The sequence below is a fragment of the Natrix helvetica genome (assembly GCF_964273705.1).
Source record: "Natrix helvetica genome assembly, chromosome: 1".
NCBI classification, from domain to species: Eukaryota; Metazoa; Chordata; class Lepidosauria; order Squamata; family Natricidae; genus Natrix; species Natrix helvetica.
The window spans coordinates 29,847,866-30,136,223 of record NC_138548.1 but is presented as its reverse complement, the minus strand read 5'-3'; the positions used below and the strand labels follow the sequence as shown (position 1 = coordinate 30,136,223).

The window sequence follows — 288,358 nt, the reverse complement described above, 5'->3', positions numbered from 1 at the left end:
AATAATAAAGCCATAATAAAAGAAATAAAATGTCAGGTTAAAATGTGTGCATAAGGGGCTAAGAGCCACTCTCTATGATGGCTCACACGCCTCAGCCAGAAAGTTTGAATAATTCAATAAATTAAGGCTCTGGGTTGTCCAATCTGCAACTGGGTCTCTACAGCTTCCAAGACAGATCATCCATAAAATAGAACGTTTATCCAATCTCTCGCTTTTAAATCTTTGCCTGTAGAAATCCAGTATATCAGGAACAATTCTTATGCTGTCGTTCCATTGATATACCTGGTTGAAGAAGAAGAAGTTATTCAATCCCTTAGGGCCAAGGTGGCCATCCTTTTGGAGATTCCTTTAGTGGATTCAGAGGTGGGATTCAGCCACTTCTTTCCTCTTTGGGTGAACCAGTAGCGGCAGCTGCGGGAGGCTCCGCCAACCCGTCCTGGAGTAATGTGTGAGCACTGCGCATGCGCAGAAGGCTGGCCACCACATGAACAGACGAGGCACATGCAAGCAAAGTGAGCGAGCACACACACACACACACTCATATTTACGAACCAGTAGGGAAGGTAAGTAAATCCCACCTCTGAACCAGGATTCATTCTGTAAGGTCTCCTCTCCTAACTTAAGAAAGCGAAGACTCTTGAAATGTAATTCAAAGGAACCTTTCATGAAGAAGGTTGGAAACCATTAAAGTCAAAGCAACATCTGAATCCCCTTAGGCAATGCAAGTAGAATTAAAGCAGAAGAGACCCCTCCAATTTGTTAAAATGCAAATTCTAATCAATACACAAGTGTGAACATGTTTCCTTTATCAACTGCCCTGAAAGCCAAATAAACATACATTCCCATGGCTATCTCCCATTAGGCATTAAAGTAAAATGTCCCACATGGCCATCATAAACATCCCTCCAAGGAGATCACTTCCAGTTCCTGTAGGTGACGGACGTTTTGTCTGCTGCTCGTCTCCTTGGTGGGCTCCTTTTAGGAGCACAGGGGCCCCTGGAGGGGTCTTCTGCCACAGGGCGGCTTGCTGGAATCCCCCAGACTCGGCGGCATCCGGCGGGGGTGTTTCCAGCCTTGCTCCAGGCACCGGGGAGCGGAGGGGGCGCATGAAACAGCTGTCGGCTGTCTGCCCTTTCGCTGAATGGGCTCCGGGAGGAAAGAGTTAAGCAGAAAAAGAGCGGCTGAAGTGTCGGTGGGGAGAGATCCTCTCTAACCTCCTTGATCATCATTAACAGATAAGCAGCAGACCACTGTAAGTTTTTGTTCAATCCATTTTAAACTGGAAGATTAGAGGGGGGTGTTTCTTTTTCCTGACCCCGCCCTCGGATAAAGCGGCATTTGAACTATCTCTCTCTATAACGGAATGGAGAGAGAATAAAGGCTGACTTGTCACTTGTACTAGCTATGTGAGAAAGATTGATATCACAGCTGCAAGAGGTGATCACTGAGCTGTCTTCTTAAAAGGAAAAAACTTTATGGAACTCCTTGTTCTTCTCCCTGCGAAAGGAGGAGCCAAGTTGGTGTTCCTCCGTCTTTGTCTTTGTATCTATAAATGAAGCCTGCCTTTTGAAACCACCTCTGAAAAAAAAATCTCTGGCAATTGTTTTAATACCCTCTCTGAAGGCGCTCTGGATCTCTCCTGTTACGTGGGCTTCCTGATTAATTTTGACTATTTAACTTTTCCTCTTTCTGGCATACCTTTGTGCCTTGGAACTGTGAAGGAGAAGTAACTTTCTACTTTTGGATTTGCCTGCTGTCTTGGTCCGGCACAGCTGCGCCCTCTTCTGATGCCATTTTCTTTGCAAAAGTCTTATCATCCCTGAACGCAGATAAATGGGGCCCAAGAAACCACCAATGGGCAAGTCATTTTCCGCTCCAGCTTCTGCTACCTGCAGTCCAAGTATGCAGCAGATGAAAATTACTTCATTGTTACAACAAGAAGGGACTGGAGAAAGCTCAAAATAACTGTCTGTTAACCAAATGTTTCAGGAAATTATGAGAGGCCAAAATGAGTTGAAAAAAGAGGTGACAGATCTTAAAGATGAACTCAGAGCTGTACAACATCATATATCAGAAAACAAACAAAGGATTGGGGTGTTGGAGGAGGGGGCAACTGGACTGGGGAAAGAGGTTAAGGCGGTCCAGAAGGGAAATTTAGAACTGGAAAATTTTATGGCAAAAATAGTACTTGAAAGAATGTCCTTTTTTCTCAGATTCCAGAACCTACCAGAAACAGAAAATGAAGATCTTAAGGATATTATGAGTACAATTTTAGTAGAATATATTAAGAGAAATAAAGAACAGTTGTGGTGGGATATGGATCTGGTTTACAGGATTAATTCAGCATATGCTAGAACACACAATGTCCCAAGGGAGGTACATGTCAAGTTTCTTAGGAGGACCATGAGGGATGAGGTGCTAGGGGCCCAAAGGGAGGGACCATTAAAATATAAAGATAAAGAAATTACCATTCTTAAGCAAATTCCGAAAAAAATAAGGGAAAAAAGGAGGAAGTATTCCTCCTTATCAAAGAAATTATACAATAAATGAGTTTGGTTTAGATGGTTATTGCCAAAGGGAATGTTGATTTTTTGGGAGGGAAATAGAATTAGAATTAACACAGTAGAGGAGGCAGAAGCCTTCATTAAAAAACATAGTTCTCTCCTGGAGGATGAAAATAGGGGTGGTGGTGAAAAAGGTAGTAATGTGCAAGATATGAAGGAGGGGGGGCTATGGCTCCATCTGAGGACAGGGAGGAGGGAGCAATATCGAAAAGGCTCAGGTCACAAAAATAAATGTATTTGAAATACAAAGTAATTGTTGATATACTAGAAAGTAGCAAAGAAAGAGATGATTGAACATATGGCTGACATAATGTAAAAAAAGATTCTGTCTATGCTTATCTTTTATATGTTATTTTTAACATTGTAAAAATTCTGAGATTGTGGGGGATTTATACCACCGGCACGGGAGCTGCCAAAATTTTCTATGTACCTTTCTTACCTTTTCCTATAAATGTTTAAAAACCAATAAAATTATTTTAAAAAAATTAAACATCCCCCCAAGAGGTGATGGGATCTCAGGAATTTCAGCGCCAGAAAACCAGTTGTAAAGTATCAGTTGTCACAGGCACTGCCAATAAATGGACTCCAAGGGCCCCCCTCCTCCCAACTGAATGGCAGTGTCACTTTTAGGGATCTGACACATACATTCTATATGTCTAATCAATGATCAAATCAAATTAAATTTAGTACATCCCTAAGCCCAGATGCAAAGAAAATACCTAATAAAGCAAGAATTCTGTATAATATTATAATGAATGGCATTGCAATTTTTTTAAAAAAACTGTTGTTATTCATCTCTTTCATTTAAAAAAAAATGCTCCAGGAATTAGGATATTTCCTCATATAGTCACCAGCTAATCAGTACACAGCAGCCTTTTCTACTTCAAACATGGAGAATCTGTTAGTTCTTTGGGGGATGTGAGATAGTACATTTCAGCCAAACAGAGCAAAGATGCTTGTAAAGCAGACTTGCCTACATGCACCTTTTCCCTTACAAACATCCATCGCTTTTACCCAACACTTATCGGGAAACCTGGGAAATGGGGTTTGCAGGGTCCAAAGCTGAAAATTTCAATAATCCTTTTTAAATCCTGAGATTTAATAATGCTAGAAATACAAGTTTGATCCGAACAATGCTATTCATTTAATTGTATGTAAGTTACAATAAACACTTCCTGAATGCTTAAGAGAAACATTTGTGATGGAACCAACAGAGAGAACCTGACAGAGGTTCATAAAAATACATGAGTAGATGCATTCTGCAAATCTCCCACGAGAAGAGAAAACCATGAAGTCATGTCAAATTTTAGAAAACCACATCCACACAAGCAGTTCTTTGTGAGCCTGGTTTGATCCAACCTTAAGAAAATATGCCTCAGCTTCTGCCAACCTAACAGTTCGAAATGGCTATGGAGATTCTGTCATCCAGGTCGTGGTTGTCCCAAAAGGGATTTTTCAAGAGGCACCTGGGCTTTCTTGTTTTTCTTTGAAGATGTTTCGCTTCTCATCCAAGAAGCTTCTTCACCTCTGACTGAATAAACCCTTCCATTCCCCACCATCCAACCAGAGCTGAAGAAGCTTCTTGGATGAGAAGCAAAACTTCTTCAATGAAAAAACCAGAAAGTCCAGTTGCCTCTTGAAAAAGGCCATTTGGGAAAGCAGTTCAAAAGCATGTAGGTGAAAGTGGATTAATAGGTACCATTTCAGTAGGAAGATAACAGCACTCCATGTTTCTCCATGTGCTCTGGGAGCCACCTAACCATGGAAATGTTTTTGGACAGTGCTGGCTCAGTGGCCTACAAATGCAGATGCCTCCTAAAGTTGGCTACAACTAGCAGAATAAAATCCACAGGTACTCCTTTGCTTTTTCCTTTTTCTGAGGAAGAAGTCCATAAATTACATAAGTTAAATAACACTAAGATTGACAATTGTAGCCTATTAGGAGGTTTTTTTTTAAAGAAATGCACTATTTCAGTTTTTCTGTTTGTTTTAAGAAAATAAATCCCGCCCCAAAAACCCCCACTAATTATAATACAAAATTTGAAACATATAGTGATTCCACCACCACCACCCCCTACTCTAGACACTCTAAATACTCTCTTCCTTTGGCTTAGCAGCCTTAATATTTGCTCCAGACTTATGTTCCTAGTGGTTTTTTTCCCTCCCGGCAGAAAAGTTAATAATAGCTTTTGGGTTGCCCTTACTCAACCAGAAAGCAAAGCTAATGCAACATTCAGCGTATTTCTGTAGTAGGCTAGGAATCATCTAATAGGTCATAAATAAACCTACCCCCTTGCAGCAAAGACAATGGAATTACTCGTACTCCTACTACCTCCAATTACTGTAAGAGCGACAATTATAAGGTTGCACTCCTACATCCACCCTAAGGAGAAAATGGGAGGAAAGTGTTCCATTAGCCGGAGTGACAGTCAAATTTTCTCTCCATTAGCCCCAATGGTGTGCCACTATCACACAAGGGAAGCCGGGGTCATAGGGGAACAATTAAAGATTCTGACAATTAGCCCTTGTGATGTGCACTCCTTCAACCTAATGAGAGCATTAAAATAAAAAGGAAAGAAAAAGTCCCAGATATATTTTCACCTGACTTGCTTATTCAAAGTATAGGAAGTTAGTATCCACCCCCCCTCCCACCTTCTAGAAGAATGAAATAGTCTAGGAAATATTAAAAAGGCAGAATATTGTATTTCCCTGGATGAGAAAAGGAGAAACATGTTTTTAAAGACAAAGCTGCTTCTTCCAGCTCCCTGCCCACCCACCCCTTCAGCTCCAGGATGATGGGATTAAGACATGGCCCTCTGGACATGATAGGATTAGCCCTCTACCCATCTAACCACATGGCACCTGGGAAGATTATATCGCCCGGCAATGTTCAACCAAGCCTGGGACATAGACATCCTACAAAGTTTGCTAAGACTCCCGCCCCCTGAGGGTCTGACAGCCAATGTGATACATTTCTGGTACAGGAACAGGAAACTCTAAGGCAGGGCCCAAGAGATTGTATAAATACATCCTTCTCTCCACTCCACATGCTCTTTTTGGCCCAGGATCTCAAACCTGGTGGGTCCTGCCCACCATTAAAACCATCTTTTCAAGCAGTCTCCATGTTCCCAGTGTCTTTCTCCCAACTTGGAACTGAACCCAGATGGACATTTTTTCCAACAAAAATATAAATCGGTCATAGCATAAAGGGAGAAATTGCTACAGGAATATGCCTACAGCAATCAGTTCCAAAGGAAGAACAGATATGACACCTAGACAACTTTGTGGCCATTGGAGGCTTCAAGAGCCACATTCTTACCTTTTTCTTCTTCCTCCTTCTCAGAAATGAGAAGTTGGAGTCCCTTTGTTTTGATGCCTTGGTTCCTGAAACATGTCTTCTAGATTCATTAATTTAATTAATTTAATTTACTAAACTTCTAGACCGCCCCCTCTCCCCGAAGGGACTCGGGGCGGTGTACAGGTACAAATTTAAAACCATACACTCGATAATCTACATAACTAAAATTGAATTACATATCCCCTGTACAAATTTATAAGAATTAAAAACTTGAACCTTAAAACCAAACCATGAAATTTAGAAATACAAACTGAGGAGGGAAAGCTGGGATTAGGCCAGGCCGGCTAGATAAAACAGGTGGGTTTTGAGTTTCCGGCGGAAGGAGCGGAGGTCCGTAGTCGTTCTAATGTCAGGGGGAAGGTCATTCCAGAGGGTCGGGCCCATCACAGAGAAGGCCCTTCCCCTGGGCGTTGCCCGCTGGCACAGCCTAGTGGACGGCACCCGGAGGAGTCCCTCTCTGTGTGAGCGAATCGGCCGAAGGGATGTATGGGGCAGGATACGATCCCGCAAATAGCTAGGTCCTGTGCCATGGAGCACTTTGAAGATGATAATCAACACTAGAAATGTTCAGACCTGACCAAGGTTGTTAGATTGTAGGCTCTTAAAGCAATATATGTTGCGGCCTGCCAGCGGCCAGCAAAGCTGGCACCAGATTCGGACAGTGAGGAGGTTGGGGAGGAACATGGGCCAATCCTGGAGTCTGGGGAAGGCTCTGATGAGGGCTCTGTTTCGGAGGCAGCGAGGGGGCCAGAACCGTATGCCAGTTATCAGCTGCCTTCAGAGTCAGACATCAATGAGGCAAATGAAGAGCTGGAACCTATTGCCAGTGTGCACATGCGCAGAGTTGCCAGATGAAGGGAACAGCTAAAGAACAGGGGTCAACTTGGGAGTAAGGCCACAGGTGGACAATGAATGGCCCCTCCCCGAGGAAATAAAAGAGGAGCAAAAGGGGAGTGGAGTTTGCAGGAGACAATTAGTTCACTTAATTGGTTTGTGACCCTCTGAGATTCCTTGCCAGGTTTTGCAGAAATCGGCTTGTCAGATCTCCAAGCCAAATAAGGTCTGTGACTGTAAATCCTCCCTTGAAAGACTTTGCTGGATGTGAATGAGCAGAATTCACAGTAAATTAATAAAAGGAGTTTTTGTCTGGACAAGGAGTTTGCTGCATGCTCTGGTGAAGCCTAGGTCAGAACAATATAGAAATCAGGTCCTGAAGGTGTAACATAGCTGCCTATTTATACAGCAGCTAGCAATTTTTCAGTCGAAAAGTCAAAAATCTGACACAGGAGGGGAAACATGGTCAGTGTTATCTGTTGTGGCCCAGCAGCGGCCGGCTGAGCTGCTGGTGGACTCTGACAGCGATGACCATTATGGGACTGCTCTGGAGGATGAAGAAGACTCTGGAGGGTGTTTGGAGTCAGAGCAGGGACTAGAGAGGCCTGTTGGCCACCAGATGGTGTCTGAGTCAGGGAGCAGTGAGGAGGAACAGAGGGAGGTTGTCCCTGATATGCGTGTGCATAGAGCTGAGAAGAGACAGGAGCAGCTGTGGACAAGATGTCATAGAAGGAAATAGGGACAGGTGGCTACTGTTGTGGCCCCTCCCAAAGAGCTTATAGGTGGAGCGACGGGAGGGGAATCTTTACAGGAAACAACAGTCCACTTTACTAGCCGTTGAGAAAGCATTCTGCAAGTCTAATCTTGGTTTCTTGAAGGTAGCATTCTAGGCTCTTAGCCAAGGGGTGGCTTTATCTCCGTCATTAGTCATGGCAGACAGCCAAGCCTGCGCCTGCATATTCATTAGAATCACGGGACAGAACAGTTATCTTACTTTGAGATCTCTAATGCTGCAGAACTGGTTTGTACTCCTTCCTTTTTTCCTTCCTTCCTTCTTTCCAACATTATTTCAGCCTGTTATTTTAAGGCTCACTCATTACTCGGATACTGAGATTTATTTATTTTTCATTCTGAGTTGTGACAACACTACTCAACAATGTTACTGGCTGTTTCATGTCTAGTTAACTCTATGGGGAGTAACCCAGTAAAAGTACTATAGCTACACTTTGTTAAGGTTTTTTTTTTTTTAATTTGTTATGTGATTTGTTGCTTTCTTATATTCCCCCCCCCCTTTTCCAATAAAGTCCTTTTTACTATAAAAATGTAATGTCATTGTTTAAAACTCTCCCCTCTTACAGATTTGCACAGTTATATTTGACGTTTACAAGGTCTTGCTGTGTGTTGTTTCTGGATCTTAGGCAGAAAGGTCCAAATCCATCAAACTTTTAGGTTTTCCTTCACCACACATTCCATCTTTCTTAAAACAGCTACAATGTCCCTAGTAGGATAATCTGATATATCAAGAAATTCAGACTGATTATTATCCAAAGTTATTATTTATTACCTTTTATTCCACTATGAAAAGGATACCAGACATCTCTGTGTTTCTGCTCAGTGTTGAACAATACTTAGTGAAGTATTCCACTTATTCCCACGTTCTCATTCTTTCATCATATATTTAACTCACAGCATTCAGTAACAACCTTCACATCCCTGTGGCCACAAAACATTCCATCATTCAACCCTTCTCACTTTTTAAAAGGTGCAGTACAAGCACAATAGCATTTAGACTTATATACCACTTTACAGCCCTTTACAATCCTCTCTAAGTGGTTTACAAAGTCAGCATATTGGCCCCAACAATCTGTGTCCTCATTTTACCCACCTCAGAAGGATGGGAGGCTTCTACATTATATCAATGATATAATGTAGAACAAGATTCTGTTTTTGCTTATCTTTAAATACGTTGTCTTTAACATTGTAAAAATTGTGAGATTTGGAGGGATTTCTACCACTAGCATGGGAGCTGCCAAAATTTTCTATGTACCTTTTTACCTTTCCCCATAAATGTTTAAAAACCAATAAAATTCTTTAAAAAAAAAAGAAGGATGGGAGGCTGAGTCAACCTTGAGCCTGGTGAGATTCAAATTGCCAAACTGCAGGCAGCCGGCAGAAGTAGCCTGCAGTACTGCACTCTAACCACTGCACCACCATGGCTCATAAACAATAAAATTTCTTGCATTCATACATTGCTCACTGATGTCCTGAAAAGCAAAAATTGGGTCTGCATAACCTAGGTCAGAGGCGGTATTCTACTGGTTCGGACCGGTTCGCCCGAACCAATAGTGGAAATTTCAGGTGGCCTCATCCACCTGCGCCAGCTCTATGGCATCCCATTTAGGCCCTTTTTTCGCCAAAGCACATGCGCAGAAGGCTGAGCACATGTGTTCACATTTGCGAACCGGTAGGGAAGGTCGTTAATACCACCCCTTCCCTAGGTCTAATATAAAGCCACCTTACACTTCTCAAGTATCTTCCATTCTCATCTTTCATTCCCTTTCAATGAGAATTCTGCCATACACTTCCAAGGCACACTTTAAAAAACTAATTCTCCTCTCATTTGTGCTTGTATTTTTGCACCTTTTCTCTTTGCATATAGGAACAAAATGGCATTCTTCTAATTATCAAGCTCAGAATTATCACTCTTCATGCAGATGTTGAACCCATCACAAAGCAAGTCACCTCCATAAACAAACCACTTGCAAACTGTGACAATTTCTCCACTGATATAAACTTCACGACCTTCTAAGTAACAACCATCTAACAATTATTTTGCAACATTCTTGCAGTACAGTATTTATGATTTTCTTTCATCAATTTCATCTCGGACATTAAAAATTACATCATTTGTTATATTTCTAGTCTTTAACACATCATTCTTAATTCTATATAAATCTCAAAACTATTTTATAGCATATTTTCACTTCAGTTTCAACCCAACTCATGTAACTGCCTGTAGTTTTAATTCTTTTTACTTTGATGATGGGCCCTTGTTTATCAATACTTGTTTCACTTCCAAACCTTTTTTTAATTTAATTTTTTATTTTTAAACAAACATAGAACAAACAGACATGAACACACACAATGCATAAAAATCCAGTTACATACAGTATGTCAATTAGTTACAAAGCTTCGTGCTTTCTCACAATAGTCCCCACTTGCAATTTACACAAATTCTCACGTCCAATATATGTATAAACAATTATTAAATTATTATAATTATTAAACATTCATTTGACTATAACCATTATTATGACCTTTTATATAAAATATAAATTTAAAGTAAATCTATATTATGGCATTTCATTACATCCTCCTAAAATCTTTCAATAACATTACATCTTTATACCATATTCTATATAAAAATTGTTTATATTTAATAACAAGTCTTTTAAACATCCTCTCATAGTCCTCATTAACCATTTGTATAAAGTTTCATATTATCAATCTGGTGTATATATATAAAAATAAAATAAAAAGTAGAAGGAGAAAAATTAACCAATCCAATTTAAAAAGTAGGAAACATTTGTGAAAATTCCAAAAAATTCAAATTCAAATTTTTAATTTGTTAGCCGCTCCCTCTCCACAGGGGACTCGGGGCGGCGTACAATAAAAATATACATGCATACATATAGACATACAGGTACACACATATACATACATATACATACATGTACATACATGGAGGAGGTAATAATCAAACATATATCACATTAATAATAATAATAATAATAATAATAATAATAATAATAATAATAATAATAATAATAGAAAATTAAAATTAGCCATTAAAATCCCATGATAAAATACGATTTAAAAGGACTGTCAGGAGGAGGATAAACTACGGTTGAGCCAGGCCAGATAATTGAAGGAGGTGGGTCTTGAGCTTTACACGGAAGGAGCGGAGATCGGAAGTAATCCTGATGTCAAGGGGGAGGTCATTCCACAGGGCTGGGCCCATCACAGAGAAGGCCCTGCTCCTGGGTGTCGCCCCCCGACACTGTTTAGCGGACGGCACCCAGAGAAGTCCCTCTCTGTGTGAGCGGATTGGTCGTAGGGATGTATGGGGCAGGATACGATCCTGCAAATAACTAGGTCCTATGCCATGGAGTGCTTTAAAGATCGTAATCAAAACCTTGAAACGCACCCGGTAGACCACAGGAAGCCAGTGCAGCTCACGCAGGAGAGGTGTTACATGGGAGAACCTAGTCCTCCCCATAATCACCCGCGCGGCCGCATTCTGAACCAACTGTAGTCTCCGAGTGCATCTCAAGGGAAGCCCCATGTAGAGAGCATTGCAGTAGTCCAGGCGAGACGTCACTAGCGCATGGGTGACTGTGCACAAGGCATCCCGGTCCAATAAGGGGCACAATTGGCGCACCAGGCGGACCTGGTGGAACGCCCCCCTTGCCACGGCTGTTACATGGTCATCCATGGACAGCCGGGCATCTAGGAGGACGCCCAAATTGCGCGCCCGTTCCATGGGGGCCAGTTGCTCGCCCCCAATGGCCAGAGATGGAAGCAACTGGTTGAACCGGGGGGCCGGAAGCCACAGCCACTCCGTCTTGGAGGGGTTGAGTTTGAGTCTGTTGTCATCCATCCAGATCCGTATGGCTTCCAAGCACCGGGACATCATTTCGATGGCCTCGTTGGGGTGGTTCGGGGTGGAGATGTACAGCTGAGTGTCATCAGCATACAGATGGTATCTCACCCCACAACCACGGATGATCTCGCCCAGCAGTTTCATGTATGTGTTGAACAGGAGTGGCGAGAGAACCGACCCCTGTGGCACCCCGCAAGTGAGGGGGCTCTGGGTCGATCTCTGCTCCCCTGCCAACACACGTTGCATCAGGCCGGAGAGGTAGGAGCCGAACCACCGCAAAACGGTGCCCCTGACTCCCAACCCCCATAGCCGGTGCAACAGGATACCATGGTCGATGGTATCGAAAGCCGCCGAGAGATCTAGTAGGACCAGGACAGAGGAACAACTCCTATCTCTGGCCCTCCAGAGATCATCAACCAATGCGACCAAGGCCGTCTCCGTTCTGTGCCCGGGTCGGAAGCCGGACTGGCGCGGGTCTAGATAATCTAGATAATAATTTATCCATCCATAAAAAGAAAAAATTAAAAAAAAGATAACATACTAAGTTTAATTCTGGCTTAATCTCACCGCTTACTCTCTTCTGTCTTCAATTTTAATTTAACTTTTGGTTTTTTTGGGTGATCTCTAATAGTAAAATTTTTCTCACCAATTCGACACACTTTCTCTCCCGCTTTCCTTCCATTCTGGAGCTGTCCCAACTTCAGCAATGGCTGTGTCTCTGTCGCCGGAAAAAAGAGCTTCTCCTGGATCAATCAGGGACTTTGCGATGTCCCTGAGATCAATCAGGATGTGCCCTCCTTTATCACCATCTCTACAGGACGGTTTAGATCCAAAAGGACCATCCAGTGGAAGAGATATCGACTGCAATCTTGGAGCCCCAAGATTGCATGCTGTATCGTCATGACATCAGCTCCTCCCCTGTCCCAAACCTTTTTTAAAAATCAATCAAAAATGTTCTGCATTTTATCTGCTCTTTTTACATCTTACCTGCTTCTTGCTTTCTTTGCCCACATTTTTTGCAATTGCTTTTTCTGCATATACATATTGTTCAGACTTCTTGTCATCCTCATTTTTTTTTGCAACAGTGGGGCAATAAGCCAGCTACTGCTGCCAGCTCAAACAGCTTCTCCATACTTTAGAGTGTTAGGGTTCCAAGTAACACCCCCAATGAAAGAAGACTCTGAGGCTTCCATTTTATTAGAGATGTCATATTGGCACAGCTGGGAAAACCTGAATCTGAAAGTTTCCAAGTTTTACCCACCCAAGTGAACGTTCAAGTCCCTTCCCAGCATCCACAAGCCCATCAGATGGTCCAATCAGGCATCATCCAACCTGGAGATTCCTCCCAGTCATCCCAACTGCAGGGCCAGGTGGCCTTGAGTTTCTGAGAAAGAATATTAGTTTGATTATATAGAAGAGCCACAAAGATGATTAGGGGACTGGAGACTAAAACATATGAAGAACGGTTGCAGGAACTGGGTATGTCTAGTTTAATGAAAAGAAGGACTAGGGGAGACATGATAGCAGTGTTCCAATATCTCAGTGGCTGCCACAAAGAAGAGGGAGTTCCAGCTATTCTCCAAAGCACTTGAGGGCAGGACAAGAAACAAGGTGTTAGATATTAACACTAGCTACCATGGTTTCCACTCTGGTCCTCTGTTCCGAGCCCCCTTGTGGAGTACTGTGAAGCTGTTACCATGGCGACTCCATTGCATTGCACAGTAGAAGCCATATTACGGCAGTATGATAGAAGCCATTGTAAGGCACAACAGGCTGTATCTTAGCAGAACACACACCCTGAGGGGTGTTAGGGGTGTCTTACCCCCCACATTATTTGTTTCCAGTGGGTAAGTCATCTGTGTACCAAGTTTGACTGAAATTGCTTGAGGCGTTCCAGAGTTATGCTGGAACATACACAGACACACACAGCCATTTTTATATATAGGATAGGATAGGATAGGATAGGATAGGATAGGATAGACAGACAGATTGATTGATTTATGTGGCACTCTATTAAAAATTATTTTCACTTGCTTCTAGGCTGCTCCTACATTCTCTTTTTTGTGTCTATTTTCCATTGCTTCTGTTGGGAGATTAATCTTTTAATATCATGTAAGACTGTGTCAGCTCTCCCAATAAACCAGACAGGAAATGCTACTAATAGGGCTAATTCTACTTTATTGTAAGGCCAAGTTAACAGAATCTTGCAGGTCTGAAAGTATAAACTTCTTGCCACCACTTTTAACTGTGTGATCCATTAGGGTCGGTCCTTCCTAAGATTTTTTCTCTGACCCTTAAGCCACTGAGAGCCACTGTTCCTTGTCTGATTGTTTTCTGGGCAGCATCTCTTCCCCTTGTTCCCCAAGGTGATCAACACATTCCATCACAAATTCATATTTCTGCTTCTTATATTCTACTTTCACTCTTACTTTTCACTTCTTTTCATTTCTCCTAGATACATATTTTTCCCAGGATGGATGTTTGGCACACATATACAAAAACCACAGTCTGCCTCACATACAGTGCTCTCTGAGATTATAATGTCCACTATTTTTTTCATTAAAGAGTTTTCATTGATTAGTTGTGCTTTTAGATGTGTATCCATTGCCACGTATAGAAATGAACTGAATGTTTACTTTCTTATTCAATAAAAAACACTACGTTAGTCTTTCAAGGTAGACCAGACAGGTAACCAATAACACTACCTTTATTGTAATAGAGTATTGCAAATCTGAAAGCACTTTTCCTCTCTCTTGCTTTTATTTTCTACAGAAATAGGACAGTCACTTCTGAGATGGTTTTTCCATCCCCATTCTTCCTGTGGGCTGAGATATCTCTTGTCTAACCATTGGCCTGATTGCAGCTTTTCCTCCTGTCTCCCAAGGTTTTTCTCACAGTCCAAACCTGCTATAATTTCTGCAATTTAAGTATTTCCTTAATAAACTAAAGCCATATTTTCACTTCCCTGCATGTATCAATCAACTTCATGAAGAGCAGACCGTCTATTGAAATCTGTTACACCCTTTTCTTTCCCTTAATTTGATAAGACTGACAAGCTATCCATTTTTCTTTATTTCCTTTCATGCATTCATTAATGCTGTTGATTATTTATTCTCTTTATATTCCAAATATCCATATGCCACGATCACCACCAGATGAGTCCATAGACCTCTGTCATCCATTACAGCTTTAGTCTATCAAGTATTCTCCATTAATGATAGTGGTAAGAGGTCAGTGCTGTGATACTTATTGGCCAGTGTGTCAGAAAGGCAAACAAAATTTGGCATTATTCCAAGCACGTTCATGGCCTTCTGTGTTAGCTAGGATCTCTATTTTGCAAGACAGCATATGCTGCAGATGCTCAGATATACGTATGCCATACAGAGAACTTCATTCAGGTTCCACTAGAAAAATGCAGCATATTAATAACAAAATAGATCCTTTGTTTCCCAGCTTCTTTAGTAAATCACTTTACTAATTCAGAAAAAAGCTTAATGAATTTGGGGTCTCTCTACACCTCAAAAAGTAATTACTTTATGTTACCAATGTACTCATTTAAAAAATTCATTAGATTTCTGTTTTCATGTAAATGCCTCTGCCAAATTGTATTAACAAAACCTAACCTATTACAGTTCATGGTCCACATAGTATCTGAAAGGGAATAATTGTGTAACTGCTCAGTGAAAACAAAGTAAATGTTCCTCTTGAGCTTCTGCAATTAAAAACCAGGAAATTAGAACTATTCAGGCTCAAAAATGCAAATATGGCATGTTTCCCACTAGCAGGAAAATAAAATGATAATGTGCAGCAGGAGATGCAGAAGGTCTTGTATTTCCTTTGAAATGGTTCCCTTTGTGAGCTGCTGGGACTTTCAGAATTGTAGGACTTAAATATAGGGTTTTAGCAAAGCTAGCTTTGGCATTAGGTGACAACTTAAGCCAGCAGTTTCGTAGGATACAATTCATCAGGAATTGTATCCTACAGTAAGTTTTTCTATGCAAAGTACTTTGAAATTCATGGGTGTTGCTCCTGAGAATTTTTGAAGTAGCCCTTCTTTAGTTCCCCATAAAGCATCACCTTCCACTGGTTAATTGTCTTTTGTTATCTTAGGACAGCACCAGATGCCATGAAAGACACAGCTTGCAGAACCACATGCCTTCCCTATCTTGTTGTGCATGAATCATGTTATTTCTTGGTATTGTGAAGTGTAACCAGGGGTGGGTTCCGGATTCTTTTACTGCCGGTTCGCTCAGGGACGTGCTTTGTGCACGCATGCACAGTAGGTAAAAACAAGATGGTGACGCCCATGGGGTCACCAAGAGAACCGGTTTGGATGTGTGGGTGGCCAAGTTACTACTTATTTGGCTGAACCGATCCGAACTGGTAGGAACCCACTTCTGAGTGTAACCCCAAGAGCCATACTCAATTTTCTGTTGGGATGCTATGTGATGTGGCATCCTGATCAATGAAATATTATAAGAGAAATAAGAGACGTTAGTGGAGTATTCATAATCTTGTATATACTTATATCTATTATCTTATACACACTTGACAAAACAAATAAAATAAATAAATAAATGTTCCTTGTTATTGTTGTCCAACATGCCTCCTTCAAAATTCAAGAAAGGAAACCCCCTACTCCATTGTTTTAGAGAAAAGGTACTTTTACTGAATATGAAGTGAAAGCATCGAAAGTAAAGCAAGATCTGAGGCTAAAGGCACAAAATTGTACATATCAAAAGTTGACCCAAATTCTTTCCCCCAACAGCCCCAAGCTAAATGTCCAATCTCCAGCCCCCAAGGGTGTCGTGTGGGGTGCATCTTCAGGTGGCCTCATCTGTCTGGTATGCAGAGACGGTTGACCTTGACCAGACCTAAACATGACCATTCCGCATGTGCAGAAGATGGTGAGAACAAAACTCCCTCCTCATCCCAAGATATCTCCTCCAGCATGATTCCCCTCCCAAATACCGAAACCCCTTCCCTCCCCATTACTAAGGCAGCCAATAGCAAGCAAGTGATATAGAGGCTGACAATTGTTTTGTTTGTACAATGATCTTAGTACTCAACTGCTTTGAAACTCATTGAATTTGGTACTCAACGCATTTTGACGTGAACATTTTGTCCCGGTATACTTCATTTGTTTGGTACTCAATGCACAAGCTAGAACAGTTATGGTGAACCTTTTTGGCACCAAGTGCCCAAACCAGAACACAGGTACACACTTACGTGCATCGCAGCCCCAGAAACCTGAAGACCAGCTGGCCAGCACACCTAGTCTTTTGGTTTCTGGCATTCCGGCGTATGTGAAGACCAGCTGACTGGCGCTGACATGCGTGCCAGAAATCAGAAGAGCACAGAAGAGAGGGCTCTGTGTGCCTCCTCTAGCATGTGTGCCATAGGTTCGCCATTACAGATCTAGAACATATAGATATTGGCTGCCCTGTGACTCACTACATTATTCCTCATGGGAAAAATTTGTTTGGTATTCATTGTTTTTGGTACTTATCACACCTCCCAGAGCCAATTAAGAATGAGTAGCAAGGTACCACTGTATTCTTACCTGTCTCTTCAGCCAAAAAGCACCCAGTATGGCTTATAGAGTATAAGCAGGATAGAGATAAAAGACGTCAAGCTAACTAACACCCTGACATGATACCCATTTTCTCCTAGTAGATCCAATACCTAAACCCAGAAGGTTCATGTGATGTTGCTGAATCTGTCTTTGAAAGCCCCCCTCAAACTATTTTTGTGTGTGCAATCTTTGCCTTGTACATACTCTACAATTGTAGTGAAATTTAAGTCAAGAGAACTATATTTACTAATATTTGTCCCTTGATATTCTTGTCATGTGCCTTCTTTACTCCTGCCAACTGCTAAATGTTAGATAATAAGCTGCTTAGCTAGGGATATTTCCCTTATCTACAGGGCCATGAACAAAAAGAGCAAGCTCTGATTACAGTACTATGCTTTTATTAGCCTCATTTATTAGGAAGAGGCTATTGTTCCAAGCAAAAAGGTTCAGTCTGAAAAAAATTTATTTGCTTCTGGTAAGAGGAATCACCTTTTTTTTCCCAATAAGCCTACCTCTGTCACAAAGTCAAGCTCTGGTTTCTTTTATCTGAATCAAAGGCTACCTATGGTGAGATTGACTCAACACTTAAAAGTGGCCAACAGCCCGTTGCCTCCAAAGATACTTGTTAAGACTCCATTAGGATCTTCTTATCCAGGATGAGAGGATTTCATAACAGCTTCAGTGGCCGATCTATACAAGTTCTACTATTGGAAGGAGGATGAAGAAATGTTTCCCTATTCATGTTCACCACATTGCAGCGATTTTCTCCACTGCTGGCGGAGGAAGGGTTATCTACCCATTCCTGAACGTACAGAAAATTGTAAAAGGCCTCCACTGCCGATTCCTATTCTGCCTCTATTCCTTCTGTTCTGATTCACTGCCAAATGCTGCTGTTGCCAGGCACTGACAGCTGCCTTGATGTTATATGTGAAGTGTCTGTGAGGCAAAGGAATTACTCCTTTTTCTGTACACCACCAACCAATGGGGGAAAAAAAACATCTACCAATCATATTTTTTGCAGCGGAAATGGACAGGTCTGGCTGCAAGGCTGTGTCCGTTATTTGTGGACTTCTTATACTTTTCTCTTTGCAAATTGCATTCCATCATAAATACACCTAAATCATAACTAGTCTCCGGTGTGTCTGTGGAAGGATGGACAAAAATATCAAAAAACATTCATGGGCACCTAAATAAAGCTCTGCCCCTTTTTTTATATGCATCGCAACTACCGTCTTTCTTTCTTTTTTTTTATTTCTCCAGGCATCGTCAACTAGTATTTTTATTTACAATTTTGTTTACCTTCCTTACTTTTCTTCATATAGACAAAAAATACTGACCTCAGGGTTCTGTAGACTATGTTTGTTTCAAATAAAGAGCCACAATGATTTTAAGCTATAATCTCAGTTACATTATTTAAGACAGTGATGTCATTTAATTAGTGCATTATTTCATGGTCCCATCATGGTTACAAGTGTTATGCTATTGTGAGTGCTAGCAAGACAATTTAATTTGCCTTTCACAATGCCCCGTTACTTAGGAGGCAACATCAAAATGATAGCTGATTACATTGACGGGAGGGGGGTTTCAAGGAGACAGGAGGGGACTTACCAGAAATGTCCTATCAGGATCTCTGTGACTCCATCTCCTGGAGCTCAGTTGACTTTCCCTCTGACAGATTGGCTGGCAAAATATAACAGGTACACATATTGCAGATGCTGGTAAAACGTTTGGAATTAAGGGAAGGAACATTATTTAAGAGGAGCCATGGTGGTGCAGTGGTTAGAATGCAGTATTTCAGGCTAATTATGCTGACTGCCGACTGTCAGAAGTTCAATTCTGACCGGCTCAAGGTTGACTCAGCCTTCCATCCTTCCGAGGTCAGTAAAATGCGGACCCAGATTGTTGGGGGCGATATGCTGACTCTGTAAACAGCTTAGAGAGAGTTGTAAAGCATTGTGAAGCGGTATATAAGTCTAAGTGCTATCTCTATTGCTATTAAGCTGAGGGTAACTGAAGCCCATCTTGCTCATGGGCCAAAAATGACATGACGATTTCAAGGGGACACAGCAGAAAACGCTGTCAGAACATGCTTGTACATGTTGAGTCTGTGCTACTAGAATGCTTTTAATATGACACTGTGTGACACAGGATAGGATGGATGATGAACCTGATCCAGAAAAGCTCTTCTTGAGCCTGAGTGCTGAGGTTTAGCTACCTCTTAGCATGAAGATCCATCTTGTGATCAGAAATGGTACATCCCAAGCCCAGGTTGACTATCTGAGATCCAGGCAGGATGCTGGATGATCTACAGTCATGCCACACTGCTCAGAACAAATTGCCCAATGTGCTCAATACAAATCGTTTGTCACCACAGATTTGCTCCAGTTGGCCGGGGCTTTTTGCTGTGCTCTTGGACAGCTCCACTCAGCCAAGAGCTGTATTATATCAAAATGAAAACACAGAACAGCGTGGTACACGAGCCTGCCGTTTCTGCACAGAATGGGAATATAGGCAAACGATTTCTCTTCCACACAGAAACCATAATCGCTTATGAACAGCTGGAGTGAGTCTGGATCTCATTCAAAAGTAAACAAATAGCTTTTACCAAAAAAAGAAAAAAAAGTAACAACAGATCTTGTTTCCTGGCTCTGCATTGCCATAGAAACACAACAGAGACAGAAGCCAAACAGGTCCCTTCTGTTCTCAGTTCATTTTTGCAATATAAGATCCACAGGTTTTTAAATGGCTGGAAGAAAATCGGCATGGTAATACAGATTTTAGAAGTATTATTGTTTATTTGTCTGTTGTTACAAGAATAGGCAACTGCAGTTACACGGAATTCTTGAGTGCTCCACTGCCAGCTTACACATATCTGGTTTCATGCTCTTCCACATATTAATGTGTTAATTCATTATTTAGTTTGCATTATTGTTTCATTCATTCGTTTTACACTAGTTGCAACTCCCTTGGTCCCAAAGGATCTAGACTCTCAGAATCATGTTATCAAATCCAGATTTACCACCAGTCAGTTTTTAGGCCAACAGACAAAAAGAGTGAAGTCCAGCCAAATTTAAAATGGCTTTTTGTAGTAACTACTAGTGAACTCTGATGTATTTCTTGCCCTACTGGAATTTGGCATCATACAAAAATGTGGATCAGATGGATTTGTAACTGGCTGACGAATAGCACTCTTATGGATAATCCTCAATGGAACTACATTGATGTGGAGGGAAGCATGCAGTGGGTTATCACAAGGTTTCGTCCTAGGCCCTGGACTCTTCAACATCTTCATATATGATTTAGACCAGTGGTAGGCAACCCACGGCTCTGGAGCCGCATGTGGCTCTTTCATCCCTCTGCTGCGTCTCCCTGTCACCGATCGGCTCCACAATTGATAGGGCTTTCGGTTAGGACAGGTAGAGGAAAAAAGGATGCCACACTAGGAGGAGACTCTATGGTGGGGAAACCAGACTTCCGGTCGGCTCCAAAGCTGAACGGGGGGCTTCCGGTTAGGACCTTTGTGGCTCTTTGAGTGTTTAAGGTTGCCGACCCCTGATTTAGACGAAGGGATAGAAGGGGAACTCATCAAATCTGCAGACAACACCAAGATGGGGGGAAATAGCCAACACTACAGAAAATAAGTTCAAGATCCAGAAAACTCTTGAGAGACTTGAACACTGGGTCCTATCCAACAAAATGCAATTCAGTGGTGAGAAAAGGTACATTTAGAGAAGAAAAACCAAATGTATATGTGATACCTGGCTCAACAGCAGTAACTGTGAGAGGGATTTAGGAGTTCTAGTGGACAATCACTTAAGTATGGGCCAGCAGTCTGTTGCAGCTGCCAAAAACACCAATGTCCTAGGTCCTAGGCTGCATTAACAGAGGGATAATGTCAAGATCACGTGAAGTGTTAGCACTGTTTTATAATGCACTGATAAGATCACATTTGAAATACTGCATCCAGTTTTGGTCACTACAATGCAAAAAAGATGTTGAAACTCTTGAAAGAATGCAGAAAAGAGCAACAAAGAGGATTAGTGAAATAGAGGGTAAACCATATGATGGACACTTGCTGGAGCTGGGAATGTTTAGTCTAATGAACTGAAGGTCTAAGGTTGACATGACAGTAGTCTCCCACAGTGACGTGCGGTGAGGTTCATGGCTGGTGAGGCTGGTGGCGTCATCAGGAAGGCGGGGAATGGGACCACGTGTGCTGGAGGCTGAGGCTGCCCTTGCCGCCAACGCCTCCTCCTCCTCTAGCCGTGCCACGCGTGCCATAGGTTCACCATCACGGCCCTAGAAGGATTCTCCACATCTTTTCTACATCGTGGCAACCAAAACTGAATGCAGTATTTCAAGTGTGGCCTTACCAAGGCATTATAAAGTGGTATTAACACTTCACGTGATCTTGATTTACTTTGTTTAGATTTATAATGCACCCCTTTCAAAAAGTGTAACTTTGGGTGACTACAAAAATAAATAATAAAGAAAAATATTAAAACATATGTAATCTATAAATCGTTGTCATCGTCGTCGTCATCATTATTCTATCCATTGTCTATCCACTGCAGGATGAAGACCTCTTCCACATGTTTCCAATCAATATGGTCCTCAGCTTTCTTTTGCCAATTGGGCAAGCAATACTTGATGATGTCATCTTTATATTTATATATAAGTTAGAAAATATAGGTGGGAGGGGACTTCCGGTTCCGGCGGCTACGGCGACAGGCAAGCCTTTGCCTGCTCCCGCTCTCCCGGTGGGCTTCCCCCGCTTCTGGGGGGGCACAGGACGCCCCGGAGAGGCGTCCTGCCGAGGGAACGGCTCGCGGAGGGTCCTGGCGTCGGCGGCGGCTGGCGGGGGCTTCTCCGCTTCGTTCTAGGCATCGGGGAGCAGTTTTGGAGGGCGCGCATGCGTCTCGCTCCATGCCGATCGGAGAACGCACTCTTGAACGAAGCAGCGGCAGTATGGTGAGAGGCTTCCTTTCTTCATTCCCTCTTTTTTGAATTGATGGACTTTTCAGCACTTTTAAAAAGTTAAACTTTCGGATCCTTGCTAGAGGTGTGGCTAGAGGGAGGGGGATTTCCCCCCCTCCCTTGGCCAAGCGGCTTGAGAAGATTTTGCTTTCACCCCCAGGGGAAGGAGGAGGGGGGAGAGCCAACTAATGATGCCTCACCCCCATAAAAGTGACTTTCATTGGACTTAGCTCCAGAACTTATGGGTGAACTGAGAACTTTCTGAACTTTTAAAATTTTATTATGCCTCTGAGCCCAAAGCTGGCAGGGCAAGATGGCACACTTCCGTTGTCTTCATGAACTGTGAAACCTGACTCCACCTTTAAAATTCAGGCTTCCGGTCTTTGTCTCCGAGTCACCCAGAGGAACCTCTTGTGGATTGTTATTTTTTGAACTCTTTGGAGAAAAAACTTTCATCTATCGCTAGAGTGACTAAAGAAACTCCCACCTGTTTGGATCCTCTGCCTTCTGAATTCGCCTGCCTGCTCTACTTCTCCAGCTGCCCAGTTTCTACTCTGACTGATTTCCTCGCTTCATAAACCATGTCTCCAAAAAGACCACCTCCTGGAAAGCCTGGCTTTGCTACTTCTGCCCCAACGTCTGCAACGTCTAGTCCAGCTACACAGTCAAAGATAACAGAACTGATGCAACCCAAGACTACAGAGATAGACTTTCAACAAATGCTTCAACAAATTTTACAGGGCCAGGAGGAAATTAAGAAACAGTTAAGGGAAATGAAAGATGAAATTAAAGAGAATCAAGCCCAAATCTTTAAGAACTCACAGAGACTGGACCTTGTGGAGGGTGGGGTGGCGGAGGCGAAAGGGGGGGTAGAGGCTTTACAGAAGGGGAACAAAGAACTTGACATCCAACAAATGAAAACAGAGTTTGAGAGAATGTCCTTTTATCTTAGATTTCAAAATGTAATAGAAGCAGATGGGGAAAATATAAGGGACATTATGACTAATATTTTAGCTGAATATATACACAAAGATAAACAGCAGATGGAATGGGAGATAGACCTAGCCTATAGAGTGAATTCAGCATATGCCAGAACACATAATGTACCCAGGGAGGTTCATATTAAATTCCTTAGGAAAACCACAAGAGATGAAATTCTGGGTGTACAAAGGGGGCAAACACTGACATACCACAATAGGGAGATAACCATTCTGAAGCAGATTCCCCAAAAAATTAGGGAAAAAAGAAAAAGCTATTCGCAATTGGCGAATAAATTATACCAGAAGGGGGTGTGGTTTAGATGGTTGATGCCTGAAGGTATGCTGATATTCTGGGAGGAGACAAGAATCAGAATCAACACACCCATAGAGGCACAGGCCTTTATGGAAAAAAATAAAGTGAACCTAGAAAAACAGAAGACACTACAACGGTCATACAGGACACGGGAGGGGCCGGAGCTCTGCCAGCGGGGGGTGAAGGGGCAACACCAAGAAAGCTCAGATCACAAAAATAAATAAGAAAACCACAATGTTATAAACAGACCGAAAGTAATATTGAATTTATAACTAGACTATATATTATAACTATATAAACTGATTGAAAATTATTTTCTCTAGAATTAATATGCTGATTTTTTATGATTATGTATTAAGGTTTGATACTTTGATGTAACCTAGGAGTCTGGAGGGAGGGGGCGTCTGCCATACTTGCAACTGCCAAAATTTGTAACCATTCCACTTACCCTTTTCCGCATAAATATTTTAAAAAAACAAATAAAACTTCTTGTAAAAAGAAAAGAAAAAGAAAATATAGGTGGGAGGGGGGGGCGGAGAGAGAATATACTGTACAATGCAATTGTAGTAGTACTGGTAGTTCTCAACTTACAACAGTTCACTTAGTAATTGTTCGAACTTACAACGGCACTGAAAAAAAGAACATGACATTTTTTTCATACTTATGACAATTGCAGCATCCCCGTAGTTTCATGATTGACATTTGGCTCCTTGACAACTGACTCACATTTATGACGACTGCAGCATCCCCTGGGGTCATGTGATCACCTTTTACAAACTTTTGACAAGCAAAGTCAATGGGGAAGCCAAATTCATTGAACAACGGTGATACTAATTTAACAACTGCAGTGATTCACTTAACAAATGTAACAAGAAAAGCCGTAAAATGGGAAATAACTCATTTAACAAATTTCTCACTTAGCAACATAAATTTGGGGCTCAATTGTGGTTGTGAGTGAGGACTACCCGTAGAGGGCACATTGCCAGAGTATTTCCAGATTTGAATTGTGAACGATGACACACTTGTACTCCAGGTACTGTTGTTTTCCATCCAGAATTTCACTGTTGTGCAAAGATATCTATGTTCTCATGTATGAATTAGTTTTCACTAATCTGACAGTTGCAGAAACAAAGGCCAGATGGAAACTAGTCAGCCAGCTCAAAAGAAAAAGTTGAGTACTTTATTACAGGGGGAATAAAGGGAAAAATGAAACTCAAGAGATTTTGAGCATTATTTCTACATAGAATTTGTCCTTGAATCACAGTTGTTGAAATTCCTTGATTATGTCTTCTTTCTTCATCAAACACTACTTACCTGAAGGGGTTGGGTTTTTTGCTGTTCTTTGAGCCAAACTACTGATTCTTTCCTGCCAACAGAGTGAAGTTTTGCAATGTATTTCCTCTGCAATTCTGTAGAAAATGTCTATATTGCAGTTACTGAATTGCTATTTCTTCTGCACCTTGTAGCTGTCTCAGCCCTTTCCCATATGTTTTCCAAATAGCACTTAGTGGGCTGTTTTCCCTCCTGGCTCATGTTTTGAAAAATGAAACATGATTGGCCTTTAAGCCTAGGTATAAACAGCACAACTAACATCACACAACCTCTTTCCCTGACTAGTACTACAACAGCAGTGTTGGCAATGCATGATAAGAAGTCCAGTTCTCAATTTTGTGGCTGCCAGCACCTGGGGGGGGGGGACCCAGTAAATGGCAATGGAAAACATGCATGCTACAGCAATTTCCAAAATTATGCCACTATGAGTGGCTTGCATACCGTAAAATGACTATTATAGTGCCCAGTGCCACCAAAGCCAGAACAGAGGAGACAAAATGCAGTTGCCTCTGTCTCCAGCAACAGCCAATCCAATTTACCATATCTATGGACAAAATACACAAAAATGATCTAAAAATAAATAATCCAGACAGGTAAATCATGTTTCTGATCCACGAATGAAAATGATGCAAAGAATCCTATGCAACATTGCCCCCTGGTGAAATGTATTTGTTAAAACACCATGCTCTAAAACTCCAATTCCATTTCTGTGGTCTGGGAATTGGAAGAAGCACACAACATTAAGCAAACATATTAGCTGCAAAACCTTCAGCTGTACAAATGGCTCTTATGAAAAAAGGTTATTTTTTTTAGAATGCTAATGATTCTTTTAAACCACTGAGGCCATAGCCAAGACAGAAAAATGGAAAATAAATCGCATAGCATCAGGGTACTTGAGGAGCTATTTCTGTATGTTTCCAACCATTCACTGAGGCCAGCTAGAGGTGAGGGCGTTCTTGAATGTGTAATTAAGAACTGTAATTTTGCAGCACCTAGGAAGCATACCTTCTCATTGATGGTCCTTGTACCTTGGAATGATATCCATCCAGAGATACTCCCACTTCTGATTTTTCACAAATGGTTAAAAACCTACCTGTATTCCCAGGTCTTGGGTTAGGATTTTTGGTGATGGTGATGATATTGGTCTTTTTACATTTTGAAGTTGGTCTTCTGGTCAACTATATTATTATTTCTACTATTGTTTTCTTTCTTATTCTTCTAAATTGTTATTTTGGTTGGACGGCTTCAAAATTGAAAATGTTAATTTATAAAAAGTTCAAGCTTACAAGTGTCTTTTAAATGCCAAACTAAATATTGACGACAACAGTTCTACCTAGCAAGCACCATATGAAACACATGTGTTTGAAGTGAACTTGCATTACTTTGGGCATAAGTTTAGTGTTGCTGAATTATTTCAAGTGCCTACCTAACACATCTTTGTTTCACACAGGGGCATATTAAATGCATTCATACAACTTACATAGCTAGTTGAAATATGCCTTCCTTCTATCAATCTCCAGCAGTTGATATTTAATATATGATAACAATTATTTAGGGGACAGTAAACCACCATCAAGATTAGCTGTTGATAAATCCATTTCACAGTCCATGAACCTATCTGGTTCCTGTTTTTACTTACCTAATGTAGTGGTCATTGCCACCATCTGATGGAGTGAGTTCCATAGATGAACTCTATATTTCTAGTCCTTTTTGCACAATATCACAGACCTCACCCAAGAAGAGGTCATTTCTGACATCACTGCCACCTTTATGACTTCAGACTGAAAGAACATGGCCATTCCAAGCTGAACAGATGAGGCTTTCTTAGGGGAAAACCCCACACACAAAATGGCCTGTGTATTACTTGGACTATCTCAACAATGCAGTAAACACTTTGCAAGTCTCAGGATTATATAAAAGGAGTGAAAAACAGGTAGGTAGCTTTTGCCTATCTTCCAGGTATGTTGAACGGTAGTTTCCAGACCCACATATTCATGATAGTCACCTGATTGGCATATTTCAGTGGAAATAAGAATCAAATGGAGGAAGCCGGGACTTAATAGCAAATAAATGTACTGAATCGGCCAAATTTCCCCATCTCAAGATTCTCCAAAGCCATTGAGTGTAGAAAACTTCAGCAAACACCATCGGTCATTCTATAGGCAGATTAAACCAAACGATTTACCTCAGATATTTGGTGAAATATCTGGTTCATACACCTGCAAATTGGACTGACAGATTTGAGTACAAATTGTTTATTTGAACGGTCCTCCACAACCATTTTTCCTGGCTGCTTCCAGTTACATTCCATCCAGTCAACCTTAATTCCTGGGGACTACAGGAACAAGCCTCTGCATTTTTCTTGGCAACATTTTCAGGTGTAGTTTGTCACTGTGTCTTTCTTCCGAGGGCTGAAAGACAGGGACTGGCCCACGGGCACCAGGCTAAAAATCACTAGCATGGTGCCATTCATTGTTGCACCAAACTAGCTCTCTGTTTATCAGAGTGAAGAGAAGGACGAAGGGAAACATGATAGCAGTGTTCCAATACTTGAGGGGTTGCCAGAGAGGAAGAGGTCAAGCTATTTTCCAAAGCACCTGAAGTTCAGACAAGGAATAATGGATGGAAACTGAACAAGCAGCGATTCAACCTAGAAATAAGGAGGAACTTTCTGACAGTGAGAACCATCAGCCAATGGAACAGAAGTTGCCTTCGGAAGTTATGTGGGCTTCATCACTTGAGACTTTCAAGAAGAGATTGGACTGCCATTTGTCAGAAATGGTGTAGGGTCTCCTGCTTGAGCGGGAGGGGGGGTTGGACTAGATGACCTATAAGGTCCCTTCCAATTTTGCTAATCTGTTAAAGAGTGGTATCTTTCCAATTTTCTCTGAAGTGGGAATGAGTGACCATACCCAAAATATGGAAATAATCTTGCATGTCTCATCTGATTCATATTAAAGAATCTGATCATTCCAAATGCAGGGTTTCCCAAAGTTGGCAACTTTTGAGATGTGAGGATTACCAGAATGGGGAATTCTGGGAGTTGTAGTCCACACATCTGAAAAAGTTGCCAAGGTTGAAACATGCTGACTATATTTCGGGGAGCAGGAGGAGCCTTCCTCCATAGATAAGGCATAACTCTCTCTCCTTAAAAAGCCCCTGCTGTATAGGCTGCCCTGGTGATATATTTCTGCCCAGGGGTCCCCAAACTTGGCAACTTTAAGACTTGTGGACTTCAACTCCCAGAATTCTCCAGCCTGGCTGGAGAATTCTGGGAGTTGAAGTCAATAAGTCTTAAAGTTGCCAAGAAGACCTTTGCGTCCAGCCCTTTTCTGATAGAAAATGCCGTTCAGCATTCGCTCCCCCGGACCCCCCTCGCCTCACTCGAGTTTTGTTCCCGCCTGGTCGCGCGCTTCATAACGATGTGCGCTTGCGCCGCTCCGCCTATGTCGCCGGAGCCTTCCATTACAGGAAAGTAACCACAAGTACGGTCTCGTTCTCCCCTTTTTTTCTGACCATAGAGTCTCTTGACTACCACCGCAAGCGGAATGGAGCCAGAGACAATACAGTAGCAACCCTAGCGGCAAGGCCAGCCGTAAAGCGAGCCGCGATCCGATGTCGCGCGCGGCCGCCTCGGAGGGAAAGGAGCTCGCGAGAAGCCACGCCCCTGACCCCTTTCTCCTTCCTCTCCCCCAGTCCTTCCTCGGGGCCAGTCATAAAGTGAAACGGCGCGAAGTGTCGCGCTTCCTCCCCGCTTCTGGAGCCGCGGCGGCGGCCAGGCCTGACAGGAAACCTAGCCGCGCTTTACGGCCGCTGGATGAGGAGGAGCGGAGAAAGGGAGCGGGAGGTGCCGCGGCTGCTGCTGAAGGGACTTTGGGGTGAGGAGGAGGTGGAGGTGGAGGAGGAAAAGGGAACACGCGGGTGGGGTTGTGTGAATGGAAAAGGCAAAGGGAAGAGTTGGGCCTTTTTTTTCTGACACTTTCACTCTTTTTCCTCTTCGCTTCCCTCCTTCCTTTTGGTCTCCTCAGGACATGGCCGAGGTACCGCCCGGGCCTAGCAGCCTCCTCGCTTCGCCGCCGGGAGCCGCCGCTGCGCTCCTTTCTCCCTTTCCGGGAACCGCTGAAGAGGAGGAGGACGAAGAGGAGGACGAAGAGGAAGGAGGAAGGCATTCCTGCAGGAGGGAGGAGGAGGAGGAGGAAGCTGAGGAGGAAGGCATGCGGGAGGGGAGCCTGCCCCGCCGCCGCGTTTGCCAGCCCCATCGCCACTACCATCAGCTCAATGGGCTCATCGCTGGGTCGGACTTGCGGCACTTGCGAAGCTCCCTGAAGGACAAGGTTTTAAGCCACAGCAACGAGAACCAGTGTCCGCCCAATAGCAAGAAAAACAGCAAGGCCACTGTTCCTGGCAAAACAATGGGACATGGGCAGGAGCCCCAGCATCCCTGCCAGGGAGGGGAACGGGAGACAAGCCCATCTTCACTCAGCAACCACCACCAGGTCCCTTGCCCCCAGGCAAGGACTGCACAGTCCCAGCAGCAACACCACCACCACCACCATCATCATGCTTCTGCTCCCTCTGCTGGGGACAGGAATGGGCTGGTTGGGGGAGGAGAGTTGGAGGAAGGTGAGGAGGACCAGGAGTTGGAAAGGGAAGAGGAGTCCTTGCTACTTCTCTCCAGATCCTTGGCCTCTACCTGCAGTTTGCAAAAATGCTCCACGGGTTCCCATACAGACACTTCCTGGGCCCCCCAGCAGGTGAAGGAGGAGAAAGGGGACCTCACAATACAATATGTCCGATACGAGTCCGAGCTACAGATGCCAGACATCATGAGACTGATCACCAAAGATCTGTCTGAACCCTACTCCATTTACACTTATAGGTATTTTATCCACAACTGGCCTCAGCTTTGCTTTTTGGTAAGTTGGGGGTGCAGACATGATTAAAAATGTGTTGCAAGGTTGAAGGGTAAAAGGAACAGTGTTGGAGATGGATGGACAGCAGTGGGTGATATGGAGAAAGTTAATAGGGTAAGCAAAATTCTCACATCTGTCATTCACCAGTAGTCAAATTGTGAAATAAATCATACACAAACTAGGTAGTTGTGTGTGGTTTGAATTATGCAGAATTATTCATAAACTTTCCCCCACGTGTACAGTGTGAACTGAAGACCAATCTCTCTATAATTTTGTTCCCAAGATAAAGGAAATTGAATTGTGCTTGGGGAATTTGGAATTACATGTGCTTATTTTAAAATGGTTTGGGGATACTGAGTTATATTGTCATTAGTTTGTTTTTAGAGTTTGTTCTATCAATGTCTGCCCAGTTAAAATCAGAAGTAGTAATGTCTTAGAAAATATTTGAGTTGAAATTTGTACAAAGTTTTCTATTTGTGGAGCAAATGTTTGAGAAGTAAATTAGGATAAATACAATCTTACAATGCTTCTGAAAAACTCATTTTGGGAATTTTAAATATGAATATTCCTTGGAACTTCATGGTATTCAATTTTAACTTGGTACCATTTATGTAATTTTAATGTTTTTGTATAAAATTGAAATTGCAACTTATTTTCAGAGATGAAAGCCTACATGTTATGTGCAACATGCCTCTTACAAAATTGTATGTCTTAAATAGACATGATTCTATATACAGAAAACAGTTCATTCTCCCATAAAAAGGTGAGCATAGATCTTGAACCATAATTGTAAGGAGAGGGTAGTTTGAAAGGAAAAAAGGGAGGCTTTCTTAAATGATTCTACCATACTACATTAAATATTTCTTTTTTAAAAAGATAATTATGTTAGTGTTTCTTGTTATTACTTATTAGCAGACTAAATTGCTATCTACTTAGTCAAATATCGGGTTAGCCAGCCTTCCTTTTAAACAACTGCATGTATCATACAAGCAATGGAAAAAAGTATGTTTACTTCAAAGTCTTAAAATATCTCTAAAATACTTTACAAATTGAAAGAAAAAATTCAATTTTGACATGTTTGACATGTTTATTTGTGATGTCTACAGACCCTTAATACAGTCATTTAAAAAATTTTCAGTGTGATAAAATATTCTGAGGATATTTGAGGTGTTGAAGCAAAGGCAAAAGAAACAATAAACACGAACACTTGCCTGAGTTAGATAGAATGCCATGAAAAAAATAAGATTTGTATAGTAATACATCAGTGTAATATAAATAAATGTTTGTAAGGGGCATCTCCTTGGGGAAACTTGCCCAGCTGGATGAGCTATGTCCAGATTTACAGCTTTCATTTGAAATCTATTTTCCCTTTTGCAAAATAATGAAAATAGATAGCAACTATTATGTAAGAATAAGAAAGGTCTATTTCTATATTTCTGTTGGTTTGTTTAATGAATGGACAGTCTAGCAATGAATGGCTTAGACCCTAAAAGAAAAGTTTACAGTTTTTCCCCTATGCTGTCTCATGAAAAAAATTCAGAAATCCAAACTGCTGTACAATATTTCAGTATTGGCATAATATCTCTACAGCAAACTAGGAACAAAAATAATAGTTGGAAATGTAACAAACTCTATTTTTATTTTTAAATATAGTCCTGACTCTATAAAAACAAAAAGTGAGATGACAAAAAAGTTTACAAATGGTTATATATGTATGTTTGTCTACTTAGCAAAAACTTAAAAAAATAACTGAGAATCATTATGCCAGTCCCATTCTTATTAGTTTAATATGAGTGTAGAGGATATAGTGATGTTTGGTAACCTTCAAAGTCTTCAACAAAGTTATCTTGATGTATTGGATTATTAATGAATATTCTAGTATTGCAGGGTGTTAAAGGTTAATGCAGTAGCATTGTAGTTAATTAAGAACCAGAAGGGTTACTTTTATATGCTCTGTTAAGCAAGGCTGCAACTTGTCCTTCTAGGTTTCCTTTTAGGTAGGGACTATCATCAAACCAGGATGCAATATGAAGGAATATGGTTTGTTGATGCTCAAAATTATTGTTTTCCATATATTATGAAGAACAGATTTGGGAAAATACTAATATCCCTATGTGATATGAGGAGAGCTTATAGATTGCCTGCAAACTAGGCCAAAGATCATTACATACATGAAAGAAGCTAGGAGAATATTTGCTTATTAAGTTTTCCCTCCAAAGTTACTTTCAAGGCATCTAGGAATTATTTACCTTTTGATTGCTCAGGTACACCCTCATGTTATCTGGATTAAACATTATTCAAATATTGATTAATAATATATTGGTGATCATATTAGTATTTTAGTATTTGGATAGCTAGCTTTGATTTTAACTTTTAAGGATTTTAACATAGTCGGAAAGCTCAAAAATATTCACATATTATCTGGATATTGGCAATATGTGTATTATATCGGTAATAATACTAGTATTAGTATTTGAATAGCAAGCTTTGATTTTAACTTTTAAGGTTTTTAGAATACTTGGAAAGTTACTCTCCCAGATGTACTCATTGGAATAGAAGAAGTAAAAGTCCTAAAGGGTCTTCCTTAGAACTGTTTGGAACACAGTTCTTCAATTCTTTAATTCTAAATGCATATCTTTTGGTATACAAAAGCAAATCTGACAAACCTGAAATCAGTCCGTTTTCAGTTTGTATTATTGATTCAGTCTGATTTTCACATGGCATATGTGATTTCCCCCTCTTGCATGGATTTGCCTGCTGTGTTTTTCTATGGCTGGGATAAAGCAATAAATTATGGTTAATGTGCCTTCAAAAGGGGGGGGGAGGAAAGCTAAGGACTTGATGGTGCATTGACAAACATAAGTCAAGAGGAGGTAGTCTGCCGCATATACCTGACTTTATTTGATTTAAGTAGTCAGGTATATAAATTGGAATGTCTAGAAAATATTTAGGAAGCAATTCCAAAATGCTTTTTTTAGAGTTGTCTTCTCGGAAGAACATAAAAAATCCTTTGATTTCCGAGGATCAGATACTGATCACTCATAGCAATAGGAGTAGATTATCATAACCCTGGTTTGGAATACTCAGGCATTGATCTTTCCAGTTATTATTGCTGCTTCACTGCCCTTTCTATCAGAAATTATTGCCGGATCAGTCTAAGTTTGATCTAATCGTAATCTAATGCTCATTTCTTTAATTTATCAAATTTTCGGCAGATATGATTAATTTACCTACATAACTTAGACCTAGCTTCATTTTTAGGTGAAAATATGGATTCTGGCACATATGGGTGTTTTAGAACCTTAAGATTCTAAATGAGATTCCAGAATAAAGTTTTTATTCTTGACTTGCATGAAACATGGTCAATAATCTTGACTCATGGTATGAGCAAGATGCTCCTTTGCAGCAACAATCAGTTCTGTAAGCATGATAAATACATGCTTACCTTGAATCGTATTAAAAATCATGCAGGTTGAACAGCTGTGTTAACCATCTATATGTTTCTTGATTTTACTGCATGCACCTAATGCAAAAAGTAGATCAGAAAAAAATGAAAGTTAGGTTTCAACTAAAATGTTACCTACAGCTGTAACTAGATTCAATATATTTTGTCAGGATTTACAACATTTTTTTTTCAGTTCTTACTTTTTCCAATCTCAACATTCTAAGTTATGTATTTTTATAGGAGGATAAAAATTGATGTTAGTACTTTTTGTCAGATCTGCCAAGAGAAACATATTTTGAAACTGACAACTGTAAAATATAGAAAAGTACATATATCTCGCAATATGTATAAAAGAACCATGCAATGGATTTGTCAGTAATAATTTTATGAAACCTAAAAATTTAAAATGTGCTCACTAAAAATTATATTTTAAAATTTATCTACATTTCATAATCTTTGGCTATTGAAATTACAAAGGCCATTTCTTTTTTTTATATTTCAGTTATTTCAGCTCCAATATAGCTCTTATTAGAAATGCTGATCGATCAATATTTCAGTTATGTACTTTCTACTTGGAATTTAATAATTCTGTTCCTCATAAAAATAAAAGATCCATTCTCAAAGAATAGAAAAGAATCACTGAAGAGTAATTCAAACTACATTGAGATACTGGATAAAATACTGTGTAAGGTCCAGGGCAACCAGGCTAAAGATAACATTTAGCATACTAAATATTATAAACAGAAGGTAGTTTGCACAGCTTCCTAACTTGTATGCCTCTTACACAAGCCCTTTAAAAGATTTGTGAAGCTTTCTTAAATAGCATAGATTTTTTTAAAAGCAATAAAGAGAAGAAAGGCACCCTGAGTACAAAAAAGATGCATCTATCCATTCTGGAGCAGTTTCTTATTCACTATTAGCCCTTTGTGATAGCAAATTAATACACTATGCATGTGTCTGGACAGATATTTGTGCTCTTACAACTTAACATCTAAGCCAAGGAGTATAATATTACTTTTCCAAGAAACTAATTTAAACTTCTGTTAACAAAGTTTTGGGGATTTTCCAAGATGGGATCTTTTTTAAAATGTGTCTATAAAATTGTGATTTTATGGCACTGTGTGTTAGCCTTAACCTACAAGATGTGTTTTGTTTGGTTTTTGTTTTGTTTTTAAGGCAATGGTAGGTGATGAGTGCGTAGGTGCAATCGTCTGCAAGTTGGACATGCACAAAAAGATGTTTCGTAGAGGTTATATAGCCATGTTAGCGGTGGATTCCAAATACAGAAGAAAAGGCATAGGTAAGAATAGCAGTTGCATCTTTTTGAAGCCTTCTGAAAGTAATGTACTTTCAGTTAGCTATTGCTTTGAGGTAAATATTTTTGCATAAAATTGCCTTTCTTTGTGGCAATTAATGTAATCAATATTTTTTTTAAATGAAGCACTCTGCTGTGGTCATGTACTTATGTGCAGCTCATGAGTCCGTATTCTGTGGATATCCACTTAGAACTCATCACTGACCCTATTCATACAGTTCTGCTGCAGTGATGTTGATAAGACAAACAAGTCTCACATTTGTGAAACATATTCTCTTTAGGTTGGCTGCTTTCTCTTGTGAGCCACCACTGTATATAAGAGATTCACAGGTTAAAAGGAGACCGGGGACAGAAATTTAACCCATTAAAGCAGTGTTTCTCAAACTTGGCGACTTTAAGTCCTGTGGACTTCAACTCCCAGAATCCCCCAGCCAGCTATGCTGGCTGGGGGATTCTGGGAGTTGAAGTCCACAGGACTTAAAGTCGCCAAGTTTGAGAACACTGCATTAAAGGAAAGGAATATGCATGATTTTATTAGCTTGTTCTGTACCCCATTACTTCTGTACCCCATTGGTTCCCTTTCTTTACAGTACACTATGTTGTGGCAGGTTAAGTGAAACTGCCTCTGGAAACTGCTATGCAAATTTTTGTCAGTGCTAAAGAATAATCCTAAATAAGATCTTTGAATGTTGTGCCATGATATCTCATTTATACTTAACATGAAAAACGTGAGTGTTTGGATTGCCTTCCCTCTCCCGTACGAGACAATTTTTATTAAATGTGTAGACTATCATATTACTAATTTTACTTCTTAAATTATGCATGTGTTGGAAGATCAGGACACACTAGTTCATGCTGTAATAATTTGTACTTGAAGTTTAATTTTATTTTTTTTATTTTTTTGTATTCCAGGTACAAACTTGGTTAAGAAAGCTATTTACGCCATGGTAGAAGGAGATTGTGATGAGGTAATTATTTTGTTTCTTTGAAGGAACTTTGTTTTTCTTCCTTGTTTCATTTGAAGGCTATTTTTCCAACTGCAGTTTACTATGTAAGCAAGGCTTCAGTTTAAGTAAAATATATTCAGAAAATCATATTATGCTGAATGTTTTCTAGGACTCCAAAGAATACATTTGACTTCTTTGGACTGTGCAGAAAAAGACATGAAATCTGACTTTACATGAGCAAAAACCCTAAACAGATCTAGATAATAATATAAATGACCTGAAGTAGTGATTTGAGCTTGCATCGTATAGTAAACGTTTATGATATTTGGGGCATATAAGTACATGAAAATGAGGTATGTAAATTACAGAAACCCGTACTGGCTGCCTTGTCATCTGGGTCAATAAGGACCATGCTAGGCGTTGGATTTCCTGGATATCTGGTGAAAAGTAAGCTACAGGACTCAGGATTGTTGGCTGAGCAACCAGGGCTAGCAGCTGCAGAACTCCTGGAAGAAAAGGTGTTTTCCCATCACAAACATACAGTGATTGAAAACAAAAGAAATAATGATCTGTTATTACAGTTTAAGTCCAACAAGAGCATTTTTGAAATGAGTGTACCAGTTCTGGAAAGAACAACATACAGAAACAACAGAACAGAGGCTAGCAGATCAATATCAGTTTATAATATGAAATAAAGTATTCACAGAAGCAGAATTGCAAGAATTGCAAAAGTCTACTGAGGACAAAGAAATCAAAGCCTTGCCAGAAGTAACTCAGACTATAAAGGCAGACTAAGGGGAGTTGGCAGTTAGAGGAAGCCAGCACAGCTATAGAATTGTTTTTATTTGGAAACCAGGCACCCTCTATTCTGCCTCAGAAAGAACAAAGCCCTCTAACTAAAGAACTAGAAGAATTGAAACAAAGAATAAGAGCATCTAGAACAGCACAAAAACAATAGAATAAGGTTGCCTGCATTGAAACTTGTTCCAAAGAAACAGCTAGCATAAGCATTAAAAGATGCCAATGCTGTATATATTAAATATAAGCACCAGCTCACTGCATGAAACAAATCAACTAATATACAGCACATCTACAGTTATAACTGAATATCTGGGATGCAAAATCAACAAAGAAGAAAAAAAAAGCCACACAGTGTACCACCAAAATAGAAGATCAGGCTGGAAAATAAATTAGCAAACAGAGATCAGATGCAAGTAAGCTAGAACAGATTTAAAAAAAAACCCAAAGAAGAAAATTAAATAATACCTAATCAAGAAATACCATGTAAAAACAAGGAAAGAATACTAGAAATAATAAAGTAGCAAATAACAGCCAAGAAAATTAGCAGATACAAAACTTGAATTGAAATTATAGGCAGAATCTCCAATTTTAATCCAACCAGAAAGGTTTCTATCAGTCCATTAATGGTGATACACTAGTGAATCAGTCAGCACCTGATAAGGAAGAAACTGCAGTTTTGGGTGAATATGTGGAATAACTCAAAGAAATATAGCAAAAACACAGTTTGGTTAAAGAAGGTGAATAAGAATGAAAAAAAGATGAAATGAAAGAACTTGTAATAACAGCAGAAATGGTGGAGAAAAGAGCAAGGAAGATCAAGAATGGTCAGCACCAGGTAAATATGAATTGCATAGATTTTGGTTGAAGCTTCTGATTAGTTTATACCCACTTGTTGCCAAGCAGTTTAACAATGTACTGCAAGAAAGTACATTGAAGAGTTACTAACATCTCGGATAACCTACCTGAAAGTTCCAGCAAAAAAGGCAGTACCAGGTAACTATATGCAATTACCTGCTTAACAGCAAAATTTAAAATTGTTAACTAGTGTGTTGCTGATGCAGTCCAACAAGCTCTTTCCACCTGAACAGAAAGGAAACTACCCCAACAGTGAAGGGACAAAAGATCAACTCCTAATTGACAAGATGATTCTGGAAAACTGCAAGAGAAAGAAAACCAAATTGAATGCAGCATGGATTGAATGTAGCATGGATTGATTACAATAAGTCATTCAATTCCCTACCACATAATTGAATAATTAGGTGCCAAGAAATAATAGGAGTCAGTAGAAACATCAGAAGTTTTATAAAAAGATTGATGGCACAGTGGAAGACATAGTTGTTAGTCAATAGTGATAGATTGGAATCTAAAACACAAAGCAACCCAAATATGCCCCAATAAACCCGTAGTTGTCTCAATCAAAATATTTCTGATCCTACCATTTCTGCATCAGATATAATTTTTCAATACTGTCTGTAAACTCCATAATTATGAGTGTCAGATCATTACCAACCATTGTTTATGGTGGGTTTCAGAGCAAATACTCTACATTCATAGAATTATAGTGTTAGAAGAGAGCATTTAAGTCATAAAGTTATATCTCTTACTCACTGGAGGAATCCAAATTCCCTCATAGATGGCTATTTAACTTTTATCTGAAAGTATCTAAAGAGAGTATCTAAAGCCTATCACTTTTCTAGGTACATACCGTATTTATCGGCGTATAACACGCACTTTTCCCCCCGAAAAATAGGGGGCAAATGATGTATGCGTGTTATACGCCGATATACGCCAGGCGATATACGCCAGGCGCACAGAAAAGGATCGCGGAGCGCTTCGCCCCAAAAGCAGCTGCTTTTCTGTGCGCCTGGCGTTTAAAACATCCGGCTATCTATCTAAACGCCAGGCGCACAGAAAGGGATCGCGGAGCGCTTCGCCCCAACAGCAGCTGCTTTTCTGTGCGCCTGGCGTTTAAAACATCCAGCTATCTATCTAAACGCCAGGCGCACAGAAAAGGATCGCGGAGCGCTTCGCCCCAACAGCAGCTGCTTTTCTGTGCGCCTGGCGTTTAAAACATCCGGCTATCTATCTAAACGCCAGGCGCACAGAAAAGGATCGCGGAGCGCTTCGCCCCAACAGCAGCTGCTTTTCTGGGCGCCTGGCGTTTAAAACATCCGGCTATCTATCTAAACGCCAGGCGCACAGAAAAGGATCACGGAGCGCTACTCAGCGGGGTGTGGGCGAGAGGAGGAGAGACTGGCTGAATATTCTCTCCTCTCCCCGGACACCCGACTAAAACGCTTTCTTTCGCCCGTGGAAGAGCTCATGCGGGCGAAAGGAAGCGCTTTACTCAGCGGGGTGTGGGCGAGAGGAGGAGAGAATGGATGAGCCGTCTCTCCTCTCCCCGACACCTGACTAAAACGCTTTCTTTCGCCCCTGGAAGAGCTCATGCGGGCGAAAGGAAGCACTTTACTCAGCGGGGTGTGGGCGAGAGGAGGAGAGAATGGATGAGCCGTCTCTCCTCTCCCCGGACACCCGACTAAAACGCTTTCTTTCGCCCGTGGAAGAGCTCGGGTGGGCGAAAGGAAGCGCTTTAGACAGCGGGGTGTGGGTGAGAGGAGGAGAGAATGGGTGAGCCGTCTCTCCTCTCCCCGGATTCCTGACTAAAAGTTAATAAAAAGTTCTGAGCTACCCTTATTTTGCTTCAAAGTTCTTTATTTGAAATTTAAATTTTTTTCCTGAAATTTCCCTCTTAATAATAATAATAATAAATTTGGATTTATTAGCCGCTCCCTTTCCAAGTAGGACTCGGGGCGGCGTACAATGGAGCATAAACATAAAAAATATATAACAACACCAAACGTACATATATACACAACACACATACATACACGGAGGAGGAAGCAAATTACATCAATAGACAGTTAAAAATCAGCTTTAAAATACCCCAATTGTAAAAACCCAAAAAATTAATATTTAAGGACAATTTAAAAAACAGTTTGGAGGAATGGGAAAATTACGATTGCGATTGAGCCAGGCCGGATAATTGAAAGAGGTGGGTCTTCAGCTGTACACGGAAGGAGCGGAGATCGGAAGTAATCCTGATGTCGCGGGGGAGGTCATTCCACAGGGCTGGGCCCATCACAGAGAAGGCTCTGCTCCTGGGTGTCGCCCCCCGACACTGTTTGGCGGACGGCACCCGGAGAAGTCCCTCTCTGTGTGCGCGAATTGGTCGTAGGGATGTGTGGGGCAGGATGCGATCCTGCATATAACTAGGCCCTGTGCCATGGAGCGCTTTAAAGATCATAATCAAAACCTTGAAACGCACTCGGTAGACCACAGGCAGCCAGTGCAGCTCGCGCAGGAGAGGTGTTACAGGGGAGTATCTAGTCCTCCCCATAATCACCCGCGCGGCCGCGTTCTGGACCAACTGTAGTCTCCGAGTGCATCTCAAGGGAAGCCCCATGTAGAGAGCATTGCAGTAATCCAGGCGAGACGTCACTAGCGCATGGGTGACTGTGCGTAGGGCATCCCGGTCCAATAAGGGGCGCAATTGGCGCATCAGGCGGACCTGATGGAACGCCCCCCTTGCCACGGCTGTTACATGGTTGTCCATGGACAGCCGGGCATCCAGGAGGACGCCCAAATTGCGCACCTGTTCCATGGGGGCTAGTTGGACGCCCCCGATGGCCAGAGATGGAAGCACCTGGTTGAACCGGGAGGCCGGAAGCCACAGCCACTCCGTCTTGGAAGGGTTGAGTTTTAGTCAGTTGCCATCCATCCAGACCCGTACGGCCTCCAGACACCGGGACATCATTTCGACGGCCTCATTGGGGTGGTTCGGAGTGGAAATGTATAGCTGAGTGTCATCAGCATACAGATGATATCCCACTCCAAAACCACGGATGATCTCGCCCAGCGGTTTCATATATGTGTTGAACAGGAGAGGCGAGAGCACCGATCCCTGTGGCACTCCACATGTGAGTGGCCTCCGGGTCGAACTCTGCTCCCCTGTCAACACACGTTGCGTCCGACCAGAGAGGTAGGAGCCAAACCACCGTAAAACGGTGCCCCTGACTCCCAGCCCCTCTAGCCGGTGCAACAGGATACCATGGTCGATGGTATCGAACGCCGCCGAGAGATCTAATAGGACCAGGATAGAGGAACAACCCCTATCTCTGGCCCTCCAGAGATCATCAACCAATGCGACCAAGGCCGTCTCCGTGCTGTGCCCGGGTCGGAAGCCGGACTGGCGCGGGTCTAGATAATCATTTTCCTCCAGGTGACGTGGGAACTGCTGTGCTACCACACTCTCTACAACCTTCGCTAAAAAAGGAAGGTTGGAGACTGGACGATAATTGACTAGGTCCGTTGGGTCCAGGGAAGGCTTCTTGAGCAGGGGCCTCACCACCGCCTCTTTCAAGGCGGCCGGTAGAGACCCCTCACCCAACGAGGCGTTCACCAGGCCCAGGAGCCAGTCGCGCGTAACCTCCCAGGATGCCAGTACAAGCCAGGAGGGACACGGGTCCAATAAACATGTGGTGGGTCGCAGACGTCCACGCAACCTGTCCAAATCCTCGATGGCAACCGAGTCAAACTCCTCCCAAAGCGGTCCCTCAAGACTCGCAACGGGCGTCTCTACTGAACCCCTGAAAGGGGTCCATCCCATCCGGATTTGAGCGACTTTGTCCTGTAGATAATTCCCAAACTCCTCTGCTCTGCCCTGTAGTGGGGCTTCCCGTGGTCTCTCAAACAAGAGGGAACGGGTCACCCGAAACAGGGCGGCAGGGCGGTTATCTGCAGACGCAATAAGAGCGGCGCAATGTTGACGTTTGGCCGCTCTTAATGCCACAAGGTACGTCTTCAAATAGGCTCGTGCCTGTGCTCGGTCAAATTCGGAGCGGGAGGATCTCCAACGACTCTCTAGGCGTCTCTTGTGGCGTTTCATCACCCTTAGCTCCTCGGTAAACCAAGGTGCCAGGGTGGTTCGTCGCCGCAGGAGAGGCCGCAAAGGCGCCACCCGGTCTAGGGCCCCGGTAGTCGCACTATTCCATGCGACTACCAGGTCCTCCACTCGGGGGCGGGTCAGGTCCACAGGAGGTGGCCCAAGTTCCGTCTGGAACCTATCCGGTTCCATCAGGCGCTTGGGGCGGAACCATCTAATACCTTCCAGTTCCGCCTCCTCGCGGCGGGGGGTAGCACCAGGGAAGTCCAGCCGGAGAAGTGAGTGATCCGACCATGACAGGGGAATAGTGTCTAGATCCCCTATTCCCAGATCACTCGTCCACTGGCCCGAGACAAAAACAAGGTCCAGGGTGTGGCCTCCCTCGTGAGTAGGGCCCTGAATTAACTGGGTCAGGTCCATGGCTGTCATGGAAGCCATGAACTCCCGAACCCCCTCAGACGCTTCTCCCATCGACGGCAGATTAAAATCCCCCATCACTAAAAGTTTGGGGGTCTCAACCGCCACCGATGAGATCAGCTCAAGGAGTTCGGGCAGGGCCGCTGAAGTATAGCGAGGAGCCAGGTATACTATCAGCAGGCCCAACTGCCTCCCTGGGCCCCATCTCACGACGAGGGACTCACACCCGGATGTCTGCGGCACAGTGAACTCTCTCGGCTCTAAGCCTTCTTAAAATGAAGGTGCGTGTTATACGCCTGTGCGTGTTATACGCCGATAAATACAGTAGTTCCAGAATTGAACTGCTCTTATGGTTGGTGGGGGGGTTTTCTAACATTTAATCAGAATCTTCCTTCTGTGACTTGAATTCATTATTTCATCATCTGAACTCCAGATGTCTGATTTAATCTTCTAAAAATAATAAATACATAAATAATATACCTTTCGGGTATTTAAAGAGTGCCATCATATTTTTCTTCACTCCTGTCCTCTCAAGTTTAAATAAATCCATCTCTTAATCTTATAAGAATTAGTTTTCTAAATCGTCTGATCATCAACATTGCTCATCTTCTGATCATCTTCCCTGAATCTGTTTCTGATCTGTTTCAATTCTTAACAAAGTGATTCCAGAATTTGACATAGTATTCAAGGCAAAGTCTTACAAATGCATAAAAAAGAATGATTACATTCATAATTGGGAAAAAATGGTGTGCCAAAAGAGTTGATTTTAGGTAGTACAAACTCAAAACACATTCCAAAGTGATTCAGTTCATATATGTCATAAAATGGGGTTTAGTTGCAGCTGTGGGACAAAACACAGTGATTCCACACAGAAATAGCTGTGGGGTTGGATGAGGCAGGAAAAAACCATGGTTAGCAGTAATAGTTGAGCAGAGGGAGGAAAGATCATACAGGGGGATGTTAGTGGGATATCCTAGTCTTTGATAATCAATAGCAACTGAGGGAAGGAAGGAATAAAAAGAGCTGGAAGACTGCTCTATAAGTTTATTAAAATCCTTAAAATTGAAGAGATGTGTTTAACTAACTCATCTTTAGTCATCCTTAAAATCAAGAATGTGTACATTACCAATTTCTCCAACTCTTTGTGCTACTTCCCCTTTCTTGACTTGTATTTGCTTTATTTTTAAAAATAAAGTCAAAGGTAGTTTGTGTCTTCCATCTTTTTTTTTTTAAAAAAAAGAAAACAAACATAAAATAAAACTAGCCAAAATTATTATAAAATGATTCTTCATAACAACATATTTTTGTGAAGCCTTACTGGAAATTCACATTCTTTTATTATCTAGATAGCAAGAAATATTCAGAATACTATTAAAACTTGAATGTCAGCATTGAATTGTTCTTTAAAGAGTAGGTGATTTGGCAGGACTTGTTCAGAGAGTTTTCTACAGCAACATCCAGCATTTCCGGTCCTTAGGCCTAACTATTTTTACTAGGAAAAAAATGAAACGTATGATGCTGCTTTTATTTATACTCATGGTATTTTTCTTATAATGCCACTTATTTAGACATAAAATTAATAATTGTGCTATTAGATTTAATAGAAGATTTTGCAATTTTTTGCCTTCAGATAAACTCCTAGCAATTACTTGGAGAAATCCTTGTAGTTTTCTTGGCAACGTTTTGGAAGTGGCTTTCTACTTCTGATTTTCTCTCAAGAATTTAAAGTGTACAGGTAGTCTTTGACCAGTTGGGGCCACAAATTAGGCTGCTAAATGATACAGTCATTAAGCAAATTATCATGTGACTGGATTTGATTATGCAACAATCTTTTCTATGGTTGTTAAGCGAATCCATGGTCATGAAGTGGCTTTCCCAACTGACTTTGTTTGGCAGAAGCCTGCTGGGAAAGTTGTAAATTGCAGTTCCATGACAAGATTCTGCAACCTTTGTGAATGTAAACTGATTGCCAAGTGCCTGAGTTGCAATGACCATAGGGATGTGTTGTTATAACTTCAAAGTCGGTTCATAAGTCACTTTTTTGAGAGTACACTAACTTTGAACCACTGTGAAACAAACTATTGTCAGACTAACTGAAATAAGACTAATCATAAACTTTGTTATGGCTTAATGTAATACAAGGAGTAACATTAGTTCATGTCATTAAAACTTGTAAAAAACACTTCAGTGAAGAAAACCAGTGATTGCTAACAGTTATCTAATCACTTTTTCTTGGTTACAACGAGATGTAAATATTCTGGAAACACCACTCTCTTAAATCAATTATTAGTTTGCTCTTTTGTGGATAGATTTCAGAAATATATTTGATTTTTAGTCTTCCACACAATATCAGTTCCTTTTAACATTATGTAAATGATGTGCTTCTAGATTGCTCAGTAATACAGTATCTGAGCAGTATTCAAACACAAGCTCTATTAAGTAGAGGGTTTTCCATATATTTTATTTCTATACAGTTCTCCCTGCAAATAGAAGTCAGAGCATTTTAGAAGAAGGTAACATTAAATAAAGTATTACAATGAAACCAACACTACTTACAAACAATAAATACTAATTTTCAAATCAGAAAATCAAACCCAGAAAAACGGTATAAATGGCTGGCAAGTATAAAAACAGAGCCTGGTTCTGGATTAGTTGTCTGCCCAACCAAACATACCTTCCAATATTTTCTGCAAGAAGAATGGACAGCAGGGAAACACTTCTTGTGAGCAACATCACTATAGTTGCCTTACTTTTCCTCATTGCATTGTGAGTCAAAATTATCAGTGGTAACACAAAGTGATCTTCCTAACTGACATGAATGGTATGGTATGGTATTAGGTGAGATAATCACATTAAATATTTATCATTTTAATTGGATTAACTTTGCCATAGGATATTATCTGATTTCGTAGTTCTAAGAATGCAGGATCTTTCTTTGTTCTAAAAATCTAACTACAAGTTTGTATATGCTAAAATTATTATTTTAATTATTTTATCTTTACCCCCAACTTTCTTCTGAAGAATTCAGGACAGCATGCAAATTGCTTTCTCCATTTTTATCTTCACAAGACATTACTCACATTATTAAATCAATTTTATTGCAGTCATTAACTAGCATAGTAGTGGAAAATTACGCTGAGAGTATAGTGAGCTAACTGTAGATCCTTTTAATTTATTTTTTTAAAAATTTATATTCCAATTTTCAAAAGGCTAATTCTTCCAAAATAGCATGTAAGCATCATTAGTACATAATTTGTTAACACCTTAATAAATAACATAAATATATGGCAATCCTTCTAAGGATTGTTGATAGTAAAACACAGAGAGCTACCTCTGGGATCCTGGATCCAGGGAGAGTTCAAGAATCTTATGGAATGTCTTTTTAATGCTAGGGAACTTGTAACTATAAATAATTGCAAGCTGTGCTATAACATTTGGTCAAGAAGCTTGTTTTCACTTTAATATGCAACTCAACTTGGGCTAGGAACTCAAGCGTTGGACTAAGATTGAGTTGGGGATCTTTGGTCTGGGCACCTGGGTGGGAAAGGTATTTCTGTTTGTATTTTTATGTTTTGTTGCGAACTGCTTAAAATCTACATGAGCCTAGGCAGCCATATAAGTCCTGCAAATAAATTAAAAGCATTGAAAAATATGTCTTATTTTTCAGGTTGTCCTGGAGACTGAGATCACAAACAAGTCTGCATTGAAACTTTATGAAAATCTTGGCTTTGTGCGAGACAAGAGGTTGTTCAGATACTATTTAAATGGAGTTGATGCATTGCGTCTTAAACTTTGGCTGCGTTAATTGGAGGACTTTTCTTCTCAACAAACATGGCAGCAGCATCTTTTGCATTCAATGCAATTTGTGTGGAATTGCTTTGCAGTTGGACATAATAACTTCCATACAGCTCTTCTTTGTGAGTGTCTCATCGAGCATTGCACCTAAATTGTTGCACTGTGTGGCATGGCACATCTTGTTCTGAATTTACAACAGGTTGTTTCAGACTTCAAATCCTCTTGGTAACCAGGAAGATGTGCCAATAGGTAGCCAAGAGCTCCTCTTTTCATTTGCAAGTCTACTGACTCCTGTTATATACACGGTGAACATTTTATCAAGAATCTGTGTATACAGAACAAAACCTTTTTTTTTAAGAGAGAAAGAAAAGCCAATGTAATTGTAAAATTCTATAAGTATACTAACATTTCATACAAATCTCACCATAGTTTTTTTTTTCCCTGGGGAAAATAAAAATTACTTCAACTTTAGGTTTTATTTTTCAATATTGAAGTTTCCATTCTTAAATATTGGTACCTCAGTGATTAGTGGATGAAAAAAATGTATTGTAGGGTGGGGTGTGTGTTACATCAAGTAACGGTAACAATTAAATTGCGTCTGCCAGTGCCTGTAGAAATACGTATATTTGTCTCCACTGCTAATTTGAGTGCATGCTTTCTTTTCTTGATTTTTTTTGTCTTTGCAAGAATGGCTTTTATTTAAATTCTGGATTTGATAATAAATTATTTCATGTATCATTTGGACAGAACTCCCATGTGAGGGCTTAAGAAGCCCTTGTCTTACAGTAAAAAGTCTAAGCTATTTTTTAAAAGAACAATTTTGAGTAGCTGCTAAAAGGGAGTCTGATGCACTTTTTCCTTTAAAGAGAGTGAGGGATCTTTTTAAAAAGCAAACAAATTAATGTAATCTGGATTAACTTTTATTTAATTAGAATTATCACTAGAATAGCTAAAGAACCGTTATTTGTAAACAGTTGAATGAATTTAAATTCTGCTTGGACTCATGCTTATCTTCCATGTTTTAAAAATGCTTCGGTCTTCAGTTCTTGGTCTTGAAAATGAATTTCAAACCGCAATACTATGTTTGTTCTTTAGCTGCTTTCACTTTATTTTTTTTATTTTAGAAAAGCCAAATCTCTTGCAGTTTTATTTTTTTTCTGAATCATTTGACAGAGGAGTGTCCAAAGGTTGGTTTTGAGTTCTTCCCTCTTTTTAAAATCTACTACATGAGCTTGTATTCTTTTTCACCAGTTACACTGTGTACTTCTGTCTGTCAGTGCAATATGTAAAGCAAATCACTTCTTTTTGGCAGTTCAGCAATGACAGCATTAGTATATAATATATAAAAGCAAAACATAAGATTGATCCCAAATAACTCATGGGAAAAATTCTTCTATTGATAGGAAACCCTTCAGAATTCAAGTTTGCCTTACTATGTAATATGTTAAGTTCAATCGATCATTTTATAAAACGGTTTAAGTTACTGTAAATCTGAGAGGACTTTACCTCTAGTCCCCCTCTGGAGAAGAATACCCATTCTGGATAGTTTAGCAAATTTAAAGGAAGGCCATCCTTATTTTGCACAGTCTGAGCATCTCCCCCACTATGTATAAGTTGTGAATTGTATTTGGGAAAAAATAAAGGATTTTAATTTAAAACTGGCACTTATCTCCTGATATATTTTGTATAGTGTATTCCATCCACTTGATGGTTGAATTTAAGAACTTGCCAACTTTCTGCCCTTTGCAGCACCAGTCTTGAACAGCAGATAATTGAATGCTGAGCACCATCAAATATTTTAACCATGCCCTTTTTAGCTCTAGTGTAGTCAGTCTTCCTAGTTGGCTATATTTATTTTATCTGGAAGGTGTCAGACTGCAGAAAGTCCTTCTAAAGCACCAGGTAAGCCCAGTTTGCAATGCATTGAAATGTTTAGAGAATTGGGCAATAATGCTAAATTGTGATGCACAGTCCTGTGATAACATCAGACTGGAAACTTTGTTTTTAATTACTTACATTTGTATATAAAAAATATAAGTTTCCTGCAAGTGAACCAGAAAAATTAGGGAATGCTCCTAAGAATTACTTGTTTTCAGGAGAATTCTTGTGTTCATTCCTTTTTGGCTTCTTTGACTCCAGTTAACAAAGTTTCCATGTTCTGTATTAATGTGTTGATGGTACTTGAATGTGTTATAGTAGGAGGGTTTTTCCTAAGATTTAAATCAATAATGAAGATCCTTATTGTTTAATTCATAAGGCTTCACTGTTTTAAAATACCTGTTAAATAGAATATGAAAGAATTAGGAAATTAGATTTCAGACTAGGAAAAGCCTCTAAGAAAAGTTGTATACCATATTATTTTTGACTTTCAGTATAAACTCATTGCCTTTTTTTTAAAGATAATCAGAAGATAGGTTTAAAGCTAGTTCTCTGGATGACCTGAAATAAACATTTTTGTCTATGTGTTCCCTCACTCTTCCCTCCCCCCTCCCCCCCAAAAAACAATTATTGTGCCAATGTTAAAATGAAAGTAGCTGAGAAGATAGAATGAAGTTGCATATAAAATCTTTAATCTGATATTCAGAGGTTAACTGTTGATGCAAGCAAAAATGGGTTTGGTGAAGGACTGGAATCTTAAATACCATACAGAGGTACCTTTCTTCACTTTCCAGCTTATGTTTTACAAATGGCATTTGAACTAAATGGCTTGCGAGATTGGGAAATAATGCAGCAATCCCAATTAGTCACTATTGTTATATATATGGAATAACCATGTTCATAGATACTAGTTTGAACTGTTCAGCAGTGTTGTGTTTTCTCAAAATGTGGCAACATTTCTACCCAGTTCAGTCAAATATATTGACTTTCAGCATTTAAAATTCAATTGTTAAGCAAAATGCCTAACTTCTTGTGATTGTATGATAAGGCATTTAAATAATAACTACATCGCAGAACCTGTGAAAATTCAGGGCAGTTACTAGTGAATATACAAAGTATCTTTGCCTAATTTAGAAAGCAAAATACATCAGAAGACAAACCACACTGAATTTGTTATAAATGGATTCAGGTTATCTATCCCATTTTACCATAATAAAAGGAATTTTGTCCTCAGGTTCAAAAATATATCTGCTGTTCTGCAGTGAAAAACCACACACCACAGTTAGTCATTGACTCAAGAAACAAGGCTTGGCAACAAGTTACAAGTTCATGTTACAAATTCTTAGTTCTCAAAGTATCACCTGATTATAAGATTGTTTCCCTATTTTAGAATATGTTTATGAATCTCTTTGCTGTTTGTTTATGTGAAAACATAAGTGGATGAAGTATATGCACCCTTCATCATTAGGATTTCAGTTGTGCACTTACAACAAAAATCCCTAGTGATAGCTGACCATAGCACATATTTACAACATGGATGTGTAAAAACTCCTTAGAAATTAAGGCTACTAACTTAAGCCCTTTAATTATCCATTCTTTAGAATAAAATACAAAGCAAGTTAAAAATACAGTAAATTGTTCATCATGCTCCCAGTGGCCTCAGAGGCCTATATTCTTTAAAAAAAAACTTGCTGTAAATAAAAATGCATCTGAGTTAGTGGGACTTACTTTTGAAAAAGCACATTTAGGATTAGCGAACTGCATTAAATGACCTCTCACTATCCCATTGCACCCTTGTCTAATGCTGCTCCAATCAAGTTGCCTTTAACAACAACAGAACTACCAATTATTTTAACAAATGTATTTAGCAGCTTAACTCACACAAAGGTGACTCCAGGCAGCTTACAACATTTAAAATGTCATCCCATAATAAAAACCCATAATACCCTCCACCACCCATGGCAGCCTCAACATAAATCAGCCAATTTGATTAGCTCCATCTCCAATTGTGGTTCCCCCAGGCCCACTGAATAAACCACATTTTAGTGCCTTTCAAAAAAGCCAAAGCATGTCAGAATTTCTAGATAAAATGCATTCTCATGAATAATTCTGGAACTTGTGTTCTCAATGTCTACTGAAAATTTTGGGTCAGAAAAAGTGGTCCTGTTGCTTTATTTGTCAGTTAACACATTTGGGTCAGGCTGACTATATAGACAGGTAATCTTTCTCCTTTAATAGATGCTATCTTTGTTCTACAAAAAAAGCTGGGAGGACTTGTTTATCTTTCTGCCCCCTCCTCAAATTAGTTGCTGAAACTAAACTCTCTGCCTTCCTATCTCTATCCCTTTTGAAAGCCTCATTTTCTAAATCACTGCATGCCTGGAAAAAGGATGACAAAATCTGTAAGTTAGTTACCTTGATTCCATCCAGCTGAAGAGTAGAAGAAAGGAATGAAGCAAGCAAAGAAACTCTTTCTGCAAGTTTTTGCCTTCAGGGCCTGAAGAAAAAGTTCAGCTCAAAAAGTTTAGCTGGCTAAGGAGCGCAGCAGTACATGCAGCAAATGGGGCAAAGGCTGGGTCCTTGCGAAGTATGTTTGTCTAACTGCCTTGAGAAGCCAACTAGGACTCCCCTTTAGGCTTCTAGTTGGATCCTAAAGGCAGTCAAGCAAACAGCAAAAATCTTTTAAAGGCATCCTAGCTGAGTCCTAAAGGAAGAGCAAAAGCAAAGCACCTTTGCAAGGAGACATCTTCTGACTCCCTTCCTTGGAAATCCTATATTCCAGCTTGCAGGGATTCTAAGGGCCTCACGCTTTCCTTTTCTCTGTCACTGCCTATGTGCCTAAGCTGGACATTTGACAATTAGAGCACCTCAGAGAAAATACTTTGACTTTGAGAGTCACACATAACATTTTTTTCCTGTTTCAGGGTAGTTCATCCTTCCACAATCATTAAGAGCTGTCAAATCTAGGCTGCAAGTTTCAAGAACTTGCTGTGGCTCACATTTAGGCTGAAGAACCACGTGCCTTCTATTTCATTTTCTTACATTTTTTTTGTACTGAAAAAAATCAGAACAGGAATAGACAATGTTAATCTGAGTTTAATTCATTTATTTTGACCTGAGAGGCCACAGGGATAGTGGCATAATGGAAGACTCTTGGGATGGAATTCTGAGTCCAGAAATCAGCAGAATAATGATTAAGTTTCTGGAAAGACTTTGTTTAGAATACATGTTCTACCTGTTCTCCTATCCTTTTATACAGGCCTAAAGACAAGGCTCTGCCAGTTGGCCTTGGGCCCCAGTGGTTGAATCACAGTGGAGTGTTGATCAAGTAACAACAGATGCCACCTTCACCCGCCCTCTCCATGTGTCCTTAGGTTCTAATGTTGATTTTAATTATTTGGTTTTAAATGTACATGTATAGACATATTTTGATGGTTGTAAACTTCCCAGAGATATCCTATGGTAAGATGAGCGGCCAATAAAATTTATAAATGAATGGATGAAGAAGAACAAACTAATGAGTGCCAAAATCCTATGCCAATAAGTGCATTAGGAAAAATATAGACCGGACTGTCGAAGATTTTACAAAGTGCTAGAGGTTCTTTTTTAAAAAACTTTGTTGCTCCTCCTCTTATTTAAGCATAAGAACACTCTGTGATTAGCATTTATTCTGTAAGGAAAGGATGTTTAGCTTCCCAGAGCATAAGATTATAGAAAAGATAGGAAGGATACTAATCAAAACAAAGGCCTCAGCAATTGAATATTATTTTTTCATAGAAAGTTTCCCCCACTTTTAAAGATAGTGAAATCTTCATGATTTATTGTTTTTAATTTATCAAAAATCTAGATGATTTCCCCCAAATAATATGAAATATGCATAATGTAAAGATCCAGAGGTGGGTTCCGGCAGAGACTACTGTCGGTTCGCTTATGGATGTGCCGCGCATGCACGCTTGATGCGCGCTTCCGCCGTAAGACTAAAATTGTTCTGTGCATGTGCAGAAGCAAAAAACAAGATGATGGTGCTATAGGCGCCGCTGGGAGAATCCATTCGGAGGCATGGCAGTCCTGGATCACTGCCAGTTCCAGCGACCCAGGCAACCATGCTACTACCGGTTCGGCCGAACCGGTAGGAACCCATCACTGGGAGGATCATCAAAAATCCATTGAGAATGATAATGGCAATTGTCATTCAAATTTCTTCAACCTTCTTTTAATATCCATTAAAAGTTTGTACCCTTTCAATAACATGTTCATCATTTGTGTACAGTTCAATTTCAAACTCAGCATTAACAATGCTAAAAATCAAAGATTTTTATAATCTATTTTAAATCTTTCTAGCAGCTGTACTTTTAAAAAATTGACAAGTGTATTCTTCTGCCTTACTTTACTTTACTTTACTTTATTTCAAACTTTTATACCGCCCCCTCTCCCAAAAGGGACTCGGGGCGGTGTACAGTCAGATTAAAACACATAAATACATGAGAATAAATACAAACATAAATAAATACTGCCATCAGATCTTCTCTTGATCTTATTTTATGTTCTCTTGGACAATATGCCACAATAAGTTAAGCCATTTGTGTTTACTTATAATTTCTTTTCTATAATATGTTTCTTGTGCTGAGAGTCACAAAGGTATTTTGGGGCACAACCTGGATTTATATCTATTTGCTATTATTTAAATGGCAGATCGGTTGTCAAAGCAGAAAATAAAGTTGTTAGACCTGGAAGCCATCTTTTACATTGGGCCTTCAGGCCTGCCACATTTAATAATAGCCTCTAAAAGATCTTGGCTGTTCTGCCAAAATTAGAGATTTCATTCAGTGATCATGACTTACCGAGCGATCTGCTCTCCATCATTTTGTTGCATTCTTCTCCATTCAATAGCCTCCAATTCTACCATAAAATTTGTTCATCTGTCCTGAATCTCATCCACCTACTCCAAAAGGATCCATAGTATCATCACAACTTGCCTACAATTTCTGAGGAGAGGTTTTTGTTCTCGAGCCAGTGACAGGAACAATGATTTGCATGACCAAACCAAAATAAATAGGTGGGAAAGTTATTGTCTTCCATATTTTCATGCTGACCACACGATGACGGAAACGTCTCTCAAGCAGTACAGGCTCCCTCAGCTGAGAATTGGAGATGAGCACCATTCCTTTGAGTCAGTCATGACTGGGCAGGGGAAATCTTTAAATTTTATAACCGATGCAGGTCTACATTTTAGGATCTCTGCTTTAAGGACCTCCTGTATCTTTGCTGGAGAAAACAGCCATAAGGAAAGAGGTTAGAGAATGATAGTAGGCAGTCCCATAGGCCTGATATGCTTCTTTCTGATATCAGATAGATACTGTATTTTTTGGAGTATAAGGCACATCTTTTCCCCCCAAAAAAGAGGGTGAAAATCTGGGTGCAACTTATACACTGAATACGGCATTTTTGGCCTCCCAAAACCCTGCCCCCTTCACAAAAATGGATGTGCAGAGGGTTTGGGAGGCCTGCAACAGGCTGTTTTTCGCTCATTTTTGCCCCTAGCCCCCAGGAGCACTCTACAAGCCTCTTAAAGCCTATGCGTGCCCTGTTTTTTGTTTTAAAAAAACGAGCCAATTTTTGCAAAAAACGGGCCAATTTTTTGCTCATTTTTGCCCCCCCCCCAGCCCCCAGGAACACTTTGCAGGCCTCTCAAACTTTCTGCATGACCAGTTTTTCATAAAACATGAGGCATGCAGAGGGTTTGGGAGGCCTGCAGAGTTCAAAAACCTTTTTTTTAAAATTACCTCTTCAAAATTTGGGTGCGTCTTATACTCTGGTGCGTCTTATAGTCCTAAAAATAAGGTAGTTTTCAACATTAGCCAAGTCACAACTGAATAAAACATACTTCTAGATATTCTATTTGGGCTGCTACTCATGGCCACATCAATACAAATTCCTCCAATCTGAGTTAGCAGTAAAATATGCTTGCCTGATCTTTAAGGCCAGCAATGTGTAGATTACTCTGGCTTTGGATCTTACCCAAGCAGTGTAACCAGCTGGCAGAAGAATACTTTGGACAGAGTCTTTAGCTATGTTTCAGGTTGCAGGAGTGACAGTTCACTGGATTGGAGATGCTTTGCATTAGTAACCTGTCACTAGGGATATTTCTGGACATGAGTATATCGGCCTTCTGAAAGAGTGATCAGGGATGGAGGAGAAGGGGGAGGGATGAAGGAACAGGGAGCCTGTGAGGTGCATTGTTGCTTGGTCTTGCACTATTCACCTCACCAACTAGTTAGCTAGGTTTGTTTGGGGGGGGGTTTTTGGAAGAGATTTTTCACTCATTCAGAAGAGTGATAGTCTGGTGGACAGGTTTACTAGTCATTTGGTTACCTGCCTAGAAAGAGAAACTAACACATTTTTAATCAACTTCATCCCAGCTCTGAATACCTCAAATCAATATATGTTGTGAGAGCATGGCAGACAATATAGGGGTGAAATGCTACCGGTTCAGACCGGTTCTTCCGAACATGTAGTCAAAAATGCTATTAGTTCGCCTGAACCGGTAGTAAAAAAAAAAAATGAACCAGTCTTTCCGACGATCAGCTATAACGGGCAATTTATATTGGCTAGAAAGCAGGATTTCCTGCTTTCTAGCTAATCTAAAACACGTGGCACAGCAGATCCCCCCCCCAGCTGTTCTACTTACCTTTGCAGGCACGCTCGGTAGCAAGCTCCGCCCACCCACCCGGATGTCATCATGTCCGTTTTTGACGCTCTGCACATGTGCACATTCACATTCGTGAATCAGTAGTAAAAGTAAGTAGGTTTCACCCCTGAGCAAATGGCCACATCTCGAAGCACCCCAAAAATATCTGATAGCATATGCACAATGATGTGAAATTAGTCAAAATGTATTGATCCTTTCTCAAAACAATAAAAGGGAGCAGCAGAAAATACCTCTGTTTCCCAACTCAGTAGCCCTCTCTTCCTTCTCCTTTTTATGTGTAGGTCTAAACATCTTTTAAAAAACTATTGAACCTGTCTTTTAAAAAGATTATAGTCATCTTCAGAAGACCAAATCAGACATTCATATGAGAAGCCCACGCAATGCTTAAATGGCATTATATGAAGCATGGGTCAGACTTTATGCAAATTGATAACTTTGTAGAATACAGAGAGCTCTTTTCCTGTAGTCCAGGCCAATAATGGAGGTGAGCAATATTCCCACAACAGCCTGAACCAACCCAAGAGGAACTTGATCAGTATCAGTTCCCAACCATATCATCATCTAGTTGACATTTTTGTTAGAATGAGATATGAAACAATGGGAGCAGCTAAGGACAAATTTATATTGCTTCTCCAGAGGGCTGGAGAGGAGATGAAAGTTCTGTCTGAAGAGCACATTCCCTAAAATTATTAGTGTGATAGCTCTAGCTCAGGGGTGTCAAACTCAAGGCCCATGGGCTGGATGCAGTCCGTGACTTTGGATCCAGCCTGCGGGGCTGTCCTAGTTTACCCAATGCGAAGAGGAAAGATCAGGCAAGTGTAGTTTCGGCCGGTCTACCCAGTACAAAGAGGAAACATGCCAGCGGTTTGGGGAGTGGTGTCAAGCTAGACACGCCCACCCAATTGGTCACACCCACCCAGTTGGTCACACCCACCTAGTCGGCCATGCCTACCCAGCCCCACAAGGTCAACCACAGCCCTGATGCGTCCCTCAATGATATTGAGTTTGACACCCCTGCTCTAGCTCAATTAGCAAGTAATGTAAAAGAGCCCTTTGTGACTGTAGTACCTAAGCCCATGATGGCGAACATAAGGAGCCAATTGTTAGGACACACTAGGTGTTGCTCTGTCAGTTCCAGCACGCATGCACATGCTGGCCAGCTGATTTCGGCCTTCTTTTTTGGCCATTTTTTGCCTTCTGGAGGCTTCAAAACACCCTTATAGGCAAACTGGAAGTCTTCCCCTAGGGCCGTTTTTTGCCCTCCAGAGGCTTCAGGGAAGCTGCCTGAAGGCTCCGGAGGGCAAAAAAAGGCCCTATGGGCAAACCCGGAAGTGACTTCTGGTTTTCATGTAGGGGTGTTTTTCACCCTCCGGAGGCTTCAGGGAAGCCTCTTGAAGCCTCAGGAGGGCCTCCAGGGTGGCGGGGAAGGCTGTTTTTGCCCTCCCCAGAATCCTAGAAAGCTTCTGGAGCCTGCGGAGGGGAAAAACGGATCTATCACGCGCCAAAAGCGGGGGAGAGGCTGGGGGTCGCGAGCATAGCATTATGGGTGTGGGCACCACCTTGTGTTCCCCCCGCTTTTGGCATGAGATGGGAAAAAGGTTAGCCAGCACTGAGCTAGGCTGAGCTGCTTGGATAAAAGGCTGGAGGTCTTAAATCTCCATCCTAGAAGCTCTCTGGATCTGTCCAATCTAGTCCCACTTTCTTGCCTTGAAGTACAAGCATAATTGTTTCTGCTTCAACCCCCATGTTTTCAGGAGTGTCTGGGAGAATTAAGCCCTCATTACTTGTATTACCCATCTGACAATAAGAAGTGAAAGGGAAGTGTGGAAGGACAGGCTATTTGGATAGATTGCAAGCACTCGTGCTCCTTCCGTCCCATCTTTTCAGCCCTTAACCAATGTCAGGAGAGTTCAGCTGCCAATAACACAATACTATGTGCAACCTCAGAAGGATGGAAGACTGAGACAACCTTGAGTCTGGTGAGATTTGAACTGCCAAATTGCAGACAGACAGGAGTAGCTTGCAGTACTGCACTCTAACCACTGCGCCACCGTGGCTCATGGATATAAAGGATAGTGTGGTCATAAAACTTATAGAAAATAGAGAAAGCAATAGCTTAGCACTAAGAATATTGATTTAGGGATAGAAGAATGACTAGATAAGGACACTAGGAATAGGGCAGCGATGGCGAACCGTTTTTGGCTCATGTGCCACAAGTGGGGGGAGCGCAGGGGGGTCATGTGCGAGCTTGCCGCACCCATAATGCAATGTGCGACTCCCCCAGTGCGCATGCGCGCACAACAGGTGCGACCGCCCCCATTTTTACATGCTTTTTTCACCCTCCCCAGGCTCCAGAGGCTTTATAGGAGCCTAGGGAGGGCAAAAAGAGCCTCCCCCACCCCCCCAGAGGCCCTCCGGAGGCTTCAGGGACCATCCGGAGGCTTCCCTGAAGCCTTCGGAGCGCTCAAAGCGATCCTCCGAGCAAACCGGAAGTCACTTCCGGTTTGCTCGGAGGGTCGTTTTAAATGCTCCGAAGGCGTCAGGGAAGCCTCCGGACGGTCCCTGAAGCCTTCGGAGTGCTCAAAACGACCCTCCGAGCAAACTGGAAGTCATTTCCGGTTTGCTCGGAAGGTCATTTTAAGCGTTCTGAAGGCTTCAGGGAAGCCTCCGGACAGTCCCTGAAGCCTCCCGAGGGCCTCCAGGGGGCGGGGGGGCTCTTTTCGCCCTCCCTAGGCTCCATAAAGCCTCTGGAGCCTGGGGAGGGTGAAAAAATGGCTTTTAAAAATGGTGAACTCACCTGGCCAGCATGCGCATGCGCACTGGCCAGCTGACAGGGCAGCGCCTCGCGTGCCCTGACAAATGGCTCTGTGTGCCACCTGTGGCACGCGTGCCATAGGTTCGCCATCACTGGAATAGGGCATACAGTAGATATAGATAGAATGCTAGCAGTAATACATTGGTTTTATAAGTTGCAGTTGAAGAAATGAAAAACATTCTCTTCTATAAGATATCCTTGTTTAAAAAGTTACTATAAAGGGATGCAAAACAAATCAAATTTCTAATGCCTTTCTGTCTTTATTGAGTGGGTCATTCTGACTGGTTTCAAAAGAATCTCTGATAAGGAGGGGAATTAATTCTTAGGATGTGGTTTCCTTGTTCTATAATGTAAAGGAGATGACCAGTGTTTCTTCTCCTTTTTGGAAAATAGCTCAATCTCACAAATGGTGAACAAAAGCAAATATTTTTTTAAAGGTACATTATAATTCTTTTTAACTTTAAACACTCAAAATACAAAGTTTCAATTTTGAAGCAGATATAGCATTTTTTTTAAAAAAAGACAAATACTCCTCCAAATAGACAAGCTGTGCTGATCTACCACAAATAGTATTTCTCCTACAATTATTGTTATTACTAAAAAGAACTTAGAAAACATGACCTAAATCTTCTAGAATATGCCTGATTCTTGACTCTGCATATAAAACACTATTATTTTTGTACAGAAATCTACAGAATATTGAACATAAGCAGACAAAGCAAAAGAAATTAGAATTTAATGCAGCTCTTGCCAAATATATTTACATATTTCTTTATCTCCTCAATAAGTTGTAAAAGTATCCCAACAAAAAGTCATCTGTTGCAGCCTCTTGCGGTAATTCCAGCTACTTATCAAAGCTGTTGGAGTGATAGCACATCCCACTTCTTTTCCTAGCACAAGGAGAATAACTTCTTCTCTGTTTCCTGGAATTCACTTTCTTCTTTTAAAAGAAGAAAGGTTTTTTTTTCCTCTATAAGAAGAATCGGAGGTGGATGGAAAATAGAATCTTCCAAGAATCTGTGCTGAAGCCTATGTGCTGAAGCCTATGCTTGAGAAGGGTGTGTAGTCATACTCAGAGGCTGCCTGGCATTTAGACTGGCAGGGGGATTTCAATACTGTGACGTACGCTGGCTATTGACTACAATGGCATACACTGTTTTCTTCTCTGTAGATCTTCTAAGGCAATAATAAATATGAATAGAGATGATAGATGATAGATAGATAGATAGATAGATAGATAGATAGATAGATAGATAGATAGATGATAGATAGATAGATAGATGATAGATAGATAGATAGATAGATAGATAGACAGACAGACAGACAGACAGACAGATGATAGATAGATGATAGATAGATGATAGATAGATAGATGATAGATAGATAGATAGATAGATAGATAGATAGATAGATAGACAGACAGACAGACAGACAGACAGATGATAGATAGATGATAGATAGATGATAGATAGATAGATAGATAGATAGATGATAGATAGATAGATAGATAGATAGATAGATAGATAGATAGATAGATAGATAGATAGATAGATAGATGATAGATAGATAGATGATAGATAGATGATAGATATATAGAGAGAGGTGTGAGAGATAGATACCATAGATAGATAGATGGATAGATAGATAGATGGATAGACAGACAGACAGACAGACAGACAGACAGACAGACAGACAGACAGACAGACAGATAGATAGATAGATAGATAGATGATAGATAGAGAGATAGATGAGAGAGAGATACTGTAGATGGATACCATAAATAGATAGCATAGATAGGTAGATGGATAGATAGATAGATGACAGATAGATGAGAGATAGAGATGGATAGATAGATGATAGATAGATAGATAGATAGATAGATAGATAGATAGATAGATGATAGATAGATAGATGATAGATAGATGATAGATATATAGAGAGAGGTGTGAGAGATAGATACCATAGATAGATAGATAGATGATAGATAGATAGATAGATAGATAGATAGATAGATAGATAGATAGATAGATAGATAGATAATAGGAGAATTACAAATGGAAGGGGAGAATAATGTCAGAATACCATCTCTAAAAGGCTGTTTTATACATGATTTACATAATTTAGAGTTCTTTATCAAAGAAATCATCAAAAAGGGTAATCCTTTCTGTCTTAGTTCTCACTAAAGCAGGCCTCCGATAAGGTTTCCTAAAGTTGTCATTGCAATCGCTCCAGTTATTGGTGTCAGTGCTGGAAGCATCTGAAGACGATTCCGTTGTTGCTTGTTGCTTCAACAGCCATGTCTCCACTTTGTCCCTCTGGTCCAAATGGGATTTAGGTGACTCAGATTCTTTAAGAAATTCTCTGTGCCACAAATCTCCTAACAAAAAACAAGCAAAGAATGTTTCAGTATTGTACAAACACACAGGAAGACCTGTGACACATTAACAACCTTGGATCAGTGCCATTTGATCCGGCTTAGTCCCAATCTAGCACTTCAGAAATCATAATCCATTGATAGCATTGGCCATACTGGCAACGGATTATGAGAGTTGGGGACCAAATTCTCTGAAGGAAATCAGGTTGGCTCCACAGCATTCCTGCAAATAAAATCCTAGAGGTTGGCGCTTTGGCTTGGGTTACGTCTAGAGATGGGTTGCTCCAGGTATGGCCTGGATTAGACAAACCAATAGTAGCGGTGGCGGGAGGCTCCAACCACCTACCCTGACGCTTTTGTGCATGCGCAAAAGCATCGCATGCGCGCGGGAGTGCGCCTGGACCAGTAGTAAAAATATTGGCAACCCACCACTGGTTACATCAGCCTAATTTTTTATTCTAAAATATTTTAACACATCAGGCATCAGGAATCCTAGTAGACCAGGGGTGGGTTTCAAAATTTTTAGCACAGGTTCTCTGTATGGCATGGCCATGGTGGGTATGGCCTAGTCAGCATCCTGCATCATGGCAGGGGGGAAAACATTTTCACTCTGCCCAGGCTCCGGAGGCTTTGCTCGAGCCTCCAGGAGGGCGAAAACAGCCTCCCCAGGCTCTGGAGGACCTCTGGAGGTCAAGCCTGTTTCTGGCCTTCCAGGACTTCTGGGAGATCCATTTTTCACCCTCCCTGAGCCTCTGTGCAGACTCTGTACTTATCTGGCATCCCAAACCGGTTGCATGGAGACTCCTGGGAGGGGCAGGGAGGGGAGAGAGGATGGAGCCAGCCAGGGGTGGGACTTGCGGCTTCGCCGATCTGGGCAGTTCCTTAACTAGAGGATCACCCAAACCCGTGCAAACACGCATCAGCCCACCCCTGTAGTAGTAGACATATAAGAGCTCAACACCTGAAGTCTGAAATCACATTGCCCACCTCTGATATACTGCACTTGAATAAAATGAAGTTTAGCTTTCTCCCAAAGGTGTCATTCTTCAGAGACAAAAGGGCACGCTGTTTTAGTCTTTTGTGGTGTAAATAACCAAGATTAATTTGTTAGCCTTTGAAGCTTCACAAAACCCATCGTTGTCTCCATTTATGAAATGAGCACAATAAAAGAAAAGGCAGATTCTTATTTCCACTTAAGACTCATTTCCACTTAGGAAGAGTTAATGGAAAAAAATTTCTACAATCCCAAGGCATCTCTCTAAAAATGATTACTGTACAGTTAGTGGGAGAAACTATTCTGGAATGCACGCCTATGGCCATTCTTTAGGCATTTTTTGACCTAGTATTCTATACTAATACTTTGTCACAGGTAGAAATGAATTCTGTGTTATTCCAATTCAAAAATAGATTGTGGCACCTGGAATGGAGTCTCTCCATTCCTAGAATTTCTTATGGCATGGTACAAATTTTACAACATCCCTGACTCTGTACCATACAAGTGTCTAAGGACTTTATGTCAAATCAAGTATTTTTATTACAGATGTGTACAGTGAAAAAGAGAAATGGTCCTATGCAACAATTTACTATTGGGAAAGTGGGGAAAAACCATAGACAATAAAATAGGACGTATCTAATTAAAAGTTTTGCATAGTTGTGTAACTTGATCAAGGGATTTGCCATTTGATGTGCAAGTGTGGGATTAGCATCCCTTAAAAAGCAATATACACACAATTTATCCATCTGGCCCTCATACTTTATGTCATCTCTACCATACTGGAAGTCAATCAGCATGAAATCTGTATGTCTAGTGCAAAATAGAAACAATGCCTCTATGACTATATCCTTGGAATGATTTCATCCCAGTTGGAACCTGTATTTCCTGTTCTAATTCTAGTTATAGGGGAGCTCACAGGCATTCTTGTTCTGACAACCTCTGGCATCATTTAGTGAGCCACTCTAATTACTAGACTCAGTATCCTTGTTTCAGTCATAGTTGAATAATTAATATTTAAGCATATTGGTCTACATCTATTGGCAGGTGGTGTAAGAAGATAGTAATATCGCTTACACTTATATATTGCTTCACAATGTTTTACAGCCCACTATAAGTGGTTTACAGAGTTGGCATATTGCCCTCTAACAAGCCAGGCCCTCATTTTACCAACCTCAAAGGATGGAAGGCTAAATTAACTTTGAGCCCGTCAGGATCGAACTCCTGGCAGTAGGCAGAGTTAGCCTGCAATACTGCATTCTAACCACTACACCAAAATGTAGATGGATTTACAAAGAGTTCTAAGAAGGAAACTATGAAACAAAGCTGGTGCCAATGTAGAGATTAAAAGGGTAGGAATCACCTTAACCCTGTAGTAGCATCAATGACGTTGGCTTAAAAATTGATTGCCTTGCTGATACTTACCATGGCTTCCATTAAATGTTTGTTCATGCTCAGTAGAGTGTTGGTCTTCATCATCTGAGCTTTGAGTTCCCTGCATATGCTCAAGAGTGCCCAGCACATGAAGATCCCTCCTTTTGGGCTTATTAAGCCTAGCCTCCTGTTGCAGACGCCTTTTTAGTTCTGCCTGAATCAATAAATAATTCCTTATAAGTTACAGATACACAACGGTCTCAAAATGGCTTAAGAGATATTCTCCTTTCTGAAAGAAACTGGAGTTGTTTTAAAAAATGCCAGCAGAATTTTAATCACCTTTAAAAAAAAAAAACCTTTAGACTTCTGAGAATTCTTGGTGGAAAATCATGGCCAGTAGTTTTATTTATTAAAAAGAAGAAAGAAAGAGGTTTGCATTGCTGTTATAGTCTTAAACGTACAGTATAATTCTTATTTTATCTTAAAAAGTGCAATTTCTTAAAAAATAAGTTAATTGAGAAATAAAGTTTTAATAAATATGTACATATAATTGCTATACCAATGAATAAGATTAACATGATTAATGTAGTAACGTATGTTTAATATGCTTCCAGCACAATGATTAAACAGATCAAACAACTACAGGGAATCAAACTACTCTCCAAGGCACCTGAGGGTAGAACAAGAAGCAATGGGTGGAAACTAATCAAGGAGAGAAGCAACTTAGAACTGAGGAGAAACTTCCTGACAGTTAGAACAATTAATCAGTGGAACAGCTTGCCTCCAGAAGTTGTGAAGGCCCCAACACTGGAAGTCTTTAAGAAGATGTTGGATAGCCATCTGTCTGAAACGGTATAGGGTTTCCTGCCTAGGCAGGGGGTTGGACTAGAAGACCTTGGTAAGGCCACACTTGGAATACTGCATTCAGTTCTGGTCGCCACAATGTAAAAAAGATGTGGAGACTCTAGAAAGAGTGCAGAGAAGAGCAACAAAGATGATTAGGGGACTGGAGACTAAAACATATGAAGAACGGTTGCAGAAACTGGGTATGTTTAGCTTAAGAGAAAGAAGGACTAGGGGAGACATGATAGCATTATTCCAATATCTCAGAGGTTGCCACAAAGAAGAGGGAGTCAAACTATTCTCCAAAGCACCTGAGGGTAGAACAAGAAGCAATGGGTGGAAACTAATCAAGGAGAGAAGCAACTTAGAACTGAGGAGAAATTTCCTGACAGTGAGAACAATTAATCAGTGGAACAGATTGCCTCCAGAAGTTGTGAATGCCCCAACACTGGAAGTCTTTAAGAAGATGTTGGATAGCTATTTGTCTGAAACGGTATAGGGTTTCCTGCCTAGGCAGGGGGTTGGACTAGAAGACCTCCAAGGTCCCTTCCAACTCTACTATTGTATTGTATTGTATTGTATTGTACCTCCAAGGTCCCTTCCAACTCTATTATTGTATTGTATTGTATTGTATTGTACTGCTATACATACGCCAATACTACAAATTTCTACAAAACCCATGCCATGAAATTGCTATTCGGTGCATAAAACAGAAACTCCCTCAATTTATTCTATCATGCACTTTCCTCCTTAAATATTCCATTGGTATTGCACCAGTAGTAAAGAATCCCAGATTTACCTCTTTTCTGATTTCAAGCATCTTCATCTGTAGTAAATACTGCCTTCTTCCAGCGGGATGCCTAGCGGTGTGCTCTCCTCTCTCTACTCCCTTCCAGGTTAAGGAGAGGATTCAAAGACATAACAAAAACCTTTTATGAAACAAAGCCAAGATAGCATAACTCTTTTGAGAACATCACTTCATTGTCCAGTTTATATACTAGGGAGGTCACGGCTGCCAAAATCCAGATGGCCACAAGATGGCAGAAAACTAGTATCCTCTGGATTTTGTTAGCCAAAGGCCAGTAACCAGAGATAGGTTTCACATAATTTTACCACTGGTTTGCTGCCACCGAAAATGTGAGTGCAAGCCTTCCATGCATACACACAGCCTTCTGCGCATGCGCTTTGGGTGCACACGCAGCTTGTACACATGCATGCAGCTTAGAAAAGATGGCTAAATAGCGCTGGGACAGGTGGGTATACCCACCCACAGGTAGCCACTACCAGTTTTCCCGAACCAGTCTGAACAGGCTGAATACTACTACTGCCAGCAACACTGAAACAGTCTTCACCAGTCTTCTTTTAAGCTATTTAAAATCATAGATTCTTTACCAACAGATGTACCGTATTGTTTGGAGAATAAGACACACCCTTTTCCCCCAAAAAAGAGGGTGAAAATCTGGGTGCCTTTTATACACTGAATACAGCATTTTTGGCTTCCTGAAACTCCACCCCCTTCACCAAAATGTCCCTGCATAGCCTTTAGGAGGCTTCCAGACTGCTCCTGGAGGCTGGGGAAGGCAGAAATGAGTGAAAAACAGGCCATTTTTTGCTCATTTTGCCCCACCTGCCAACAGGAGCACTCTACAAGCCTCCATAGGCTATACATGTCCTTTTTGGGGGGGGGAAACGGGCCCATTTTCGTGAAAATGGGCCATTTTTGGGAGGTCTGCAGAGTGCAAAAACTTTTTTTTTTAATTTGCCTCTTCAAAATCTTGGTGCGTCTTATGCTCTGAAAAATATGGTAACCATAGAAGTTTTTGAAAAGATACAGAGATGATGTTACATCAATCTGAACAATCTGAAATCATCTAAAGGCAGGGTCAAGAAAGTCAGGATGGCAACCATGATTACACAACGGTCCATCCTCATGTGCATCGTTTGTACAGTAGGCATAAAAAATGAACAGGACTTGAACTGTGCCTGTGTAGCCATCATCTTGACTTTTTTTTTTAAATTTCCACCTATAGATATCCTGTTCCTACAATGGAACATAGGAAGTGAACCAACGGCAGCCAAATCAAACATTTGTCTAGTCTAGATTGCCTTCTTCCATTTTTATGGCCAATGCTTCTTTATTTTTAATGCCTGATATTTGAACGACAGTAAATTGGAGATAAGTCCTCCAATCAATTTCTTGATAAATATTTCAAGACTTTCTGTAAGATGACTCTCCCTAATTGATTTGACAGAGAAGTCCCATCATCCCTAAGCATTTGCCACACGGTGATCAGATAGAAATAGTAAGCTTAGACACCTGGAAAGGCCCAAATTGGAATAGGTTACTTTAGATACAAACTAACTTGACACATTGATTGCAAACTAACAACATGGAAATACTTGCACACTCATGCTGTTTACAAATTGAAAGACTGGAATACCACCTCATCTGGATGTTGTTAGGTTGGCAGCAATCTGCTGTGTTTGACAGGGCAGTTGGAGTTCAGGCCCCTAATTGGGACACTAAGTCCATTCTCCATAAGGAGAGCTCACCAGTAGCAACTGATTGCAATTTTTAAGAGTCACCCAACTACTCTACAAAAATGACTGTACTAAGGGTAGGATTTATGTTGCTTCAGCAATAGCTGGGTGACACTACAGGTCACTAACACACAAATGGCTTGTGCATCAACATGAATTCCTAAAATACACAAGTAACAGAACTAACCAATTAGGTTTTGCAAATAAAAATGTAACCATTTTTATCCCTACTACGTACCTGGGATCACAAAACAGTGTTCTTTGTATGGTGGAGGAAGAGGCAGAAGAAGGAGCAGAAGGAAGAGGAGGCATGCCCAACATTTTTAGAAGAGTGTTGAGTTTTAATTCCAAATTCATCTTTATTTCATAAATCAATTCTTGTACCCCCAGTTTTCTTTGAATATTTACCTTTTCCTTCTGCGTCACTGTCCCACCTTGCAGATTTGGGTATTTGGCTGCAGGGATGTTGTCTGCAAGAATAAATGGCTCCAATTTCTGAAAAGCCAAGAAAAGTGTAAAACAACCCTCTGGAATCAAAGTGAGATAACTTGATGTCTGTGGCAGAGTCTATTTAAATATGCCCTTGAAGAGCAGATTTGCAGTCCATGAGATTTTAATACATTTTGTACAACCGGGGTCAAGCTATTCTCCAAAGCACCCGAAGGCAGGGCAAGAAGCAATGTGTTCTGACTTAGGCTTCCCAAAAGCATGACGCTGACTCCTTGTCCCGATAAAAACCCTTTAATTTAGTTTAAAGTGAATTCCTCTCCAGCAAAGTCCCGGCCAACAGTCTTTCAAGAGATTTCACAACCTTTATCAGGCTTGCAGAGCTGCCAGGCCAATATCTTCCAAACACCACTCTGTAGTAGGCAATTCTTGGCAAGAAGTCAGGAACAGATCTTCACTTTAATGAATTGAACTAATTGTCTCCTGCAAACTACACTACCCTTTCGCTCCTCTTTATTCTCTATGGGCGGGGCCATTCACCGGCCACCTGTGGCTGTACTCCTGAGTCGACCCTTGTTCCTTAGCTGTTCCCTTCTCTTGGCAGCTCTGTGCATGCACACACTGGAAACAGGCTCCAGCTGTTCTTCTGCCCCACTGATATCCGACTCCAAAGGCAGCTGATAACTGTCTGACGGCCCTGGCCCCCTCTTTGCCTCCGACCCAGAGCCCTCATCAGAGCCTTCCCCAGACTCCAGGAGTGGCCCATGTTCCTCCCCAACCTCCTCACTGTCTGAGTCTGCCACCAGCTCCGCCTGCAGGCCACAACACAATGGATGGAAACTAATCAAGACTAATCAACTAGAACTAAGAAGCAATTGCAGGAGCCAATCCGGGACCAGAGGTTTTGTTTTCCGAGCTTTAGGACTCGTGCTGGTCCCAGTGACTGATCCAGATTGGATCCTGCAACATAATCCTGGGATATTTATATTCGCCTTCATTCCTAAGGAGAAATTTCCTGACAGTTAGAACAATTAATCAGTGGAACAGCTTGCCTCCAGAAGTTGTGAATGCCCAAACACTGGAAGTCTTTAAGAAGATGTTGGACAGCCATTTGTCTGGAACGATATAGGGTTTCCTGCCTAGGCAGGGGGTTGGACTAGAAGACCTCTAAGGTCCCTTCCGACTCTGTTATTCTTTATTCTATTATTCTAAATCTGGGGCCAGACAAAGGTTGTGTTTTTCCCCTAAAATGTATGTTCTGACCTCAGAATTTTTTAAGAATTGCAAACTCCTTCTTTTCCTGGAATGCCCACATTGTTTTCAGCATGCCCCAGTGAAACTGCCGGTGTGCTGCTTTGTTGCTGTTTTAAATTTTACTTAGAGGTATACGTTAATAACAGCCTTTTTTATGCTGCTTTGATCAAAGCAATCTAAAGAGAAAGGAGATGCCTTCAAGGTTTCACTCAGGGTGTCCATAGGGGGCGATGTCAAAAAAAAGGTAAGCCACCATGTGATCAAAGCTCTCCCTCTTTTTACCTGGCCTGATCTCCTATAGTTCAGAAATGAAGTACCTGTCAGGCCTGGAAGCCATCTTTTGCATTGGGCCTTCAGGCCTGCCCCATCTTTCTGCCTGTGGGAAAATGGGAGGGGGATTATATGGTATATGGGAGATATATAGTCTAAATAACATTCCTTTCTCAAAGAGTCAAGGACATCTTGCCCTGCACCTGGAGTGCTGTGACTGGGAGGCATCTCCAGTTGGGATGGTGCCTGATTGGACCACGTGATGGACATGTGGGTACTGGGCAGGGACTTGGACTTTCACTTGGGTGGGGAAAATCTAGAAGCTTTCAGATTCGGGTTTTCATAGATGTACCAATATGACATCTCTAATAAAATGGAACTTTGAGGAAACTCAAGCCTTGGAGTCTTTGTTCGTTGGGGGTGTTATTTGGAACCCTGACATTAACCTGAATCCCTTTTAAAACTCAACCAGCTTCCCTGAACTCCGGGGTGCTGTCCGAGGTCCGGAGCCCCAAGCATCAACCTAAAACCAGGCGGTGCAAAGACTCAGGGAAGATGGAGGAGGACATTACCCTCCTCAATATATATTTTCCCAGAAAGTCTCATAAATCATCACTTGATAGATTTCACTCTCAAGTGCATTTATTACATTTTATAACAATTTGTGACATTTCAACGAAGTTTCACCAGCAATGGTGTCCACAGAGTAAGGCAGGGAGGTGGGCTAGGCAGATGATATTTGCATAGTAAGCTTCACCTCTTTTCTTGTTGCATCAAAATGGCTCATGTCTACTCAAGAGAGGTAGAGCTTAAAAATGCAATGACGTTTTGGCATTCTGATACAGTAATTTTTCAATGTTCCTGGCATCAGACAAGGATTGGCCACGTTTGACCAAGGTGAGATTATTTACAGCTCTTCCCATGTCGTTTGGTACTCGGTACCAGTTAGCCTAGAATGGGATATAGGTAGTCCTCGACTTTCAACCATACATTTAGTGATCTTTCAAAGTAACAACAGCATTAAAAAAAGCGATTTGTGACTTAGTCCTCCCACTTGCAAGCATTACAGCATCTTGATGGTCACATGATCAAAATTTGGGCTCTTGGCATCTGGCAAGTATTTATGAGAGTTGCGGTGTTATGCGGTAATGTGATTGACATTTGGGACCTTCCCAGCCAGCTTCCAACAAACAAAGTCAATCGGGGAAGCTGGATTCACTTAACAACTATGTGATTCACTTAATTGCAGTGATTTGCTTAATGTCCATGACAAACCAGGTCGTAAAATTGAATGTGACTCATTGAACAACTGTCTTTGCTTAGCAATCAAAGTTGTGGTCCCAATTGCAGTCCTAAGTCAAGGACTACCTATAGCTGGCCAGGCAACCATTTCTCTTTGTAGTATATTTCCCAACAACCTTTTGAAGGATTGCATGTTGAACTTGTATTTATCCGAAACGCAAGGTGTTATACAGAAGAATAGTTGCATTCCCTTTGATAAAAATTTGTCTTTCACATTCTATCTTACATTGAACAGATTTAAGGACTTTCACTAAAGAAGAAAAATCAAAAGAAAAGTTATAGCACATTTATAAACATTGACTCCCAAATACATCCCACATTATTCATTGGAATTTTTCCCAGTGGAGAAACTTCTGCCTTTTCCATTTGTAAAGAATGATTACTAATCAAGGTACAGTCACTAGGTGGCAGCCAGTAACACTACAAAGCTAAACGTTTCCTTAAATGTTGCAAATGCTGTTGATGTGCAAAACAGAGAAGGCAAACAGGTCATAGTCTTTCTAGCTGATAAACATCATCATACATGATTAAAAATACAAAAGTGTAAAAATAATTGTTCTAAAATGATGTAAGATTTCATACAAGGAGCACACAGCTTTTGGTCCACCCAAACAGATCCTATATTACCTCAGTCAATGTTTCTCCACCTTGTCAACTTTAAGATATGTGGACTTCAATTCCCAGAATGCTCCAGCACTGTTGGTTGAGGAATTCTGGGAATTGAAGTCCACACATCTTAAAGTTGACAAGGTGGAGAAACACTGACCTAACTCCAATCCAAGTTTCCATAATGATATCTGATAGAGAAAGATAGAGGCAAAATAAAATAAAATAGGGCATTCATAAACTTGCTTAATATTTTGGGCAACCACCACAATATTTATCAGATTTCAGAATTTAAATAATCCACAGACTCTCTTGAGTGCTCCAAATTATTTTATGATTTTGGAAAAAAGTAGAGAAGAGGGCTAAAAACAACATTTAAAGAACTCTTCAAACCTTCAGTAATATTTCTCATTTCATGCTGTACTGTAATAAGATGACCAGGTCTTCTGCTTGACCCAAGCTAGTTTAAATATTGTTAGTGGTCCAAGCCCATTTTATAGCTTACTTGAAAGAATTTTTAGTTCATTTATTTAGGGTTTGTTTTTTCCCCTTTTGTAAATTATGCAGGACCTATCAGGGAGGAAGAAGTGGAGTCCTATAGACAAGTGAAATAAATAAAATACGAGGTCAGTGAATCCTCTGGGTGAAGGCTTGGCAATAAAAGTTACAGACCTAGATAGATTATAATCACCCTTAAGGATGTAAGACAGATCTCATCAGAGAAGGCTTCTTCAGCTTCCATTGAGACAATATCTTTCATTGGTGCATTTGAACTTCTTTTCAACTTCTTCAACTTCAATATCAACTTCAACTTCTATTTCAACTTCTACCCTCAAAAAGACGCTATAGGGCTCTGCACACTAGAACAACTAGACACAAGGACAGTTTCCCCCCAAATGCCATCACTCTGCTAAACAACTAATTCCCACAACACTGTCGAATTATTTACCAAGACTGTATTACTGTTCTGTCCCAGGCCTCTAATATATACTAACACAGACTTTACTGTCTGCCACAACTAAGGAGGGAGATAAGCAACCCCTTGGCTAGGAGCCCAGAAAATTATCTCTATGAAAACAAGGCTTGAACTCACGAAATTCTCTCAATCTTTCACTATGCCTAGATTAGTAAACTGTTGTTTCCTGCAAAATTCCCCTCCTGTCACCCCACCTATAAGCTCTCCGGGAGGGGCCAATCAGTAGCCACCTGTTTGTATTTCCTTCGACGCCATCTGGTGGCCAAGAGGCCTCTCTAGTCCCTGCTCTGACTCCGAACACCCCCCCAGTCTCCTTCAGCCTCCAGGGCAGTCCCATAGTATTCATCGCTGTCAGATTCCACCAACAGCTCAGCCGGCCGCTGGTGGGCCACAACAATTACTATTATTGTTCTCATCCTTCCTAGTATCTATCTCTTCCCACTTATGACTATAACAATGCTGCTTGTATCTTTACTCTTTACATTGTCCAATAACACTTGGCCAATAAAGAATTCTATTCTAGTCTAAAAAGTTGTGTTTCATCTCCTTTTTGCCTAATTGGCTAGTTTTCATTCAGAGCACTCTGTCCAAAATTTGGAATGGAAGGTTCCTCATGAAACACCTTTTGCAGTTTCTCTGAATCTTACTCATTGCTGAAGCATTCTAACTCTGCAAAAGTAGGCCACAGGAAAAGAATCAACAAGTTAGCAAGATGCATCCAGCAGGATCTCATAAAGTATTCTCAACAAGAAGAGGGTGCTGGAGGGGATTGAGGAGAGTGAAGAAGGAGACAGATCTTCAAAGAGATTTTAGCAAATTGAAGAACACTAACAAGAATTCCTTGGGAAGTGGATTTTTCCCATTGGAATTTGCTGATATGGCTTGAAGAGACAAGATGTCAGCAATTTAAATTCAGCTTCAATGTGTATGAGAAAGAACTAGGGATCAAGAGGCATCTTACCTGAAGCCTTCGAGGTGGATGTTGCTTGATGATGCTTCCTTCTCCTCCTCCACCACCACCACCACCTCCATCACCACCTCCTCCTCCTTGAGTGGGGTCTAAAAGATTTGGCCTGGGCACTTGAAGGAAAGGAAGCATTTTAAAAATCTGAGCTGATTATGCAAAATTGGTGATTTAATATTTCTTTGTTATGGAAGATGGACTATTTGATATTTTTAAAATAAAGAATGGGGAACCCAGCTCATTTTCATTCTTGCCTTTAGATTTTATTGATTGAAACAAGGAATGGTCGATACATAAAACCGTGTTTTTCAATCTTGTCGAATTTAAGATGCATGGACTTCCATTCCCAGAATTCCCCAGCCAGCAATGCTGAGGAATTCTGGGAGTTGAAGTCCACACATCTTAGAGATGACAAGGTTGAGATACACTTCGTATAACATATCCCTTCTTATTAGTCCAAATTTATTTACTCAAGGAAGGACCCTTTTTGTGAGTACACAAAGCAGAGGTTCATGATAGACACTATCCAGGACACTCACAAAACAGACACTTCAACAGGACTAGTGTGAGAAAACGGCTGCAAAAGAATTACAAACTGTCTTTTGCAGGAAATCACTTTTCCATTATAAACAACAGAATCCATTTTTAAAATCTTTTTCATCAAACCCAGATGTTTATGCAAGTGCTTGTGGTATAATAAAACAATACAGGATCTGTTGCTAAATGACCGAAACGCATTTGCATTCTCTGTAGTCTTTCAACTTATGAGAAGTGAAGACTCCACTTAAAGTAGAAGTACATTTCCTTTCATCTTTAAAAGAGAATAATCTGCTGCTAGATTAGCCAGGAGAGGAGGGGGAAATATATCCAGACAGAATCACATTATCATTATTATCTTTGGGGAAACAGCTTATCTTTTCATGGTATAGGTACAAAATGTGAAATAAACATAAGAAACAAAAACAAAGCATGACAAACTACCAACAATGGTACATTGGCAGATCTGCAAGAAATATCACTTGTCTCCAAGCCAGAATTGGTGGGATCATAAAAAAAAGACAAAGTAATAGAAATTTAAAAAGCTAATGTGCTCTGAGACTTTAAAATTCAAACAGTCAAATATCTTTCCATACAACAACATCCAGAATTAACAACTGTCGATAAGAAAAAAGAAGTAGAAAGGACGTGGGAGTACCTGGAGACCACAGAAGAGAAGAGAAAGGAGAAGATAACAGAATACAAAGACCTGCAAACAGAAGTAGAATGACCATGGTAAAAGATGGCAAAGGTAATACAGATAGTAATCGGCACCTTGTATACAATGTCAAAACAGCTGGAGCACCAGTTGAACACAATCAGCATTGACAAAATTACCATCAGTCAATGGCCAAAAGGCAAATTTACCTGGAATAGTTTACATCTGGCAATGATATTTTCAAATGTATTGAATTATTATTAAAATTGTTAATAGTAAACTGTCAAGAAATAAGGCAACTGGTGACTCTTGTCAGATTCCTTGAATGCTATCTAGCATAGAAAGGCAAGCTAGAAATCATATTAATCAATCAATCAAGATTTTGTCTGTAGTCTGATCCAAAAGCCAGGTGGGCCAGAAGTCCAACTGGCGCAGCCTTTTGTTTCCATAATAGTCAAGGTGAAGGTAAATCCACAAAGGAAGCTTAAAATGGTGCCATTCCTTGCTTTTTAAATTTCTCCTCTTAAGAATTGTCCCTTCCCCTTGACAAGGGAAATTTCACCACTCATCTTCTTATTAAACGCCGAACCATGGGAATATTTACCCAGCAGCCCATTTCAAGAGACCTTTAAAAACTTATTCCGGAGCAGTGATAAGTGATGTGACAATGCATCCACAAAACCTTCTTTCAGGCTCAAGACAGACTTCCTGGCCCATTTAATCTTTTTTTGCTGGATGGGGAATCCTGGTAAGTGAAGTCTCCGTTGCCAAGTTCGAAAAAACACTGGTTTAAGTCAACTCATTTGTGTTTCTACAGTAATTGGTCTCTTGATTCTTTTCCTAAAAACTGTATTTCAAAGGTCTGAATTGTCTTGCTGTGTAATAAGTCTGTCTAAAGGACCCATTCCAGAGGTGGTGTTCAGCCAGTTCTGATAGGTTCTGGAGAACCAGTATCAGAAATTTTGAGTAGTTCGGAGAACCGCCAAATAGGCTGGCCCCGCCCCCACTGCCTCCCAGCTGATCTTCTTTTGTTACTGGAATTTCAATCATGTGACCTGAATTTTGATCATGTGATCGTGGGGATGCTGCGGCAGTAATAAGTGTGAGGACCAGCCAATGTCAGGGTTTTTTCAGTTTTGATGGAACTTTGAACAGTTGCAAAATGAATTATTGTAAATTGAGAATTATCTATATGTGCTAACCAGAGTTGGGCTGCTGGGGGTTCGGGAGAACCTCTAGCTAAGATTCTGTGCAGTTCAGAGAACCCCCAAATCCCACTCCTGGCTGGCCCCACTCACCCTGCCCCTCCCCTCCCAGGAGTCCCCATGCCGCCTGTTTTGGATGCAGGTACCATAAGTGCAGGGCGCGTGTGGAGCAGAGGTGGGTTTCTACCTATTGGGTCTGGTTTGGCCAAATAGGTAGTAACTCCGGTGGACACGTGACCGTACCGGTTCTATCCTCAACGGTGCCATCTTGATTTTCTGTTCTGCACATGTGCAGAACAATCTTCATTGAAAAAATGTAATTTTTATTCCTTTTTAATGTTGTGCGCATGTGCAGATCTTTTTAAGTGCAAATGTGCATGTGCGTGAAGCGCTTGTCTGGTGTGTGCCCTTGCTTCGCTCACGCATGCACGCAAACATTTTTGGGCACCGAACCAGTAGTAATGGCGGCTGGAACCCACCCCTGGCATGGAGGCTTGGAGAGGGCAAAAAAACGGGCTCACCGGAAGTTCGTGATGTCTGAAAATGGGCCTGTTTCTGGACTCCGGAGCCTGGGGAGGCCGTTTTCGCTTCCCGGAGGCTTAAGGAAAGCCTCTGGAGCCTGGGGAGGGCAAAAATGCCCCCTTTGCCATAGTGCAGGAGACTGACTAAGCCATGGCCACCATGGCCACGCCCACTGAGCAACCAGGCACAGAACCCCTTGCTAAAAATGTTGAAGCCCACACCTGCTAATGCCACCTGGGGCAATGAAGATAAAAAGTGATACTACAATTCAAACTTCTTCAAACTTGTCAAGTTCTACTTTCGACTCCAAAAATACCATGTCACAGTTTAGATACGGGGGAAGGAGAGAAGGAAAAACAAAACAAAACAAAGAAGGCCTTGAAGTTAGTGGATTTTTTTTAAGGAAGTCAATCTTGTTCCATTTTAAAAAGATAAAAAGGAAACGTTAGGTTACCTGTGGGATATCTTCCATAGCATGTCTCTCTCAAAGGTGGAAGTTGTCTTTCCAGAACTGGATTTCTCCCTGATGAGCTTGGCTGGAAGGTCTGGAAGGAATAAACTGTCACACTACTAGGCTGTTTTGATTCTCTTTCTTTGCAGGGCATTGGTGTCACTTTGGTGACCTTCCTATGGGTCTTGGATGAAATCAAGCCCATGTTTCGGAGTTCGGGTGAGCAGCTTTGCACCACAAGAGGAAGAAGGAAGGAAGATGAAGCCCAGTCTTGGAGTTATTAAACATAGAAAGAGATAGAGAACCTCGTTCCCAGCCTCAAAAATAATACAATGCAGTCCTCATAATAAGGTAGCACTGAGAAAGACCAACCTCAAAGCTGGAGAACATTTTGTTATGCAGGCATCAGATCTCAAAGGCTTTGCTTTATTTAAATCAGGAGAAATATAAAACACAAAATGAAGTTCAAGATATTTCCTTAGGAAGACAGGTGCATAGAAGAGGGGAAACCAGCTTTGGTATTCTGTCTTGTTGATTTCTTTAGTAGCTTCTTGGGATGAATCTGGATTCCCAACGTATCCTAATATAGTTCTCCAAGGGCATTTTTCTTGCAGAATATCCCCATATGTGTATGTGCGCATGTGCCAAAACACACATTTATCAAGAGCCAAAGGCCATGTGTTGCTATGGAAACTCCTTTATAAACTCTTCCCATTACCACACTTGGTGAGTCCAGTTAAACATTGACCTGGTCTGGGAGCTTCCTCAAAGGAAAGAATGGGTATCTGGCTTACTCAGCCTGAATATTAAATTAGCCCCAAGCATTCTGGGAATCCAGTGTAAAAAAAAAATACAGAACAGGAATTTGAGAACATACCCTTCTTTCTATTCACCAAAGAATAGTTAATCCCAAACCGTCAGATACGGTGGTTGCTTCTGGCATGCCCCTTCTACTTGGAATGCCGGATTTATTTTCCACACTTTAAAAATGAGAAATACAAACAGTATGCCTTGGAAACAGGCTTTCTTGGAAAAGATTTTAGAAGTAAGGTCTTACTCAAAAGAAGAGCTGCTTTATAGATGCTCTGGTGTGGTATTTCTCAATTTAGCAACTTTAAAATGTATGGATGTTAAATCCCAAATTCCCCAGTCAACATTTCAAGTTACACCTTCTAAAGCTGGCTGAGGAATTCTGGGAGCTGAAATTGACACATCTTAAAGTTGCCAAAAGCAGAGACATCACCCTGCCAACAAAAGTGCATATAGTCAAGGCTATGGTTTTTCCAATTGCAATGTATGGCTGTGAAAGTTGGACCATAACAAAGGCTGAGCGCCAAAGAATTGAGGCCTTTGTATTATGGAGAAGATTCCTGTGAGTCCCTTGGACTGCAAGGCAATCAAACCGGTCAGTCCTAGAGGAGATCAACCTTGACTGCTCTTTAGAAGGCCAGACCCTGAAGATGAAACTCTGACCACTTAATGAGAAGGAAGGACCCACTGGAGAAGAGCCTAATGCAGGGAAAGATTCAGGGCAAAAGAAGAAGGGAATGACAGAGAATGAGGTGGCTGGATGGAGTCACTGAAGCAGTAGGTGTGAGCTTAAATGGACTCCAGAGGATGGTAGAGGACAGGAAGGCCTGGAGGTATGTTGTCCATGAGATTGCAATGGGCCAGACACGACTTCGCAGCTAACAACAAAAAAGTTGCCATGGCTGAAAAACATTATTCTAGTGATTAAAATGTGGGACTTTCAAGAGTTTTGTTTCAGATTCTAATAGCTGACATAAAAATGTCAAGCTCTTATGTGCTATATTGACTACATGTATTTATTATCTTTCTCTTGACGGTCTGGTTCAGTTGTCAGCCCTGGATTTTTATACCACTTGATGGTTCACTTCTCCCTTGACTCCTGGCATGACCTCTGATCATGCTTACAATGATTGGGAATATTTGGCTCTTGATCTAGCTTATGTCAGACCTGGAAGCCATCTTTTACCTTTGGGACTTCAGGCCTGCCACACTTTCTAATGTAGGAAAATGGGAGGAGGGGATTATGCAGAGTCTGGGTGATACGTAGCCATAATAACATTCTTTCTCAGAAAGTCAAGGCTATCTTGCCCTGCAGCTGCAATGAGGTGACTGGGAGGCATCTCCAGTTTTGGATGGTGCCTGATTGGGCCATGTGATGGACATGTGGGTGCTGGGCAGGGACTTGAACTTTCACTTGGGTGGGGAAAACCTGGAAACTTTCAGATTTTGGTTTTCTCAGATGTGCCAATATGACATCTCTAATAAAATGGAACTTTGAGGAAACTCAAGCCTCAGAGTCTTCTTTCATTAGGGGTGTTACTTGGAACCCTGACAGCTTTCTGTTTCAATAGAAGAGAATATCTGTAACTCAAGATTGAACAGTGAAGTCCTTTGTGTTCTCTGAGTTTGGTTGTTTATTTGCAGATGTTTCATTACATAATTAGATAACATCATCAGAGCTGGGGAAGGGGGACTTTGCTCCCCGTTTATATAGCTTACTGCCGCCTGACTGTTTCTGCTGCTTTGTAATCTCAGCGCTCTTGAAACAGGAAAGGTGAATTGCCATTTCAGCCATTCAGGAACTATGGCAAGTAGATCATGGCACTGCTACCTTAACAGAGGTGTCTTTGGCAATTGGAGCTGTATCCCCATGGTACATGATACTAATAGCACTCATTAAGTAAAGGCAAAGGTTCCGCTTACACATGTGCTAGTCGTTCCCAACTAGGGGGCAGTGCTCATCTTTGTTTCAAAGCTGAAGAGTTGGCACTGTCCGAAGATGTCTCCGTGGTCATGTAGCCGGCATGACTAAACACCGAAGGCACACGGAACATTGTTACCTTCCCACCAAAGGCGGTTCCTATTTTTCTACTTGCATTTTTACATGCTTTCGAACTGCTAGGTTGGCAGAAGCTGGGACAAGTAACGGGAGCTTACTCTGTTACCTGGTGCTAGGGATTTGAACCACCAAACTGACGACCTTTCTGATCAACAAGCTCAGCTTCTTAGCCACTGAGCCACTGCATCCCAATATATACAGCACTCATTGCTGAACTCAAAATGGCATGATTTGGTACCTTTTTGCTCTGGATTCTGGTACATGGATTTTTTTGATTCTAGTGAAACTAAAAACCAAATCCCATGAGCTAGAAACCTGTCTGGAATGATGCACTTCAGCTGAAGAACATTTGAAGCATCTTGCTGTTTCAAGCCAAAGTCCACTAGTTCTGTGTCTTGTGCCAGCTTTCCAGCAGGTATTAAATGATCTGCAAAGTTTGCCAAGCCTCATAGAGTCCTGCTGTTCTTACTTTGTTCCCAAAACATGAAAAAAAATCACACGGCTGAAAATCATTGGTTGCCACTGAATTTAACTGGCATAATCTGGATTTGGGGTTGCAAAAATAGAATTCTGGAGCATATGTAACCCCAAAGTTACCCAACTTTTATGTTGGTTAAAATTAAATTGAAGAAGCCCTATAAAATTTCCAAATATATAATCTTTCAAAAACGTGGGCTAGAATACATCATTCTTTGCTTTTTCCAGGGGCTAAATGAAAAGTAAAATTGGTAGTACATCCCAAGTTTTGCATTAGATTGGGAACAGGTATCCTTTTTCAGTTGGGGATATGTTTTGAATTACGAGCAAATGTGACAAAGAACCTGCCTTGAGGGACTGATTCTTTACAAAGCAGCTACTTACTGGTTATGAAAGAACTCCAAATCTCTATTCACCTTTGTGAAGTCTGCGGCGTTACTAAATAATAGGAGGTACTAATGTCTGATGCACGGTTTTACATATGCCAGTTTTCTCTTTAAGTTCTTTTTTATTCTTAAGGAATCATAGAATCATAGTAATGGAATGATTTTCCATACTCCACTATCCTGTCAGAGCTGAAGAAGCTTCTTGGATGAGAAGCGAAACGTCTTCAAAGAAAAAACAGGAAAGTCCAGTTGCCTCCTGAAAAAAACACCTTTGGGACAAACCATGACCTGGATGACTGGGAATCTCTACAGACTCATAGAATCATAGGGCTAGAAAGGACCTTGGAGGTCTTCTAATCCAAATCCCCCTGCCTAAAATAGGACTGCTTATACCAGTGATGGCTAACCTTTTGATCCTCATGTGCCGAAAGCCCATACATGACAGTGCATGCATCCGCATGCCCCCCCCCCCCGCATCCAATTTGAGCCTAGCAATCTCCCTGAAGCCTCCTGGGACCAAAAATGGGGTGCAGGGGGACACCCCCTGAACTCCCCCCCCATGCATGCCTACGCTACTACAGGAGTTATCTTGACCTTGTATACAGCTTTATTCCTCTCTAGCATTCATCTCCATTGTTCAGTGATGCATTTCCTGCCTCTCTAGGATTTACCTCTATCTGCTCCTGTGAGGCACTTCCTGTCCCTGTTGGATGTATATGGATGACTTCTATAGTTCGGCACGCTAGGATTTTGCAGAGACCTGAAAATCAGCTGGCCGGCGGCGCATGCTTGGTGGATCTCAGCTGGGGCTCGCGTGCCAGAGAGGCCTCTGTGTGTCACCTGTGGCACACATGTGTTAGGTTTCGCCATCACGGGCTTATACCATCCCAGACAAATGGTTGTTCAATCTTTTCTTGAAAACCTCCAGTGACCTTTTCTATCGACTAATTGTCCTCATTGTCAGGAAATTCTTCCTTATTTCTAGTTTGAATTTCCCTCTGATGGGCTTCCACCCATTACTTCTTGTTCTGCCCTCAGGTGCTATGGAGAGGAAATTGACACCCTCTTCTCTGCAACTGTTTCCCCTGAGCCTTCTCTTCATTAGGATAAACATACATTGCAGTGGGCAGGGAGAGGGGGAGGGAAGAGTAACATGAGTAACTCTAGCCAAAAATGTTCCCAACCCCCTTACTCACCTCCCCCTTCCCCCCTCCACTGCTTACCTAGTTCCCTTATAGCAGGGGTGCCCAAACTTGGGAACTTTAAGACTTGTGGACTTCAACTCCTAGAATTCCCCAGCCAGCCATGCTGGCTGGGGAATTCTGGGAGTTGAAGTCCACAAGTCTTAAAGTTCCCAAGTTTGGGCACCCCTGCCTTATAGCCATTCATTGTACGATTTAGCCTCCAGACCCCTTATTATTTTTGTCACTCTTATTTGCACTCTTTCTAGGGCTTCAGCATCTTTTTTTTTATCATGGTGACCAGAAGTAGATGCAGTGTTTGGGTGCGGCCTCCCTAGCACAATATGGGATGGTCCTGTCACTTCCACAGAGCAGTACTATCGCTTTCAGAAATAAAAGGTTCAATCTTTTTAAGAGTCAGATTGCACAGGGAGTTTGGTAGGCACTAAGGGAGTTAAACAGTATATTAGAAAGGACTTGCCTATGAACTAGATCAGTGTTGGCTAATTTTTTCCAGACAGAGTGTCCAAAGCACGCACCCGAACCCCCAAAATGCAATGCGCTCATGGCCCCCACCCATGTGCCCCACCCCATGTATGTGCACGCCCCCACACGCTTCCCTTGCGCATGTGTGCACGCCTCCACATGCTCTCCACCTCTGTGCATGTGTGTGCCCCCTGTACATGCCATGCCCCACACATGCATGTACGCCCCCCGCATGCCCTCCTCCCCTCAGTGCATACATGCGCCCCTGTACATGCCCCACCCCGTGCATTTGCACACGGCCCCATGCATGTGCCCTGCTCCCACGCATGAGCAGCAGAGACCCGAAGCCCAGCTGGCTGGCGGGATACACGCATGCCACTGCAATACAGCTGAACTGGGACGACGGCTCACATGCCCAGAGAGAGGGCACTGCGTGCCACTTCTGGTTTGCCATCATGGAACTAGATGGATAAATGATCAGTTCTAGTCTCAGGATGCTTCCTCTGTTCCATCGGCCCCTGTTCCCATCATACATCTGCATTGGATGGATTGTTTCTCTGGCATTTTTGCTACTCCCCCACGGTTCCAGTGCTGATGGTTAGGGAGGGCCTGGAGTGATGGCTTTAGTCCTTCTGCAAAGCGCAAGAATGAACTGCACCACTCTTACTGACTTTCCCCAATACAGGTTACTCACCCACATAAAAACTCTCTTCATGCTCCAGCGACTTCATAGTAATACTGCAGAGTATTGACTGTATGGATAACTCTCCTTTCCTGACTGAATGGAGATTATTGCTGGGTAGTGAGGGCAAAAAAGGGGAGATTTCTTGCAGGTGGAAAAAGGGAGATGAAAAGACTACAAACCTCCTAGTCCTTTCACAGTATGCTGGGCTCCAAAATTGAATGTTTTTGCCATAAGATCAGGAGCTTTCAGTGTGCTTTAAGCAGTGAGTGGGAGCTTAAAATACTCAGCTTTACATCTTTATTTTCAAGGGTTTCATTGCTAAGTAAGACTAAGTAAGACTAAGTTATTTTCTCTCAAATGTGTTTGACATAAAAGCAATGCCTTTTCTTTTGCTGCTTGATCGTTCATAAAAGATTGTTCTCTTTACAGTCCAAAATTAGAAAGAGCCAGGAAGTTAATCTTTTCCAACTAATTTTATTAAAAGGCTTCCATGATTCATAATAGGTTTTGCCTTTGAATAATATTTGTTAGTCAGAAAAAATAAGCGAACTCCTCCTACAATGCAGCAAGCTAAATAAGGGTTTAAAATTGACAATTCAAGGCTGAAAGTTTGATCCTATATCTGTTTTAAATTATGTCCTGCTGGATTATGTAGGGTTGATGTAAAAGTGAAGAGAGCATCTTCCTGATCCAACAGCCTATATATTATATGTGCATCCTTCCCTCTGCCCTTTCCATTTAAATGCTGAAATTCTCTCATTCACCTTTCGGGTGTACAACATTAAACCACAGCCTATTGAATCATGGCTTGCTGAACAAACACATTTAGCTAGGTTTACATACAACATAAGCCATGATTGTACCTTAATGGCTGGATCACAATAACAGCCTACCTTATACTAGCAAGCCACATCATGGTTTGTGATCAGTGATGGACTGGAAACAAGAGGATTTAGGACTCAAGTCCAAGCTTTTATTCAGCTGTTGGAAGAAATGTCCTTCTGGGTTCAGTTCCAAGTGGGAAGAAAGACACTGGAAACATGGAGACTGCTTGGAAAGAGGGTTTAATGGTGGACAGGACCACATGGGCAAAAAAAAGCACATGGGTGAGAGAGGGAGAGAGATTTATACCCTCTGTTGGGCTTTGAACTTGTTTCCTGTTCCTGAGGCAAGAAATATATCCTGATTGGTTGTCAGACTCCCATGAGGTCATATAGGGGTAACTTTGTAGGTTGTCTTGAGTCCCAGGTTTGGTTGAATTTGGGTGATGTAACCTTCTCGGGTGTCATGTGGTGAGATGGGTAGAGGGCTAATCCTATTATATCCTGAGGGTGAAGGTCTTTTGTGTTGTAGATAAGATGGCCCAACCTTTCTGGGGCTATTAAGAGAGGTGGGAGCTGCTTTCCAAGAGCATGTTTCTCCTTTTCTCATCCAGGGAGATATAATATTCTGTCTTTTTAATATTTCAATAAGGAGAGAGGTAGGTGCTAACTTTCTACACAGCCATGCAATTCCCTGGTGAGTTCTTAGTCATTCCCTGTCAACAAAAACTAATCATCAGAGATAATAACAGATTGTTTCAACTATCAAAATATACTTAAATGTGCTATTATCTATTACAGTTAGTCCCTGATTTACCACTGTTTGTTTAGCAATTGTTCAAAGTTGTAACAACACTGAAAAAAAGTGGATTACAATCAGTCCTTGTAGCAACAGCACTTAGACTTATTATATACCACTTCACAGTGCTTTATAGACCTCTATAAGTGGATTACAGAGTCAGCCTATTGCCCCCAACAATCTCGGTCCTCGTTTTACTGACCTCGGAAGGATGGAAGGCTGAGTCAACCTGGAGCCGCTCAGAATCGAACTCCTGGAGTGAGCAGCGAGTTAGCCCTGCAATACCGCATTCTAATCACTGCACCACCACGACTCTTGTACTTATGATCATCACAGCATCCACATTATGACAGGATCAAAATTTGGGCACTTGGCAACCAGCATGTATGTTCAAAAGATGAAGCATCACGAGATCACGTGGCTACAATTTCTGACCTTCCCAGCCAGCTTCCAACAAGCAAGATAAATCGGAGGAAGCTGGATACACTTAATAACTGTATGATTCATTTAAAATTGCAGCAACTTGTTTAATAAATGTGGCCAAAAATATATATCATAAAACTGGGTGGGAATTATTAACAACCACCTTGCTATGAAATAGAAATTCTGATCCCAGTTGTGGTTTTACTTCAAGGACTTCCTGTACTGGGGTGGTTTTAAAAAGTGAAAAATTGGAAAGTGATCCAAGACAGGGCACAATCTTGAATTTCAGGAGTTGGTTGTCTGATCGGTATCAGAGCAAAAGGCACCAGATTTATTTTCAGGATTCTAGTGGCTCAGTGGCTAAGATGCTGAGCTTGTCGATTGGAAGGTCAGCAATTCAGCGGTTCGAACCCCTAGTGCAGGGGTGGCGAACACGCGGCTCGCGAGCCGCATGCGGCTCGCGGCCAAAATAAATGAGGCTCTTTGCCTCTTACCATTATTTAGTTTACTGTGGCTCGGATCGCGCGCTAAACCCGGAAGTACGGTCGACGCGACGACGCTTGCCTGCGCTCCACCAGCTCTCCACCAGTACTTCCGGGTGTAGCTCAACAGCGCCCTCTGCTGCGCCCAAAAAAATAATGCTTCAAAGTCTAGCACAGTTGCTGCAGGATTCCGGTGAGGTTCTAATGATTGCTCAAATTAATAATAATGGTTGCATATTGAAGCTCTGGGTTCAGGAGCAGCAGAGTTTTAAATAGGAGAAAACATTTAATTGAATTTCCATGGTTAGTATGTTTCCCAAAATTCTACGAGTGTTTTTTTCACAGCCTGTAATTGTAATAGATATCAAAGATAATCCAAACTCATATATATATTATAATACATATATTAGGTTAAAGGAAGATAATATTAGGACCAGGCTTTACCCATGTATAGGTTGTATTCGATTTACAATCACAATCTCGTCACTGAGCAAAGCAGTCATTAAGCGAGATATGTGACTGCTTTGTTTAATGACTGCAAGTGTGGCATTCCTGGTTGTGGTCATCAAGTAATCTTGTAGGTTGTTAGGTGGACAGAGATTCCACTTATTTATGGATTTAAAAGTTATACAGCAGCTCTAATGGGTTTATAAAAATTTATAACAAAAAACACCTGACTGAGCATGTTATATTATGTGTTTAATATATTATTGTTAAAATTATATGCTTTTGTGTGAGTGTTTGTCTGTTTTGGCAGGTCACTGTGTGGTGTGGCTCTCTGACTCTCACAGTTTAAAATTTTGGCTCTTTTTGTCGAACTTGTTCGCCACCCCTGCCCTAGTGCCACGTAATGGAGTGAGCTCCCGTTCCTTGTCCTAGCTTCTGCCAACCTAGAGTTCGAAAGCATGTAAAAATGCAAGTAGAAAAATAGGGACCACCTTTGTGGGAAGGTAACAGAGGTCCGTGCACCTTTGGTGCTTAGTCATGCCGGCCACATGACCACAGAAACATTTCGGACAGCGCTGGCTCTTCGGCTTAGAAACAGAGATGAACACCTCCCCCTAGAGTCGGGAACAACTAGCACATATGTGCGAGGGGAACCTTTACCTTTAATTTTCCTTACCTCCCCTGGAAGACCAGGGCATGGGAATTGCACACATAGCACTCCTTGTGTATTTCCTAAGTTACTCCATCTCTGTGTTGCGATCAAAGGAAGATGTATGAATAGTTGGTTTTGCAAACTATTGAGGGTGCTTTCTTCAGTGTTCATTTCAATTTATAAGAATGCATGATAGCGACAGGAAGGGCATCCAGCCATTAAACACTCCGTTCAGTTGCCCAGACTCCACCCCGCAAGGGATTATGAGGTCATTAAAAGATGATGATGATGATGATGATTGTGAGGCACCATAGATTTCATTGGGTCTCCTGCTTTAAGTTCAGTCTCATCCATCGTGTGCTTCAAGAGAAGATTCGTTTCAACAGCAACAAAAGCTTGCCATGTTCATTCCTGTGCAAAAGAGTTACTGTTGCGATGGCTTCTTTCCTGCCTTTTCAGAAATGCATTTAAGTCCTGGGATAGTTCCGCAGCTTGCATTATTCACGACACGTTTTGTTTTGCTTTCAGGGAGAGGCTGAGATCGTCCCTTACGTGCCGAAGAATGTAATCTCGCAGCTGCCTCATTTGTCAAACTGCATTTTTCTTTCTCTCCTCTTCCTATTCTTAGAGCCCAGAGGCAGTTTTGTCTAACAAAAATTAAGTTAGCAGATTTCTGCACTTCTAGATGATTGAGTTTTGCCTGCACAAGAGAAGCTGTCTGGTTCTTTTCCCACATATGGGGCAAATTAGCCTCTCTCTCTCTCTCTGAGCTCAGCCTTTTAAGACGGTAACCAGAACTGCAGCCAAGAGTCAGTTGGTGGAGACACTTGCAGGGGCCTTCTGGTGCACAAAATGCTGCAGGAATTGACAAGCCCTGACTTCCAGGATGCGTTTCATCCCAACCCCCATTTCTGTGGATTCCTTCAGAACCTAGGAAATTGTAACATATGTCAACAATAAACCACAGAGAAACAAAGTCTGATTTCCAATTGTTTGGGGGAAAGAAGAAAAGGTTACATCTATTTATTTAGGTTTTTTTTCTTCCTTCTGTTCAATCATCTCTGATTCCGAGAGGCTCCGAAAAGTCCCTGCAGTTTTCTTGCCAAGCTTTTCAGAAGAAGTTTGCCATTGTCTCTTTTCTAGGGCTGGAAAAACTGACTGGTCCAAGATCACCCAGCTAGCTTTGTGCTTAAGGTGGGGCTAGAATTCAAGGCCTTCCAAATTCTTGCCGGATGCCTTAACCACTACTGGCCCTAAAGTATTAGTAAAAAGAAACAAAATGAAAACAAAACAAGATTTGCTGCTTGCCCAAAAATTCTAACACTCCCCTTTTGGAGCTCTGACCATTTAGGTGATGTTTTCAGCACAACCTTTAGCATCCCACCCAATGAATACATACGAGAGTCTTTTGACTGCCATCAGAGGGCATGACATTGTGTACATAGCTCAGTGTTTCTCACCTTAGCAATTTTAAGATGTGTGAATTGCAACTCCCAAAGTTCCTCAGCCACCATTGCAAGTTGAATTGAGAGTGACTGTCCAAGGTCACCCAGTGAGTTTCCACAGATTAGGCTGGATTAGTTATTTATAATATTTGAGAATGCTTAATGCAACCTGTCATTAAGGAGTTAGTAGTAGGTTTTCTTCCCCCTTCTTCTTTGTCCAGGTGATTTTGAACCTAATAATTGTGCAACCCTAAGTTTTTTCAGACAGTGGTCCAAATGAGATGTGAAATTATTTGTATCAAATGTGGATTTTTAATTAAATAGGAATCCTGGGATAGATCATTGGGCCATGGTAGGTGTAGAAGGAAAGTAACAAAAAAAAACCCATTCATATTAGTGATTGAAGGACTATGATATCTGGAGTTGGCCATAAGAAAAGGATTATTTCAAGAGTGAAGTAGTGCTGAAGTATGAATTGACAAAGGCAATTTTAGGCTGCATCAACTCAGTTTCAAATCACCGTGACAATTTATTCTATCTTGCTTAAATCCTGCTTTGAGTACTATGATCAGTTCTGGATATTATGCCTTAAGAAGGATTCAAACAAACTAGAATAGCCTGGGTTTTTTTAAATCATTCCAAAATAGAGAACCTGGAAAGGTATTTTAAATTACAGGAAGGCAAATTCCAGTTGAATAAAGATTGTATTTTCAAGCAGTTAAGCAACAGCACTTAGACTTATATACCGCTTCCCAGTGCTTTATAGCCCACCTTAAGCAGTTTACAGAGTCAGCATATTGCCCCTGACAATCTGGGTCCTCATTTTACCAACCTCAGAAGGATGGAAGGCTGAGTCAACCTTGACCCTGGTGAGATTTGAACTGCCAAATTGCAGGCAGCAGGTGATCAGCAGAAGTAGCCTGCAGTACTGCACTCTAACCACTGCGCCACCGTGGCTCTTAAGAGCAACTTGACAATGAAACTGATTGAAAGACATGGTGGGGTCTCCTACTGCATTCCTGTTCAAGCAGAGGCTGGATGGCTATTGGCCATGCTTTAATTTGGATTCCTGCTCAGAGCAGTGAGTCAGCCTCAGTAATCTAAATGGCCCTTTTAACCCCAGGATTCTAGAATTATTTACAAATTTAAGGATGACCAGATTTGTTTTGACATTTTAAGTTCAAAATGCCATTGCCCAGCCTGTAAAGTTTGAATCTCATCAGGCTTAGGGTTCACTCAGCCTTCATTCCTTCCCAGGTCAGTAAAATGAGGACCCAGATTGTTGGGGGCAATGTGTTGACTCTGTAAACTGCTTAGAGGGGCTGTAGAGCACTGTGAAGCGGTATATAAGTCTAACTTGATATTGTTATTGCTATTCATTCAATAATTCATTCTATATTGTACACAGTAAGTTTTAGTAAGTTTTATGGCTTAGAATGTGACATCCAAAAATGAAAGAACTGTGAAACTGGAAATCTAGGTTACAAGAAACAACAATTTCATTTTGGATGGCATGATAACCTGGAAAGCATGAACACATGCTATATGCCGGTGTTGGGGTATGTCAGTGGTGAAATGCATTTTTTTTTTACTACCGGTTCTGTGGGCGTGGCTTGGAGGGTGTGACAGGAGAAGGATATTGCAAAATCTCCATTCCCACTCCACTCTGGGGCCAGCCAGAGGTGGTATCTGCCAGTTCTCTAAACTACTCAACATTTCTGCGACTGGTTCTCCAGAACCTGCCAGAATATGCTGAATTTCACCCCCTGGGATATTATCTGTGCAATGTGTCAAAATTGCAGTGTCTGAAACTTAGCTTTGTAGCTTAATTAGTCCCACAAACATCTGCTACTAACCAGAACGACAAAACAAAAGGCCAAATGATATTACAACACTCATTTTGTTACTTGACCCTCCCTGCACACACCTATGGCTAGTAATTGGACTAGCTGGAGTGTTTGTGATTGTAGTAGAATGAAGCAACCGGAACTGGAAAAGCAATGATTTGGATCTTGTACTTTCTCAGTGCAGCCTTTCCTGACTTTACACCCATTTAGATCTGCTGTGATTGCATCTTCCAAAAATGCTGAAGGGTAATAGGCTGGATAAACCTGCTATGGCGTTTGCACACGCTACACGCAATTCAGCACATGATATACCAGAGGGAATTTTAATAAGACTCAATGACTGACTCACCCAAGAATAACGAAACTGCTGCCACCCATCAATATCTATCTGCCTAATTCTTAAACTGAGTTCTGGATTTGATTTAAAGATGATTTTCTTTCTGTGAACCATCTAATAAAGTACAAAAAACATTTTATTTTGTTTTTATTTTTTTTAAAAAAGGAATTTATTGTGGTTATTTTCACCTACTGCTGGACAAGTGTACAAATGTAAATCATTTACATACCAATGTGTTGAGCATTAAATTTATAATCCATCCCTGGTTTTTAACATCACTGTCCTTTTTAGTGTACAGGCGGGTGAGAAAAAAATTATTAAATCATATTCACAGAATATACATGGTCGTGCAATCACCAGCTCTAAGCCAGCGGTATAGACACCGTCCCATTCGCTCTACTCCTGCTCCTGAAGTGAATGTTTGAATCAGTAACCTCTTCAGCATGCTCTTCACTTTTCTTCTCTTTTAAATTGTTGATAAATCTCAGGGTAATTTCATCCCATTCCTCAGGAAGAAGCATTAGCAGGAACCCAAGGCAGATGAAGATGGTGGCTCCCAATCGGACGACACTAAAAATCACCTCACGTTTGAGGAGATCAACAGCTGGGGGTGGGGGATGAAAAAAGAATGAATTAAAATATCCCTTCTCTATTTGTCAACTCAATTATGGGGAAGGGAGACAAAAGGAGCAACCATTTAAATAATTTTTCAGTGTAAAGGATGAAACGTTTTCAACCTAGTTATGTTATTTTGAGATGGTGCCCACAATTTTTTCTGGCCACCATCAATCACCAGAAAAACAGACTGCATGGCTGCCCACCCTGAACGTAAGGATTTCCCCAAGAATTGGAATTCAGCAGAAGAATCTTTCACTGACTTTTGGGTCTCTAATTCAGTTTGTTAAAACAACCCTTTTCGCTCTCTCACACTGAATCTATAGTATAGGACAGGGATCTCCAATCTTGGCAACTTTAAGATTTGTGGACTTGAACTCTGAGAGTTCTGGGATTCTGGGAGCTGAAGTCCACAAGTCTTAAAGTTGCCAAGATTGGAGAGCCCTGGTATAATAGGATACACTGGTATCATCAGTGTTTGTTCACCTGAAATCACAGCAATGATAGAATATGACAGGATGGAATATGGAGTGTCCAGGAATGACTAGTTAGAGTTAGGATAAAGGTCTGCCTGCCTCACAGAAATCTGTTTTTCCCACCAGCTGGTTTGGGGTGACCACTGTGGAACATTCATAAGCATCCTGGTTTCTTGGAGCTTCAGTGTATGAAGATCAGGAGACAGTTTAATAGCTAAGCAGGCTATGAAAATCAGTTTGGCTGAGGAGCAGGCAAAACACATCTCAGTCAGGGCCTAACTAAGGTGATGAGAGGCTGTTACATCTTCCAAGAACTTTAGAGGCTAATGGGCCATGGATCAAAGTCAAAGAAGCACACAGGCAAATGTTTTTTTATGTAGTGCTTGGAAGTAATTAGTTAAAGCTCGATTTCTGTCTCCACTAGAATTTGCATATATGCTGAAGAGGTGTATAGTATCTAGTTAAATTCACTCTTAGCATCTCTCAGAATGTTCTCTGCTTGTCCTGATTAATCTAGCATCCTTTTGCACTAGGATGGCAATCCCTTCTCTGTGCTATTCCTTGAAAAATTTTTATGAAGAATCTGGTGTTTCCTCTATAGAAGTACTGGAGATCTATTCCAGCAGTACAGAAGAAAATAATAAAATCAATTTATCACTATACTTTTTAAAAAAAACCCCATTGCCATCCATCATTTGTACCTGCATTGCCAGGAACACTGAGTACTGTCCCAATAGATATTAAGATTGGATATGTAAGCACAACACCAACGTTCACCAAAATGTTGAAAGCTATGAAAGAAAAAAGAAAAGGAGAAAGTGAAGACGTATCTCACACAATAACTAGATTTCAACCTGAAAAATTGAAATTTACTCATTTAAATCCCAATAAACTTATCTAAACCATCCTCTTGTTTACCCAGCATCTGATCGTCCGGTGTATGTATGTATATGTGTGTGTATGTATTATGAAATGCTGAATTACACAATACTACTAAATTTGTAACTTCTAAGTTAAAAAGTGGCATTTTAGTACTAAACAAGTTAGCACTAAACAGGAGAAACTGTTGATTGGAGGTGGTTGGTGCACTAACAGAGATGGCAACCCATCTCTCCCCCTCCAAACCCTTGTTTTTTAATTTCTTTTAATTTTTCTAATTTTAATCTCTCTCCCCCCCCTCTCTCTCTGGGTATACCACTCAGAGGCATCTTAAATCATGAGATGGGCAGCAAATACATTTGATAAATAAATAAACTTTCCTCCTCTAAGGATTCTCTTCTATCTAAAAAGATGTCCAGAAATGTATGAAGCTGCATAATGAAAAGGCCAGATTTTCTTATAAACTGACAAAGAGTAAACCAAAATGATCCAAAGATTCTGCTGCAAGTAAAGTTGAAAGAAGCACTGGGATACGGAAACGTTTGCGCAGACACGTACCCAGCCAGAGGCCTGCAATTCCACACAGAAAGCCCCATGGCACAGCTGAAAAAGGTGACCAGTATTCCACTTTGGTAAAGTACAAGATGATGGGAGTGATGGAAATGAAAATCAAGTTGAAGAAGCCAAGGGTAGAGATGAAGTGAGCAGCTTCACCGAAGTTGGCAGTTCCAAGAAACATCTTAAACAAAACCTAAAAAGAAAGGAAAACAATTGAGCATACCATGAAGTGTCTATGGGGATTGTCATCCACGTGAGAATCTCTGGAGATCAGTCATCCAGGTCATAGTTGTCCCAAAGGTGCTGTCAAGCCAGCCTCCCTCAGCAACCAAGAAAGAAACCACTTAACACCATTTTGCAGAATTAAGAATACTTTTACTGGTTATAAAAAGATAGCAGCTAAGCAAAGCAAGATCTGAGGCAAAAGCGCGCGAAATCATACATATCAATATGTGACCAAACCCCCTCCCCCTGGTAACCCTCATCCAGTGTCCAATCTGCAAATCCCTCAGGTGTCATGTGAGTCCCATCTTCAAGGAGCATCATCAGGTTGGTATGCAGGACGGTTGGCCTTGACTGACACCAAGCACTAATCTCCAGCATGCGCAGTAGACGGTGAGACCAAAACTCCCTTTTTATAATCTCTCCTGTACTTAAACTTCCCCTCCCAAATACCAGGGCTCCCCTCTCCCCGTTTCAATGGCAGCCGAAAGCAAATAGCGAAACAGAGGCTGACAGGTGCTTTTTCAAGAGGCAACTGTTTTTCTTCTTCTTTCTCTTGAAAAAGCACTCTTGGGACAATGCAATGAAGTATATGCAGAAATGGCCTCCGTGGAATCAAATGGTAGGGATCCATTGTTGGAAAGTCCATTTTGACTAAGACTTTCTGTGTCTCTCTGGATTGTTTGGGTTTACAAAAACCGATCTTCAGATTCATCTTTGGCCCTACACTTTCACACTTGTTTCCACAATCACTGGTTCTTAGGGAGTTAAGAAAAGTGTATGCTGTCAGACCTGGAAGCCATCTTTTACATTGGGCCTTCAGGCCTGCCACATTTTCTACTGTGGGAAAATGGGAGGGGGGATTATATAGAGCATATGTGATGCATAGTCAAAATAACTTTCTTTTCTCATAGAGTCAAGGACACCTTGCCCTGCAGCTGTGATGATGTGACTGGGAGGCATCTCCAGTTTTGGATGGTGCCTGATTGGATCATGTGATGGACGTGTGGGTGCTGGGCAGGGGTTTGAACTTTCTTTTGGGTGGGGAAAACCTGGAAACTTTCAGATTTGGGTTTTCCCAGATGTACCAATATGACATCTCTAATAAAATGGAACTTTGAGGAAACTTAAGCCTCGGAGTCTTCTTTCGTTTGGGGTGTTACTTGAATCCCTGACATATGCTTAGGTATGTCATTCTGAAGTCCAGGGTTCACAGATCGCTTGCCTGAGACAAAGACAAGATAAAAGTAACTGAATTACTTTTATCATCTACAACCTGACACCAAAGACTTTGCCAGCTTGGAGTTATTGAAGATGTAGTCCAATCCACCTTGAAAACCCAGCAAAGGTCAGCTAAAGAATTAGGTGGCATGCACATAATAATTCCAAAACAATGTTTTCTCCAACCACCTCGACTTGAAGTGAGTTGTTCTCATTATAACTGGTCACTGGAGTAATTAAATCTTTAGTATATCAATTAAATATGCTTATATACAGTATAGCCTCTAGTTTGGGCCTCAGGGTTGGCAACAGCCATGAGCGTTTCTTATGCAGTTTATTCAGTTGGTGATGGACCTACTGAAATGTGATCAACACTTGCTGCTGCATTATTTATATTTACATCCTTCTCTCTCTAAGAGGGCTGAAGGTTTGATTTGATGCATTATCTTTCCTGATGCACTCTGGGCTATGTGCAAAAGGGACATACATACAATTTGTCCGAAGAGCAGGATTCTGGCAACTGTTATTTATAGCTTGCTAATCTCAATGATTGCTCACTGCCCAGTGCTTTTCATGAGCTGCCTCTGAAAAGCCTTCTGAATTTTCAAATGGTTATAAGATTGTGGCAGGGCTGTCGAGTCCTTGGTGTTCTCTGATCATTTGTGGACATTTTATTACCAGACCAGGTACTAGTGCTAAAAGGGAGTAGGGTTTGTTCTCTGTTTATATTCAAGAGCTTACCCTGCCAGTGTTCGTGGGAGTGTCGTTTTCTACTGGGTAGTTCCTTGATTAGAGTACAGGTAGCCCTGAACCATTGAGACAAGGGACGGGGTGGCTCAGTGGCTAAGATGCTGAGCTTGTTGATCAGAATGGTCGGCAGTTTGGTGGTTCGAATCCCTAGTGCCACATAACTGAGTGAGCTCCCATTACTTGTCCCAGCTTCTGCCAACCTAGCAGTTCGAAAGCATGTAAAAATGCAAGTAGGAAAATAGAGACCACCTTTGGTGGGAAGGTAACAGAGTTCCATGCGCTTTCAGCATTTAGTCATGCCGGCCACATGACCATGGAGACATCTTCGGACAGTGCTGGCTCTTTGGCTTTGAAATGGAGATGAGCACCACCCCCTAAAGTCGGGAATGACTAGTACATAGGTGCAAGGGGAACCTTTACCTTTACCTTTACCTTTAGCCCTCGATTTATGACCATAGAAAGAAAGTAAAGAAACATCTACAAGCAAACAACCAAACTTAGAGGGCATCTAGGACTCCATAGTTCAATCCTGAGCCACATACATTCTCATCTACTGATATTGTGATAGGAGTTAGAACAGGAAATCATTGGAAGCCACAATCAAATCTGAATTAACTACCTTTTCTCCTTCAGGAAATATTTTACATTTTTATTGACTTTTAGATAGCTTACATACAATACAATACAATAGTAGAGTTGGAAGGGACCTTGGAGGTCTTCTAGTCCAATCCCCTGCCTAGGCAGGAAACCCTATACCGTTTCAGACAAATAGCTATCCAACATCTTCTTAAAGACTTCCAGTGTTGGGGCATTCACAACTTCTGGAGGCAAGCTGTTCCACTGATTAATTGTTCTCACTGTCAGGAAATTTCTCCTCAGTTCTAAGTTGCTTCTCTCCTTGATTAGTTTCCACCCATTGCTTCTTGTTCTACCCTCAGGTGCTTTGGAGAATAGTTTGACTCCCTCTTCTTTGTGGCAACCTCTGAGATATTGGAATAATGCTATCATGTCTCCCCTAGTCCTTCTTTCTCTTAAGCTAAACATACCCAGTTCCTGCAACCGTTCTTCATATGTTTTAGTCTCCAGTCCCCTAATCATCTTTGTTGCTCTTCTCTGCACTCTTTCTAGAGTCTCCACATCTTTTTTACATCGTGGCGACCAGAACTGAATGCAGTATTCCAAGTGTGGCCTTACCAAGGCATTATAAAGTGGTATTAACACTTCACGTGATCTTGATTCTATCCCTCTGTTGATGCAGCCTAGAACTGTGTTGGCTTTTTTGGCAGCTGCTGCACACTGCTGGCTCATATTTAAATGGTTGTCCACTAGGACTCCAAGATCCCTTTCACAGTTACTACTACTGAGTAAGGTATCACCTATACTGTACCTGTGCATTCCGTTTTTGTTGCCTAAATGTAGAACCTTGCTCTTTTCACCATTGAATTTCATTTTATTAGATAGTGCCCAATGTTCAAGTTTGTCAAGATCCTTCTGTATCTTAAGCCTATCTTCTGGAGTGTTGGCTATTCCTGCCAGCTTGGTATCATCTGCAAATTTGATGAGTTCCCCATTTATTCCCTCATCCAAATCATTGATGAAGATGTTGAAGAGTACTGGGCCTAAAACAGAGCCTTGGGGTACTCCACTGCATACTTCCCTCCATGTAGATGCAGTTCCATTGAGAACTACACGTTGAGTGCGGTTGGTCAGCCAGTTACCAATCCATCTGGTGGTGATGCTGTCTAACCCACATTCTTCTACTTTATCTAGTAGTAGGTTATGGTCTACCTTATCAAAAGCCTTACTGAAGTCCAAGTAAACTATATCAACGGCATTCCTCTGGTCCACTAATTTTGTCACATTATCAAAGAATGCAATAAGATTAGTCTGGCATGATCTGTTTTTGACAAATCCAAGATATTACTGCTTTCAAATACATTCCTGATTCCTGCAATGTTTTGAGGCAGTCATTTGTTTCATATATTTGTTTTCAATGAATTAATTGGCTGTGCATTTGCTTTTTATTTACAATTTTAAAATCAATGACAAATCAATTAGTATAACCCGGTAGAAAAGCAGTATGGAAATTATTTGTCACTATTTGGGCCATGATGTAAAACAGTTGGGACCACTACATCACAAATTTTTATTTGGTGAAGGGAATTTTTTTCCTCTTTCTTTTAAGAGAACAATTTTAGAGTTTATAATTCAAGTTTTGTGTATGCACTGGTTTGAATTGGCAGAAAACTATAATGTCAATTTTGGACAGTTGTTCCCTGAAATCAAATGAGTTTCTGAGGAGCACAAGAATGGAGCTGAACTTCTGGGAGGAGGAGCCAATGTTGCGACGAGACGACGTGAGATCTCAATGCTCTGAGATCGCCGTCAATACTTTTGCCGCTGGGTGGTCCAAACGGATCTAAACCGTCCCGCAGAAATGGTGAACAGGAAGAATACATCTTGCTGATCTCAGGGACATCGCAAAGTCCCTGATTGATCCAAGAGAAGTTCTTCAAGCCGACGACAAAAAATCCAGCCATTAGGCTGATGAAGTCGGGGCGGCTCCAAAATGGAAGTATACGGAAAGAGAAAGTGTTTCCAGCTTGTGAGGAATTTTTACCATTTTAAAAGAGACTGCCTATAAAAAACTTTAAATTAATTTGAATTGGAGAACAGAAGAAATAAGTGGCGGAATTAAGTTTGGAATGGTTTTGGACAGCATACAGATGTCCCTTTGAAGTATATCCTTAACCAGAGAAAAGTGAAAATAAAACTTTATTGTGAATCTATGCTTAATCTTGTAAAAACCTTCCAAGCCAGAGCAGCAGTGTTTGTTAGCTGGAGATAATGGCACAATTTCAACAGCAGAAGTAAGTCTGCAAAAGATATTCTCAGAAATACAGAAATTATCAAACACATATGAGAGGATAGAGAAGAAGTTGGAAGAGCATCTAACAGCAAAATATGATGAAGAAGTTGGAGATGTTTATCAAGTGGAAAAAGTGGTGGTTAAAATCCTAAAAATCGAAGAGGAAAATGAATATAAAGAAATTAAATTTGCTGATATTTATGGTGATTAGTTTGTCTCTGAAAATGGAAAGAGTGGAATACTGAAAGAGGAATTAAATGGAAGGGAAATCTACCCCAGACGGCAAGATACAGAAGAAGAAAAAACAAAATAATTTATGGATTTAAAGAGAGAAATTTTATTAGCAATATCATTGATAACACTACCGACAATCAAACTTAAGTTGATTAACGAAACAGAAGAAGGGCATCAAAATTACATGAGAGATTTTATAAGCAAGGAGTTGCTAAGAGGAGTCCATACAAAGTTGATTAAGGAGATTATTAGAGACACCACAAATGGCAGAAGATATGAGACTGTTTTGCTACTGGAAAGATACAGGTTGATAAATGGAAGAGTATAATTTAAAACTAGTTAAACTTAGTGAAATTTAGTGACAATATATATAATTAAATAAATAATTGATAATGATAATAATGTATACAATGTGTAGTGTTATGATAATTAATAATTGAATATGAATATTGAATGGTACCCATGAAAGGAAGATTAGAAATCCTTTTGGATTATATATAATAATAATAAATAAATTTTATTTGATTAGCCGCAACCCTCTCCCGAAGGACTCGGGGCGGCGTACAATCAAAAGGATAAAATACACATAGGACACACATACATACGAAAAAACAAGGACAATTACATTTGTGCATGAAGGAGAGTAGACTTGTAAGTGAAGGACAATAAACACAGCTAAAAACACAATTAAAACACAGTTTAAAATCCCCTTAAATAAAATTGCTAAATTAAAAACCCCTCAGGAGCGTAACGAAGTTATGGTTGAGCCAGGCCAGATATTTGAAAAAGGTGGGTCTTGAGCTTAACACGGAAGGAGCGGAGGTCTGTAGTGGTCCTAATATCCGGGGGGAGGTCATTCCACAGGGCTGGGCCCGCCACAGAGAAGGCTCTGCTCCTAGGCGCCGCCCCATGGCATTGTCTAGTGGACGGCACCTGGAGAAGTCCCTCTCTGTGGGAGCGAATAGGTCGTAGGGATGTGTGGGGCAGAATACGGTCCCGCAGGTAACTAGGTCCTGAGCCATGGAGCGCTTTAAAGATCGTAATCAAAACCTTGAAACGCACTCGATAGACCACAGGAAGCCAGTGCAGCTCGCGCAGGTGTGGTGTCACATGGGAGTACCTGGTGCTCCCCATAATCACCCGCGCGGCCGCATTCTGGACCAACTGTAGTCTCCGAGTGCATTTCAAGGGAAGCCCCATGTAGAGAGCGTTGCAGTAGTCCAGGCGAGACGTCACCAGCGCATGGGTGACTGTGCGTAGGGCGTCCCGGTCCAATAGGGGGCGCAATTGGCGCACCAGGCGAACCTGATGGAACGCCCCCCTGGCCACGGCTGTCACATGTTCATCCATGGACAGCCTGGCATCCAGGAGGACGCCCAAATTGCGCGCCCGCTCCACGGGGGCGAGTTGAATGCCCCCAATGGCCAGAGATGGAATTATCTGGTTGAACCGGGGAGCCGGAACCCACAGCCACTCCGTCTTGGAAGGGTTGAGCCTGAGTCGGTTGTCATCCATCCAGACCCGTACGGCTTCCACACACCGGGACATCACTTCGACGGCCTCGTTGGGGTGGTTCGGGGTGGAAATGTACAGCTGAGTATCATCAGCGTACAGATGGTATCCCACCCCAAAACCACGGATGATCTCACCCAGCGGCTTCATGTATGTGTTGAACAGGAGTGGCGAGAGGACCGACCCCTGTGGCACCCCACAGATAAGGGGGCTTAGGGTCGACCTCTGCTCTCCTGCCAACACACGTTGCGTCCTGCCGGAGAGGTAGGAGCCGAACCACCGCAAGATGGTGCCCCGGATCCCCAACCCCTCCAGTCGGTGCAACAGGATACCATGGTCGATGGTATCAAAAGCCGCCGAGAGGTCTAATAGGACCAGGATAGAGGAACAGCCCCTATCTCTGGCCCTCCAGAGATCATCCACCAACGCGACCAAGGCCGTCTCTGTGCTGTGCCCAGGGCGAAAGCCGGACTGGCGCGGGTCTAGATAATCATTCTCCTCCAGATGTCGTGGAAACTGAGAAACCACCACACTCTCCACAACCTTCGCCAAAAAGGGAAGGTTGGAGACAGGACGATAATTGACCAGCTCCATAGGGTCCAGGGAAGGCTTCTTGAGCAAGGGTCTCACCACCGCCTCTTTCAAGGCGGCCGGGAGAGACCCCTCACCCAACGAAGCGTTCACTAGGTCCAGGAGCCAGTCGCGTGTAACCTCCCAGGATGCCAGTACAAGCCAGGAGGGACACGGGTCCAGTAAACATGTGGTAGGTCGCAGTCGCCCACGCAATCTGTCCAAATCCTCGATGACAACCAAGTCAAACTCCTCCCAAAAAGGTTTCTCAAGACTCGCCACTGGCGTCTCGACTGGGCCACTGAAGGGGACCCAATCCTTCCGGATTTGAGCGACTTTATCCTGCAGATATTTCCCAAACTCCTCTGCCCTGCCCTGTAAAGGGGCCTCCCGTGGCCTCTGAAACAGAAGAGAGCGGGACACCCGAAACAGGGCGGCAGGGCGGTTCTCTGCGGATGCAATGAGAGCGGCACAATATTGACGTTTGGCCGTTCTCAATGCCACTAGGTACGTCCTTAAATGGGCTCGTACCTGTGCTCGGTCAAGTTCGGATCGGGAGGATCTCCAACGACTCTCTAGGCATCTCTTGCGGCGCTTCATCACCCTTAGCTCCTCAGTAAACCAAGGGGCCAGGGTGGATCGTTGCCGCCGGAGAGGCCGCAAAGGCGCCACCCGGTTCAAGGCCCCGGTAGTCGCATTATTCCACGCGGCCACCAGGTCCTCTACCTGAGGGCGGGTCAGGGCTGCAGGAGGTGGCCCAAGCTCCGTCTGGAACCTGTCTGGTTCCATCAAGCCCCTGGGGCGGAACCATCTAGTGTTCTCCGGTTCCGCCTCCCCGCAGCGAGGAGTAGCACCAGGGAAGTCAAGACGGAGGAGTGAGTGATCTGACCATGACAGAGGAGTGATGGTTAAATTCACTCCTCCCAGATCACTCAACCACTGGCGAGAGACAAAAACAAGGTCCAAGGTGTGACCTCCCTCGTGTGTCGGGCCCTGAATCATTTGAGTCAGGTCCATGGCTATCATGGAAGCCATGAACTCCCGAGCCCCCTCTGATGCTTCTCCCACCGACGGCAGGTTAAAATCCCCCATCACTAAAAGTTTGGGGGTCTCAACCGCCACCGATGAGATCAGCTCGAGGAGCTCAGGCAGGGTCGCTGATGTATGGCGGGGAGCCAGGTATACTATCAGCAAACCCATCTGCCTCCTAGGGCCCCATTTCACAACCAGGGATTCACATCCGGACGTCTGTAGCACAGTGGACTCCCTCGGCTCTAAATCCTCCCGGATAATCACTGCTACCCCACCGCCCCTTCCCCGGGCCCGGGGCTGGTGAAATGCTTGGTAACCTGGTGGGCACATTTCCACGAGGGGTAACCCTCCCTCGTGGCCCAACCAGGTTTCCGTTATTCCCGCGAGGTCCGGCTCCCCCTCCAAAATCAGATCGTGAATGAGGGGGGCCTTATTGACAACGGACCTCGCATTGCATAACAACAGCCTCAGGCCCTGGGCCTGCAGATCCTGACCACCTAGAACGCGGGGGTTGGTACAAGCGACCGGGTGTAACCAGCACCCACGGTCTCCCAACCGACTACGGGTTGTTAATCTGTCCTCGTATCTGCCCCTCCCTACGACTGTTGGGATCAAGAAGCCCTGTATAGGAATGATATCCTATAAAGGTTAATAGAAAAGAACTAAGTTAGATACAGTTAAGTCTTGATTATTAGGGGGGAAATGTTATGATACAGGATATAGTTAAATAAAGGAGGGATAATGATAACAATGTATATATAGGTATGGGTACAACATAAGGAAACTGGATGTAAATTGTAAGCAGTGATTTGGAAAGGAGGATTAGAAAATTTTGTTATTAAATATTATGGATGTTTAGCTAGAATAGGACATAAGGATTCGGTGTTATTGGAGGATTTTAGAAATAGTAAATGAAATGCCAGTATGTGGTTATGTATTAAATCTTGGTATATTTTATGATGAAGGACGTTTAAACAATTATAGTCAAATGAAAATGGAGGTATGATGATGGTAACATGTATAAATATCTGAGTTAAAATACTTGAGTTAATATGAATTATGTTTGTTGACTATGGAAGAGATGCCTTTTTGTAACCAACTGATACACTTTCTACAGTATGTAAAGAAGGATGTGTTGTGTTTGTTTTGAATATTAAAAAATAAGAATGGAGCTGAACTTCTACAGACTGAGTTAACTCACCTTTATTTTAGAAGAAATTCTGATTTAAACTAAAATATAATTGGAGAGATTAGTAAAACATAGAATCATTAAGAAATCCCAAGATCTCCTGGGGAATCTCAGCAGAGTGACAGACAGATCATTCCTCAAAGGATGATCTCCCCACTTTCAGTGAAAATATCATCCTTAGCTTTCAACATTTTCTTTTGCTTGTGTGTCACAGTTGAATGTCATAAAATGCTGGCATATAAAATAAGAGGCAACTCATGGATGCTAATCTTGCTGTTGTGGAATAATAGAGATTTCATTTAAGACTTGATAAAGGGAACCTAAACCAAATCCTTGGAGGCCACCATGTAATTACCTAGCTGCAACTTTCTTCCAGTGCACATTGCTCAAAATGTGAATTAAGCAACCGCGAGCCTTGTTTTAAACCCACCTTTCTTTGTTTGTCTATGCATTCGTTTAAAGAGGGTGAAAACGGTAAGAAAAATGACCTACCTTATATAGCGCAGAGGTCGAAGCAGATCCAACTGCATATGCAACACCAATAATTGAATCGCCATGGAAACCATCTGCATAGGCCATCATAACAATTCCAGTAATGGCCATTATTGCGGCAACTATCTGTGCAATCCAAAAGGAAAGACATGTAGAAATGGGTTTATTATCTGGAAAGAACCATGATAAGATGAGTGTTGCACGTGAGAGATATTAAAATGACATGGAATGGGAACATAACACGACAACAGCCGTGCAGGTTATGTACCTCCCAGAGAGAGACTGTACAATAACCTTGTTCTCTTTTCTTGAAAATCAAAAGGATTATTTCCTAGATTACTTTAGACTGAAGCCCATTCAGGCAGAATTGCTTCAAGATCAGATTAGTTTGTTTCACAGGTTGACAGCCATAAACCTAGCTCGGCCACTGTTGTGTAGTCAGAGAAATTATAGCTCTAGGGAGTAAGATTCAAAACACGAAACAGGCAGGTTCATTCATCAGCAAAATGCAACAGTGGAATAAACTTCAGCTTGTTTCTCGTGGTGAGTACAAGCAGACTGAAAAAAAATACCAAATTCTAATGGTTCTACCCTGTTTCCCAGAAAATAAGACCTCCCTGGATAATAAGCCCAATCGGGCTTTTAGTGCATGCACTAAAGTAAGCCCTTCCCCCAAAATAAGCCCTCCCCTAAAATACTTAAAATTATACGCAGCTGGTCCCCGCCATTTCCTGGGGGGAAGGGAGGAACATGCACCACGCATGCCACATGCACTTTCCATCCACGCGGAATGGCCTCACGGAGGCCACTCCCGAAAACCCTAGCTACTACTCCCCTTCTCTTAGTGGCGGCCACAAAAAGAGCAGCAGGCCCAGCAATGCTAAGGCTGCCAGGAGTGTCCCAGAAACAGAGACAGAACTTCCTGCCCTCTCTGGATCAGCTGATGTGCGGGCGACGGGCTGAGGTTAAGGGGTCTCCTACACCTCAAAAATAATAAGACCTCCCCCAAAATAAGGCCAAGCGCTTATTTCGGGGGTCAAAAGAAAATAAGACCCTGTCTTATTTTGGGGGAATCATGGTAGTGTTATGTTAAATGACTTTTCCCCAGTCTGGTGCCTCCTAATATTTTGGGACAGTCTTTCTCAACCTTGGCAACTTTAGGATGTATGGATTTCAACTCCCAGAATTCCCCAGCCATTATTGTTGGCTGGGAAATTCTGGGAGTTGAAATCCACACATCTTAAAGTTGCTAAGGTTGAGAAACACTCCTAGAATTCTGAACATTATCTGCGTAGGCTGAGAATTCTGGGATTTGTCATCTGGAGAAATGTTCAGATTGGGAAAGCCTGCATGAAACCACCATTTAATAGTATACGAGTGACCAAACTTCAGCTAATTGTGCCACTGGTGATGTTACTACTTAGATAATGCAACATCTGCAAGCAAGTAACCCAACTCAGAGAGCATCAAGAACTCCACAGCCAATTCTATTTCCTCAACTCAATGTGTTTATAGCACGGAGCCGTGGTGGAGCAGTGGTTAGAATGCAGCACTGCCAGGAGTTCAATCCTGACTGGCTCAAGGTTGACTCAGCTTTCCATCCTTCCGATGTAAAATGGTAAAATGAGGACTCAGATTTTTGGGGGCAATATGCTGACTCTGTAAACCACTGAGAGATGCCTGTAAAGCATTATGAAGCAGGATATAAGTCTTAGTGCTATTGGTTACATGCAGGGACCCTACAGCACACTGGAGGATGCTAAAATGAATTTGAGTAATTTGTACTGTATACAGTAGCTCAGTATGTGATGAGGATTGAGTTATAATTTTAGCATGTTGTGTGATTCTTAGATGTAGCATATTTATGTGAACAAAGCAACTGTATTCTATTAACCCAGTTTTACAATTCAATATATTCTGTGAATTCACCCAAAGAGTACTGACTAGTTGGTCAAGTTCAATATAAAAGTGCTCAATGTCATTAATTTAAATGCTAACACTCAATTAAACCCAGTAGTGAGGGCAATGGTCTTTAAAACAAAGCTTGGATAAGTTACTGCAGGGAGCTGAAATGGCAGTCTGTCCCTACTTCCCTTTACTGATTCAAGCTCTTATTATCTGTCATCATTTTGTTTCTGGCATAAACCCACAAGGGGGTGGGGGAATCATAAGGAAGGTTTTTAAAAAATCTCTAGAAAACCTCACTTGCCACCTTTATCCCCCCCCCTCTCTCAAAAACACACATATTTTCTCCCAGCTTCTATTCTATAAACTTTTGCTGCATACTGCCTGATACAATGCTTCTGTAATCTCAAAAGTAATACTTTAATACCCCAATTTGGTGTCAAACACTGATCATATCACCTAGGAAATGTTTGGGAATGAAGATATTAGAGCTGTTAGTGCTATTTACCTGCATTTTATCTATCAAACCTATCAGGCACACTTAAATCATTTTTCAGCTTTACAAAAACCTTTGTATTCTGTACAATAGATCACATTTTGGAGGTATTGAAGGGTGTATGAAACAGCTTATGAATGGAGAAGCAAATGTTATTTTCAGTCTTTAAAAGAAAGATCAACTTTAGATACTTGCACACCAGCACTAAAATAAGCTTTAAGAACTGCTATGTATTTTACCTCCCAGCACTAGTTATTAAAATTTATACATCAAATTAGAGTTTGTCTCTACTAATTAATTAACTGCAGGTTTTGTTGATTAATCCACGGATGAAACCAATTCAAGCTTGTCCAATTTACTTTTCTCTTTAATGAACACTCCTATGAATTAGATGAAGGAGATACAGAAATGTAGGATTTGCACTATGAACAGAAGGAATGTATTTCATACGCAGAAGGAACATGTTTTTTTGAATTCTAATAAAAAACAATGGAGCTACTGGGATGAAAGCAAGACCTTTAAGTTTGACTCTCTTCTTCCACAAGCAGATTTCCCTCATACAAAACATGGAATAGATTAAGTTAATAATCCAAACTACAGAGTGTCACATCTAAAGGGCAAGTGAGAAAAATGTTGCACGTTCTTGAAAGCTGCTATGTGTCAGGTGGATTAAGAAATGGAACTAAAACAGTCAGAAATAATTCATTTCAGTGGAGCCCAACAAATTTAAACTGCTGTTTTCAATTTTAAGAAATCCTTGCTGCTACTGTCACCATCCTGGTAAATCATGTTCCGTGAACCTTGAAGCACTTTGTGCCCTACAAATGCTTCAACTCTGAAGAATGCAAAGCATGTTCCTTTCAATGTCAAGTTACAAGTTCTTGTGTAAGAACGTTGGCCTCAATGCTAGCTTATAATTCCCCACCTAGCTAGTTTCCGGAAGGAAATCCATCAAACAGATTGGCAGGTTTATTTTGGAAAGTCCTCTGAGCACAGCCCGTGGGCACTTTCCTGAAAATGGCAAATACTGCCCTTGGTTTGTAATTCATTGTGATGTGGGCTATACAAAGTGGTAGCCTGGGAGGCATGGGTTGACTTCATATAGAAAATTGCCTCTTCGGTTGCTTCTACATGTGAGGAAGTTGAGGCAACTGTCTCATTTTGAAAAGGTGGGTGCATTTATTTATTGACCTTATGAGTTGCCCCGATCACTAAAAAAAGTAATAATGTGTGTCCATAATACTTTTTTTTTTCAAATATGGGGACTTTATGTGTTCATTTAATTGATATTTTTCACATAAACCCCTAAGCACTTCCACTTTTTTATATTTACTGTCCGTCCTAGTCTCTGCAGTTTTCTTGGCAAGATTTTTCAGAAGTGGTTTACCATTGCTCCCCTTGCTAGGACTGCGAGAAAGAATCTGGCCCCTCCCAGCTGGGTTTATGCGTAAGGTGAGGTTTGTAGCCCAGTAGCTACAAACTGTAGCCTTAATCACTATACCAAACTGTCTCTCTTGTCTGCCCAGAAATCAATTAATGGAAGTAGCATAGGTACATTTATTTATTAATTCATTAATTTATATCCTGCTGTTATTATTTTCACAAACATCTCAAGATGGCAAACCTGTCCAACACACCTTCCTCCTCCTTTCCCAACCACCACCCTGTGAAGTGAGTTGGGCTAACAGAGAGTGAGATCTTTCACGGCTAAGATGGGATTTAACTCATAGTCTCTTGCTTTCTAGCCTGATGCCTTATCCACTAGACCCGTGATGGCAAACCTATGGCACAGGTGGCATGCAGAGCCATATTTGCCAGCACGGCAGCCCTTGGCAGCCTTCACCTCCAGATTTTTGGCCTTCCGGGGACCATGGAGGCCGTTTTTGCCCTCCCCAGACTTTAGGAAAGCCTAGAGAGGGTGAAAAACAGGCCCAATGGCCCAACCGGAAGTTTGGGAATGAATTTCTGGTTGGCCCGTTGGGCCTGTTTTTCACCCTCCCCAGGCTCCGGAGGCTTTCCTGAAGCCTGGGGAGGGGAAAAATGGCCCAACAGGCCAACTGGAAGTTCATTCTCAAACTACTGGTTGGGCCGTTGGGCCGTTTTTCACCCTCTCTAGGCTCCGGAAGCTTTCCTGAAGCCTGGGGGGGATGAAAAATGCCCCAACGGGCCAACCAGAAGTTCGTTCTGGAAAAATGATCTAGTAAAAAGAAAAGGCAACCAAAAGAGCGACATGCCAACAAAAACAAATAAAACACCCCCAGGAGAAAAACAAATAAAAGTTTAATTTGTGTGCATTGTTCAATGGACTGCTAAATTGGCCATGCTCACCTAGTAACATGACCTAGCCACGCCCACCCAGTCACATGACCACCTAGCCACACCCACCCAGCTGATCCACCCCCCCAACAGTCTGAGGGACCATGAATTGGCCCCCTGTTTAAAAAGTTTGAGGACCACGATCTAGTGATTAAAGTACCAGGCGAGAAACCAGGAGATTAGAAGTTCTAGTTTCGCTTTAGGCATGAAAGCCAGCTGGGTGACTTTGGGTCAGTCACTCTCAGCCCAACCAACCTCATAGGATTGTTGTGGTGGGGAAAATAAGAGGAGAAAGGAATATCAGGTATGTTCATCACCTTTAGTTATTCATTAAAAAAATGTTTTAAAAAAATGTAACCTAGTTGAAATTCCAACTATTTCTCCAGATTGTGGTGAAGCCAGCTGCCTAAATTCTGTCGCACCGTAGTAGGAACAAGGATGGAGTTTGCAAACAAAGAAAAGAATAAACTGCCATTATTAATCCCTTTCATTCAATTCTATGAAATTAAGTACACAGACTGACATCTGGGGTGCAGATGAAAGAGGGAAAAACTTGCCTTGTCTCTGAGATTAGAAGCCAAGAGCTAATCTATTTCCCACCAGAACAGTATTGCAAATCTACTCTTCTCTTTGTTTCAGATAAGTGAATGGGATTGCTGCTCTTGCGGGAAAAGTAAAATGCTATGTTTGGGAATGCAAGCTGAAAAGTAGTTTCTAAATTTAGAGCATAATTAAAAATAATAAAATTAAGCACCGTTATTCGACATCCTCCTATTATATTGGCAAAGAATAAGAATATGAGATTATACGAGTCTTAATGTTTTCCCGTAATTCTTCTATAATAATGTCTCCCACATGCATTCCAAAGCAAGACACTGCATGGAGTTATGCATTAATTCTTAGTTGATTAATTGCTTGTGGCTGTATTTCACTATCACCATCTGAGGGCAGCATTCAAGAGAACGGAAAATTGAGAATCAGTCATATGAAAAGGTAATCTCATAATGACAGTTTTTCTGGACATGAACTCAAGAAAATCTTGTAGCCACTTCCAAATTCTTCATTGCCCGGAACCATTTCTGCTAATCTTATAATTCCCTCCTATTTATAGTACTCCATGGACACTTAACCAAAAAATGGATAAATCCGACATGCATTTTTTGGAGCAAGTACCCTGTTTCCCTGAAAATAAGACCTCCCCGGATAATAAGCTCAATCGGGTTTTTGAGCGCATGCGCTAAAATAAGCCCTCCCCCAAAATATTGCAACACAGCAGCAGCCATGAGGTGACCACGCTCAGCGCCTCCTGCACCTCAAAAATAATAAGACCTCCCTGAAAATAAGACCAAGTGCTTATTTCGGGCTCAAAAGAAAATAAGGCCCTGTCTTATTTTTGGGAAAACATGGTAGTTGTCTTAGAACTTCAAAGTAAAGTAAAGTTTGAACTTAATGACGGCAGCAAGATTATTGGTGACGCAGTACTGGAAGAGGGAAGAATTGCCTACTTTTCAAGAATGGACGCTAAAGGTAGTAAATCTAGCAGAGATGGCCAAAATTACAGCATATTTGAAGGACCATTCAGATGAGAAATATAAGTTGGAATGGAGAAGAAGGATTGACTATATTCAAAATAAATATTGGACTAAAAAATTTCAATTAGCTTATGAGTGAAGGCACAAGGAATGTTACAATTTACCTAAAGTTAGCTTAACAAAAGGGGAATTAAAGCACAAGAGGAGGTAGGATGTTAAAATCAGTTAGCTTATGTTAGCGTATGATTGTTAAATGTTTATACCCTGTATTTTGCTCTGGGAGGTTGGGGGGAGGGAGGGTTGGAGGGGGGGATCGGGGGTGGAGGGAGGGAAGGAGAAGGGGTAATATTTGTAAAATTTATTAAAACTTTTAATAAAAAAAAGTAAAGTTTGGGCAATGGAAACTATCATTAACAAAAGCTGTCTAGCCATTACCCTGACACCCATGAACCTGTCTTTCAGGACAATCCACGAGAGCAGGAAGACAAAGGCTTTGTTACAACAGAACAGGGCCGAGACGTCTGTGGCGGTCAGCTTCTTCAGAGCCAGCAGGTATAGGTAGTTAGTCAAAGTCCACAAAATAGAAAAGGGAGCGGTTCTTTTAAGAAAGAGTTTCAGCGTCAGACCATCTTCGCCAAAGATCCGACTACATTCCCTAGAAACATAAAAATAAAAAAGATTCCTCATTTAAGGGATACAAATCTCCTCCCAATTTTGCCATTTCACAGCATCATAACTTTAATTTTTTAAGCTTGTTCTTCAGCCATGCTTCAGAATGGCTGGCCAATTATTTTAAATCATGATGACATGCTCACACGTTTTAATAGAATGGCAGGCAAATGGTGCTCTGGGGTAGCCTCTTCTACATCAGAACTTACAATAGAAAGGATATGTTTTTCCCCCCCTGCAAATGTTTAGAACTAGATTAATTTCCAGAGTTTGATCTGAAAGGGCAAAGCATTTATGTATAGAATGTGGTAAAGGTGTTTCCAGCTTGGATCTATAAATATGGCATCAATCATTATTTACTTTTAACAAGCATTTTGCTTGCAGTTATGATCTAAGTGAAAGAGATGGATTCAAGAGGGGATATTAATAGAATTTAAAATAGCGGTATCTGAATAATAACAATTCACATCTAAATATGGAGGCAAACTTGACATTTGATGTAGAGGGTTTCAAATGTGAGAGAAGGATCATGTTCTGTCAGAATTCGGTTAGGCTTACTCCCTAGAAATGTTTTTAGGTTTGCAATCCCATGGATTTTTTTTTTAAATCTGAATTTACAGATTTGACCATAGTATTTCCATGTGGGAGAATGGAAAAAGTAAATAGAATATAGGTCAGTGATGATGAACCTATGGTATGCGTGCCACAGGTGGCACGTGGAGCCATTTGTCAGGGCACGTGAGGCGCTGCCCTGTCAGCTGGCCAGCTAAGTTGGCCAGCTGTCCACCTGCCTCCGGACAGTCCCTGAAGCCTTCAGAGTGCTCAAAATGATCCTCCGAGCAAACTGGAACTTCCGGTTTGCTCGGAGGATCGTTTTGAGCGTTCCGAAGGCTTCAGGGACTGTCTGGAGGCTTCGCTGATGCCTCCGGGGGGCGTCCGGAGGGGTGGGGGAGGCTGTTTTCGCCCTCCCCAGGCTCCTATAAAGCCTCTGGAGCCTGGGGGGGGGGCGAAAAAAGCATGTAAAAATGGGAGGGGGAGTGCCTGTAGTGTGCGCATGTGCACTGGGCATTGCATTATGGGTGCAGCACACCTGCACATGACCCCCCTGCGCTCCCCCCACTTATGGCACGCGAGCCAAAAAAGGTTCGCCATCGCTGATATAGGTAGTCCTCAACTTATAACCATTTGTTTGGCGACTGATTTATAATAGTATTGGAAAATGTGATTTAGGATGGGTCCTTGCACCGCTGCAGCATTCCCATAGTCACATGATCATCTCATGGTCACATTATCACCATTTGCAACCTTTCCAGCTGGCTTCTGACAAGCAAAGTCAATGGAGGAAGCTGGATTCACTTAACAACTGCAGTGACTTCTTTAACAACCATGCCAAACATGGACATAAAATCAGATGTGGCTCACTTAACCATCTTGCTTAGCAATGGAAATTCTGGTCCCAATTCTGGTGCTAAGTCAAGGACTTCTTGCATAGTTGGGTATCCTGCTGTTTGTCGTCCCGAACATACATATTGTTCTGGCATTCTGAAAAGAAGGCTGGGAAACTGATTTGAAAAAAATGCTGGGCTAAGGAAATAGGCACTTCCAATAGGAAGGAAGTGAGGAGTATGGCTACTCTTGAGAAAGAGAGAAATGAGCAGGTGAACCAAGATGGATTTTGGCTTTTAAAGGTTTGTCTATTCAACAGTGGCCCAAGGCATCACCATTAAAAGCTTGCCTGTGCCAGCGTGGTCTGGGAGAATATTGATAAGAAAATAGACTTCGTGGAATCCTATCCAGACAGGGTAGTGATTGTGGCAGCCTATTTGGAGTGGAGTGGAGCTCTTATGATATGGGATCAGGCTCAAGGGAAACATCTAGGACTGAGTTTCTCAATCTTGGCAACCTAAGGAAGTGTGGGTTTCCTCCCAAAATTTGCTAGCTGGGGAATTATGGGAGTTGAAGTCAGAAGTTGCCAAGGTTGAGAAGCATTAATCCAGGATAATATCTCCCTAGCTTGAGAATTTGTCATTCAATTTCCCACTCAAAATACAGCTGTTGATGATAATTTGCTCTGAATGGGAAAAAAAACAGCAAGCAATTGATCCCTCTTAGCTGATTCCCTACTTAATCCTAGTTAAAATATTTCATGGAATTTATTATTAGTTGTAAAAAATTAAATTCAGCATTCCTAAGTAGTATTAAGTAGCTACAATCCTTCAAAGTACCTGATGAAGATTAATATCTTTGTCATCTGCTACTTGTATACAAGAACACCAGTCCCTGGACTAGAGAGCTTCTGCTTGCAAGTGTTATTTTATCACTGAACAATGATTCCCCTCTTCCTTCAGAGCTTTGGTTTCCAGATGCCAGAATAAGAAAAAGGCTAAAACTTGCAGTCTGTCAGACTGGCCAGAACCTAAACCTCTAAATAGAAATGATCCTTGGCTCCGTTTGTTGAGAAAAATATAGTTTATTAGAAATCAAGTGTATTGCAGTATTGGAAAGCCAGAACTGAGAATTACGTGCCAAAAGTTCTACTTTTCCCTCCCTTAACTATCTCTCATTGACCATCAATCAGGTTCAGTCAAGATGTTTTCATGATGGTCAGTCCAAGCGCATTTTGGTATGTGGCTCTCTCCTTTTTCCAGCTGGGTCACCTTGAGGCAGCATCTCAAGGAGATGCAGGACTTACTTTCATTTCCCCCTTCATTCCCCTTCTCCACAGTTTATGACAGGCTCTCACTGCATAGCAGCAAAGCACAAGCAAGCACAAAGTGGCAGCTGACATAGTCTCTACTGTACATACGAACATATTTTTTTTCCAAAAAAGTAATAATAAATGTGTGGATTCATCAAATAATATAAATTATCTGAACATCTAGATTTTGGACTTCCTTTTGGATTCCTAGTCTAGTTTTTGTAACATTTTATTTCATGGAGAGTTCTGAAAAATTCTCTCAGCCAGCCATGTTGTCAGGCCTGTAGTTATGTTCTTTTTAGGATCTTTGGCCTGCCACACTTTCTTATAATTTTCTATGCTGTTCATTAGTGTAGTAGTTGGGAGGGGGGAATAGAAAGGAGTAGGATTGTGGAATGTATTGTTGACATTCTTTTATAGAAACCAAGGTCATCTTTTGTCTCCGCACCTCGACACCTGACCGGAAGCAGAGGGGTGTAGATGCCAGCGTGGAAGATAATGATTGGAACATGTGATGGATTATGGGGTGTGGGGATAGATCATGAACTTTCAACTGGGTGGAATTCCAGGATGTAAATCAGTGTTGGAATGCCATAGATGTGCTAACTTGCCTGTACGAATAAATTGGACCTTTAAGGATAACTTTGCCTTGGACAATGATTTAATTCTGCATGGAATTTAGAATGCTAACACATGTATTGAGGTTCTTAAATACATTCCAAAAAATAAAATAAAAAGAATTTATTAGATATGTACAAGAAAGAAAAAAATGAGAATACTTTTTGAAGAACGGTTGAAGAACTTGAACAAGTTGACATGGCTACAAAACTTTTCCCCAATTGCTTTTTCCCCCTTGAATGAAAAAAAGATGTTAAAATCTCTTAAGTGACAAGACTGAAGTCTAACCAAATAGGAAAGGCTGCTAGAAACCTACCTGAATTTTTTGATTGGAGACTGCTTTTCCTGGGCAGTTGCAAAATGTCCAGAGTAATAAATGGGAAAAAACATAATATTCCAATTTGTAGAAAACCAAGTCATGAAAAATGGATAATCAAAGTTCTTGTATGTGATTTTGACAATCTGTGTTGTTCCAATCCAAGAGGATGAGACTGACAAAATAATTAGAAATCCCCAGAGGATCTTGAGAAATGTAGATGTACAAGACTCACAGCGGGTCTGTGCGTGGCTCTCCTGGCTGATGTTTTCAGCTTGAGTTTGTGTCCCTTCTTCTCCTACAAACAGAGGCAATGAAGATAATTAAAGAAATGAAGGCTACATTGGAGACCAGTGCATTGTCCTGGTTAATGAAAAAGGAGGAATCACAAGAAACCGTAACATTTCAAAGTACTGTTAACATCCAGACAAAATGTATGGTTTGTATTGCCAGAAACAGTGGCTTCTGTTTGCATGAGTTTGGGAAGCTTCTGTTTCAGCACAACTGGAAGATGTCAAGATGAGAAATGCTGGCCAAGATTTCAAGAAGAGAAGGAATTAGGAGGAGGAGGAGCCAACATCGCAACAATACGGACGTGTGGTCTCGATGCTCCGAGACCGCTACCGATACTTTTGCCGCTGGGTGGTCCAATCAGACCTAAACCATCCCGTAGAGATGGTGAACAGGAAGAATACATCTTGCTGATTTCAGAGACACTGCAAAGTCCCTGATCGATCCAAGAGAAGTTCTTCAAGCCGGCGACAAAAAGTCCAGCTCCAGGCTGATGAAGTTGGGACAGCTCCGGAACAGAAGGGAAACAGAAAGAGAAAGAGTGTCCATCTGGTGAGGAAAATTTATTGTTTTGGAAAAGACTGCCCACCCCCCCCCCATTTTTTTTTAAAGTTAAATTAAATCCAAAAGCAGAAGAAAATAAGTGGCGAAATTAACCTATATTGGATTGATTTCAATAGTGTGTTTAATTTTACTTGTGGATTGAAGTGCTCGCAAGTTTTTTTTAAAGAGAACGGATCAGTTTTTCTTCTTCTATTTTTTTATTTTTTAACCTATGGATTAAAGTCTTCTTATTATTTCAACAAGGACTTTTATTACTTGCTATTAATTCTATTTGATAACTCTGTTTCTTTTAAGTTTGAAATAACATTAGAGAGTGGGAAGCAATACTGCCACTTGGAGGCTAGAGGCTTGAGTTTTTGAAACAATGCACTTTCCCTTTTCCTTTTGATCTCACTGACTTTGTATCTCGAGGCTTGGCAACTTGTTTATAGAAAGGGATAAGAAGCAAGGGCACGAATTGTTTTTACAGGTGCACTTTGAACTTGTGTTTAATCTAATTTAATATAAGAAGCCTTGAAAGCCAGAGTGGCCATATCTACTAGCTTGTCAAAATGGCACAACAAAAGAAACAATAACTTTGCAAAACATCTTGGCTGGATTTCAAAATTTATTAGAAATAACAGAGAGAATTGAGAAGAAGATGGAAAAAATAGAGTTTATAACAGCAAATATGATGGGGTCAGAGTCCCAAAAATTGAAGGGGAAAATGATTATAAAGACAAGACAACTGATTACTTTACCAGTGGAGTGAACATGGTCGGAAGTGGGAAAAGAGGAGTATGGAAAAGGGAATTAGATCGACAGGAAAAATGATGGATTTAAGGAGAGAGAACTTCTCAGAAGCAAGATTGATCACCAAAATTAACTTGATTAAAATAGCAGATGGAGGGTGTCAAGATTACTTAAGTGATGCTACAAGCCACAAGCTGCAGAGAGAAGTCCACAAAAATTTTTATTAAGGAAATAAATAGAAGATCAATTCCACAAATGACAAAAGAAATAACACTGTATTATTACTGGAAGGATACAGGCTGATATATGAAAAATGATAATAAAAATTAGTTAATTTTAGTAATTAGTGATTAGTAATTTAGTAATTTCTAGAGTGCTATGTTAAATAAATAATTGATAAGATAATAAGGTACATACATGTATTGGCTTGATGAGAGGAAATTTGATATAAATAGCAAATGAATTTTTGTTAATAAATAATACCTATAACAATAACAATGAAATGACAAGAGATAAATTATAAACAGTGATTTGGAAAGGAGGATCAGAAACCTTGTTATCAAACATAATTAATTTTTACTTAGAACATGCTATAAAGGGGTAATGTTATTAGATGATATTAGAAATAATTAATGAAATGCTACTATGTGCTTGTGTTTTTTAATTTTGGACTATTTCATGTAAAAGGATGTTAAAACAACCACAGTCAAATGAGAAGCGTGGTATGTTGATAGTAAGATATATAAAGATTTTTGATTTAAAATACATAATGTGATTTGAATTATAAGCAATGATTGTGGAAGAGATGCATGAAAGTTATTTGTAACCAATCGATACACCTCTACAATATGATTAGTGATTAGTAATTTAGTAATCTTTAGAGTGATATGTTAAATAAATAATTGATAATGATAACAAGGTACACACCTTGTTGGTTTGAAGAGAGGAAACCTGACATAATTAGTGAATGAATTTCTATTAATAAATAACAATTATAATAATAACAATGAAATGACAAGGGATATACTTAACAATATATATATATATATATATGTATGTATGTATGTATGTATGTATGTATGTATGTATATGTATATGTATATGTATATGTATATGTATATATATATATATATATATATATATATATATATATATATATATATATATATATATATATATATATATATATATATATGTATATGTACTGGCTCAATAAAAGGTATTGGGATACAAATAGTAAACAGCGACTTGGAAAAGAGGATTAGAAATTTTGTTATCAATCATAATTAATTTTTATTTAGAACATGTTATAAAGGTGTAATGTTATTGGATGATATTAGAAATAATTAATGAAATGTCATTATGTGGTTGTGTTTTTCAATTTTGGATTATTTTAAGCAAAAGGACGTTAAAACAAGTATAGTCAAATGAGAATTGTGGGATGTTGATAGTAAGATATATAAAGATTTTTGATTTAAAATATACAATGTGATATGAATTATAAGTAATGACTGTGGAAGAGATGCACGAAAGTTATTTGTAACCGGTCAACACACTTCTACAATATGTAACGAAATATGATTTTATTTTATTTTTTTGTGTTGTGTGTGTCTGTTTAACCAAAAATAAAAATAAATATTAAAAAAAAAGAAGAGAAGGAATTAGGTGGTCTTGTGAATGTTGATAGACTAGAAGAACATCATATCACAGTTATGGGATTTTCACATCACTAGTATCTGAGCAGCCTTCATACAAGTTTTCTATATTATGCACAAAATGGGGACAGAATTGATATGAATCTTTCTTGGGGTGGAGGGGGAGAACTTCATACCTTGAATGCATCTTTTTGATATCACAGTTTGCAGCAACAATTTCTCTTCTCTGCTCCCCTCTATGAAGTCAATTCTTATATTTAGTGGGCCCTTAAATAAGACACCCTATGCTGATGTCTATCGTTCCTGAATAAGAGCTGTAGTGGCACAGTTGTTAGAATGCAGTATTGTAGGCTAATTCTGCCAATTGCCAGCAGTTCGATTCTAACTGGCTCAGGTTTGACTCACCTTACCATTCTTCCAAGGTGGATAAACTTGCCATACTCAGCATCTCACACTGGGTTGCCTGTTTAATAATACTCTTCCTTACAATTACAAAAAGGATACTGCATGACAAGTAGAAGCAAAGAAGGGAATAGCAAACCAAGGAGAAAGGTCAGTAGCTGCTGAGGTTATTCCAATTGTTAAGAAGATATAGTACATGGGTCCTCAAAGTATGGCCTGTGGGCCGCTGAAGCCATTAAACCGGCCCACGCAGGACCACATTGCCCCGCCCACTCTTTGGCTGGGCGCAGGACTTACCTTTGGGAGCCAAGCAAGCTGGAGCTGAAAGGCAAGGCCAACAATTTTTGCCTGTTTTTGGCCCGCAGAATGCTTCTGGAGGTGGGGGGATGAAAATGGGGCACACAGATGCCCCAGGAGATTAAGAAATGGGCAAAAACAGCCCATTTTAGCAAAAAAAAAAACTTAGCCGTTTTTGCATGGTTTTGGCCTGCAGAATGCTTCTGGAGGTGGGGGGTTGAAAAATGGGGTGCACAGACACCCCAGGAGATCAAAATCAGTAAAAATGGCCCATTTTTCACCTCCCCTGTCTCCAGAAGATAAAAAGAAGGGGGAGAAAGAGACAGAAAGAGAGAGAGAAAGAGGGTGAGACAGAGAAAGAAAGAGAGAAAGAGGGAGGAGAGAGAAAGAGAGAGGGAGAGAGAAAAAGAAAAAGAGAGAGAGGGAGAAAGAAAGAGAATGAGAGAGGTGGAGAGAGGGGGGAGAAAGAGAGAGAGAGAAAAGGAGAGAGGGGGAACAGAAAGAGAGAGAGAAAGAGAGAAAGAAAGAAAAAGAGAGAGAGAGAGAAAGAAGAAAGAAAGAGAGTGAAGGGGACAGAGAGAGACAGAGAAAGAGAGAGACAGAGAGGGCAAGAGAGAGAAAGAGAGAAAGGGAGAGGGAGAAAGAAAGAAAGAGGGGGGACAGAAAGAGAGAGAGAGAGAGAGAGAGAAAGAGAGGGAGGGATGGATATATATATATATATCCATCCATCCCTCTTTCTTTCTCCCCGTCCCCCTCTCTTTTTCTTTCTCTCTCTCTCTCTCTCTCTCTTTTTATATATATATATATATATATATATATATATATGTATGTATGTATGTATGTATGTATGTATGTATGTATGTATGTATTTGTGTTACAACCCCTGGTATGCCCTTTATTTATTTATGTATTTGTGCTGATAAATATATATATATAACACCAAAAGAGCAACTTGCCAACAAAAGCAAATAAAAAAACCCCAGGAGCAAAACAAATTAAAGTTTAATTTGTGTGCATTGTTCAATGGACTGTTAAATTGGCCATGCCCCTAGTCACATGACCTAGCCACACCCAGCCAGCCCATCCGGCTCCCCAACATTATGAGGGACTGTGAATTCCCCCCCCCTTTTAAAAAGTTTTTAAAAGTTTGAGGACCCCTGGTATAGTAGGACAGTCTCAGCTTCAGATGGACTGGATGTGGCCATGCTAGCCCTGAATGCTAAAAGTTGCGATTCCAATATTTCTAGAGGATACTAGGCTGGGGATGACTATTTTACATACTCAGCTAATTTTTTTTGCAGAGTATATCAACTGTAGCAAATTAAAAGAATTAGCAAAATAGAACTTTCTATTGCAATAGATGGAGAATCATATCATATCATGAAGCACAACAAAGCAGATGCTTTTGTTGAGGGACCAGAAGAAGAAGCAAAGTGGGCCAAGATCCCATTGGTCGATCATGCAACCACTGCCCAAAGCAGCCACTTCTCTTGGACGGTTGGCCTCCCAGTTGGCTATCCAGTATCTGCTGCTCTAAAGAGATTCTCAAAGTAGAGAATTGTGAATGGGTAGCAGTTTCCTTGGACAAGAAGTGTTATCCCCCAACATCAGGTGATGCCACTTCAGAGGAATGTATATGGCTAAGGAGACCAGATGGCTGGGGAGGGATGCTAGAGGGGGAATACATGGGCAACTGATAGGAATTAGATCTTTCCACTAGTTAGATCTTTCCACTGAGTTAGAACTTTCCACTATGATGTAAAGCCCTTGTGCCAGATAATCAATTGTAGCCATGGAAACCAGCCCTTTAATGACCAGTATAATTTATAAAGTGAAGGAGCTGCTCACCATTTCTTGCATGTTGAGATCTACCTGCAAAAGCATCACCTGAACAGGGCTTAGAGCTTCTGGAAATCACCTATACTATTATTATTATGTGGCTAATCTTTGGTGAGATTCACAGCTTTTGGGCCTGTTAGTAGCTCAACAGCTCGAGTCCTAACTAAGGACCTAGGAAATGTTAAGGTAATGTCAGAGGATATAAGCTGTTCCAAGTAGGGTGGTTTTTTGTAGAGTCAGAATGTTCAAGTCCAATAAATTTAGAATTCCCAAATAGTGAGGTAGCCTTTTAGGTATTGCTCCAAGGGCTCCAATTACAATCGAGACAATATTCAATTTCTTTTTCCACAGTCGCTCAATTTCAATTTGCAAGTCCCGGTACTTTGTGATTTTTTTCTTGCTGTTTATCTTCAGTTCGTGCATCACCAGGTATTGCAATGTCAACCAACCATATTTTTTTCTTTTCAACTATTGTTACGTCAGGTGTGTTGTAGGCCAAGTGCCGGTCAGTCACTCTGAATTCTGAAGTCCCACAAGATCTTGACTTTTTCATTCTCTAAAACCTTCTCAACCCGATGGTCCCAGTGGTTCTTGCTGTACTCAAATCCAAACTTTTGGCACAATTTCCAGTGAATAATCTTAGCAACACGATCATGGCATTGTAGTCAGTTTGTGAAATTTTGCTGCACCCACTGATCAAGTGGTCGACTGTCTCATTGTTCTCATTACAGAAGCGACATTTGCTGTTAGTGGTAACATGTTTAATTTTTGCCTTCATGCTCTTTGTGGCTAAGACTTGTTCTTGAGCTGTCAAAATAAAGCCTTCTGTTTCTTTTTTCAGTACTCCTGAACTTAACCAGTTCCAAGTTAGTATTTTGTCAGCTTTGCCTTCAATACTTTTCTTGCTGGCTCAGACTGATAGTAAGATTGCATAATAGAGATGTTTTCTTCCCTAGTCCATTATATAGTTGTTATTATTATTATATACTTTATTCATTAAACATGAAACTCAGCCAACTGAACATTGAAAAATGCATTACAAATACCAGTGACTGGTGCTAATGGTTGATACGGTTTGCTGCCAGCATCCTAGGTATAAACCAAGTACCTTCTTAAAATATAAGATGTTCCAAGTAGCACAGTTTTTTGCAGTTCCGCTGGCCTTATTGCAGGAAGCTGCAATTTGTTGATGTATTTTATACAATTCTTGGACATGGTGCCAAGTGCCCCGATGACAATGGGTATCACTGTTACATGCTTCATCCATAGCCATGTAGTTTTGATGGCCAGATCGCGATATTTCATTATTTTTTCTAATTCTTTTTCTTCAATTCTGGCATTTCCAGGAACAGCGATATCAATAAACTGTACATTTTGGCCATCTACAACCATGATATCTGATGTGTTGTGTTCCAAATGAAGATCCGTTTGTATTCGAAAGTTCCACAAGATCTTCACCTTCTCATTTTCGATAACTTTTTCCACTTTATGTTCCCATGACTTTCTGGATACAGCTAAACCATATTTTTTACATAATGACCAGTGGATTAATTTAGCACCTTGGTCATGTCTAGCTTTGTAATCAGTTTGTACGATTTTGCTGCATTCACATATTAAACGTGAAACAGTTTCGACTTTGTTATTGCAAAGTCAGCAGTTTGGGCTGTCTGTGGATTTTTGTATCTTCGCTTTCATGGCATTAGTTTGTAGTGCTTGTTCTTGAGCAGCCAGTATTAAATCTTCCATTTCTTTCTTGATAGTTCCCATCTTAAGCCCTGTCCATGTCAAGTTGTCATCACATTTTCCTTCAATGTTTTTCAAGTGCTGTCCATGCAAAGCTTTGGTTTTCCATCTATTTAATCTGTCATTCAGTTGTTTTTTCCTTATATTCTGCCTTTGTTTCTGTTGTTTTTATGCTGTTCTCCATTTTCACAGCCTGCAGCAATTTTTCTGCACTTTGGTTCACATAATCATTCAAACTTCATTTTTCTTCTTATACAGTTTAATGGATTTGCCATAGCCCCCTGCCCCCTATTTCTCTTGGCAGGTACAACCTGTTGATGTCATTTCGTGGATGTAAAGCGTGGTACGTATTCAAAAGTTTGTTTGTTTTCCAGTCCAAGTTTTCCAGTTCAGCCAGAGTCCAGTTGATGATTCCAGCTGAGTAGCGTATCACTGTAACTGCCCATGTATTAATGGCTTTAATTATGTTTCCAGCATTCAGCTTTGATTTTAATATTTTGTGGACTCTCCTGGTGTATTCCTTTTGCATTGACTCTTTGACTTTTCCATTCAAGATGTTATCTGCTTCCAATATGCCTAGGTACTTGTAACCATCATCCTTTGCTAATGCTTTCACTCTATTTCCATTTCCCTGTTCTATTCCTTCTGTTTTTTCCATTTTCCCTTGCCGCATGGATAATATAGCACATTTTTCAAGTCCAAAGTTCATTTTGATGTCACTGTTGAACAGTTGAACTGTGTTGAGTATTGATTTAAATTCAGTGGGGCTTTTCGCATACATTTTTAAGTCATCCATGTATAGTAGATTGTTTATCTCGCCATGTCGGCTTGAGATTTGGTATCTCAGTTTTGTGTTTCGTAGGATTATTGTCAGTGGAATTAATGCAATGTTGAACAGTAATGGTGAAAGTGAATCCCCTTGGAAGATTCCTCATCTGATGTTGACTTCACCAATGTTCTCCCCATTTGTTGTTAGAACTGTTTTCCATTTTTGCATATTTGCTTTCAAAAATGTACAGATATTTTTGCTGATTCCAAAACTTTTCAGACAGGTGTTAATCCAGTTGTGGGGTGATGAGTCAAATGTCTTCTTGTAATCAATCCACACCATATTTAAATTTGTTTTTCTTTGTTTTACATTTTTAGTATCATTTTGTCTATGAACAGCTGATCTTTTGTTCCTCTTGATTTTTTATAATTTCCTTTTTGTTCTACTGGATACAGACTGTTTTCCATCAGATGATTGAATACTGAATTTGCCAGTATCCTTGTAAAAAGTTTGAACGTTGTTGGCAGACAAGTAATTGGGCGATAATTGCTTGGTTCTGTGCCTTTTTTTGGATCTTTCATTATCAAGTATGTTCAGCCAGCTGTTGCTTGTTGCATTTTGAAACATTTGATCAAATTGAGTGGCCATGCAATGATGGAGGCTGGCCAGGTGTTTTAGCCAGTATCCATGCAGTTCATCCAGGCCAAGTGCACTCCAGTTCTCGACCTTCTTTGCTTGTTTTGCCACCATGTCAATTTTTATTTCAATATTTTCCATCTTGTTTTGTGTTGTTTGTTGTTGAATAACTTTGATCCAGGAGGCAGTGTTGTTGTGTTCCACTGGGTTCTCCCACAGTTCTTTCCAAAAGTTCAAAGTTTTTTTTTAGATGGGTGAATATTAGTTTGGATTATTATTATTATTATTATTATTATTATTATTATTATTATTATTATTATTATTATTATTATTATTATTATTATTATTACTACTACTACTACTACTACTACTACTACTACTACTACTACTACCACTACTACCACTACTGTGACAACCTTTCTAGGTAAATTGTTCTCTCCAACCATGACGATATGCAACTAACGGACTCTTACTGAAAGCCAAAAGTATTAGAGATTGCTACAAATAGATTAATTAGGAACAATTCAACTACAAAGGAATTTTGTATCTGTAAACCTTGTATAAACAGTAGAATAGCAATCCCATTAAATCCCGCAGGAGAGGCATGCTCTAGGTCAGTGTTTCTCAAACTTGGCGACTTTAAGTCCTGTGGACTTCAACTCCCAGAATCCCCCAGCCAGCATAGCTGGCTGGGGAATTCTGGGAGTTGAAGTCCACAGGACTTAAAGTCGCCAAGTTTGAGAAACACTGCTCTAGGTCCCATCTGCAAGATAATGACATTGGCAGGACCCAGGAGGAGGGGCTTTTCTGCCTTGGCACCTGCCCTTTGTTACATCACCCTTTCCGAGATCAGAGTTGCCCCAACACTACTGGCCTTCTCCAAATCATTAAAAACTTGGCTTTGTCATAAGCTTAGAGCTCTGTTATTGTGTTGAGCCCATTTCTTGGCTATATTAAATGTGACATGCTGAGAGTGTTCCTGGCTGCTATTTTTATGTTATTTGTGTTTTTAATTTTGTTTTTGTCCTCTCGGCTGCCCAGAGTCATACTTATGCGATGAGCAGCCATATACATTTAATAAATAAATAATTGACTGGTACATGGAGAAAGGGGAAGATTTCTTCCATCAGAAAAACTTGGGTGCCAGCAAACACTGAAATTTAGATTAATTTCCTTCTCATAGCTCATGACAAATTATTTGCTTTCTGATCATTCCACAAAGCAAAAGATTAATTTACCAGACATTACTTTTTTAAAATTAAAATACTATTTTCACGGGGACTCTCCTCTTTATCTGGTTCTGAGCTATCCCAAATATGGGAAACAAAATTCCATTTCCCAGCTGTTTGACTTCCGTTAGGCTGAAAACTTATTAAGGTCTTTATAATACAATACAATAGTAGAGTTGGAAGGGACCTTGGAGGTCTTCTAGTCCAACCCCCTGCCTAGGCAGGAAACCCTATACCGTTTCAGACAAATAGCTATCCAACATCTTCTTAAAGACTTCCAGTGTTGGGGCATTCACAACTTCTGGAGGCAAGCTGTTCCACTGATTAATTGTTCTCACTGTCAGGAAATTTATCCTCAGTTCTAAGTTGCTTCTCTCCTTGATTAGTTTCCACCCATTGCTTCTTGTTCTACCCTCAGGTGCTTTGGAGAATAGTTTGACTCCCTCTTCTTTGTGGCAACCTCTGAGATATTGGAATAATGCTATCATGTCTCCCCTAGTCCTTCTTTCTCTTAAGCTAAACATACCCAGTTCCTGCAACCGTTCTTCATATGTTTTAGTCTCCAGTCCCCTAATCATCTTTGTTGCTCTTCTCTGCACTCTTTCTAGAGTCTCCACATCTTTTTTACATCGTGGCGACCAGAACTGAATGCAGTATTCCAAGTGTGGCCTTACCAAGGCATTATAAAGTGGTATTAACACTTCACGTGATCTTGATTCTATCCCTCTGTTGATGCAGCCTAGAACTGTGTTGGCTTTTTTGGCAGCTGCTGCACACTGCTGGCTCATATTTAAATGGTTGTCCACTAGGACTCCAAGATCCCTTTCACAGTTACTACTACTGAGTAAGGTATCACCTATACTGTACCTGTGCATTCCGTTTTTGTTGCCTAAATGTAGAACCTTACTCTTTTCACCATTGAATTTCATTTTATTAGATAGTGCCCAATGTTCAAGTTTGTCAAGATCCTTCTGTATCTTAAGCCTATCTTCTGGAGTGTTGGCTATTCCTGCCAGCTTGGTATCATCTGCAAATTTGATGAGTTCCCCATTTATTCCCTCATCCAAATCATTGATGAAGATGTTGAAGAGTACTGGGCCTAAAACAGAGCCTTGGGGTACTCCACTGCATACTTCCCTCCATGTAGATGCAGTTCCATTGAGAACTACACGTTGAGTGCGGTTGGTCAGCCAGTTACCAATCCATCTGGTGGTGATGCTGTCTAACCCACATTCTTCTACTTTATCTAGTAGTAGGTTATGGTCTACCTTATCAAAAGCCTTACTGAAGTCCAAGTAAACTATATCAACGGCATTCCTTTATGATCTCTCTATTTTTAGAGCATTGCTTTTCTTTTTCCCTATCTTCCTTGACTAATCGGATTTGTTTTGTTATCTTGATCATCAACTTCTTCACTCCAGTCTAATGAATTCATGGTTCTGTGCATGCACAAAAAATTCCTAAACAGCTACTTGACTAGCTAACATTAAAAGAATGAGAAACGATTTAGTTTTCTACAATTGTTAAGTTTTTGATTAGGATTGGTAGCAATAATTAGTTTACAAAGGAACATTTCAAAACATGAATGTTTTTTCCAGTGAAACCAGTCTATCAGGGTAACCTGGTGTACCCAATTATGGGATGGATCATTCTGCTTCCTCTTTTACCTTTTAGCCCCAATCCAGGTGCCTTCACACGCAGTTGCTTTCGCAACAAACTATGTTTGTGTTGAATTTATCAACAAAGAAATAAAGGGAGACTACTATAGATCTATTTAGATCTATCTAGCGATACCCTTAACCTCTAAGTAGCTTGAAATAGATCTATATTAGTCTCCCTTTATTTCTTTGTCAGCAACCATAGATTCAACACAAAAATAGTTTGTCACAAAAGTGACTGCCTCAAAGACTCCTGGATTGGGCTGAAAGGTGAAAGTGGAAGCAGTATGATCCATCCCATAACTGGGTAGACCAGGTTGCCCTGATAGACCAGTCTCACCAGAAAAAACACTTAATCTCTCTCCTGGTATAGCCGACAAAGCGAGGAGAGCCCATGGCTTAGAGGTTAATACATCTACCTAATATCCAAGTAGCCTGAGTCTGAATCCCAGAAAGGCTATGGCTAGCTGATGAGAGCTAAATAGCTTGAAATAGATCTATACTAGTCTCCCTTTATTTCTTTGTCAGTAAACTTAAATTCAATTTATGCTTCAACCTTTATGTTTGGGGCTGGTTCCTGCATGCTGCTACTACTTCTATTACAACTACACATACAAATCAACTGTGCAATAAAACCTGCACAGAGAGTGCACTGTTGCACCTTAGAAAGTCAATGGTGCAGGCTTTGTATGCAGAAGATCCAAGGTTCGGGCCCAAGGAAGTCTGCTGAAAAACAATCAAGCAGAAGTGTTGTGGAAATCCACTGTCCATCTATCTGAGATCCTGGAGACTCAATGCCAATCAGAAAAAACAGTAATTGTCAATATGCAGCCCTCTGTTACTGGAAAGCAAAGCAACTTGTTTCTTTTTCAAAATATAAATCTGAATGCAAAATATCATTTGCCTCCCCCCCCCCCAATGATAGAGGGTGCAACCAGAGGTGGAGAGATCTTCGCCCCTTTTGTGTGTGATATCACACACATGCAGATATGGAAGGGGCAGAGTTTGCAACTGGGGAACACTTTCAAGAGTCGCTTTGGGCAGCTTATAAATTAAATAAATACACAAACAAACAAACAATGTTTTTTTGTCAATTTGAAGGAAGCAGCATATCGTTCTAGATATTTCTACATGCAACCATCCTACTAAGCATTCCAGCACTGGCAGATGTTCAATAAATAACATCGATTATTAATTGATTATGTTCCATCAAATCCTTTTCAAATCCTAGTGTCTCGATCAGGGATGTCAAACTGAAGGCCCAGAGGCTGGATGTGGCCCATGGGGTGTTTAGATCTGGCCTGCAGGGCTGCCCTGGGGACAGTGAGGGACTGGCCCATGGTGACTCTGCCAGGCCCTCTCGAGCTCCGTTTTGGCTGACAGAGTGCTTGGGCCACTATAGACGCCCCCAACACGAGTGATGTTGAGTTGGCCATTCCCATTATGGTCACGCCCCACCTCCACCCGCCCCAAGGTCAAACACAACCCTGATGCAGCCCTCAATGAAATTGAGTTTGACACTGCTGGTCTAGATAGACAGATAACACAATGGCTACTACATTGTACCCAAATTCCAGCAATCACACATTTCTACAATTTCTTCATAACAATGCCCATTTCACAATAATATATTCTTATCCAGACCTTGCAACAGTTACAGTGATAATTCTGATGGCCCACTGAATAGCTTTTCAATCTGTATGGGGTATTAATAATTGAAATATATTGATATTTTAATCTATATCATTTGGATATATTATTTTTAATAATATAACTGTATTTATCTTAATACTTTCATTGTAGCATTTTGTAAATCACCCTCATCAGGTTTTTTACTTCTGCAAATTGAAAGAGATGGGGAAAAAGAACGTTGGTCTTACCTGAACGTTTTTTTCAGGAGATGTGGAGGGAGGGGTCACAGAAGGGTTATTACAGCCTGATTGGTCCATTTGACTGAGAGAAAACTTCTTAACCTTCGGCTTCTCCCGTTGGTTCCCAGTTTCCGCGATGTCGTTGCATGCATCTATAACAACAAACAAAGACAAGGGAAAGCCCCCCCGGGGCCACCCGATCCTACACCTCCCGGACCCTGTCTATCTAACTAGGGCGGGAATGTGACCCCTCCCTCCACATCTCCTGAAAAAAACGTTCAGGTAAGACCAAGGTTCTTTTTCCAGTAGAGTGGAGGGAGGGGTCACAGAAGGGACATACCCAAGCTACGTCCCTGGGCGGGTAGACTGGGTCCCAGGTGAAGGATCGGCCACCACCCTCTGGAGGACCCGCCGCCCAAAGGATGCCTCAGCCGAGGCATACGCATCCAAACGGTAGTGCCTAATGAAAGGCGTAGGAGAGGCCCAAGTGGCCACCCTGCAAATATCCTCAAAGGGTGCTCTGGTAGCCCAGGCCGCAGTGGTAGCGGCACTGCGGGTGGAGTGGGCAGTGATACCTGACGGGGGAGGTTTCCCGGAAGCACTGTAGGCCTCAACTATGGCCAACCTAATCCATCTCCCGATAGTGGAAGAGGACACCTTACGTCCCAACGAGCCCGGCTGAAAAGAGACGAACAACGCCTCGGTCCTCCTAACGCCCTCCGTCCGTTTCAGGTATATGCGGACGGCGCGGCGGATGTCCAGCCTGTGCCACACGAACTCCTGCTCCCTTGCTGGATTGGGACAAAAATTTGGAAGCACAATCTCTTGGGCCCTGTGAAATTGAGAATTCACCTTCGGAATAAACGAAGGATCCAAACGCAGGACCACCCTGTCCTGGTGGATTATACACAGATCACTGCGAGAAGAAAGAGCCCCCAATTCTGAAATGCGCCTGGCTGATGTAATGGCCACTAAAAACACCACTTTAAGGGTGAGAAGGCGCATGTGCACCGTCCTAAGAGGTTCGAAGGGAGAGCCTGTCAGAGCCTTGAGGACCAGAGTGAGGTCCCAGGTCGGGAATCTATGAACCGGGGGTGGGCGGATGTTAGCCGCCCCTTTAAGAAAACGCTTAATCAAGGGAGAACGAGAAAGGGTGGGGGAACCCTCCCCCCCCCAGAATGGTGGCCAAAGCCGCCACCTGTCGCCGGAGCGTATTATGCGACAGGCCATCCTCTAACCCCTTCTGAAGGAACTCCAATACGTCTGGGACGGTAGCCCTAGAGGGATCCAACCCCAACGGAATACACCACTTTGCAAACGCCCTCCAAGTGGCATTGTAAATCCTAACCGTAGACGGCCTCCTGGATGCCTCTAAGGTGGCTATAACTCCCGACGATAGTCTCCTCCCCCTCAGGATCCCCCGTTCAATAGCCAGGCGGTCAGATGAAGCCACTGAGGCCCTGGGTGATGCAAAGCCCCTTGACTCAGAACGACCTCCCCTGGGGGAATCCTCCAGGGGTCTGCTACCGACAGCTGGACCAGGTCCGCGAACCATGGTCTCCTCGGCCACTACGGGGCTAACAGGATAACGAGAGCCCTCTCTGTGACTACCTTCCTGATCATACGGGGAACGAGGGGAAGGGGAGGAAAGGCATAAAGGAGGCCCGGGGGCCACCGGCTCCTGAGGGCATCCGCTCCTTCCGCTGACGGAGACTGGAAACGGGTGAAGAAACGCGGCAGCTCGGCGTTGTCGGGGGAGGCGAACAGGTCCACCAGGGGTGTGCCGAATCTGCTGCATATCTTCAGAAACAACTCCGACCCCAGTTGCCACTCGCCGTCGTCTAGAGTCGTGCGGCTCAGCCAATCCGCCTGAAGATTGGACACCCCTGAGATGTGCTCCGCTACTATCGAAGCCAAATGTCTCTCTGCCCACAAGCCCAACGCCTGCGCCTCTCGCCAAAGGGAACGGGAGTGAGTGCCCCCCTGGCGATTGACATGGGCCTTTGTCGCCACATTGTCCGTGAGCAGGAGGACATGGCGCCCCCGCAGGTGATGACGAAAAGTCCTGAGGGCAAGTCTCGCGGCCTTCAGCTCCAGCCAATTGATGTTGTGGCGGAGATCCGAGGCAGACCAATGTCCCTGGGTCATGTCTGAGTCCATCACGGCCCCCCAGCCGAAGAGGCTGGCATCCATCGTCACGGTGACTCTCTCGGGCTCCCAAAAGCAAGCCCCCTGTTGCAGCGCCGGGGACATCCACCACTGAAGAGAGAGCCTCACCTCCGCTGGTAGAGGAACTGGCCGCAAGGAGTTGCTCATCATCCTTCTCTGGACTGGAATCAAGGCCCACTGGAGAGGTCGCAGATGGAGCCGGGCCCAGGGCACAATCCCTATACAAGAGACCATCTTCCCCAGAAGTTGAGACAAGGTCAGGATGGAAACAGACCTTCTTTTTCTTACGGAGGAGACCAGTTGACGTAGGCTGGTCAAGCGGTCTGGGGATAGGCGAACCCTCCCTGACTCGGAGTTTATCACTGTCCCTAAGTGAAGGATCTGTTTGTACGGGGACAGGTGGCTCTTGGGAAAGTTCACTGAAAACCCTAACTCCTGAAGCCAACGGATCGTCAGCCGAAGATCCGACGTGGCTCTGGGGAGGGACTCCGCCTGGACCAGGACGTCGTCCAAGTAGCACTGAAGTCTCACCGGAATGGAACGTAGGTAAGCCGCCAGTGCTGCCAGGACCTTGGTGAACGTCCGCGGCGCTGAGGCCAGACCAAACGGGAGGGCCCGGTACTGGTAATGCCTGCCCTGGTGAGAAAACCTGAGATAGCGCCGGTGAGACTGGAGAATGGGGATGTGGAGGTAGGCCTCTGTCAAGTCTACCGAGGCCATGTAATCCCCCTTCCGAATGCCCTGCAGGATTGATTTCAGGGACGCCATCTTGAACCGCCTGTAGACTAGGTAGCGGTTGAGACGTTTCAGGTTGAGGATCGCCCTCCAACCCCCCGAGGATTTTGGGACTACGAACAGATGTGAGTAGTAGCCCTGACCCCTCTCCGGCCCCGGAACCACCTCCACCGCCCTGATGTCTAGGAGATGGGCGACAGCGAGGTCCATGAGACGACGGCGTCCCGGGTCCCGAGCCGGAGGGAAGACCTTGAAAAAACTCGGGGGTTTGGAGAGGAACTCCAACCTTAGGCCATGGCGAACGGTCGCCCGGACCCAACCGTCTGATGTAATCTGATCCCACTTGTCCGCATACAGCGCCAGGCGGCCTCCGATGTGATGACTCGGGTTCGAGTCATTTCCCCCTGCAAAAGGGACGGCCGCCCCCCCTCGAAAGGGCCACTTGGACTGCGGCTGATACCTAGAACGGTCCTGAAAGTTCTGCCTATTGAACTGCCTGTCCTGCCTGTAAGGTTGGTAACACTGATCCTGATCCCTGTCATAGGATTTGAACTGGGTCCTGCGATAGGGATGACTACGGGACTCCGCCTTCTTGGTGGATGTAGGCATAACCTTCTTTTTATCTTTGTTCTCCACCAAAATCGGGTCTAAGGAGGCCCCGAACAAATTTGGACCTGCAAAGGGGGCGGCCACCAGGTCCCACTTGGCTTTATAGTCCATCTGCCAGTTCCTGAGCCACAGGAGCCGACGGGAGGCCACAGAGGTGGCCAAGGCACTAGAACCAAACCTAACAGCATCTAGGGTCGCATCAGCCGAATACTGACACGCTGCCATAATTTTAGCTAAATCCTGGTGAACCCGCTCATCTTGAATCGGAATGCGATCCTGAAGCTGGCGGAGCCACATGACCGTAGTTCGGTTAAAGTACGAGGCGGCAGCCGCCGCCCGCACCGCCCTTATAATTGTTACGTAAAGTGAGCTCCGCCCTCTTGTCCTCTGGCTTAAGTTTGTCTGCCGCGTCCCCTGAGACCACTGGGGAAGAGGAGACTAGGGCTGCTATGGGCTGATCTATAGCTGGAAGCTGAATAGCCTGCACAAAAGACTTTTCCATGTTGTAGGCGCGACGGTCATTGCTGCCTGGGGGGGAAAAATTAGAAGGACGGGCCCATTGGCTAGTAGCCACCTCTAAGAAAAGAGGAGGAGCAGGAATCTCCTCCTTATTAGTGGCCGTCGCTGAGAACATGACCATGTCTGGATCCGTGGGCGGTGGGATCGTGGGGTCCCCCGTGCCCACCTTGGTGGTCCTCCTAGCCTTTTTGAGTAATGGTTTGAACATGGCCTGGAGGAAAAGGTTGGAAGAACGGGGCGGCTCAGGAGCCGCATCTTCCTCCTCAGAGAACCCCCAATCATCCCTCCGTGCCTCCCCCCTAGAGGAAACCTCACTCATGAGGGAAGGAGAAGAAGCCCTAGATCTGGACCTACTAAAGGGAGTAACTCGACTGCGGTGGTAGGGCCTGTCCCTTTGAGAAATGCCCCTAGAGATGGCTGCAGAAATAAGCCTTTTGAGATTCTCAGGGAGGTGTTCTAAATCCTCCTCATCACCTTCAGTATCATAGTCTGGTGCCACATAGGCCCTGCTGGATCTCCTACCCCTAACGGGACCTGCAGAGGTACCTTCCAACGGGTCCCCCCTATCTGCCTCTCTAGTCCCCAGGGAAACAGAAGGAGAGCGAGGGGCCCCCCGCTGCTGACTCCTATCAGATCTGCATGAGGAAGCAGAGGAAGATGAAGAAGGGCTGAACCCCCTGGCCACAGGTGGGGAAGGGCAGGAAGCTACAGGGCGTGGAGATCTGGATCTAGGCCCAGGATCCCGGGCCTGTCTTTTCTCAGCTCTTTCGATGACCTTCTCTATAGCCCTGGATCGCCTGAGCTCATCCCTTTGCAGAGCTCTGGAAGGTCTGTCCTCTGCCGAAGGCCTAGAAGCCCGAGGCCTAACAGAGGGAGTGGGTTCAGCCTTATCATTGCCTGCCTGAGACGGCGCGGCCTGCTGAGCCTCTGTTCTATCAGCCATCGCCCCACTCACGTGCACCAAATGAATTTTGAAGCCGAAACAGCCCTACAGCTGGTGGGAATCGCCTGCTCCGGGCCTCCGGTAAGACTACAAACTGCACGGCCACGTTGTATCCAGCCTCTCCGTGCTGCAATGCCCAGACACGTGATCCAAAATGGCTGCCGGCTTCTTTGGGTGGTCCCTGGCAAAAGCGCGCCTAAAAATGGCCGCCGACCTCGCCCTTAGCTTCCTCAGCCTGCGGGCGGCCGCTTGCACGCTCGCCGCCCCCAACGGCACCCAGGAAAGACACGGGGGCTCCTAAACACCAGGAGACCTCCAAATTCAAGAAAAAAACGGCCCCGCGCCACCGCCGTGGGCTGTAACCGGCCCCGGACTGCAAGAATTCAAATGTGAAGCCGATCTGTCGCTTTCGCGCTGAAAAGCCCCGGCGCGCTGCAACTTTCTCTTAAGAACATGTGAAGAGCACGTAGGGTCGCCCGGCACGCCCGAGACACCAGGCATCAGTCCGGAGCGACCCTCGAGGCGGGGGAAGGAAGCCAGCGCTCCCCCCTTACTGAGTCTCCCAGCCTTCCGAGGGCAGCAAACAACAGCCCTGCAAGGTAGACCCACTACAAAAAATAATTTTCTAAAGTAATCAAATTAAAAATTCCAAATTTACCAAGATCAATTATCATACACTGACTAACTAGAAAACCATAAACACTTCTACTAGGAACCAAACCTGAGTCTTGGACCGACTGAGAGGAAACTGGGAACCAACGGGAGAAGCCGAAGGTTAAGAAGTTTTCTCTCAGTCAAATGGACCAATCAGGCTGTAATAACCCTTCTGTGACCCCTCCCTCCACTCTACTGGAAAATAATACATTTGCATTTTTTTGTGGCTGCTCTTAGTCAGTCAAAATAAATTCAGAGATTAGCAAAAGAGGAATCATGAGATAAGAGAGTCACAAGGCAAGGGGGGGGGGAATCACATTTCCACAGCTTTCTCTCCAATCATTATGTTTTTTAAGCCAAAGTCAACAACGGGGAAAGCTATATTTGAGGGGGAAATATTTCCTTCTCTGTCATACAGATTCCTGGTGATTTAAGACTGATCTTTCACTAGGATCAAAGAAAAGCCTTCTCCTCCATCCTATTCTTCCTCTTCCCATCATTAGTGTTGTGATGGTAGAATCAAGTTAAGGTTAGTCTGGAGGTAAAGAATAGAATAGAAGAGAAGAGAAGAGAATAAAAGAGAAGAGAATAGCAGAGAACAGAACAGAACAAACTGACCTTGGAGGTCTTCTAGTCCAACCCACTGTTCAGGCAGGAAACCCCATACCATTTCAGACAAATAGTTATCCAATCTCTTCTTAGTTGATCCTGTTTGATTCTAATGTGCCTCTTGCCATAATGATGGTGTGAAATTAATGTTTTATCCTGGAGAGGTTTCATCCTGCTGGATATTCTTTGTGCAACCAATTTGCTACAAACATCTGTGTAAGGCCACATGGTGCACACCACTTTTGCCCATCAGTTCTTCTTGTCTACAAAACCCCAGCATAGAAAACTATGGGCAAAGTAGACAATTCAAGAAACCATTTATTTCGTAGGGCACAGGAAGTTTTGCACCCAAGGCACAAATAGAGTTGTGATACTGAATCAATCAGAGTAGAGCTGGAAGGGATCTTGGGGGTCTTCTAGTCCAACCCCCTGCTCAGACCCTATACCATTTCAGACAACTGGCTGTCCAGTCTCCTCTTTAAAAACTCCAGTGGTGAAGCACCTACAACTTCTGAAAGCAAGCTGTTCCACTGGTTAATTGTTCTCACTGTTAGAAAGGTTTTCCTTAATTTCAGGTTGCTTCTCTCCTTGATTATTTTCCCCCCATTGTTCCTTTTCTTGCCTTCTGGTGCTTTGGAAAATAAGTTGACCTCCTCCTCTTTGTGACAGCCCCTCAAATACTGGAATATTGTATCATGTCACTCTAATCCCTCTTTTCTCGAGACTAGACATACTCAATTCCTGCCACCATTCTCCATATTTTTTAGTCTCCAAGCCTTTAATCACCTTAGTTGCTCTTCTCTCCACTTTTTCCAAAGTCTCAAACTCTTTTTTGTAATGTAGTGACCAAAACTGGATGCAGTATTCCAGGTGTGGTCTTACTAAGGATTTATAAATCGATAGTAATACTTCACGTGTTTTTGATTCTATGCCTCTGTTTATGCAATTGTTGTATTAGCTTATTTGGTTGCCGCCACGTACTGCTGGATCATCTTTAAGCGATCATCCACTAGGACTTCAAGGTCCCTCTCACAGTTACTGTTTTTGAGCCAAAGTTGACCTAGTCTGTACTTGTACCTTTCATTGTTGTTGGTTTTCTTTTTTTGCCTGAGTGTAAAACCTTGCTTTTCTCCCCATTAATTTCATTTTCATTTTACTCAAGTCTTGTTGTGGCCAGCAGAGCTGGCAGCAGAGTCGGACAGTGAGGACGTTGGGGAGGAACATGGGCCAGTCCTGGAGGCTGGAGAAGGCTCAGACAAGGGCTCTGCATCAGAAGCAGAGATGGGGCCAAGGCCATCTGGCAGTTCTCAGCTGCCTTCGGAGCTAGACAGCAGTGAGCCAGAGGAACAACTGGAACCTGATCCCAGAGTGCACATGTGCAGAGCTGCCAGAAGAAAAGAACAGCTGAGGAATCAAGGTTGATTTGGGAGTAAAGCCACAGGTGGGCAGTGAATGGCCCCTCCCATAGGAAATAAAAGAGGAGCAAAAGGGGAATGGGCTTTTTCAGGAAACAATTTGTTCATTCGTTTCAGGAGTGTAAAGATCTGTCCATGAATCTCAGAGACTCTGTGCCAAGTTTGTCCTTGCGCAGCACTGCATTTGGAAAATATTTACATAGCAGCCTTCCAAGCTAGATAAGGTCTGTGATCATAACTTCATCTTTGAAAGACTGTTTACCAAGCCTTTGCTGAATGTGAATGAGAGGAATTCACATTAGTTTAATAAAAGGGGTTTTGTTGGGACCAGGAATCTGCTTCGTACTTTCTGGGGAAGCCTAGGTCAAAACAAGTCTATTGTAAGCCTACCTGATCTCTCCTGCCTCTCTCCTCTGCCGTGCCGGCAAAATCCAGAAGGACTTCGACTCTGCAGCTCTAGAATGGGAGCAGCAGAATCTTCAGCAGCAGATAAAGGGGAATGCTGCCTGCGGAGGCCAGTCTGCGTGCTGGGGCAGTTGGCTCCCGGCTTGCATCGGACGACAGAGGATCGGGAGGCACCTGAGAAGAAAGAGTTTGCATCAGTTTGGTGGGTAAACTTCCTAGAAGCAAGAGATGGGCAACTGACTCACATTTTGTTCTATCAAAACATCTTGAAGCATTAAAAGTTATGTGCAACTGAAAATAAAACCACTTGCTGCCTGGATGAAAGAAAATGCATTTTGGAGCAATGGAAAGCCAAAAATTATTTTCCCCCCTGCCTATCTATAAATGCGGTTAAATGATTACGTTAATGGAAGAATTTGAAAAGGGTTCTCAGATGCAACAGCCTTACTTGTTTCTGTAGATAAGAACCAATTAGAGGAGCATTCCCACAAATGCATGCAATTATTATATACATGACGGTCCATGCATTATAGAGTGTTGCGCATGCACAGCTGGTAAAGAAGTACACCATCCTAACCGACTTGATTTCTTTCCACTGTGGCAGTTAAGACTCCAAGTGGATGTTCAGATGAGGTTTTTCTGATGTATTTACAGCTGAAGTTACTCCATCTTCATAAGTAGCCTCGCAATAAAATTTCAGGTACTTACAACCACAAAATTTCTCTTGCTAAGTGAGACAGTCGTTAAGTGAAATTTGCCTTATTTTACAAATTTTCTCGCCACCGTTGTTAAGTGATCACTGCAGTGGTTAACTTGGCAACACGGTTGTAAAGTGAATCTGGTTTTCTCCTTTCCTCATTCCTGGCTTAGTCAGAAGGTCTGAAAAAGTGATCCCATGCCTGAAGGTCACTGCAATCGTCATAAACACGAGCCAGTTGCCAAGCATCCAAAGTCTGATCACATGACCATGGGAATGCTGCAACAGTAAGTGTGATAAACAGTCATTAGACTTTTTTTTCCAGTGCCATTGTAACTTTGAATGAACTAAATCAGGGGTGTCCAAACTTGGGAACTTTAAGACTTGTGGACTTAATTCCACAAGCTGGCTGGGGAATTCTGGGAGTTGAAGTCCACAAGTCTTAAAGTTCCCAAGTTTGGACACCCCTGAACTAAATGAACTGCGGTATGTCGAGGACCACCAGTATCAGGAATGCCAAAAGGGCTTTTTCAAGAAGCAACTGGACTTTCTTTGTTTTTCTTTTCAGATGTTTTGCTTCTCATCCAAGAAGCTTCTTCAGCTCTGACTGGATGGTGGGAAACAGAAGGGAAGGGAATGTTTTTCTTCAAAGAAAAATAAGAAAGTCCAGTTGCCTCTTGAAAAAGCACCTTTGGAACAACCATGAGCTGGATGACCGAGAAACTCCATAGACAGTATCAGGAATCAGTCTTGGAACACAAGACATGCAGAATGCTTTTTTTTTGCAATGTGTGAGCAATTGTGGAGGCACACACATTTAGGGTTAGTAGCAGGGATTCCATGGTAGAAGTTAGGGTTTCAGCTGCAACATCTTTCATTTGCTAACAATTGATAATTTTCTTTAAATGTTTAGGCCAACATCTCAGAACCATCCTGGCCTTGATCAGCATCATGATAATCAATTAAATTACTGAAACACTGTGAGCCAGCATTCCATGGAGATTTAATTCAAGAGTATCTTATAGTTTCCTGAGAATGCCAATCTTGAAGATAGCATTTCCCAGTCCCCCTTTGTAAAAGCGTCTCATAGAAGTCTTCTGTGAAGATCTGATTACACTCTGAAAATGACCAGATTGTTTTCTTCTCTTGAAAAATGAAATATCTTAGGGAATTGTTACACGACAACCTGTCTCCCTATTTCAAGGAAGGTAGCTACATCTTCTCAAATATGTTTTGAGGCTGTGGCTTATAGGAATGATTAGTTCTTTTGGATACATCCATCAGAATCACTTTCATACTGAAATTGAAAGCCTCATTCTATAGAAGGGTTTGTCATGTTCCAAGGCATGATGTTACAGGACCAATAGAGAGCACAGTAGTAAATAGTACACACTAGTCATATATTTGATGTTGGCAAATGTCACAATCATATTGCTGGGATTTAGCTATTCCTGCCAGGTAAAATACTTCACTTAACTCAGTGAATTCTAACTTTTTAATGCAAATGATGAATTTGGACTAAAATCTAGTTGCATCCTGACTTCTGATGGCTAAAAACATAACCTTCCCCTCTCATCTCGTAGTATGAATCCCTTGTCCACATTATTCCTTCTCGTTGTTTGAAAACCACAGTGCAAGCAGTCCTCAACTTACAACCATTCATTCAGTGACCATTCAAAGCTACAATGCAATGGACTTATGGCCATTTTCACACTTACGACTGTTGCAGGATCCCAGTGGTCATGTGATCAAAATTTGGATACTTGGCAACTGGCTTTTATTCATGACTGTTGCAGTGTGCTGGGGTCATAGAATCCCATTTGGCGACCTTCTGACAAGCAAAGTCAATGGGGAAGCCAGATTTATTTAACAATTGTGCTACTAACTAACTTAACAACTGCAGCAATTCACTTAACAACTGTGAAAATCAACCAGAAAAGTTGTAAAATGTGGCAAAACCCACTTAACAACCATCTCACTTAGCAACAGAAATTTGAGCTTAATTGTAGTCCTAAGGCAAGGACTATCTGCAGTATATCACGTAGAAAAGCAAAACAGAAATTACTCCTCTGACTAATTCTGCTCTATCCAGTCTGAGCAAATCTTTCAATCTTACTTAACTTAGAAACAGGGTAAAAACAGCTATTCTTAGTAAAGGCTGACTAAAAGGAGAAAATGTGAGAAAGCAGAGTCATACGAAGACTAGTGAGTAATCTCCTTTTTTCATTCAAAAGCTTTTGATTTTTAAAAAGGGAATGGCAAAACCAAAGTTACCTCTTTCCATCTAATATTATTGGAAATGCTTGCCAGGCAAATCCCCACCAAAATGATACCAAAAGCATTCATTTTTCAGATACTGAGTAAATTGAAGGCATATGATTTCATGCCTGTGATAAAACTGGAATCTGGACTACAAAAGTTTATAACCTATTTGCATCTTTGGGCTGTTAATGTACTATGAAAATATTTTGTTTTTGTTTTCCTGCTACAGACTAAGACAGCTACCTCTCTGCAATTCAAAATAATGCTGCTTCCTCTTCAACACTATTGTCTTTAAGTAATAGAGCTTAATGTAGCTTAGCTGTACTTGGATCTCACACAATACCCCAGCCTCATTTTTCCAATTCTCCCAAACATCTCTGGATTACATTTCAGCAATTTGGTAGCAAATTAGCATTTTTCGCAGTGCAATGCTTGGGAGGTTTAATACAACCTAGTTTTCTTTTCAAAAGAAAGAGTGGGATTTTTGCCTTTTGACATTGTAAGGTTTTTTTTTTAATCCCCTAAGCTTCCAGAGCAATACACATATCTGTTTTATATTAATGTACCAAACTTCCAAAAATAAAACTTAAAAACAGGTTGAACATTTTGGCTCACCGACAGCCTCTGCAAGCTGAAAAAAATTAAAAGGAAAGGACAACACATAAAAAATTATCTACCTCTGGCTTTGAATAATTCACTTTACAGGACTGGTGTGAAGTTAATGTGATGTGAGACTAAAAGGAGAAAACCAATGTTTTCTACCATGAGTATCCTAAAAGATGGGTGGAATTTAAATAGAAGATAGAACAACAAATGGTTCTTGAAAAGCTACACAGAACTGGACATGGCTAGATGAGGACCAGTACACTTCACGAGTCAAGAAGAGGACCATGAAAATATTTACAGACCCCTCGCATCCTGGACATAAATTGTTTCAACTCCTATCCTCAAAATGATGCTATAGAGCACTGCACACCAAGACAACTAGATACAAGAACAGTTTTTTCCCCTGAAGGCCATCACTGTGCTAAACAAATAAGTCCCTCACCACTGTCAAACTAAGGCTGCATTACTATTACTATTAGTCTTCTCATCATTCCTATCACCCATCTCCTCCCATTTATGACTACAGGACTGTAATTTTGTTGTTTATATCCTTATGATTTATATTGATATTGATTGTTTCCGGATTGCTTATTTGTACCCTATGACTATCATTAAGTATTGTACCTTATGATTCTTGATGAATGTATCTTGTATTTTTATGTACACATAAAAATATGCACCAAAGACAAATTGCTTGTGTGTCCAATCACATTCTATTCTATTCTATTCTATTCTATAAGGGACACTAACAAATAATAGCCTATCAAGCTGATAAAAAGGAGATTTAGAAAAGACATAAGGAAACAGTTCTTCACACAGCGTGTAATTAACCTGTGGAATTCATTACCACAAGACACAACAGCAGCTATTCAGTAGGCTAGACTGGAAAATGAAGACATGATAGCAAATCACTTCCTGGGACTTTATCTTTAGAATAAACAGTTACTACTCAAGAAATGGTCCTGTTGTGTGATCATTGTGTGTGTCATTGTTTGCCTCTGTAAGAGTTTATTTGCAAACCCTCCCCATCACAATTCCCGATGCAACAAAATATATTCATAACTGACAACACAGGTGGATTCTAAAGAAAACTTGGGTTTTTCTTACTTTCATTTTAAAAAAACAAAAGCAAGTAAAGCAAATTTAAAGTTGATCTGTAAAGAATGTTCACATAATTAAAAGAGACAGTTTGCATTTACACTGAGAATTGCAAAGATAGTGATACAGTATGAGCTTCGTGGGAATTCAGCTCAGGAGGAACTGGAAGCAATGAGAAAATGCAAGACTAACAGACACTGAACCAGTTGTCTGAGCTGTGTAGTTGTTCCCCCGCCCCTTTCACATATAGAACAATCTTAGATGCTTACAAATCCAGGACAAATGTTGCCAATCCTTTCCCGCCATCCCTTGTCTTCTATGTCCAAAACAGCAAAGGGCCTCCAGACTGCTTTTAGGAGATTGTCATTACTTTAGAGATTCTGATTTTTCTAGCAACCTTCTTCATTCATGTTTGAAGAGCAAGTGCTTATGAATATTTCATCATAGCTCCTAGAAAACCCGAGAAAACTCTTTCAACTACCCTAACCTAAGCTGTTGCAGGGATGTGCTCTCACCATCAAGGTAAACTACCATATTCCAGCACATTTTTCTAACTTTTCTTAGTCCTGTGCCCTCTATTACTCCAGGCCCTCTGGGAGTCACCTGGCAGTTTGTACTGACAATGAAAGTGTCACCAAGGCCAGAAAGACAGTTGACTTTTCAGTCACCCATCAGGAGCATAGAAAACTGATATGGACAATTTGCTTCCTGATTGTTCACAAACAGTTGGAATGGGGGCGCTTCTGCATGAAAAACACGATGTTATGTTCTCTCTGCTTAAGCCATTCATCTTGAAATTCTCTGGGGTTTCTGCTGTACAGTGTAACTCTTGATTTGCTTAACCTCATTTTGCTGAAGAACATAAAATAGATTGGTTTCATGCCACTCGGAAAACCATAAACAAGCAAACCACATGATGGCATAGTAGAGTGTAAATTTCAGCTACCGAGGCAGCCAATCTATGGACAGAAGGAGAGGCTTTCACAAAGTGTCTACAGATAATTCTCAATTTACGGCTGCAGTTGAGCCCAACATTTCTCTTGTTAAACAAGACAGTTGTTAAGTGAGTTTGGCTCCATTAGGTGAACCTTTCTTGCCACAGTTGTTAAGTTTTATCAAAATGTTTTATACTGTTTTTAGGGGGTTCTGGGAAGGGGGGGGATAACCAGACCAGGAGGGAAGCCAGCGCCAGACGAACAGGTGAGTCCAGGAAGGAAGTGAGCGGGGTGAGTGGGGAGAGGGAACAAGTTATTCCAGCAGAGGGTTGTTTTATTACAACGGTCGTGGAGAGGGGGGGATGCGAGGACAAGAAAAGATCGCAAGGTCGGTTGGGAGACCGTGGCTGCTGGCTATGCCTGCTGGCTACGCCCGGTCATTTGTACCAACCCCCGCAGCCTAGGTGGTCAGGAACTACAGAGCCAGGGCCTGAGGCTGATGCTCTGCAATGCAAGGTCCGTGACCAACAAGGCCCCCCTCATTAATGAGTTGATCTCAGAGGGGGAGCTGGACCTTGCAGGGATAACGGAGACCTGGTTGGGTCACGAGGGTGGCTTACCCCTCGTGGAAATGTGCCCACCGGGTTTCCGTGCATTCCATCAGCCTCGGGCCCTGGGTAAGGGTGGTGGGGTGGCGGTAGTTATACGGGATTGTCTAGAGCCGAGGGAGTTCACTGTTCCTCAGATACCCGGGTGTGAGTCGCTGGGTATGAAATGGGGCCCAGGGAGACAGTGGGGTCTGCTGATTGTATACTTGGCTCCTCGCTATACGTCAGCGGCCCTGCCCCAGCTCCTCGAGCTGGTCTCGGAGACGGCGGTTGAGATACCCAAACTTTTGGTTATGGGGGATTTCAACCTGCCGTCGATGGGAGCAGCGTCTGAGGTGGCTCGGGAGTTCATGGCTTCCATGACAGCCATGGGCCTGACCCAATTAATTCAGGGCCCCACACACGAAGGCGGCCACACACTGGACCTTGTCTTTGTATCTGAGCAGTGGACGAGTGATCTGGGAATAGGGGATTTAGATATTACGCCCCTGTCATGGTCAGATCACTCATGTCTCCGGCTGGACTTCCCTGGCGCTACCCTCCACTGCGAGGAGGCGGAGCCAGTTTGCTCAAGCTGGTACCGCCCCAAGCACTTGATGGAACCGGATAGGTTCCAGACGGAGCTTGGGCCATTACCTGTAGCCCTGACCCGCGCCCGGTCAGAGGACCTAGTCGACGCCTAGAATAGGGCGACGGCGGGGGCCTTGGACCGGGTTGCGCCTTTGTGACCTCTCCTACGGCAGCGACCCACCCGGGCTCCCTGGTACACCGAGGCGCCATAGGAGACGTCTAGAGAGCAGGTGGAGGTCCTCACGCTCCGAGTCTGACCGAACACAGGTAAGAGCCTATTTACGGACCTACCTTGTGGCATTGAGAGCGGCCAAACGTAGACATTGTGCCGCTCTCATTGCGTCTGCGGATAACCGCCCTGCCGCCCTGTTTAGGGTGACCCGCTCTCTCCTGTCGCAGGAGACGCGGGGGGCACCCTTGCAGGGAAGAGCAGAGGAGTTTGGGGAATATCTGCAGGACAAAGTCACTCAGATCCGGAGCGGATGCCCCCCCCCCCCAGTGGACCGGACGAGCCGTCAACAGTGAGTCTTGCGAGTCCACTCTGGGAGGAGTTTGACTCTGTTGCCCCCGAGGATTTAGACGGGTTGCGTGGACGGCTGCGACCCACCACATGTTCAATGGACCCGTGTCCCTCCTGGTTGGTACTGGCATCCTGGGAGGTGACGCGAGGCTGGCTTCTGGGCCTGGTGAACGCCTCATTGAGTGAGGGTTCCTTACCGACTGCCTTGAAAGAGGTGGTGGTGAGGCCCCTACTCAAGGGGCCTTCACTTGACCCAACGGAGCTAGCTAATTACCGTCCAGTCTCTAACCTCCCCTTTTTAGCGAAGGTTGTTGAGAATGTGGTGGCGCAGCAATTTCCACGTCGCCTGGATGAATCCATATATCTAGACCCACACCAGTCCGGCTTCCGACCTGGGCACAGCACAGAGACAGCCTTGGTCGCGTTAGTTGATGATCTCTGGAGGGCCAGAGATAGAGGTTGCTCCTCTATCCTGGTCCTATTAGACCTCTCAGCGGCTTTTGATACCATCGACCATGGTATCCTATTACGCCGGCTGGAGGGGATGGGAGTCGGAGGCACCGTTTTACGGTGGTTCGGCTCCTACCTCTCCGGCTGGATGCAATGTGTGTTGACTGGGGGGCAGAGGTCGACCCCGAGGCCACTCTCTTGTGGGGTGCCGCAGGGGTCGGTCCTCTCGCCCCTTTTGTTCAACGCATATGTGAAGCCGCTGGGTGAGATTATCCGTGGTTTTGGGGTTGAGTACCATCTGTACGCTGACGATACTCAGTTGTACATCTCAACCCCAAACCACCCCAAAGAGGCTGTCGAAGTGATGTCCCGGTGTTTGGAAGCTGTCGGGGTCTGGATGGGGGACAACAGACTCAAACTCAACCCCTCCAAGACCGAGTGGCTGTGGCTACCGGCACCTCGGTTCAGCCAGCTGATTCCATCACTGGCCATAGGGGGCGAACAATTGCCCCCTGTGGAATGGGCGCGCAATTTGGGCGTCCTCCTAGATGCCCGGCTGTCAATGGATGATCATGTGGCAGCCGTGGCAAGGGGGGCATTCCACCAGGTTCGCCTGGTGCGCCAATTGCGCCCCCTTCTGGACCGGGATGCCCTACGCACAGTCACTCATGCACTGGTGACGTCTCGCCTGGACTACTGTAACGCTCTCTACATGGGGCTTCCCTTGGGACGCGCCCGAAGACTGCAGCTAGTCCAGAACGCAGCCGCGCGGGTAGTCATGGGGAGTACTAGGTACTCCCACGTAACACCTCTCCTGCGTGAGCTGCACTGGCTGCCTGTAGTCTTTCGGGTGCGTTTCAAGGTTCTGATTACCATCTTTAAAGTGCTCCATGGCATAGGGCCTAGCCACCTGCGGGATCGCATCCTCCCACACACATCCCTGCGGCCAATTCGCTCTCACAGGGAGGGCCTCCTCCTGGTGCCGTCCACTAGGCAATGCCAACGGGCGACACCGAGGAGTAGGGCCTTCTCTGTGATGGGCCCAACCCTCTGGAATGACCTCCCCCCCGACATTAGAACCACTACTGACCTCCGCTCCTTCCGACAGAAATTGAAGACGCACCTGTTCCGACTGGCTGGTCTGGCATAATTTATAACGTCTACCTCCTGGCATACACATTTTTTACTGGTTTTTAGAGGGATTGTCTCTTTTAAATATAATCTTACATGTTATTGGGATTTTAAATTTTGTATATTCTAATTTATTTACTTAGCTGTACAGTTTTGCATATTTTTATCCTCCTCTCATATACGTATTTATGTATCTATTTATTATGTTTTAATTTGTTGTATTTTGATACGGACTGTACACCGCCCCGAGTCCCTTTCGGGAGAGGGGGTGGTCTATAAGCGCTAAGAAATAAATAAATAAATAATAAATAAGTGAATCACTGCAGTTGTTAAGTTAGTGGCAAAACCCACTTAAGAACTATCTCATTTAGCAACAGAAATCTGAGCTCAATTGTAGTCCTAAGTCGGCTGTTCCCCATTGACTTTGTTTGTCAGAAACTCACAAAAGAGAATCACTTGACCTTGGGACACTGCAACCATAATAAATACATGCCAGTTCACCAATTATCTGACTTTTGATCACATGACTATGGGGTGCTGCGATGGCCGTAAGTGTGAAAATTTTTCATAAGTCCCTTTTTTCAGTGCCATTGTAACTTTGAATAGCCACTAAATGAACTGTTGTAAGTCAAGGACTACCGGTAAAACAGAAATGTCTTTGCCCTGTCTCAATTTCCTGGATGAATTTTTGAGCCTGGCTTTTTCTGTGGCTATATATTTATATGTAGAAAAGGCAAATACTACTCATTCATCACGAAATCTCCAGAACCATAAAGCCTACAAACTTGAAATTTGGCACATATGTTCCTCTTGGCGTCTAGGTGCTCACTAAGAAAGGATTTGTTGAAATGACCATCAGATCATTAGTATTTTTATACAGTAATTAACACGCTCTCCTGCTAAGGAGTTCTACTCCCCCTCCCCACCTGCAAAGAACTCTGTTCCAACTGCCAGTTGCCTTATATTAACATACTCTGATGCTAAGGAGTTGGACATTCTACTCCCCATCCCCAACTAAAAAGGACTCTGTTCCAACTGCCAGTTGCCTCACATTCTATTATCTCAGTTCAAGCTAGCAGACATTCCATTCCTTCATTCAGGAGCGATCTGGATGTACTAAATGTCGGTACATCACCAAAATGTCTATGCCTTCCACCTATGGAACTGCTTCCAAACTCAAGGTGGCGGGAGTGATATTCCCTTATGTGTTTCAATCACCGACCCCCACTGAGCCAACAGATTGAACAGGAGTGAACCGGATTTCTCCTGTATTGCCTGATCGCATAATTTCATTGCGAAGCATGGGTATTCAGCTAGTGTATGTGTATACAACAAATGGGAAAGGAAAGGTCTTTTTTTACCTAAACTTAGTGACAGTTGCTTCATGAACATACAATTCATGTACTTTTCTTGGAAACAGTATGTAAGTAGTTTTCAAGGGTCTTTTTCTAGATACGTTTTACTTCCTACTCTAACTAATTATAAGTTTGAGTGAAGTACTTGGAAAAATAATTCCTAAAGGGCAAGCACATTGAGTTCTAAATCAGAACATAATCGAGCTATGTTGAGGAGAATGGTTGGTTGTCCTGTACAGCACAAGTTAAGCATGAACCAATAGTGTGCTATAGCTTCCAAAACAATCCTTTGAATCATTAGGCTGCATCAAGAAAAAATTCATGTTGAGATCATGGGAAGTAATAGTTCTATTTTGGTTGTGATGTACCTGGAATACTGTGTCCACAACAAGGATGTTAAAAGAACTGGAAAGAATGCAAAGAGCAACAACAGATGATAAGGGGCTTGGAGGTTAAAATCTGTAAAGAATGATTTTAAAAGCTGCAATTGTTTAACCTACAAAAGGGAAGGCTAAGGAGTAGGAAAGAAACACAGAACCTTTACAAAGAGAGATCTAAATTCAAAATAAGGAATAATTTCGTGAATGTGAGAATTATTCAGTAGTGGAACAGCCACCTTCTGAAAATATAGGGGCTCTGTCACTAGAGGTTTTCAAAGATTTGCCATTTGTCCAAGACAGTCAGAGAATGCCTACTCTGGACAGGGGGATGGGCCAGGAGACCAATGTAAAAGATGGCTTCCAGGCCTGACACAGGGCCATTTCCAGCACTATGGTTCTATTGGAATTTCATTAAAATGCACAGCCTTTCAAATTTATCTGATGTAAAAACACATTTCCCAATTTAAAGGTGACTTGTTGGCCAAAAAGCTCCAATTTCTGTCAGCACATTTCCCTCCTTTCTGGATGCTGCATACTTAAAGAAGACCTTTGTTTTGTGAATTAACCATTGGCTTATTTGGTCAGTAATGTATTTTGTAGTTCCTGGAGATTTTTATGGTAAAAGCAACAAAGAAGTTTCCTTGGTCCTTGGTATTATAGTCTTTATTATAGTACCTTGCCACAGATTCCAGTACAACTTATCTTTTAAACAAATTTATTAGGATCCACCCCAACAGGATAATCATGAATCAATGTAGACGGTCTCCTGTTTGAGCAGGGGGTTGGACTAGAAGACCTCCAATGTCCCCTCCAACTCTGCTATTCTGTTTTATGACAAGTAATTCCTTGAGTTATGGGTGCAGGTGAAGAAGATATGTAGCTGTGTTTATTTCTGTCCTTGTGGCCTGCCCTCACTTTTTTTTTTTCTATTTCTCCTGCTCCGATGCCTGACTGGCCACTGTTTGAAACAGTACACTCAGCTAAATGAGTATAAGCTAAGTCTGATCTAGCAAGCAATTGCTGGCATCACTGTGCTAATTCTTGCTAGTCTGCCCATCAGACCAAGAAATTAGCAGAGTCAGACATAAACAGCACAGTTCAAATGGAGAAAAGACTGAGGATCCTTGCAGCACACAATTTGTGCTTCTGTTTGTTTTTTTTATTTCTACATAAAATCTTTAAATTACACAATCTGGGTTATATTGCAGAGATGCTATAAGGGCCAATTTATTTAACAACTTTAAGACTACTCTATTTAAGAAGTCTAATGGTTTTTTAATGCCATTTTATCATTTAAAAGTCTTAACATTTACTTGGAAGCTATCAAACGTTACCAGTCCAAAAGGTTCAGCTAATAAAGTTATTTAGGTTGACTCAGCCTTCCATCTTTCCAAGGTGGGTAAAATGAGGATCCAGATTATTGGGGGCAATATGCTGACTCTGTAAACCACTTAGAGAGGGCTGTAAAGCACGGTGAAGCGGTATATAAGTCTATGTGTTATAGTGCTCTTGCTATTATTTCTTCTTCTAAGTCCTGATCAAGCTTGTGCCTCTTCTGAGAAATCACAACCCTTGGAGCAACAGCAAGCAAGACCCTGCCTGCATTTTACTGACCTTAAATAAAGCAGGACCCCATATAATAATGCAACATAAGAAGGAAGAATTAAATCACAATCATCATGAACTTTAAAAATCAAACCCCATCTTAAAACTCAAGACCAAAACTAACCCGAGACCTTTCATATCTAGTGTAAGTATGATGCGCATTTGTTTTAATCAGACATAACATGGAACCCTACAATTATTATTATTCTGGAAGAATGTTGGAACTATGCTTTTTTCCCCCCACCTTCTGTGAACAATACAGATTACTCAGTTATCTCTTTGCTTTCAGCAAATCATTGCTTGCCATACAAATGAACTAGCTAGGAGTTGTGCTTGTCACCAAAAATAAATAAAATCAATGCTGTAAACCAGACTCTGTTTCTAGTTTGAACTGGAAGTATCCTGAATGACTCTGTGGCACCCATGCTGGTGAACAAGTTCAGTTTTAATTATCACGATTACAAGTGTGCTGATGACTCAAAATTTATATATTTACCTTCCTGGACTTTAGCAAAACTTTGTTCCCTGCTTGATAAATAATTCTGCGTGTATGTCTTCGTTCTGATGAAGAACTAGCTCAAGTTCCTTCCTATGTGCTAGACTTTCTTTGCTTTCCTGAATGTTAAGATTTTAAAAAACAAAGTTTACATAAGCTTCTCTCACTAAATTTGAATACAGACCTCCCTGGTCCAAGCATCTTTGGTATATATGCTTTCCGCCCTACTTCACATCCTCTGGGAAAATCAATTTTAACTTCAGCCACGAGGGAATCCTGTGGATTATGAGTTCTGTACTACATTTATGTAAATCCACCAAGTCATCTTATATTTAGGCTCTCTAGAAAATTGCAAATGGTACTCACTGTTGTAGCAATTACAGTCAAGGGACCTTGCCACGGATAGGGGAGCAACTTTAAAGGGGAAAATGGATCCCTGAGCAAAAACAATACCAACTTGATCCTACACCAAAAGCCCATCTATGAATACAAACCCATCGTCAGTAATTGCCAACACTGCTTTAAGTGATATTTGACTGCCTCTCTTGCTGTCAAAATTGCTCAAATCTCTGGTAGCTGGAATTGGAGGACATTCCTCCTTCAGAGAAGTCTGCAACTCTGTGATAAAAAGAGCAGTGAGAGGACTAATATGCATAACCAATAGACACACCTGCAAACAGGTGAAACAGAAAGTACCTGAAGGATGAAATCTCCTCCCTGAGTAATTGCCTGCCTTCATATTTAGAACCGCATTAAAGTCATTGATTCCTGTGTTGTTGAAGGAAGACGTCTTGGTTCCCACCCCCCCTTCAAATTCATGCTATTTTAAACTACGAACCCTCCAAATAAGCAGCTAATCCTTGGAGACTGTCGTGACACAATCCAGCATTTCAAACAGAGAAAAATGGAAAGATTTTATACTGAAATACTATTGGATGACTGGGTGAGCTGGTTTACCACTTTGCAAACTAACAATGAAAGGCAACCAACTTTTCCTCCCTCAGCTGAATCTCTTCCCCCCCATAAAACAGTTTTTATACACCATAAAAACCAGACATTAGGGGGCTGTTAATCCCAATTTTTTTTTAAAAAAATATTTTAGTTACATTTTCAAACATTTTACAAATGGTTATCTTTCAAAGGAAGAGATGGGCTGAAAAAGAAAAATGGAAAGAGAGAGAGAAAGAGAGAGAGAGAGAGAGAGAGAGAGAGAGAGAGAGAGAGAGAACAGAATGGCAGTTAATCCCTTTCTTTAGGTAAGATAACACAGGAGGAAAATAAAATTGCGTTTACCGTCTGATCTAGATGAATTTAATGTGGAAAGACTGAAAGGTTCTAACGGTGCCACTCTCGATGTATGTTTCTTCATTCTCTGGAAACGTCCGCTCGCAGATGTTATGGTCTCTTCTCCGCATTTTCCCTCCACATTGTTTTTGGTTGCCCCCCCTCCCCCCCAATATCAAAAGGTACCTCTCTGTTGTGTCTAGAGACAAGATGCTGTTCGGAAGATGCTGCAGCAAGCTTGGAGGGCAGATCTGCTGTTTCCCCGGGAAACCATTTGCAACACATGCAAACAATGCTTGACCTCAAAGCCAATACTTTTCTCTTGCATTCGGTGTCGGTCTGACACGGCCGGCAGTTCAGAAAACAATACCCTACACGTATTGCCAAATACACCTTCCTTCAACTTCTAAGACGGAGTAAACTCCTCCTGAAAGCCAGCACCTTTTGGCATGTTCCTCTCTATGCCCACAAATCAGGCACACAATCCTTTGGCAACAACAGCAGGGAAAGATGCAATACAGTACAATTTACTGGTACTTCGTGCTACGGAAACGTATGAGAGGTTATGTGGGCTGCATCTACTAAACTTGCAAACCTTTCTCTGGTCTAATACTGGTGGTGGGGGAGGGAAAGTGGGGAAGGCTTCCTGCTGCTTAGTCAAATATAATGGGATGGGAGGGAAATCTTGAAAACCAGCACTGCATCAAAAATCAGCTAACTGGGTACTGAGAGGGATCTCATAACGTGAAATAAACCCCTCTGAGTTTTCAGCTTAGCAGATTTTTTTTTTCAGGGAAAGCCAAAACAAGCCCTTTATTTAAAAAGGGGGGGAGGGCTAAATAATCATAAAAAGTATGATTAAGTACAAAGAACTAGAGGAGTTTCTGATTCTCTCAATTGTACGAATACAAATGACCACTAGCAAAGGTAAAAATGTGTAAGGGAAAAAAAGAGCAAACCATTTCTTTCCAACAGGGAGTTCAGGAACCATGTATGATTCTCACCACCACAGCTAGTCTCCTGCAAGTTTACCTTTACAACAATAGCAACAGCACATAGACTTATACACCGCTTCACAGTGCTTTACAACCCCTCTCTAAGTGATTTACAGAGACAGCATGTTGCCCCCATCATCTGGGTCTTCATTTTACCAACCTTGGGAGGATGGAAGGCTGAGTCAACCTGAGTCGGTCTGGTTTGAAGGAATCGAACTCCTGACACTGTGCGAGCAGAGTTAGCCAGCAATACTGCACTCTAACCACTGTGCCACCACAGCTCTTACAATACTGTCAGATAGGTCAATGACGGTCAGTACTGAATCAAGGTCATCAAGCAAGCAAGGTTTTACATGTCTGCATATCCAACATGGTACCAGTTCAGCAACCCTTCTTTTAAGTACAGATAATCCTCGACTTACAACAGTTCATTTAGTGACTGTTTGAAGTTACAATGGTACTGAAAAATGACTTGTGACAGTTTTTCATCCTAGTGGCTGTTGCAGCATCCCCTGATCACATGATCAAAAATTGGACACTTGGCAACTGACTCATATTTATGATGGTTGCAACGTCCCGGGGACATGTGATCAGCTTTTGTGACCTTTTGACGTGCAAAATCAACAAGGAAGCCAGATTCACTTAACAACCGTGTTACAGTCTTAGCAACTGCAGTGAGTCATTTAACAACTGTGGCAAGAAAGGCCATAAAATGGGACAAAATTCACTTAACAAATGTCTCGCTTAGCAATAGAAATTTTGGGCTCTATCGAGGTCATAAGTCAAGGATTACCCATACTTTTAATTCATAATTCATGATATGGGAAATTAGCAAACTATTTCAAAATTAGCCGTAAAATGTTTCCAGGCCCACATAAATCCCACATACTCTTAGGGGAAAAAAGAATAACTGCTGTCTAGTTTTTGTTTGGAAATGAGTCCATATGTTCTGGATAAAGGCAAACATTAGCTGAGATGGTAAAAAGCAACCTGGGAAATTAGAGCAAAGAAAACTCATAATTTGTTCATGCTTGCCATGGCCATAATTTAGGGTTGTAAAATACCTTCAACATTACAAATACACCTGAACAGAAATTTAAACTCAAGTTTCCATGCCTAGTTAAAAACCTTTGCTACCCTACAAACACAACCAATGCTCAATTTCTTGGAAGAAAATACCATTGAACTATATCCACATCTGCCAGGGTTTCTGTAATACACAACAGAGCCTGCTGCAATGGCCAGATGGACAATATGAACACTCTACACCAGAGGTGTCAAACTCAAGGCCCGGGGCCGGATCTGGCCCATGGGGTGCTTAGGTCTGGTCCACAGGGCCGCCCTGGAAACAGCAAAGGATTGGCTCGCGGTGCCTCTGCCAGTGAAAATGGAGCTCAGGAGGGCCGCATGCGCCCCTCCCAAGCTCTGTTTACGCTGGCAGAGGGTTGCAGGAGGCCGTCACAGCTGAAAATGGAGCTCAGGAGCCCATTTTCTCTGGCAGAGCACTTGGGCCCCAGACACGAGTGACGTTGAGCTGGCCACACCTCCCATGTCCACTCCGGCTCCCCAAGGTCAAACACAACTCTGATGCAGTCCTCACTGAAATCAAGTTTGACACCCCTGCTCCACACACATCAAATTTCCCAGTCATATGTCCTTTTGGTTTAGTCACAGTTATTGGTGTTGAATTGCATATTTCACACATCCATTTCTTATATTCCAATTGGGTATCCTCCAGAGGTTTATGGCACTACATCTAACAGTGTTCAAAGATTATGAGAATTATGGTTTAAAATATCTGGAGGATATGAGGTTGGAGAAGACGTGGTTATGACTGCACTTTCCATACAACAGCCTTCTCCATTTTGGGGTCCACCTACATGTGCTAGACTTCAAATTCAATAATCTCCAAGCAATATGGTCCAAGGCCAGGCTAACATGAAATATATGGTTCAAACTATCTGAAGGGTACTAAATTGGAAACAGTGGTTCTATATATTTTTTTGAGAATTTTTTTTAATTTTTTATTCTTTTACATAGCATTTTAAGTATACATTCACATAGTTGTTATTCTTCTATACATTTATCATTCTTATACATTTATTATTTCATTTAATGGGTTATAATATACAATTTGGGTTCCTTTATTTACCATCCCTTCTTCCTGTTGTAGCACCACCTCATTTTTCCTTTCTTTTCTCCCTCCCTTCCTTCTCTACTTTCTTCCTTTTTCCTCTCCTTCCCCTTCCTTCTTCCCTTGCCTTTCTCTCGCTCCTCCTCTTCCACTTCCTACCCTCTTTCCTTCTCTTCCTCTCCCTTCCATCCTCCTCTCCTTGCCTCTTTCTTCTTTCCCCCATCTTCCTTTCATGTTCTCCTCCTCTCTCTCTTTCTTTTCTATTATTGTAGGTGTCTCTTTCCGGCCTCAGTTTATATTTCCTTGGGATGGTATTTCCACAGACCCAAATATAATTTGATATCATTTATTATTCCCTTACCTTTGCTAATCTATCCTAGCTATATTTTCCTCCCCTTTATATCTCGCTTTTAGCTATATACTTATATATTTAATATTTTCTTTTCTGTTTTCCCCTTCTCCCCCTCTCCCCTTTTCCATTTAACAGTGCCTCATCTGGGTTCTATATCTTCTCCCTATTTTCTTTTCTAGTTCCCTTTCTCTGGCCAATCATAGAAACTTCCCTATATAGAAACATAGAAAAAAACAAGGTTGTTTTTTTTATCTATCAGGAAGTAGTTTCCAATGGCATGCTTTTCTAAGAAAGTTCACACAAGACTCTGTATTTCAGGAGAAAATAATGGGATTGATTTTCAGATAAATCTAAACTGCCCTTTCTTAAGAGCGATATTGAGCCAGCCACCCCAAAGTGTTATTTATGTCAACTCCTGTTGCTGTGTGTTACATTTAATGATAGGGAAGAGGTTCAGGGATGTTCTGCTTTGTGTCAAAATAACCAGATTGGTTTTGCACCTCCTGACTAGGGCAGGAGAAAGAGACTTTTCTTGTGTCCTCCCCACCCCACCCCACCAATGCAACAAAATGTTGTGCCATTCTGTCAACTTCACACAATGTAACTAGCAATCATATTTAAAGCAACTAAGACTAACTGGTTAACTTTATAAACTAAAATCCATTTTATCAGATGCATTGTCCTAAGCCTTAATCAATTGGATAAGTTCATAGGTCTGTGGAGGCGTGGGTGGGGGTTGTAAAGAGGGGGGGAAGCGGAGAGAGGAGAGAGAGAGGAGAGAGAGACAGAGAAAGAGGAGAAAGAAAGAAAAGAGGATGAAGAGAGAGGAGACAGAGAAAGGGGGGGCGAGAGAGAGAGAGAGAGAGAGAGAGAGACAGAATTCACATATGAATTGGGAGAGGCCAATTAACAGTGTGCCTTAAAGATTCTAGCAAACATACTTTTCAATAAAATATACAAAAGAAAAGAAAAGAAAAAAGTTACTTCAAGGATTTCTGGCTAGTTTTAGGTCAGGTTTCTACTGTGAAACCCCTCTGCCTCATTCACAGAAGTTTTTTAGAGGCTTCAGTGAAAGTTGTATTCCATTTGCAGTCCTCCCACACTTTTTCCACACTACCAACTTCACTCCTAGTTTTATATATACATTTTACAAGTTGTCTTCATCTCCTCCTCTTCCTCCTCCTCCTCTTCCTCCTCCTCCTCCTCCTCCTCCTCCTTCTCCTCTTCTTCTGGAAGGTAAGGCATGCTAAGAGTTCACTAGATCATCTCATCCTTCTGCCTTTACTATGCAGAAAATATAATCACAAGAGCCATCTAGCCTCTATTTAACACCTCCCAAGGCACTTTCTTCCATTATTCACCAGAAAAATTAGGAAATTGTGTTGTGTACAATAGTTGCATTGTAAATTATAAGAGAGTAAATGATAGTTGGACATGAGAAAAATTAGGAAATTTACTTAATTTTTAATATAGTAAATATAACTCATATAAATCAAAGCTCTTTTGGGGTCCTCTATCATTTGTCAGAGTTCCAAATATCATCCAAAATTAAATCAGAGTCCAAGGCAGAACTTTCCTCAAACTTCCAATTTATTAAGAGAGACATGTTGAAACATCTGTGGAAACCCGAATCTGAAAGATTCCGGGGTTTCCCACCCAATTGAAAGTTCATGATCTTGCCCCCCACACCCCCAAGTCCATCACATGGTCCAATCTTCCACTGCCATGCTGGCAATTCCACCCATCCACTTCCCGGTCAGGTGCAGAGGTGCAGAGACAAAGAATGACCTTGGGCTTCTAGAATGGAATGTTTTATTTTGACAACAACATCCTACTCCCACTCCCAATTCCCCACTAATGAAACAGCATAATAAAATAAGAGAGAGTGTGGCAGGCCAAAGATCCTAAAAGGAGTATGATTGGAGGCCCGACATCATTTTTAAACGTGGGAAGGGGTTCTGAGGGGAAAAAGTTTCAGAAATACTATTATAATTTATAGCTGCCCTTGGGAAAGGAGAAAGATTGAGTGAGCCATTAAGAGAGGTCTTATAGATTTTGATATTGTCTATGGAGATTCTCAGTCATCCGGGTCATAGTTGTCTCAAAGGTGCTTTTTTCAAAAGGCAACTGGACTTTTTTTTCTTTTTTTTGAGGAAGAAGATAATGTTATATAAAAGTGCATATAGTCAAGGCTACGGTCTTTCCAGTTGCAATGTATGGTTGTGAAAGTTGGATCATAAGAAAGGCTGAGCGCCAAAGAATTGAGGCCTTTGTACTATGGAGAAGACTCCTGTGAGTCCCTTGGACTGCAAGGCAATCAAACGAGTCAGTCCTAGGGGAGATCAACCCTGACTGCTCTTTAGAAGGCCAGATCCTGAAGATGAAACTCAAATACTTTGGCCACCTAATGAGAAGGAAGGACTCACTGGAGAAGAGCCTAATGCTGGGAAAGATTGAGGGCAAAAGAAGAAGGGAACGACAGAGAATGAGGTGGCTAGATGGAGTCACTGAAGCGATAGGTGTGAGCTTAAATGGACTCCAGAGGATGGTAGAGGACAGGAAGGCCTGGAAGAATGTTGTCCATGGGGTCGCGATGGGTCGGACACAACTTCGCAACTAACAACAGCAACAAATAATAATAATAATGTTTTGCTTCTTATCCAAGAAGCTTCATGTGTTGGGATGTTGTGGGGAATGGAAGGATTTTTTTAGTAGAAGGTGAGACAGAGGGAAGGTTGGACAGGTTTTCAAGGTTCTATTATTCAACATTCCTGTAATCTTTGCTGTGCTCATTTCTTGGCCTTGAAGGGCTACATCAAACTTGAAAACAGCCTCCTATGTGAGTTTGCATGAAGAACCAAATTATCAGTGATATAACATTTCATAATGGGAAACATGTATGCACAATCATGGCTATGTTTCCACATCATGCAAAGATGCTTTGTCCTCCCAGACCAGTAAGTTTTAGGCCATGTTTCACAAACCATAACTAACTACATTCAGTTGAAGGCAAAGAAATGGTAATATTTTTTTTTTCTGAAGTTCAGTTGCATAGTTCCTGCTTTTGTTTTATCTCACTTTTTAGAAGTTAGAAGTTTGGGGGCACACCAAACAAGTCAAGAATAAGAAAAGAAATTAAAAACAAACCATATCTCTTTCATATATTAAACCACTGTGGCATTTTGGTATATTAATCAAAGTGTTAAATCTTAAACCCATTCAGTTAGCCAGAGAACATCAAAAATGAAAAAGCATATTGAGGGTTAACATGTTATGTGGAACAAACGTAAAATTAAACACCACGTTCCTATGTCTTCCTTCTTTTCTTCCCTCTTATGCTAATTTCTTGCTTTGCATCCTAATTTAGAACATCTTCCAACTGGCTGTTTTGTTTGACCCAACAAAGTGGTAAAACACATTAGAAGACAAATAGATGATTTCAAAACAGCTAGATAAGTTCAATGGTTCAAATGTAAAGTCCTGCACCAAAGGCGGATTCCGGCAGTCACTACTGCTGGTTCATTCGTGGATGTGCTGCTTGATGCATGCTGCACGCACATGCGCAGTAGAATAAAAATTGGCCTGTGCATGCGCAGAAGCAAAAAATAAGATGGCAGTGCCAGCGGCAGCCCCCAGAGAACTGGTTCAGGGGCAAGGCAGTCCTGGGTCGCTGCCAGTTCCAGCGACCCAGGCCACCAAACCACTACCAGTTCAGCCAAACCAGTCCGAAATGGTAGGTACCCACCACTGTCCTGCACCCATGGAGGGGGGGATGAAAGGTATAAATATAGGCTGGGGAAGACCTAGCGTGCCATTAATATATGTGAAAAGATGTTCTATAACTGCAAGTTGAATATTTTTTTGAGTCTATGAACCAATAGTGTGATGTAGATACCAAAAAGATAAACACATTTGGGGAACAATAAAGGAGAATATTTGTAGCTCAGGGTTGAAATGAAGGGACCTTGGTGCTCTCAGAGCTTGCTTGCTCAGAGAGCGCTAAGGACCCCATATCTAGTGATGTTCAACAGCAGATAAGGTCCAGATGAAGTAACTATCACATTTAACTTTGCATTGGCCAAGCCCCACTTGGAGCACTGAGTGTTCTTACACAAAGGAGGAGTTAGTTCTTCTTCATGTTCTCTTGTCCTGAATGGCAGGTTCAGAACCAATGAATTGAAACATTAGGGAGAGACATTAACGAAGGATCTCTTAATCCTAAGGGGAGTCAACCAATAGATTAGGTTCCCTCATGAAGTGGTATGTTCCCCTTCACTGGTGGTCTTCAAACAGAGATTTAATAGCCATCTGTCCAAAATGCTTCAGCAATACAATACAATACAATAGCAGAGTTGGAAGGGACCTTGGAGGTCTTTTAGTCCAATCCCCTGCCTAGGCAGGAAACCCTATACCATTTCAGACAAATGGCTATCCAACATCTTCTTAAAGACTTCCAGTGTTGGGGCATTCACAACTTCTGGATGCAAGCTATTCCACTGATTAATTGTTCTGTCATGAAATTTCTCCTCAGTTTTAAGTTGCTTCTCTCCTTGATTAGTTTCCAGCCATTGCTTCTTGTTCTACACTCAGGTGTCCTGGAGAATAGTTTGACTCCCTCTTCTTTGTAGCAACCCCTGAGATATTGGAACACTGCTATCATGTCTCCCCTAGTCCTTCTTTTCATTAAACTAGACATACCCAGTTCCTGCAACCGTTCTTCATATGTTTTAGTCTCCAGTCCCCTAATCATCTTTGTTGCTCTTCTCTACACTCTTTCTAGAGTCTCCACATCTTTTTTACATCGTGGCAACCAAAACTGAATGTATATTCCAAGTGTGACCTTACCAAGGCATTATAATGTGCTATTAACACTTCACGTGATCTTGAGTCTATCCCTCTATTTATATAGCCTAGAACTGTGTTGGCTTTTTTGGCAGCTGCTGCACACTGCTGGCTCATATTTAAATGGTTGTCCACTAGGACTCCAAGATCCTTCTCACAGTTACTACTGTTGAGCAAGGTACCTGTGTATTTCGTTTTTCTTGCCTAAATGTAGAACCTTACTCTTTTCACCATTGAATTTCATTTTATTAGATAGTGCCCAATGTTCAACTTTGTCAAGATCCTTCTGTATCTCAAGCCTCTCTTCTGGAGTGTTGGCTATTCCTGCCAGCTTGGTGTCATCTGCAAATTTGATGAGTTCCCCATTTATTCCCTCATCCAGCAGATCCTGCACTAAATAATAACTAAAGAAGATTCAAATTCCAGACGGCTTTCCTCCAGCAACTTTAATGCCATTTGACCTTCTTCTATATTAATAACAATTTAGTATTATGAAGCCATTTATTTTTGAACATTCTATGCCACCACTCAGCAAAGTTTTCCAGAAAGCTTACAGAAACAAAAGAGAAAAAAACATTAAAAATTCATTACTGGATTAACAAAGCAATTATATCTTCTGTCAGGGTGCTCCTAAGTTAGAATACTCCAATGAGCCCCAATGATTACAGGAAGGCAGGAAAGTTACACTTTAGGGAATCCAAGTCAACTTTCCTGCAGTGTTAGAAAACAAATGCAAGTAGTTTTAAGCTATTCACATCTTAAACTATAGAACTGAAGTTGGTATCCTATACCCACAGACTGATGACTATTATCCAGATTGTTTGAATAAGGTCCAACTGGTTTTTTTTTAAATTAAGCCTACATAATTTGCAGATTGTTCCAGTGACTATGCAATTCTCACACCTCTCCCCATTTCTATCCATTTTGTGAGTGGCAAAAATTCTGTCAACTCTGAAGCTGACCTGGCCGAAGCCATCTTGGAGCTTCAGTGCCACCATACTGGAGTGAGGGATAGGGATGGGGGAGTAGAGATAGTTGGAGTTGTGTACTCAAAATAAAATGCTTTCTCTTGGGAACCAAGGACGTTTTCACACCTGGCCGGGGGAAGGAGGAGTGATGCCACCAGACCAGCGGATGCTGCATTGATTGGGCCATGTGACTGATTGTTTGGGGTTTGGGGAAAACTTTTACTTTTAATTACAATAGCTGAAGACCAAGGTGGCTTTCAGAATTGGTTTTCACCAGATATGTGTCAATTTGATATTTCCAATAAAGCTATTTTTGAGATATCCACCTGCCTCGGAGTTTTTGCTTGCAATGGATCTATTCCTTGGAACCCTGACAAATTCAGTAGTTGGCCACTACAGATTTGGATATTGGAAGTGAAATTCCTATTGCCAGCAGCAGCTTCCTCTTTTCCCCAAGGTCTCCATCAGAAATAAAGTGAGAAAGTAAAACGGTTGGCTTCTCTCATCAGCTCTGGATCACAGCATCGGCTTTTTTCCTTATCAAAATTATTTTCTCTCACCTAAAATGTTCTACAGTTTCCCCAAACAGTTTCTAATTCAATCAGATGAAAGAGGATCTTTTCTTGGCAATGCTTTCAAATTAAAAATTGAGTGTAGAGTTGTTGCAGTTCAGCTTTGAGGTGCCTAAGTTGCATGTGTGTATTCATTATACAATCATTTCTGAATCCTGAAAATCTGTGGGACCCACAAGGCTTCTTTCCAGTTCAAGAAGATTTGGTAGAATAGGCAGCCTCTGCATACTTTCTTTCAGGGAATGTCACCCACAGGGATCGTGGAAATACGCCTTCTCAACTATGGCTCCTTTTGGTGGAACAGTGTTTATTTATTTCTAATTAATTCATTTAATTTGTATAACTGCCCATCTCCAACCAGTGATTGTTGGTGATGAGCAATCATAAAAAAATGATTAAACAATTAAAACACAATGCAGAAAGGTCTTTGCCCCTTTTCTTCCTTCTACACATTTTGGAGAGAAATGCAGAAATTTACTTTATGTTGACAATAGCATCAGCTTGTACTAAGTCTTTTCAGCCTTAGAATAACAGAGTTGGAGGTCTTCTAGTCAAAAACCCCTGCCTAGGCAGAAAACCCTACACAATTTCAGACAAATAGTTCTCCAATCTCTTCTTAAAAACTTCTAGTGTTGGAGCATTCACAACTTCTGGAGGCAAGTTGTTCCACTGATCAATTGTTCTAACTGTCAGGACATTTCTCCTCACTTCTAAGTTGCATCTCTCCTTGATTAGTTTCCACCCATTGCTTCTTGTCCTGCCCTCAGGTGTTTTGGAGAATAGCTTCTTTGTGGCAACCCCTGAGATATTGGAACACTGCTATCATGTCTCCCCTAGTCTTTCTTTTTATTAAATTAGACATAGCCAATTCCAGTAACCATTCTTCATATGTTTTAGCCTCCAGTCCCCTAATTTGGAGTGGTCAAGGTTTGAACCTACAACTTCTGAATACAGTACAAAAACTCTACTGGGTGACTGCAGCCTCTTCCTTTAAAACTCTGAGTAATATAAATATTAGCCTCCCAGCAGTCTTTGATGAACAGAACTCTTTAATATGCCATTCATTTTAAGTGGAAGGTTATCTCATAGGACTCTTTTGTTTAAATTGAGATTTTAAGGTTCTTAATACACTCATAATATGCTCTTCACATACCACATAATTAACTTGTGACATTCATTAACACAGGGCCAGTAATTTGAACAGTTTTTAAAATGGAATTGGGTGAATTTATGGACAGCATGTCTACAAGGACTATTGGTCTTGAAAGACTCAAGGTTTCTTCCAGTTTGGGGCAGCAGGACAAGGTGGAAAGATGCCTTCAAGTCTTGCTTTTGAGTAGCACAAAGACAACTGACAAAATGTGAGAAACAAAATGCTAAACTAAGATGGGGTTTCTCCTTCTCCAGCACAGCTGTTCTCTGGTTCTGAACTTCCTCCAAATAGTAATTTAGCTGTTCACTGACAATAGTGCATGGTGTGAATAAACTGAGTGGAAAGACAGTTTGCAGCATCAACAAAGCAGAAATCTATAATATTACTTTCAAGTGTGCAGCATTGCACTGCTGGACATAATAAAGAATAGTTGAGTTTCTATTATTATTAGCTTTAGAGGAGGAATGTGTGAGCAGGCATAATTTGGTTGTAATTGAATGTCAAATAATTATTAATGAACTAATCTGGGACAAATGACAAAACCACTTAAATTTTTCCAATGCTCTACTTATGAAGTGTCTTATCTCCAGATGTCTATGGAGAAGTAATTTCTCAGAACCAGAGTTTAATAAGAACAGTGAAAACTGTGCAATATGCAATTATATTTTAAATATATTTCAGAAATTCAGTACCCCCCCCCCATTAGAGACTTATTACTTTTTATTATACTGTATGTCTGACAAAATGCCAGCTAAAAGTTCAAGCTTAGACAAAGTAATATACTTTTGAATGGCAAAAATCACATAGCTGTTCTTACCAGATAGTGTTCAAATGATTTGTTTCCCTTTTTTAAAGAAGAGTCAATAATTATGAGTTATTAGCTCATCTTTAATTTCATTTCCACTGAGGTGCATTGCTTGCTTGTTACCACCTTATTCCCAGATGCTCAAGACAGCCCAGAATAATATCAATAGTAATTAATAGTAAGGCCACACTTGGAATACTGCATTCAGTTCTGGTCACCACGATGTAAAAAAGATGTGGAGACTCTAGAAAGAGTGCAGAGAAGAGGAACAAAGATGATTAGGGGACTGGAGACTAAAACATATGAAGAACGGTTGCAGGAACTGGGTATGTCTAGTTTAATGAAAAGAAGGACTAGGGGATACATGATAGCAGTGTTCCAATATCTCAGAGGTTGCCACAAAGAAGAGGGAGTCAAACTATTCTCCAAGGCATCTGAGGGTAGAACAAGAAGCAATGGGTGGAAACTAATCAAGGAGAGAAGCAACTTAGATCTGAGGAGAAACTTCCTGACAGTTAGAACAATTAATCAGTGGAACAGCTTGCCTCCAGAAGTTGTGAATGCCCCAACACTGGAAGTCTTTAAGAAGATGTTGGATAGCCATTTGTCTGGAATGGTATAGGGTTTCCTGCCTAGGCAGGGGGTTGGACTAGAAGACCTCCAAGGTCCCTTCCAACTCTACTATTGTATTGTATTGTAATGGATTATTAAATATCTATGCTACCTGTCTTCCAGTGTTATTATACTTCTCCTCCTCCTCCTCCTCCTCCTCCTCCTCCTCCTCCACCACCACCACCACCACCACCACCACCACCACCACCACCACCACCTGTCTATGAGGTAGTTTGGACCAACTGGCTCAAAGTTACTCAGTCAGTTTTTATAGCTGAGGATAGTCTAGAACCTAGGCCTCTTCAGTCCTAAGACAACACCTTAACCAGGGCTGGGTTATGGCATGCATGTGCTGAAGCAAAAAGCAAGATGGTGGCACCTATGGCACTGCCCGGAGAACCAGTTCAGGGGCACAGCAGGCCTGCGTCATTGCCGGTTCCAGCGACCCAGGCCTCCATACCACTACCGGTTCGGCCGAAACGGTCCGAAACAATAGGAAACCACCACTGACCTTAACACTGCAATAGACTATTATGTCCATCATGCTAACCATAAATGGTTAGCCATCATTCCAATTGGAAAGGGAAAACCATAGACTAGGATCTCCATGAATTTTCTTTCCTACTGCCATCTGCCTATTCTGTAAATAGAAAATGCTGCTTCTTTTCTATACAGACTCTGACTGAATCCCTGATCACTGCAGATGAAGTAGAACTACCTCCATAATTTTGATGTCGCCTACAAGTCTTGATCTTGCTGGTAGGCACTGGGCTAGAAACAGGGAGACTCTGAGTTCTTGCCCTGCTTTAGGCACAAAGCCAATTGGTGGATTTTATGGCCAGTCACTGTCAGGATTCCAAGTTACACCTCCAACGAAAGAAGACTCCAAGGCTAGAAGTTCTTCAAAGTTCCACTTTATTAGAGATGTCTTATTTTAGCACATCTGGGAAAACCCGAATCTGAAAGCTTCCAGGTTTTCCCCACCAAAAAGAAAGACCAAGTCCCTTCCCCTGCACCCACATGTCCATCACATGGCCCAAATCAAAGCACAGTCCCAACTGGAGATGCCTCCCAGTCACACCACTCCAGGTGCAGGGCAGGATGTCCTTGACTCTCAGAGAAAAGAATGTTATTATGGCTAGATATCTCCCCGATTCCATACACCCCCCCTCCCAAAGATGGCTTCCATGACTGACATTCACTCTCTCTCAGCCCTAGGGAAGGACAAAAACATCAGAAAGAAAAGGAATTCCCTGTCATAATAAGACTGCCTAATTTCCATCAATTTGAGGGCTATGGACTAATAGCAGAAAAGGCTAGGACATGGGTGTCCAAACTTGGGAACTTTAAGACTTGTGGACTTCAACTCCCAGAATTCCCCAGCCAGCTGGCTGGGGAATTCTGGGAGTTGAAGTCCACAAGTCTTAAAGTTCCCAAGTTTGGACACCCCTGGGCTAGGAGGACCCATTTGGGGAAGGAAGTTCAGGAATCCCAAAACTGAAATGGCTAACTGAAACATCTACAAGTTTCAAGACCCCCTTTATTTGGAAACAAAGGGCCTCTGTTTTGAACCTATCCACTAAGACACAGGTTTCAAACTCGCAGCATCACGTTGCCGTCACGTGATGTTTCGCAACATTTTCCCCATTCGCGGAGGTGGGGTGGGCGTGGCCTTTGCATGACGCATCCAGCCCACGGACCGCCAGTTTGACATTCCTGCACTGAGTCCACAAAAGGAATGCTGGTGGGTTGCACTTTATGCATCCTTGCTGGAAGGTTTTACACATTTTACAAAACAATTCCTTGATTGAGGTAACATGCTAGGCCAAAATAAGGTAACAAACTACATTATGGCATAGTTCAGTATGTATAACAATATGTATAATATAAAGAGAATCATAAAAGGGGAAAAATTAAAAACAACATATGGCCTTTTCTAATTTTATGATATTTTTATCCTTATATCCAACATCAAAGATAACCTAAAGGTTAGTGCTAGCACTAGTTTTTTCCTGGAAACTACATCTAGGGCTGTTTTCTCTTCCCTTCCTTTCCTCTTGCTTTCTGATTCTAATTCCTGTTTAATCTCTGTCTAATCCTCCCTAATACTTTTCACTTGAAATCTTACTTTCTCTTGCCACATTGCAGATAACACAGCAAAGCCAAGTGGGCTTTATCAAAGGAAAAGAACCGGATTATATGTTAGCTACAATGTAAAATCAGAAAAGGAGGCTGGAGAAATTGACTGAAACCAATCTGGCTGGCTGGAGTTGAATTATGTAAGAATTACCACTCCACCTGAAGTGGCTTACGAGATCAAAGCTGTGTTGTCTTTGTCCCACAGAGATGGGATCCTTAAATGAATTTGCAATGATCCTTTGCTACACTTCACTTCAAGATGAGAGCTCAAGTAACCACAGTCATGAGGTGGAAAAAAAGGAAAACGTTGAAAGAAAAGTGCCCTATAAAGAAGGGGCCAAACAGTATCAGTTTGTTTTCATTGGGATTCTTCCATCATCTCCTCTCATTTTGCGATTTGAAACCATCTCTGAAACTTCCCAAAGGGAAACTGCTGTACTGTATTAAGGGTTTTCATTTTCCCAACTCCTCCCAAATTTGCCTAAGGCAGGGGTGTCCAAACTTGGGAACTCTAAGACTTGTGGACTTCAACTCCCAGAATTCTGGGAGTTGAAGTCCACAAGTCTTAGAGTTCCCAAGTTTGGACACCCCTGGCCTAAGGCATGTTACATGCTGACCTTATTATAGCTTTTGCCTCTATTTAATTGCATCATTAATCAATACCATCATCTCATCTCAAATCCAAATCCAAATTCAAAGCTTTATTGTCAATGCACAATCTGTGTACAATGAGATTGGATGAGCCCCTTAGGATGAGCCCCTTAGGGCAGCTCCCCAAACACAAAATACATCTCAATATCTTGTAAGTGAAAGAAAGAAAAAAACCGTAGCCCAATAGATAATACTAACAGACACACAATCCTATATACATATATGTGCATAACAGAGGTGGGTTTCTGCCCGTTCACCCCGGATTGGGCGAACCAGTAATGGCGGCGGTGGGAGGCTCTGCCCGGATGCTTCTGTGCATGCGCAAAAGCGTTGCGTGAGTGAACCAATAGTAAAATAAATTAAAACCCACCACTGGTGCATAACATAACATAATATTATATTGCACCAGTGTAGACATGTTGCACGTTGAGCTGGCCCTGCAAATCTATCATGCTAAATAGTTATGATGTTATGCTGCATTCAGAAGTCTGACAGCCCACGGATAGAAGCTATTTTTCAGCCTGTTTGTCCGACTGGCTATGGTTCTGTATCTCCTGCCCGATGGTAGGAGTGTAAAGAAGTGCTGACCAGGGTGTGAATCATCCCTAAGGATTTTCCTCACCCTGCTACGACATCGAGTCCTAGCAATTTCATCTAGTGAGGTCAGGCGACAGCCCATGATATTTTGTGCAGTACTCATCACCCTTTGTAATGTCTTTCTATCCGCAGCTGTCAAGCCAGCATACCGTACCGTAACACAATATGTGAGGACGCTTTCTATTGTAGACTGGTAGAAGGAAGTCATCCGTCATTGTTCCACCTTGTTTTTTTGCAAGATCTTGAGGAAATGGAGTCTCCGTTGAGTCTTCCTGACCACCTGAATCATATTATTTTTCCATGTGAGATCTTCACTAAGATGGACTCCCAGGAATTTGAAAGAGGAGACCCTCTCCACACAGCCCCCATTGATGTAAAGTGGGGCAGGTTCCTCTATCTTCTTCCAGAGGTCTAACACCATCTCCTTGGTCTTGCTGATGTTTAGGCGCAAGTTATTTTCTGAGCACCATGTGGATAACTTCTGGACCTCTTTCCTGTATGCTAATTCATCACCTCCTGTAATAAGACCCAGTATGGTGGTTGTGTAAGTTATGGATGCTCAATTTTTTAGGGCAGTGATGGCGAACCTATGGCATGCGCGCCACAGGTGACACACGGAGCCATTTGTCAGGGCACGTGAGGCGCTGCCCTGTCAGCTGGGGAGTGCGCATGCGCGCGCTGGCCAGCTGAGTTCACCCTTTTTAAAGCCATTTTTCGCCCTCCCCAGGCTGCAGAGGCTTTATAGGAGCCTGGGGAGGGCAAAAAGAGCCTCCCCCACCCCTCCCGGAGGCCCTCTGGAGGCTTCATGAGCTTCCCTGACGCCTTCGGAGTGCTCAAAACGACCCTCCGAGCAAACCGGAAGTCACTTCCGGTTTGCTCGGAGGATCGTTTTGAGCACTCTGAAGGCTTCAGGGACCATCCACAGGCTTTCCTGAAGCCTTCGGAATGCTTAAAACGACCCTCCGAGCAAACCGGAAGTCACTTCTGGTTTGCTCGGAGGGTCGTTTTGAGCGCTCCAAAGGCGTCAGGGAAGCCTCCGGACAGTCCCTGAAGCCTTCGGAGCGCTCAAAACGTGACTTCCGGTTTGCTCGAGCATCATTTTGAGCACTCCAAAGGCTTCAGGGACCGTCCGGAGGCTTCCCTGACGCCTCCGGAGGACGTCTGGGGGGGACAGGGGAGGCTGTTTTCACCCTCCCCAGGCTCCTATAAAGCCTCTGAAGTCTGGGGAGGGCGAAAAAAGCATGTAAAAATGGGGGGAGCGCCTGTAGTGTGCGCATGCGCACTGGGGGGCACTCATTGCATTATGGGTGCGGCATGCCCACACACGACCCCCCTGCGCTCCCCCCACTTATGGCACGTGAGCCAAAAAAGGTTCACCATCGCTGTTTTAGGGGCTATGAGGCAGGTTTAAATAATAATTCCTTTATATGATAAGAAAATACTTGAAATGCTGTGCTGTGTTGTGATTGACCACATCTCAAAAAGATTACTGTAGATCCATTGCAGTTTTGCCAGAAAGACTGGGCAAAATAGTTGAGAGGCTAAAGCAATTCCTTTTCTAGAGAAAATTACAGTGATTGTTGCTTTTTCATATCAATTGAAAGCAATTGAAGTGAGGCCAAACAGAACTACCTAGTATTTTGATGGTGAGGAAAACATTTTTCATTCTTTGTTTTCCTATTGTTAGGGTCACTCACTGAGAATTTACATAACACTAAAGATTAATATATCATCGAATTAAACTCAGTTCCCGAGGTCTGCCTCCATGCAATTTTCTTAGCAATATTATGGAAATAGCTTGCCGCTGCCTTCTTAAAAGATGATTTTTCAATTTTGTGGTATAGTATTGTGGGTCTTAGGTTGTTTCCCATTTAAATATTAACCAGAGCCAAAATCAGCCAAACAACCGAGTGCTCCTACACTTAAATTGTGCAATTCGCTCTCATTAGATATGGTAGTAGCCATCAATTTAGGTAGCTCTAAAAGGTGATTTGACAAATTCATGTAAGATTGTGCCATAAATGGCTATCTGTTTTATTGATTATGCTATCCCCCTGAATCATAGGCAGCTTAATTCACATTCCAGCTTCTGGGAACAAGAGTTGAATAGGATTATCAACTCTCAATCCATTTGATGAGCTTTCTAAATATAAGTAGTTGGCCTCTGTGTGGCACAGAACAGTAGACGAGGTGGGCCCTGGGCATGCTGTATCCTACTGTGCGAGTAGCCATATTTCCAATTTAAATAACTATGCGTACTATGTCCATTTAGGAATTATTGACTCTGTCATCTGCACCTCTATAACTGTCTGGTTTGGCTCTGCAATCAAACAAGACAGACACAGACTTCAGTGGATAATTAGAACTGCAGAATTGCTACCAACCTGCCTTCCATTGAGGACCTGTATACTGCACGAGTCAAAAAGAGGGCTGTGAAAATATCTACAGACCCCTCACATCCTGGACATAAATTGTTTCAACTTCTACCCTCAAAACCACGCTATAGGACACTGTACATCAGAAAACTAGAAACAAGGACAGTATTTTTCCGCATGCCATCACTCTGCTAAACAATTAATTCCCACAACACTGTCAAACTATTAACTAAGACTGTATTACTATTCTTCTTTTCATCCTTCCTCTTACATATCTCCTTTTCTACTTATGACTATAATCCTGTTGCTTGTATCTTACAATTTATATTATTTTATTTAGTTTCTTAGTATGATTTTGATTGCTTATTTAATATCCTATAACTATCACCAAGTGTTGTATTTTATGATTCATGATGAATGTATTTATGACGACTATGATCATGATTCATCTTTTATGTACACTGAGAGCTTATGCACTGAAGACAAACTCCTTGTGTGTCCAATCACACTTGGCCAATAAAGAATTCTATTATTTACAAGCTTTTTCCTGCATTTCAAAAGCACTACTCTAACTTGGTTAAATGCTCTCTGATGGTCTGGTTCTCACTCCTTTGAAATGGAGCCAAGAGTCATCAAAGGAAGAGTGATTTTTATCAGTTCTTTATTAACGACATCTTCTCTTCCCACTTGGAGATGAGGGACTAGCGGTTTGAGAAGCTCCCTGCTCCTAAAGGTAGGAACATATTTCTCTTTTCTATTCCACAAATTCTTTGCTATGAGCAGATGGTGTGGAAGACAGAATGAGGAGCAGCAAGAGCCATAAATTAAGGTACACTTCAAACAGTGGTGGGATACAACCACAGGTACAATTCCGGTACAGTGCTCCAGAGGGCCCACCCGCCCACCCGACTTCCTTACCTCTATTTGAGCCGATTGGGGCATTTGCGCACACACAGAGAGCAGCTGGAGCATCACAGGCGGTAAGTACACATATGCGTGCTTTGCATGTGAACATGGTGGACCCCCGGCCCCATTGCAGCGTACCGGTTGCAATTGGATCTGGAACCCACCACTGACTTGAAACCAATGTGGGGTATAGGCTGTACCTCTAACATTTTCCTCCTTTCCCTAAATTTTAATTTTAAAAGTCTTTTTAGATCTTTTCGAAAAAGATTTCCCTTTAGTTTTTCAGTGACCTCACATGCAAACACTTATGCAGGCTATGGTTGCATCAAGAAACCATGTTTTAACCCTCAAATACATCTTCATAAATCAAACTAAATGATGATGGTTCCCCTCGCACATCTGTGCCAGTCGTTCCCAACTCTAGGGGGTGGTGCTCCTCTCTGTTTCAAAGCTGAAGAGCCGGTGCTGTCCGAAGATGTCTCCGTGGTCATGTGGCCGGCATGACTAAATGCTGAAGGCGCACAGAACACTGTTACCTTCCCACCAAAGGTGGTCCCTGTTGTGGCCCAGCAGGAGCCGTTGGAGCTGCCACCAGACTCTGACAGCGAGGGTCCCTATGAGTCGGCTCTGGAGGATGTGGAGGAACCTGGGCAGGGTTCTGACTCCGAGCAGGGATCAGAGAGGCTGGTCGGCCACCAGGAGGCGCCTGAGGCATGGAGCAGTGGTGAAAGTCAAAGGAAGGGGGTTCCTGATGTCATACCTTGGAGCAGTGGGGAGGAGTCACTGGACAGTGAGTCAGACATCAGCAGTGAGTTGTTAGATGCTTGTTACCAGTGCGCTAACAGGCGTAAGGAGCAATTGCACAGTTACAGGAGGTAATTGCTCTCAGCTGCTGATAATTAGACTCCTCTCCAGACTTTAAAAGGACTGCTTGTGCACACGCCCTTTGCAGAAGTCAACGCAGGAACTATTATGGGAGTACAGTCTTGTGAGCGTGGCAGGCTGGATAGCTGCTATTGTGTATCAGTGCCGGAGGGTTCTGAAGGTCGAGTTGTGTTGGATTGCTGCCAAGGATCTGTCTGTCTGTGCAATAAACCTCGTGAAGTATCTTTGGCTCAGAGTGTGTCTGTGATTGTGGGGGAAGAGTGGGGTCAGAACAGGTCCCTATTTTTCTACTTGCATTTTTACATGTTTTCGAACTGCTAGGTTGGCAGAAGCTGGGACAAGTAACACGACAAGCTCACTCACGTCCTATAATGATGGTGTACTTAGCCATATTTTGTTGACAAAGCCCCAAGACCTGGCTTCACGGATAACTTAAATGATAAACAATTCTTTGCAATCTACAATGGCAGGCTTCACATATCCTAAGCCCAAATCAAATCAATGATATGAAGTTTTATCACAGACTTCTGCAAGTACCGTAACCAAGAGGAAGGGAAGAATGATGTCCTGGGTCATCATGTTGCCACGCACATGATGCAAACTAGTAATTATATAAAAATTGCATAATTAGAATAATTTGCACTATTTTGTCCTGATGTGCAGATATCGTTGTAGTTTTTACCTAATGCCCTTATGAGAAACTGCTCTAAGAAGTCTGCCTGCCTCCGCGCCCACCACCCTTTGGTTTCCCTTTGCCTGTTCTACCCAAGTCATGTGCATGTTTGAACTTCATTGGATGCAACCCTGATTTTAATGGCATCCCTTGGCTTTCATTTGGCAGACCAAATACTTTAATCCCTACAATCATTCAGAGTTTCCATTCATACATGCAGTGTGGAAAGAGGCATATTAGCAGCAATGGCCTCCTGCTTTGATTTGTGCTTCCATTCCTTGTAAAATAGTAAGAACCCAGCTTCTGACTAGTTTCCCAAGGGGACTACCAAACCAGGATATTCTGTTGTGAACACAGAGGATACATTACAAAACGACGCAAAAACCTCAGGATGAAAAAAACCAGCCCCATAAAAATGTAGCAGCAGCTTCCCAAATCCCAAGAGTGAGGCAGCAAAATTGATTTTATCTGAATAATAAAATAAAAAAGAAAGAGCCCGAGAGAATAAAAACATCTTCATCTACCACTAAAAAGATCGGACTGGGATTTTATTATGCAATCACCCTGCTCTGTTCATGTAGCTTTGCAGATGACATCTTTTCCATTTAAAACACACATATGCATGCACACAAACAGTATTATACATGTTTTCTTGCTGCAGAACCGATGAACTCTAAAATAACAAGTTTCCAAGGTCTCAAGGGCAGCCAAAATTGGAACAGCACACCATGGCTTTTTGAAATTTTCTCCAAAATCGTGGGTTTAGTTTTTTCTGAATTTTTCCATGGAGAAGGAGAAATTCTCAAGCAAATTCTCAGGAGAAAGTTTACCCTTATTAGTGAGAATACCACCACTACTGAAAAAACCCAAAAGATACCTTTTCTCCTCTGCTTTCAAAAGGCAACTGGACTTTCTTTGCTTTTCCTTGAAGACATTTCATTTCTCATTCAAGAAGCTTCTGTGAACTGAAGAAGGTTCTTGGATGAGAAGTGAGATGTCTTCAAGGAAAAACCAAGAAGGTCCAGTTGCCGTTTTTTTAAAAACATTTTTTTGGAACAACCATGATCTGAATGATTGAGAATCTCAGTAGACTATTGAAAAACTTTCATGGAAGGAGTCAATATTTAATAAGAACACAAGAAACTATGAAAGCCACAAACTGGTAAGCGATGATTGTATAAAGAGAGAAAGGACACTCACGACCACCACATGAGCAGCTGTGAATTTGAGAGTAAGGACATAAAATAATCCACTGATGAAAACAAAACAAAAAAATCTCTTGATCAGAATGTCATCAAAATTCTAATTCTCTTTGGAACACATTTCAAAATGATTACTGATAGGGGAAAATATCAAAAGATTCTTTTCTGCAAAGCCCTATGTTAATACTAATCTATGTTCCCCTTTCAAAATGTATTAATTATCTTGCCCAGACATTTATAGCACAGCTGAAGGGCATATATAGGCTTTAACTTCTTGGCAGAAGCAATCATATATATTTTCTGTCTGATCTCTTAGACAGAATGAAAGGAGTATTCTCCCTGTCAGAATGGAGATGTACAATCCAAAATCTTCCCGCTCTATTTCCCTGTTTAATCGAAGTTATCACACACACGCATACACAACCTTATTGATGTTCTCAATCAGTTTTACTACGGCTTCTTCTCCCATGCCATTTTCTCTCTCAAACATTGGTCAGAGTCTGTGAGCTTGTTTAAAGATCCGCTTTTCACCTCAAGGAGTTCATGGTCAATTTTGTTGGACAAGGCATGAAATTGAATGGATGATTCTTGGATCTGCAGCCATAAATCAGGGATAGTCCGCAAGGTTTCATTCGATTAAATCAGCAGAGCCTACTTTGTTACAAGACCAACCTTTCTTAATAGCAACACTTCCCAAATATTGGGAAGTGATATGAATTTTCCTGTCTCGATGTTCAGAGATCAATCTCTCTTGATCGATCAATATTTGAAAATGATGCTTTATTCTCCTAAAGAAGAGGAAGGAATATGTTTTCCATTTTTAATCATGATAGAAAGAATAGTATTTCCCACACCTTTCATCAACCCAAAAATCTAATCCATGGATCCCTTCATAGGTTCAACTGAATATGCTGCCCTATATAATTTTCTTTTCTCCACAAAGTGCGAAGTTGGAGGCTTTCATTTGTTTATCAGATTTGCTATCACTATAATTTCATTTTGAAAATGAATTGGATAAAGTAACAAAGGAAATCAATCTTCATCACAACAAGAAAATAAAACTTCCAGTTCAAATAAGACCTTGGTTGTTCTTGCACATGAAGTTTTCATTTTGCAGTCGAAAATCCAGAAAGAAATTTAGTGAAATGAAGACCTATACAAATAGAGAAATGCCCCCAAGGATTCAAACTAAATACCCAGATCATCTTGCAAGACTGGCTACCTTCTGAAAATCTGTCCCTCCCCACCATTCTGGACACTAATTTTGTGTAAAAGTAAATGATAACAGATAACAGCTCAAGTTTGATGTATCTGTAAAGATTTTCAGTCATGGTCCTCCCATAGGTGCTTTTTCAGGAGGCAACTGGACTTTCTTGTTCTTTTCTTTGAAGACATTTTGCTTCTCTTCCAAGAAGCTTTTTCAGCTCTGACAGGATAGTGGAGAATGGAATCCCCGTCTGTTGCGGATGTTACTTGGACATTCCAGTTGCCGCCTGAAAAAGCACCTTTGAGATATTTATATATTTTATTATTCATATGATTTGCAAATTGGGAGCCACCCAGAATTTGATATAAGATGAGCACCTATATAAATGTATGAAATGTTTAAATAAGCCAAAAAAAACCAACCAAATAAATTGTGGAATCCTTGGCACGATCTTGTTTGATCATTTTCTTACAGACATTTTGTTAACCGACTTTCCCTACAGATGTTTTGTTAACTGACTGCATGTTCAGTGCAGATATTGGCTCAACTGGAAAACCAACAAGCCTGGAAAATGGGATCACAGAGAGGCAGCTACAGAAAGCCTTTTTGCACCCAGCACAGTTGAGCAGAAATGCCTCCTTGCCCATGTTGACCTTGTACTAAGTCTGATAATTGCCTAGGCTGATAAGCTGGCCGTTGTATGGCTGAGCGAAGAGAATGAGATGCTGCTGGCTGAGAGTATCTGCTTCTCTTGACACATCGTCCCTGCATCTCAGTATAAACCGCCTCCAGCAAAGATGCTGGATGGGATACAGAGCCTGCCTCTGGAACAAACTTAGACATGCATGGCTGTGACTCGACTGCTGATGAAACGGTGTACAGTTCAAGGCACAGGCAAACACAACAGCTAGGACGTTGTTCCCTGCTGCTTTGTGGTGAGCAACTGAAACACACACACCATCACCATGCTGCGTTGCATAAAAACAGAGGCAGTCCTGCATAATGCTAAACGTTTTGGCTTCGATAATCTCTTCCCAGTAATAGATCCTTTCCCCTCTACTGCATACCAGTTCATTTACGATGCAGAAAACCTCCTCCTCACCTTTTGAAAAACAAAGAAGCTGCTGGATGCGGGGTTACAAATGTGCCAGAAAACTGATTAAGTATTATTTAATACTTGGAAATAAATCTTGCCAGCTGCATTATGCCTGGCTGCATATGATCTGTGACAGCCGTAGCCATGCATTTACATATGCACGCAGTACAGATAACACTGCATGTGCACGCAGGAGATTTTATTTCCGGGGACTAAAGAAGTGGTGTTTATATATATTTTTTCCATTTCAGCCCAGCATTGTCTTGGGGTTTTTTTTGGGGGGTGGGTTGGGAATCAAACCCTGAAACAATCTGCTTATGCATAATCCCACTAACTCATTTGCTTTGATCTTCCATGCTATGGTGGCTGGGAATAATGGAAATTGGAATCAAATTTGGAGGCCAGCAGACTGGAGAGACATAGCAAAATCTTAGATGGAGGCAGAGCCTGAACATGGTAGAAGATCTGAGACCAGCTCATACTGACGCAGCAAATCTCTATCTGCGCTGTATCCAATTAGGTAACATCTTAGATGCAAGAAGCTTTTGATATTGGTCTTCATCAATGTTAGAGAAGTCTTCAATTTGGTACACCAACAAAATCTATGAAAAAAGTAGACCTTGCAGGGATACAGCGCCTCTTTTTATTCACTAAAGCAACCCCTCTCTATTTTTTTTTCATACTTTTGAGCTTGAAGAAGCTGATTTACAAAGTGCTAATGCAGCTCTTGGTACTTTGGGCACTGCTGCTGAATGTTCATTTGTAAGTGCATAAAACTTTCACTTACCATATGAAAAATAGAGGCGGTGAAGAAGATTGCCACTTCTTCCAAATAGATAGCACTGCATCGTTTGTCACCGCCTGTAGAAACCTGCTTTCTGGCAGTATAATACCTTGGTCTGTAATGCTCCCAGCAAAAGGCAAATATGCATAACTGTGATTGCTTCCTGAGACTTTAAAAGAATCGCTTTTAGCTTTCCAGGGCAAGGCTGGGAAAGGAACTGCTGGTTTAACATGGCCTGGCATTCAGAATGCATCAGGAAGTGAAGTATGGAAAACATTGGTTTACATTGCACAAAAAAAGTTAGTTCTTGCACCTCAAAAGATTGCACATTTGGTATGTCAGCTGCATCCTTTCCTGAAATTGTCTGATTTGGGGATTGTCATTCCATCTTGACAGATAACACGTGTGGGCTAGCCTTTGAAAGTGACTAGTTGGTAACACGTGGCAGCCAGACTGCTAATCAAATGATGCCTGTGCTGAAAGACCTACACTGGTTGCCAGTTTCTTGCCAGTTGTAATTTAAGGTATCGATATAGATCAGTGAAGGCTAATCTTTTTGGCACAGAGAGCACATCAAGAATATCCCCTGGAAGAGAAGCTGCCTAATGGGCATGCGCACCCTGAAAAATGAACTTCCAGTTACCAGCATGCACATGTGCACCAGCCAGCTTGTCTTCTGGTTACTGGTATGCATGCACGCATGACGATCAGCTGGCTTGGGGTGCATGCGCACCATGGAAACTGGAAGATTAGCTCTTCTGGTTTCCAGCACTGCGGAACACGCAAAAAATAGCTGATCGTCACGTGTGCATGCATGCCAGAAACTCAGAAGAGAAACAGGCAATGCTGTGCACTCCGGCTGATATGGCTTCAACCATGTGCCACTTCAGGCACGTGTGCCATAGGTATGCAATCATGGATATAGATCCTTAAGGGGGACAGTTGGCCTAGGATCTTTTTATAAGACCATTAATCTCACTATACATCTATTCTAGGTTTGCTTTGAGACCATGGGAGTCTGGATAGTGCAACTTTACCAAGACCGAGTGCTTATGGCTTCTGGGGTGCCACAGACCTAGAAATGTTCCAACTTTGGTTCTGATTAGGATTACATTGCCCTAGGCCAGGGGTGTCAAACTCAATTTCATTGAGGGCCGTATCAGGTTTGTGTTTGACGTCAGGGGACCAGGTAGTATTGGCCAGAATAGGTGTGACCAGCTCAATGTCACTCATGTTGTGGGCATCTGTGGTAGCCCGGGCATGGCTGGGGGCATCCATTGTCTCCAGTGGACAAAGGTGAAACCAGGGAAAGCTCTGTTTTGGGGCTTCATTTTTGACTGCAATGGCCTCCTGCATCCCTCTGCCAGCAAAAACTGAGCTCCCAAGCTCCATTTTCATTGGCAGAGGTACCACAGGCCGGTCCTTTGCTGTTTCCAGGGTGGCCTCACAGGTCAGATCTAAGCACCCCATGGGCCGGATCCAGCTTACGGGCCTTGAGTTTGACACCCCTGCCTTGGCAGATCTGGTATGCAAAGAGACACACTGCCCCAAACAGACCCAGTGTGCAATTTGGGAGTTCTCCCAAATGAATGATTCCTACTTAAAGAAAGCCATGGTTCTGAATGTCTATTCAAATCTATTTTATATACTAACTGCACCCATTTCTGGGTTGAGAGACCCTGCACTTATTCACTCATGCCTGGGTGATCTCTTGTCTGGGTTACCACCATGCACTGTGCATAGTCCTGCCCTTGACAGCCATTCAAAAGCTACAGCTGGTCCAGAATGCAGTAGCATGCCCCATTATGGGTCACCTTATAATTGCTCCAGGCCCTATGAGTGACTATCATTTGGCAGGGCATAGGAAGACTCACTGGAGAAGAGCTTAATGCTGGGAAAGATTGAGGGCAAAAGAAGAAGGGGACAAACAGAGAATGAGGTGGCTGGATGGAGTCACCGAAGCAGGAGGCCTGAGCTTAAATGGACTCCAGAGGATGGTAGAGGACAGGAAGGCCTGGAGGAATGTTATCCATGGGGTCGCAATGGGTCGGACACGACTTCGTAACTAACAACAATAACAAGGAAAACAGCTTTTTCTTCCATTGTGCCCGCCCTGTGGAACATCATCCAGAAATTAGATTTGCACAATCCCGCAGACCTTTTGTAAAACATTAAAAATGGTTTTGCCATCAAGCCTGGGTGCCATCAAACTATATATGGGTGAGCCTATTTCTTGGTTATGGTTTTGTTAAATGAGTGTTCTCGGCTGCTACTTTATAATAATTTTGCAGCTGAAGCCCTCAATGAACTGCTTTTCCAGCCTCCTACTTCAACTAAATTATCTCTTGCTCTACATCGATACACAGTTGATTTAACAATAGTTTTATTAGTTGAGAAGGGATTTACATGCACTTAACGTCTACTAAAAACAGGGCTTCACAATTAATTATCAGAACATGAAAGTTGCAGTCTTTACAAGGCAAACCAAAACATATGCCAAGCTGGTAAACAGATGGCAATCAGCTTAGATCATACAAATACAGTACATTGGATCTATTTTCCAATCTATGAACATATGCAATGAATACTTTAAATATTCACTTGAAAACACAATGAGTGCCACTGATGCCTCCAAGAAATTTAGGACAGGCATGGGACAATTTATCCACCCAGACAATCCAAGTTTTCAAAGCTCAAGAAGTGGCACAGTTACAATATATTTCAATCTACCTCATTATACTTTAACAGAAATGGTTTAGTTTTGCATACATGTTATTAGCAATCATTGGGCGATGCCCAGAGGTGTGTTGCTGCTTTGCATTTAGTGGGGTGAATGCTGGTGACTTAGCTCTGGAAGTATAGAGATCAATGTTGGGGGAGAAAAAAACCTAAATTTGGCCTGGGGGGAGGGGGGTTTATTACCTCTTTAAATATAAAGAAGGTCCAGGATATGAGTGTGAAGAACGCATCTTGGTCTAAAAAGATCTTGACCTACAAGGGATTTCCTGAACGGAGTGATAAAAGCAGCATTGTGCCAGCTGCTTATTTGTTATATAATCAACGTACAAAAACAACAGGGAACATTTCTTCTGGCCAGACATAAGCTATGCCACTAGCATTTTTAACAGGCTGGTACACACGCAAAAAAACCTCCCCAGCCCTTCAATCAGTGGAGCATGAGCTGCTGCATTCCTCCGTTTATATGTTTTCTATTTATATCGTGTTTATTTATAGGAGGATGTTGAACTGGGATAGGCAATGCTTTATTGTATTCCTCCTGGCTGGAAGTTCTCACTGAATGGCCATCTTCTCTCTCCAGCCAATTGCGTAAGGCAACATTTAAATCCCTTGGATGTTTCAATTAGAGTGATGCCACACTTTAAAAAATCATTCAGGAGAAGCGCTTTGGATTTCAGTATCTCTCTTCTATTAATTAAAGCAGGCTGACATTTTTAGCCTTCTTTGTGAGCCAGAAAACCAAGTTCGGCTGTTTTAAGAGTTGCATTAACTTTAATGAGTGAAGTTTTTTACTGAGCGTTTGTTTTAAATTATTTTTGAAGCATAGTCCTAGTATTGGTTTATTAAGTAATACTTTAAACTTTTAGCAAGGAAGATCCACTCTAGTTGGAGGCACACACACACACATACCTCTTATTCTATCCCCTTTCTAAATAAGTAGTGCTATGGCCAAGCACAGAAGAGGACTTAAAATGTTCAATTAAAGGAGTTTACATTTTCAGCTTAAAGAAATTAAAGGAAATTAGCTAAAACTAGTTTGTACTAACTCTTCACATTTTTTTATCCTTCCAAATCATCATTGCTGCTATCGCATCTACAAATTGCTTTTTGTTCTTTAAACTTCTCATTTTTCAGGATTTCACCAGCAACTCCCAATCGCAATTTCTCAGTCTTCTCCCTCCTCTTGAGTCATTCGAAATGGGAAGCTAATTGGCTTCTCTATACAATCAAACCAGCTTACTGTACTTTTGGTTTATTTGTTTTTGTTTATTAAATAAACATACTGATTGTTTTCATTGCTCTGCCATATTCAACCATTCATTCTTGACTCTCTCTCTTCTCTTTTTACAACACAAATTCTCAAGTACAGGTAGACCTCAACTTACGACCAGAATTGAACCCAAAATTTATGTTGCTAAGTGAGAAATTTGTTAAGTGAGTTTTGCCCCATTTTATGACTTTTCTTGCCACATTTGTTAAGTGAATCCCTGCAGTTGTTAAATTAGTTGCATGGTTGTTAAGTGAATCTGATTTTCTCCATTGACTTTGCTTGTCAGAAGGTTACAAAAGTTGATCACATGACCCTGGGACACCGCAACCATCATAAATGTGTGTCAGTTGTCAATCATCTGCAAATCGTGCAACCACGGGAATGCTGCAACATTCATAAGTGTGAAAAATGGTCATAAGTCACTTTTTTCAGTGCCCTTGTAACTTCGAGCGGGCATTAAGTGAACAGTTGTAAAGCAAGGATTATCTGTACCTCATTCCCACTGCATTCAATATCTCCTGATCTATCTAGCTCTCATATGTATATAAGAAATTGGGCCAAAGCATACTCTTATTCAGTGACGTGCGGTGAGGTTTATGGCTGGTGAGGCTGGTGACGTCATCAGGAAGGCGGGGAATGGGACCACGTGTGCAGGAGGCTGTCCGCGGTCCCCTTCATGTTGACTCAGGAAGGCGGGGAATGGGACCACGACGTGTGCAGGAGGCTGAGGCTGCCTCATCCTCAACACACATGGTCCCATTCCCCGCCTTCCTGAGTCAACATGAAGGGGACTGCGGAGCGCGAGCCGCGGGACCGCACTCCGTGGTCCCCTTCAGGTTGACTCAGGAAGGCAGGGAATGGGACCACGTGTGCCTTTTCCCTTTTTCCTTTTTTTTTCTTTTCATAATGAGAGCGGTGAGGCTCTGCCTCCCCTGCCTCCCTTGACCGCACGTCCCTGCTCTTATTATCCATTCCTATTATCCAACCCAATCTTGGCAGCCTCAAGAGCAGATTGCAAAACAGGCTGCAAGCAAGCCATTCTGGCAAATGGCTACAAGAAAACCATTAGAATTTAAACATTTAAATATATCTAGAGCTAAAGTCTAATTAGCATAGCCACTAGGGCTACTTAGGATCTGTAATAAAAGCCCCTTATTCAATTTGTCTCTGATTTTCCTGCACCAGCACTGCATTGCTTGTTTGCCCACCTGTTTATTCATTGTCCTTGCAAATTCTCAGGTGCCTCTCTTTTCAAAAAGTGCAAACTGGAACTGAGATTTGGGGACAGCAATGTAACTATATTCATTAGCTAATCACTTGATCAGCTGCTGTTGTAAGTCTTACCATCAGACATATGCTCAAAATTAAGTAAACACACTCCAATTGCCAATAGAAGAGATTGTTTGTAGCTCAGGATTGAACTGTGGGGTCCTTCGTTCTCTGAGGTTAGTGGTGTTTTTTGCAGATATTTTATTACCTAGGTAACATCATCAGTGCTAGAAGGGAGGGAGGTTTGCTCTTAATTTGATATATTAGTAGCTTGCCCTGTCAGTGTTGGTGGGAATCTTCTTGGTGGTCATATGTTGAGCATATGTCTGATGGTAAGACTGTTTTCGCCCTCCTCAGGCTTCTAGAAAGCCTCTAGAGCTTGGGGAGGGCAAAAAAAGTGTGCCAAAAACAGGGAGGAGTGCTGGTCATGCGTGCATGCACACTGGGGTCGTGCACATAGCATTATGGGTGTGGCACGCCTGTGCACGACCCTCCTGCACCCCCCCTGCTTTTGGCACGCGAACCAAAAAAAAGTTTGGCATCGCTGGTATAGGGTCTCCTGCCTAAGCAGGGGTTTGGACTAGAAGACCTCCAAGGTCCCTTCCAACTGTTTAAAATTATATGTAAGAAAAGGTCAATCCCAGCTATATCAATTTATTGTGCCCTAGTTCAGCTTTCACCAAACTCTTTCATTTAATGTTGAAATTACAAACCCCACTATAACATTTTACAAAATGTTTGCTGATGACTCAATAAAATTTGAGAACATCTTATTTATAAATTTGATTTTTGTCCCATCTTTAGAAATATAGATTTGCCTTATTGGAAAGATGGGCAGCATATAAATTTAATACATAAATAAGTAGTAAATAACTTAAGGGACCAAACAAACCTAATATTCCTCCATCCTCCTAATTTTCCCACAATAACCCGGTGAGTAGTGCAGGACAAAGTTAATGACAGGCCCAGGGTCACCCACGCAGCTTTCATGCCTAAGGCCAGACTAGAATTCACAATCACCAGGTTTCTAGCCTGGTGCCAAAATTACTAACTAGACCAAACTGACTCTATTTGAAAAGCTTTCCCCTCAAAAAAAAAATTAGCCCAGCCTTTCAAATAAGCATAATACTTTTATCATTCTAAATACAAATGAAAAGGCTATGGTTGATTATGTATAGTAAACAACATTCAGCAACAATAGAATTCCACAGAAAAAGAATTGGTCTATTTGGTTAAATCTGTAAAGTTCAGTCTCACTATCATTTTGATCCATTTGCTTGTTCACAAGGTTGCACTGACAAAAGAAGCAATAACTATCATTATCATCCTATTCTTTTTTTCTCCTGTCATGGTCTACATTTCATAGCAATCAACCCCATACCTCTTGATTCCTGCTGTCATCTGAATACACTTTACTTTTGATGTTTACCTGCCCTTAAATCTGAACCTTTTTATATTTCATCTTCTGCTTCCCCCCCCCCGCGCACCCCCCAGGCAAATGCCTCCTCTGTCCTCTTCCTTCAACTGCCCTGCCTCTAGAATTACTGTCATTGATTCAAGCTGTATATAGGTAACTTACTCCCTTCAGCACATTTCCCTGCATTTAGGATTTTAATGCCAGCCAAACTGACAACCTCTGTTTCCCTCAAGGAATTTGGGCAGGCTAGATTGTTGAATGCTCACTTTCTTGCTGCTAAAACTGCTTGAATGTTCTTTTAGTTCGTCAGTTATACAGATTTTGCAATCACTCAGAAATATTTTTAAAAATTCTTAAGCCTTTACAAATATAGTTAGTTGTGCATTATCGGGGCCTCTAAAACACAAGCATAAACCTTTCACCTCAGAAAGTCTCAGCAAGCCACCAGAACTGCATTTTTTTTTAAAAAAAAACTACAATTACCACAAACTTTCCCCCTCTTCGTGTGAGATGTTTTTTTATACGTTTGCAAGGTTAAAATTCTTAATGCCTCGGGGCTGCCTTCACAGTTGGCACCAAAATAGGAAAAAAGTCGGTTTCATGAAAATTCTCTGACATGTGCATATTTTAATCCTGGAATAAATTTCCATGCAGACAAGGCTGTGATGGAGAACCACAATTCCCAGGCCTGACAAGCTTTTAGTGTTCTGAGGAGGTCAAAACATCTGGCTGGAAGCACCACATCAGTGTTTGCATGTGAGACTATCCCCCCCCGCCGCCGCCGCCCTTGTTTGTTAGCACTGGAGAGGAAATATCCCAGCAGAGTGACAGTCTATCGTCAAACAGGCTGATTTAGAGTAGAATGAAGAATGATGTGAAAAAGGTATTACAGTCCTCGGTTTCAAGTAGAGCTGACATTTGTTTCAGCTTGCATTTACATACAGACAATGCATTTCTCCCCTGATGATGCATTTAACCCTCTGCCTGTTATAAATATGCTTGCTTCCTGCATATGCAAGACCACGTCCAGGTAATGCCATTTGATTCGACATCATCTTGAAACACATGGGAGCAATTATTCCTCCACAACCCCGATTCTCTGTTATAGAGTAACAGATTAGATTAACAGGTAATCCTTGATTTATGACCACAATTGGGTCCAGACTTTCCATTGCTAAATGAGCCATGCCTGATATTATGACCTTTTCTGCCACAGTTGTTAAGTAAATCCAGGGGTGGGCTTCAAAAATTTCAGCAATGGGTTCTCTGCCCAGTTGCTGGGTGGGCGTGGCCATGGTGGGCGTGGCCTAGCCTGCTTCCTGCACCATGGTGGGGGGGGCGTTTTTACCTTCTCCAAGCTTTGGAGGCTTTCTTCAAGTCTCTGAGAGGGCAAAAACGTCATGTTTGTAGTCAATATTGAACATATATTTCCCAAATCCCAACTTGGCTAAGAAGCAGAATAATGATATCTGTTCTGCTCACCACCTCCATCAGATTCCTTCTCTCCATCCAGACTCTTCCTCTCCCTGAGATGTTTTGATGATCAATTAGAATATTTGAATGACTGAACATATGCTAGCAAGTCAGTGACTAGTCTTAAGCAGCTATATAGACCATGGATGCCAACCTTGGCAACTTTAAGACTTGTGGACTTCCACTCCCAGAATTCCCCAGCTAGCATGGTTGGCTGGAGAATTTGGGAGTGGAAGTCCGCAAGTCTTAAAAGTTGTCAAGATTGGCATCCCTGGTATAGCTCTTCCCCAGGATGATCTGTTCTCACTTGAGCCTTTCAGATCTTCTAACAGCAGTAATCAAGTCCATCCACCTTGCTTCTGGTCATCCGTTTAACTTGAAAAGTGCTTCTTGGATGTTCTTTTTTCCATTTTATCTCTATGTCCCCTTTTTCCCCTTCTGCATCCATTTTATAGTATAACCCTAAAAGCAGGGACATTCTTATTAAACTGATATAATAATAATAATAATAATAATAATAATAATAATAATAATAATAATAATAATAATAATAATAATAATAATAATAATAATAATAATAATAATTTTATTTGTTAGCCGCAACCCTCTCCCGAAGGACTCGGGGCGGCGTACAATCAAAACAAATAAAATACAGATAAAGACAAACATACATAAGAACAAAGACATATACATGTGCATGGAGGAGGTAGACTGATGAGTGAAAACAATTAAAAAACACACTTTAAAATCCCATTGAATAAAATTACCAAATTAAAAACCCGTCAGGAGCGATATGAGGTTATGGTTGAGCCAGGCCAGCTATTTGGAATAGGTGGGTCTTGAGCTTTACACGGAAGGACCTGCCCTGTAAGCCCTTCCAGCTTAGAAGATATAGTATGGCATAAACAAAATGCTATCATTCTTTGGACTGCAAATTTCTCTAGCCCATGGCTGTCTTTTAACAGCACTTCCTTTTAACACTAGCTTCTTAGAGTCTTGGGAAAAAATGATTAGTCACCCAATTATTTTAGTTTAAGTTAGAGCTACTGTTCTTTTCCTCAGATGCATAGAGCAAGGTACATACAATTTCATAGCCTGTGGATTATCCTTAGCCTTTCAGTCCAGTCCCAAAGGATTTCCCTCCAAAACATACATAAAATCTGAACTCTGAAGTAGAGATGTGTGCATGGAAAATATCTATATTAATTTCATATTCCTATTAACAAATTGAATGTTATGATTAAGCTCACACACTCAGTATGTTCCCTTTCTATTATCTTCATGCAAGTTTTGGAGAGGTTTGAGATGTCATATCCAAAGCTTGGAGAGACATGTGCAATGTGGGGTCACAAACTCTGCATTCTTGTCATGAGGAAGTTATAGGTTCAATGTCAGGGAAATCAGAAGATCCAGACAGCTCAAATGGGTATAAAGATTTATTGCAAGCTTAAGCTCCCTATAAGAATCTGAACTACTAACCGATTGAAGCCAATTAGCGGTGGAAGAGTCAAAGGAATTCTCTTGTGGGTGCAAAGGGATTCATAACTTATGACTGCCTTTGGCTCCTTCCTTGGGCTCAACCTGGTCATCTCCTACATCCATCTTTCATTTACTATCCCACCAATGCCTCCAATACAATGTAAGTTCTACATTGTACACTGTATGCAATATACAGTGGCTGAACAATGGATGTTTTACACAGGTGCCTTTGATAAATCTGTCCTCTGTGGATGGGCTTAGCATGATTTAAAAGTCATCCAAGGCCATGGCCATTACTGTTTCTTCTGATTGTGAATTTTGTTTAGTTGATGTTAAAGTGGAAGAACAGGCAGATAAGGAGAAAACCTCTCTATGAAAGGGAAAAGCAGCAAGGATTTAACAGACTGAAGACAAGTTTAGAAGTAGCAGGTTTTGGGGGCATCACAGAAGCAAAGTTCATAAAGAGTGCAGAAAACTCCATTTGCTTGAGTTCAAATTACCAAGCCATACTCTGATTTCCAGCCTCCTTGAAACACAAGATCTTCCAAGCCTGTGATGCTGGTTAGAGACCAGTAGAGTATTTGTGTGGGTTTTTAAAAATCATTTTTGATCAACTGTATTAAAAGAGAAAGAAAATGAACAAGTGATGAAAAGAAAAAGAAAAAAAATGATGTGAAGATATTAGTAAATGGGCAAAGAAGTTCAAGAAGTTGTACAGTTAGTGCTCACGATTAGCTTTTTGAACTCAATTACTAGAAAGGAACACGGGTAGAAGAGCCATTCTCTACTGAATAAATTCTAGCAGGGCTGTGATTCATTGAACTCTAGCTGGCAGCCAATTGAATCTGCCCCCCCCCCTTTTTTTTTTTTTTTTACTTTCTTATGGCAGCAATCGTGGGAGTGTTTTAGTTCAGCACTTCTATGCTTTGCTTTGTAATTAAGGTTGGAAAAACATGGACACAGACATGCAGTTAAAACCTGCTTTGGGAGAGGACATCCTGGCTTGCTTGCAATTAAAATCAATGCTTTGGCTTTGAATTAACACAACATTAGGGAATTTAAGGGGACTAGAAAAAAAGCCCACTTTCATTTTAATGAAAGCTGCTTCTCTTGGCAAATTCTCCAGAGTTTAAATAATTACTTATGCTCCTTGCAAAAATGCAAAGAACTGTTTTGATCTTTCCTGCTCTCCTTCGTTGGAAATTGCATTAAACATTTCTGCCAAAGATCTAATAAAAAGGCTTAATCATATGATAGCAAGGACTTGTCCCCTCATTTCTCTGGAACAAGAGAAAACTGCTCATCAACTTCTCAGCTGTAACTGCCCTTCAAGTAACAGGGTCCTGAACTTTATAGGATGTTTAAAGGAGTTTAAGCATTTTAACTTAAGTCCAGACACAATAGGTAGGGTAGCTTGCCTGGTAGTAGTGTTGTATGTTTCACAATCTTTCCTAATAGTTTTTAACTGCCAGGAATACTTTAATTTGATCTATGCACTAGGCAGGGGTTGGATTTAATGACCTCCACACTGTCTTTTCCCTTTTTTATTTTAGCAGCAAAGCTGCCCTTCCAAAGTTAGTTGAAATTCTGGTCTGTGGATGATTTACTGGATGTATCAAATTTACCAGGGGACTGGAGACTAAAACATATGAAGAACGGTTGCAGGAACTGGGTATGTTTAGTTTAAGAGAAAGAAGGACTAGGGGAGACATGATAGCATTGTTCCAATATCTCAGGGGTTGCCACAAAGAAGAGGGAGTCAAACTATTCTCCAGGACACCTGAGTGTAGAACAAGAAGCAATGGGTGGAAACTAATCAAGGAGAGAAGCAACTTAGAACTGAGGAGAAATTTCCTGACAGTTAGAACAATTAATCAGTGGAACAGCTTGCCTCCAGAAGTTGTGAATGCCCCAACACTGGAAGTCTTTAAGAAGATGTTGGATAGCCATTTGTCTGAAACGGTATAGGGTTTCCTGCCTAGGCAGGGGGTTGGACTAGAAGACCTCCAACGTCCCTTCCAACTCTACTATTGTATTGTATTGTATTGTATTGTATTGTATTGTATTGTATTGTATTGTATTGTATTGTATTGTATTGTATTGTATTAGCTTGCCTTACACAAGAAAACAGAAGATAGCCTTTTACTGGAAATAAACCATTCATTTGGTGAGCTTGGCATTGGAATACAACACATAGCATTTCTTTTATTTTAGACAAAAACTGTGCTGATCACCTATTTAAAGATGCCAAGTAGAAGTATCAGAAAAGAGGAATTTTTCTTAGTGAACAAGATTAGCTGAATCATGTACAATTTGACAAGAATATCCATACATCAAATCCTTTTCTAGATCATAAGTAGGCAACGCACTATGTGGGAGCAACTCTTTTCAATCCTTATCGATACAGTAAATGAAAAGGATTGTGGAGACTTTAGTCCAAAATATCTAAAGCAGGGATGTCAAACTCAATTTCGATGAGGGCTGCATCGTGTTTGACCTAGGGGGCTGGGTGGATGTGGCCAGTGTGGACGTGGTGAGCTCAACATCATTCATGTCAGGGGAACCCCTCCCAGGCTCCGTTTTTGGCTGCAGGAGGCCATCGCAGCCTAAAACGGAACTCAGTAGGGGTGCACATGGCCCTCTCAAGCTCCATTTTCACTGGCAGAGGCACCGTGAGCGATTCCTTCGCTGTTTCTAGGGTGGCCCTGCAGGCCAGATCTAAGCAGCCCATAGACCAAATCTGGCCCACGGGCCTCACGTTTGACACCCCTGATCTAAAGGGATATTTGGATACTTGGATACCAGCTTCTTTAATACCTGATTTAGATCTCTTTCTTTTTCAAGCCAATCCCTAAGATGGGTAGATCAGCTCTCTCAACATACACCAAGCACCATTACCATCTTTTCAAATGAATGACGCTCATCGGTAACATGCAATACTAGGAAGAGCGGACAACATCTGTGCTCAAACAGAAATTTTTCTGGCAAACATCGAATGGTAATTTGATGGAGACCTCAAGTAGACCCATTTCAAATGACTTATTACACAAATGTCCTACAGAGATTCTCAATCATCCAGGTCCTGGCTGTCCCAAAGGTGTTTTTCCAAAATGCAACTGGAATGTCTAGGGAAGAGGGAGTCAAGCCATTCTCCAAGGCACCTGAGGGTCAGCAATGGAGCTGACAGAGCAACGCCTCGCATGCCCTCAGAAATGGCTCCTCATGCCACCTCTGGCACACGTGCCATAGGTTCGCCATCACGGCCCTACACCATTTCAGACAAATGGCTATCCAACATCTTCTTAAAGACTTCCAGTGTTGGGGCATTCACAACTTCTGAAGGCAAGCCATTCCACTGATTAATTGTTCTAACTGTCAGGAAATTTCTCCTCAGTTCTAAGTTGCTTCTCTCCTTGATTAGTTTCCACCTATTGCTTCTTGTTCTCCTTCCCTGGAGTGGGGTGGGAAGAGAGATTTTGCAGTATCCTTTCCCTGCCATCAAGCCACGCCCACAGAACCAGTAGTAAAAGAATTTGAATTTAACCACTGTTATACATGCAAAATAGTGTTAACCGTCAGGACATTTCTCCTTAGTTCTACGTTGCTTCTCCCCTTGATTAGTTTCCATCCATCGTTTCGTATCCTGCCTTCAGGTGCTCTGGAGAATAGGTTGACTCCCTCTTCTTTGTGGCAGCCTCTTAGATATTGGAACACTACTGCTGTATCATGTCATTCCTAGTCCTTCTTTTCATTAGATTAGACATATTCAATTCCTGCAATTGTTCTTCATATGTTTTAGCCTCCAGACTTCTAATCATTTTTGTTGTTTTTCTCTGCACTCTTTCTAGAGTCTCCACATTTTTATTTATATATTTTAACTGAAATAGAGATAATATAAAGAGGCAAGAAAACTTTAAGTACTGGGAGGGACTGAGTGTCTGGTAGTATGTATTTGATTTGGTGAATATCCCAAGCTAATTGCAATGCATTGCCACACTCTCAAAATACTTTGGGTAAGATATTTGGCTACCAAGTTCATATTTAAAACAGACAGCATCTTTATACCCAGATTTTGCCCTGACCTAAAAGCAGATTTGGTTGATGTTAGAAGCACTGTAGAGCTAAGCCAATTTATTTCTAGTACTGTACAGCTGCAATTTAGTTGGAACAGCAGTGAAATCAGACTGTAATTTTTATTTTTATTTTTGAAATGCTGTCACTCCATAGAGTTCATTTTCACCCTTAGAGGGATCTTACCTCACCCTGCTGGATTCCTGTGCTTTGACTGCTCTAGGAAATACTTCACACGGAATTTGGCTTGATGGCTTTAAAAATCAACTGCTCAGATATTTTTCTGCATTTAGACGAATGCAGTGTCTATGTATAGGAATGCAAAAAATATATTTCATGTGAGGACCTGTGGCAGGTGAGGTGAAGGCAGGATGGTGATTATTTGACAATCTATATACCTTGGGGGCAGCTTCATGCAGTTGGCAATAAGGAGGGTTATCTTGACCATTTAAAGCTATTTCTGAAAATCTAGGGCAGCGATGGCGAACCTTTTTTGGCTCGTGTGCCACAAGTGGGGGGAGCGCAGGGGTGCCGTACCCATAATGCAATGCACGAACCCCCCCAGTGTGCATGTGCGCACAACAGACGTGACCCCCCCATTTTTACATGCTTTTTTCACCGCCCCAGGCTCTAGAGGCTTTATAGGAGCCTGGGGAAGGCGAAAAGAGCCTCCCCTGCCCCCCCGGAGGCCCTCCAGAGGCTTCAGGGACCGTCCGGAGGCTTCCCTGAAGCCTTCGGAACGCTTAAAACGACCCTCCGAGCAAACCGGAAGTCACTTCCGGTTTCTCGGAGGGTCATTTTAAGCGTTCCGAAGGCTTCAGGGACGGTCCTGAGGCTTCCCTGATGCCTTTGGAGCGTTTAAAATGACCCTCCGAGCAAACCGGAAGTCATTTCCGGTTTGCTCGGAGGGTCATTTTAAGCGTTCAGGGAAGCCTCCAGACGGTCCCTGAAGCCTCCAGGGGGGCTCCAGGGGAGGCTCTTTTCACCCTGCCCAGGCTCCTATAAAGTCTCTGGAGCCTGGGGAGGGCGAAAAAATGGCTTTAAAAATGGTGAACTCAGCTGGCCAGCGCGCGCATGCGCACTGGCCAGCTGACAGGGCATCGCCTCGCGTGCCCGGACAAATAGCTCCGCGTGCCACCTGTGGCACGCGTGCCATAGGTTCGCCATCACTGATCTAGGGCATGAAATTGCTGGCAATGTAGAAGGGACCAAAGACAGAGAGTAAAAACTGCCTTCAGGCCCAATATTTACAAAGGCAAATCTTGGGGCCCAGTGTTGCTTGTGAGATTTACAACATTCTACTAGATTTACATTTCCTAGATATCCTCAGATCTGCATTCTGCTTTTTGACCAGAAGGAAGCTGACTTCAACATTGACGTTATTTTTGACAATTTAACAGGTTAATACTAAAAAAAAAAGTAGTCACCATATCAAATTCAACAAGAAAATAAAACCAGCCTCCTATGGAAGAGGTGGTGGAATCTTATTCTCCCTAGTCTTGTGCAGTTGGGTCTTGTCTATGTCCTCCTGGGAGAGCAGAGCAGAGAGTGAGATCTGAGATTCTGAGATATTTTTTGCCTGCTTCCTAACACATTTTATCTATGATCTCCAACATGTAAGGTTTGGCATTAGTAGGCTCCCTGCATGCCTGACTTCATGACTTATTCAAGATGGTTTTAATTATAGATGCTATAATTAAAAGGAAAGCCAAAAGGTTGCAAAGCAGAACAGCAGCCCGCAGGGTCATTTTTACTTCTCGGAAGATTTCTGGTCCATTCACCCAGAAAAGCAGTGCAAAACAAAGCAGAGCAAAACAGGGGTGATAGGAAGCATCTTGGAAGATGGGGATCAACCTCAAAGCTATGTTGCAGGATCCAATCTAGGTTGATCACCAGAACCAAAGATTTTGTTGTGGCCTGTCGGACCCTCCAGCTGGCCCCTCCAGCAGCCGAATCAGAGGAGGAAGAGATGTTGGAGTCAGGGTCAGCATCAAAAAACCTGAGAGCTCTGAGGGGGAAGAGGGAATGGAACTGTCAGAGAGAGACAAAGGTGGACCTGGGCTGTCCGTCAGCCCTCAGATGGAGAGTCAACAGCCCCCAGGTCTGGAAGTGTCTGATGAGGAAGAGGACGAACATCTGGGCCCAGTGCCTGATGCACAGAAGGCAGAGGAGAGGAGAGCAGAGCAGTGGAAATCTGTGGGCCGATCCTTGGGACGGAAGAGCAAAGCCCCACCCTAACTCTGGGAATAAACGGCAGGGGGCAAAGATGAATAGATGTGGCAGATAATTATTCATCTTCCAGACGGACAGACTTGTTGGCAGTCAGAGAGAAGCATTTTGCTGGAGCTGCCGGCACTCCTAATTAAAGGAATCTTTGAGTTAACTTCAGAGGGTTTCTCGTGTTTGGAGAGTGGGTCAGAACAGATTAGTCTTCAAAGCTTTTGGACTCATGCTGGAGCCCATCCCCAGGGAACGTCTCTCTCGCACATTCTATTGAGAAAAGAGATTCCTAGGATGGGCTCCAGCACAAGTCCAAAAGCTCAGAAGACTAAACTTCTGGTCTCGATGATTGACCCAGATTGGATCCTGGGACATTATTCTGGGACACATGTATTTGCCTTCATTTGTCAGAACGATGTGTCTGGCAAATGGATGTTTGTTGATTGGCCATGCCTACTGTGGCAGCTGTTTTAAGAATAGCACACCTTCCTGTATATAGATCAGGGGTGTGTTACTGCTGGTTTTACTACCAGTTCGCAACTCACGTGCATCAGGCACTGTTCAATGTAAATTGTTCTTCATGTGTGCGCAAAACAATTTACAGTGAACTGCACACATGCAGTCACTAAAATCCAAAATGGCAGCAGCCCAGCAGCGGCGAGGGAACCAGTTCGGGGGTGGGGCAGGCCTGGGTCGCAGAACGGGCAGTGACCCAGGTCTGAATTCTACTACCAATTTGGCCAAACTGGGCCAAACAGGGAGCAACCCACCTCTGATATAGATACAAAATACCTGTAGTATTTTATGAGTGGAATGTACTCAAAACTTTAAATTTGCCCATTTTCAAAATGTGGAGCTTCTTACATTATATTTATTCATTTTATTAATGTGACGTAGAGGCCATCCAACCTCAAATGACTCTCTACACTTTACTTTTTAAAGTAACAAGCAATGAAAGGTACAGGTTATAAAACTCCAGAAGAAAATCCATGCATTACAAAACATCTTACAGGGTTCAACACTTACCCTCCTCCAAGATCTGGGAGAACAGCCAAGTTTTCCTGAACAACATCAGGATGGGAGATGCCCGGATCTTCAGGGGGAATGCTATGCTATTCCAGGGGTCTGGCAATATAAAAGTAACAGCCTCCACTGGTTTGTGTCCTGAATCCTTAAGCCTGACTGAGCAGCTTCTCTGCCTAAGTCTGTTTATTGTTCAGTCACTCACCTGCTGCTCCACTATTGACCAAATTTTTCTAAAAAAAAACTACAGGTGAACAATCCCATATTGAAATAAAATGTCTAAAGTCCAGCAATGCAATAGTCAGCTATCTCCTTCCTCTATATAGTGTAAGGATGAATACTGCACCACAAGATTTTTAATCCTTTTATTGCTTACAGGTGTATGGTGTGTGTGTGAGTGTGTGATTGTACAGACCTCTCTTTGAGCTCTTTTGCATGGCAAACAATAAACAAATGGCAGTTTAAATTAATAGTAATGCAATCCTATGCTCTTCTACTTCTAATTAGATCCCTGTGTGGATTACAGTAACTCTTAATGAAGCTTATTGTAAGTGTGCATAAGATAGCTGGCCAAAGAAATCCATTTTAAAAGATTAATGACAGGATACAAAGCAATTGATAGTGCTGGTATTGCCGGTAACCATTTAGCTTTTCCAGATATTCACATTTTTCCCCCTGAAAATAATTCACTGCTGCCTTTGGAAATATATTTCTATCTAAGAAAATGATCTGCCATGCTCACCTCTTTGCTGCAAGCACTTAAGAACATTTAACCCAAACATTTAACTTACTTGAGTGATAGAGTTCTTTAACATGCAAAAGTGAATGCATTTTAGTGAAACTGGGACTTGACTGTGGAATTACACTTTGGTTAATGACCATCCCCTTTGGACAACACTTCACAATGGAAATGTCCGGCCCTTCAAAGCAAGATTGTGACCACATATAAAGACTTTTTTTTTAAAAAAGGTCTTTCAAACAGAGCATATGGAAGATTTCAAATCCAGCACCAGTTAGTCAACTGAGATTGTTACAGGCATTATATATGAGGTTGGTATTTTTTAAAAAGGTAACAGAATGTTTATAAGTTTGGAATTATAACAACCATGATATGTGCATGGGGAACTGATGTTCAGTTATTGCTCAAGGAACATAGATAAAGGTTCCCCTCACACATCTGTGCTAGTCATTCCCGACTCTAGGGGGTGGTGCTCATCTCCGTTTCAAAGCCAAAGAGCCAGCGCGGTCCGAAGACATCTCTGTGGTCATGTTGCCTGCATGACTAAACACCAAAGGCGCACAGAACGCTGTTACCTTCCCACCAAAGGTGGTTCCTATTTTTCTACTTGCATTTTTACATGTTTTCATTGCTAGATTGGCAGAAGCTGGGACAAGTAACGGGAGTTCACCCCATTATGTGGCACTAGGGATTCGAACCACCAAACTGCCAACCTTTCTGATCAACGTTCAGTATCTTAGCCACTGAGCCACCGCATTCCCACAAGGAACATAGACATTAAATATTTTCAGATGAAACAGAAGGAAAATGCCAGAAAGAGCGAGAAAATGAATGAATGAATGAATTGCTTAATTTAGCCAGTTTGATCTAGGGTTAAGGTACTAGGCTAGAAAACAGGAGTTCCTGAGTCCTAACCCCCCTGTAGTCATGAAAGCTGACTGGGTGGTTTTGGGCCAGTCACTCTCTCTCAGCCCAAATTATCTCAAAGGGTTGTGGTGGTGGTGAAAATAGGAAGAGGAAGGAGTATTAGGTATGTTCACGACCTTGAAAGTGTGATAAAATATAAATAGATAAATAAAATCACACTCAGAGTTTCAAAGAAGCCTACAAGTGAATTTACCCTATCTCTTGAATGTCTTGTCTTCCCGGTTATCAATTATCGAATACCCAGTAGGTGGAGTCTCATCTTGCACTGAGCCTTAAGTCACTGTTAAAAACACAATGGTAGTTTCATACAAAACTCAAAGTAAAACAAGCATGGCACATTAGTTAACCCAGTAACTGTAGTTCTATGCTTCCTCTGGTGATCAGAAATGACTAGTCCTTAAACATGATGCAGTGGAGGGTGCGAAGGGGGAGATGGGATTTTTGCTGCACTGATTTGAGAAGATGCCCTTCCTAACCCTTGAAAATCATAGTTCACTATAGGTAGTAGTGTAATCAACCAGATTCTGATTGCAAGGTAGAAAAATCTGAGAGCAGAATCAGTCAAGATGTTGGTCACAACTAGGCAATCAAAATTTTGCTGTTTTTTCAATGTCTCTTATGATGATGTAAAAGGATGATGGAATTATAGGCAACATCTTAACAAAACACTCCGTCCCAGAAAATGAGAAAGAAAAGGGATTGTATGAAGATCAGGAAGATATTATAGAAGAAAAAGAGATTGAAAAAGAAAAGAATTTGGATGATTATACTGGGATTTACAGTTATATACCCAAAGGAGATAAGGGAGAAGGGCCCCCCAAAAAGGGAAATAGCAAAGGTGGGATCAATGGGGAAAGAAGGGGGATACTGAAACAAAAAAATTAAAAAGTAGAAAAAAGATTGGAAAGGGAAAATACAGGAATTTTAAGATCAAGAAAAAGAACTAGGCAAATGGGTGGGGAGAAGAGAATATGAGAGAAATGAAGTTCCTGAGAGACTAAGAACAAATAGTTGAAAGGAGGAAAGAAAGAAAAGGATTTTCCAGTAGAATAGAATGAAACTTAGTAAATATAGCCAACAGTATATATTCAATAAAATGTGTGGGATATAGATTAAAATTACTACTTGTGGATAACTAATTAAATGAAATATTTACTATATGAAATTAAACTTGAGAATATGTATTATTAATAGTAAAACAGAATAATAGATGGAAATGATATGTTAAATTTGATTAACTTTGAGAGGCAAAGGATATTGTTTATATATTAAGAAAAAATATATGGAATATGGAATAAAAATAAGATGACTGAAATGTAAAATGGAAATATGATGTAAAATGTAATATGCATATTAGAAAATGTAAAAGGGGGGGGGGGCAGGACAACACTTTGTTCATAAAAGAAGTTAAAATATGTAACAATAAATAAATAAAAAACTTTGTTTGGAAAAAGAACACTCCATCTCCCATTGCAGATGCTCCAGAAAGCCACAACACATCACCTCCAGTAAGTGATTCTGCAATATATGAATGGTTGAGGAGGAAAAGAGTAGCACTACAGGTTCACAGTTTTAACTTTTAGGCTAAAAGGTGTTTAAAGGGATTAACAAAGGTAGGCAGAAAGGGAAGGAAAGACAATTTGGGGAAAGAGGTAATTTTAGAAGCACACGGAGGTGATATGGCAAAGGGAGTTTTCTTCTCACCATCTTCTGTGCATGCTGATAGCCGGTGTTTGGACCTGGTCAAAGCCAACAGTCCTGCATACCAACGTAATGATGTTGTCTGGAGATGCAACCCACATGACACCTTATGTCGTTGCAGATTCGACACTGGGGTGGGGGTCATTAGAGGCAGGGGGTTGGGTAATTGTTTGATATGTATGTGTTTGCGCCTTTCTGGCTCAGATCTTGCTTTACTTTCGCAGCTATCTTTTCATAACCAGTAAAAGTATTTTTTAATTCCACAAACAATGGAGTTGGGAGTTTTCTTTCTTGGTTACTGACAGAGGCACGCCTCACACACACTATTGGTGGGGGAGCAGCATCAAAGCCTCCCTCACACATATCACCTTGCCTTTTTGAAGCTTTGCTTAACACCAACAATGTTTCCCTTCATTTTGGAATAATATAATATCACATTATAATATAATTGCAGAAGTATTTTCTGAAGAAAATGTAGACCTCATCTAGAGAGCTCAGCTAAAGCCATTTAATTGCTGCCATTACAGAAAATTAAAAGACCAGTCTAGCCAATCCTAGGTGTCCCTTTAGATTTCTAAAATATTTGTTTTTCCCGTCCTGAAAAATAAACTAATAACTTGGTTTGAAAAAACAGAAGAAGCTTGATAGAGAAAATGATTGGCGCCTGTGAGATGGGGTGACTAAAAGTTGGACAAAGACTCAGAGGAGTCAAAGTTTTCCTCTTGGGAATTATTCAGAAGTCTTCGAACCGATCATTCCCCCTTTGAGCCCAATATACCCCATAGGACTATAATTGTAAAGAGAAAACTGGAGGAAAGGCAGCTATGTAAATCTTTCCAATTTTCATCTATTTCATCCACACAATGCAGAATTCGCTCCCTTTGTATGATGTCTACCTGTCTCATCCCCATTAGGCAAATTAGAAGATTCTATCCTACCTTGAAAGGCTTTATCCTAACTCATAACTAGTTTCTTTTAATTTAGTTTTGCTTGCTCTTTTCTGTCATTCCCCCCTCCCCAATTTACAGTAACTTTTATGAGCAGCAACCAGAACTGGGCACAATGTTCCAACTGATGTTGCACCACCATAAATTTGAGCAAGTGTGTTACAAACTGTACAGTGTATTTTTTTTATTTCTTACTAAATGACCCATAGCTTGTAATTTTCTTCTAGCAAATGCACACAGGTTTGCTCTTTCATATATCTTTCCACTGTAATGCAAGTCCCCTTTCTTGATCAGCCATTGTCAGCATATCAATGAAGTTAGGAACAGCAATAGCACTTAGGCTTATAAATCAGTGCTTTACAGCCGTCTCTAAGCGGTTTACAGAGTCAACATGTTGCCCCCAACAATCTGGGGCCTCATTTTACCCACCTCAGAAGGATGGAAGGCTGAGTCAACCTTGAGCCGGTGAAAATCGAACTGCCAAACTGCAACCAGCAGTCAGCAGAGGTAACCTGCAGTACTGCATTCTAACCACTGCGCCACCCTGGCTCTGGCTTCAGCCACCTCCCTTTTTGCCCACCCTATGCATTGCTTTACTATTGTTTCTGATAAAATGTATAGGGTTAGTAAGTATGGCAGCAATGGGATGAGTAAGAACTAGACTGCAAATGAGAAACTGAAGCATGAGATATGCAGATGATACCACTGTGTATATTTTTAGCTGAATTCATTAAGGAGATAAAATGGAAAGTGAAAAATCCAGTTTAGGATTGAACACTTATATTATAGGATCCAACTGGGTCAATCACTGGAACCAGAAGTTTAGTCTTCTGAGCTTTTGGACTCATGCTGGAGTCCATTCTCAGAGACCTTCTCTATAGCAGAGTGTGTGCTTTGGGCTATTCGGTGTGTGGTGTTTATATGATGCCTGTTGTATGCACCTTTTTAGTTGTTGATTGGCATATTGGCTATTAAGTCACTGGCTGTTGTTTCCTTATGTTGCCAAGCCCTCAGCAACCTAAGTACTTGATAAGCTGGTGGTAAATCAGCATTCCTGTTGACTGACTTATATTATACATTATCAAGACTTTATTGACCTAATAGAAGAGAAATGAAGCTGATTGGTAGCTTTCTTTTCTTGGGCTCAAGAATCAATAAAAACAGATAATGTGCAGGAGAACTAAATATTAACCCAAAAGAAGAAGGCTGTCAGGAATTTAGAAGAGGTCATGAAGCTAGGGACATCTGAGTGACAACAATGATCAGAAAAATTAAAATATGGTTTTCCCAGCACTTTTATAAAATTGTGGAATCTGAACACAGAAAAATAAAAGAAGACAGATACTTCTGAATATCTGAGGAATACTTCTGCGAAGAGAACCAGTTAGTCCCACAACAAGTAAGGAATGAATGTTTCCTTGAGGCCAAGATCAACAGGCAGAAACACACACACTTCCATTGTATAATATGAGTGGACTTTTTTAAAAGTGATAGTATTGGACAATCCTGAAGATGAAACTCAAATACTTTGGCCACCTAATGAGAAGGAAGGACTCACTGAAGAAGAGCCTAATGCTGGGAAAGATTGAGGGCAAAAGAAGAAGGGGACGACAGAGAATGAGGTGGCTGGATGGAGTCACCGAAGCAGTAGGCGTGAGCTTAAATGAATTCCAGAGGATGGTAGAGGACAGGAAGGCCTGGAGGAATGTTATCCAAGGGGTCGTGATAGGTCGGACACAATTTTGCAACTAGCAACAAACAACAACAACATTGGACAATATTGAGACAAATGCACGGGGAGGACAATGGGTAAAATCAGTGGCTGAATTGAACAGATTGCTGGAATGTCTTTGAAAGAGACTTGCAAGTTATTACAACTGTAGACAAATCAAAATGACCATCATTTGACCCTGCAACCATAGGAATCCAACCTGACTCATGGCACCTAATGTTTTAATGCTGAAATATATTTTCCTACTGACACGTTTTGAAGCAATCATTCCTAGGTTCCTTGCTGTGATGTTAAATAATTTGGGGTAACAAGCAAATGTGTTTACCTCACTGCTCACCATGAATCCTTTGCCATTTATGAACAAATTAAAAAAAACACAGATCACAACAAGGAATGCTGCAAGAGATTGCCTGATTTTTACCTTTCCTTGAAAGAATTGTCCATTTATTCCTATTTCAAATTTCTGTTTTTTTAACCAATCATAAAGAACAAACTCTAAGACACAGGCCACAGATGTAAAAATCTTTTAATATCGAAATCCTTTTGGACTAAGATGACTTATTAGCCACACACACTGCAGTGTCACACCTGCCTTTGTGATAGTTTTGATTTCCACCTGAGAAGAAAAAGGACAAAGAGGTATCAGCAGATGGCAGCACCTGGCTGATTTAGGAAGCTAAGAAATATTAAACTCTGTTAATACTTGGGTGAAAGACTCCAGGGGATACCACTGCTGTAGACTTGACTGGGAAGTCTAAAAACATCTGCAAGGCAATGACAAGCTACTTTGGCACTGTTTCTAACGTTCCGTTTAAAGAAGTCTCAACTTAAGGAGGAACAATAGTTTTTAAAACAGTTGAACAGATTTTGGCATGAGAACATCAGCAAGATATCTTTCATTACTTTATGGATCATGGTCTACTAAATCAAGGTGATTCTGTTCTTTTTCCTAATGAGGGTAAAAAAGGCCCAAGGAGGTTCTGAGATGCTAACACTCTGTAATGCTCTTCGTAGAGAGGTCCCCAGTTGCTCTCCACTGTCTTAAAAAGAGCTGGTTTTTAAATAGCTGAATTGAGAATCTGTTTACCTGTTCCATTCCACTCCACTCCACTTAGTATATTCTGACTTGATTTGACTTTGTTACCTGTCTTGATATATACCAAGGCAATGCATAAATCAGACAAATAGATTCATTTGAACTGACTTGGGTCATATGATGTGCTCAGCCAATTTAACCAAGATTTACCAAAAAGCACAACTGCTTGTGTTTGTTTAATGAGCTAAATCGTAAACTATATATGTGTGTATATATATCTCGTGTCTCATAAGCCATAATTGATCCATTCTTTCAATAAACTGAGCCAAAATGAAGCAAATCTCATTAAGGTTAGGTCAGTGATGGTGAACCTTTTAGACACTGAGTGCCCAAATTGTGTGCACGCACATGCCCAAACTGAAAGGTGCCCGGACATGCCCAGGTGTGCACATGCACAAACATGCACATACCTGGACATGCACATGCATACGCACGCTCAGAAATCCGCAAACATGCACATATGCATAGCAGAGACCCAAAGACCAGCTGGCCGGCAGGAGGAGGGGCATCCCAACACCGGCAGCACATCAGATCTTTTTGTTTTGTGAGCTTCTGTTTCGTTGTTTGCAGGAAAACAGAAGCTCATGAAAGAAACGCCACAGAGATCTGACCTGGGACGACAGCGTGCGTGCCAGAAGAGAGGGCTCTGCGTGCCACCTCTGGCATGTGTGCCATAGGTTTGCCATCACGAGCATAGATAATGTCTGAATTCACTTGTTGCATTTGATGATTTGTATCTGTGTATTTCTATCCTTCTCCATTTCGTGCCGTTCAATATCTTGGACCACAAGTCACTCTAGTCTCACCCTAAGTTTCTGCACAACATCCTCGACTCCCACAAACTGAGTCTAAATCACACAGTACAAGTGGTCCTTGACTTGTGGTCATTCATTTAGCAATTGTTTGAAATCATGATGATACTGGATACCTATGACTGATCTTTGCACTAATGGTCAGTCACAGAATCTCATGGTCATGTGATCGCCATCTGCAAGCATCCCAGCTGGCTTCCAACAAGCAAAGTGAGTAGGGGAAGCCAGATGCACTTAACAACTGTACAATTTGCTTAACAACCACAGCAAAAAGTTGTAAAATCAAGAGTGACTTACTTAACAACCGCCTCACCTAGAGACATTAATTCCAATCCTAATACTACGTCTATCTGTATCCAAAAAAAAATACAGTGTGAATTTATTTTACCATGAATTGGTAAGATAAATAGTCTCAGTGACCTTAAATAGTCTCAATGGCTATTTAAGGAAAAAAACATTTGTCTTCAAATGGGCAAAGAGGAACTATTTTTTTCCTTTATGAAACCTGCCATATGTCTGAGTTTTGAAAACATATGTCCTGTCTTCTTGCTAATGAGACTGCCTTGCTTCTCTTTTAATGGATTGTAAACTGAATTAAAATGTCATGGGAAATTTGTATTTGCATGTCTACAAATTATTGTAAGATTCTCATCTGAAACTGCAAAAAAAAAAAGGAAAGGAAAACTAAGAGGTTTATCAATACCTGTCAGATAGACTTTAAGATTCATCGTTTTAGGACAAGAATGCAAAATGTGTAACCATGTTGTCCATCAGCATTCTTTTGGACCCATACTCCCTCTACTATATGGAGTCAGATTTTAGCCGCCTCCTCTTCCTCCTCCATGTACAAGATCCTAGCTTAGTCAAGACCATTGATACCTTGATGGACAGCTCAAGTCTACTATTTTAAAAGGTTCTGGAGCAGAGGTGGGATTCGCTTACTTTCCTTACTGGTTCGCAAATGTGAGAACACACACTTCATTTACGCATGTGTACCACTTCTGCGCATGTGCAGTGATCGCCCATTACATCGGGGAGGGGGGAGGGGGCGGAGCCACCTGCAGCCTCCCCTACCAGTTCACCCAAACTGGAGAGAATCATCTGAATACCACCTCTGCTCTGGAGACTGCAAAAACAGGAGGATTTTATATTCATGGTGGGACACATGCACATCTACTTCTAAATTTCTTCCACCAGTATTTTTATAGAGCAAAGAAGAATAGACTTTGGCACATTTGTACCGAAGCCCATGCCTGAAGATGCTCGATTCATTTGGCAATGCTAAAACTTCCCATCCTTTATCCCTGCGCAAATGGAGAAGATAAGAACGAATGTCTGCTCCACATAAGAAACCTAATAGAGCTGCAGGAACAAAAGGAACAGCCAAGTCAACCGTACGTTGACATTAGGATAACAACCGATCTCCGCTCCTTCCGCAGTAAACTGAAGACCCACCTGTTTCGGCTAGCCGGCCTGGCATAACTTGACAACTTTTCCACCCCTTGGTCATTTTTAATTGTTAATTTTAGTTTTTAAACTTTTATTGTTATTGGGGTTTTAACCTTTTTGGGTATTGTAATTTATTTATTTATTTTTTACCTCCTCTGTATGACACTGTGCTGACTGTTGCTTGTGTACGTCGCCCCGAGTCCCTGTGGGGAGAGGGGGCGACTAATAAGTCCAAATAAATAATAAATAAATAAATAAATAAATAAATAAATAAATAAATAAATAAATAAATAAATAAATAAATAAATAAATAAATAAATAAATAAATAAATAAATAAATAAATAAATAAATAAATAAATAAATAAATAAATAAATAAATAAATAAATAAATAAATAAATAAATAAATAAATATATGATCAGATTGCTGGCATAGCAGTTCCTAAAGCTTACATCCTTGCCTTAGCAGCTCCCTGTCTCTCCTCAAGGAGCTGCTTATGTTGGAAAGCTCCCCAGCTGGCATGCAAGACAGAAGCCAATTTAGGTTTCACAGGAATAAGGGGAGAAAACTGCATTTACACTAGGAGTGGTCACCTTGGGTTAACCTGGGGGTGAAGTTAAAAGAGGGATCAGCCCAGTGGTGGGTTCCGGATCCTGGTGCAACTGGTACAATGTAACAGGGCCAAGCGTCCACCACATGAACGCGCACAGCACATGCTCATGCGTACTTACCTCCCGCGATGCTCTGTGACACTCCAGCTGCTAGGAAGAGCATCGTGCTGACGACATACATCCATGTGTATGCGCGGAAGCCCCAAACAGCTCAAATACACATAAGGAGCTTGGGTGAGCGGGTGGCCCCTCCGGAGCACCATACCGAAACGGTACCTGTTGCTCCCGGCAGACACTGGTACGCCCATACTGGGGCGTACCTGTCACAACCCACCACTGGATCAGCCTGAAATCCCTACATCAGCGGTGTCAAACTCAAGGCCCAAGGGCTGGCCTGGGAATATCAAAGGACCGGCCCAAGGTGCCTCTGCCAGCTAAAACAGGCCGCATGCAGCCCATTTTTTGCCTCCATGGCCTCCTGCAGCACCCTTCCAGCCAAAAATATTCTTGGCCCGTTGTTTGGTGCAGCAGGAGGCCATGGAGGGTGAAAATGAGATGCATGGGGCCAGTAAAATGCTGCAGGATGCCATTCAGGCTGAAAACGGGCAGAGGTGGCTGCGCGCAGGCCACCCCCTGCCCCGTTTTGGCCCGCAGGGTGCTGTAGGAGGTGTCCGTCCCATCTCCCTGCCATTCCCCGCTGCCTCCCCCACCAGCCTGCAAAGGAGAACTACAATGCTGATCCCGCCCTCGAAGAAATCCAGTTTGACACCATCGCTGTTTAGAATTTCCAATACCAGAATAACTGAAGACTGTTTAATAAAAACTATATCTGTTAGACAAATAAATTACTTGATTATTTTTCCATAACACTCAAGTCATGCCTCAAAGAACCTTGCATGGATATAAAACAGACACATCTAGGTCTGGTATACTTCAGACATGTGGGGCAGGCTGGGAGGAATGGAATTCAATGATCCAATAATTCTGGAGCACATCAGTTAGATTTAAATTCGAGCTGTTGTCACTGAATTTCTGTTTCGTTCAAGTAAACATGTTCCTTCAAAACCAAGTTGAGACTCCTATATTTAACCACCCCTTCTTCATTTTCAAGAAGAATTGTGCCAAGCATCTTTTATAAACGAATCACCCCTGTAGATCTTGCGTTCACACTTATTACTTTTCCCTTTGCACAAGGCAACACTTCATGAGGGTCAGGGGACATCTTCACACACATTAAACAAGCCACACAGCAACTTACAAGCAAACCACATACTTATTTTCAAATGCTTCCAATTTCACCATCTCTGTTTGCAGCCTTGCCATTTTTCAAACATTTTTCACAGCATTTTTTACTTCCTTTCTACCCCTGTTTTTCCTCTTGGACTCTAACTTTATAGCATAGATTTAAATTCCATTCTTGAGTATCTCAGTATTGGCTGAAAGTGTTTTGCAAGTGTTCCTAATTATGTTCCTGCTGTCAATACACTGCAAATCACAATCTTAACACATGCCAGACAGGCTAAACCTTAGGCAGTGCCATTATCAGGCATGCTCATGCTATTGTCAGGTATAAAAAATAAAGAGCACCGGTTAGGTTGCAGCATAGAATATTTAGTCTCTACACAAATATCTAGTCAACTAAAGTTCAATACTAAATTGGCTCCAGATAAGGGTCAACAGAATTTAGGAGGGGTTGGACTTGGAGCACTGGTAAGAATGCAATGACTCTTAGCTGATGACGTATTTAACTCTGCCCCCACCTCTCCTGCAGCTATTCTGTGAAAACTAGGATTTCTAAATCTAGTGATCACTTTGCAAGCCAATATTCTGTTGCTTTAGAAATAAATGTAGCAGATTTACCAAAGAATAAATCCTGCTGAATATTATAAATCTTAATTCAGCGTAAACCTGTACAGGATTCCACAGGAAAATTGCAGCAAAAGCTGTTTAATAATCCGATGATCCTTTAAAATCAAACAAATGTGTTTACGAACCATGTGTTTTCATGATTATTGTCCATTTTACCAGATGCATGGGACTAGTCTAACAGAGTTGTTAGATATTCCCCCTGCCTGCTATGGTTTCCACCAAGGTCCTCTGTTCCGGCGGGAACAGAGGTTTAATCCTATTGGTTGAGAGGTCTGACAGCTCCCTATAAAAGGGCTGCTGTCAGACCAAACAATTGCTGGATTGTTCACACTTGTTGCTTGTTAATAAAGAGCTGTTGTTACTATAAGCCTGTGTCTGCCTTCTCAATACCCAATCTACCAAGAGTAATATATTTAATTACATGGCTATGAGAAAGAGAATAAGAATATTGATAATTATCAATTGATAGTGACATTTAATAAAACAATCATGGGCTGCAATTCAGCCACAATTACATTATGTAAAAATGTCTATTTTAGCCTTTAAACATGTGTGAGTAGCCATCCCAGTAGGTTAATATTAACTGCAGCTCTAAATTTCATTTTTCTTTTATTCCTTACTGTTTTACTCATCCAGGGGTTATACTTCTCCATTGATGCATATTTAATAAAGCTTATGTTATAAGATAGAATGTCAGGGTTCCAAATAGCATCCAAAATTAAATCAGAGTCTGAAGCAAAGCATTCTTCAAAGTTCCAATTTATTAAGAGAGCCATGTTGGCACATCTGGGAAAACCCGATTCTGAAGGCTTCCCAGTTTTCCCAGCCAGTTGAAAGTTCAAGATCTTGCCCCCATACCCACAAGTCCATCAATGATCCAATCTTCCACTGCCATGCTGGCAGTTCCACCCATCCAGTTCTGGTCAGGTGCAGAGGTGCAAAGACATTCCACTCTATGGTGAAGCCACACTATCAGCCCCCTCTACCACAAAGATCTTGCAGGAGAAGAGCTGTCTGGACAACTGTGGGATCTGGCAGGTTGAGAGCTGTGAACCATAAACCCAAAGCTTTTGCTGTGACCCAGCAAAACAGATATAGTGTCCTTGCTGACCTTAATGGGGACACTAAAGAGATAGGTCAAGGCAGTTGTGATAATGATGACTCAAATAAGCAGGGGATCGTGGTCCAAAACGAAGAACTTTCTTCGGAAAGGCGAAAAGGGGAACCAGGTATCACACATCAGTCGCAGAAGAAGATCAAGGTATGTAAAAAGAGAAGTCACCTTCTGGTTGGTGATTCAATCGTAAGAGATGTTAATTTAGGAGAGGATACGGAGGTTTTAAAAGAGGTCAGGTGTCTGCCAGGTGCTACTGCCAGCAGAGACAAGAGGCGTATTCTTAAGATAGTCAAGAATGCAAGTAAGGACTGTGACGTTGATGCTATTATACATCTTGGCACTAATGATCTATCCCAGAAAGATGTACTTTCTGTGCAGAATGATTTCCAGAACTTGGGGTATGAACTTAATAGTATAGGTTGTAGGCTTATCTTTTCAGAGGTTTTACCTGTATATAAGGAACAAAAAGGGAAGGGCCAGCGTGTAGCAGAGTTTAATGTTTGGCTAAAGGAGTGGTGTAAAAGGGAAGGCTTTGGTTTTATTAGTCATGAAGCCTGTAGCTGGTCCAATGAAAAACTGTACAAAAGAGATGGGTTGCACCCATCCAAGAAAGGAACTGAGTTACTTGGCATTAAATTCACAGATTTTCTTGATAAACATTTAAACTGAAGAGCGGGGACAGAGAATTAATAGATACAGAACATCTCTGTCCCCAGCAAACTAAAATTCATAGGGTTATAAATGCATGTAACATAGATGTGTGTGTGGGTAAGATTATCACTCCTGCTGTCAAGCAAAACCAAGCATGTAATAGTGATTGTCATACCATGTGCATGAATCACACAAGTGGCAAGAAAATAGGGGCAGTCAGGCATAATACAGGTTATGTAGACAGTAAACACAAGGTCAATCAAAATGGACTCAAATGTCTATATACCAATGCACAGAGCATGAGGAATAAACAGGGAGAATTAGAAATTCAAGTAAAAGAGGGCAGATATGATATTATTGCCATTACAGAAACTTGGTGGGATGAAACTGACAAATGGAACATACAGCTAGAAGGATTTAAATTATTTAAAAGAAATAGACCAAATAAAAGAGGAGGTGGAGTTGCACTATATATAAGAAATAACTATGTCTCTACAGAAATAGAGCACAACAATAATGAGAACTATCTTGAATGCATTTGGGTCAATATTAAAGGTTGTGGGGGAAATGACATTGCCATAGGTCTATACTACAGGCCACCCAACCAAGCAGAGGAAGAAGATGAACTTTTTGCTAGTCAGCTAACTAAGGTATGTAGGAAGCACACCACAATAGTAATGGGAGATTTTAACTACCCTGACATCAACTGGGAAACAAACTCTGCACCAAGTGGAAGATCCAACAGGTTCCTAACAAACCTAGCAGACAACTTTGTTTTCCAAAAAGTAGAGAAGGAAACAAGGGGATCAGCCATACTGGACTTAATTCTCACTAACAGAGAGGAAATGATAGAAGGTGTTGAAGTCATAGGAACCCTGGGGGCAAGTGACCATGCAATATTGGAATTCAACATTATCCAAACACAAGTAGTAGAACAAAGTCAAACTAGAGTCTTGGACTTTAAGAAAGCTAATTTCAATAAACTTAGAGAGAGCTTGGGAAAAATTCCATGGATGAGAATCCTCGAGGGGAAAACAACTCAAGAAGCTTGGGAAATTTTGAAAAATGAGATTAGAAAAGCCCAGTCTAACACAATACCAATGAAGAAGAAAAACAACAGCTCCCAAAAGAAACCAGCATGGCTGCATAAACAACTATCTGACAAACTGAAAGACAAAAAAAGTAAGTATAAAAAGTGGAAGGAGGGGGACATAACTAAGGCAGAATATCAGCAAATAGCCCGAGCCTGTAAAGATGAAGTGAGGAAAGCTAAGGCTCACAATGAAGAAAGGCTTGCCACAAAAGTAAAAATTAACAAAAAAAGCTTCTTCCAACATGTTAAAAACAAGAAAAAAGTTAAGGAAACAATTGGTCCATTGCTAGGAGAAAGTGGCAAGAAGGTGACAAGCAACAGGGAGAAAGCAGAACTATTTAACTCATGTTTTGCATCTGTCTTTACACAAAGGGATAAAACAGTCCAACCTATCAAAAGCAGCACCACAAAATTAGGAACACAAATTGAAATAGGGAAGAAAATGGTAAGTGAGCACCTGTCTACCCTAGATGAGTTCAAATCACCAGGACCGGATGGATTACACCCCAGAGTTCTGAAGGAACTAGCAGACGAGATCTCAGAACCACTGAATTATATCTTTCAGAGATCCTGGAACACCGGGGAACTACCAGAGGACTGGAAAAGAGCTGATGTGGTTCCCATCTTCAAAAAAGGGAAAAAATTAGATCCAGGAAACTACAGACCTATCAGCCTAACCTCAATACCAGGAAAGATTCTGGAAAAAATAATCAAGCAACGAATTTGCGAACACCTAGAAGCAAACAAAGTAATAGCCAAAAGCCAACATGGATTTGTCAAAAACAGATCATGCCAGACTAATCTTATTGCATTCTTTGATAATGTGACAAAATTAGTGGACCAGAGGAATGCCGTTGATATAGTTTACTTGGACTTCAGTAAGGCTTTTGATAAGGTAGACCATAACCTACTACTAGATAAAGTAGAAGAATGTGGGTTAGACAGCATCACCACCAGATGGATTGGTAACTGGCTGACCAACCGCACTCAACGTGTAGTTCTCAATGGAACTGCATCTACATGGAGGGAAGTATGCAGTGGAGTACCCCAAGGCTCTGTTTTAGGCCCAGTACTCTTCAACATCTTCATCAATGATTTGGACGAGGGAATAAATGGGGAACTCATCAAATTTGCAGATGATACCAAGCTGGCAGGAATAGCCAACACTCCAGAAGATAGGCTTAAGATACAGAAGGATCTTGACAAACTTGAACATTGGGCACTATCTAATAAAATGAAATTCAATGGTGAAAAGAGTAAGGTTCTACATTTAGGCAACAAAAACGGAATGCACAGGTACAGTATAGGTGATACCTTACTCAGTAGTAGTAACTGTGAAAGGGATCTTGGAGTCCTAGTGGACAACCATTTAAATATGAGCCAGCAGTGTGCAGCAGCTGCCAAAAAAGCCAACACAGTTCTAGGCTGCATCAACAGAGGGATAGAATCAAGATCACGTGAAGTGTTAATACCACTTTATAATGCCTTGGTAAGGCCACACTTGGAATACTGCATTCAGTTCTGGTCGCCACGATGTAAAAAAGATGTGGAGACTCTAGAAAGAGTGCAGAGAAGAGCAACAAAGATGATTAGGGGACTGGAGACTAAAACATATGAAGAACGGTTGCAGGAACTGGGTATGTTTAGCTTAAGAGAAAGAAGGACTAGGGGAGACATGATAGCATTATTCCAATATCTCAGAGGTTGCCACAAAGAAGAGGGAGTCAAACTATTCTCCAAAGCACCTGAGGGTAGAACAAGAAGCAATGGGTGGAAACTAATCAAGGAGAGAAGCAACTTAGAACTGAGGAGAAATTTCCTGACAGTGAGAACAATTAATCAGTGGAACAGCTTGCCTCCAGAAGTTGTGAATGCCCCAACACTGGAAGTCTTTAAGAAGATGTTGGATAGCTATTTGTCTGAAACGGTATAGGGTTTCCTGCCTAGGCAGGGGGTTGGACTAGAAGACCTCCAAGGTCCCTTCCAACTCTACTATTGTATTGTAAAGGATGACCTTGGCTTTCTAGAAAGAATTTTGTTATGGCTACATATCACCTAACTCCATACAATCCCCCCTCCCATTTTCCCACAATAGAAAATGCATAGTAGAATAATAGAAAGTGTGGCAGGCCAAGAATTTGCTGATCTAGAAGATGATCTCAAGAGTCTTTTTTGGTTTTGCACCAAATTATTATGTAATTTTGCCATTTCTACTGGGGAAGAAGGGTTTGCTAAATAATGGCTTAACTCCCCATGTCGTACTACCATCTGTTTTCAGCCCCCCTGAGCTCCATTTTCGCTGGCAGAGGATTGCAGGAGGCCGCCGCAGCTGGAAATGGAGCTCAGCAACCTGTTTTCACTGGCAGAGGCACCTTGGGCTGGTCCCTCACTGTTTCCAAGGTGGCCCCGTGGGCCAAATCTAAGTACCCCATGGGCCGGATCCAGCCTGCAATTCTTGAGTTTGACATCCCTGTCCTATAAGAACCAGCAGTCTGATTATGGGCTATTTTTCCAGTTTTTAGATGAGCCTGATTTTAGATTTTAGGGGACTCCTGTCTGCAAATTTTGTCCTGATACGGCTCAAAGCTGAGTGAGGGAATGTACCCAATAGTAATTGCAATTGCCCATTTCCAATAATATTCACACATGTTTTGTCCCTGACTGGTGAAGGTTCTCTAATGCAAACTAATGCATTCTAAAATTGAGATAAAACCTTTTTATATAATAAAAACAATATACCTATTTTTATTAGGTATACTGCCAGGAAAATACAATAAAAGAATCATATACTTAATGTTACATGTAATAACAGCAGCTAGGATTACATATGCACAAAATTGGAAAAACGGAAGTATACCTACAGATGAAATGGTAATAAAGAAAATATTAGAATGTGTCGAACTGGATAGGTTAACAATGGAACTTAAAGATAAATGGGAACAGAGTATTACTCAACATGGACATTGTATAAATGTTTAAAAAGCAGGTGCAGAGATTAGAAACTTCATAATGAAAAGAGATCAACAAACTGGAAATAAATACAGGTATATAGATATATATAAGAATATGTACTGTAAGATAAAGGTTCCCCCCACACATATGCGCTAGCTGTTCCTGACTTTAGGGGGCGGTGCTCATCTCCGTTTCGAAGCCAAAGAGCCAGCGCTGTCCGAAGATGTCTCCGTGATCATGTGGTCAGCATGATTAAATGCTGAAGGCACACAGAACGCTGTTACCTTCGCACCAAAGGTGGTTCCTATTTTTCTACTTGCATTTTTACATGCTTTCGAACTGCTAAGTTGGCAGAAGCTGGGACAACTAACGGGAGCTCACTCCATTATGCGGCACTGGAGATTCGAACTGCTGATCTGCTGATCTGATCGACAAGCTTAGCATTTTTGCCACTAAGCCACCACGTCCCTCTTACTGTTACCATACATTACCATAAGCAATATTAACATCAGACTATACGTGACTATGGATTAAAATGTACAGAATGTGAAATTTAAAAAACAATTGAGATAAATAGCGGTAGTTAAACTTGCTAATTCTCATCTCTCATATTTCCTTGATTCTACCACCTAAGTCTTCTTGTATCTGCTCCACCCAGATCATTTTAAATAGCTTTGAAATAGATTACTGAAGCCTCCAGGGTCAGAAGCAGTGTACCTTTGACATTGCCCAAACAGGAGGAGGTAGCTATTCTTATAACTGCCCTGCTTCCCAGAATGTGACTACTTTGGAGACTATTTTGGGGAACAGAATGTCACAAAAGGTAACTGGGCCTTTTTGGAACTTCACATGAGACAAATAAATTGCTAAAAATGCAGCACTTGGAAATATAAGTTGAGTGAACCATGAAACAACCGTAGGCGTATTTTACTAAGAAGCTGTGCTACTCCAAGGACTCCTGATGTCTACGTTTCAAAGGAAAGTTTCCACACAAGGATAATTGAGACTGTGGTGCAACACATGTATCTGTTTTAAAGGCTGCCTTTATCAGAATCTTCCATTTCATATTGGTAGGGGTAAGGAGAAATGTCTGTACAGGTAGTCCTCCACTTACAACAATTCATTTAGTGACTGTTCACAATTACAACAGCACGGGAAAAAGTGACTTATGGCTGTTTTTCATTCTTACGACCATTACAGCATCCCCATAGTCACATGATGAAAATTCAGACGCTTGGCAACTGGTTTATATTTAGGATGATTGCTATGTCCTGGGGTCATGTGATCACCTTTTGCGACCTTCTGACAAGCAAAGTCAATGGGGAAGCCAAATTCACTTAACAAGCATGTTATGCAGCCTTGACAGCTGCAGTGATTTATTTAACAAGTGTGGCAAGGAAGATTGTAAAATAGGCAAAATTCACTTAACATCTCTCATTTAACAACAGAGGTTTTAGGCTCAGTTGTGGTCATAAAGTTGGAGAGTATCTGTATTCTGCAATATACATTTTACTAAATTATACATTACAATCAATTTTGAGAGCTAATTTGGTTTCGTGGTAGAAGCACCAGGCTAGAAATCAGGAGACTGTGAATTCTAGTCCAGCCTTCGGCGTGAAAGCCGATTTGGTGACTTTGGGCCAGTCACTCTCTCAGTCCTGGACATCAAATCTGAGCAATGAGCCAGTAAATCAATTTTTGTTGTAATCAATGGATCAACACTTGGTTGATCTGAAAAAAAAGTGAATCCTGCATTTGTAGGAAAACTGCTAGGGGAAAAAAATCAATATAACTACAATCCAGATTAACATAACTGTGTGTCCTTTTTCTTAGAGTTAATTCAATCACAAGATGGGCGGCAAATAAATTTGATAAATAAGTAAATAATGAAAATTTAAGAGCGACATAAATATTATTTCTCATAATCTAATAACAAAGGGAGAAAGGTTTTTCTCATAATAATAGCAATAGCACTTAGACCTATATACGGCTTCACGATGCTTTACAGACCTCTCTAAGCGGTTAACAGAGTCAGCATATTGCCCCCAACAATCTGGGTCCTCATTTTACCCATCTCGGAAGGATGGAAGGCTGAGTCAACCTTGAGCCTGGTGAGATTCAATCTGCCAAATTGCATGCAGCCGGCAGGCAGCAGAAGTAGCCTGCAGTACTGCACTCTAACCACTGCGCCACTTCGGCTCTCTATATAATAGAGGATGCAATTTAACCAGGATGCAATTTATTATTAGGCATCAAATTTAATAGAACGCATCATTGATATATTCATTGGGTTGTTTTTTTTAAAAAAAGAAGAAGATTCCAACTGCAAAAAAATTGAGACGTTGCAAAGATTTCCAGTATATTTTCCCCTTTCGTTGTACAGATATAATTTTTTTACTCTGAACGAGAGAGAGAACATCAATAAAAGAATTCCAACTTGATAGCTTTGGGACCTGAAGCAGAACAGCTTTGGCCATTTCTCAAAACATGACCCTCTCCAGCTGTCAAGTTAGTTCACACCAAGGAAGCTGCGCAGAGTCTGGCCAAAACATTTTTGAAATATGATTTCTAAGGTAAACCAGCAGCTCTGCTGGAGGAAACAATTGTTTACACAAGACCCAGTGTGATGAATTTAAAGAATAAGAGGTTCTGGATCAAATTGTTTCTCAGCTGGGATATGTCACTGAACCCAAAGCAGAGGCTCTTTGTTCCGGAGTCTCTCTTATATATAATACAGAGATAATAACCATGGTCTTCATTTGTGACTACAATCCCACCACCTCCAACCAGAAATGTCATTGCCCTGCTGCTGGAAATAATGGGAGTCAATGGGGCCCAAGGCTGGGAAGCACTAAAAGTCTAATATTAAAATCACCTACTTAAGGATATACTTAAGTGAATTTGGCAGCTCGTACTTTTGACAGATTTGCACAGAATCGTGCATAAAGTATGAAAGCTAAACTAGAAATGGAGAAATCTGTCTATTTCAATTTCTCATTCATTGTAAATCTGTCAAATTCAGTTTTTATTTTTCCATTCTTAAGTTTGAGTCACCCCGTTTCTGTATTAATTGGAGAATTTGGGGGAGGGGAGAGAAAAGCTCCCATTTGCATTTCCAAAAACATATCCCTTACTGCAATTTTGCCAATGTATAGTTTCTGCAAATATGTATTTTAATTTCTATGAATACACGTGTTTTTAAATACTGTCATGTCTATATGCACTTGAAGGAACGTTTCTCCAATACAAAGGGGGCATGTTTTTCTGATGACATTTGGAGATGTTCTCTTTTTAAAAGATAACAGCTTTGAATGGTATATTTCTTCAAAAATGCAAAATAAAACAACACATGGATAGATTTGACCACAGATGAACAACTGGGAAACTATTAACATCTTAGACGGAGCCAAATCCAAAGCAGCTAGAGAATTCCTGGAACTAGCATTCAGAGAAATCAGCCATCAACAGACACATAGAGATAAACCACATTTACATACCAGTTAAAAGAGACAAGTAAAAAACTTAGGAAGGAAACAAAAAGATTATCACACACACATACACACAGAGCAACCCACATTCAGGAATAAGCACCAGATAAACAATCAGGCAGAAAATATTCAGGGTTCCACCAAGAAAGAAATCATATCCCCACCAAAACTGGCAGGGCAATCTACTGCATATAAACAGGCAGCAAACTATATACTCACTTGCACTAGTGATATTACCTAGTTAGGTAATAAAACATCTAAAATCAAACAAACTATGAGAGCACTAAGAACTCCAAAATTAAATAAATTTCAAGTCAAATGTAAGCTAAACAAAGAAATGACTTATATCCGGAACACATTTTTATCGATTTAAAAAAACCTTTAGAGTTTTAAGAGATCATATTAATCTCTAGGGTTTATGAAGCCCTCAAAGTCCCCTCTGTCTATAATTGCCAAGAAAATGATATTTCTTTCTCCAATATTATCCTTTCGAAGTAATCTTGTAAGATAATACAATACAATACAATACAATACAATAGCAGAGTTGGAAGGGACCTTGGAGGTCTTCTAGTCCAACCCCCTGCCTAGGTAGGAAACCCTATACCGTTTCAGACAAATGGCTATCCAACATCTTCTTAAAGTGTTGGGGCATTCACAACTTCTGGAGGCAAGCTGTTCCACTGATTAATTGTTCTGTCAGGAAGTTTCTCCTCAGTTCTAAGTTGCTTCTCCCCTTGATTAGTTTCCACCCATTACTTCCTGTTCTACACTCAGGTGCCTTGGAAAATAGTTTGACTCCCTCTTCTTTGTGGCAACCCCTGAGATATTGGAACACTGCTATCATGTCTCCCCTAGTCCTTCTTTCTCTTAAACTAGACATACCCAGTTGCTGCAACCATTCTTCATATGTTTTAGTCTCCAGTCCCCTAATCATCTTTGTTGCTCTTCTCTGCACTCTTTCTAGAATCTCCACATCTTTTCTACATCATGGTGACCAAAACTGAATGCAGTACTTCCAAGTGTGGCCTTACCAAGGCATTATAAAGTGGTATTAACACTTCACGTGATCTTGATTCTATCCCTCTGTTGATGCAGCCTAGAACTGTGTTGGCTTTTTTGGCAGCTGCTGGCTCCTATTTAAATGGTTGTCCACTAGGACTCCAAGATCCCTTTCACAGTTACTACTGTTGAGCAAGGTACCACCTATACTGTACCTGTGCATTTCGATTTGTTGCCTAAATGTAGAACCTTACTCTTTTCACCATTGAATTTAGATTGATTTGGCTCAGTGAAAGTCACCAAGTCTAAGTCACCTGGGAGCTTCTGTAGCAGAAAATAGGACGAGACGTAGTTACAAGATTGCAGACTTTTCTCACAATGATGAAAACAACGTCACACTGTCATAACATAAGCTCCATCATTTGGAGGTGCACATGCAATATCATAATGTACAGAAAACTTGAGTTTGTTTGCAATGATATACAATTGCTGTTTTATTGGCCCCCTTGAAACCACACCTGGATACCTCTGTCTAAGGTTTCCCTTCACTTAATCCAACACATTTACCTTTACATTATATTTGTTCTTTTGATTTAGGGTTTTTAGCCATTTAGTCACTGTCTTTAATATTTTCAGTCATGCTTTTCCATTGTAGTTTAGACAGAAGCTATTGAATAACAGCTCCCTTAATCAATAGCAAACATAATCTAGTGGTGATGGATGGGGCAACACAACTAGTTGGAGAAGCTTAGTTAAACTCACACCCACCTAGTCACATGACCATTGAGCCCCGACTATCTAGCTGGTCATTAGGGCAGAGACCGGTCGCTTAACCGGTCGTTAAATTATTTGAATCCCACCATGGTTAAATTCAGTGCTTTTACCTGTTTGCCTTGCTTGCACTTCTTTTAATTTTTGTAAACCACCTTTATAAAAGGTGAATCACTGATTTACAAGCAGTGATGATGTTACCTAGTTTCAGTAATGAAACACCTGCAAGAAAACAACCAATCTTAGAGAGCACCAAGGAGCCTTTAAACCACCTTTGTAAATTTCCATCTGTAACGGAATAGTTAATGGCCCACAGACCCTCTGACAAGGAAAAAAATGAAGCTATCCTGGAGACTGCCCACACATCTGAAGGAACAAGCTGGCTAGCCGTGATGAAAAGGATACTAGCTGGAGTTCAACATCTGTAAGGGCATTGGTAGGGGATTTTAGAAACTGGAATATGTTTTATCAGAGATGCAGCCTACCTTTATCTCTTTTAAAAGTGATTTTGAAAAGTTCAATTTTCAGAACTGCTATAAAATAAACAATTCTAAGTAAATTCAACTTTCCTTGTGCTGAGACCTCTCTGCCAGGTTTTCAGACTATTTGGAGAAAAACACCAGGGATAAAAGCATAACCTTTCTGTTTTTCTTCTCAGACATAAATGGCATCTTTCTGAATAAAATTTTCTTCTACCTGAGATACACATAATTTATGGCACCTAATCAGTTTGAGGCAGGGTTGGGTTCCAGCAGCTGCTGCTGCCAGTTTGCTTGTAGGTGCACTCTGCATTCGTAGGCACTTGATGCGCACTGCATGTACATGATACGCAGAACCTAAAAACAAGATGGTGGCACCTACAGTGCCACCTGGAGAACCGGTTCGGGTGTGTGGCAGGGCTGGGTCACTGCTGGTTCCAGCAACATAGGCCGCCAAACCGCTGTCCGTTCGGCCAAAACGGTCCGAACCGGTAGGAACCCACCACTGGTTTGAGGTAGGGGAAAGAAACATTCCAAACAAAGTATGACTTGATCTGTAGCAAAAGCTGACAAATGGGGCCAAAGGCCCAGAGGGTTTTGGAATTTATTTGGAGCCTTATTGGTCAAGTAACTTTGTCCTCTGCTCAGAATTCATGAAGATGCTGAGGTCCTGCCCAAAAATGAAGTTGGCAATCTCCAGGCAGAGTTTTAAATGTGAAAAGTATTTATTGACAAAAGAGCTTAGTTGTTGCCAGTTCTGCGTGAAAGCTGTTTTAAAAATGTAGTCAGAGAACAAAGTGGCAGACATCCAAGCTAAACTGCAAAGAAAGAAGGTTTGGGGGTGGGGGTGGGAGAGAATAGTACTTGTTCATTTACCCAAAAGAGCAGCAATGCAGACTTTTCTTGAAATATTAATTCCCTGAACAGACGGAGGAAAGCTGTAACAAGCCTATAAAATAATTTCTATTCGTTGGTTTTGTTTGTACAATGTGCTAAATATCCCAAGCCTACTGGAGTTTGTTTGTTTGATACTTCTTTATTATGGAAATTATGTCTCTATATATATTGTCTATACATATTGTCTCTCTATTCAGCAAATAAATCTTCCTGCAGCATGCTGGGAGAACATAAGAATAGACCTTTCCTAGCATACCAGCCAATAGGTACCCTGTTTCCCCGAAAATAAGACCTCCCTGGATAATAGGCCCAATGGAGCTTTTGAGTGCATGTGCTAAAATAAGCCCTCCCCAAAAATAAACCCTCCCCAAAAATATTGAAACACAGCAGCAGCCATGAGGTGACCACGCTTGCCACTTACTGCTCCTCAAAAATAACAAGACCTTCCCAAAAATAAGGCCAAGCATTTATTTGGAGGGGGGCAGTCAAAGAAAATAAGACCCTGTCTTACTTTTGGGGAAATATGGTACTGGTATTACTTCCAAAGGCTTTCCTGCTGATCTAAGTTGATAGGCAGGTTACTAATAGGAGAAACAGTCCCACAGAGCTATGTATGGTTTTAAAGGTCAGTATGAACACTCGTGTCCAGTATGCTACTGGACATTTGTGCAGATGTTTCAATGTGGGAACCAGGTGATGCCTATAAATTGCACTGGTCAGAGAACCAACTGCAGCTTCCAGACACAAGACAAGTTGCAATCAAGGTGTGGATGAAGTCTGGCTAGTTCAGTGGGAATTGGGATACTAACTGTAATGTACAAACATACTCCTTGCAACAGCCAGACATGCAAGTGCAGGTAATCCTCAACTTACAACCACAATTGAGCCCAAAATTTCTGTTGTTAAGTGAGACATTTGTTAAGTGAGTTTTGTCCCATTTTATGACCTTCCTTGCCTCAATTGTTAAGTGAATCACTGCAATTGATAAGTTAGTAACAGTTGTTAAGTGAATCTGGCTTCTCTATTGACTTTCCTTGTCAGAAGGTCACAAAAGATGATCCAATATGAACCAGTTGCTGAGCATCTGAATTTTGATCACACGATCATGGGGATGCTGCAAAGATTGTAACTTTTCTCAGTGCTGTTATAACGTTTGAATGGTCACTAAATGAACTCCTGTAAGTCGTGGACTCCCTGCACAGTGAAGGTAAGGGATCAAGGAGTCCTTCCAAATTGAAAATCTGATCTTTCTGTAGAAATAACATTCCTTATAGAGCAGGCATCAATTAAATCCCAACTCCAACTTTTTTCTTGTTAACAGCACCCCATCCTGTCTGTATTCAATTTCAGCTTCTTCTTCTCTCATTCAGCTCATTATTTGGGTTTAGCACTGTTCAAGATTGCTGATTATTCCCCTGAATTAGAAACTACAGAGTAGTAAAGCTAGGTGTCATCTGTGTAGTGGTGGCACCCAAGTTCTAATGCTCTGGAGGCTACAGGTATTTTTGTTTTGATATTACAAAACATAGAAAACAAGACAGAGCTCTGAGGGAGGTCATAGGTTAGGAGGCTTCGGGTTAGGAAATGGAGAGCAGAAGACATCATGGCTAAAAACAGCAGCTGGATGTTGGATCCAGAACACTGAAATCTCTCTGGAGAAAGAAGAACATTTTGAGATTGCCCATCAGCACTCTGGACAGATGCTTTTTATGAAGTAGACAGCAGGAGCTGAGGTTTTTGCTGTCAATTTGCAAACAACTAGAAGTTATGGGATTCCACTGAACTTCAACTGAACTTCCATAAACATAGCCTTTATGGACACAAAGTTCAAATTTCACTTCTTAATTACTTTGGATTTTTTTTTACTGCTTTTTAAAAATTGAGAACCTTCAGAACTGCAAGTTTTATTTTATACACTGGATATATTTTTCTTCAATCTGGGCTTAAGATTTTGTGATTATACCGCAAAAGGATGATTAAAGTACTGATTTTAGAAAGTTTTAAATGAATTAAAGATTCAGGACTTGAATCAAGACTTTGAAATTAATTGCAAGAATCCTTCCCATGGGAAACTTTCTATGTTTGTATCTGAACTGATAAGATGACGTTGAAGGTTAGTCACTAGAGGGCATCAGAAGGAAATGAATGCAATGGTGGATATGTTGAGAGAGATTTATGACAACAATGCCCTCTTCTTCCAAATCACCCTAAAAATGCAAATCTTCATGTTGGTGGAAGTTGGCCAGCATCATCAGGCTCACCATAAACACTTAAGTTGAAACTGCTCCCAACAACTCAAACTTTGCAGACTGTCAGAGGGACATTTTGCTCACTGGGATAAAGTTCCTATAGATCACTGCCCAGTCATATTTCAAAAGGTTTAATTTTTAATACAGAATGCTAAATCTGATCCTTGGTAGGAGCCGCAGTGAACCTTGGTGGTGCAGTGGTTAGAGTGCAGTACTGCAGGCTACTTCTGCTGTTCACCGGCTGCAAGCAGTTTGGCACTTCAAATTCCACCAGGCTCAAGGTTGACTCAGCCTTCCATCCTTCCGAGGTGGGTAAAATGAGGACCCAGATTGTTGGGGGCAATACGCTGACTCTGTAAACTGCTTAGAGAGGGCTGTAAAAGCACTATGAAGCGGTATATAAGTCTGCTATTGCTAAGGGCTAGTATGGATATTTATCTTTCCTTCTGATATGCCTTCTCTGTCAAATTTTCAGATTCCAGAGATAAAAGCTGGACTTTTAGGTTTTGCTTTCCAAGCATATGGGTTGTTCTGCCTCAAGCACTGTAGGCTCATTCAGGGCATGCAATTAACTCCACGCTTAGGAATCTCATTCAGATTAAGTTTATTATCAGGCATTCTAAATAACAAAACTTACAGTTCAGTGTTAAGATACCTCTGACTTTCCATAATCTGTCCCATCATGTGGTGTAAAAAGATGATGAATTGGCTCCCATATTGAGAGGAGGCACATGCGTTGCTTCTCTGGTTCACAATGGCGTTTAAAATGACCGGCTTATTCAGCGCGCAGGCAGAATGCCCAGTGGCCAATCAGAAACACAGATATGATCACATGTCATGGAACTATATTTCCCATAAGGCAGTCTCTTCCTACATTTCCCAGGAGGTAGTTTCTTAAAGGAGAGAGCTCTTAATTCCTACACTATCTATATACTGCTGGGGCAGCACACGGGTCATTGTTTTGAATAAAAATTTCTTCAATGTAACTCATGAGATGCTTTAGGAGAGCAAATGTTTGAAATGATGCATGATCTGATCCTTAACAAAAGCTGACAAACAGGGCAAAATACATAGAGTTTTTTTTTTTAATTAATCTGGGCCTTACTGCATCAGATGAATTTCTCCTACAGCCAGAGTTGATAAAGATACAGAAGCCTGGCAGAAAAAACTAAGTGGGCAACCTCAGGGCAGAATTTAAGATGTGGAAGGCATTTATTGACAGAAATGTTTAATTGATGCCATACCATGCAAAGCTATTTAAAAATGCAATCAGAGAACAAAATGCCCTGCTTCCAATCTAAACTGCAATGGACAAGATTTTAGGGGTGAGGGAAAAATACTTGTTCCAGTAAAACAAGGCCTGCATTTTTACAAATTTCAGTCCATTGATCAGAAGGAATGTAAAACAGTATAATGAGATTTATAAAAACATTTCTTTACACTGGCTGCTTGTATAACGGATAAATCCTAAACTGGGTTACCAAATGTAATGGCTGTGTTAACACTATATGCTGTATTAAGCAAAATGTATTACAAATTACTGAGATAGTTGGTTTTACATGCCAACGCATGGCTATGTTTCCCATAATACATTGAATTAAAAACCACCCAACATATTTTTAGCGTACTCTAGGGCGTTGTGTGAATGTTGAAGCAATTTTTGCAATTGAAAAGCCTTTTGTGGTATATGGTTTTGTATATAACAGCTGCCAGGATACTATGATTTTTACTGGAAATTACACATAATTGTTTCTTTAGAAGAATGAGAGATTAAGGTGGAAGAGTATGCATCAATGTCAAAAATAACTGTATTTTTTAAAAAGTTTGATATCGAACTAAATTTAACCTCAAAACAGTTAGTGTCTGTCTGTGCATCCATCCATCCATCCATCCATCCATCCATCCATCCATCCATCCATCTATCTATCTATCCAGCCATCATCCATTTGGGTGGCTTTGGGCCAGTCAGTCTCTTTCAGCCCAAGTTACCTCACAGGATTGTTGATGTTGGGGAAATTATGAGTGAAAGGAGTGTTAACTATCACCACCTTGAGTTACTTATAAAGTAATGTTTTAAAAAAGAGTCTCACTGGATTTTACTCTGCTAGTCACTGCTAACTACAGGGGAAGGTGCACGTCCTTTGCAAGGTAATTGAGCAGTGCTTTCTGTAGACATTTCTCGCTTATGTGGCCAGCATGAAGTCATGGAGTGCTGTTACCTTACCACCGAAATGGTACCTATTTATCTACTTGCATTTGCGTGCTGTCGAACTTTTAGGTTGGCAGGAGCTGGGGAGAGGATAGGAGCTCACTCTGTCAACATGCTGTTCGGGTCTCGAACCTGGGCTGTCGGATTTTTAAGCACACGAGCCCAGCGTCTTAACCACTAAGTCACTGCACTGCCTATAAAGTAATAAAGGCAGGATAAATATCTATGGTAATAATTAATAGTAATTCTGCACATGGATTTGCATCACATCTGAAAAGTGAGTTACTCGTAAAGAAAGTTTTTTAAACATTGTATCTTGCATATTTTGTTACAACAAAAAATCTTCTTAAATTTGACAGACATTTTTATTACTTAATTAGTCTGATTTGTAATTCTTAACATATTGATGATATTTGTCACTGAACTGATTCCACTAACAGTTATGAACGCCTTTTATATAATATTAATCTAAGGTGACTTTGAACATTCTTGCTCAGTTTCACATGACTTTCTACATCTCTTTTTATTTCGGTTTCTCCTTTCTTGCCTTCTTTCTTGGATGTTTTTTAAAAGATATATTAAAATAAAACAAAATAATAAAAAGGGAAGAAAAGCTGAAGAAGGATGGAGTCATAAAATTGTTTTGGTAGTGTTGTGGGGTTCAAAACTTTTTACTACCAGTTCTGTGGACGTGGCTTGGTGGACGTGGCAGAGGAAGGATACTGCAAAATCCCCATTCCCTCCCAATCAGCTGGGACTCAGGAGGCAGAGAATAGATGGGGGTGGGGCCAGTCAGAGGTGGTATTTACCGGTTCTCCAAACTACTCAAAATTTCTGCTCCCAGTTCTCCAGAACTGATCAGAACCTGCTGAATACCACCTCTGTTTGAATCCCAGGTTCTTACCCCTTATGGAAGGTAATTAGTAGACTGCAGTTCTGGTATACTTGTAAAAAAACAAACTGCAAACCTTTCATGATTAGTCCCCGCTTTGGATCTATTTGAACAGCAAGTAAATAACACTTCCAATTTTTTTGCAAGTTTTAGGATCAATCTATTCGAAATACTATAGGGATCTTTGTTTGCAGCTTTAAAAGCGAGCAGGCATATTTGGTTATTAATAGGTAAGTGATTACATTTTGATGTCTCATCACATGAGAAAATGATGCTGTGGAATAACCCAAATTTGAAAATAGCAAGGATGATTATTTTACTGGAAAGTTTGGGCTAAAAAGGGATCGACACTTTCAGTCACTTAATTTCTAATGGTTACTTTAAAGCTTTCAGAGATGATCTGTTGAGTTTGACTTACCTATAATATCTGTTTGGCAATATACACAACTAAGACATATGCAAGCTCTGTACAGATATTCCTCAACTTATAACCATAATTGAGCCCAAAATTTCTGTTGCCAAGCGAGACAGTTGTTAAATATTAACTTTGTTCCATTTTATGACTTTTCTTGCCACAATTGCTAAGTAAATCACTGCAGTTAATTTAGTAACACCATTGTTACGTGAACCTGGTTTTTCCATTGACTTCGCTCATCAGAATGTCACAAAAGGGGATCATAGGACTCTGGGACACTGCAACCGTCATCCATATGAGTCAGATGCCAAAGGATATGAATTTTGATCATGTGACCGTGGGAATGCTTGCAACTGTCGTAAATATGAAAAGGGGTCATAAGACACTTTTTTTCAGTGCTGTTGCACCTTTGAACCGTCGAACTTCAAACACTAAATGAACAGTTGTAAGTTGAGGACCACCTGTACAAGAATCTGTTCTACTAATGATCAAGGTGAATTGGCGCCAGATAAAAATCAACAGACTTCAAAGAGGACTAGATTTAAGTCTCTTTCGAGGTCATGGGGACTCTGATGATGTGTTTGACTCCACCTTCAGGTTCAGACTGGCCATCACCTACACTCAGGGGTGTCCAAACTTGGGAACTTTAAGACTCGTGGGCTTCAATTCCCAGAATTCCCCAGCCAGCATGGCTGGCTGGGGAATTCTGGGAGTTGAAGTCCACAAGTCTTAAAGTTCTCAAGTTTGGACACCCCTGACCTACAGTATGTCTTCATACTCTAGCACAGTGTTGCTGAAACGGGAGCAAGCAAGCGGGCGCGAGGGAGTGCCAGAGACCAAAAGTGCAGTCACCTGATCTTCTGATTTCTGGCACCAGCTGGCAGGCGTGATGTGTGCGCTGGAACCCAGAAGAGCAACAGACGACAGCTGGCATGCTCAAAGAGATGGCTCTGCGTGCCACTTCCAACACGCGTGCCGTAGGTCCGCCATCATGGCTCTAGCATGTTCCTAGTGCCTTGCAATTTTAGGATCTTTCAGAGATTCAGCACTTAAAACCAAAATCAACAATTCATTTTTCTGACTTTAAAAAATTAAAGGAAAGTTAGCATTCATGTATCTGATGTCCAATGGTCGCTTCCCCACCACAATCACATGACCACATGACCAGCTGTTTACAGCATCCGTGGTCACCCGAAAGCATTTCATGATGGTTTTCCAAAACCCAGAACTTCTGGTTTCCAGCAAAATCACACTAGATTTGCTTAGCCAAAGCAGTCTTCACACTTACAATTGCCACATTCACACTTACGACCATTGCATTCACATAACAATTGCTGCAAAAAAAGTGGTAAAATCAGGTCAGTCATGTAACTGACCTATTCTACAATTGTATACAACTATTGTATTGACGGCAATGGGCAGGCTCAATTACAGTCATAATAAGAACTATGTGCAGTTAAAAATCTGAATGTGATATTGAACTATATTATTAAAGGATTCTGGAATGCAACTTCAAATTATTTTCCCAAATTATGTGAATAGGATCAAATGAATTGCTTGTGGCGACAGAAACCATAAAGATGTGTTCCTGTAGAATTAGGGAAAATTTACTGAAATGAATACTGTACCTTGTTGGTATAATACATCAACCCAGCAAAAAAAGAAAATATCAAAAAGTTTCTGCTGCTCAGTTTATGTTGGAACATTCCGGAAAGTAAGATCAGATCACATCTATAAGTTTTGAAAGGCAACCTTTAAGAAAATTAGATTAGTGCCCTCCTAGATGAAACAGGGGACAGTACACAAGATATGAAGGAGGGAGGGGCCGTGGCTCTGCCAGCAGACAGGGGGGAGGATGCAACAGTGAAAAGACTCAGATCACAAAAATGAGGTTGAAACATTATTGCAATTGTTGTTATAATGTAATTGTTGGAAGTGACACAAAAGATGATTGAATATATTGATGATATAATGTAAAACCAAAAGCTGCCAATGTTTATTTAAATCTTGATGTTTTTTTTTTCTTTTCTGTAAAAGTTGTGAGATTTGGGGGGATTTCTACCTTTCGCATGATGTAGCTGTCAAAATTTTCTATACCTATTTACCCTTTTCCTAAAAATATTTGTAAAAACCAATAAAATTTACAAAACGAAGAAAATTAGATGAATCTGTATTTCACTGGTTCTAGCAACACCAAAATTATAACAACTGTCATTGGTTAAAAAAGAAAATGAAAACTCTAAAAATAAGGATATGATTAGATTTGTGTAGCAAGGATATTTTTACCTCAGAAATGGAAGGAGACCTCTGAATCCTGGATCTTTGGCTTTCTAAATTATTCGTAATCATTTTAATGGCTTCGAGTTATAACAGTACTTTAGCATTTTGGCATCCCCACTATGCAATTAACCTGGTAGAATTAACTGGACATTAAAAGGACATTACTCAGCATGGCAATCCATGAGAAGGCAATGATGACACATGTAGCATGTGGAACGGCTTGCCTCCAGAAGTGCTCCATCACTGGAGGTTTTAAAGAAGAGAACGGACAGGCATCCATTTGTCCAGGATGGTATAGGGCTGTGATGGCAGACCTATGGCACGCATGTCAAAGGTGGCACGCAGAGCCCTCTCCGCTGGAATGCGCACCGTCGCCCTAGGTCAGATCTCCGTGGCTTTTCTTTCGTGAGCTTCTGTTTCCCTGCAAACAATGAAACAGAAGCTCACAAAAGAAAAAGATCTTACCTCTTGCCGCGCTGCCGGTATTGGGATGCCCTGCCTCCCGCCGGCTGGCTGATCTTCGGCTCTCTGCTGTGCATGCGTGAATTTGTGCATGTCCGTGCATGTCTGTGCATGTGTGAGTCTGTGCATGTCTGTGCATGCATAGTCCATGCATGTCTGTGCATGTGTGCATTCACGCATGCATGCATGCATATGCACACACCTTTCAGTTTGGGCATGCGTGCATGCACAGTTTGGGGACTCAGTATCTAAAAAGTTCGCCATCACTGTTATAGGGCTTCCTGGTCAAGCAGGGGGTTGGACTAGAAGAGCTCCAAGGTCACTTCCAACTCTGTTATCCTATGTTCTCTGACCCCATTGTACAGATGCTGCAATTAACAGACTTGTGTCAGGGATCAAGAATGCATGCCTGTGGTATTGATGGAAGAAATATCCATCTGGTTCAGTTACAAGCAGGGAGAAAGACACTGGAAGCATGGAGGCTGATTGGAAAGATGGTTTATTGATGAACAGGAGCACATGGGTTTGAGGTCTTGGGCATCTGAGCATAAGGAGTGGAGAGTGAGGGTTATTTATACCTTCTCTTGGGCCTTGCCCTTGAGCTTCCTGTTCCTGTGCAAGAAATGTATTCTATTGGCTATAATCAGACTCCCACAGGACCATGTAGGGTCATGTTTGTATGAATCAAGTTTGGTTGAAGCCTGGAGAGTGATGCAATGTCTCCAGGTGATTGTGCCATGTGGCGAGTTCTGCTGGTAGATACCGTATTTTTCGGACTATAAGACACACCGGAGTATAAGACACACCATGATTTTGAAGAGGTAAATTTAAAAAAAATGTTTTTCCACTCTGCAGGCCTCCCAAACCCTCTGCACGCCTCTTTTTTTTTTGCAAAGAAAAAGGGCATGCAGAGCTTTGGTAGGCTCTTAAGAGTGCTCCTGGGGGCTGGGGGGCAAAAACAAGCAAAAACAGCCCTCCCCAGCCCTCAGGAGCATTTTGCAAGCCTCCAAAACCTCTGCACGTCCATTTTTGCAAAGGGGGCAGGGTTTCAGTAGGCCAAAAATGCTGTATTCAGTGTATAACACCCAGATTTTCACTCTCTTTTTTGAGGGAAAAAGGTTCGTCTCATACTTTGAAAAATACGGTAATCCTATAATGTCCTGGAGGGTAATGTCTTAATCCCATCACCTGGAGCGAAAGTCTTTTGTCTTGTAGATAGGCTGGTCCAGTCTTTCTTAATGGGCACCAAATATCTGCTGGGGGCAGGGAGCTGAGGCTGAGTTTCTGTCTCCCTTAAGATTTCCATTTCTCTTTTAACAGGAAATATAATATTCTGCCTTTTGAAATACTTCTCAAAATATTTCATTCTTCTGGGAGGGGGTGGCTTCCCACAATATCATTGTATATAGGCCAACATTACAACTGCTGGGTAGAATGATGTGGATGCCACTGCATTACTAAAATGTGCTTAGGACCCAGGGATGAGGCTGACTGGGTCAACTGACCTCCTTTTTTTGTGCGTGTTCATACAAACACTAGGCTCTTTATTTAGAATAGTATGGGAAAGGTTGATTCTACTGTCATCTGAAATCAAGCTCCCATGAATATACTGAGAAGGCATGGTATATAATTGACTGCCTCACATTTTCAGCAATTGTAAACAGGCCTTCAAAGACATTTGGCCCTTTTTGACTTTAGCTGAAAATGCTGCTCATTATGTAAATATTATACAGTTAGGGAGCAGCTTTCAGTCTCCAGTGGTGCCTTTCTAGAAAGATTCCCCAGGGGAGCTAGCCCCGCAACTTTTTTTTTATTAAAAGGGAAGGTCCTCCTTATTAAAAGGCAGATACACAAGTGTCTGCAGTGGGACAAGTAGGCAAGTTGCGAAACGGGTCACAGCACTGCAATGCAAATTCCACCCTTTATGTACTTGCAATGTGACATCGTGATGCAAGTATGAAAGAACAGAGCTTCTAAAATGTTTCTCCATTTTAGACAGAGAAAATAAATACAATATTTCCTGCAATGAGATTACTGTATTTTTTGGATTATAAGACGCACTAGAGTATAAGATGCACCAGGATTTTGAAGAGGTAATTTTTAAAAAAAAGGGGGGGTTGTCCTCCCCGGTCCCCAGGAGCAGTATGCAGGCCTCCCAAACCCTCTGCACACTCCCACTAAAAATGGGGCATGCAGAGAGTTTGGGAGGCCTGCAAAGGGCTCCTGGGGGCAGGGGAGGGCAAAAACACGTTGCGTGGGGAGTTTGGGAGGTGAACAACTGGCCCATTTTTCACAAAAACGGGGCAAGCAGGGGGTGTGGGAGGCCTGTAGAGTGCCCCTGGAGTCTGGGGAGGGCAAAAACAAGCAAAAAAACAGCCTGTCTTTCATGAAAATAAATTTTAAAACTCCTGCTCACGGAAGCCCATTTTATTCTGAAATAACCCTTCTGGATCCAATCCATGACATTTATGGAGTCTTTAGTAGGCTGTCATAAGCGGATGTTGGATTTAGTTCTATAGAACGAAACTCTGGCTCTTGGAGCTATAAAGTAATTAATATTCAAAGGACAAATTATGCACTTTGGGGTACATAAAACCTACTAGAAAAGTTCTACAAGGTAAAATGGTTTCAGATTGTTCCAAACTCTGCTACAGTTGATCATTGCTCAATCTGATGAGCTTTATCTGGGCATTTTTTCTCATGATTATATGATCACAGTTCTATGGAAATAATTACTGTATTTTTCGAAGTATAAGATGCACCTTTTTTCCTCAAAAAAGAGGCTGAAAATCAGTGCATCTTATACACTGAATACAGCATTTTTGCCTCCCAAAACCCCACCCCCTTCACCAAAATGACCATGCATAGCCCGTAGAAGGCTTTCAGCGAGCTCCTGGGGGCTGGGGAGAGCAGAAATGAGTGAAAAATGGGCCAATTTTTGCTCAATTTTGCCCACTCCCCCCCCCCCCGACACCAAGAGTACTCTATAAGTCTCCTAAAGGCTATGCATGCAATTTTTTTGACAAAAAACAGGCCCGTTTTCGCAAAAAAAGGACCATTTTTGCTCATTTGGGGGGGGTTACCCCCCCAGGGGCACTCTGCAAGCCCCCTGAAGGCTATTCATGCCTTTTTTGGGGGGAAACAGACCCGTTTTCACAAAAAACGGGCTGTTTTGGGGAGGTTTGTAGAGTGCAAAAAAAAAAATTTTTTAAATTTGCCTCTTCAAAACCTTGGTGTGTCTTATACTCTGGTGCGTCTTATACTCCGAAAAATACGGTACATATACTCAACCAATGACTAAATATTACCAGAGGTGGGTTGCTCCCGGTTTGGTTCTGCCTGGATCAGGAAACCGGTAGTGGTGGTGGAAGGCTCTGCCCCCCCCCCCCCCCGACACTTCTGTGTATGCACAGAAGCGCCATGCTCACACGAGCACGAGCGAACCAATAGCTCCGGGATTTGGAATGACCCTCTGAATATTACTGTACTGAAAGTGATATGTGAACAATTAGAAGTTACAATTAAAAGCATAGCAATTGAAGTATCGAAGCGGGCAAAAGATGATGGGTAGAGGACTTCTTTTTCTTTATGGCTGCTTTGACTTGTTTTTCCCTTCAGCCCTCTTTTTTTAAAGAATAGCAATTAAAATATAAAGCGGGCAAGAGATGATGGAGGGATGATTCCTGCTTCTGGTTGCTGTTTTGAACTGTTTTTTCCTACCTCTCCCTCTTTGCTCTCTTTCTCTTTTTCTTTTCTTGTAGGCAGATGATATGATTAGAAGTTAGACAGGAAAGAAAGAAAAAGTTTTGAATATAGGGTGATATGATTAAAAGCTGGAGTAAGAGATAGAAATAAAGGGAATATTAATGTATTACACTTTTAGTTGATAAAATGGAAGTACTAAGAGAAATAGGTGGAATAATTGAATAATGATAGATTGTAAGCTAATATAGATGTGCATTGTAATGGGAAGTTCATAAATTGATTGAATGTAATAATAATCCTTAATTTGATCAGGTTTGTTTGTGTTGGAATTTATGGAGCCCAGATGCCACACTATATATAAAAAATAAACTTTTTTAAAAAAGAAGTTTTTGTATCAAAAAAAACCCCTGTTTTTATTACTCAACCACAGTGGTTACCTGAATAAGAGTCATCAAGAGCTTCCTAAATTTTGTTGTCAAAATGAAACCGAACTTTAAAAAGTTAGAGAAAGAATGAATAAGGATGAATGATGAATGAGAATGACCGTTAAAAAGAGAGAAAGAATGAATGAGGAAAGTCTTTTGAAAGTCTTCCAACTCTCTTGATTTATATATTTATTATATCAGACACAAAGGGAAGGAAGGTTTAAGGCAGCAGGAAATAAACTGTTTCTTTCTCCACGCAAATGGGTTAGATTTGCTTCCTTTCATAATATTTAGATGTGCCTTACAAGCTTCCTTCCTAATATGACTGAAAACATTATTTTAATCTGCTGGTATTTATCCTCCCCAGACAGTTTTGTACAACAAAAAGCAAAGATTGTTTCATCTTTGCAAGCAAAGCAATTAAACAGAGTGATTAGTTCTGTTTCTTCTTATCCAGGAAGGAATCATAGAAGAAATTAGCACACATACTAGGCTAAAATAGGATTAGGTAGCTTGTGGTACAGTGTATTATAATGTCTCAGCATGTTATGTAAACCCACACATCACATGAAGCTGTGATATGAATTCTTTATTGAAATATTTGGACACATGAATATATGAATATGGTGATATTTTATTAAGTCATGATTAAGGTTTAACATTGCTAAAAGGAAATGGAGAAACTCAATTATAGTATCAAAGACACAGACAGATGCTAACTGTGGAACAAATCACAAACTGCACATGTGTATGCTCCGGGCTAAGTTAAAGAAGAAAGCCCCTGAGTTCCAAAATCTGAACTTGGACATGTTGTTGTTGAGTTGCAAAGTTGTGTCCAACCCATCATGATCCCATGGACAACATTCCTCCAGGCCTTCCTGTCCTCTACCATCCTCTGGAGTCCATTTAAGCTCATGCCTACTGCTTCGGTGACTCTACTCAGCCACTTCATTCTCTGTTGTCCCCTTCTTCTTTTGCCCTCAATCTTTCCCAGCATTAGGCTCTTCTCCAATGAGTCCTTGAACATACACCCAGTATTTTCAAGGAGAACGTTAAGGAACATCTGAAGCCCTTGATCTCAGCCCCTATACCCATTCAGCACAACTTCAGAGGCCCTGGCTTTCAGCTACTGCTTCCAAATGCCAGGTCAGTCTGTAACAAAGCCCCCCTCATCTGCAATTTAATCCTTGATGATAGTGCTTACCTGGCATGTTTCACTAGGACCTGGATTGAGCTGAAAGTGGTAGGATGACCCTTTTAAAAATATGCCCTGCTGGATTTCAAATGTTGCATCAGTCAAGACAAGGATGGGCAAGGATGAAGGTGTGGCAATAGTCATCCAAAGGTTACCAGATGTGAGATCCTGTTCATTATCCTGTTCTGCCTTCTCTATGGATGGGGATTGAGGAGGCTCTGGAGTTCATGGACCCATTCCATGCTATCCAAAGCAGGAGATGGGACAATGGACATATACTGGGTCAGTAGTGTTGAAGCAGTGGCTATATCAGCGATGGCGAACCTTTTTTGGCTCACGTGCCATAAGTGGGGGAGCACAGGGGGGTTGTGTGTGGGCGTGCCACACCCATAATGCAATGCGCGACCCCCCCCCAGTGCTCATGTACACGCCACAGGCGCTCCCCCCATTTTTACATGCTTTTTTCGCCCTCCCCAGGCTCCAGAGGGTTTATAAGAGCCTGGGGAGGGCAAAAACAGTCTCCCCCCCCCCCCCGGATGTCCTCCGGAGGCTTCAGGGACCGTCAGGAGGCTTCCCTGATGCCTTCAGAGTGCTCAAAACGACGCTCCGAGCAAACAGGAAGTCACTTCCGGTTTGCTCAGAGGGTCGTTTTAAGCGTTCAGAAGGCTTCCCTGAAGCCTCCGGAGCAGTCAAAACAACCCTCCAAGCAAACTGGAAGTCCGTTCCTGAACTTCCGGTTTGCCCATAGGGCCAGTTTTTTGCGCTCCAGAGGCTTCACAGAAGGTCATGAAGCCTCCAGAGGGCCTTGGGGGGGGGCTCTTTTCACCCTCCCCAGGCTCCTATAAAGCCTCTGGAGCCTGGGGAGGGCAAAAAATGGCTGTTAAAAAGGGTGAACACAGCTGGCCAGCATGCACATGCACACTGGCCAGCTGACAGGGCAGCGTCTCGCGTGCCCTGAAAAATGGCCTCCGTGTGCCACCTGTGGCACGCGTGCCATAGGTTCGCCATCACTGGGCTATATGATCCAAAATTGGGGGATGTTATGATGTCCTCCTTGTCATGGTCAGATTACACTTTGATTAACATGAGATTATCTGATGCTACCATCCATTGCAAGGAGACCAGACCATTAAGATCATATTGATATATACGTCTCAGAAGGCTTGAATTAGGGTTAATGATGGTCTAACTAAATCACCTAAAATCCAGAACGGGACAAGACAAGGTGGTCCTTTGTCCCCTTTGTTGTTTAGTTTGGTTCTTCAAGCATTGAATGGAGACATCAGACAATATGGGGAGAGGGGATACAAATTATAGTTAATAAGGTATATGAACCCAGAAGTACAGTCTAACCCCAAAATGGTATGCTAAAGTACTCCAATGGATGGATAGTGATCAATTCAAAGGAGATCAAACATGGAAGGAATATACTGAAATACTGTATGGTAGAGATGTCAATATCTAAGATACCTTAGAAGACATTCCCTACTTAGACTTCTAGTACTAGAAGATGAAGTTAGATCAGAACTCTGGTCATTACCAAGTTGAAAAACAATGGGAACTGATGGAATACCCTCTAAAATGTGGCAAGCAACAAAAGAAAAAAAACAGTCAAGATTCTAAATGAGCTTTGCTAACAAATCTGAAGAATGATACAGTGGTCAATAGGATGGAAAAGGTCAATGTACATCCCATAACCAAAAGAGGAGAGTTAACAGAATGTGCAAACTATTCTAAAATGTCCTTAATTCCTCATGCTAGCAAAATAATGCTTGGGATCATCCACACAGATTAGAGCCCTACACGAAAAAAGAGATGTCAGATGTTCAGTCTGTCTTTAGAAAATGCCAAAGGATAAAAGACATTATTTCTATAATTGAGAAAGCTGAAGAATATCAAAAAGAAGTCCTTATATGCTCCATTGATTATATAAAACCCTTTGATTGTGTCGATCATTTCGAGCTTTGGAAATGAAAAATGTGAGTCCCAGAAAGTCTCATTGTCCTCTTGAGAAACTTTTATACAGGTCAGAAAACCACGGAATGGACAGAAGATGGTAGGAGTTGGATACATTCAATGACAATGGGGCCATCACTGGAAGAGTTGTAGGAGCAGGTGAGGGATAGATCATTCTGGGGAAAAATGTGGTCGCTATGAGTCAACAACAATTTGATGGCACATAATCAAGCAAATGAGCTTTAGCGTGTTATATGAACCCAGCCATCACTGAATGCAGCCAGATATGCTTTATATAGATGTGCTTCCTGTAGCCACTCTTTATTCCCCCCCCCCCCGACTACTGCTGGGAAGGAAAGTAACACATGCTGTGTTTGTATTCATTTTCATCACTGCTCACTTTCACGTGGAGAAGGGAATCAGAGAAATGATAAGGTTTATGCTCCTTGCATAAAAGCTAAGTTCATTTTCCAGCATCTCATGACAACGCATGCAGAACTGCAGCATATCAATGCAGAGCTGAAAATAATAAATTACATAAGGAGATTACCTGATTTAGTACAGTATGCTTTTGTATGATTTTTTTTCAGAGTGTGATTTCATCTTCAGTTGCAAGGTTACAGAATTTCCTCAATACAGAAGGAACCCTAAACAATGGGAAACTATTGTTGGTATCGTTCAGTTTAGTTTGCACTGAGCAGACTTGCAGTCTCTATCCCAAAGTCACTTAAGCCAGCCAGGAGAGGAAGATGTTCAGCCAGCCAGCCAGGAGAGGAAGATGTGAACAACAGACAAGATGTAAAAAGGACTGAATTGTAATAACACCAATTCAGATTATCTATACGCTACTATAGCTCTCATTGTCATTACCTTTAAATGGGTGAAATGGTGCATCATAGGGCAACAGTTTTTGAATCAAGACACCTCAGATGAACTAACTTACAGAATGTGTTCAAAATACAGGACCAATAACTCTCAAGGGAAAGTTGTGGCTGTTTCAGTGCTCTTGGCTTCTGCTACACTGATGAGATGGCGTGATCTTCATTTTCAACATTCTGTGACAGTTTCCAAGCCACTCTCATAATCCTTTGCTCCCTCCCCCACCCCAGCAGCCATTTGGGAATGGGAGGGAGGGAGGAAGGAAGGGATTTCCAAAGTTCCCTATCAGATTCTCACGATCTCAAGGGGAAAGCTGATAGAGAATTGAAAGTTGCTCCCACTCCATGGTCCGGTGGTGGTGGATTTCCATTTCTTTTATGACCAGTTCGCTTGTGCATGCATGCATGTATGGGTGGGTGGGCATAACCTCCCACCACCCCTACTACTGGTCCGCCTGATCCTAGCTGAACCGGGAGCAACCCACCTCTGCCATGGTCTATCATCGCATCCAGAGGAGGCGGGTGATAGGAATAAGGCAGGAACGTGCGGTCAGGGAGGCAGGGGAGGCAGAGCCTCACCTCTCATCATGAAATAATAATATATAATAATAATATCCACAAGGGAGTTTCATATATATAAGAGGAAGAGGAGGGGGGAGGAGGAGCGCGCGCGAGGCAGTGCCAGCTGGGCAACCGGCGGAGGCAGGAGGGTTCTCGGAAGCGCCAATAACCTTCCTGCCTTTGCTGTACTTTGCGCGCTCCTCGCGACTGCAATAGATGTCCAGAAGTGGCAGGGGCTTGATGACGTTACCGCAACTGCCATGCGCGGACGGATGGAAGTAGCCAGAGTGGCGCCGAGGCAGTCTGGTGGACGAGTGACTGAGGATCAGGCTGCCTGATCCTCCATCGCTCGCTCGCTCACTCTTTCGTCCGCCCGGACCCCTCGGCGCCACTCTGGTTACTTCCGTCCGGCCGCACCCAGCAGCGACGTCGGCGACGTCATCAAGATGAAGTGGCTTGGAGGTGAAGTGCTTTTCAGTGATTTTCTGTGCGTCTGGCGTTTAGGTAGATAGCCGGATGTCCTAAACGCCAGACGCACAGAAAAGCAGCTGCTGTTGGGGATCGCGGAGCGCGAGCCGGCGGAGCGTGCTCAGGAAGGCGGGGAATGGGATCACGCTCCGCGATCCCCAACAGCAGCTGCTTTTCTGTGCGTCTGGCGTTTAGGACATCCGGCTATCTACCTAAACGCCAGACGCACAGAAAAGGATCGCGGAGCGCGAGCTGGCGGAGCACGCTCAGGAAGGCAGGGAATGGGATCACGTGTGCTGGAGGCTGAGGCAGCCTCAGCCTCCAGCACACGTGGTTCCATTCCCCGCCTTCCTGATGACATCAACAGCCTCACCAGCCATAAACCTCACCGCATGTCACTGGAATAAGGAAAGCAACACCAAACTAAAGCACCTCACCTTTTAATGTGTGCTATGACATTACATGCATAGAAGAAGGGGAAGATCTTGCACCACAAAGATAGGGTGCTGCTTTTATTGTTTGGACAGAAATATCTATACCTCTGCATCTCAGTGCAAGTAAGCAAGAGCTTTAGATCAAATACTGAATATCAGGAGGAAAAATGAGAAATTTCCTCCAAAGAAAGGCTGAAGTGGCCCTCTGAACAACAGTAACACAATCTAAGTGGAGCATCATAGGGCAAAGACAAGGTGTCCTTCCTTGTGAAGATATACATTGAATAATCTTCCTAATCTGCATAACACTGGGAACAATGTGGGACATTTAAAATTACAGGATCCTGCTTTTAAAAAGGAAGACTACTAACCTCCTACAGCCCATCTAAAAATGTCATAGGGCACTAATTTCCTGAAGTAGCTCCTTTTGAAATCTTTTTTTAAAATGTAGGTGAGGAAGCAATTACCAAAGGCAGCCAGCAACACCTGCATATTTTAAAAAATGCAAGCTGATAAATATTACTGCTCATGCCAGCAGCCTACAATTTCTCGTGAGTATTATTTGTCTTCCTGCGGTAAATTATTTCCAAAGTGTGTCTGAGCAGCTCTAAGTGCTAACTTCATAATGTTTTCTTGCTTCAAACAAACATGATTGGCGCTTCAGAGCATGAAATAAGTAAGTTCCGTGGAGGATTGTATTTTTAGCACTGCCAGCCACGAGATGAAGCTTTGGCTTCTGTTGGTATCATCAGCATTACAAATTTGAAACCGAAACAATGGGTCTGCTTGGGAAAACAGGATTAAAACGAATAGATTTCTGAACTTTTAACCATACAAGAGGCCCAGCTAAATGAAATAATGATATTGTTTTAAAAATATTTCTCTTTTTTATTCTGGGAAGTTGGTAGGTAGTAAAGATTACAAAATATACTGATGCTCATCCCAACATAACCATATACACCTCTCTTCTATCCAGGTACTAAATATGGTTGTTCTCTTACTTAAGGTAAAAGTTCCCCTCGCACATATGTGCTAGTCATTCCCAACTCTAGAGGGAGTGCTCATCTCTGTTTCAAAGCCAAAGAGCCAGGGCTGTCCTAAGATGTCTCAGTGGTCATGTGGTCCCTATTTATCTACTCACATTTAACATGCTTTCGAACTGCTAGGTTGGCAGAAGCTGGGACAAATAATGGGAGCTCACTCTGTTACACAGTGCTAGGGATTCGAACCACCGAACTGCCAATCTTTCTGATCAACAAGCTCAGTGTCTTAGCCACTGAGCCACAGCATCCCTGTTCTCTTACTTAGAGGCATCTATAGAGGAGCTTCCCAAAACCCCAAGACATTAATTTCAGCCTTATGCACACCCATTAAAAAGAGGTGGATTTTGATCATGTAGTATGTGAGAAGGACTTGGAATGACATGATAGCAGTGTTCCAATAATCTAAGGGGCTGCCACAAAAAAAGAGGGAGTCAAGCTATTCTCCAAAGCACCTGAGGGCAGGACAAGAAGCAATGAGTGGAAACTGGTACCATCTATACTGGTACAGTATAGATGGTACCTTGCTCAGTAGTAGTAACTGTGAAAGGGATCTTGGAGTCCTAGTGGACAACCATTTAAATATGAGCCAGCAGTGTGCAGCAGCTGCCCAAAAAGCCAACACAGTTCTAGGCTGCATAAATAGAGGGATAGAATCAAGATCATGTGAAGTGTTAATATCACTTTATAATACCTTGGTAAGGTCACACTTGGAATACTACATTCAGTTTTAGGTGCCACGATGTAACAAAGATGTAGAGACTCTGGAGAGAGTACAGAGAAGAGCAACAAAGATGATTAGGGGACTGGAGACTAAAACATATGAAGAACGGTTGCAGGAACTGGGTATGTTTAGTTTAAGAGAAAGAAGGACTAGGGGAGACATGATAGCAGTGTTCCAATATCTCAGGGGTTGCCACAAAGAAGAGGGAGTCAAACTATTCTCCAAGGCACCTGAGGGTAGAACAAGAAGCAATGGGTGGAAACTAATCAAGGAGAGAAGCAACTTAGAACTGAGGAGAAACTTCCTGACAGTTAGAACAATTAATCAGTGGAACAGCTTGCCTCCAGAAGTTGTGAATGCCTCAACACTGGAAGTCTTTAAGAAGATGTTGGATAGCCATCTGTCTGAAACGGTATAGGGTTTCTTGCCTAGGCAGGGAGTTGGACTAGAAGACCTCCAAGGTCCCTTCCAACTTTACTATTGTATTGTATTGTATTGTAAACTAATAAAGGAGAATAGCAACCAAGAACTAAGGAGAAATTTCCTGCCAGTGAGAACAATAAACCAATGGAACAGCTTGCCTTCAGAACATGGGGATGCTCCATCACAGGAGGCTTTTTAAAAGGGGCTGGACAGTCATTTGTCTGAAATGGTTGGTTTGTTTGCTCTTATCATTTGATTTCCTTTGCTGCATCCTTCCCAGCCCTGCGGTATCTTCTCTGAAGTGTCAAAAGCAGAGCTGTACATAGTATTTCTAGTGTTACTGCACCAAACGTTTGTACCACCGGCTTGTATAAAGGCCCGATGATGATTCTGTCAGTTTTATTTTCAGTTCCTTCCTCTTTCATGTATTTCAGCTGCTCATTACCATTTGTATGTGAGCTTTTCAAGTGTCATGCAGAAGGAGGAATGGAAAATCTGCACTAGTTAAGACCAAAAGTGTGGGGTGTGATTGTCTGAAATGCTCCTCCATGTTCAAACAAACTAAAAGGACCCTATACGCATATTACTAAAGAAGGGACCGGATAACATCTTCTGTTCTCTGCAGCGACTTCTTTGGGTGCAGAGAGGTTTTTATTCCACTTTAGTCACTTTTCTCAGTGCTATCATAACTTTAAAGAAATGGTTGTAATCAGGGGTGGATTCCAGTTGCTGCTAATGCCATTTCACTCTGGCATGCGCAGAAGCAAAAAACAAGATGGCAGCGCCCATGGTGCCATGGAGAGAACTGGTTCGGGGGGGCGTGGCAGGCCGAGTTACAATCTACTCAGCCGAGCTGGTCCGAACCGGCAGGAACCCACCTCTGGTTGTAATTCGAGGACTACCTGTAGCAGTGCTGAAGTAAAATTCAGGGCAAAGCCTAGCCCACATATTGAAAGGATAGGGTGTGACCTTAAGCTTTGCAGCAAAAGTTTTGCTTGCTCTTCTCCAGCTCTGTCCAATTACCTCAGGGGTGTCAAACACGATTTCATTGAGGGCTGCTTCAGGGTTGGGTGGGGTAGGTGTGGCCAGAGTGTGCATGGCCAGATCAACATCACTCATGTCATGGATGCCTGTGGTGGCCTCAGTGCTCTGCTAGCGAAAACCGGCTCCCGAGCTCCATTTTTGGCTGTGATGGCCTCCTGCAGCCCTCTATCAACGAAAACTTAGCTTTCGTTGACAGAGCTTCCTTCTCGTTAGGTGGCCAAAGTATTTGAGTTTCCTCTTCAGGATCTGGCCTTCTAAAGAGCAGTCAGGGTTGATCTCCTCTAGGACTGACTGGTTTGATTGCCTTGCAGGCCAAGGGACTCACAGGAGTCTTCTCCATAGTTCAAAGGCCTCAATTCTTTGTTGCTCAGTCTTTCTTATGGTCCAACCTTCACAGCCATCCATTGCAACTGGGAAAACCATAGCCGTGACTATACGCATTTTTGTTGGCAGGGTGATGTCTCTGCTTTTTAGTATGCTGAAGATTATGCTAGATAGCTGTTTTTTTGGGACAGTATGAGGATTCCTGCCCAGGTCCTGCCAAGCCCATGTTGAATTCCCATCCCTTCCATCCAGGGATTTAAATGTTTCCCCTCCTTATTTATGTTTTATATAGGAGGCATTTTTATCATAAACACTCACCGCTCATGGTGGGAGGAGGAGGGGGAAACAAAAAAAGAGAGAGAAAGAGCTCAAGTTAAAGAAAGGCTAAACATGAATGGCCTGGTTCCCTTCTGCTGCTTTCGGTTTTGCAAATGAAGCTTGGCAGAATGACTAAACAAATAAAAAATAATTAGTTAAACCCAGAGTTTTGACAGATACCTGCAAACCAGATGAGTTCAAAATAGATTCTCCTTATGCGCCAGTAAAAAGCAACCTCAACAAATTACAGCAAAAAAAGGAGGGGAAGGGGGAGGGAGGGATGGTGGACAGGACTCGTAATTTAGCCTGCTTTAATGGATTGCTGGCATCAGAACGGAAATCTGAAATTTTCATTAGAGCTGAGCAAACAGTTCACAAAGACAAGAGTTTATTCATCAGTTAATTGCAGGGGGGGCTTTCACAAAGTGGCTTCCTTGGTTTTTCGATAAATGATATTTAGGACCAGTTTTTAAGATTCCCTCCATTTTAATAATGCCAGGGCAGACAAAAGGCAGACCTTCCAAATCCTTTTCCTTGCAAAAGTTCTTGTCTTGTCCAAGGGACAACAGCTAATTAAATTCTAGTTGAGGAGGAACTATGGAATGGAGGAACAGGGTTGTTGTTGTTTTTAGAGAAGAGCACTAATGTAGACACCCTCTCAAGGGGAAGGTAAATTCACCAGCAAATCAAGATTACAAAAGGCCCCACCAAAGTATGTAAGGTTTCTTGACCATTAGTGCTAAAAAAAACCAGCCTTTTCATTGGAGATAAACTAACTGTGGTTTGAAAATGTGCGCCTTGCAGGGTTAAAATCCATTTACTTTTGCTACTGGTTCGGTAGCAATGAGAGCACGCACATGTACATTCGCTCACATGTGCCACCTCCATGCATGCACAAGGCATTCCGTGCATGTGCAGATCATCAAAAACGGACATGATGAGGTCCGGGCAGGTGGCCAGAGTTTGCCACCAAGCGTACCTGAAAAGGTAAGCGAACAGCAAGGGGGCAGAATATGCTGTGACACGCAATTTATATTAGCTAGAAAGGAGGATTTTCTGTTCATCAGAAAAACCAGTTTGCCCAAACAGTTGGCATTTTTTTTACTGCCAGTTCGGGCGAACAGGTAGCATTTTTACTATCAGTTCGGGTGAATAGGTCTCAACCGGTAGCATTTCACCCCTGACCCCTTGGATATATTGTGGGTGGGCAATCCATGCTTACAAACCATTTGTAGCTTCTACCTCCCCTTCTGAATAACTTTTGACATTGCACCTTCAGCAAATGGCTGAAATCATGCCTCATGTCCTCAGCAACTCAAAGAAACCGCAAGAAAACCAAGGCACTGTTTTCTCACAATTTCCCTCAAGCAAGCTAACAAAATCTAAATGTAGACTCTTGCAAAGTCACCTTTAACAGAACAATAGAGTTGGAAGGGACCTTGGAGAACTTCTAGTCCAACCTTCTGCTCAAGCAGGAGACCCTATACCATTTCACAGAAATGGCTGTCCAGTCTCTTCCTAAAAGCCTCCAGGGATGAAGCACCCACAACATCTGAAGACAAGCCATCCCACCAGTTTATTGTTTTCACTGTTAGGACGTTTGATTGGTTTCCATACATTGCTTCTTATTTTGCCTTCTGGTACTGTGGTGCTTTGCTTTATGGCAGCCTCTCAAATATTGGATGACTGCTATCATGTCACCCCTAGTCCTTCTTTTCACTAGACTAGACATACAATACAATAGTAGAGTTGGAAGGGACCTTGGAGGCCTTCTAGTCCAACCCCCTGCCTAGGCAGGAAACCCTATACCATTTCAGACAGATGGCTATCCAACATCTTCTTAAAGACTTCCAGTGTTGGGGCATTCACAACTTCTGGAGGCAAGCTGTTCCTCTGATTTAATTGTTCTAACTGTCAGGAAGTTTCTCATCAGTTCTAGGTTGCTTCTCTCCTTGATTAGTTTCCACCCATTGCTTCTTGTTCTACCCTCAGGTGCCTTGGAGAATAGTTTGACCCCCTCTTCTTTTGTGGCAACCCCTGAGATATTGGAACACTGCTATCATGTCTCCCCTAGTCCTTCTTTCTCTTAAGCTAAACATACCCAGTTCTTGCAACCGTTCTTCATATGTTTTAGTCTCCAGTCCCCTAATCATCTTTGTTGCTCTTCTCTGCACTCTTTCTAGAGTCTCCACATCTTTTTTACATCGTGGCGACCAGAACTGAATGCAGTATTCCAAGTGTGGCCTTACCAAAGCATTATAAAGTGGTATTAACGCTTCAGGTGATCTTGATTCTATCCCTCTGTTGATGCAGCCTAGAACTGTGTTGGCTTTTTGGGCAGCTGCTGCACACTGCTGGCTCATATTTAAATTTAAATACCCCATCCCTGCAACTGTTCTTCATGTGTTTTAGCCTCCAACCATCTTCTAAGATGAATAAGTATTTTAAAAACCCATTTTTTTAAAAAAAAGTGGAAATCCAGCCTTCACACATTTGCATGACATTGACAGCATATCCCGTCACTTTTCGCTGCCAAACTTCACCCAACTTGCTTGACATAATTGAGCTATAATCCCTTTCTTTCCATCTTCCCCAATCTTGCATTCTTCACCTAGGCCTGTGATGGCAAACCCATGGCATGCGTGCCACAGGTGGCACACAGAGCCCTCTCTGCAGGCACGCAACCTGTCGCCCCAGCTCAGCTCCACCATGCATGTAGACACACCTCCTGACAGCCATCTGATTTTCGGGTCTCTGCCACACATGAGTGGTGGAGCAGGGCGCATGCGGAAGACACACGCACATGCGCAGGGATTTGGAGGGAGCGAGGATAGCCTGCACATTGCATAATAGGTGTGGGCTTCGGTACGCGAGGACAAAAAGGTTAGCCATCACTGACCTAGGCCATAGTTCCTATAAGGCAGGGAAAATATGTCCATTGGACATACTGATTAGGATTTATGGGATCTGGGGCTCAAAAATATTTCAGAGGGACCAGATTAGGGAAGGCCGCTCTATCCAACAGAAGAGAAACTGTTGGTTGGAGTGGAAGAGACCTCACAACATGTCCAGGGGGTAATATGCGGAGGCCTGATCAGGTTGTAAATGCAGGTAATCCTCAATTTACGACCACAATTGAGCCCAAAATGTATGTTGCTAAGTGAGATATTTCTTAAGTACGGTTTGTCTCATTTTATGACTTTTCTTACCACATTTGTTAAGTGAATCACTGTAGTTGTTGAATTAGTAACACAATTGTTAAGTGAATCTGGTTTGTCCACGGACTTTGCTTGTGAGGTCACAAAAGATGATTACATGACTCCGGGACACTGCAACCGTCATAAATGTGAATCAATTGCCAACATCCAAATGTAAATCACATGACCATGGGGATGCTGCAACAGTCGTAAGTCTGAAAAATGGTCGTCTCTTTTTTCAGTGCTGTTGTAACTTCAGTCACTAAGTGAACTGTTGTAAATTGAAGATTACTTGTACTGCTTGTAGTAGTAAAATAGTAGTAATTGCAACAAAAAATATATACAGGTAGTCCTCAACTTACAATCACAATTGAGCTGCAATTTTCTGTTGCTAAGCAAAACAGCTGTTAAATGAGTTTGCCCCATTTTATGACTTTTTTCCACGGTTGGTAAGTGAATCACTGCAGTTAGTAACAGAGTTGTTTAGTGAATCTGGCTTCCCCATTGATTTTGCTTGTTAGAAGGTTGCAAAGAGGGATCATGTTACCCCAGGACACTGCAACAGTCATAAGTACAAGTAAGTGGCCAAGTGTCTGGATTTTGAACATGTGACCATGGGGAAGCTGCAACAGTTGTCATTGTGGGAAATATGTCTCATTTTGCAGGGGCGTTTAACTTCAAACAGTCACTAAATGAACTGTTATAAGTCGGGTACCTGTATTTCCTTTTGCAACACTCCAAGCATCCAAGGAAACCCATCTAGATATTCAAGCTAGCAAAATGTCTTGTGTTTTAACGCTATTTACAATCCAATTTATCAATGAACATTTACTAGAAAAGCTCCAATAAAGACCTTGATTGACCATCTATAATCCCACCTGAAAGACATTTCAGCAAATGTTGGGTTTCTTGAAAATGAAATGCGGGGGAGGGAGGAATAGATAAGAGGAAAAACCTCCTTAAACCAAAATAGTAACCTTCTTCAGAGATGTCAGACTTCATATGGCATCATCAAATGGCAACTAAAAAGCCTCCTGCTGTTGTTTTGTGGCGATGCAGAATCAAATCAGCAGGCATGTGGGTTTTGTTTGGAGACGTGGGAGGGAAATAAATAATAAAGAGATGAATACGCTATCAGACCAAAGCTGATGGGGGAGGTGGGAATCTGCACTGAAATGAATTAATGACAAAAGGGAGTAGTGATTTCACCCTATTGGTAAGGTTGCTACACAAATATTCCTCTCCCTTAATGTGAAAATTCTGGGTCAAAAGGGCCTTTAAATGGGCCTTTAAAACCCATCACTCTCAGGAGGAATTAGCAAGGTATCCAAGTGGTTTTCCATGGCTTTCTTCTATCTAGAATATTTCCAGTCTAGTGCAGCAGTCTCCAAAATTGGCAAACTTTTGTGAACTTCAGCTCCCAGAATTCCCCAGCCAGCATGGTTGGCTGAGGAATTCTGAGAATTGAAGTCCACAACTCTTAAAATTGCCAAGTTTGGAGAGCTCTGATCTAGTACAGGGGTCTCTAACCCCCGGTCCATGAGCTGGCACCGGTCCGTGGCATGCCAACAACCAGGCCACGCAAACACGCGAAGCCCCATCAATGGGATGCAGGCAGTATGCAAAACAACGCCCCTTCTGCTCCACAGGAAAACCTTCCTCCATGGAACTAGTCCCTGGTGCCCAAAAGGTTGGGGGCCGCTGGTCTAGTACATAGTCCTGGGAATTTCTGGTAGTCTTCCATCCAAGTAGTAGCAATACCCAACCATGCTTAGCTTTTTTAAGTTCAGCCGGCATGATGAGACTGTATTGAGGAAACCATAATAATAATATCAGGACAGAATGATCTGTGGTTCCCTTCCACAATGAACTAATCTCTAGGGTGCATATGTGCAAGGTCAAAACTTGGGGAAGTGGGATCATTTTGTCTTTATTCTCATACTCTCATCATCCCCACCACCACCATCATTTGTGTACGTAATTCCAACCCTGCATAAATGTGAGCTGTTATTGTCTTTATAAAGCCCAGATTAAAAGAAGAGAGGCTATAAGGAAACTGTTACGTATGCACAAAGGAAATGTGGGGATTTATCGTTTCAAATAAGCGCTGGTGATTCTCATGAATATTTGAATGCAGCATTTTTGTAATTCTTCCCTGCAATGCCTGACTCACTTCAATGCTGAGATGCAAGCTACTAACACTGAGAGTTTATCCTACAGAGCTGCCCAGAATTAGAAACAAAATTCAGCTTTGTAATAAGTGAGATTTTTGCGGTCCCCTGTTAAAACCAGATGAAAGAAGTGGCTTTTTCTAGCCTGGAGCTTGATGATGGAGCTTGAGAAAGGAGTCCAATTCCTGAGCAGAGGTGCCTACTTTGGAGCTAGCCTTCCTCATAAGCTGTCTCTCTCAGGCAGCATTTCCAAGAAACCTCCTCATTAGGCAAAACACGATGCTTCTCCCTGTCTCACCAAGTATTTTGGTATACTTTATGACCTTGATAGTCCTCCTAGTCATCTGAGAGAATCCTTCCTTTCACACGAGAGGAGGGTCCGCTTGTCCTATCATCCCCATAACTTCTCTTGCCAGTCACCACTCAGGACATAGAGTTTTCTAGGTACCTCAAGGCCTCTGAAACAGGCTCCCTGTGTCTTTAGGAGATGTCTCTTTTTTAAAAGGCTCTCATTTTTTTAAAAAAAACCAAGGGTTTAATTCTTACTAACATTTTTGGTTTTGACCATGTTTTATGTTTTTATTGGAAGCTACTATGGGAGCTATAGATGATGATGTACTGTAGATGATAGAGAGACAGACAGATAGATACAGTTTAGTTTAGTTTAGTTTAGTTTAGTTTAGTTTAGTTTAGTTTAGTTTAGTTTAGTTTAGTTTAGTTCAGTTCAGTTCAGTTCAGTTCAGTTTAGTTTATTATCATTGCACATGGTACAACAAAATTAAATGCTGTCTTCAGATTGCACCATAACTATAAAAATAAAAACACAAACATACATCATTTACTTTCTATATAATTAAAATATAGAGAGACAGATAGATAGAGATAGATAGACAGCGAGAGAGAGAGAGAGAGAGAGAGAGAGAGAGACAGACAGACAGACAGACAGACAGACAGACAGACAGACAGACAGACAGTTATAGACAGACAGGTAGAGGTAGAAGTAGATGTAAGAGATAAATATCATACTGTGAGTGAATCATTTGTACAGGGAATGGACCAATTGGAAGTAACTATTTTTAATCTGAGAAGCACTCACAGACTTCTAAAAAGCCCTTCTTCAAATAAATCACAAGGTTGCTAAATTGTAGATGTATTTATTTTTTATTGACATATATAAACCGCTTTCCATCTCATGCAAAGCTGCCTCTCCCATCTAGGCACCCTCTATTATCAAGGCCATCTTGGGACCAGAAGCCTTTGAATATATTGGTGAAGTTGACAGATCTGAGCACTTTAAAAACTTTTCTGATGGCATCTTAACAAAGCTTTCTCTTTGGGGAGGAATGGAGGGAATGAGTGGATGGGAACAAGGGCTATATATCACTAATTTTGTGGAAGTGGTGTGCAATATGCAATATATTAATCCAAAATGGGCAAAGATGCTTCGGAACCAGCATATCTGAAAACAAATACAGTGAAGGTAGCTATGCCAAATCCAAATATCGCATCTACTAGTGGTGGATGCAAGGGATGGATCTGAATAGAAATATGGATGAACAGAGATGGTAAGACCGAGAACAAGAGCAGAAGTAACTGTACACTCAGATTATCTCTACTTTTTCCTCTAATGATGATTGCTGTTGCAATCATGTTGCTGTTGCGTACTGTTTCTCAAGCTTAAGAATCTGGAAAATTCCACAAGAAAAGCTGTAGCACACCTGCCTTTTTGCAGTTGTGTTCCCTTCCATTAGGGAATGGCAAGGACCCACTAATTGCATACCTCTTGCACGTCCCAGCCCTTCTTCCTCCTTGTGGTTGCCAGCAAAAAGCAACATGAGCAATACCTCTGGTGATCCACGATTCAGTATGTTGGTTGGGAAGACAGACTGCTTTTGATTAAGTGAGGACTGAGCAAAGAGTATATAGTATATCTCTCATTAAGGGAACCACCATGCTGAACCATCCTGCTCTCTTCCTTCATTTCAACCTTTCATTTTCCTCTACACTTGAACAGCTTGCAGGAAAGTGTCAGGCATTCTAGAATACGCACAATATCACACCTTATTGTCAAAAAGGAAGCTAGGAAGGATAAATTCACTGAGGGCCTATATTAGGACTTCTCTTGTGGTGAAAAGGCCGGCAAAGCGTAATTACTTCTTCCCCTTTTTAATATCCACATGAAACCTCTAGGGTAGGACATCTGTCAGTATGGGGTTTGGTTTCATCAATATGCTGATGATGCCCAATTATGTACAAATAGTTCTGGTCTTAAGGGACCTAGTGGCTCAGTGGCTAAGACGCTGAGCTTGTTGATCAGAAAGGTCGGCAGCTCGGCAGTTCAAATCCCTAGCTTCCGTGCACCTTTGGCATTTAGTCATGCTGGCCACATGACCACGGAGATGTCTTCTGACAGCGCTGGCTCTTCGGCTTTGAAACAGAGATGAGCACCACTGCCTAGAGTCAGGAACGACATAATTGTGATGAGTGCCACAACCTAATAGCTTCCATGCCACGCTGCATTGAAGCAGTAATTGCTGCAAAAGGGGCCCAAACCAAGTACTGAGTACATATGCATGCTTATACTTTTCAAAGGTCCGATATTGTTCTATGTACAATCCTTGTTTTATTGATTGCATGTAATATTCTAATTTTCTGAGATGATGGATTTGGGGTTTTCAAGAGCTGTACGCCATAGTCATCACAATTATGACAAATCACGGCTTGAACTATCTTGCTTTGCATGTAATGAGTCTTATCTCATATATTAGTTTCACCTTTTAAGTTGCATTACTGAAATAAATGAACTTTGGCACCATATTCTAATTTTTCGAGTTTCACCTGTATGTGTGAGGGGAACCTTTACCTTTACCTTAGTTCTTGTCTTAAAATCATTCATTTAGCAGCCATTTAAAGTCACAACAGCACTAAAAAAAGGTGACTTATAACAAATGACCCCCACAATCATGTGGTCAAAATTAGGCACTTGGTAACCAACCTGTATTTATGATGGTTGCTGTATCCTGCGTCACTTGATGGCCAATTGCGACCTTCCCACAAGCAAAGTCAACGGGGGGAAGGCAGATTCACTTAGCCACCATGTGATTCAGTTAACAACTTACGTAAATTGTGTTTGAACAAACCATGACCTACTTATCTGTGAACTCATTTAGCATCATAAAACTCTAATAGATTACAGTCCATTGAGCTGAATACAGTCTCACCATGATGCAAAAAAGATGCTGAGACCCTAGAGAGAGAGCAGAGAAGAGCAATGAAAATAGTAAGAGGTCTGGTATGTTTAGACTAACGAAGAAAATGCTTAGGGAAAACATAACTGCAGTCTTCTAACACCTGAAAGGCTGCCACAGGGAAGAGGGTGCCGATTTACTCTCCATAGAGGCTGAGGCCAGGACAAAAAGTAATGGGTGGAAGCTCATCAGAGGGAGACCCAACCTGGAAATAAGGAGGAATTTCCTGACAATGAGAACAATTAACCAATGGAACAGTTTGCCTCCCAGTTGTGGATAAATCTGGAGATTTGGGAAAAATATTGGCAACCATTTGATGAGCCGCGATGGTGCAGTGGTTAGAGTGAAGTACTGTGTCAACGCCTAAGGCGTTTCCATGACTACTATCAACTTGAGAAGGGGGGGGGGGGAATGCCATGCATACTTTTGGCCAGAGTAAAAGTCTCACATTTCTGTACTAGGATGTGAATGCACATGTCTAGAACCCTGCCACAACATCCTGTTGGAGAATGTGATTGATGATCTCAGCCAGAGGGGAGGGGGCACAGGGGTAAAGGTCAGACGCCATTAAGTGTGATTTAGTTTCAGCTACACAGAAGTCTGTGCCAAGATGTTAGTCCTAATAAATGAATGGGGTTTTTTTTTAACCTTGTCTCAGGGCTTGTAAATTAATTAGGGCAACTCTTGGAAACTTCACATACTGCAGGATACTTCTGCTGATCACCAGCTGCCAGCAGTTTGGCAGATCAAATCTCATCAGGCTCAGGGTTGACTCAGCCTTCCATCCTTCTGAGGTCAGTAAAATGAGGACCCCGATTGTGGGGGGAAATATCAGGGGTGGTATTCACTTACCTTCGCTACCAGTTCGCAAATGTGAGCACAGGCACCACCTCTGTGCATGCGCAGAGTATCAAAAATTGAACATGATGATGTCCCAACGAGGCTGTCGAGGTGATGACCCGGTGTTTGGAAGCCGTCGGGGTCTGGATGGGGGACAACAGACTCAAGCTCAACCCCTCCAAGACTGAGTGGCTGTGGCTACCGGCACCCCGGTTCAGTCAGTTGATTCCATCACTGACCATAGGGGACGAGCAATTGCCCCCTGTGGAACGGGCGCGCAATTTGGGCGTCCTCCTAGATGCCCGGCTGTCAATGGATGACCATGTGGCAGCCGTGGCAAGGGGGGCATTCCACCAGATTCGCCTGGTGCGCCAATTGCGCCCCCTACTGGACCGGGATGCCCTACGCACGGTCACTCATGCACTGGTGACGTCTCGGCTGGACTACTGCAATGCCCTCTACATGGGGCTTCCCTTGGGACCCGCTCGAAGACTGCAGCTAGTCCAGAACGCAGCCGCGCGGGCTATTTTGGGGAGTACTAGGTACTCCCACGTAACACCGCTCCTGCGCGAGCTGCACTGGCTGCCTGTGGTCTTTCGGGTGCGTTTCAAGGTGTTAATCACCATCTTTAAAGCGCTCCATGGCTCAGGACCTAGGTACTTGCGGGATCGCATCCTACCACACACTTCCCTACGACCGATTCGCTCTCACAGGGAGGGGCTTCTCCGGGTGCCGTCCACTAAGCAGTGCCAACGGGCGGCACCTAGGAGTAGAGCCTTCTCTGTGATGGGCCCAACCCTCTGGAATGACCTCCCCCCCCGATATTAGAACCACCACCGACCTTCCCTCCTTTCGACGAAAACTGAAGACTCACCTGTTCCGTTTAGCCGGCCTGGACCATTCATAACCTTATTATACCTCCTGGCAGATATATTTTAACTGGGTAATTTTAATTGGGTATTTTTTAGGATTGCTGATATACTGTTTTTATTTGCTTTACCTGTACAGTGTCGTATTGCCTCCTCTTCTATGTTTTTATGTTTGCATATTTGTATTCCATTTTATCTGTTTTATTTGACTGTATACCACCCCGAGTCCCTTTGGGGAGAGGGGGCGGTATAAAAATCGAAAATAAAGGTAAAGGTAAAGGCAGAGCCTCCCATCGTTGCCACTACCAGTTCGTCTGAACCAGATAAAACTGGGCAATATGCTGACTCTGTAAACTGCTTAGAGAGGGCTATAAAGCACTCTGAAGTGGTATATAAGTCTAAGTGCTATTGCTATATAAGGACTTCTGCCTTGGGCAGTAGGTTGAACTAGAAAACCTCCAAGTGGCTTCCAGCCTTATGATTCTGTTTATTGGGCCAGGATTTATTACTGAAAAGCCTTGTCGACTCTTCCTCCCTTCCTGCTATTTAATAATTGTATGTGCTCTTCACAAATTTGGATGTTAAGTTCACTGTCCTATAATTTCATTGAACATCCTGGCTCTCTTTATAAAACTGATGGAGTGGGTCCATTTCAGGTTTAGATCAGTGGTGGGTTCCTACCAGTTCGGCCCAACCGATAGTGGTTTGGCGGCCTGGGTCGCTGGAACCTGCAGCGACCCAGGCCTGCCACACCCCCAAACCGGTTCCCCAGTCAGCGCCGTGGCGCCACCATCTTGTTTTTTCAGTTCTGCACATGCACAAAACAATTTAATTGCATTGCACATGTGCACACAGCACGCATCAAGCGCATGCGCAAATTACGCACATGAGCGAACTGGCAGTAGTACCGGCCAGAACCCACCCCTGGTTTAGATCATGTCTAGATCACCACAAACCATTTCTGGAAAACTAATAGACAACCCTTAAAAGTCAATTTAGTTGGAAGAAAGATGGAATATTTTATATCTCCCATGGAACAGAATATTTTGCACATCCCTATTGGTTACTTTTCTGTCACCTGATGCAGGCTGAATTTCTAAATAGACGTTTTTGTTAGAAAATCAGTAATTGAATGTGTAACTGGTTAAAAAACAGGAACCAAACAATAAGTATAAATGGATACTTCTCTCCAAGTGAGATTGCTTAATAATGTGTTCGGACCATTGCTTTTTAGCCTGTTCTCAAATGAACTGCACAATGAGATAAAAAAGGCCCTGGTGACACAGTGAAGAGCTCCAATAACATCAAGTGAGGAAATCCAAAATGATTTCCTCAAACATAAAGGGTTTAGAATAGAACAGGACAGGACATGATAGAACAGAATAGTTCTTTGTTGGCCAAGTTCAATTGGACACAGAAGGAATTTGTCTCCAGTGCAAAAGCTCTCAGTGCACATACAAGCAACGAAGTCATAAATAATAAATCGTAAGTCATAAGATGCAATCATAAAGCATAAGATACAACCAAAATAGGTTAAGAGGGCTTTCATGAATTTCATGAAGATGGCATACAAACATCAACATTTCCCCCCAAACTCTGGGAAATTGTCACTTAAAAAAAAAAAATCTCTACATTCAAATGAAAAAGAAACATCCAAACAGTGCATTATCAGTAATTCGAGGTCATCCATCAGATTGTGCAGAACGGTAGGTTCTATATGGGAATCATTAGAAAAGGAATGAAAAATAAAGCATTAGTTCAGCTCAATAATACAAGCTCACTGGGAAAGTATATAACTGGATAGCTGCACAGCTCAGGTTATACAGCCAGAAAAGATGCTCGAACGGTTAACAAAAGATAATAAGATGGATGGAAAATCCCAATAAAGCTTCAGATATTTGGATGCCTTCAATTTAAAGGAGGCATGATAAGGGCCTATAAAATTACTCAGGTTCTTGAGAAATTGTACACAGTAAAGTTTTCTAGCCTCTCTTCAAAGTCAATTGCTGAAGTTAACCAGTGGGAAAACATGTCATTTATATAGGGCATCATTAATCTATAGAGTTTAATTAACACCAAACATCCAACTTGGATGATTTTAAAATGGCATTGAACAAGAGTGGCCAATATTTTGAAAGATGAGGGGATGGGTGAAGATCACAAAACAGGCAAGGCTGTAACACATACCCTGTTTCCCTGAAAATAAGACCTCCCCGGATAATAAGCCCAATTGGGCTTTTGAGTGCATGCGCTAAAATAAGCCCTCCCCCCAAAATAAGCCCTCCCCAAAAATATTGCAACACAGCAGCAGCCATGAGGTGACCACGCTCACTGCCTCCTGCACCTCAAAAATAATAAGACCTCCCTGAAAATAAGGCCAAGTACTTATTTTGGGGGTCAAAGGAAAATAACACCCTGTCTTATTTTCAAGGAAACACAGTATTAGGCTGGGACTAGATTTTGGGGAGATCCTTGCTATTTTGTAACTGTCCTGTACCTGTCCTATACCTTATAGTATATTTTTCATATGTTTTTACTTAGTAATGCTGGGGAAAAAATCCTTTTGTTTCCATCACAGTCAGGAAGTTCATGGAGAGAAGCACTAAAAGGAGGATCAAGAACCAAAAATCATCCGCCGTGATGTAAAAAGGTAATATGGAAGCAAAAGCTAGCAAAAGCAGTATCTTATAATTAAAATGCATCATTCCCATGATGGTTAGAGCAGTGGTTCTTAACCTTCCCAATGCCGTGACCCTTTAATACAGTTCCTCATGTTGTGATGACCCCAACCATAAAATTGGTGTCTCGGTTCCTAAGACCATCGAAAATATGTGTTTTCCGATGGTCTTAGGCGACCCCTGTGAAAGGATAGTACGACCCCCAAAGGGGTCCTGACCCACAGATTGAGAAACACCGGGTTAGAGGCTACACCCTCCTCGGTGGAGCTGGGAGATGAGAATGAGATGGGGGAGAATTCCATGCCACTGGTGACCTGGAAAGGGGTCAGGCCTGAACTCCCCATGGAGCATCCCTCACCCATGTCGCTAAATGAATGGATGGAGTCACTGAAAGAGGCGTGGGATGTCAGGGTTCCAAGTAATACACCCATAGCAAACAGAACTCCAAGGCATGTAGATTCCTCAAAAAATAGCTTTATTGGCTATATCATGTTGGCACAGACTGGTGAAAACTCTGAATGTTCCTGTGGTTTTCACCTAATTAAAAGTAAAAGTTTTTCCCATTTCCCAAAAATCAGTCCCATGGTCCAATCAAGGTGTTTTCTGGCTGCCTGGTAACTTCACTCCTCCTCTCTCTGGCCACCTGTGGGAATGTCCTTGGTTCTCAGAAGAAAGTATTTTGTGTTGGCTAAAAAAACCCAGCTATTTCTATTCCTCCCTCCCTATCTCTCAGCTCCAGTGTGGCAACACTGAAACCTAAAAATGGCTTCAGTCAGGTCAGCTTCAGGGTTGACAGCTGGATGTTCCTTAAGTACAACTCAGGGTCTCTCCTGGGACTACTGTAGGTAGAGCAATCTAGATCAGACATGATTTTCATCAAAAATCAACCTACCTTACAGACCCTCACATCCTAGACATAAATTTGTACCCTCAAGATGACGCTATAAAGCACTGCACACCAAGACAACTAGACACAAGAACAGTTTTTCATGAACGAATGCCATCACTCTGCTAAACAAATAATTCCCTCACCACTATCAAACCATTCACTAAGACTGCATTACTATTACTATTAGTCTTCTCATCGTTCCTATCACCTATCTCCTCCCACTTATGACTGCAGGACTTTAACTTTGGTGCTTGTATCCTTACGATTTATATTGATATGGATTGTTTCCTGATTGCTTATTTGTACTCTATGACTATCATTAAGTGCTGTACCTTATGTTTCTTGACGAATGTATCTTGTCTTTTTATGTACACTGAGAGCATATGCACTTGTGTGTCCAATCACAGTTGGCCAATAAAGAATTCTATCTATTCTATTAATTTTTTTCAATGGGGATCTATTCTGAAGACCTTCAAAGAAACTAACTGGTGTTGTCCACTACAAATTAGCTGAGCATAATTAGGATTAAGAACCTCTAGAACAGATAACCTCTAGTTCTCTGCATGGCTATTATGGAATTTTGTACAGCATTTTTAACATCAAAATATTTTTTACTCAATCAGCATCCAGGCCAGCCAATGGGTAAGAAGAGCTATTAAAATGTTCTTATTTGAACAGAGAATTTTCTTGAACAACAAACATCATCCTATCGTAACAAGGATGCTGTGCTCAGAGATTCCCAATGCAACTTGCAGTCCTCTTGCCTCAATTTTCTTCAGTTCTGCTTTGCCAGCTAGAGAATTAGATTAACTTTAATTACTGGAGTAGCAAATGGAAATTTCTGCTTAATGTGCAGAGAAAGTTTATACATTATTTCTTGCATTTCATGTGGTCTTTGTCCCCAATTTACCATCTATGTCCGTATAATGTACTGCTTATAATAAAGAGGGATTGAGTCCAGCAAAGCTCCTTTCACAACAAAACACATCAAATTTATTTATTTCTATCGCACTTCTTCAAAGACCAACAAGACATCCTCCCATCTTGTTCATGGAAATATTTATTTACTTGATACATTTCTATTTCCCTTCCCAGTTAATCATATCTCAACATGATTTACAATATAGCTACTACATTGTAGTAATAAAAATTATATATATTTACAATGGAACAGTTTCAAACAAATCCAAGAATCTCTTCCTTTCTTTTTCAATTTTTTTCTCTTTTTAAGATTCCTTTCATTTGCTTTTAGCTGACCTTTGAAGGGTCAGAAGTGCAGCTGAAAAACAGCCTACAGAACTAAAGTGAAAATAAGCAAATCTGAGTAGATGAAAGATGGGCTTCCTGGCGAGTCCAAACAGTGAAAATGTGGGAAGAGACAATAAAATGGAAATGCAGGTGCTACAAGCGGAAGAAGGACTAAATAAACATATCTGCAGATGTGGTGGAATTCCCCGTCATTTTCAGTGAAAAATGGGGAAATTTATAGCAATACAAGAAGAGGAGATACACTGGACCGGGCCAAGGGTCCATTTTCATTCAGCAAGTTAAAATAAGTATTTAGTAAATGGGGATTTGCATTGGGGCCCCTTTCCATATGCCAAGGCTGTCCAGATCTGAGATTAGCACCAGGCTCCTGAGTTCAAACACACAATGAAACTTGTATAGGTCTTGGTAAAGTCCTCAGTATTTTCACCTTCTTCTGAAGCCCTTTCCCATATATTTCCTGGTTGCTCAGAAGGAGAGTGGAACAAAAGAGAATGGTCACAGATTCACTATCATTTTTCAGGGCCCCCTGTTAAATCACACAGAAGATCTAATGCATGGTTCAAAGGGAGGCATTCAAACAGAGTTGCCATGAAGACATACAAGTAGTGGCCCCAAAATGCTGAATAGCGCATGAAGGGCAAAGTGTATGAAACTTCTAGGTCCAAGTCTAATTCTACTCACTATATCACTCTGCCAATCAGTGGGGACTAGCTAAACAGAATATCTGACTTCAAGGGTCAATCGAGCCCTTGTTTTCAGGTCAATGACAGGTCATTTTAGAGTGTCTATGGAGACTCTCAGTCATCCAGGTCAGTGGTGGGATTCAAGTTTGTACTACCCGTTCTGTGGGCTTTGTGAGTGTGGCAGGGGAAGGATACTGCAAAATCCCCTCCTCTCCACTCTCAAAATTTCTGCTACCGGTTCTCCAGAACCACCTCTGATCCAGGTAATGGTTGCCCCAAAGGTGCTTTTTCAAGAGGCAACTGGACTTTCTTTGTTTTTCCTTGAAGAGGTTTCACTTCTCATCCAAGAAGCTCTTTCAATTCTCCTTCAATTCTCATCCAAGAACTGAAGAAAGTTCTTGCATGAGAAGCAAAACGTCTTCAACGCAAAACAAAGGAAGTCCAGTTGCGGGGTGGGATTCTACCGGTTCGGACCGGTTTGGGCAAACCGGTAGCTCCAACTATCAGCTGGGAGTTGAACCGGTTTGCTCTCACAATCAAGTGGGCCCATCCGCCCACCCGCCCACTGCGCTATACTGACCTATATCTTTTCAGCTGAGTCGCGTGGCAGAGTGGATTGCCACACCTCAGCTGTTTTCCTCCCCAGCAGTAATGGCAAGTTTTCTCAAAACCGTGCACATGCGGGTGCACACTCTAAACGAGCGATCATTGAACCGGTTGTTAAACCAGTAGGATCCCACCATCATCCAGTTGCCTCTTGAAATAGCACCTTTGAGACCATCATTTTAGAGTAGTTTTAAGAGTCTAAATTTAATTTTAAACTTAGGCTTCACTGAGTGAACTGGCTTCCTATTTACTTAGTAGAATGGAATCCTGGAGACCTGCTCCCAAATCCTACCCTCAGGTGCCACCAATCACACTTGATTGTGGTTTAGTGAAATTATCCTGCTAGCAACTGTTTAAATAGAAGTAGGGTGGTGGACCTTTGGTCCGACTCAGCAGGAGCCTTATACAACCACAAGTAATCCTTGATTTGCGGTTATTCCTTTAACAACCATTTGAAGTTACAAAGGTGCTGAAAAAGGGACTTACCACCAGTCCTCAGATAAACAAGCATCTCATACGTAGTCACACCATCAAAATTTAAGCACTTGGCAATGGACATGCGTTTAAAATGGTTACAGCATCCTGGGTCATGTGATCACCATTTGAGGGCTTCCAACAAGCAAAGTCAATGGGAGAAATCAGATTTGCTAAGCAAATATGTGATTTGCTTAACGACCATGGCAAAAAGGTCATAAAATTGGTGAAGATTCTATCACTTAATCACATGTTTAGGAATAGAAATCCCTGCCCCAATTGATGGTCCTAAGTCAAGTGCCTTGAATTCAGAACTGGGTGGGCAATTCTGCAACCTCTCAGCTGGTTTGTACCTTATAAGAGTTTGTTCATCTGACTTTTCCCAGGCTCCCTCATAGAAAATTTATTCTTCCTGATTTAAATTCACCCTTTTATTTGGGCTATACTGTATATGATTTTTCTGCAATGGCATTTGCTGGTTGTTGCACGAGAGGTTTGTGTCCCAAAAGCCACCTTCTGCAAACTTTGTATATTTTTTAAAAATGCATTTGGCTCATTATCACAAGCAATTTGCTAAATCAGCACAAAAAGTCCCAGCTGCAAGTGGCAAGCTAAATAATAGAAAACAAAAGGCTTGTTATGATTTATTTCAAACCTAAATGGTCCAGATCATGGGGAAAATGTGTGCAAGGCTTTTAAAACGAATGGATTAAGTTTTCTTCTTCTATTTTTTTTTCTTTTATTATTCTTTGTAACCTATGGACTAAAATTCTCCTCTTTCATTACTGTGGGTGTTCTTCTAACTCATTCAAGAATCGGACTTTTTTTTAACAGACTCAAGCTCAACCCATCCAAGACAGAGTGGCTGTGGCTACCGGCACCCCGGTTCAACCAGCTGATTCCATCACTGGCCATTGGGGGCGAACATCTGGCCCCCATGGATCGGGTACGCAATTTGGGCGTCCTCCTAGATGCCCGGCTGTCAATGGACGACCATGTGACAGCCGTGGCAAGGGGGGCGTTTCACCAGGTTCGCCTGGTGCGCCAATTGCGTCCCCTTTTGGACCGGAACGCCCTTCGCACAGTCACCCATGCGCTTGTGACGTCCCGGCTGGACTACTGTAATGCTCTCTACATGGGGCTCCCCTTGAGATGCACCCGAAGACTGCAGTTGGTTCAGAATGCGGCCGCGCGGGCAGTCTCAGGATTCGCTAGATACTCCCACGTAACACCTCTCCTGCGCGGGCTGCACTGGCTATCTGTAGCTTTTCGGGTGCGTTTCAAGGTGCTGATTATTATCTTCAAAGCGCTCCATGGCACAGGGCCTAGTTATTTGCGGGATCGTATCCTGCCCCACACATCCCTTCAGCCGATTCGCTCACACAGAGAGGGACTCCTCCGGGTGCCGTCCACTAGGCTGTGCCAGCGGGCGACGCCCAGGGGAAGGGCCTTCTCTGTGATGGGCCCGACCCTCTGGAATGACCTTCCCCCTGATATTAGAACAACCACGGACCTCCGCTCCTTCCGTAAGAAGCTCAAAACCCACCTGTTCAATCTAGCCGGCTTGGCCTAATTCCAGCTCTCCCACCCCAGCCTGTATTTTTAAATTTTGGTCTTAGGCTTAGTTTTTAATTTTTATAAATTTGTACAAGGGTTTAATGTTTAATTCGTTTTTAACTATATTTATGATTATTTGTAAGGTTTTTTTAATTCGGTACCTGTACACCGCCCCGAGTCCCTTCGGGGAGAGGGGGCAGTCTAGAAATCAAATAAAATAAATAAATAAATAAATTAACTTGAAATACAAAAAAGATACAAAAAGAAACAAAGAAAATTGCAACAATAACACTGCTATTCAGAGGCTGGAGGTTTGTGTATTGGAAATGAAACACACTTTTCTCACTAATTATCCTGGCTTGGCACTCCAAGGTCTCACTGCTTGTTTATAGAGAGTGATAAGAAGAAAAGCATACAGATGTCCCTTTGAAGTATATCTTTAACCAGAGAAAAGTGAAAATAAAACTTTATTGTGAATCTATGCTTAATCTTGTTAACCTTCCAATCTAGAGCAGCAGTGATTGTTAGCTGGAGATAATGGCACAATTTCAACAGCAGAAAGAAACTTTAAGTCTGCAAAAGATATTCTCAGAAATACAGAAATTATCAAACACATATGAGAGAATAGAGAAGAAGTTGGAAGAAGTTGGAAGAGCATCTAACAGCAAAATATGATGAAGAAGTTGGAGATGTTTATCAAGTGGAAAAAGTGGTGGTTAAAATCCTAAAAATCTAAGAGGAAAATGAATATAAAGAAATTAAATTTGCTGATATTTATGGTGATTGGTTTGTCTCTGAAAATGTAAAGAGTGGAATACTGAAAGAGGAATTAAATGGAGGGGAAATCTACCCCAGATGGCAAAATACAGAAGAAGAAACAAAAGAATTTATGGATTTAAAGAGAGAAATTTTATCAGCAATATCATTGATAACACTACCGACAATCAAAGATAAGCTGATTAAGGAAACAGAAGAAGGGCATCAAAATTACATGAGAGATTTTACAAGCAAGGAGTTGCTAAGAGGAGTCCATACAAAGTTGATTAAGGAGATGATTAGAGGACTGACACCACAAATGGCAGAAGATATGAGGCTGTTTTGCTATTGGAAAGATACAGGTTGATAGATGGAAGAGTATAATTTAAAACTAGTTAAACAGTGAAATTTAGTGACAATAGATATAGTTAAATAAATAATTGATAATGATAATAATGTATACAATGTGTAGTGTTATGATAATTAATAATTGGATATGAATATTGAATGGTACCCATGAAAGGAAGATTAGATTAATTCTTTTGGATTATATATAAAGGTTAATTAAAAAGAACTAAGTTAGATACAGTTAAAGCTTTGATTATTAGGGGGAAAATGTTATGATACAGGATATAGTTAAATAAAGGAGGGATAATGGTAACAACGTATATATATCTATGGGTACAACATAAGGAAACTGGATGTAAATTGTAAACAGTGATTTGGAAAGGAGGATTAGAAATTTTTGTTATTAAATATTATGAATGTTTAGCTAGAATAGGACATAAGGACTCAGTGTTATTGGAGGATTTTAGAAATAGTAAATGAAATGCCAGTATGTGGTTATGTATTAAATCTTGGTATATTTTATGATGAAGGATGTTTAAACAATTATAGTCAAATGAAAATGAAGGTATGATGATGGTAACATGTATAAATATCTGAGTTAAAATACTTGAGTTAATATGAATTATGTTTGTTGACTGTGGAAGAGATGCACGAAAGCCTTTTTGTAACCAACTGATACACTTTCTACAGTATGTAAAGAAGGACATGTTGTGTTTGTTTTGAAAATTAAAAATTATTTTTTTTAAAAAAAAGAGTATTGTGTCATTTTTATTTATTTAGAAGTATTAGATGTATAAGCCAGCAAATCAAGAGACACTGTATTCTTCAAAGAAGTAAAGAATTGTTGGTGTTTTGAGGCATATATCCATATAGTTTTCTTGGCAGCAGTATCAAAGTATAGGCTCTCGGGAACATATTTTTTCACTTCTTAGCCTAAGCTACAACTTCGAAGGGGTTTCTCACCGAAATACTAGTCAGGTCTATGCCACTCAGCTTTTTGGAGACCAGACTGCACTATCACATATCACAAATTAGCAAATTTGTTATCATGTAAACTTTTGTTGGCAGGGTAGTGTCTCTGGTTTTTAGGATGCTGTCTAGATTTGCCATAGCTTTCCTCCCCAGGAAACTCCCATACATTGCAACTGCCCAGTTGCAATGTATGGCTGTGAAAGTTGGACCATAAGAAAGGCTGAGCACCAAAGAATTGAGGCCTTTGAACTATGGTGCAGGAGAAGACTTGTGCGAGTCCCTGCAAGGCGATCACACCGGTCAATCCTAGAGAAGATCAACCCTGACTGCTCTTTAGAAGGCCAGATCGTGAAGATGAAACTCAAATACTTTGGCCACCTAATGAGAAGGAAGAGCCTAATGCTGAGAAAGATTGAGGGCAAAAGAAGAAGGGGACAACAGAGAATGAGGTGGCTGGATGGAGTTATCGAAGCAGTCGGCTTGAGCTTAAATGGACTCCAGAGGATGGTAGAAGACAGGAAGGCCTGGAGGAACGTTGTCCATGGGGTCGCGATGGGTTGGACACGACTTTGCAACTAACAACAAAAAGCTTTTGTAAATCCCAGTTTATTTCAGACAATGCATGAAATTTCTGGGAACCAGGCTAAACATGCAGTTGTCTACGTGGATAAAATTCCTCTTTAGAAGAAAAACTTCCCAAAATAACATAAAACATTTTTTTATTGAGATGCTGCTGAGTTCCCTGTGAATTCTGTTTGTGGAATTCACTTCTATCTCCTATTTCTTCTTCTTCTTCCCAGTGCCTTCTATTGAGAAGGAAAGACAAAATGAAATACAGTACATGGACAGTCTTTATCTAGCACCCACAATACGAAGCAGAGAGGAGATAAGGAAAAACAAAGCGGTGGAAAGAAATTTGTATTAAAAGTTTCTCAGAGCAAGAACAGGAAGCAACTTACTGAACCTGAATCTTCCATTCATGTTTGAAAAGTAATGTTATACATAAAAGATTAATGACTCCAACTTTTGAACTTGGGTTCACTCAACATCCTTCACTGGCTTGTTTAAGGTCTAACCGTTGCTTTCATGCAACCTACTCAACTTGGCTGGTTTTAATCTTGGTTAAGTTTGCTTTATTTTGGATATGAGGCCTGAATTACAAATATGCAAATGAGCACAAAACTGCAGCAAAGCAATTGGAAAGCATAAACTCTTTGCTGTCATTTAGTGGTCAGCCAGCGGGGAGTAGAGTAGAGTACAGTACAGTAGACTACAGTAGACTACAGTACAGTACAGTAGGAACAGTACAGTAGGAACAGGAACAGAATCAGAATCAGAATCAGAATCGAGAGTTGGAAAGGAGCTTGCTTGAAGGTCTTCTAGTCCAGCCCTCTGCTCAAGCAGGAGAATCTATACCATTACAGACAGGTGGCTATCCAGTCTTTTCTTAAAAACATCCAGTGATGGAGCACCCCCGATTTCTGAAGGCAAAAGCTGTTCCACTGGTTAATTGTCCTCACTGTTAGGAAGTTTCTCCTTAATTCCAGGTTGCTTCTCTCGTTGATTAGTTTCCAACCATTGTTTCTTGTCCTGCCCTCTGGTGCTGATAGTATGATTGAAGCTCCTCCTGCTTTATTTTCTTGTTTTAATGTGCATTAATCATTTTAAATTTTAGGAAAGCAGATTGCAGCCGAAGGTTTGAAATAAAATCCTACCCTAAAACCTAATTCAACCATGCATGAATTAAGAAAATGATCAGCTCTCTTTCAATAGATATTAAAGCTGGATAGACATAAATACAGTAGTTCTCAACTTACAACATTTCATTCAGTGACTGTTCAAAGTTAGAATGGCACTGGATATTTTGACTTACGAATAGTTTTCACATTTATGATCACTGCAGCATCTCCGTAGTCACAAATCACTTTTTTCCATTGTCGTGCCATTGTACTTTTGGTCGCTAAATGTACTGTTGTAAATCAAGAACTACTTATGAAGGTAAGAAAGAAAATTGGTTTTGCATTCATTAATGTAGAAACAAAAAGATAAACTGGCTGGCCTTGAATATTTCCCATTTTGAGATATGAAGCCTTGTTCAAAAATGAAAATGGCTGTGCTCTCTGGCCCAATTTCTCATGTGGAAATGAGAATTCAGAGAAACAAAAGCAAGCTGAATGCAATGGTGATCAAGTAGTTAAGAAATGCATATGATAAAACAAGAAATACAGAGTCAAGAATAAATGAATGCTATAATGAATGTGGACTGAAGAGAGAAGAGATTGGAACATAATATCATCAAACAAGAATCCATGAGACAGGAAGACAAAACAGTAACAAACTAAGGTAAAGGTAAAGGTTTCCCTGCACATGTGTGCTAGTCGTTCTTGACTCTAGGGGGCAGTGCTCATCTCTGTTTCAAAGCCGAAGAGCCAGCACTGTCCGAAGACATCTCTGTGGCCATGTGGCCAGCATGACTCAACACCAAAGGGGCACGGAGCACTGTTACCGTCCCACCAAAGGTGGTCCCTATTTTTCAACTTGCATTTTTATATGCTTTCGAACTGCTAGGTTGGCAGAAGCTTGGATAAAGTAATGGGAGCTCCCTCTGTTACGCAGTGCTAGGGATTCGAACCACTGAACTGCCGATCTTCTGATCGACAAGCTCAGCATCTTAGCCACTGAGCCACCGCATCCCTTAAAACGAATTACTTTATTGACAATTGACTAACAAAATACTGAATGACAATTTCATCCAAAACCTGAAGAACCCTGCATGGTTCTTTAAGCCAGAATCTAAAAGATAATCAGGTCATTCTTGATCAAGAAACATGTATGGCAAGGAGTATTCTGTTACCTGGATCTCCCCCACTAAAATGGTCATGTCCCCAGTTAACCTCATCTCCTTCAGAAAGTCAAAGCATCCAAGACAGAGTCATCACTGAACTGAATAATTCAGCAGCTTCATAAGATCAGAGAAGCAATGCAAGATGATAGGACACAGAAAAGACAAAATCCTAGTGACTAGCTGAAGTCTATCAAAATTCCAACTAATCACTGAAACATTATCCAGTATATAAACTAATTTAATTCAATCAAATCAACATAAATTGAGGGAACTAATCACATTTTTTTTCAATGGTGCGTGACAATATTTTACAAAAAAAAAAACCCAGCTTCCATCCTCATTTTTTAATACAGTACTGGCTTTTTTTAAGAATCATGTTTTAAAGATATGATTACTGGAGCTTTCTAGTGGATTAAAAATGATTCAACTGATTAATCAACTGACCAAATAAACTTACTAGATTTTGAAAATATAGTGTGAGAAGAAGAGGAAATATTTTGTTACAAATCTGTCAAAATAGTGAGACTCTTCTTATGAAACTCCTGGAAAATAAAGATTTTATACCTGGAATAAAAGATTAGGAGAAAAGCTGCATGTCACGGAAAGGGTAATATTGACATTATTTAAAGGGCGCTAGAGGAATCTAGACATCCTGAATCTTGAATGAAATAGGAAAAATGCTTCTTTGTGTGCATTGTTTTTTCGCTCTCTGAGACTGTTATTTGTTTCTGGTGTCTGCCTCCTGGAATTTCAATGTGCAAATCTGAATCTCACTCATGGTCTCTCAAAATAGCATGCAAGACAATCACCTATCCCCAATTAAAATAAAGTTGCTTCCTCAGCCTAGTGTCCTCCAGATATCCGGGAGTACAAATCATATCATTCTCGGTTCACATGGTCTATGGTTAGCTTTAGTATAATCCAACCAGGTTTACCACGTTAAGAAATTCTGATTTAAGATTATGCCTTGCTTTTTGTGCCATAATTATTCATCCCTTGAGACTGAAAACCTATATTTCCAAGTTCTTTCATGGTGGTATAATTTAGAAAATAATCACCTGGTGCTTCTTTGGAAAAAAAATTGTGTAGAAGAAAGACTTTTTAATGGTGAGAATCTTTTGATGCTGTCCATAGTTAGATGTGTCATTGAAAGTAGAATACATTCTTCCACCCAACCCCATATTCCACTCATCTGGTAGAAAAACTTCACCTGGAGAACTCTGTTTTGGGGGCCTCAGAAGATATGAGATGACAAAAGCATCTATATTCCTGCTCAGATTAATTCCATCCGAACATCTTTCTTCCCAGAATAAAATTATCCAATAGTTCAGGTATCTCTGCTTCCTTTTCTTTGCCATATTTACTTTGTCTATTAAATTATAGCTGCATTTGGCAGTGCACAAAGTAAATAAATAGGTAACATTTTAGTGCACATGCTATGCCATCGGCACAATTGCTGCTTGTTGGGTGTATAAAAGTCCCTCTTGAAAAATATTTGGCTACTTTTATCTATGGAGATTCATCCAGGTCATGATTATTCCAAAGGTGCTTTTTCACAAGGAAAGTGGACTTTCTTGGCTTTTTCCTTTAAAATGTTTCACTTCTCATCCAGTTCTAAATGGAAGAAGCTTCTTAGGTGAGAAGCGAAACATTTTCAAGGAGAAAAAATCAAGTAAGTCCAGTTGTCTTACAATTGTACTCACTCTGCATATCATAGTAGAATTTGTAGATCTTTGCAAAATTCCTAAAGAAACTGATCCATAACTAGTTCAAACGGGATCAGCAGAATATTACAATCAGAAGTTGGAGGAATGTGGTTTTCCCTGTATCAATACCTTAATTGGTTTATCAATGATTTGAAATCAAGTAGGAGCAGTTAAGTGATGGCAAGATGGCATCAAACAATAAGATAATGAGAACCAAGCAAGGCATGTTGAGAAACAAGTTCATCTAAAATATGAAAAAAGGAGACAAAATGACAAATGAGATTCTGTATAAATATAGAAGGAGGACAGGCTGGAACAAAACACCTGAAACCCAAAACAGAATTTAACAACACAGACAGACACAGTATTAAAATATAAATTGGCAGTGAAGTAGGAAGGATGAGAAAAACAGATGACCTACGAAGTAAAAAACCCTGGTGAGTCCCTGTTCCACCAACTGAGTTATTTACTTGCTTTAATAATATGTAATTATCCCAAATATGAATTCAAGTTGATGCCTTCAACGATCAAAAAATATTTAAAAGTATCGGTGTATTTAAGCCAAGAACCTTGAAAGTTCTTTCAATAAAAGATTAAACTATCTACAGCAATATGGATATTATCTATTATCTATTACTATATCATAACAGAGAAGCTGTTAAAAATAAATAAATAGATATCAAGTGGTAGGAGGGCCACCATAAAGGAAGTCCTTTCTTCTGCAGATGAGAAACACACACACTTCTCTTACTAATAGAATATAAAGAACAATATCTCCAGTAGAACTTGACTCAGATTAAGGAAAGAGACATATTAGGTATTTCAGAAACAATTGTCTAGAACCGATGATGTTAGCTAATTTGGATAATGAAACATCTCCAAAAAAACAACCAAGCTCTGAGATCACCAAAGACCTCTCATTTCAATTCTGAGCTACAAATACTCTCCTGTGTTGGTCAGGACGAGCGTGCAACAACTGCTTTCAGGTGATTCATGCCCAACGTAAAACATGAGGGCTTCAGATATTTTGGCATGTATTACAAATTGGCTGGGGAATTCTGGGAGTTGAAGTCCACACATCTTCAAGCTGCCAAGGCTGAGAAACACGGCTGTATACAGCATCAAACAGAGCTATTTTGTTCTGGAACAGAACAAAACGTTGCCCATGGGAAGGAGAGAAAAAGCCAACCACATTGGGGGATGAAGGGAGAAAAGGGAAAGGAAGGAAGACCCAGAGGAGATCGGGACAGAGGGATACTCCATACAGTGAAGTGTTAAGAGGAAGAGAGGAGAACGAAGGAGGAGGGAACCGACCAAAGACCTAAAAAAACCTCTCAGATCAATAAAGGGGAATATTCGTAGCTCAGGGTTGAAATGAGGGATCCTTGGCGCTCCCTGAGCTTGGTTCTCCAAGGCACCTGAGGACAGAACAAGAAGCAATGGGTGGAAACTAATCAAGGAGAGAAGCAACTTAGAACTGAGGAGAAATTTCCTGACAGTTAGAACAATTAATCAGTGGAACAGCTTGCCTCCAGAAGTTGTGAATGCCCCAACACTGGAAGTCTTTAAGAAGATGTTGGATAGCCATTTGTCTGGAACGGTATAGGGTTTCCTGCCTAGGCAGGGGGTTGGACTAGAAGACCTCCAAGGTCCCTTCCAACTCTACTATTGTATTGTATTATTGGTTGTTTTCTTGCATACATTTTGTTGGGAGTATACCCCTAACACATTTCATTACCCAAACTAGGTAACCTCTTCAGTGCTAGCAACTCTTCACGCTCAAAATCCTCTGGATTTGTTTTTCTTTCAAAACTAAAGACAACTAAAATGGTTTTGTTTCTGCTCTACTGGGGCCAAACAGATGGTGCAGCAAAACTCTCAGGACATGCTGGTTTATTCCAGGTTTCAAACAAAACCTACTGTCTGTTTTATGCACATCCCAACTGAGAGCCATTCGGCTCGGGGACTGCCAAGATGGAAGGTTGAACTTTCTGTCTGAAATTGATGGGCTATTACCAAGCTGCCATCCTCCCGCCTAACTTCTAGCAAAGGAGAAATGTTGACAATCTTCCCAACAATTGGAAGCTTAAAAGCTTGGGTAGCTTTTTCATGAATTACACATTGGCAAATTCTATGCCCATTCCTTCTCAAATTTGTCTAGCGTTTGGGATGAGGTGGTGATAAGTCTCTGTTTAGGGGGAACATCTAAAAGATTTGGGCCAGTTTAAAAGAAGTTTTTGGAAAATAACTGCTAGATTTGTGTCCTTTCCTGAAGACTTCTTTTTTTAGAAGTTACATCAGCTTGCGCTTCGAGAATCTGCTTTAAGGGCCCAAAGTTAGAAGGAGGAAAAAAAATGGGAGGTTTTCAGATTGCCTTAGATCAGTGATGGCGAACCTATGGCACGCGGAGCCATTTGAAAGAATGCAGGACAAATGCTAGAATAGAGTAGAATAGGATAGGATAGGATAGGATAGGATAGGATAGGATAGAATAGAATTCTTTATTGGCCAAGTGGGATTGGACATACAAGGAATTTGCCTTTGGTTCATATGCTCTCAGCGTACATAAAAGAAAAGATACGTTCGTCAGGAATCATAAGGTACAACACTTAATGATAGTCATAGGCAGTGGTGGGTTCCGGATCCCGGTGCAACTGGTACAGTGCAACAAGGCCCAGCGTCCACCACATGAATGCGTGCAGTGCACACATGTGTACTTACCGCCTGCGACACTCGGTGACATCTCCACTATGCTGCAGCTGCTCGGTGGAGCGTCACGCAGGCATCGTATGCTCCATGTGCGTGCACAGAAGCCCCGAAGAGCTTAAATACTGGTAAGGAGCGTGGGCAGGTGGGTGGGCCCTGTGGAGCACCATACCAGAACGGTACCTGGTGCTCCCGGCAGGCACCGGTACGTCCGTACCGGGGTGTACCGGTTGTAACCCACCACTGGTCATAGGATACAAATAAGCCAACAAACCATACCAGGAAACAATCAATATAAATCATAAGGCTACAAGCAACAAGGTTACAGCCATGCAGTCATAAGTGGGAGGAGGCAGGTTTTATAGGAACGATGAGAAGATTAATAGTAATAGTAATGCAGACTTAGTTAATAGTTTGACAGTGTTGAGGGAATTAGTTGTGGCATGTAGAAAAATACTGTCCTTGTGTCTAGCTTTCTGATGTACAGTGTCCCATAGCGTCCTTTTGAGGGTAGAAGTTGAAACAATTTATGTCCAGGGTGTGAGGGGTCTGTAGATATTTTCACAGCCCTCTTTTTGACTCATGCAGTATATAGGTCCTCAATGGAAGGCAGGTTGGTTGTAATTGTTTTTTCTGCCGTTCTGATTATCCTCTGAAGTCTAAGTCTGTCTTGTTTGGTTGCAGAGCCAAACCAGACAGTTATAGAGGTGCAGATGACAGACTCAATAATTCCTGAACAGTACACACAAAGAATCAGATCAGATGTTCAGAGGTGGCCAGGAGTTCTCTTGGCATTTTCTTTTAGAGGAAATGTTTTGCCTTTGCTCTTTGAAAGCAAGCAGAAACAACCCGCTTTCTAGAAATTCCTAGAAAGTGTAATTGACCAGTTCTCCTAAAGCAGGGGTGTCCAAACTTGGCAACTTTAAGACTGTGGACTTCAACTCCCAGAATTCCCCAGCCAGCAGAGCTGGCTGGGGAATTCTGAAAGTTGAAGTCCACAAGTCTTAAAGTTGCCAAGTTTGGACACCCCTGTCCGAAAAGGAATGCTATAGTAGGCATCCCACTGAGCTGCCGTCTCCCACTTAATTAGCATTACAGATGAAGGTAGCAAACTTGTGGAGGAAAAGATCTGTTATTTATTAATGGGAGAAGCTCTGGCCTTCTGAGCGGAATGATTACCTCCATAGGCTGGTGCCTTTTATCAACTTTAACCTTCGGGTCAGGCCTGTTACCTTTTGCTACAAATGTCATTTCTAACTTTTTGCTCCAGAATAGGCAGCAAGATTGAATGACAAGGAACAAAGGGAAGATTTTAATGGCAGAAAGGATTTGATTTCCTTTAATCATCCTTGCCTAATTTATTGAAAGTGAACTTTACTGATCACGTAGACCCATGATGGCAAACCTATGGCACGTGTGCCACAGGTGGCACGTGGGGCTCTCTCTATAGGCATGTGAGCTGTCGCCCCAGTTCAACTCCACTGCGCATGCATGCACGCCTCCTGCTGGCCAGCTGATTTGCGGGTCTCTGCCGCGCATGTGGGAGACATGCACGCATGTTTGGAGGATGCATGCACAGGTGTGGGGGTCATGCAGACATGTCCAGGCGGTAGGGGTGCACTGCATCCCCCACACCCCGTTTTTGGTCCCAGGAGGCTCCAGGGAAGCCTGCTAAGCCCAAAACAGGGCACAGGGGATGTCACACGCATGCATGGAGGGAGCACGGGAGGGGGGGGTCACATGCACATGCACAGGGGTGGGGCACATTGCATTAGGGGTGTGAGTGCGTTGTTGCATGTGGCACGATTTCGGCACGCGAGGACAAAAAGGCCATCACTAATATAAACGATTACAAGTATTAGGGGACTGGAGGAACATATAAAGATATATGTTTATGTAAACACATATGAACATATAAAGAACAGTTGCTGGAATTGGGTATGTCTTATTCCGTGATGGCGAACCTATGGCACGTTTGCCACAGGTGGCATGCGGAGCCATTTTTGAGGGCACATGAGGCGTTGCCCTGTCAGTTCCAGCACGCATGCGTGCGCTGGCCAGTTGATATTCGGCCTTGATTTTCGGCTGTTTTCCGCCCTCCGGAGGGCCGCCGGGGAGGGGATGCCATTTTCACCCTCCCCAGCCTCCTAGAAAGCCACTGGAGCCTGGGGAGGGTGAAAAACAGACCTACTGAGCCCACCGGAAGTTGGAAAATGGGCCGTTTCCAGCCTCCGGAGGGCCTCTGGGGAGCGCTGGAGGCCGATTTCACCCTCCCCAGACTCCAAAAAAGCCATGTGCAAGGCAGCAGGGGGGGACACACATGCATGTGCAGGGGGCATGGTACAAGGGGGCATTAACGTATGGGGGTGGGCACGCGAGCACACATGGGCACTTGATTTCGGCATCCCAGACAAAAAAGGTTCACCATCACTGGTCTAGTTTAATGAAAAGAAGGACTAGGGGAGACATGATAGCAGTGTTCCAATATCTCAGGGGCTGCCACAAAGAAGAGGGAGTCAAGCTATTCTCCAAGGCACCTGAGGGTAGAACAAGAAGCAATGGGTGGAAACTAATCAAGGAGAGAAGCAACTTAGAACTGAGGAGAAACTTCCTGACAGTTAGAACAATTGCTCAGTGGAACAGCTTGCCTCCAGAAGTTGTGAATGCCCCAACACTGGAAGTCTTTAAGAAGATGTTGGACAGCCATTTGTCTGAAATGGTATAGGATTTCCTGCCTAGGCAGGGGGTTGGACTAGAAGACCTCCAAGCAGTGGTGAAATTCATTTTTTTTTACTACCGGTTCTGTGGGCATGGCTTGGTGGGCATGGCAGGGAAGGATACGGCAAAATCTCCATTCCCACCCCACTCTGGGGGCAACCAGGGGTGGTATTTGCCGGTTCTCTGAGCTACTCAAAATTTCCTCTATCAGAACCTGCTGAATTTCACCCCTGCCTCCAAGGTCTCTTCCAGCTCTGCTATTCTGTTCCTTTCTTTTCTTTCTAAAGAGTTTAAATACTCATTGAAAAACAAAAACAAAAGAAGCCCAATCTTTTGCAATTCCCCTCTCCTCACTTCCCCCTTCCCCCATCTGACCAAATTAAGTTCTGTTTTTGCCCTGGAAGTGCCTTAAATCAGCATCTGTTTAAGGTTAATGCCCAGGGCTATCACAGTCTGTGCCAAATAGAAAAATCATGCTGAAACAATAAAAACGGCATTGGGTCATTTCCCAACCATGTATAAAAAGAAATCTCTTTTCATTAGACACATGCTGTTTCTGTCTTTAAAAATACAACCCAAAAAAGCAACCAGCAGCAGGTCATCTGATATATCCCAGTCAGATAAAGTGCTGCTGCCCTCAATAGACTGGTCTGCTCCAATTGCCACTGGGTGCCAGCATTAATTGAAAGTTTCCAATGCAGAAATATTCTATTTCAACAAAACCATTTGCTTGCCTTCTGGCTCATAGAAGAGAACACACACACACACACACCACATACACAATCCCCAGTCATTCACTTGCTGATGAATGATCCAACACTAGTTTAAATCCAGGATGGAAAACTGAATCCTATAAGCCAGGGGTGTCAAACCCGCGATGACACGTTGTCACGTGACGTAACGCAATTTTTTTCCCTTTTGCTAAAATGGGGGCAGGCATGGCCAATGCATGATGCATCCAGCCCATGGGCTGCGAGTTTGACACCCCTGCTAAGGCTAAAAGCCTTCGGCTAAAACTTCTATGCAGATTTTATCTGGACTGTTTAGCTCAGTACTGCTTACACCATTGATGGCAAACCCATGACCCATCTGTCAAAAGTGACATGCCAACATTTTGGATGACACACCAATGTTCACCAATACCTGACAACTATTTTTAAAAGCACACCTGGCATAATTTTCAGAGGCTGCAGAGGCCATGTAAGAGTTAGGTCTGCTCTCATGCAACCTGCATAGCTTCAGAAAATCACAGGGAAATGGGGGCCCTCCATGCTGTTATGGGGTTTTCTCTTCAGAAGACCGTTCTCTGAAGCCGCTTCAGGAATGAAGGCCTTTTGCGACCTGGAGCAGCCCTGTGTGGGCTGCAGGGGTCTGTCAAGCTGTCTACCTGAGGAGTGCTGGACTGCAAGGTCAATATTTTTATCCCCAAGCTTCCCCATCATAAAGAAAAGCTACTTCTCATGTCAGGCTTCCCAGGCAGTATGTCAGAGAACTAACGCATGATAGTTTAACTGCACTCCTTGCCCTAGATTTAGCAAAAGGCCCACTGACACGGCTTGGCTAGATTAGCTAACGTTATGGCTGGTTTGGAGAACCTCCAAATCCCACTCCTGGCTGGCCCCACCCACCCTGCCCTGCCCTACCCTCCCACTCCACCCCTCCCAGGAGTCTCCACGCAGCCTGTTTTGGATGCAAGATAAGTGCAGGGCCAGTGCAGAGGCTCGAGGAGGGGGGAAACAGGCCTCCCAGAAGTTCTGGAAGGCCAGAAATGGGCCCATTTCCAGCTTCTGGAGGGCCTCTCCCAGAGGCTTAAGTAAAGCCTCCGGAGCCGGGGGGAGGCAAAAACAGCCCCCTCACCATGGTGCGGGAGGCCAACTAGGCCACACCCACCCAGCAACTGGGCAGAGAACCCATTGCTGAAATTTTTGAAGCCCACCCCTGCTTCATCTCTTTTAATAACTGTTTTCTTCCACCAGCGAGCAAATGCAGTTCGCAAAATTGTAATCCCGGCATAATGAGATCCACCCATAATAGCTTCTGCCATTGCATTCTGGACCAACCGAAGGTTGTAGATATTCTTCGAGGACAGCCCTGTGTAAAGCATATTGCAATAATCTACTCAAAAAGTGACCAAAGCATGAGTGACCACGCGTACGTCTCATGACACAGGAAGGAGTGCAATTAGTGCACAACATGGAAGTTGTGCAAAAACAGGTCATGGCTACCACATATTCTTCAAAATGGAGCCATAGCCCAGTAAGATGCCCCCAGTGCACCCTAGTCCTGTTGTTTCCATCTAGAACTAAAGATTTGGAAAAAAAACTCCAGGATTAGGAAGTCCTAATACCCAAAAGCGACTCTGTATTGCTAGGCTTAAATTGAAACCTGTTCATCCACATTCAGACCCACCACTCACCCTCCCAACAGCCTCCAGTCAATGACACTTGGCCAGACAGTGGTGGAGATATACAGCTGAGCATCAACAGCATACAGGTAGTCCTCCCCTTACAAAGTTACGACAACACTGAAAAAAGTGACATGACCATTCGCCGTTCGGTGGTGAATAAACCAATTGCACCGCCAACGGGCAGACAAATTCAAATCCAAGGGGTCTCAGGAAGGGTTTTAGGGAGACTGGTTCTTAAGCCTACAATATGTCAATTAGGGAATACTGTTCTAAAACACCAGTTCCTATATATGCCGGAATGTCCCATCCCACTTTTAGGGAGGGACTTGCTAACAAAACTAAACGCAACCATTTCCTTTACACCAGAGGGCAACCAACTGACATTAGCCCACCACCCTGAACATACTTGGAGATTGATGGTGATACGTGAGGGGGCCCAAATCAGCTCAAAGTGACCCGGTCCAGTGGGAAGCGCAATCCACTGATAAACCCTTGGTGCTCCGGCTTAAGCGCAAGGGACTTTGCCTTTCAGTAGCAGTAGGGGAAAAAAACAGTAGTAGATTTTCTTGTTTGCGCCTGAAAGGACACTCTGCTGAACCTTACCGGCAATAGGTTCCCTGCGCACAGTGTCGAAGACGCTCTGCTGGATCACTCCGGAAGCTGATCCTTTACGCATAGTGGAAGAATGGAGCCAAGATTTATATTATTAATTATGGTATTAGAATGTAAACTACAGTTGGGATATGGTGACGTGTATGTTGAAAACTTAGGGGAATGGGGTCCTAGCCATAGAATTGCTCTCAGTGAACCAATAGGGAGGGTGGACAGTGAAACTAACGAAGTACTTAGGTTAGACCCAGCATATTGGGAAGAGAGATGGCCCCAGCCATGTGATGACCCCAGAGGATTCGATTTGCATGTGTCCATAATGTGCATGGAAATTGGGCCCAGGAACTCAGAAGTGTGCAAACATATAGGAAGGTTATTCAGAGTTGGGATAAGTCAGTGATGGCGAACCTTTTTTGGCTTGCATGCCATAAGACGGGGGAGCGCAGGGAGGTTGTGTGCAGGCGTGCCGCACCCATAATGCAATGCACGACCCCTCCCCCCAGTGCAAATGCGCGCACTACAGGTGCGACCCCCCCATTTTTGCATGCTTTTTTCACCCTCCTGAGGCTCCAGAGGCTTTATAGAAGCCTGGAGAGGGCGAAAAGAGCCTCCTCCGCCGCCCCAGAAGCCCTCCGGAGGCTTTAGGGACCTTCAGGAGGCTTCCCTGAAGCCTCCGAAGCAGTCAAAACGACCCTCCGAGCAAACCGGAAGTCACTTCTGATTTGCTCCGAGGGTCGTTTTAAGTGCTCCGAAGGCTTCAGGGACCTTCAGGATGCTTCCCTGAAGCCTTCGGAGTGCTCAAAACAACCCTCCGAGCAAACCAGAAGTCACTTCCGGTTTGTTCGGAGGGTCGGAGCACTCCGAAAGCTTCAGGGACCTTCAAGAGGCTTCTCTGAAGCCTTGAGAGCAGTCAAAACAACCTTCCGAGCAAACCGGAACTCACTTCTGTTTTGCTCGGTGGGTTGTTTTGAGCACTCCGAAGGCTTCAGGGACCTTCAGGAGGCTTCTCTGAAGCCTCGAGAGCAGTCAAAATGACCCTCTGAGCAACCAGTAGTCACTTCCGGTTTTCTCAGAGGGTTATTTTAAGCACTCTGAAGGCTTCAGGTACCTTCAGGTGGCTTCCCTAAAGCCTCTGGAGCAGTCAAAATGATCCTCCGAGCAAACAGGAAGTCCATTCCTGAATTTCCGGTTTGCCCATAGGGCCGTTTTTTTGCGCTCCGGAGGCTGCAGAGAAACTCATGAGGGCCTCCGGTGGGGGCTCTTTTTGCCCTCCTCAGGCTCCTATAAAGCCTCTGGAACCTGGGGAGGGCGAAAAATGGCTTTTAAAAAGGGTGAACTCAGCTGGCAAGCGTGCGCATGCGTGCTGGCCAGCTGACAGGGCAGCGCCTCGCGTGCCCTGACAAATGGCTCCGTGTGCCACCTGTGGCACGCGTGCCATAGGTTCGCCATCACTGGGATATGTAATCACCTTCTGACGTCCTCTGGTCTACCCCTAGTGGCCTTGGATTGTGGCCAACCCCCTTCCGTTGTAATCGGGTGGATAATTAGCCCTTTCCAGTTGAAGAGGGGTTGGGCGGGGTTGTGTAATGTCCAGAAACAACCATCCTTAGTAGCCCCCGCTTGGTATCAAGGCACTCCTGGAAAAAGTAGGCACTGAGAAGCCATAACAACAGAACCGCCCAAACAAGGATCTGACAATTGCCAATAATGTATCATCCAGGCAAAACAAGATCCGGCTACAGTAGCCACTTTAGTCTATCACACCCAAGCCCCAAGAGATTGTAAACCAACGGGAAAAAGTTGCCAGAGAAATGGAACCATGTATACATTATGTACCATAGGGGGTAAGGAAACTTGCTACAAACCTGAAACCCCAGAAAGGCTAAACGTTACATTATATACCGGGTTCAGGCAAATCTATAATGGAAAGATGGAGTGTCTGTATGCATATGTAAATCACACCACTGTCCTTAAACAAGGAAAGGAAAGGATAGTATTGTAGTACGATGCTTGCATGGCCAATAGACGAACCAGGCAAAACAGGTAGAGTGGGATGTGGGTCCGACTCCTGAAGGATGCATACAAACCCACCATAAGTATATGTGTAAAACTGACACCACCTGGATTACAGCTAGACATACGACATGGTTACCTTGTGCAGGTTCGCTGAGATGTGCAGGATGGGAGGTGTGTGTAGAAAGTTTAACCTCTCTAACTGTTGTTTACAGATTGATGAAACAGGGAAAGTTATTAAACAATTAACTACGGAAATGAGACAACTTACCCATAATACTGACCAGAAATGGAGTGGATTTAATTTCAAAGAGATCTGTAGTGGGTGGTTCCCTAAATTACCTGGTTTGCAAGCCATAGTTGCCCTTATAGGTCTAATTGCTGCTGGCTGTGTTATTCCCCCATGTGTCCTCCCCATTTTTGTGTGAACCATATCTAAGAGCCTGTCGTTATTAGCAAAAAATGGAAGCAGTAGCCCAGGTAAAGGCAATGTGGGGATATGAAAAAAATAACAGGCGTGGGTGATTGTGAAACTCCTCTTGAAAAGTCAGAAGAGTTTCAAAGGGGGGGAATAAAGTAGAAGGTTAACATATAGGTAAGGTTAAGCTGGGCAAGAATGCCCCAACGCTTTATCCATGCAACAGGAGATTGATTATCTTATCTACCTGACTAGGTCAAGCCAAGAAATTGGTAAGATTATATCCTTATAAGGCAATCAAGATATCCTTTCACTAGGGGTTAATATGTACGAGGCATACGTGACATGGGAAGAATGTGTACTTAGGAGAATGATCAATATCCTGGCTGATAAAGCATAAAAAAACCTGTAACCAACTGCCCTTCGGGGTTCAGATTCTGCTTGAGCTATCGCTGCTGAACCTTGCGCAATAAACCTTTCCCTTCGACAAAGAGCTGGCTTGGTCTCATTTCTGCAACAAACTCTGCAAATCCACCGTCAGGGTGTCCTGGGCTTCTCTGAAGGAAGCACAGCTGTGGGAGCCAATGTGTCCTTGCCACACAACTTTTGATATGTACTTTGTCACCGTGAAGTAGCATTCTCCTTACACTTGACAGACAATTGTTCTCTTTCTACAAAGGAGGGGTATAAATGCTTAAATCAAACAGACCACCTGGAAATATGTGAAATACGCACAGAAAGGCTGCATTGCTGCAAACTTAAGAAGCCACATAAGAGGAATACTTTGGCCACTATCCAAGAAAAGGCTTGGCAGAGGCAGTGGGAAAGGAGGAGGACCAAGGCTCTTATTGCCTCTGCATGTGATTTGTTCCACTTAACAGCCACCGCAAATGGTCAGAAATAAAATGCTCTCAGCGTCTGCCATCAGCTCCAAGTACCGCTCATGCTTGCATACTTTGTTAGGGACAACTTCCTTTGGTGTTTGAAACTCAGACCGGTTTTCAAACAAAGTGGCCAATGGACCTTGCCCTCTCTCCTTTTATTAACCACTTCGCCTGAACATGGGAAACAAGTTGTTAAAGTTTATTTCAGAAACTTAAAATGGTACACAGGTTATCCACCCTAGGAAGGCAGGTCCAGCAGCCACGCAGCTGCCCCTTCCTGCAACCACTACTTGGAATCTCTCTGCAATCCCCCCCTTTTTAAAGCCAGTTTTAATCATATGAAACATCTCCCTCTCTCCGTGCCCTCGTAGTTGTAAGCCTCTCTTGCGACACCTTCTCTGCTTAGTCGTCTTTGAACCGCAGCGAACCCGTAGCCGGATTCCCACACGCACCGAGGCCGCGGGACGCTTATGACTGCAGCTTTATCCCGCTGCCGAACCTACCCATCCCTTAACAGGCAGGCCGGGCAAGACTCGATGCGGCAATCCTCAAAGCGTGCGCGCGATTCCGTCTCTCTCTCTCTTCCCCCCTCCCTCTCCCCTCTCCCCCCTTTCACTTTCTCTCTCTCTCTCTCCCTCCCTCTCTTTCTCTCTTTTGCCCACTCTCTCTTTCTCTCTCTCTTCCTCCCTCCCCTCTCTCTTTCTCTCTCTCTCTCTCCTTCCCTCCCTCCCTCTCCCTCCCTCTCTCTCTCTCGCAGCTGCAAGGTGCAGATGCGCAGCCAGTGCGCTCCTTTCGCGCGGGCGCCCCTTTCGCTCCTTCAAACGCGCGCGCACACGCCACGCAAGCCCCGAGACCCCCTTCTTCGCCGGGCCCACCATTTTCGGAGGAGGTGGGAGGAGAAGCAACCGCCCATCCACAGGCAAATCACGAAACAGACCGAGGCAAGTGGACGTTCCCCAGCCTAATATGCAGAGCGTGGAAAGTGGGGGCATCTTCTTCCTCTCTCCGTCCTCCGCTCCCCCCACCCCTCGACCCCCGGAATCCGGCGCACCTTCTCCGGCATCCCCCCCCCTTCTCCCCCTTTCCCCCTTGCCCTATCCGCTGCTGCCCGGTTTGGGGGGTGTTGTTTTTTTTAAAGACTCATCTCCGGAGGAGCGACAGCAAAGTCGCGCAGGGCGCGAGGGGGTTAAAAAAGGAAGCCTGCTCCCCAAACGAGCGGCTCAGCTGTGCGCAGGTTTCCTGCGAGACCCCTGGATGAAGCGATACCTTCCCGCTAGAGGAGACGGAGAGAGGGTGGGGGGAAGTGCGCCGCCTTCAGCCGGCCAGCCGGCCTGCCATCCCGCAACCCAGCGCAGCGCAGCAACCCACGCGCGGATTGCCCACGGCGCCGCTTTCTCCTTACTTTTCTGGCCGGAGTAGCCGGGGTAGTAGCCATAGTAGCCGGTGATTCGAAGGATTCGGTCCTCGATGGTGGCTACCCCGTTGGGCGCCGCCTTGACATCCATGCAGAGGGGCTCGGACCGCCCGTCCGGGCTCCTCAGGGGTGTAGCGGCCGAGGCGGCGGCGGAGGAGGAGGAAGAGAAGGAGGAGGTGGAGCCGGCCGCGGAGCGTTGGGCAGACGCTGGGCTCGGCTGGGTCGCTGGCCGCGCCTGCGGTTGCAGCGCGGGCCAGTGTGCTGCGCTCGTGGCGGCCGTGGCACGGCGGCTCCTCGGCGCACCTTCTCCACAGCTTGGTGCAAAGAGCGGCTCCTCTGCATGATCGTCGAGGCCGCCACCGCCGCCCCCCGTGTGGCTTCCCCAGAGCCAGCCTCCTCCTCCTCCCCCTCCCGCCTCCGCGAAGTTTTCGCGCGGTTCCTTCGCGTCCAGTAGGTCCACGCCGCGAGCGGCCAAACTTAAGTCGATGGGCGCGGACCGAAGCGAGGAAGGGGCGCGAGCGGGATTCGCGCTCCCTCCCGTCGAGGGAAGAACTGGAGCCCGGCGGAGACTTCGGAACACAATCCCCATCGTTCCCGCTCAGTTAGGGGGTGAGGGGAATTTTGTTCTGTTCCCAACAAATTCTTTGAGATTTCGGACCCTTTTCAACTCCAGGATTCCTCTTTTTTTTCCCCTCGGATAATATTGGACCACAACTCTCACGCTCAGCCAACATGGGTAATAATAATAATACTGGATGGAAGTTTCCATCCAGGGCGTTTGGGAAGCTGTGACAGAATCTCTCTGGAGCTGGTTGTATCAAAACTTAATGAGGTTAGAAGAGAAACCGGGAAAGGGTAAGGAAGGATGTCTATGGAGATTCTCAGTCATCCAGGTCATGGTTGTCCCAAAGATGCTTTTTCAAGAGGCAACTGGACTTTCTGGGTTTTCTCACCCAAGAAGTTTGGCTGAGAAGAGAAAGTCTTCAAAGAAAAAAAAAACAGAAAGTCCAGTTGCCTCTTGAAAAAGCACCTTTGGGACGGTAAGGAAGAATGTGTTAAACATTGAGAAAGTGAGATATTTATGAACAATCTGATCCTATATAAATACAGGTAGTCCTCGATTTATGGCCACAATTGAGCCACAAATTTCTGTTGTTAAGTGAGACGTTTATTGAGTGAGTTTTGCTCCATTTTACATTTCTTGCCACAGTTGTTAAGTGCATCACTGCAGTTGTTAAGTAAGCGAATGTGACTTTCCCACTGGCTTTCCTTGTCAGAAGGTCACAAAAGGGGATCCCATGATCTTGGGACTCTGCAACCCTCATAAATGTGAACCAGCTGCCAAGCATCTGAATTTTGATCACGTGACCATGGGGATGCTGCAAAGGTCATAACTGTGAAAAACGGTCACAAATCACTTTTTTTCAGTGCCGTTGTAACTTTGAACGGTCATTAAATGAAGTGTTATAAGTCAAGGAATGCTTGTAATAATTACCATTAGATGTGAGGTGTCTGAGTCTGAGCCATGGTATTCCCATTTGACACTCCACGCAAAGTTGCTGCAGCTACGTGAGATAAAGAATAATAGAATAACAGAGTTGGAAGGGACCTTAGAGGTCTTCAATCCAACCCCCTGCACAGGCAGGAGACTCTATACCACGCTCAAGGCCCAGGGGCCGGATCTGGCCCTCGGAGTACGGAGCCATCTTGGAAACAGCAAAGAACTGCCTGTGGTGCTTCTACCAGTGAAAACAAAGCTCCAGAGGGCCATGTGTGGCCCTCCCAAGGTCCATTTTCTCTGGCAGAGGGTTGTAGGAGGCCGTGGCAGCCAAAAACAGAGCTTGGAAGCTCATTTTTGTGGGCAGAGAGCTCAGGACGCCACAGGCACCCCCGACACGAGTGATGGCGAGCTGGCCACGCCCACCATGGCCATACTCACCCCGGGTCCCCAGGTCAAACACAACCCTGGTGTAGTCCTCAATGAAATTGAGACTGACACCCCTGCCCTATATCACTTCAGCAAATGGTTATCCAAGCTCTTTTAAAAAACTTCCAGTGTTGGAGCATTCACAACTTCTGGAGACAAGTTGTTCCACTGGTTAATTGTTCTAACTGTCAGGAAATTTCTCCTTAGCTCTAAGTTGCTTCTCTCCCTGATTAGTTTCCACTCATTGCTTCTTGTCCTACCATCAGGTGCTTTGGAGAATAATTTGACCCCCCCCCCCTCTCAAAATGTTCAGGAATTAGTCAGTTGCTTAAAATAACATTTGGCCAGTCAGTCATATTGTCTGAATGCAACCATTATGGTACTTCATCTGCTTTTCTTAAACTACATTCTGGGAATAAAGAATGAATCATCCACTGAAATTGATAGGAGGGACCTTCCATTTGTATATCATAAAGTTCTCCTTTATAAAAATGTGTAATTATGATGCTCCCTGCTAAGAAGTTACGGTAAAGGTAAAGGTTCCCCTTGCACATATGTGCTAGTCATTCCTGACTTTAGGGGCGGCGCTCATCTCCGTTTCAAAGCTGAAGAGCCAGCACTGTCCGAGGAAGTCTCCGTGGTTATGTGGCCGGCATGACTAAATGCCAAAGGCACATGGAACATTGTTACCTTCCCACCAAAGGTGGTTCCTATTTTTCTACTTGCTTTCAAACTGCTAGGTTGGCAGAAGCTGGGACAAGTAACGGGCGCTCACTCCATTACCGGCGCTAGGGATTCAAATTGCTGAACTGCCCACCTTTCTAATTGACAAGCTCAGCATCTTAGCCACTCAGCCACCGCGTCCCTTGCCAAGAAGTGATGCAGTAATTTTTCTTAAAGTATCTTTTTAAATTGCATTGAACAATGCAATTGTGGGCCATCCAGAGTTGCTTTGTGTGAGGTAGGCAGCTATATAAATATTGATTGATTGAACAAACAAATACTAAGTGAAAGGAGCAAGCAGTTAGAAGCCTGTTACTTTCACTCCCTCTTTGGAGATATCCTAGAAGTATCTAATTGATCGCTACTTAAATGTGTCTGCCTGATTGGATGGATTTGAGTCATGTATGTATACACAGCTATCTTGATTTTAACATATATCTATGTGACAACATGAGCACTTCCTGCAACAGCAGATTTGATTTTTTTTTAAGACTACGTGGTTATATATTTGATGTCACAATCAGCCAATCTGGAATAGAGTTTGTACATAGAACAGCAAACATGATACATGCAGGTGGACAGATGAGGAATTTGCAAAAATACCAACAGAAGTGGGTAACTTCATTTGTCCTTTCTAATGCCCATGAAACACTCCACACACTTGTTCAAAAAATGGTGTGGGTGTGTTTTCAAACATTTGATCTCACTCCTATTTTATTCTTATTCTTGTTGTTCGGAAACATCATGCATACTATTCTGAAAAGAAATAAAATATATTCTTATTTTCCTTTTATACTTGTTCTTTTTTTTCAGGCAATGGTAATCTTTTATCACATCAGCAGCTTCACATGTCAGGGTTCCAAGTAACACCCCCAATGAAAGAAGACTCCGAGGTTTGAGGTTCCTCAAAGTTCCATTTTATTATAGATGTCATATTGGCACATCTGTGGAAACCTGAATCTGAGAGTTCCAGGTTTTCTCCACCCAAAAGTAAGTCAAAGTTCCATCCCCTGTACCCACAAGTTCATCACATGGTCCAATCAATTCACCAACCCAACTGGAGACAAATCCCCAGTCACTCCCATCCAAGTGCAGACCTGATGTCCTTGACTCCCAGAGAAAGGAATGTTGTTATGGCTAATCTACCACTCCTTGCAATTCTCCCCTCCCATTTTCCCAGGCACTAAATGTGGCAGCCCTGAAGCTCCAATGAAAAAGATCGCTTCCAGAGCTGACAGGAATATACAACTGCTGTAGCCTTTCCTCTCCAACTGTCCTTTCCTACCTCATACACCCAATAAAAGTCTTTGACTGTCTTCCAGAATACAACTGTCTCTAGTAGGTTATTGCTGTATTACAATACAATCCATGACTTTTCCTTGGAAAGGTGTAAGCTCCAGATCTGATTCAAGATTAAGAGCCATCAGAAGGGAGAAAATGGTGCTTCAAAACTTGTCCATCAATAGGAAGCAGAAGCTGGAAAAGAAGCATAACATGTCTATGGATCGTCTTGTTTCCCATTAGAAGGATATATAGTAATTTGTATTATCAATCATGATTATTTCCAAATTCACACATATACAAAAATACTCAATGCAATTAATAGATAAATGTTAACATCTTCATCCCATTCTTCAGTAAAAAAAAAAGGCTTCGGAGCAGTTAGAATCAATAATCAATTAAAATATACATTCTTACAATCTAAAAGTCAAGGTATAAAAGCAAAAAAAGGATCAGGAAGGAAGGAAAAACATGAACACAAATCTTTGAATATTTCATGTGAAATCAGGTTGATGCATTCTGTTCAGTTTAATCTAAATGGCCACCTCAGAGTTAGTAAGTAAACTCTTGGACACACAATACAGAAACCTCCCCCCTCCCCCCCAAAAAACACCCAAGGAGATGCAGTGGCTCAGTGGCTAAGACGCTGAGCTTGTTGATCAGAAAGGTCAGCAGTTCGGTGGTTCGAATCCCTAGCGCCATGTAACAGAGTGAACTCCCATTACTTGTCCCAGCTTCTGCCAACCTAGCCGTTCGAAAGCATGTAAAAATGCAAGTAGAAAAAATAGGAACCAAAATGGGAAGGTAACAGCGTTCAGCATTTAGTCATGCCGGCCACATGATCACGGAGACATCTTCCGACAGCGCTGGCTCTTCGGCTTTGAAACGGAGATGAGCACCACCCCCTAGAGTCCGGAATGACTAGCACATATGTGTGAGGGGAACCTTTACCTTTACCAAAACACTCAAGTCTGTTGGAGTCTGAGCCCAACCACACAAAGGGTCCTTTTGATCACAGCACCTGGGTGTGGATCATTTTTTTTATGTAGTCTCATTTCTTTCTTTAGACTTCAGGACAATCTCTTTGTATGCTTTAATAAATTAAGCCTTAAAACTTGTTTCAAGTTCTGAAATCTTACTAAAGGCTCTGTTAGTAGTGTTTAGTGTGTAACACATTAAGGTGAAATGAAAATGTGTTAAATGTTGTAATTAATGTAACATCAGTGAAAGGTGCTATATAAAAAAAATCTTTCCTATCTCTTCTGTAATCTCCAGGCTATAGACAGCCTTGTTCAAAGATCTCACTAAAAAAGATTACAGAATATTTCTACAAGCCTTTGATTCTGTTTGGGATTTTAAGTATCCAAAAATAAGTTGAAACTAAATGATAATACTCAGGGTTCTAAGAAGTCTTTTGATCTTAGCTGCATGTCTCTTTTTTGTTCTGAATAGTAATTAAAACTGCCCTTCATAAAATAGGAAATTGAAGTTCCTCTCTTAAAATCACAAAGTTCAAAGGTCATCCAGCAAAGCTGTTTTGGAAAGACATTTTTAAAAAAACAAGAAAATGCTTCTTCACACAGTGCATAATTAACCCATGGAATTCGTTGCCACGTGATGTGATGATGACCCACTTATTTGGATGGCTTTAAAAGAAAAATGGAGAACCTCGGGAAGGTGCAAACATTATTAGTCTTGAAGAATCTATATTGAGTACTTAGGGTTAGGATAGAGGATGCCTTCAGATGCCAGTCACAGGGAACACAATGGTAATGGGAGGATATATTTTTAAATCTTCCTTGTGAGTTCTCCAGAGGCATTTGGTTGGCCACTGTGGGAAATAAAATAACTGAGCTAAGATGAATCTTGGACAGGTCCGGTAGGGCTGTTCTCATGTTTATCTGCCAGCAGGAGGAAAGTCACCTCAAGCCTCCACTCCTTTATTGGCTAAACCCAGTGGTGGGATTTATTCGTTTGTTTGTCAAACATGTACAAGATAACATCATTTCAAAAGATCTAAGCCCCAGACCTCACTGTAACAGCATTGCAAAAAAGGCATTAAGAGTTGTTAATGTAATTTTGTGAAGCTTCCTCATTGCACTGCAAACCAGGGCATACAAAACCTTTGCCAGACCAATTCTCAAATACAGCTCATCTGCCTGGAATCCACACTGTGTAATGGGCATTAATACAATTGAGGGACTCCAGAGGTATTTCATGAGAAGAGTACTCCTCTCCTCTGCTCGCAATAGAATACCTTAGGCCACTAGGTTCGAAATCCTGGACCTGGACAACCTAAAACTATGCCACCTACGGTCTGACCTAACCTTAAAACACAAAATTGTCTGCTACAACATCCTACCTATCAATGACTACTTCAGCTTCAACCACAATAATACATGAGCAAACAATAAATACAAACTCAAAGTAAACTGCTCCAAACTCGATTGCAGAAAATACAACTTCAGCAACAGAGTGGCCAATGCCTAGAATACTCTACCTGACTCTATTGTTACATCCTCAAACCCTCACAGCTTCAACCTTAAACTGTCTGGCGTGGACGTCACCCCATTCCTAAGAGGTCTATAAGGGGCGTGCATAAGCGCACCAGTGTGCCTTCCATCCCTGTCCTTCTGTCCCATTTATTTGTATTCATTTCTTATGTATATACTTATACCTGCTTATACATATATGTTTATATGTTATATTCATACTTATACTTGTTTTCTCCTACATGCTTGACAAACCAAATACAATAAATTTAAAAAAAGAAAAAATATTTTATATCCTGCCTTTATTAACTTTTTAAGTAACTGGAGGCAACAAACACACAATGCTCATTCCTCCTCCTGTTTTTCCCACAACAACAATCCTGCGAGGTGCGTTGGACAGGGAGGGGGATAGAGAGAAAGAGAGGGGGGAAAAAAAAAAAGAGAGAGAGAGAGAGAGAGAGAGAGAGAGAGAGAGAGAGAGAGAGAGAGAGAGAGAGAGAGAGAGAAACTGGCCCAAAATCACCCAGCCAGTTTTCATGGCTAAAGTGGGACTAGAACTCACAGTTGTCTAACCCAGAGCCTTAAACACTACTTCAAACTTGCTTTCTGATGCTGGTGAACATCAGCTATTCCGATGTTGGTGGTTTGCTCTTCAACTGTATCTGTAAAGTTTCTGCTCCTTCTTTTAATTCTGTGAATTTAAGGGTGGTTCAAGGAATTTAGCAAATATCACAGGATGTTCCCTACACACTTTGGAGCTGATGAGAACCAGGTTATTTATCCCTGCACTCGTCTTTTAGAGTTTTTTGTGAGTGCTCAACGCATGTGAATAAAGATGATCAAAGAGAAAAGTATCCTTCAGTCTGAGGCCCATATCCCCTACGTGTGTTTTGTTATGTGCTTTAGTGCTGCATAAAAAGACTCCTAATTCAATGGCACAGTGAGCATCTTGAAACATAAATTAGTAACCTCTAAAGTGAGTAAATTGTGAGGTAGGATGACATGAATAATCTATTAGAAGACAGAAAGACGAGCTGATAGTTATCAAGTCTGAAGTGAGACTGATGCTTTTTGTCTTCTTCATAAATGAGCTAGAATTATCTGTGCCTTGGAATAGCTAAGTTGCTGATGACACCCAATTGTACAGGGTCGTTTTTTTGTTTTTTCTAAAGGTTGTAAAATATCTGAACTGGTTCAGTGCTGATGAACATAATGAAATAAAATGACAGATGCTGTTTGGTGGAAATAAATGTACAGTGACGCCTATTGAGGCAAAAACCATTGTTGTAACTTTCTAAATGTAAGAAATAGTTTCTAAGTGGGTTTGAATTGCTTATTTCATAAGGGGCTGAACATACAATACTTTTTCCTGTTTCCAGGAACAGTTGGATTGCTATTCTGGTAATCTTTTTTTTCCTCTTGTGTGCATGTCCTGCTTTTAAAATAGTACCTTTAAGAAGCATAGGGGATCTCCAAAGATACCTATAAGAATATTTGAAATCTCAATATGGCAACATTACTGGACTGATGGAGCAATTGAGCATAGTTTCCTGGGTTTTTCTAGCACACACAGTTTTTGGAGCCACTGTGAAATACTTGTATTGCTGTCTTAGCATGGAATATACCTCCATTCCCCCATTCGCCAATGGTCATTGGAGACCACACCTAGAGTACTGCATCCAGTTTTGGTCACCACACTACAAAAAAAAAATGTTGAGGTTCTAGAAAAAGTGCAAAGAAGAGCAACCAGGATGATTAGGGGAATGGAAACTAAAACATATGAAGAACAGTTGCAGGAACTGGGCATGGCTAGTGAAGAGAAAGACCAGGGGAAACATGATAGCAGTGTTACAATATTTGAGGGGCTCACATATACAGGAGAGGAAGAGTGTACCTTAGAATAAAAGGGTTGGAAGGGACCTTGGAGGTCTTCTAATCCAATCCCCTGCTCAGGCAGGAAACCCTACACCACTTCAGACAAATGATTATCCAAGCTCTTCTTAAAAACTTACAGTGTTGGAACATTCACAACTTCTGGAGACAAGTTGTTCCACTGATTAATTGTTCTAACTGTCAGGAAATTTCTCCTCAGTTCTAGGTTGCTTCTCTCCTTGATTAGTTTCCACCCATTGCTTCTTGTCCTACCCTCAGGTGCTTTGGAGAATAGCTTGAACTCCCTTTTCTTTGTGGCAACCCCTGAGATATTGGAACACTGCTATCATGTCTCCCCTAGTCCTTCTTTATATTAAACTAGACATACCCAGTTCCTGCAACCGTTCTTCATATGTTTTAGTCTCCAGTCCCCTAATCATCTTTGTTGCTCTTCTCTGCACTCTTTCTAGAGTCTCCACATCTTTTTTACATCATGGCAACCAAAACTGAATGCAGTATTCCAAGTGGGGCCTTACCAAGGCATTATGAAGTGGTATTAACACTTCGCGTGATCTTTTACCTTTTACCATCACATTACAGTAGCTTGGCTAGTTAATTGACTTCAGTCTGTGATCTGCAGTGATATCTAGTTTATCCTCTTTAAATGTGAATGGAGTGAACCCAATGGGTAACAGAATTTGGCAAGCCTGTAAATTACACACGAATCCAGGGCAAGCTGGTAGTTACTTTATTAGCTTTCTGAGAAATGAGACAGCTCTTAATAAATTTTTATCTCCTGTTTTCTTCATAAAGAATAATTGCCCACACCAGCTTGGTTTCTACAAGGGTCATTAATTGAACATCTCTGGCAACTATCCCAGCAAGGGTCTGCTACAAAGATCTCTTATTGCTCAAATCTTCATTGCATCGTCTGCAACATTTTATTTCCTGTTAGGCCTCCATGTGAGAGGCTCTGGTTTGGTAAAATAGACTGTGGGTTTTATTCTCCATATGTTTACATGGGGAAAAGAAATCTGCTGTAGCAGTACTAGATATTTGATCAGCTGTCAGATGGTGGAAAATAATGCAAAATTTAAAATTCTCAATTCCCTATTAAAGTAATGTTTGTGGAGTCCTGATAGTTGCATGGATACATCCACCGAGTTTTCATACCTGGAACTGGTTTCGTTCTTCTTTTACTTTCTGAGTTCAACCTACAGCCCCGGAATTCTTTAGTGCAGAGGTGTCCAAACTTGGGAACTTTAAGACTTGTGGACTTCAACTCCCAGAATTCCCCAGCCAGCCATGCTGGCTGGGGAATTCTGGGAGTTGAAGTCCACAAGTCTTAAAGTTCCCAAGTTTGGACACCCCTGCTTTAGTGGTTCCCCCTTGCATGTTCTAATCTACACTGACATTGCTTTGCTTTCAAGCCCAGACGTGGCCCGCTAAGTGTCCAGGTGCCCATTGGTGGAATATTGGCTATACTTCTGATCAATGCAAATGATCGATGGAAAAAAGGATATTATAGAACTGGGAAAAGAAGAGATACAATCCAATAACACAGTGGTTCTCAACCTTCCCAATGCCGCGACCCTTTAATACAGTTCCTCATGTTGTGGTGACCCCCAACCATAAAATTGGTGCCTCGGTTCCTAAGACCATCAAAAATATGTGTTTTCCGATGGTCTTAGGTGACCCCTGTGAAAGGGTTGTTCGACCCCCAAAGGGGTCCCGACCCACAGGTTGAGAACCATTACAATAACATGATCTTTTGAGTGTGGCTAGAAAAATTCTCCTAGGAGGAAAGATTATACAATTTGAAGTTTTTTTGCCCTGGGGTGGAAAAAAAAGGAAGATGGCAATAGAATGGAGCTGGCACAGCAAGGATCAGCAATTCCCAATTAGTGAGAGCCATTTTCAGCAATACCCAGCTGCCTTCTATTACTTTGAAGATAATAGCCAAATATCCAATATCTTGGAAAGCAGGGGTGGGTTCCAACAGCTGAACAACGGGGTTTGCATTGCAAGCATGCCAGATGCATGTTGCGCGCGCATGCACAGTTTAACAAAAATTGAGCTTCCACATTGCAAACAAGGAAAGGAGCAAGGAAAACAGCTGAGGGATGGCAATTCAAGCTGCCGCTACTGATCAGCTGGGCTTTGAAAGCCGAAATAAAGGTCAGTATAACCCGGGGACAGCTGGGCGGGCTCACTTTCACGGAAACAGAGAACCGGCTCACTCTCAGCTTGCAGTCACAGCTAACAGTTTGGCTGAACTGTTCCGAACTGGTAGAAACCCACCACTGTTGGAAAGGCAAGAAGAGAAAGCCTAGAATTTAAGCCTTGGAGTTGGGGGGAGGGGGAGTAGAGTTGCACTTGTCTGTGTGTAGGACTGTAGGAAAATTATAGTTTACAACAGGTGGATCTTGTCTACGGTAAAAGATCTAAGCTAGCCAAGTCACATCCAGAGGTCTACTGCTAAGGCAGCCAATTCTATAATAAGAGACTGAGAATCTGGAGAGTTAAGATTTACTGGCTGAAACAAGACAAATATAATAGATATTTATTTACAGCGATATTCAGGAATACATCATAAAATGCAACAGCACACCCAAGAAGAGCAGCACTGAAGGGCTCAGATGGCTATTGTGGAAGTGCTATATTTCAGGAAGAACCATTTTGTCATGAAAAGCTATTCAATTTGAAAATAATAGAATGCACTATGTAATATAGGAACAGCATAAATCATATAATATACAACTAAGGAACTTTAATATGAGTCTCCCAAGATAGGTGGCAGACAATTCAGAGGAGGGTTAGGGGTAGGAGGAGGGATAGGGGTAAGAGTAGGAGGAGGAAGAGGAGAAGGAGAAGAACATTAAAAGTAATTTTTCAAGATGACTCATCGCCTTTACTCTTTATGTTTTCAATAGCCCCATCAATAACAATTTTGAAGAAAACAAACTGTGGATATGAATTGGCTTTACAAAGAGTACAACTTTTGCACTACCTCTGTATGGATTATTTTAAATTATTAGGAAAACAAAGGTTGAATTGGATTCCCTGCTAAAGAGCAGAGAAGAATTCAGCAAAGATCTTGCAATGCAATTTGGCATTAATAAGTGTGTAGCCATAGCCATAAAGGCAGGCAAAACTGTTGAAAATGATGGAATCCGGCTTAACTATGAAGATTTGATAAAAGCAGTTGTGCCAGAAGAAGGCTGAAAATATTTGGGAGTTTTGGAAGCTTCCGGCTTACTATAGAACAAATTCAAAGAAAATATTTCTACCAAATAGATCAAATAAGTTTGGAAAGTTTTGAAATCATAAACAAAATGGTGGAAACATCATCAAAGCAATCTCAATAGCCATTATATAATATGCAACAGAAATAGTTGACTGGGCCAAGATGGAATTTGATAACTTGAATCAGAAAAAAAGAAAAGAAAACTAGTGACAATGCACCATGCTTTAAACCCCAAAAAGTGCTATTGATTGGCTATACCTACCAAGAGCCGAAGGGAGCAGAGGGCTCCCACAAACAAAATAAACTATGGCGGAAGGGAAACATGGCTTGAAAGACTACATGAAGAAAAGCCAACAAAGCCTTGCTAAAGGAAGGAAGTCCATCAAAGATAGTTCTTGAAAACAACAAATGTGAAGGCTGAGTATAGAAAAAAAACACAATTGAAAACTGGTTTGTAAATTGAAAGAACAACCCAATGCACAATCAGTACTTGAAGTATATAGAAGAGAAAGAAAGTAATAATGCCACCTAGAGTTGGTTAAGATCAGGAATGTTAAGGAAAGAAACTGAAGGCTTTATTTTAGCAGCTCAAGAACAAGCTTTGCCAACTTTCGCTTTACATGAAAGCAAAAATACAGTATGTGACAAAAGACAGCAAATATTGCCTTTGTAGAGATAAGAATGAAACGGTTGACCATTTGATCTAGCAAATTTCACAGACTGATATTCATGCAGCCAAAAGCAAGTCACCAAAAGCAAGTCACATCAAATCACCCCATCTACACCTACAGCCGTACCATATTTCAACACTGTCAAAGCATTTATTACTTTTTTTTTGCAATCATTCTTTTTTCTTGTCTCACAACAGAGTAACCTTTTTCCGTGGATCAGATACATTTGCAATTGTGTTTATTTTATAACTTCTATCGCCGCACACATGTACAAGATTCCAGGAGGCTTGCAAGGTAAAATTGTATAATAAACAGTTTAAAACAACAATAAAGATGGCCATACCCACTTCCTTTTTCTTCTTTGTCTTTGTGCATGAGACTCCTCCCTTAAAAAATTTTGTGGCTTTGAACTAACTTCCACCCCAGAGACCTCCAGGAACCTCCTCAAATAAGTTTTTCCCCTGGATTTGGAATATCTTGATCCACCTATTTGTTCTAGTTTTGTACTAAATGACTTGTTCTCCTTTGGATCTGCCTAACTGGTGGTCTCTACTGGCTGTGCTTTCTCGCAGGCACCATCTCTCTGTATAGAACAATAACTATCTCTGAGCGTCATGATGCGTCCGAAGAGGTTGCCGCCTGGAAAGGCCTCTTCAGCCCCAACATCCTCCACATCCAGCCCCATTGCTCAACAATCACATCTGGGATCTTTTTTACAACCCAAAGCCTCTGAAGAGAATTCAAAGGATTTGTCCACTCAGCAGATGCTTCAAGCCCTCTTAAAGGGACAGGACGAAATGAAAAAACAACTGCAGGACTTAAATGATCAGCTCAGAGAGACGCAACAACAAACCACACGGAATAAGCAGAGGATAGGTGTACTGGAGGAGGGTGTGGCCGGGATGAGAGACGACCTGAAGACGATCCAGAGGGGGAATGTAGAATTTGAGAATCATGTGATAAAAATGGAATTTGAAAGGATGTCTTTTTTCCTTAGGTTTCAAAATTTGCCAGAAGTTGAAAATGAAGATCTTAAGGAGATTATGACCACAATGTTAGCAGAATATATTAACAGAGACAAACAACAGCTTGGGTGGGATATTGACCTGATTTATAGGATTAATTCAGCCTATGCTAGAACACATAATGTCCCAAGGGAAGTTCATGTTAAATTTCTTAGAAAAACCACAAGAGATGAGGTTCTAGGAGCTCAAAGGGGAGGACCATTAAAATATAAGGATAAAGAAATAACCATTCTTAAGCAGTTCCCAAAGAAAGTAAGAGATAAGAGAAGGAAACTTTCCTTCTTAGCAAAAAAATTATACAATAATGGGGTTTGGTTCAGGTGGTTGTTACCAGAAGGCATGTTGATTTTTTGGGAGGGCAGTACAATTAGAATCAATACAGTTGAGGAAGCAGAGGCTTTCATTAAAAAACACAGTGCCCTCTTAGGAGACATGGGGGAGGCTACACAAGAAACAAAGCAGGGAGGGGCGGAGGCTCTGCCAGTGGACGGGGGGGGGGGGGGAGCGACAACAAGAAGACTCAGATCACAAAAGTGAATTGAAACATCATTGCAATTGTTGTTACAATGTACCTTTATGGAAGTGATAAAAAGCAAAACGATTGAAACATATTGAAGATTTTGTGTTAAACTTAAAACTGCTAATATCTATGTAAATGTTCATAATTTTCTACTTTTTTTTTGTAAAAGTTGCGAGACCTGGGGGGGCTTCTCCCCCCCCCCCGCACGATGTAGTTGTCAAAATGTTCCATAACCTTTTAACCCTTTTTTCCCTGTAAAACTTTTAAAACCAATAAAACTTGGATAATATTAAAAAAAAAAAAAAGATGGCCATACTGGAGATAATAGCATACTACTCAGACTCAAGAAGCCTCAGTAATAGGCTACCGTAACAAATAGCAGACTTGGGTAAGCTGCAACCTTTTACAGTTTTCCCAATTCTCATCCTTAGTTCTTCCCTTTTTACAATTCAGTGGTATATAGCACTCAACTATTATCATCCTATGGATTCCTACTTTCATACATACCATCACAATCTAGATCAGTTTTTTCTCAACCTTTGCAACCTGAAGATGTGTGGGCTTCAGCTAGCAGGCTGGAGAATTCTGAGAGTTGAAGTCCACACAGCTTCAAACTGTCAAGGTTGAGAAATACTAATCTAGATGACATAAATTCATTTTTTTAATTAGCTTCAGTCTTTCTTTCTTTCTTTCTTTCTTTCTTTCATTCATTCATTCATCAAGAAGAATAGAATAGAATAGAATAGAATAGAATAGAATAGAATAGAATAGAATAGAATAGAATAGAATAGAATAGAATAGAATAGAATAGAATAGAATAGAATAGAATTCTTTATTGGCCAAGTGTGATTGGACACACAAGGAATTTGTCTTTGGTGCATAAGCTCTCAGTGTACATAAAAGAAAAGATACATTCGTCAGGAATCATAATGTACAGCACTTAATGATAGTCATAGGGTATAAATAAGCAATCAAATCATATTAGGAAACAATCAATATAAATCGTAAGAATACAATCAACAAAGTTACAGACATGCAGTCATAAGTGGGAGGAGATGGGTGATAGCAACAATGAGAAGATTAATAGTAGTGCAGCCTTAGTGAATAGTTTGACAGTGGTAAGGGAATTATTTGTTTAGCAGAGTGATGGCATTCAGAAAAACACTGTTCTTGTGTCTAGTTGTTCTGATTCATAGGGTTGTTTTGAGGATAGGAGTTGAAACAGTTTATGTCCAGGATGTGAGGGGGTCTGTATCTATTTACACAACCTTCTTTTTGACTTGTGCAGTGTACAGGTCCTCAATGGAAGTAATTGTTTCTTCTGCCATTCGAATTATCCTCTGAAGTCTGTGTCTGTCTTGTTGGATTGCAGAAGCCTGCATTGTCTCTTCCATGCATCTGTTCTTTGACTTCACCCCACAAAACCAAGCCACCTTCTTCAAATTTGTTACAATTTTCTCCTTTCAAATATGTGAACAAAGACATATTTCTTTGTTCACAGACACAATCTGATTTATTAATTCGTGCCTTTTAATATTTGCACCGTTATAAGGCCTTAATAAAGTATTAAGTGTACTTTATTAGAAAATATTGTAATATATTACATTCATTTAGTAATATATTGCTTTACATTAACTAAATAAAATTAATGATGGCAAGTGGCAATTGTGGCTAGGAAGGTTTTTGCACAACTTCATATGGTACACCAGTTAATTAATTTAATCCCTTTAAAATTAATAGACATGTTAGTCATTATGGCTAATTCTCTAAATCATGCTTCTCGTAGGAAATAACACCCTGCAAATGGTACTTCATAAAAAATATGTTCAGTTAAATTAAATAAGGAGTTTTTTTGTTAGGTTGGCAGAAGCTGGGACAAGTAACAGGAACTCACTTCGTTATGTGGCGCTAGGGAGTCGAACCGCCGAACTGCCGACCTCTCTGATC

The 288,358-nt window shown here is 41.9% G+C and overlaps 3 protein-coding genes across 9 annotated transcripts; 1 reads left to right on the top strand and 2 right to left on the bottom strand.

Annotated features, from left to right (window-relative positions):
* Positions 1 to 28,276: 28,276 nt before the first annotated feature.
* On the top strand, positions 28,277 to 46,832 carry NAA30 (N-alpha-acetyltransferase 30, NatC catalytic subunit). Its single transcript, XM_081940261.1, has 5 exons — positions 28,277 to 28,474; positions 28,625 to 29,512; positions 34,131 to 34,254; positions 35,182 to 35,237; positions 45,044 to 46,832. Exons 2-5 carry the CDS (start codon positions 28,628 to 28,630, stop codon positions 45,179 to 45,181), a joined length of 1,203 nt encoding a protein of 400 aa, XP_081796387.1. The 5' UTR covers positions 28,277 to 28,474; positions 28,625 to 28,627; the 3' UTR covers positions 45,182 to 46,832.
* Positions 46,833 to 58,639: 11,807 nt separating this feature from the next.
* Positions 58,640 to 74,484, bottom strand: CCDC198 (coiled-coil domain containing 198). Its single transcript, XM_081939207.1, has 6 exons — positions 73,892 to 74,484; positions 70,513 to 70,631; positions 65,105 to 65,191; positions 62,955 to 63,044; positions 61,364 to 61,526; positions 58,640 to 58,950 (listed from the first exon to the last, which is right to left on the bottom strand). The coding sequence occupies exons 1-6, from the start codon at positions 74,091 to 74,093 to the stop codon at positions 58,694 to 58,696; spliced, it is 918 nt and encodes a 305-aa protein (XP_081795333.1). The 5' UTR covers positions 74,094 to 74,484; the 3' UTR covers positions 58,640 to 58,693.
* Positions 74,485 to 87,371: 12,887 nt separating this feature from the next.
* SLC35F4 (solute carrier family 35 member F4) lies at positions 87,372 to 272,786 on the bottom strand. 7 transcript variants are annotated; one of them, XM_081933901.1, is made up of 8 exons: positions 272,642 to 272,786; positions 132,124 to 132,312; positions 110,395 to 110,692; positions 106,529 to 106,748; positions 99,845 to 99,970; positions 89,754 to 89,946; positions 89,018 to 89,107; positions 87,372 to 87,829 (listed from the first exon to the last, which is right to left on the bottom strand). In XM_081933901.1, exons 1-8 carry the CDS (start codon positions 272,742 to 272,744, stop codon positions 87,588 to 87,590), a joined length of 1,461 nt encoding a protein of 486 aa, XP_081790027.1. In that variant the 5' UTR covers positions 272,745 to 272,786; the 3' UTR covers positions 87,372 to 87,587. The 7 variants fall into 7 exon arrangements, with proteins under 7 accessions (XP_081790027.1, XP_081790028.1, XP_081790029.1 ...); XM_081933902.1 differs by lacking the exon at positions 272,642 to 272,786 and adding an exon at positions 146,145 to 146,680; XM_081933903.1 differs by lacking the exon at positions 272,642 to 272,786 and adding an exon at positions 145,346 to 145,462.
* Positions 272,787 to 288,358: the final 15,572 nt, after the last annotated feature.

Bases quoted from the DNA above. Each gene is read 5' to 3' on its own strand.
- NAA30 (XM_081940261.1), top strand. From the start codon at position 28,628: ATGGCCGAGGTACCGCCCGGGCCTAGCAGCCTCCTCGCTTCGCCGCCG. The intron at 29,513-34,130 runs GTAAGTTGGGGG...TTTGTTTTTAAG, and splicing joins GGCCTCAGCTTTGCTTTTTG to GCAATGGTAGGTGATGAGTG. The intron at 34,255-35,181 runs GTAAGAATAGCA...TTTGTATTCCAG, and splicing joins ATACAGAAGAAAAGGCATAG to GTACAAACTTGGTTAAGAAA.
- CCDC198 (XM_081939207.1), bottom strand. From the start codon at position 74,093: ATGGGCTTGATTTCATCCAAGACCCATAGGAAGGTCACCAAAGTGACA. The intron at 61,527-62,954 runs GTAAATCTGGGA...TTATTGATTCAG, and splicing joins TGCTTGAAATCAGAAAAGAG to GCAGAACTAAAAAGGCGTCT. The intron at 58,951-61,363 runs GTAAGTATCAGC...GTTTTTTGTTAG, and splicing joins AACATTTAATGGAAGCCATG to GAGATTTGTGGCACAGAGAA.
- SLC35F4 (XM_081933901.1), bottom strand. From the start codon at position 272,744: ATGGATGTCAAGGCGGCGCCCAACGGGGTAGCCACCATCGAGGACCGA. The intron at 132,313-272,641 runs GTAAGGAGAAAG...CTTTCTTCTCAG, and splicing joins CGGCTACTCCGGCCAGAAAA to GTGCCTCCCGATCCTCTGTC. The intron at 106,749-110,394 runs GTAGGTTTCTAG...TTATGTTTCTAG, and splicing joins TCTCCAATCAAAAAATTCAG to GGAATGTAGTCGGATCTTTG.